Source organism: Dicentrarchus labrax, unplaced genomic scaffold (genome assembly GCF_905237075.1).
Source record: "Dicentrarchus labrax unplaced genomic scaffold, dlabrax2021, whole genome shotgun sequence".
Lineage (NCBI taxonomy): Eukaryota > Metazoa > Chordata > Actinopteri > Moronidae > Dicentrarchus > Dicentrarchus labrax.
This window is the reverse complement of record NW_026136710.1, coordinates 3,279,177-3,550,448: the sequence shown is the minus strand read 5'-3', so window position 1 is coordinate 3,550,448 and position 271,272 is coordinate 3,279,177. Positions and strand designations below refer to the sequence as shown.

The 271,272-nt window shown below is 40.8% G+C and overlaps 11 protein-coding genes and 2 long non-coding RNA genes across 26 annotated transcripts; 7 read left to right on the top strand and 6 right to left on the bottom strand.

Annotated features, from left to right (window-relative positions):
- Positions 1-722: 722 nt before the first annotated feature.
- On the bottom strand, positions 723-15,028 carry lhx5 (LIM homeobox 5). The gene is made up of 5 exons (XM_051412684.1): positions 14,181-15,028; positions 11,979-12,202; positions 10,958-11,235; positions 7,982-8,147; positions 723-2,531 (listed from the first exon to the last, which is right to left on the bottom strand). Exons 1-5 carry the CDS (start codon positions 14,351-14,353, stop codon positions 2,185-2,187), a joined length of 1,188 nt encoding a protein of 395 aa, XP_051268644.1. The 5' UTR covers positions 14,354-15,028; the 3' UTR covers positions 723-2,184.
- A 65,370-nt stretch (positions 15,029-80,398) lies between these two features.
- On the bottom strand, positions 80,399-87,202 carry mzt2b (mitotic spindle organizing protein 2B). 4 transcript variants are annotated; one of them, XM_051412006.1, is made up of 5 exons: positions 87,064-87,202; positions 84,783-84,971; positions 83,826-83,989; positions 82,882-83,019; positions 80,399-81,531 (listed from the first exon to the last, which is right to left on the bottom strand). In XM_051412006.1, exons 2-5 carry the CDS (start codon positions 84,956-84,958, stop codon positions 81,386-81,388), a joined length of 624 nt encoding a protein of 207 aa, XP_051267966.1. In that variant the 5' UTR covers positions 84,959-84,971; positions 87,064-87,202; the 3' UTR covers positions 80,399-81,385. The 4 variants fall into 4 exon arrangements, with proteins under 4 accessions (XP_051267966.1, XP_051267965.1, XP_051267967.1 ...); XM_051412005.1 differs by lacking the exon at positions 87,064-87,202 and adding an exon at positions 85,158-85,270; XM_051412007.1 differs by lacking the exon at positions 87,064-87,202 and adding an exon at positions 85,158-85,270 and having other exon boundaries at positions 82,882-83,016.
- trim23 (tripartite motif containing 23) lies at positions 86,886-94,644 on the top strand. 4 transcript variants are annotated; one of them, XM_051412003.1, is made up of 11 exons: positions 86,886-86,939; positions 87,965-88,127; positions 89,334-89,455; positions 89,541-89,819; positions 89,910-90,092; positions 90,601-90,816; positions 90,901-91,035; positions 91,131-91,260; positions 91,367-91,477; positions 92,260-92,384; positions 92,841-94,644. In XM_051412003.1, exons 3-11 carry the CDS (start codon positions 89,423-89,425, stop codon positions 93,033-93,035), a joined length of 1,407 nt encoding a protein of 468 aa, XP_051267963.1. In that variant the 5' UTR covers positions 86,886-86,939; positions 87,965-88,127; positions 89,334-89,422; the 3' UTR covers positions 93,036-94,644. The 4 variants fall into 4 exon arrangements, with proteins under 4 accessions (XP_051267963.1, XP_051267961.1, XP_051267960.1 ...); XM_051412001.1 differs by lacking the exon at positions 86,886-86,939 and adding an exon at positions 87,105-87,208 and having other exon boundaries at positions 92,856-94,644; XM_051412000.1 differs by lacking the exon at positions 86,886-86,939 and adding an exon at positions 87,105-87,208.
- A 102-nt stretch (positions 94,645-94,746) lies between these two features.
- On the bottom strand, positions 94,747-99,600 carry ppwd1 (peptidylprolyl isomerase domain and WD repeat containing 1). The gene is made up of 11 exons (XM_051411999.1): positions 99,427-99,600; positions 99,195-99,297; positions 98,179-98,282; positions 97,964-98,084; positions 97,395-97,842; positions 97,121-97,311; positions 96,211-96,400; positions 95,943-96,124; positions 95,768-95,849; positions 95,488-95,670; positions 94,747-94,969 (listed from the first exon to the last, which is right to left on the bottom strand). The coding sequence occupies exons 1-11, from the start codon at positions 99,572-99,574 to the stop codon at positions 94,826-94,828; spliced, it is 1,896 nt and encodes a 631-aa protein (XP_051267959.1). The 5' UTR covers positions 99,575-99,600; the 3' UTR covers positions 94,747-94,825.
- Positions 99,601-100,197: 597 nt separating this feature from the next.
- On the top strand, positions 100,198-130,549 carry cwc27 (CWC27 spliceosome associated cyclophilin). The gene is made up of 14 exons (XM_051412004.1): positions 100,198-100,423; positions 100,806-100,902; positions 101,974-102,086; positions 102,196-102,339; positions 102,504-102,602; positions 102,694-102,797; positions 103,040-103,109; positions 103,330-103,409; positions 103,548-103,584; positions 103,669-103,844; positions 114,442-114,545; positions 123,817-123,926; positions 124,052-124,155; positions 130,007-130,549. Exons 1-14 carry the CDS (start codon positions 100,382-100,384, stop codon positions 130,167-130,169), a joined length of 1,443 nt encoding a protein of 480 aa, XP_051267964.1. The 5' UTR covers positions 100,198-100,381; the 3' UTR covers positions 130,170-130,549.
- Positions 130,550-143,259: 12,710 nt separating this feature from the next.
- Positions 143,260-208,160, bottom strand: adamts6 (ADAM metallopeptidase with thrombospondin type 1 motif, 6). 3 transcript variants are annotated; one of them, XM_051412164.1, is made up of 25 exons: positions 207,626-208,160; positions 205,859-206,276; positions 205,379-205,767; positions 203,408-203,582; positions 202,549-202,772; positions 202,290-202,373; positions 200,259-200,404; positions 197,203-197,246; positions 194,341-194,446; positions 191,449-191,595; positions 185,682-185,823; positions 180,858-180,965; positions 178,121-178,266; positions 175,976-176,039; positions 172,416-172,518; positions 170,891-171,024; positions 166,460-166,583; positions 165,629-165,709; positions 162,699-162,862; positions 160,003-160,141; positions 157,488-157,617; positions 153,848-154,052; positions 153,590-153,766; positions 148,798-148,954; positions 143,260-146,618 (listed from the first exon to the last, which is right to left on the bottom strand). In XM_051412164.1, exons 2-25 carry the CDS (start codon positions 205,956-205,958, stop codon positions 146,509-146,511), a joined length of 3,399 nt encoding a protein of 1,132 aa, XP_051268124.1. In that variant the 5' UTR covers positions 205,959-206,276; positions 207,626-208,160; the 3' UTR covers positions 143,260-146,508. The 3 variants fall into 3 exon arrangements, with proteins under 3 accessions (XP_051268124.1, XP_051268126.1, XP_051268125.1); XM_051412166.1 differs by having other exon boundaries at positions 180,858-180,961; positions 185,682-185,761; XM_051412165.1 differs by lacking the exon at positions 207,626-208,160 and adding an exon at positions 207,140-207,420.
- Positions 208,161-211,628: 3,468 nt separating this feature from the next.
- On the top strand, positions 211,629-215,635 carry LOC127370257 (placenta-specific gene 8 protein-like). Its single transcript, XM_051412170.1, has 5 exons — positions 211,629-211,858; positions 212,064-212,162; positions 212,267-212,391; positions 214,540-214,652; positions 215,480-215,635. The coding sequence occupies exons 2-4, from the start codon at positions 212,078-212,080 to the stop codon at positions 214,642-214,644; spliced, it is 315 nt and encodes a 104-aa protein (XP_051268130.1). The 5' UTR covers positions 211,629-211,858; positions 212,064-212,077; the 3' UTR covers positions 214,645-214,652; positions 215,480-215,635.
- A 1,288-nt stretch (positions 215,636-216,923) lies between these two features.
- On the bottom strand, positions 216,924-222,168 carry cops4 (COP9 constitutive photomorphogenic homolog subunit 4 (Arabidopsis)). The gene is made up of 10 exons (XM_051412169.1): positions 222,008-222,168; positions 220,840-220,919; positions 220,578-220,729; positions 220,361-220,464; positions 220,117-220,270; positions 219,734-219,884; positions 219,478-219,648; positions 219,124-219,239; positions 218,694-218,778; positions 216,924-217,583 (listed from the first exon to the last, which is right to left on the bottom strand). The coding sequence occupies exons 1-10, from the start codon at positions 222,079-222,081 to the stop codon at positions 217,450-217,452; spliced, it is 1,221 nt and encodes a 406-aa protein (XP_051268129.1). The 5' UTR covers positions 222,082-222,168; the 3' UTR covers positions 216,924-217,449.
- Positions 222,169-223,525: 1,357 nt separating this feature from the next.
- lin54 (lin-54 DREAM MuvB core complex component) lies at positions 223,526-236,923 on the top strand. 2 transcript variants are annotated; one of them, XM_051412168.1, is made up of 14 exons: positions 223,526-223,647; positions 227,082-227,860; positions 229,219-229,330; positions 229,489-229,619; positions 230,153-230,308; positions 231,097-231,298; positions 231,412-231,485; positions 231,569-231,763; positions 231,853-231,944; positions 232,442-232,513; positions 232,660-232,762; positions 232,851-232,988; positions 233,091-233,293; positions 234,600-236,923. In XM_051412168.1, the coding sequence occupies exons 2-14, from the start codon at positions 227,102-227,104 to the stop codon at positions 234,799-234,801; spliced, it is 2,439 nt and encodes an 812-aa protein (XP_051268128.1). In that variant the 5' UTR covers positions 223,526-223,647; positions 227,082-227,101; the 3' UTR covers positions 234,802-236,923. The 2 variants fall into 2 exon arrangements, with proteins under 2 accessions (XP_051268128.1, XP_051268127.1); XM_051412167.1 differs by having other exon boundaries at positions 231,070-231,298.
- A 4,921-nt stretch (positions 236,924-241,844) lies between these two features.
- Positions 241,845-243,030, top strand: LOC127370831 (uncharacterized). The gene is made up of 3 exons (XR_007886295.1): positions 241,845-242,216; positions 242,656-242,709; positions 242,915-243,030. It is a non-coding gene; the product is annotated as an uncharacterized LOC127370831 (long non-coding RNA).
- A 1,230-nt stretch (positions 243,031-244,260) lies between these two features.
- LOC127370422 (uncharacterized) lies at positions 244,261-244,628 on the top strand. Its single transcript, XR_007886232.1, has 2 exons — positions 244,261-244,389; positions 244,580-244,628. It is a non-coding gene; the product is annotated as an uncharacterized LOC127370422 (long non-coding RNA).
- A 396-nt stretch (positions 244,629-245,024) lies between these two features.
- Positions 245,025-263,326, top strand: sec31a (SEC31 homolog A, COPII coat complex component). 4 transcript variants are annotated; one of them, XM_051412446.1, is made up of 28 exons: positions 245,026-245,233; positions 246,812-246,891; positions 247,153-247,276; positions 247,382-247,580; positions 247,673-247,768; positions 248,107-248,247; positions 248,343-248,485; positions 248,633-248,732; positions 248,830-248,991; positions 249,212-249,364; positions 249,456-249,686; positions 249,796-249,870; positions 250,001-250,042; positions 251,636-251,995; positions 253,242-253,398; positions 253,530-253,708; positions 253,793-253,919; positions 254,029-254,174; positions 254,651-254,824; positions 255,116-255,358; positions 255,796-255,891; positions 257,265-257,364; positions 258,594-258,950; positions 260,603-260,658; positions 260,747-260,983; positions 261,114-261,233; positions 261,332-261,403; positions 261,692-263,326. In XM_051412446.1, exons 2-28 carry the CDS (start codon positions 246,813-246,815, stop codon positions 261,869-261,871), a joined length of 4,149 nt encoding a protein of 1,382 aa, XP_051268406.1. In that variant the 5' UTR covers positions 245,026-245,233; position 246,812; the 3' UTR covers positions 261,872-263,326. The 4 variants fall into 4 exon arrangements, with proteins under 4 accessions (XP_051268407.1, XP_051268406.1, XP_051268405.1 ...); XM_051412445.1 differs by having other exon boundaries at positions 258,594-259,001; XM_051412447.1 differs by lacking the exon at positions 255,796-255,891 and having other exon boundaries at positions 245,025-245,233; positions 258,594-259,001.
- Positions 263,327-264,228: 902 nt separating this feature from the next.
- mat2al (methionine adenosyltransferase II, alpha-like) lies at positions 264,229-269,751 on the bottom strand. Of its 2 annotated transcripts, XM_051413314.1 has the most exons (9): positions 269,326-269,746; positions 268,319-268,396; positions 267,116-267,238; positions 266,922-267,034; positions 266,160-266,303; positions 265,728-265,946; positions 265,450-265,632; positions 264,732-264,865; positions 264,229-264,643 (listed from the first exon to the last, which is right to left on the bottom strand). In XM_051413314.1, exons 1-9 carry the CDS (start codon positions 269,396-269,398, stop codon positions 264,541-264,543), a joined length of 1,170 nt encoding a protein of 389 aa, XP_051269274.1. In that variant the 5' UTR covers positions 269,399-269,746; the 3' UTR covers positions 264,229-264,540. The 2 variants fall into 2 exon arrangements, with proteins under 2 accessions (XP_051269274.1, XP_051269275.1); XM_051413315.1 differs by lacking the exon at positions 264,229-264,643 and having other exon boundaries at positions 264,728-264,865; positions 269,326-269,751.
- Between the last annotated feature and the right edge of the window lie 1,521 nt (positions 269,752-271,272).

The window sequence follows — 271,272 nt, the reverse complement described above, 5'->3', positions numbered from 1 at the left end:
CAAGTAGCTGAGCTGGAGCAAATTAAAATAATTTACGGTTGGGTAATTTATTTTATAACAATGCATCAAATTTTACGAGCTTTTTATATGTTTTGTTTTTAACATTTAAATCTGCAAAATACTCTACATAGTAACAATAACATGCTGAATAAATGTAGCATTGTAGAAAGTAGCAAAAAAAATGTAGCAAAGTATAAAATAGCTGTAATTTTAAGTACAGCTTCTTTAAAATTGTACGTTAGCACAGTACTTGTACTAGTAAATGTACTTAGTTACTTCCCACCACTACAAACACACTGAAGAAAAGAGAAGATAGACTACATGATGAGGTTTAAGGAGAAAGCCAGTTCTTCAAGTTGTAAGAGAAGGTTTTATTACCAGTGCTATTTACATAGAAATAATACAGCCTTGCCCCTTTTCCCCCCTTTAATGCACACACACGCACGCACATGAGCAAGCATACGCACACCCCCAAGCATTCACACACACACACACACACACACACACACACACACACACACACACACACAAGCACACATACATACACGCTCACTTTTGTATCCAAGAATATCTCAGTACATCAGAAATAAGACACATTCTCTCTAGATCTTATACAATGTTCAAAGGAAATGCAAATTATCTGAAAACAATATTTCAAGTTAACTCATTGTGGACAAACAGCAGTTTAAGTGGTAAATGTGTTTGGTGTGAGACATGTCGTGTATGATGAAACAGAGCTGAAAGAGTAAAGACGAAATAGGTGTGAAATGAGGAACTGCGGGGAGGTTTTGTATTGAATAATATCAGCTAACTTGGGCTGTATGTCTCCTTTCAGAAGCAGCATTATAAGGAGAGATGAACATGAGGTTTCCTTTAATGTAGTTCCACAAAGGCTGACTTTTTCAAATAGGAGCCCTGATGACACTTGGCCCTGAAACTGCAGAATAATCTATTGGCATTATTTAGAAGTAAAAAAAAGAAAATAATAATAATTTGTCCTCTGCAGTACAAAGATGTTCACGTGCACACAGCCGGACTCTCTGCTGCTTTGAGCTGATTTTTAATTCTGTGTTTTAAGGCCACTAGATGGCAATGAGTGCTTCAGAGCAGACAGTGGTAATGTCACAGATGTTGTCTGCCCCCTCTTTTGTTTTCTCTCTTTAGAGGAAGGAGACCTCAGCTGTTGAAGGAGATTCTCCATTATGGGTTCAATGTTCTTTTGAAAATCATTTCCATTAAAACATGTTTTTTAAAAGGGACAGTAACAAAAGGAAGGTCAGGTGAAGCAGTCTGTAGAGCAGAACTATCAGGGCCGGCTGGGTGGGTGTGAGATTTGTGTGTGTGTGTGTGTGTGTGTGTGTGTGTGTGTGCGTGTGCATGCTTGAGTGAGTACAAGTGTCTGTATAATTGTGTACGTGTTTTGAATAATGGTATAGACATCCTTCTTTAGAGCTATGATCAAGAACACTTTTTGTGCATTAATGGACTTATAGCTGAGATGTTTGGTAGAGAAAGTCAATGCCAGAGGTGTGTGTGTATATGTGTGTCAGTTTCTACCAAGGAGCAGCCTTTGATTTGACAAATTCTCTTACAGAGGTGTACAGAGCGTTTAAAGCAGCGTTTTTTTAACTAAAAATATCGTGTCTTGATTGCCACATACGTGTTTGAATGTGAACATTAAAGCTGGTCCTTTGTCTTCTTTTTAATATTGAGGGTAGAGTGTGTTAGACAGGTGTGGAACAACAGAATGAAAAAACCAAATGTTGCTTTGAAGCAAAATGTGTTCAGAAATTAAGAGAACTAAAGATGTCCCCTTTGGCATTTCTCTCTAATGTGTTCCTAGAGCATTATACCTTCGGTAACATCAAGGGGAAGGCGAGAAGCATTTTTGCTGGGTGGAATCGCAACCTTTTTTTTCAAATAATTCAAGTCCAGTAATCCAGGAAGGGATATGCTTTGGAGTGTCTACTGGGCAGCGAATATTACTCTTTCCAACAAGCTGTCCCATTCTTTCTGTGTTTCCATCAGTTCGTCAGTGGTGAAAATCAGTTGTGATTTTTAAAAAGTCCTCCATAGAAATTTCAGCTGTACTTTTCACTCCACAATGTGGGTTGTTTTTCCAGTTCATCTCCTGAATTAACTAGGCTGACATTCAGCCCAGGAATGGTCCCTGTGGTTTGTCCTTTACCAGGCTGTGGTTTCCCCCATCTCCTGGCCTTGGTGGGACATAGGAGCGCTGTAGCTGGAGTTACTAGCCAAGGAGAAAGGAGGACTGGGTCCGCCCCCGTAAGCCTCCCCCGGGACAGGCTGCAGGGAGCTCGGTAAGCCCGGCTCCGGACTGGGGGTTTCTGCGTGGGAGATCATGTCCGTGAACCTTTGGTCATCTGAAGGGTGGTGGCCTGATCCCTCCATGGCTCCTCCAGAGCTGAGGATATAGGGGGACTCGGCCGGAGACTGAGCCTGCGAGGATGGGGGGCCGTGGGGGAAGAAGTCGTAGTTACTTCCTGGTGTGTAATAGTCACCTTGGTATTCTGTGGGGCGAGAGGAGAACACATGGAGTTAGACTCTCTATCAAGGACTTTGAATATACATAGAAACAGTCACACTCCCTCACAGCAGCGAGCTGATTTTACACACACCTCCACCCCTACCTAAGTGGTGAAATTGATCATGTCCAATTTCCAACCAACCGGTCTCCAACAGCCTCATTTGAGTGTATAAACAACTCCACACCTCTCCACCTCAGTTCTCTCGTCTTTCACACACTGCATTCATCTCCCTCACTCATTCAGCTCGCAGCCATGCGTGCACCGCGATGGATTCCCCTGCTGAAACTTCTGGATTTGGATGAGGAGCTCCAAAATGAGATTCCAGCCTCCCTGCAGCCCTGCCAGGTCCTGTTGGCTGCATCTCTCCGTCACGTCTGATCCAGCTTCCAGCAACATCCCTCTCCTCTACCTGAGCTGCACAGACCACGCTTCATTATTCCCAGCATGCAATCCAGTTAGGGCTGCAACTAACGATTATTTTCATTTTCAATTAATCTGACAATTGATTTCCAGATCAATCGATTAATCTATAAAATAGTGCAAGATCACAAGTTCCTAATGTGAAATCTTTACGTGGCTTTTGTCTGACCGACAACAAGATGTTCAATGTACAGAAAAATAATCGAGCATAAAAGCAGCAACTCCTCTCTCCTCTCTGGTAAAATATTCACCAATCAACTAATCAATTAACAACTCAGAGTCCAGCATTGATGCTACATCCCAAATCATTTTCCCCCTTTAATTACACCTCGCTCCTCAGGTTTGTCCTGCTGCTTCCGGCATTGCAGCGACTGAACCTTATCAGCTCATGGTTTCAGTTTTTTATCCATAGTTACTGTAGAGGCTCATCCATTGCTTGGCAGTTACTCCACTTCATTTTTACTGTGATATCAATTCTGCAGCATCACAAGACAAAATAGGAACCCGTCAATCTCGGAACCCGTCGGCTATCATCCAGCGACAATTCAGCCTCGGGGGGCAACGACCAATGGCTTCCGGTCAACAAAATCTTCCCTTGCCTACAGAGTCTGAATTCATATGCAGATTGTTGTTTTTAGAGGTTAGTTCTCTATCCAAACATCTCTCTCTCTCTGTTAATGATTTAATGATTTCAGAATATCCACACGCACAAGCAGCAGCAATGGCTTCTCTAGTCTGTAAATTATTCCAAACCTATATGGCTCTTGGTAGTGTCACTGAAAACCACAAATGGAGGGGTCAGGGAATCACAAAGATCAGTAGGATTCATCCTCTGTGGATGGTGAATGTCTGTAGAAAATGTAACTAATCAGTCAGGATGAAAGTGGTTGTCTAACAAACCAAAAAATATCTATTATGTATCTCATTTCATGACTGACGTCTTTCTTGTCTAATAATGTTCTTCATGGCAGTGCGGCAGCAAAAAGCGGCATATTAATGACAGAATAAAGCCCAAATTCCTTGCTTTCACTGAAAATCTCCAGCACACTCTGGGATTTACGAATATTCTTTACCCAACCTCTAACACTGACTGACTGCCTCTGAGAGATTCTGGCAAAAAACCTCTGAGAGGTTTTGGTCTCTGACATTTATACCTCAAATATTGTGACATTTGCATTCATAATTTATGAATTTACTGAATCTCAAAATGTTTTTTGAATGCTGTCCTTTCCAACCAGGATTCCAAGGTTTGGTTAACTGTCACTTAGCTATGCTTTTATACTTACGTGCCAAGGTTTTAAGATACTTGTCTCTATGATTTCTGCCTCGGAAGCGGTACAAGCAAAGTGAATGGTATTTTGTTTCTGCCGCTCACAGTACTGTAAGATTAGAATAAAAGAACACATATTTCCACAATGTCCAAGTTTTCTGGATAATTAATAAATTTCACTGTGAACAGTTTTAATAAGGACTGTTTGCCTGGTGGATCCAATTACCCCAGCTTACAGGATGTTCTATGGATCCAGATCGAGTAACAGGGAAGTTGTTTGATAGGGTTTAATAGACCTTTTCCAATGCTGTGAGCACTAAAAATAAAATTCTATTCACCTCATTTACACTGTAGGGGAGACAGAAATATCCGAGGCTATCCAAAACTAGACCTACTAGATAACAAGAAAGCAAGAAAGATTTGTTTTTCTTTTGCTTTTTGGGTGTACCGACCCTTTACTGTCAATCAGTCAACAATCCAATCTTGAGCACCAAGTCACTTTGAGATCCATCCAGTACAAACCGAGCAACTGAGCTATATTATAAGCATATTTGCCAAAAATGTCATATTAAGCATATTTGCCAAAAAAGTCAAAATATTCCTTTAATCCTAAACCAGGGGCCGATACCTCAAAACAAGGCAGTGCTCTACGTTCAACCTGACTGCACAATGATGCTTTCAACACAGCCACAGTCTCAAAGCAAGGACTGCGATGAGAATCAGACTTATGATGTAGTGCTGATACGGCAAAAGTTTGGGAGGACGGATGTTTTTGCATATTCATTTGACGTGGTATCAGCACAAATACTGCCAATGCAGTTTATAAAGGAGTCATCCAGTACACATGTAGCCAATTACTTCACAACGTTTGCATCTATTAACAATTAAAAGCCTCAGCCTGCCTTCTGCTTCGTTCTCACCTCTTCTACATTCACCTCCCAAATTTGCTCCCCTCTGCTCCAAATTACCTCAGTTACATGAAATCCATTCTGTTTCAACACCACCTCGAACTGAGATCGATGGCAGACTTTATTCCGGTGCCCCAGATGTTGCGCTAGCATTTCTCCACTGCCACCATATGCTCTTCTCCTATTTCAGTCTAAACAGGCAGAATCAGGAACTAACAGGTTAGATATCAAGAAATATGCTGCCTAATCGTAACAACTGCCTTTATTTGCTGTTTCACATCGCTTTTGGAACAATAAGAAACAATCAGAGCTGACATGACTTTCACAAACAAGCTAATTATTTGATCTCACAAACAGATCCCTGCTAGTTTGGCCGACCTTGAGAACAAGCAACAAGCTTGTGTTGTAGAACTGTGTGTGTGTGTGTGTGTGTGTGTGTGTGTGTGTGTTGTGTGTGTGAGATGGGGGAAGAGAGAGGGGGGTGGCATTGGCTCTACAAACTATAATTACACTCACACATGCAGACACACCATACCACACACAGGCATTCCTCCCTCTAAGCAGCGGCAGAGGAACATAAGGAAGCAGCGAGCTCAGATAAAGGCGAGCAGGCTGGCCTGTGCTGCTGCGGCACAAAAGAGTGTGAAAAGCAGCGTGCAAAGAAAGCAAGAGAGATGAGAGCGAGGGATGATGGTTTTGTCCTCTGTTTTCCCCTCCCACTCCCTGCATCGTGGCCCGACGGCTCCAGTTTATTGTATCCTCAATGCCCGGGCCCTTCAGGTAGATGTGCAGGAGATGTATAGAAACCACGTCTCTCTGACTGTCCATGAAAAACAAACTGCTGATATACATGACAGGTGCATCTGGTTTATTCCTCCAGTTCAATGTGGTGCTGTTTTTGCGTTAGCGAGGTGTTTATTACGGGCTGCCCACCTGCCGTTGTCTTGAAATGATTTTTTTCTTGATCCAGGCGACCAATAGAGGCTTACAATGCTGATTTTCTTTTTTGCTCAAGTGGTCTTGACAAGAATATTGATTTGAAGGTGTCCACACCAACTGATAAAATTGTGTTCTACCACATGTGATTAGAAAAGAAAACTACTGTGTGAAGAAAAAAGCTTATTTTATCAGCAATTCATTTTCACATGTGGAAAACAACAAACTAGGTGTACATTCACTGGAATGAATGCACAAAAATACAGTAATATCCAAGGTGGTGATACATTTGTATTTGCCAAAGATACGGACAGTATGCAGAAGATTACAGATATTAGATTTTATTTTTATTTTATTCTATAATATGATATGATATAAAGATCTGGATACAGATCCACAAACTTGTATACCATTGGATTTTATCTCCAGCATCCAATGGAAAGAATCTTTCACAATGCGATAGCTGCAAATATTTAACATCAAACATAAAAAGGTATGTGAAATTAACTTCCATCCATTTTTTTTCAAGGATTTTTATGTTCAAGGTCAATGCTGCATATTTTTTTAATTTGTCCGGGTCAGTGAATGCAACACCACATACACCTCTACACCTCTACAAGTCAGCGAAAAGGTATAATTTCATGACTAGCTTTAATGCTAAAGAGGGTACAGCTATTTATAGTTCATATATTGTTCCACAAAGTGTTGACCATAAATGTTATACTGTAGTATGGAAAATTTATTTTTATATGAATCTGTATGTCAGTGTTTTGTTGACTGGAGTTAATATCTTTTCAGAATACTTAAACTTAATATATCTCTGATTCATTACTACTCTAAATAACCAACGCTACTTTTATTGACTCTAATTCAATGTGCTTTTTTATACCTTCATAATTTGTTAAATACATAGCAGCTTTATTTCTAAGGAGGAAATTAATAACTTCTCTGAAAGAGAATGACTCTGAAGAAGTGAGCACAGAGTTTTTATCAAATGCTGTGACCTGTAAAGGGTTATAAGTCACGGCTTCATCTTGATTAAAACTAAGGAGACACCAGAAGCAGAGTGGCACAGACATAAAATCTCACAGGTTGTACTTTATTTTTTCCAGAGTTTACACTTGCTATTTCTCAAGTCCTCCATTTTGAAAGAGTGTAGATAAATCAATCTAAATTGCATCTTTCTGCTTAAATGCATGAGTGAAGTATGCCACCCATGCAGCAACACTTTCACTGCTTGCTTTGTTTATGAAGTGTCTGATTGGAATACATCTGTTCCCCTCTTACATTTATCCTCCAGGCTGTATAACAAGTTGCAGTGTGTCACAGTTAAGCAGGTTTTTTGCTTATTTTGAGCCTTCAGCATCTTTACTTAAATTCCTCTGTGAACACTGAGATGAAGCAAACTATTTTGTATTTTGATCAGTTAACAAAAGTTTCTTAAAGCGTATTTTCAAACTAGAAGTGAAAAGAAGTCAGGGAATGTTCACACTGGCTTAATAGGGCCCAAGGTTGGAGTGAAATGAAAGACAGATCATATGCTGTGTCGCTGAATGGAAGATGAATAAATTAAAGAAAATCATGTGACCTTCAATGTCCAAATAAACGACATTGAGGTTACAGTATCTGTAGTGCGCAGTGGATATGTAATCGTCTTGTAGCCTGATACTGTAACTCTCAGCCCTATTCGTGCTGCTGAAGGTTGCAATTAAGTTACACAATCATATTTTTGAAGCGAGGGTGAAAGCAGGATACAGATTATTTTTACTACTACATTTTCTGAACAAAGCAGAGCCCCATATTTTACAACAACAGATACAGGACATACAGGGCTGTGCACTAAATGTGTATTAGGGGGCCCTTTGTGTACTGTCACAAGCTAAGACTTCATTTCTTACCTCCATAGTAACCGTAGGCCCCAGGTCCTAAAATGTCTGGATCCTCCAGCCTGCCTCCCAGGGGCCTCATCCTCCTCGGGCCCCTGAAGAAGGCGTGCCGTCGGGCTCCCAGAGCACTCAGCTGCTTCATTCGTCGCTCTTTGGATCTTCTGTTCTGGAACCAAACCTGCATCAAACCAGAGAGATTGGGGGGGGGGGTCACACTTACATCAGCTGATCTCTTCATTTCAAAACCTCAGTCTAAAATCTTGAACTGCGGCCATTTTCCTTTAAATTTCAGATTGCACGTCACCATTCCTCAACCACTGTTTTCACTCAAACTTCTGTCATGCTAAGAGTGCAAATCATGTCGTTGTAAGATTCAGACTCTGATCACAATCACGACAGGATTCAGTCTGTTGCATCTTTCAGACAAAACGCATGAAGCACAACTAACAGAACTGAAAATAAATTAGTATCAACTTAATATGAATCTTGATCATTTTAGGTAATTTCACCGATTTATTCAATTTCATGCTCACTGTTACAGAGTTCGCCTTGGAACCATGATTCAAATGGAACTTTTCTGATAGATTTGAGCCTGGAAAATTCATTTAAAGGGCTCTTATTCAAAACATACAAACTATTTCTTACAAAAGACAAAAGGTATTTTGCTCTTGGCTTATAATAACTACAATTTTCTGTCACCATTTTGAAATGTATTTTACGGTATAACATTTAGTTGTGGCCTCTTTTCACTCGTGCTAATTGAGGTTTAAATTCTTGGATCTCAGCATCAAAATGGCTAAAAACCATCTACGTTTAACTGTTCAACTCTGGTAAACCATTAAAAATACAACTTAGATATGATCAATTTAGTGATAGCAGAGAAATAAATGTTACAATATATCTGGAAAGCACAAAAAAGTATCAACGACTAAGTCACAAATTAGGAAGAGCATAAAGATGCTCCGTTTGAAATGAAGTGTCTTATCTATGACAGAATATAATAAAACACTCTTTCTGCTGCACTTTTCAGTCATGAATGCATTTTCCTGTTGTAAAAATAAATGAATGGCAAAATAATTTATATGCACAACCTAATGCACCTCCACTAAAGTTTAAATATAAACAGTCAGAGCAATAAATCAGTGTATAAAAAGGGCTTATCACTAACGTTAAATAAACTGTCTTTGAAGAGGAACAAAGGAGGATTTCAGAATTGGAAAACTACACACCATATGGAAGAATGTCTGCATTATAAGCACATAACACATCTTGTTTCGCCTTTGCATCACTGCTGCATAATGATGTATGTTCACCCCAGCTAGGCTACACCAGAGGCAGAATCCCACTGTGCTGCAGATTAACCAAAACACACACACAAAAACACCTAAAACCACTTAGGCTCTGTTCTGTGTGCTCCAGCGGCAAAGGCGACACCTGCTTATTGAGAACAATCGTCTAACTGTAGGGTACATTTTTATGGAAATGCTCTCGCTCCCCTCGAGAGAGCGTTGCTTAGGGATTACATACACATGCTGCTGGAGAAGCAGCGTGGCTCACAGGGCTCCCCGTGTTGAGAGCAATGGTATTTAACACACACTGAACGAGGAGGAAGATGACGAAACAGAGCCTCCATTTTGGCTCCGAGCAACACAGAGGGGTGGGGATCACGGATGGAGGGATGGACTGCCCGCCTGCCTGATTGATTGATTGATTTATTGACTGTTTGTTTGAGCTCTGTTGATTCAGCTCTCTCTCTCTCTGTCACACACACACAGCAGCCTGCAGTATATGATATAGATGAGGCAGTGGAGGGGCCCCGGTCTGCTCTAATAAGCAATGGGAACAGGCTGTAAGTGAGTAAGAGCAGAGAGGTGGGAAAGGGGAGGGTGGTATGTAAATCTGTGAAATCAGCGATAATTACAGTGAGTGCACAAAAAGCCACATCACAGTTGGCAGAGATGGTGCTAATCATCCTGACACAGTCTGCACCCAGACACCGGGTGTGTGTGTGTGTGCATGTGCACGTAAGTGTTTGAGACAGATAGAGAGAGGTCCAAAACAGTGCACGCTTGTGTTATACTGCAAAAACATGTTTGTGTGTGGGGTTCCTCTCGCCTTTGGCAAAAACAAAACTAACCTTTCACTAATTTCATGGCTGTGCAACACCAATGATTACTGGAATAAACTGCCGTCTGCACAAAATAAACAATATTCTTAAAAACAACATGCTGTTTATTATATCCATGCATCAATAAATTGGATTACTAGATCTTAATTTCAGAGAATAAATGAGCGCCTGCAGATATGGATACAGCAATGTGGAAACTGAAGGCAAATGCAATTATTTGAGGAATTTTTAAAAAAAAAGCTAGTGGAGTTTAGCATCATTACATTTGAAAACAATAGTGCATTAGATAAAAGTATCAAACTGTGTGCAAATTGATTTACAAAAGTTAAAAATAGAATAATGTAAAAGAGAAATTTAATTTATTTTAGATAATATTATTTAAAAAAAACAAAAAACAGAATTACTGCAATTTGATGTTCTGGGAGAATATAAATCTCTCATTTGGGACAACACTCTGCTTCCACATGTTTGTGTTTTACTATTAAACTGTTGTGTTTTTTTCAAATAAAAGGTCAAATGCAAATTAAAATACAAACTGGTCTGTGTTTTCCACGTGTAAAAGCAACTATTATAATTTTAGAAGTCTCTTTCTATCATTAATATTTAAAAACAAAAAAACAGACAATTATAATGTGGATCTATATCCCTGTTAATGGAGCACATCATGCTCTGACATTCCTCCAACAGATAACGAAGCCTTCAATTAAAACCTCTGCGCATTTTGAGCAAAATTAAGAAGTAATTCCACTGATTTATAATCCGTCATTTCTCTCTAATTTGTCTTTGTCTCTGCAGATCCTCCCTCACACCAACGCACAAAGACTCCACAAAGACCGAGCCCGCCACACAGCTGATCTTACCTGGATGACCCGCATGTTCAGTCCCGTTTCCTGGGCCAGCTGTTCTCGGATGTGCCGGGTCGGCTTCGGCGTGGCGACAAACGCGGCCTTTAACGTTTCCAGCTGCTTGGCCTTGATGGTGGTCCGGGGCCCCCGCCTTTTGGTCCCCGAGTTCTGCTCCTCATTCTCAATATTGTTCGTTTCCTTATCTGAGGACGTTGAATTGTCCGTCTCTTTTATGTCGTCCTGTATTGGGTCCTGCAGATCCGGCGATAAACTCCTATCCGTACACGACGACACTGGGGGGGGGGGAGGGAAAACAAACAAGAGGAAGGTCACGATCCGAAATGTCAGGGAGGAGGAGGAGGGGGGGCTTTAATTAGGCCTTGAGGTTCAGAAGCAATACAGACTACACTGGAAAATATTATATTTGAAATCGGTCAGAAAAGGCACTTAGTATTTGTTATTTACAGAGCTGAAATTTCTTTTTTTTTAAAGCACAAATTGAACCTGGAAAGCCGAATATTCCTCCCTAAAATGCACAAACATAAACTGCACACTGATATAACACCTAAATGAATATATGTATGTAGGAGATCACAACATAATGCGGCTGTATGGAACAAGAGAGCGTGGCAGCATCAGTACACAGGGCGTGGAGTGGGGTTTCTGTAAGGATGAACAGTGGAGAGAGGAGCAGCAATAACATCCCCAGTGGATCCTGGCGTACAATAACAGAAAGCCATTGTCCTGCGGAGGTAAATATTGAAACCATTCATCTGAGAAACGCTCTCCACGGACTGCTGGAAGTGAATCTTACAGCACATGTAAAAGCCTCCACCCCTGTTTGTCTTTTGTCCCCCTGAAAGGCCGGTTTCTATTTTATTTATTGGATATTTATATAATATTCATCCACGTATATCTTCCATAAAAATAAAAAAGGGATGTGTTTGCTTTTGGAGATCGAATCGGAGACAAAAAAATAAACAACAACAAGAACAAAAAAACCACCACGCACACATCTCGGCTTATTATTCATTACCTGAGTTCAAGTTGACTTCTTTAATGGCCCCGGAGCTCACATAATCTTCTTTGCACACAAACTTGTTTTCGTCTATCACATAGAGTTCCTCTCCCGTGGACAGCTGCTTGTTACACACCATGCAGGTGAAGCAGTTCAGATGAAACACCTTGCTGCGGGCTTTGCGCACCAAGTCGTTTGGCGAGATTCCCTGCAGACAGCCCGCGCATTTTGTGCCAAACCGCCTGGAAAAAAGACCCAAACATTCGTGTGAAAATTATGTTTTCTTTTTAAAAAAACAAACAAAATCAATCTGTTTAGGCCCACACATAACGATATAAGCAGCTTAGAAATTATTCAAGCCTTTGTTTGGACAACAAAACATTATATAATTATCATTATTCCTTTTTTTTATGGTTCTTTTATGTCGATATATGTGCGTAAAACGTCAAATATAATATCATAATAGTTGGGTAGGTAAGCGACATATATTGGCTTTTTTAACAAAAGTCAAATTATAGAAATACCAGCATTAAATAATAATAATAATAATAATAATAATAATAATAATAATAATAATAATGTGCTTCTTAATTCCCATTTTAGTAAAAGCCCGTATTAGCATACAAGTAGGCTATTATGTAATAAGTAAACAAAAAAATAACAATAAACAAAAGCCTGTCTGACTGAGAGTGTTAATGGAAGCGGCGGAGAGCTTTAAAAAAAAAAAAACAACAAAGTCAGAGTTTCCTTTTTTTAAAAACTGGAGCCAGAAAACCCGCCAGCTCATTATTATTTTGATGGAGGTGCTCTGACAATAACCCCACGCAAAACGTATTAGTGACAATCAACACATTGTAGCCAAGGATATATTATAGGATTAAGCAGAGTAGGAGCATCTTAGCGTGAAAATCTTCTCTTAATCCATATTCACCCGCTTAAATACCGGGAGGGAAGAGACTCATCAATTTGATACACAAATAGCCCCCACGAAAATAAACTCAGCAGAATTTACTCCTGCTGATCTGACAGGATGGAGTTTATTTAGTTATTTTCTAATTGAAATGAGGAGAAGAGGTGAAAGAGAACACAACTGATTTATATGTACAGATATTCCCTCACCTGCGCTGCTGCTTTTATTAACATGAGGAGTTTGAGCAGATGTTCGAGGCTCACACTGGGCCCAACTGTACCTGGGTTTTCAGGCGGCCTATCTGGGGTTAGGGGTGGGGGGGTGGGGGGTGGCGGTGGGGTGCTTAAGCCTCTGGGTGAAAGCAAGCACTCCTTTTGTGCAGCATTGTTTTAACACTAATGTAGGCTTGTCTCTCCATTTGCAATGGTATCGCTTCACTGTCCCCCCCTTTTCACATGCACGGCCAAAGCCTCCCCCCCCTCCTCCCCTCCCACCCAGCGAAAGGGCACAACTCTACTTACACAACAAATGGACATATTAGGGTGATTACTGTTTCGCCTGGCTAATGGCTGGCCATTTAAATCCACCGCTTGATGGGACCTGCGGTAATATGATGGCCAAGGCCGATCCGGGGCCAATAATAGCCCGTCCCGACAAAAGCCTAATGTGTCTTACATGTCATTAGACAATTTGGGAGAAAATAACTGACAAATACAAATGAAAATGATGCTAAGAGAGTGCGACGGGACAAACAAGGGCTTCACTTATCACTCAATTACCTGAAACACTTTTTAGGAATTGTGAACCGGTTAATAGCCTAATGGGTGTTTGGGGGGGATAAAAAGTGTTGTCTGGATGTGGAAAATAGATTCAAAAAGAGAGAATACACGTGGCTACACAATGAAATTTAATTTTTTTCGATGCCCGTTCTTTTTATTATTATTGTAGAGGCCCCAATAAAAGGCCACACGCTCCATTGTGTGAGCAGCATTTTATTTTAGAGACGAATTAAATCCTACATTTTGAACTAAAGGAGTCCTCAGTTATATTTTTTTACATTTATTCTACGTGGAAACGTGTTTTATTTTCACCCACATTCATGTTAATAAAGTGTTTCAACCTATGGCTCCATAGTTTGACCCCTGTGCTCACAGGATTTAAGTTCAGGCTTGACTTTCTGGGCCACAGTATTACTGCTGATATTGTTTCTTTTATTTACTGTTATATTTTTTATCATTGTTGCATCCATAGAAATATTGATCTAATCTTAAACTCTGGCGCATGTTGCTGGAATCAACTCTCTCTGTTACCTGAAAAAGTCCATTTTGCAATAGAGCTTCCCGTCCCTGGAGAAGCACTTCTCGGTGAGGTTGCAGTTGCACTCACAGCACTGGACGCACTTGGCGTGCCAGGCTCTGTCCAGCACGTTGAGGAGGAACCGGTCCAGGATGGGCCGTTCGCACCCGGCACAGTGGACCATCATGTCTCCGGCCTGCAGGACGCCGAGTGCCGACCTTCCCACACGGACTGCGCTGCTCGGATAACCCGGGTCTACGCGGAACAACGTCTTGGCTCCGGGAGGTGCGCTGTCAGGCTGAAAACTGGAAGAAGCTCCCGTTCAAAGGCAGCGGACTGACAATCCCCGGGAATTGTTGTAGTCCTGGTCCTGTTTTGGTGGCTGTCCTGGCACTTGTCACAATCCACAATCCAGAGGAGAGGAGGAGAGATTTCAGCCGCGCCAGCTGATGGACTGCGTAATGGACAAACCGGGCATGTTTTCTCACGAGCACACAGTTAAAACATCATCATCATTCACACGTGTTTATTTCGGATATTTCATCCCTTCGCTCGTGCTTTGTTTTGGGTCCAGTCATTTCCTTCGGGCTCACCTCACGTCGCCACTTTCAGCATCACTGTGCCTGGGTTATCACGAGGTTTTGCCAGCGCGACGCGCGTCCTGCGCTCAGATTGGACGACGCCCCTGTTAATTCCCGTTGCCTGGAGAGCCAATCAGAACACAGTTGTTATGGTTACACGTCCATAGCTGTATCCTCGGAGCCGCACAGAAATACCAGGGCCGCGGATGCTGCCTGGGTGTTTCTAGTGGCGCTTGTAGGGGGCCAGCTTGCATGTGGAAGGTTTCATGGCGGGTCACGGAGACACACCACTGCCTTTACGGGGGGGCATCAGCTGCTGCTTATATAGCGCGACCCAAGAACCTCCCCTGCAACATTTTGATCGGATCTTAAACTTGAAAGTCCACAAAAAAGCGATGAAGGTGTTAGGAAATACCTGCACAACAGGCAGGGGGGGCGTCTTTAAACGGCGGTGGCGCAGGGATGAATGTGAATAGACGCAATGGGAGTGGGAGTAGCCGAACAAGGGCTAATGCTACACAACCTCATAATGGCCCTGTGACAAAACGCTCCTGCATCACACTGTGGCTGTGCAGGGCGGAGAGGGGGGGGGGCGCGGGCCTTTTCTCATGCAGAAAGCTATTTACAGGGAAATGCGATGGATTAGCTGGAGCTCATCAATAGGGAGAGCCTGGTCACCCGGTGCTTTAACAGAGTGGCCACCAATCGAAGGGAATTTCAATATTTACCAACAGCCTCGTTTTGTTAGTTGCAGTTAAGCAAACATGCGAGGGGGGGCTAATTCACGCGAGCCGAGGGCTGAGACCTGTTTACGCATTTCGCTTTCCACGTTAATGACGCAGCGTTTCAATGACATTAGGTGTGAAGTTTGACTCATTTTGCGCGATTATGGGTCGTTCAAGACAACATTTAGAGAGGAGCAGATAAACAACAGGGCCACTGTTAAGAGTCTGATACTTATTATTAGTCATATTAATTAATTTAGCAGTTATTTTGCATATATATATATATATATATATATATATATATATTTACCAGCAGCAATTTGTTTTCTCAACGCCAAAGCACCAAAGTGTCTTGCTCAGGGGCTCATGGACATAAGAAGAATCAAACCACCAACCTTACAATAATGGCCAACCAGGATGAACACCTGAGCATCATGCAGCAGGGGCGGATCTAGAGAAATATCCAAGGGGTGGCATGGAGACTTTAAGCGTTGGCAGCAATATATGCTGATTTAATCGCAAAGAAATCACATATATCAGGATGTTCTTGGAAACCCCCCAAAAACATTACTGTGACACATCAGTGAAGCACTGAATAAAGATATCTAAAGGTGGCATTACATTTTTTTTATTGAAATTAAACTTATCAGTTAGTTTAAAATGTGTCCAGAATAGATTATTAAATTAAAAGTGCTAATTTCCTTTTTAACGTTTAAAAAAAACATATATATTAATGTGTTAAATTTGACACTGCCACGCCATGCAGGTCCCTTTCTTTCTTTCTTTCTTTCTTTCTTTCTTTCTTTCTTTCTTTCTTTCTTTCTTTCTTTCTTACTTTTTAATGTCCTCCCTGTAATGTCTCCTGTTTTTTGACATAGAACCAGATACAGAAGATGAAGTCTCCACTCCTCAGTATAGTGGCTCTGGGTACAATTAGTCCTTTCCTGTCCAAATTACACCCAAGATATAGTGAGGATCTATCCTCCAGGTAGCAGTGGATATTCACATGTGTATTTCAGGCCTTTGTAGAGACAAGGCTGAATGAGTTCCCCCCAATTATCCGTGCTCCTATAACGCAGTGTCCTTTAGCCTGTAAAACGAGAGAAGAAAGAAAGTGTGGGGGGGAGGAGGGTGGACAAAAAGCCTACGGTGGGAAAAAGAGCATATGAGGCAAATGCTGCGTCCAAACAGCGCTTGTTTGAATGTAGCCACATCACATTGTTCCAAACTCAAAAGGATAAAAAAAAAAAAAAAAAAAGCGCTGTTTGCTTTTGCTTTGCTCTGTTCTGCTGTGTGACACTCACCTGTGGGGGGGGAGCTGTCCGCGGTACCGGCGCGGAGGGAGCACCAAGGACAGCAACAGGCGTTTGTCCTTTCAGTGGGAATCCTACACCATCACACACTTTACGTCTTATAGCCTACTCTATTCTACGGGCATCATTAACATATGAAATGGATTCTGACATGTTGCTCTGATAGATAGAAAACTGTCTAAACTCTGACCTGAAGCGAGTTATCATAATAACATGAAATTGTATTTCAATCCTTCTATAGGGAGAAAAATAAAATCGATTTTTCACTTCTGCAAAACACTTTTGATGTATTTTCCTTCAAGGACTTTATATCTTTACTTCCCTTTGATGCTTCTTATGTTGTTTATCGGGACCCAAAGATGAATGTCAGTCTGCAGAGGTTTGTAAAGCACTGCTGAAGATGAGTCAGGGTGTAGTTTGGTTCTTTAAGGGGAGACTTTATTTCTCAGGTGGAGCGTAATATAACATATGGTATGAGCTGATCACATGAAACACAATGATTGGGTAATATCAAAGTGTATTTTAGAATACGATCATATACAAAAAATATTCATGCGCTGGCTACAGGGTGGCCTGGGGACTTTAAGAGGCGGCAGAAATGTATGCTGATTTAATGGCAAACAGTCACATATATCAATATTCGCTTGTGGCAAATCTAAAGGTGGCAATGGAAATCAAGAAACTGCTTTATTTCTAAATCTTCAGACATTTTTCATTGAACTTAGGCCTATTACTTATAGTCTGAAATGTAGCCATAACATGTCATTCAATTAATTTCACATGTTATTTTTAACATTAATATAAATGAAGGTGTTAAATCTGACACCAGACTGGGATGGCCAGGCATTTTTTATGGTAGCAGTATGCATGTCACCCTCTAGATCTGCCCCAGGAAGGAAAAAATCAAAAGAATGCATCCCAGGGGCGGATCTAGAGGTGGAAAAATGCCTGAAATGGAAATTAACACACATGATTTCATAATCTGTTGTGGACACATTTAAGTGATAAGTGGCTTAAGCTCATTAGAAAATATGTCTGAAGACTTGGAATTAAAACAATTTATTGATTTCTAATTATTTAAAATATATTCCTTCAGCGGCTTTTCCAAGCAAATATTAATATATGTGATTGTTTGCAATTAAAGGTCCAGTGTGTATTTAGGAGGATCAATTGGCAGAAATGGAACATAATGTTCATAGGTATGTTTTCATCAGTGTATAATCACCTGAATATAAGAATTGTTGTGTTTTTATTATCTTATCTACAGATGCAGGACATAGTTTCTCCTGCACGCTTCCTGTTCTCATTCCCAGGTCGTCAAATACAGACGTGAGCAGTGTTCAGTTAGTTGCAATCTGCAACTTCACCACTAGATGCCACTAAATCCTACACACTGGTCCTTTTAAATGACCACCCCTTAAAGTCTCCATGCCACCATTTGACCACCTGTGACTAGTCCCAAAGTAAAGCTCAAATAACAACTACATCCTGGAATTTTTTTTAAGTTGCGAAACCTCAGTGGTAAAAATCTGGTCTCATTTGCCAATTCACAAAACATTTTAGAGAAGCCTTCACAGGCTGGAGCACTGAAGGATGGATTGTTGTTATTCAGCGCATGAAATAAAGATCAGAAAGCCTTCGAGCCGAGAAAAAGTTATGGGGGAGGATTCATAAAGGAGTCCAAATCATACAAGAATCACTTTGATGAACTATTTTATAAAAAAAGCTTAAAATAATTTTGTTTTGGTGGATAGAAGTTTTGTTTGCAGGCTACACCACAACTGTTTACGCGTGTATACAGACTATTTCAACCCATATTTTTCAAGGACCAACATCTGAAGTGAGCATCAGCCCCCTTTCTTTGCTATAAGGCCTTCATGAAATATTTCTGGAGCAGAGCATCTCCGTCTCTTTGTCTCTTGCTTTCAATCTTTGTTGGTTTGTAATGCACCGAGAGTAAAAGGAGAAATTTAAACACTGCGTGCAATTTCCACAAAAACCCTGAACCCCGGTGTCCCTTCAGTACCAGCTCCTACTGAATCTGCGGAATCTAAGGATGACAGAAATAAAGGTTAGCATTTGAAATAATTGAATATCTGGATATATATATATATATATATATATATATATATATAAACAAGCAAAAAAATAAAATAAAAACATCTTCTTGGTGAAGTAGCTTGGTCATTTGTGGTGGTAGTTGCACACCTGGAGCTGAAATGAAGCCATAAAGGGGAAAAAAAGAAGGGATGGAAATATATATCTGTGTAGAAAAAATGTGCACAGATAAATGTGAGACATGGAGGAAAAAATTCCCCCCCCCCACCTTCAGTGCTTCACTCCGCTCCACTCTGCACCATGACAGCTCGGACACCTGAGCAGACCGGTTCCTCCCCTCTTCTCCTCCCTCCCCTGCAGCCGCCATTCCATGCATGCGGTGTCACCCCAACCCCAAAGATACACGCAAACACACACACACACAGGCATCCACGCTCACTCACACGCACGCTCAAGACCACCTCCAGGGCCCCTCTTTGGCAGGGCCAGTCCCAAGGGAGAGGTTAGTATGATGGATGTCTGATTGGTAGCCCTCCCTTAGGGCCTCCCTCTCCGTCACCTCTCTGCGCTCTGAATTAAAAGGCCGTTTGTCTCCTCTGAGTCCTCAGCTGTAGAGCGCCGGCCTGCAATTTCACAGCACTCAGAGAGAGAGGGAGACCATTACAGAGGAGGTTGTCAGGGGAGCCATCAGAGCCCGGACACGCCTGAGGGACTCTCTCTTTCCCCTCCATCTTTCCCTGCTCCCGTCTCCTCCTGCTCAGCCCACCAACACCTCTGTCCCACAGGAGGCATCCAACCCTCCGCTCACAAATATATAAATATTCAAGGCCTCTGTTACATTCGAGCATCTATGCATCTATATGCATATGCACACCAATCATGCACACACAACACACGTCATTTGGGACTTTGGGTCATTTTTAAATCCATCCATATACAAAGGTATGAGCTTTCAGAGGAAGAAATAACATTCTTACTCTTGGATATGAAACCTTGAATTCATACACAATAAACATACTCTGCTGCCTTATTTGGTCTTAGCTAGCTAACTGTGAGAAAACTTTGCGATATAACTGACATTAGTAAGTCAGTTTGATGCTTAAGGACCAGTGTGTCAGATTTTGGAGGATCTATTGGCAGAAACTAAATATAATTATATTTTAATTAGTCTGTAATCACCTGAAAGTAAGAATCAGTGTGTTTCTGTTAGCTCAGAATGCGCCTTTTATATCCATATAGGGAGCGGGTTCATGGCGGACCCTGCCATGAACAATAACTGCAGGTTCTCCTACACGCTTGGAAAGGGAGGGGTGAGTGAAGGGGTATTCAGATGGTTGCAATCTGCAACCTCACCACTAGAGGCCACGAAATGCTACACACTCGTGCTTTAACATTTACCCGCTTTAAAGAATAAGAATAATACTATATATTTTTCTCACTGTCAGCATTAAACCATAGAAAGACCAAAACCAATATTGCATCAGGGTTTGCTTGAAACAATTAGTTTGTACAACGTGTTATCCTGCCACATCTAAGTGTTTATAAAGGTTCTCAGTGGCCACGGGAAGGTGCCAACATAGCCTCCTCCTGGCTCTATCCCACTGCCTCCTCGCCTTTTGCTGGTCTTTTTAGTCTCGAGGCAATGAATCGAACAAACAGAGATAACAGCACATTCTTTCATCCTCTCCTGGAAGGCATTCATGGTGAAAAGCTATAGGTGTACAGTATAAGTTTGCAGTGGTGTGCCGATACCAAGGTAGGTATACTGTGCTATGAAGATTGATGCTTGTCATACATATCATACCGTATATTTTCTTGTATTGAGTTCTGTTGTATAAGTTATAATTAAAAAAATATAGGTAACTGATGATAATAATGATAATTGTGATACCATTTTACTGTGAAAATCTCCTACCGTTGTAACCTTAATACAGTATATATGTATAGTGTATGTGTGAAAAATTAAAAAAGAGAGTTTGACAGAGAGACTCAGATTCTAACTCTCACCTTTGCACACACGGCCATTTTTTTTTATTACAGTGGCCGTGCTTGTCAGAAAAGTAACAACAATTTTTGCATGCAGCCTCTTCCAAGGTGTGAGGAGGTTTCAGAGGCTGTGCGATAATCTGACAAGCACTTTGTTTGAATCATCCTGAACTTGAAATCTGCAGCACTCAGCCCCACACCTGTTCATACCCACTCGAGATCTTCAAAAACAGGTCATATAAATTTGAATCTTTTTAAAAAGTTCAGTACCTTTTCCTTTTTTTTGGCTGCGGATTAACACACATTTGGTGCTGTAGTGAGTTTTTCTGGCAGCAGAACGGTGTGTGTGTTTGTGGTAATGAAGGAACATGTCACCCAGTGCAACAGTGTGGCTCACTGATGTGTTTTTAATAGTTTTTGGACAATAATGGCACAGAATAAGATACATCAGGCTTTGAACACACACACTATACTCGTTATAGCATTATATTCCTTGTTGGTTTCTGTATTTCCACAGAATATTTTGACAATGAGAAAAACATTGAATATTGCCATCAGTATCTACCCATGTTGTCATAAAAAAACAAAACACAAAACACTATCATAAAACCAATCTATACAAACAGGATTCACACACTTGTATGAAGCCACTTCCTCCTGTATATATGACTTCGGATTTCTTTTGTATTTTCCAATTTTTCATATTTGCCGTCTTGTAGCCACACAACATTGTTTTCTTTTTTCTTTCACACGCTCAGCTTTTCCCTTTTAAATCTGAATTAAAAACCACAAGGAACTTACTTTGAAAGATGCTCCTGGAATTACTTTTGTGTAAAGCGCTCGTATGAATAAATGTGTTCTGATTACAAGGACACGCAGAATGGGAAGCTATCATCAAGGAAAACAAACATGGCATGAATCTCAACCCCCAAATATAACCTTCTCAATTACCCAGAATAAAGGACTAATTCAAACAAACGGATTCACCTTTCACCCTCTGAGCACTAAATCGCACATGAGTCTGAGCACAAACACATGCAGACAAATACACACACATACTCGGTGCTGTACCCTACGTAGCACTTGTGAATAGATAATTGGAGCATTATTCAGCTCCAGGTGAGCAGGAGTCACAAGTCGCAGTGTGTAACTGTTCATCAGGTTGAATTTCCTTGCTGCAGTCAACCGCTGGGTAAAGTGGTGTGACTTTATGTGGAGCAGTGTAAAAAGAACAGGTGGATGGGATCTAGGTAGTTTTAAAGCGTAAAAGCCTGACTGGATGCCTCACACTGTGTTGAGTTCAGCCCTTGTCATTGAGATATAATGAGGAAGATCACCTTTCACTGTGGGCCATCCTAATGAGGTAATGAATGGGGGTGTGCATTGCACCTTTGCCCTCACCTACTCTATTAATCAGAGTAGGGTCACACACAGCCGCCAGGACCCAACCTCCCCCATCTGGCAGCACTAATGGACCAAGCAATGGATTGAAGGTGCTTCTGGTTAAAGAGCTCTGGTTAGTAACCATGAGAGGAGAGGAGCGAAGGATGGCGTCCTTTCCCTGGGAAGAATAAACCTGAGGAAATACAGGGGCGGAAGCAGCTGACTGGGAGAATGTTTTACACCTCGGAGGGAGTAGGAGTGAGAAGTGTGTACGACGTCGACCTTTGACCTCATCTCAGCCACCTTAAGGAAGGATCAGGAGGGTCAGTCGGCTATCTGGACTGCCCATGGCGGGATCAGCAACTGACAGACATTTACTGAATAAACCACAATGAAGGACAGGGTTGTTGCGTTGGGTACATTTGTCAGTAAGACCAGAATCTGACTTTATGGTGTATGTTTTTACTTTTGTATGAACTAAATAACTAACTAGCTAAACTAAGAGAGCCACATTATAAAAACCTTAGCAAAAGCTTAATTTACTTATGTTTTCCTCCAGATTTTTAGTTTGCTGTGTTAGTGTGCTAACATTTGCTAATTAGCACTCAATACAAAGTACAGCTACAACTGAAGGGAATGTCATTATATTTTCATTAATTAGAGAAAATAAGTGAAATAAAAATAAAATACCATGGAAAGCAGAGTAGATGCTGCAATGAAAAAATAATGTATCAGTGGATTAAAGACTATAAGAGGAGCTCTAGAAAAGAATGGAGAAAGGGCCACATGTCCAAAGATATATTAGGCCTAATTAAGGCAAGACCATTAGGTTAAATGAGCAAGTTTGAACTCATTTTATAATCTTTTGTCTTTTAATACACTGAATTTTTATCACTTTTTGTTAAGTTCCTCCAACTATTGATGATGACTGATTCGTAAAGGACCAGTCTGTAGGATCTGCACCCAACTGAATACCACTCGCCTTTAAAGCGTGTAGGAGAAGTTACATGGCGGACTCCGAAGAGGAAAACGTTTCATTTTAAGGTAACGAAAACACAACGATTCTTATGTGATTGGTGATTTTACACTAATGAAAACATGCTTATGAATATGATATTCCATTTCTGCCAATAGACCCTCCTAAAATGTTACACACTGGACCCTTAAATGAATGACATTTGATTTAACAGAGACATCAGGTGTCCCACTCAACCACTTACAATTGGGCAAACGAGGGTGTCAGGTGGACATCCGTATAACTTATTGTTTTAACATACATTCTACAGTTTAATTTAACTGTTGGCATGTTGATGGAGACCTTTTTTAAATAAAGAAAACATCACTTTAGTTGGACTGGACAAATAATGCCATTTTTCCCAAAACGGTCCCAAATCACACTAATTGCTATAAATTATGAACAAACAAAAATAAAGTATATTTTCTCAAAACAAACTAGTTCAAGTAGACAAGAAAGCTGAACACATTTATCACATCTGCCAACAAAAACTCTAGAAAAACAAATCTCTGACAAAAAAAAAGCTCTTTAATCAGCTATTCAGAGGCTGTTCCCTTCAACTGAATGCCAGAAATGTTCAATGCTGTGGCTTTTCAATGAAAATACTATAATTGACAAGACAATTCAGTAACATCTTTTTTTTTTCCATCACTGGAGATATTTGTCAGAATTATTTAGAACTGGGTTTAATACATGCTCCTATAAGGCTCATAGGATAAACCCCAGCTGGATTACCATTGGTTACACAGACAAAACGATGATGACATAATTCCTTCTACAAGATGTAAACAAACATGGTAGAAATTATTTTATGATCCTAATCAAATCATTTGTATTTTCCCAGCCACTCCGAGTGTATATATACAACCTCCTCCAGTGGTCAGCTGTGTGCAGAAGAAGAGGATCTGCGGGGGGAATTGGACCGGACTCAGCACGACAAAGTGGGAAGGCTGGGCAGAGAAAAAAAAGGGGGGGATAGAGAAGAGGGGGAGGAAATAATCTCGACTATGTATGTGTTCTCAGCATCCCGTCCTCCCCTGGCTAACCGCACTGGCGGCCACTTGAATTAGCAGCAGAGGATTATGGGCAGAGAGCCTCATTAATCTGGGCAACAAACAGTGGCCAGTGTGAATATTTGCACCCAGAAATTGAAAAGATTAAGTCCTATTTGACAATGACTGGCAGGCTCTGTGCTGCAAGAGGCTACTGTTAAATATTCATATCCTGGACTCCTTCTCTTTCTCTGTCTGTCTCGTGTCTTGTGCAAAGACAATAAGGGAAGTTGTGGCATTTTTAAGAGCAATCAAGCCTATAAAATGAATTTTTTTTTTGTCACAAACTGGCAAAACAAGGACACAGAATTGAATATATTGAATTAATCATGAGAAATGAACTGTTATTTAGCGAGGGGAAAGTCAAGTTTATTTATATAGTATCTTTAAACCAAACCAAAGTGCTGTGCAAATGAAAGTACATGGTACAACAGCAGCGAGTTAAATGACATCAAAATAGTAGTAAAAAAGGCATATTTTAACAATAAATGAAAATGAGATAAGGAAATATCAAACAGAATAAAACTTGTAAGATCAATATATAAAATAAAAGATTATAAAATACTGTGTCGATGGATTTAAACCAACAATTTCACGTTTTTAACAAGAAGAATGCCAAAAAAAGAAATGCACTGATCATTTATGGATATAGTTGCAGGGACATACAGACAAAGCCCCTCCTCTTAAAAACACACTTACATGCACACACATTAATGATCAGCAAAGGGGTGGGGGTCTGCTGTGACATCCCATCGTTCTGCCTGCCTTGTCAGCCTGGCAGGAGATTCCCTCCTGCAAACGCTCAGCAAATACACCTGCTATTCATTTCCTACAAGGCAGAGAAGGCTCGCCAGACCTGACAAAGCTATTTACCCACCTCCAGCCCAGCCTGTGCAGACGCTATCGCTAATGTTTTCCCTTCTGCAGGAGATCAATATGTTTGGAAGCAGACAAACAACCCTGCTCTGCCAGGCAGGCTCTTCCCGTTTAGCAGGCCACCACTGGGGGCCCTGACAGCAGATGTACACAACCGAATCAACAAGCAAGCGCTTCTCCAGAGTCAACACTGGACACAATCAACAGCGCAGGATCTACAGCGCTAAGAATGAACACCGCGGCCCATATGTGCCATACCAAGGATCAACACTCATCCTCACTCATGTGCCAAGTTATGTCTGCTTCCAGAAAACAAACCACCGAAGGAATATTGATTTAGGCACGAGCAGGGAGAATTATCACTCAAATTTAAAGCTGCTGGAATAAACATAAAGCTTTATTCTGATAGTAAGCTGGAGGGCTGCACAGTATGACATCCTGGAAATGCTTAAGACAGGCGAAGCGAAACGATTCAGAGCGGCAGACAACTTTCCACCAGATAAAACAGTGATATAAGCTTGAGTAAACAACCAAAAACAAACCAGACAATACAAACAGCCAGAGCCAGACTAAACCAACATCCAGGTCCCCTGATCTCCTCCTCTGGATGAGTCCTCATGTTCTTGTGTTTCCTCTCCTCTTGTCACCTATGATCTTGGTTCCTCTCCTCTACCCTCATTTATTCTCCTCTCCTCTTGTTTCCTCCTCTCCCTTTCCACTCCTCTTTTTTCCTTTTCTCTCCTGTGCCCTCTCCCCTCCTCTTGTATTCTCTTGTTTCCTCCCCTCTCATCACCTTCCCTCTCCTCTCCTCATTTCCTTTACTTTCCCCTCTTATTTCCTCTACTCTACTTTTGTCATTTCCTCTCCTTTCCTCTTGTTTCATCATTTCTTCTCCTCTCTTCTCTTCTTATTTTACCTTCTTTCTACTCCTCTCCTTTTGTATCACCCCCTCTTATTTCCTCTCTTTGTTTCCTCTCCTCTCCCTCTTGTTTCCTCTTTTTTCCTTTTGTATCCTTTCTCCCTTCCCTCATTTCCTCTCCCTTCTTTTTCTCTCCTCTCATTTCTTCTCCTCACCTCTCTTCTTGCATTTCTTCTACCCCTCATTTCTTTTTAGTTTCTCTCCCTCCTCTTCTTTCAGGGTTTCCACTCCTCTCCCCTCTTGTTTTCGTGCACTCGTCCCCTCTCCTGTCTTCTCCTCGCCTCCAGTTTTATTTGTTTCCTCTCCTCTTGTTTCCCTTCCTCTCTTCTCATCATTTGCTTTCTTCTTATTTCTTCTTTTCTAGTTTCCTCCTTCTTTTCTAGTTTCCTTTACTCCTCCTCTCTTCTCCTCTCGTCTGCTCTGTTCTCCTGCCTTCATTCACTCACATAAAATCCACAGAGACATCTAACTATAAAACAATTTCTGCTTTTTAGTGTATTTATTTTCAGCATAATGAAGGACATGAAGGCCATGTCACTGGAATTTACAGGAAAATCATGCTGCTGTTTGATTGTCATTTGTGGTATTTTATATTGGTGAACCTGAGGTAAGACAGGGTCAGAGGAAGCAACTAATTTGTGTGTGTACACGTGTGTGTGTGTGTGTGTGTGTGTGTGTGTGTGTGTGTGTGTGTGTGTGTGTCCACGTGTGTCCACGTGTGTATGTGTGTGTGTGCTGTAGCTCTGCAGCGATCTAGAGTGAACGGGAGAGTCAGCGTATGTGCATTTGAATATTCCTTTTGACGTGAAGCAGCTGTGTGCAAATGCGCGTGTGCATATGCTGAAGGTGGTCATGGGGTTGATTTCTGGTTTTACATGTGTGCGTGGGTGTGTGTGTGTGTGTGTGTGTGTGGGAGCGGCAGGGTGAGTGTGTTAAATTGTTCTGTGTTGCGGAGATAACACAGGATCCCTATCAGCTGCATCAGGGGGCTTAAGACCCCGATGGGCGTGAGGGGAGAATGAATTTTCCTCACTACTCTGCATATTACAGGATTACACTGCACCTTTAGATATGCTTGGGCTGAGCCTATCTCTGCCTTATGGCTATACGGATGTAGATTATTGAAATAGACTGTCACACAGTGAATGAATTGAAGCAACACCACAGCGACTGCACAGGGTCCTGAAATGAAAAGAGATAACCGTGATAGGATTTAGCTTTTCTGACATTGTTCGGACAGAATAGTTCCGTATAATCTGGGCATGTAACTTATTTTTCTTGCACAAAAAATAACCCCATATGTGTCCACGCTGCTTTTTCTTTATTTATAAAAATGATGTTGTGAACTTAAACTGAGAACTGCATTCAGGGCCGGTGCAAAAAATTCAGGGGCTCCCTTAAAAATATCTTGCTTGGGCCCCTGAAACTATAAATATCTATAATATCTGGCATGTTCCAGGGCCCCTGTCCAGCTCTGGGCCCCCTCAGTCACCAGTGCATCGAGCTCACATCAGGTGCGACAGAGTCTTTCATCCGTTACAAACTCGCCCACACAAACTTCCCATGCTGCATGGTGTAGGTAGAACAGACTGGCCTCTGGGTTTGATGGGGAGAACACAGAGAGCAAGGAGGGGCCATCTTCTTCTCTTTTCCCTTCAACGTCTCCCTCGCTCAGCCTCGTCTCCCCCCTCCTCGAAGCCTCTGGCTAATTACTCCTTTTTTCAAATGCAAAGCAGCGGCAGAAAGTGAGATGATTTCTCGGCGGCCGCTTTAGGGAAGAAGCGAAGAGAGGGGAGAGAAAGAAAGCCACGGCAAGAAAAGAGGAGCGAGAAGAGACGAGAGAGGCTGAATGGAAGAAAGAGGTGACTTTCTTTCCTCGGCTGGCAGGGACCTTTGAAGTTGGGCAAGATGGAGAGGGGAGGGGGTCTTTCTGTGAGGGGATGGAGGTAAGAAAAAAGCGAGGGGAAGATCGTGTTAACGAGATGGCCTCTAAAGACGAATTAAATGGTGGGAGAAAAGAAACACGATCAGGCCTGGCCCTACTTATAGACTCCTCACAGACTCACTCTTTTCAGCGCCGCAGAGGTGTTCCAAAGCCTGAATTCCTTAGCTCAGCTCTTTAAAAGGCTTGGAGTGTGGGGTGTGTGAGTGAGGGGCTGCGTTGGGGGCAATAGGGTGTGTGTATGAGTGCAAATGTGTGTGCGGGAGGGTCACCCGTCCTTTAGTCACACATCCCAGCCCCTCAAAGGGGAGGTCAGGGACTTACACACCGATGGAGGGTCAGAAGTGGCAGGGATTACACGTCTGCTCTAAGCCCCCTAGATCCTTGTGTTTTCACTCCCTCTCACTGTTTGTTGTTTTGTGGCGGAGCAGACGAAGGAAAGAAAAGGAGACGGTCGGGGGAATTAGTGTAAAGCTCGGGAGATGAATGGGCATCTTATTCGCACCTCTTGTTAGCTGTTTTTCAGCCCCCCCAAAACAGCCCTCCCATTCCTTGTCGCAGTGAAAGCGCGTTAGGGTTGCCTTTGTGCGGACAAAAGGAGACTCCCCTCCTGGCTTTCATGCTCCTGGTGGAGCAACAAGAGGATTTGGCCCGCCGTGCAGCGCCCAGAACTGCTCCAGCTTTGATTGGACATCGGCAGGAGAGAGCTCTGCTTCTCTTTCTTGATTAATCAAGTGATTCCAGTGCTCTCAATAACACCTTCTTTTTTTTACACACTCTTTCTGTGTCTCAATAATCCTATCCTCCACCCCCCCAACACCCCACCCCGACAACCCACGTCTGTCTTTTTCCCTCCTCAGTGAAGAGCTTTTTTTTTTCTGATTTTCTGATCTGAGTTTTCCATGTGCTTCATGTGACTTTGTGCTAATCTGATGGATGTGTGGGTGTTTTTATTTCTATGTGCTTATCACCGCTGACATATGAAAACATTAACGGCGCTAATTTAGAGGATTTTTACAAGAGTTGACCAAGAGTTTACTCAAAGTGTCATTCAAAAGACAAGTGCTTTCAACTGTCTGATTTTAGATCATATTATAAACAGGCCGGTTTTTCTCTGTAAACAGGGATCCAGATTATGAGATTGTTATTTTAGTGTTTTAAATACAAGTCTCTTTAGCTCATGCATTATTCTCCTCTTGTATCTGATTTATTTGCATTGAAATGTAGTCACACTCCAAAGATTATTCTTTCATTATTTTCTGATGCCGCATCGGACTATCGAGCGCATCGAGTTCACTTAAATTAAATTCATTTTAGTTCAGTTCAATTCAATTCAAAGGCTAACACACGCTGTCAGCTGTCATTGGCTGGCATGGATGGTGTAAAGAATAAAACAGGGAGGGCTCAGCACTTGAAGTTGCAAATTATTTGTATCATTATTAAGTGGGTGACTGGTCATTGTGCTTGATCCACTTGAGCTACAGCTTCAAGGTTGGCAGTGCACAGAAAATATGAGAATATATAAAAAGGATACATTAAATGTGCTGCATTGTGAATAATGCAGTCTGATATGATTATGTGACATTATTATGGAGCAGGGAAGCTGCATTTGAGAGCATTTACAGAAGATGAACTACAGAAGGTTTCAGTTTCAAACATAAACATTTTAAAAGTGTATTTCCTGTTACATCATTTGCTAATAACAGCAAATGAAGGAAATAAACTTGGACCCAAGCTGTCTCCTAGCAACAGAATTTAAATGAAACTGTTACCATTCTGTAGACGACTCAACTGCTGTGGTCAAGCTGCCGGAGTGCCTTGCTTATGGGAAATAAGATGGTATTAAAGGGTCTGCTCCTCAACTTCAAACTACTTTCTAGGAAAAACCGTCCCAGTAAATACTGCTACCATGTTGTAGCTACCAAAACCCACGAGCCACCAACTGGGTGGAGTTTTATATGATAGGTGGGGCTAGTTAGTTAGTTAGTATATAGGCCTACTGTATACGCCTCAAAATTAGTCATCAATAATAATGTAATGTTTTACAGGAAAAGAGGGATTTTGATATAAAAATACCCAAAAATGATTGACTACAAGAGATAACTGAACAGCTGACCCTTCCTGAGATCCACAACTGTTTGCTCTGAGCTCCAGTAACTGTTGAGCGTGCCTCGATCAGAACCTCGGTCAACTTTCTCCTTTCCTGTACTCGGCTCTTCTGACTGGTCACCTGACTAGCTAGTTAACGGTTGATTGTAGATAAGCTAGAACCTAGTGTCATGATGCAGCCATTTCCCTATTGGTTGGTTTAAGTGGGTGGGCTTAACCTAGTCCCAAAAGCCAGTGCTAGTTGGAAAGGGACATACCGGATTGATGAGTTTCCCGACCATGTGGAGGATCGCCAAGTTTTCCCTTTTCTATACGAACTTATTGTCCGTGTGTTAAATGTCTACAATGAACTGGCAATGTAGCAGCGACACTAACCACACCTTTTGTGAGTTTCAAAGTAGTTTCTCCTAATGTTTGGAAACTGAGCGGTATTCAGTTAACTGCAATTTGCAACTTCACCACTAGATGCCACTAAATCCTGCACACTGGTCCTTTAAGGTGGGTTCTGCTTTATTACCTGATCTTGAAAGACCGGACCAGTGTCGAGTTGTCAGATGTCACTATTGTGTTGCGTATTTTAATTCAGTTTAATTAAATAACCACACAGCTCACCTTCGACCATGTAGCATTGTACAAAAGAATATCTGTACACGATGCACAGAAAGTAGGAGTTTCAAAGTGGGTTTCATAAAGCAAGCTATCATTTATAAAAATATTTTTAATTCACTCGATACAAATATAATCAGACTCTGTTGTGTTCTTTTATTTTCAGTCTGTTGTTGCCTATTTTCTTTAGGGGAACTCTGTAAACAACATCGGGTAAATGGGATTATATAAGTAGACGTTACACATATAATAATACATTGTTCCTGTGTGAAAGACAAACTTGTGATAGTAAAATTCAGAATGCCCATTCAGCCGCCTTGTTAACACAGGGAACAGTTACTCCACACGTCATCTAACCTGTGATTCTGTATCCCTCACACTAGTGTATAAACTGAACACCTGTTCTGCTAGATATCACTTTCTTCCAACTCAACATTGTTGTTTCCAAATGTATTTGTCTTATCAGCTCAGCAGCTTTGTATCTATTTGGGGGATTTTCAGTGAGTAGGTGGGTGGCTGCTATAGATGCTACAAAGACGAGAGAAAAACACAGCGAGAGAGAGAGAGAGAGAGAGAGAGAGAGAGAGAGAGAGAGAGAGGGGGGTGAGAGGTGGTGATAAACAGAGTTGGGTGGGGGGTGCCTTGCAACGATAAATCAAGTTCCAGACTAATCTATTTAGCATGCTCTCACCATTATCCTGTCAGTGAAACAGCTAATTAATTAACTGATTCTACAATGAAGAGGTTTTGAATGAGCCCATTTAGATAATTACTACAAGGAGCCGATCGGGCCAGGCATTTACAACTGTCACACAGGTTCCAGCATTGGCAGCTGCCCTTCACTCTGGTCCTGGCCTTCACTGTCAAAAAATACTCTGCATACGGCATCGACGATGGTTTATAGGTCTGAGCAGAGCCATGTTTGATTATGGGAGGAGTCTAAACAAAATAAAACCGCAGTGTAATTTCTTTATTCTCATGTTTAAGATCAATGGCGTTCTTCTCCATTAAACAGCGTATTTGTTTCTGGATACCTCAGGGCTTTAACAACTTGGCACTTATAACACAGATTAAGCCTTATATTCAAGTCTTATTGCACATATACATTTTATAGTGTATTTTCAATAACAGCAAATAACACAAAACATATATTTTGGCCATTTATGAAATCTTTACAATCATTTACATTTTTCTTTTCTAAATTCATTTACACATTTCAGTTATATTTCATGTTTATTCTATACTATCTTACACATAGGCCTTTCATAGACTCCAGCATCAACCAAACCCAAAATAGTCAGCTCAGTAATCCCCAGTCTTGGTTGCGGTCTTTGCAGCAGGGTAATATGCACTGTTTAGAGGTTGAGCGTTAATGGACCGATGTGTTTGTGGTTTCTGTAAGTTCCTCTGCTGTTTTTGAACCAAGCAGCAACCACCTGGGTTGAAAAATGAAACCAGTGCGGAAGGGCAAACTGCAGTTACTAGAGTGGCCACTTGAGCCTGGTTCCAAAAGCGAGTCAATTCCCATAAACCCCCATATTAAAATGCCAAACTGCCAATGAATTCTTATGTAACTCATCCTTTTAAATTATATTGAGGTTCAGATGGCTCTTCAGAAATCTACGGCTGACATCACTGAAACTACGTCTATTTTGAATAATACAGTCTGTGTTCTGGACAAATCAAAGATTTTACATCAGTTTTAGGAAGTCATGGCACTTCCCTTTCTCCAGCCACGGCCAGGTGAACACCTGAAGGTCGAGCCTTTCCAGGACACTTGTGAGAGCTTCTGGATTCCCAAGTTAGAAATTGCAGGATAACTACTTTCACATTTAAAGCAGCAAGGTGGAGGCATTCAAGGTACCTATATATCCTTCATCAGCCCTAACTTCTCTTGGGACTGCTACTTGAATGGTGTCTCGACTGTTGTCCCTTTTAGAGCTCATATCGTCTGAGTTAGCTCCAGTTCTGTTTTTAAATAATCTGATTAATAAATGGCACAAAAACAAATTCCTCATCCTCAGTGGCCCCATCTTAACTTTGAACATCTTAATTTCCAGAGCCGATATCATCAAAATCCTCTGATATTAAAGAAAATGCTGCCATGTTACTGTGAAAGTAAACTAATATAAACTTTGTCCTTGTGTCGTTACTTATTCATAGTCACAGTGAGACAAAAAAAGTATCACAAGGCCAATCAGGAAGACACCACATTACCTGCTATCGCTTGCATCCAACATACTGCGATTAAAAGAGTCAGGAAAGATGAGAGAGAGCCTACTTCATGCTGTTTTTAGGGAATATTGAACTTATCGGAAACGCTGCCGTTTAATAAACTCACAATTGTACATTCTGTCTGCAGACAACAGGGGAATGTACTGAGCACACACCAACACTTCTGGGTGATGGGCAAAGATAATGAGCAAAAATACAAAGAGCGCATAATGAGATTTCATTCAGACTGTGACAATTATCAGCATCATTGGCTGCAAAGTTAATAATAAAATCTGTTTAAATCTTGTTTTAGGTAAATTTCATTTCATAACATAGCGGCTGGAACCTCATGTGGATTGCCTGATATGAAAATGGAATAAACAGAAATACTTCCTTGTTCAACTAAAGTTACAATGATAATATCTGATTGGTATTTTCAAAGTAAAAGCTGCTAACAGCCACTTGGGATGGCACAGAAGTGAAAACTTTGCAGCCTGTCCTGTGTGTCTGTCTTAGCTACAGAAACGCTGATGATAAACAGTTGTAGCTTTGTTACATAACTTACATGGAGGGGAAAAAAGCCACATTGGGTGTAAAGTAAGGTGATCAAATACCTGCAAGTGCGCATTCCTTTAACATAAAAGTAATATTCCGCCTGCTGCTGCTGGATCTGGGCTAACAGATGTCAAGAAGTTGTAGTTCAGGCTTGGCTGTGCATTAAAACAGCGAGGGGCAGCATTACCGGAGGTGTGTCGCTAAACGTAGCAGTGAATTCAGGGAGTCCAATTTGAGTAATACATCCATGAGTTTGGAGATACTATTTATTACAATGAGACTTGCAGTTTTTGTAACAAAAACATTTTGTGCAGATTTGTTACATTATGTGAGTAACAGTTGCTCGAACAATAAAGACTAGGGTTTTTTTGCCTAAAGAGGAACAAAAATATTAAAGTCTGGCACAAATGACAGTTTTGGAATGGTTTTCCCTTAGATTAGTAGTAGTCTGTGCATGTTTTTCGATTACACCCATGAGTTTGAAGACTTCGCACTCACATTATGTGACCCTGGTTCAACTCCTTTGCCAGACCACAGCCCTCTGCCTTAGGACTCGAATGTGGAAACACGCTAAAGATTGATGACTCTCTCAAAAGCAGTGAACATGCCTGAAACAGAATTGTTTCATGTTGTAGTCGACAAACAAATATCACAGGAGACAGAGCTGCACCATGATACCTCAAGACCTTTGCGGGTAAGTTTTTCTTTGTTTTCTTTTCACCGATATTTGGAACTTAAATGCTAATGTTTTTATGCCGTGGTTGACCGAAGTTTTTCCAGACATTGACATAGTGCGGTCTACAACTTTGTAGTGTAAAAATAAAAAAAAAACACAGAGCATGAGAACATGAGTACTTGATGTAAGAGGCTCCGTGCTAAAAAACAACCGTGACTCCTCTAATCCGAGAGGGTCAAATCTGAAGTACTTACAAGGAATTAAAGAAAAAAATAAACAGCCATCCTAAGAGGAGGTTAATTAGCTCTGCAACAAAGGATACCAATACTTGAGCTACTATCTTTTCAAATAAACAATTACTTGATCAATTTTGTTTGATTAAAAGAACACGATTTTCACAGTGTCTTACCGCGGGCAGCTCATTACTACTGCGGATTATATTTAGAGGCTTTCCAGCTCATCTTCACGCAGGCTTGGTGTAGTTGTAGGTGGCTCTCTATTTGACCTCTTTGCAGCCTGCTTCTCATGAAGGACGTGCCTCTTTCATTACGACTGAGAAACACATAAGTGCTAAGAATTACTTCATACCTGAGACAAATTGGCCACAGAAAACAAAGAGAGGAAGTAAAAGTTAAGGTTCATAACTCTTTAAATAATCAAAAGAAGAATTAAAAGTGTTATTTCTATTACTCGTCTCAGTCTTGCATCATTGTATTTATTATATACTGCTGTCAAGAACTTTTGATTCACTCCGCATTTTAAAACCTTTTCATGCAGTCACTACAGCAGACAGCTTTTCAGAATATGTAATATATAAGTAAACTTGAACATATGCTATCCACCAGTGTGGTCGTGTGAAAAACACCTTGAAAAGGCATGTTTAGAAGAAATTAAGTTTTTTTCATGCCTAAAGAGGAACAAAGTCTGGCCCAAATTACAGTGTTGGGGCGGTTTTCCCTTAGATTCACACCTCCTGACAATCAGAACAGTGAGGGGTTTACAGATCCAGTCTTAAACCTCAAGACTCGATTGCAGAATCCACAGCATGTTTGATATTTAGAAATTAAAATCTGAATGATTACATCGGTATATAAGTTAATGAGAGGTGTTGCCAAGCAGATGTAAAGTTGTTCAACTCTTGCCAACATTAGCGAGCATGTTGACAGATATTAAAACCAACAATTAAAATCTCACCTCCAGTTCTTGCTGAAGAACAGACAACCTGTATTGACTGTCTCCATAAGAATTTTCTCAGTCAGCCTCCATTTTGTTTACTTCTGCAAACCCATGGAGCATTACAATGATAGTCTTAATAACATCCTGTAGTGTGATGCAGCATTATTTGAAAATCTTGTAGTGTGTGCATGTTTGAGATGAAGTTTTCTCTTTCTGAAATTGGGTGATGCAACCCGATTTTAAAACTCCTGTAGTCTGAGCCTGACCCAAAACATCCTGACTGAGATTGTCATAATTCATGCATCAAAGGGTTTTATTTCAATGAATTATCAAACATGTCAGCCATGTTATTGCTTCATTGAACCTGCTTTGTGTGACTGAATGAACAATCAGCCTGCTGTGATCATGTGAGCTGATGAGGTCCACCACAGCTCTACGCCCGCGGGTCACTGCGGTCACATCACCCCTCGTACACACTCACACTGTCCGGTCCTGTTCATAGTGTGGGAAAGCTTAATTAAATCCAGACCACCACTCTGAGCACAATGCCCCGAAAGGTGGTTATCTCATTGCCTGAGTCACTGATCAGGGTTTTGTCTTGTCACCTTTTTTCACTCAAACAGCAGCAGACGGCTCAATCCTCTCCATCAGATCAGAGCTCTTCTCTCCATATCTCCCCTTTTCCCTCCTTTTCTTTTCCTTTTCTCTCAATAATGGTCAATCCCACATCAATACGCAAGGCTCCTTTCACTCTGTCTATTCCCAGAGGTGGCCTCATTACCCCAGGGTGTTTTGTTTGTTTGTTCCTCCGTTAAAGAAGCTGAATTGAGCAGCCGGCAGGGGTGGACTGGAGGGAGAGGAGGACCAAAAAAGGGGGAGGGTGGGGAGGTGAAGATGTGGTTTTAGAAGGGGACAAGGGAGCAGAGGACGCAGGGGGTCCTTGTGGCTGAAGGGGACTGATCAGAGATCATAGGGTGGGAGGTCATGGGAGGTTGGGGTTGATGACTGCATCAGTGGTGGTAACAGGAATGATTTAAATGGTGACGACACTGAAGAAGATGACAATGATGATGATGTTATATGTTGTGTGTTACGAAGTTATTCATTAACAATCGTGGTCATAGTTTTGACACAAATGACTCAGCTGAGCAGGTTTATTAGTGAGTCAAATCAAGCACACCCTTTTCACAGGTAAACTGACCGATCACAGGTGTTCGCGTCAGTCATGCTGCGATTACTCGTCTCTGCAGCACAGGAGAGGACATTTTCTCTCCACAGGCAACCTGGTAATATCATGTAACTGCAGGTTGTATGTTGGGATATATCATTTCTGTTTGGTTGCATGCTGTGACGACATAACTGTTATCATTATTATTATAATTATCGTTTTACAGTTTTAAAGGAATAGTCCTACATTTTGGAAATACACATACAAGTTAGCTTAGTTTAGTATACAGACTAGAAGCAGATGTAAAACAGCTGGACTTGCTCTGTCTAAAGGATAACATAATCTGTCTAGCAGCACCTCTAAAGCTCATGAATGAACATGTTAAAGTTATTTTATTAATCTGTACAGAAAGTGTAAAAACAACGCGTTGTAGTTTTACAGTGACAAGTGGTGGCAGGTGGATTTATGAACTTTGGACAAAGCTGTTTTCTCTATTTGTAGTATTTATGCTAATCTAAGCTTACCGCCTGCTGGCAGTAGCTTTATATTTATCAGACAAATATAAAAGAGGTATTGATTTCATCCTACTCCCTTCAAAAAGTGAATATGCAGAATTCCCAAAATATCAAACTATTTAAGATGATATCAATTTCACATGAAGACTTATTTTTAATGTAAGATTTGAATTTGTACAGGTAAAATATGTACACTGTGCAAAGTGAACGTCCATTAATTTAAAAGATTAACATACAATAAAACTCTTTGTTCACAAAAACAGATAAATAACCATGGTCATAATCTCAAAATTCAGCAAAATAAGCATATTCATAATAATTTTACCCAATATAATAATAATAATAATGCATTTTATTTGTTGGCGCCTTTCACAACACCCAAGGTCACCTTACAGGTAAAAACAACTGCAGAAATACACAGCATAGTAGATACATATAAAATACATATAAAATTACAGTAATGCAACCCTACACAGGGGAGACGCATATGCAGTATGGAAATGAGTGAGAGTTAACGCTAAAAACCATGACTCAAAGACCAGGCAGGTCGAGTTCAGTTTTAGTCATGCTCAGAAATAGACAGAGGTCAATACAAGACATGCTAGAAAGAGGGGGAAAACTTATCCAGTTAGGGATAAGGCAAAGGGCCTAAAGGCAGGCAGGGATGAAGGCTGGAAAGCTAAGTAGGAAGCACATCAGATAATCTTGCAAGGAATAAATGTGAATGGGCTGGTATATATGCAACATGCAAGGCTTATGGGGGAGTGGGAGCAGGTGGGCGGCAGAGGTCAGTTAGTGTATAGCAAAGGGAGAGAGCAGATAGGAAATGTGGCTCTAGAATCATGTTGACGTTGCGACACATTCACCTCTTTCCTTGCACAGTGCACAGTGAGGTTTCCACTGAACACCTGCCCAGCCGCCAGCATGGAGCGAATCCAAGGCTTCCCTCCCAGTTTGAGCCGTGGCAGCCCATTTTTCTGCAGGTTACTTACCTGCCAGCTGCAACATAAGAGCTTAAAGTCTCTGGCTTTGACGCAGAAGATGTGGGGTAGAAGAGGAACAGCAAACACTAGTAAGACTAGTGGAACAACTGATGTCAACTTTAAAAAAATCATAGAAATTACAGTTTGTAAAACAAAATAACAAGATTTAGATTGAAATGTCCATATTCATGCCTCTTGGAAATAAATGTTTGAGATTAAAAAAAGAAATCTAAATGGCTTCTAAGCCAACTCTGGCTCATTTTAGGGCTGCAACTAAGGATTGTTCTAAATTAATTGATTAGTTCCCAGAACCCAAAGTAATGCATTTAAGCTGTGGCAGGAGGTAGAGTCTACTAATCCGAAGGTTTGTGGTTCGATCCCCGGCTCCTCCTGCTGCATGTCGAAGTGTCGAAGCCCAAATTGCTCCCAATGCTGTGCCATCAGTGAGTGTGTATGTGAAAGAATTAGTTCAGTTGGCACTTTGAATGGCATCAGTGTATGAAAGTGTGTGAATAGGTGAATGTGACAGGGAGTGTAAAGCCCTTTGAGTGGACGGAAGAAGAAGAAAGGCTAACGCTATTAATAATAAATCATTTTAAACTGCTTGTTTTGTTCGACAAGCAGTGCAAAACTGATATTTAATTTACCGTACTATCATACTTGATAAAGATGAGCAGCAAATTCTCATTAATAAGAAGCTGGAGCCAGCAAATATTTGGCATTTTGCTTAAAAATGACTGAAACTGATGAATTGATTATTGAAATATAGTTTCCAATTCATTGTCAACCAATTAATTAATTAATCAACCAATCGTTTCAGCTTAAACTCATTTACAGTTCTTGTTTTTCTGAGCGGTAAGTATATCAGAGAAATTAATTTTACATTGTATTGTTGATGTATTGTGATGAAAAAAAATTTAAAGCAGGATTTTTACTAGTAATTGAGTATTCTTAAGTACTCTTACTTTGGTAAAAGATGTGAATACTTCCTCCATCACTTGGAAAGATACATTTACGCCTTTACGGCCTGGCATATCTTAAAACTCCCGCACGCACCGTGTGTTATAAGAATATCTCTCTGACCACACAAAGAATGTGCACCTCATATTTTAGGGGGCTGATTTCTTCTTATCCTTGTGATTCTGAATAGAATATGACACATCCACACACACACCTACACACGTACACTTTGCACCTTGTGAAGGACACGCAGGCCGATTAATTACCAGAAGCACGTCGTTTTAAATCTGGTGGAAGGACAGCCTGTTGTTCCTGCAGAATGGGTTGTAATTAAAGGAAGCTGAGCTGCGGCGGTGGAAAAGGCCACACATCAGCCCCTCGTGGGCCTGGACGCCACTGATGTAAATTTATGGTTCCCCCTCGCAAGCGTACGTGCTCGCTGTGCAGCTTTGAAGCCAGACATGTTAACTTCAGACTCACCTGCAGCTCGCACCGTGGAGTTAACCGTATAGATGCAAAGAACTTCAAGGGTTCAGTGAGCACACTTTATAACAAACTGGATGTGCTCTTATGTCAGCTGCACGTGTGATGCCAATATTATATTTATTCACAAAGAAGAGGTTACTGAGAGTTATTAAGCAGCCACAGTCAATGGGATGTTGTCAACAGAGGATAGGAAGGTGCAAATCAAAGCTCACATACAACAAGAAGTACAATTTAGCATCAAATTTGCTCTCTTCCCAAACAAAAAGTGAATTGATTTTATATGACTCCTCTTCAGCAGATGGATTTATTTGAACAAGCCGAAAGTGTCTACTTCACTAGGCAATGAAAACTGGATACCCCCCTTCCCTTATTATACTCCCCTTCTCCTCTCGCTCTCTTTCAAATGATTTCTTTCCTTTTTCTCATTTTCCTCTTTTCTTTCATGTTCTCCGTCATCACATCGTCTCTTTTCATTCCCCTCCTCCCTTTCCTCCCATATCTCATGGCCTGTGTATACGTCTGCCTGTTTTTACCCCTCTGTGCATTTTTACACCTCTATCCCTCTCTTTTTGCCGTTCGGTTCTTTCCCTATCGCTCCATAAAACACTCCTTCTACCCGCTGCTTTCTGACGTCTCTCCTTCCACCTCCATCCATCTCCTCCTCCTCACTCTCTCCCTCCCTTTCCCTCTCTATCCCCTCCCGACAAGCCCCCCCTCCTCCCTCCCCAACCACCACCACCACCACCTCACTCGCTCTCACAGCCGTTCACTCCATTTTTCTGCACATGAGATTTGCCTAACAATAAGTGGCTCTGCCCAAGGTCAGATAAGAGAAGCACAGCCCAGGAAGCCACAGCCACTGTTTCTTTCATCCCTTTTTTTTCTCCTCTCTCTCCTCACAGCTTTCGAATTATCTCTGCAGCACATAATAATAATTACTGAGGACGGCAACATAGAGATAAGAATGCAGGAGCTGAAATGGCGAGAGAGAGAGAGAGAGAAAGACAGAGAGGGAGAGGGAGAGAGAAGGGGGACAGGTTAGAGAAACTATAGAAGCAAGAAGGAGCGCAGTAAAGGTATATTAGAGAGAAACTGTGAGGTATGAGAGAATACGAATGGAAGGTAGTTAGACGACAATGTGGAGAAGAAAAAAGAGAAGAAGTAAAAGAGAAAACAAAGAAAGAGAAGTGGAGAAAATGGAAATTATTAAAAGACGAAGATGTTGTGGTGGTATATTGTTCTTATTGTCAACAAATTCATTGAAAAGACCAAAACCATCAATGTGTCAGTCCATCTTCACAATATTGCCACCCTGTTTGTGGCCCCAAATCCATCAGTTCCTACTGAAGATGCAAATTTAAAAAATGGCTTTAAAAAAACATGACGTTTGTTGGAGACTCAAATGCTCTTAAGTATTTAACAGTCCAGTATCCTGAGTATTAACGTTCATATTTTGTACGTCCTTATTTATATCCAGTACCAATGTTCTGTGCCAACCCAGATAGAAGTGTCTTCTCTATGTAGCGAGGTGAAAAAGGGTTTACAGGGGTCAGGGTGGTGGATGGGTGACTCTCATCACAGACATGGAATTAACATTCATCATTTTGTGGTTTAGTTGCCTAACCCTAACCAGTAACTCTTTAGATTATGGCGCACAACATACAGTGAAATCATTTTACAGTGTACCAGTTGTATCAATACATATATGAAGGGAACAAAATGTTACGAAATAAGGAGATAACAACAGGTGCCTATTCTGTTAGCCTACAGTTCTACGTACTGAGAAACGATGCTAGAAGTTTGAGGGAAGATGGGGTAATGAGTAAATAGCATTTTCTGATTTGATTTATTTTTTAAATTCCACTGTAAAATGGCCCGCCCTGATATAAAGCTGTAATATAACCATCCATAACCACAATCTTTCCCTAACTTTAACCATGCAGTGGTTGTCGTGCAAAGGTGGACAGTGGAGCTCTATGGCACAGAGGAATATGATATATCGCTTTGGCACACATAGACTACACTTGTTAGTTGATTAATTGTTGGTTTTGGTCTTTTCACAGGGTTTGCAGACAGTAACATATAATAGCTAACCTTATCCTTTAAAAGGAGACTGTCCTCCCTCAATAAAAACTACAATCAACCTACAAAATCCTGAATAAAGTTTGTTTTTTATGCCTAAACTGAACTAAATCTTAACCACAGCGGTGTCAGTTCAGCAAAAAATTAAATTTCTGTGACTTGTAATGGTTTTAGAAGGCACTGATAAATGATTTTGTCTTGCCAATAGGGGCGTCTGATCAGAAAACGCTTCTAAGTGATGTTCTGGAGGGCGGTATGTTTTGTCGTTTAATTTGGAGAACTTGTGTAAAAGTGAAACGGCGGAAAATTCTGACAACAAATTAGATATTAGAGGATCTCGTACCCTGAAGAAGAATAACAAGACAAATCTTCATTAACTTTTCAAACTTCAGCCCAGTATTGTCAAACCCCTGCGAGAGAAAAAAGCTAGTGGACACCAAACAAAGGAAATTGCTTTCTTTCTTTTTAATGTTGGCATGTGGCTCGGTAGCATTTCTGCACCTGTGACAATACACCACTCACTGTCACATCAGACCTGCTCTCTGCAGGGGTCAAATTGCCATTTTGCTACAAGATGAAGTGTCCCCTGAATTGATTATATTTCCACAATCACTCTGGGAAAAAGAAGAAAAGAGGACAATTTCTCTTTATGAGTTGTTACACCTGCGCACACACTCGTCTGCTGAGTTAACCGCTGTGCACTTGCTAAAGCTGCAACCACGTACGTCCCGCAGAGTGTCAATCAGAACATACATATTAAGGTTTTAAGAAGTTGTGAGTATACAGGACACATTTTAAGAGTCAGAAATACACACATACACAAACACACCAGTCGTGTTCCTCTGCAGCACGCTGGCCATCCTACCCCACCTAACCCCTGACCTCCATATCTGAGGGAGCAGGGTAAGCCTCCTAGTCCCTGAGCTGCTGCTCCCAAACACACACACACACACACACTCACAGCCACTGCCGCCACCTCCACCCACCCATGTCTCACCCCTCAGCACTCCACCCCCAACCCCCAGAGGACCCGCTATCAGCTGGGCTGAGCCCTTCTGCACCAGCCTGATATCCACACAGGATTGGAGGGAGGGGCAGCGGCTGGGTGGAAGTACAGAGAGCTGTGATTTACAGTGAGAGACAGAGAGAGAATAAGAATCAGGGTCTTTCTGAATTTCTGTTTGTTGTTCCTGTCTGTTTGTCTCAGTCTTTGTGTGCAGCACCCATATGTGTATGTGTGTGTCCTTCTTCTCTCTCTGCATGTAGTGATGATTATCACTAATGTATTATTACTTCAAACGATGGCAGATTAGCCCCCACCTTCCCGTTCAATCCCCCTCCATGTTTCATCCCATCTCTGCATCCAGCCGTCGCCCCGGCGTCACCCCTCAGAGTGTCGGGGTGTCGTAATGCCATTCTGGCCTCTTCTTATCTCCCAACTCAGGCCCTGTCACCCGGGTGACCCATGAACTAACCATCAAGAGGGGCAGAGGAGGAGGAGGAGGAGGAGGAGGAGGAGGGGTTCAGGGAGGTTGAATGGGTGACTGGAGAGTGGATGAGGGAGGAAGGAGGGGGGGCTAAAAAGAAGAGGGGGAGAAGGGTTCGAAGAGTGAAAGGCAGAGTGGGTGGCGTAGAGGGAGGAGGGCCTCTCTGGGAAAGCTGCCTGGTCTGGGACCAGTTAAAATCCACCTGACTGACATGAACGTAGTCCAAGAACTAGTTAAAGTCAAACAGGTACTTGAATTCTCACTTTTCATGCAAGGAAATATAAAGTATATTGTTAATCCAGCTACTGTGCATATTTTATACATTATAGTGACACAGCATTTACGAAAGCCTCTGGGTGGGTGTTTCCTACGGCAGCTGCTGAGCACAGCTGTCAGTGTCAACTGCACGACTGACTGAAGCACACCATAGCCGATGAGTGTTGATACAAGACGTTTTACTTTACAGCAAGTCCTCATAATGTTGATTATGTACTGCATTCAATTATTTTCCCAGGCCTACAGTTACGTTTGTATTCTACTCAGATACTGGAAGCTAGTTAGCCAAGCTTGCTGGCTTCCACTCGGAAAGTGAAAGCTGCTAACGATGGCGCTGATTCCAGCTGGACAGCACTTTTCAGTCGTGTTACTGACATTACGTGTTTTAGCAACCAGGAAGTGTTGAACCACTGAAACAAAGAGCATAAGTGAAACCGTGACTTCTGGGTTCTGTTCCAGATGAAAGAAAATTTCAGTCCGTCCTGCTGCAGCCACGGGTTCGAATCCAACTTGTGGCCCTTTGCTGCGTGTCATCCCCTCTCTATGTCTCTCCTCCTTTCCTGTCCACCTCTCAAGCTGTCCTGTCTGTAATTTGTAACCAAGCTTACAGACACCATTTCACAACTGGGCCGGCTCCACAAGGGGTCAAAAGGGGGCTTAGATGTACATGTTACCATCGGGCCGCACTGTCCATAGTACTGAAGCGGAACGGAGGAGATCAGTAGACAGAGGGACCGAACACATCACTGGTTTCTTCACCTGCTTGCTTTTCGTGGTTATAAACACAACTTTTTCTAATTCCTCCATTGTAGAAATCCACAGACAGAAGGGAAACGACAGGGACACGAAGTGACAGTCAGCTGTTACGTGCCTTCTGCTGATTTTGACAATCGTTCATAAATTCAAAAAACTCTTTTGCACTCTGCCAGTGATACATTCTTATGTGAGCGCTCTGATTGATTATGTAGTCTTTCATTTTGAAACAGCAGCCTCATGCTGTTCTTATTTAGCTTTTCTGAAACTATTACATGGTTAAATCAGTACATTTTATTTTATGAAATAAACTGCCCCCTTGTGATTTTTAATAGCTCTCAGTCACTTCAGCCTATTTTGCAATAAGCCCAGTTTATTAGCAGGCTAAATATCGAGGCTCAACAGAAGAGTCCAAGTCCAGGAGCTGTGGTTAGTGTGTGCAGCAGGACAAAGAGGAGCACTGTAAAAGTTTGAATAAGGAAAAGAATCCTCAGGAACACGCTTTTTTTTTTCATTTGTTTCAGAGAGGCCGATGAAAGAAATGCTGAATAAGAGATTGCACTGAGTTACAGAAGCTATGTGGAACAGAGGCTAGACAGGAGGTGACATAATGACTTCGCCTCTGTATTTGCGACATTGTCAGTTGGAACTAAAATGGGGAAAAACAAATAAAACTTAAATTTACTCTTCTTCAAAATGAAATTTTTGACAAACAAAATATTCTTGTTGTATTTTTGCAACAATCAAATTTAATTACAGTTTTAACTTTATCAGTGTAATCTTTTCATGATGTTGTGATTATATCTGTATTTGATATGGCAGCTCTGGAGCTATAAATGATCCAGTCAAATAGCTGTGGATTATCACGAGGTGCTTAAAAGGCCTCATTCTACCAAATTCCCATTTAAAAATAACATATTTTAAATATGTTTTTATAGTCATGCAAGTATCTTTTGCAGTTTGATAAATTTACTTGAAAAATAATAAACAATAATAATAAAGCTGTTGCTGAACAGATGTGTCAAAGATCTGTGACTTTATTCTTGGACCGGGGAATGAATATGTTGTCTTAAACAGAGATTAAACGGAGAATACATTCAGATCTGTCAACAATATCGCAACAGCTACTTCATGAGAGATTTAAGGCAAAGCAGCTAATAGAAAAAATGCCAGTGGATATGTTCAGAAACTGCTGAGACAGAGACAATGCTTCTGCTGAGAATCTGACAGCGATGTATGTACATCTGATTTGCATATTTGTCTGCAAAATCCAACACTCTCCTGTCTGATTTGGAGGCAGACCTTATCTCTGTGTTTTTAGCTCCAAACCTGCCAATGAATGACTGTTAACCCTTCAGAAATTCATCATTTGGCCGCATTGATTAAAAGATGAGTGAACTTATTATGCATTAAAGCGTCATGTCAAAGCCCTGGCACGGCGAGATAGCGGCCTTATCTCTCCTCTACCTGATAAGAGACAACATGGGGAGAGAGACGGGGCAGCGGTGGCGGAGGGGTGGAGGTGGAGGTGGAGGGAGGAGGAGGAGGAGGAGGAGGGGGGTGATGGAGAGGTAGAGGAAGAAACAGAGCGGGAGGAGAGATGCAAGATGGGAGGAAGGGCTAAAGGGTGGTGGGAGGTGGAGAGGTGGCGGCTGTGCAGTTGTAATAAGACGGGAGGGAGAGAAAAGGGAGCATACAGTACATTTAGAGCAGAGGGGAGGGGAAGAAGAAATTGAGAGGGATGGTAGAAGAGATGGGAGACAGTTCTGGGGCATCTAATGTTCCCTCTGTCATGGCATCAGCCTCTCTCCATTCACTCCTCTTCCTTACATTGCCTTTTTTTTGCCTCCATTTGCATTTTTTGCTATTTTCTTCTCCACTGTCCAATGGTCTGTCTCACTTTTTCCTTTTTTTATATCCTCACCCCTCCCTCCCTCCCTCTCTCTCTCTCCTGCTCTCTCTCTCTCTCTCTCTCTTCGGTAGGTCTTTGAAGGGAGGTCATGAGGGAGACAATGCAAACACAGGCCCTCTGAATAGAGAATGGGAAGAGGACAGCTGTTGGAGATGACAGCGATGGCTGTTAAAACGCAATCTGTCTCTCTTCCCACCGGCCTGTTGCAGAACACACACAGACACACACACACACACACACACACACACATGTGCTTATATACACACACTCACACACACACACACACACACTGCGGCTCACGTCTTTTCACCGAGGCCACAATGTCATGGCGACACTCCCAACTGTCAAACACGAGTGCAAGAGCACACACTTACGGGCATGTGTCTTCACACACTCATATGTAAATGCATACACTCTGCATAATACACATTGGCTGGGATTCAAAGCATGAGTGTGTGTAACATAATAACTATACCATGTTATAAGCAAATGCAGAAATAGCCGTGGTGGAGAATGTACTCAGATCTTTGATTAAGTAAAAATAACACACCGTGGAAACACTCATATCATACTTAATACATTACAGGTCTTGCTCTAAAGTAGAAGTATGTAAAGAAAAATAGACTTTAAGTGCCAAAAGTATATAATTTGTTGTAATGCAAGTGTTATACTATTATATATCATATCGGATTACTGATGCATTCATGTGTAAGTAGCATTTTACTGCTGTAGCTGGTCAAGGTGGACATAATTTGCACTATTGTATACACTGTTGAGTAGTTGTGTAAAAATACATCATATTTTATGTGCACATTATATGTTTTGTGTGTAAAATCGTTGCTGTTGTCGTCGTCGTCATCTTCATGTTCATCGCCATCAGTCGGTACTATTAGTGTAGTTGTTGCTACTGTTGTTGCTGTGCACGTCTGTCTGTCTGTCTGTCTCTCCCTCTCTCTCTCTCTCTCTCTTTCTGCCTCTTAAAAGGCAGTTTTTCCTTGCCGCCGTCGCCAAGGTCATGCTCATGGTGGGAACTGTTGGGTCTCTGTAAATAATGTTATAAGGAGTTCGGTCGAGACCTGCTCTATTTGAAAATTGTGCTAAACCTGCATTCACTGATTTATTTTGGCCACCTGGGGCAGCACAGAGAGCTGTAAATGCAACAATGACATATTATTATCCTATAAAGCTGAATCGAAGTCTAGAGCCAGTGTTTGGTTTGTCTGTTGGTGGAAACATGGCTGTTCAACATGGCGGACTCCATAAAAGAGGACCCGCTCCCTCTGTAGATAAAAAACTCATTCAGGTAACGAAAACACAACGATTCTTATTTTCAGGTGATTATACACTAAAGAAAACATACAAATATTATATTCCATTTCTACCCGACCCTACTGAATGTGACACACTGTACCTTTATACATCCAGTACAGACAGTGTTCACTCTCCTTTTTAGCTCTGTTTTTGGTCTCCACCGTCCGGCTCTTTAGCTGCTAAATGCTCCACTGTATTCACCAGCTAGTTTCTAAATTTGCTGCCGTCAGGTGCAGAGCGGATAGCGTGCAGTCAGCTTTTTTAGCTTTTTTTTTTTTTTTCTACTAAAAACAACACTGATGAGAACAGTGAGAATGAGTCAAAACAGTTTGGGGCCATAAAAACTGAAACAGTGACTTAAAAAACACAACAAAGCTTTGTAGAACTGAGGGAAACTACAGAGCCTTTGAATCATCCCTTCACAAGCAACCACTTTAACATTACACATAGTCATTTGATTCATAAGAAACATTGATTAGAGCAGCTTTAAGTACAGTATTCATCATCTGGCTACTGCATTCTTCAAGTATTAATTTAAATTGAACTTGACAAGTGTATCACAACTCAAAGAACTGTCTCCACGGTGATTGATAATCCCGCCATTCATTTGTCTCTTTAACTTCTTCCAAAATTAAAGACAATGGACCATATAACAGCAGGAAACAGCAGCAGTTTATGAGGCAATACATCCAAACCACATTATATTAGGGATGTTGTAACTATTGCATGATTAACTGCATGAATCAAGTGTATTTTGGGTTGCTATGGCAGCGACCATATTTTACACACTTGTACTTTTGAAAAAGTAGCTATTGTTTTAATTATGGTTCATGCACTAGTGAGGAACGTTTCACATGTTATTTGACTGACAGCATAGCTGCACAGAAATCATATTTATTATTATTATTATTATTATTATTATTATTATTATTAATAATAAATGTTATTGCATTTCTGGCACTTCTTTCACTGGAGTTGCAAAATAAAAACAGAGTTTCGCACTAAATCTGTAGAAGATTAATAGGATCGGCTTCTTTATCATTCGTCTCGGCAGAAAGAGAAGCTTTCTGATCTGAATCCATTATTCACAAAAGATGTCAGTCAATCTGCCGACTAGAGTTCACACATTTTCCTGCTGGGACCTTTAAATTTAATCTATTACATTAGAACAGCAAGAAAAAATGTGGTTTGAGGCCATCGAATGTGATGAATTTCAAAGGTGTCATGAGTTTTTCTCCAACACAATAAAAAAATGTTTCTGTCCACTGACTGTGAATGGGAAACATCTCATTATCCATCATTATAGACACACACAGACCTTTGTTTGATACAGCAGAATCATAAAAACAAAATCACAACAAAAACACCTGTGCCAGCAGCTATTATCATGTTTTGATCCAATTTCAGATTACAAGCTTATCAATGTTCATAAAAAGCATGCAAAGTTGTATTGTTTTTAAACACGAGTGTACAATGCATTTTAAAACACGAAATGCAAAGCCTGCACAGGAGAAGGTGGTAATTTTGTTCGTTTGCGCGTAGAATTAATTGAATTTGATTAGAAATGTTCTTAACGAGAGAAAGGAGGAAAAAAGGGGAGAAAGAGGGAGAGTTTAAAGTCTATTAGTCAACCAGTAATCAGCACAAACAGCTGACTGATGGGATTTGGGGGGGTCGGACAAAAGCAAAAAAAAAGCGAAGGGGAGGCTTGCTCTATCTCTGGCCTCCACATCCCCCCTGATGGAGGAGGAGAGGGCGGCGAGGGAGGAGGGATGGAGGGAAGAGGAAAAGCAAGAAATCTCAGGTAACAACAGTCCTCTGTCGTCCTTGTTGATGTGTGTGTGTGTGTGTGTGTGTGTGTGTGTGTGTGTTTGAATGTGTGAGCGGTATCTCAGGCCCCATACTCCACTGACAGCAGGAGATAAACATAGGCCTGTGCTACTGACCACATGATTTATCAACATGAATTTCACCCCCATCCGCTATCTCTTTCTCTCCCCCCTCTGTCTCCCTCCTTCACTCTCTCTCTCTCGTTCTGTCTCAGACACGAAAACACACACACACACACACACACACACACACACACACACACACACACACACACAGTCCACTCATTAACTGTCAAAACGCACTAATGAGAAATAAAGAGATTGTCTGAGTATATTGGATAGAGGTGAAAGAGCGGCATACCAGCAGACACAAAAGAAGGGAATGAAACAAAGACAAAGAAAGAAAAGGGGGAGGCAGACAAAGAGGAAAATGTAAGAAGAAACTTATTTTTGTAAGATGATACTGGGAAAAAAAAAAAAACCAGAGCACTACAGTGTAAGTGTAGCAGCAATTGGTATAAAAATCACTGTTTGATTCATAATAACTAGCTAGCTGCAATATATCAAAATGTATCTAATACCATAAAGAAACGCTTGCATTAGATCTGCTTTGCCTTGGAGTGAAAGAAATATTCACAGCCAGAGAGAAAGCCTTAACACACACACACACATATTATGCACATGCATCTATGCACACACGAGCGCACACACACCCTACAATTAGACGGCTCCCTCTGCCTGGTTTTTGTGCGAGGAGGCTCTGGTGTTGAAAAGGGTGTTAACACGTTGTCTTCCTGCCTGCTCGCTCCTTCCTCCCTTCCTTTCTTTCTCTTGTGTTCCCTCCTCGGCTTAGCCCCCACTTGGAGCCAGATTTGGGCAAAAGGTGCCAGACACTCAGAGCCAGACCAGGGATTCTCTCTGCTGGAGATGGAAGATGGAGAGGAAGGAAGAAATAATGATGTAAGGAGGGCTGGAGGTGTGTGTGTGTGTGTGTGTGTGTGTGTGTGTGTGTGTGTGTGTGTGTGTGTGCAGGAGTGGTCTTCCATGTGTCTTGCTCGTATAAGTGTTAGCTTGTTTACTTACTGTTTGGACTGTGTTGATTGTCCCCCTCCAACCTTGCTTTGCCTGATGAGTTTGACTTTGCAGAAGTGCTAACTAGGACCCAGATGCTTCGGTATATAGATAGCATTTCCCCCGCCACTCTCTACTTTATGTGCCTCGCTTGTGATAAGTCAATCAGACGGACCCTGAACAATGCTGTCAAAACATTGGATGACAATTTTTAAAAAAGACTGATTTGCACCGTCAAAAAAAGCAGGTGCAAATCAGTCTTCTTATTTCTAATCTTAATGTTCATTTCTAGAGTCCTGATTTGATCCCATTGCCTGCAGTTCATCCAGAGCTGATTCCTCTCTGTACAACCTCACTCACTCATCTTCCCAACCCCACTATGCCAACTCAAACCATTCACCTCCTTTCTTCTTCTTTTTCTTTCTTTTAACGTCTTTTGGCTACAGTCCCAAATCAGATTTTTTTGTGCTCATATGTGACTTAGATCTTAGATCTTTTCAATGCTGATTTGAGACCCTTTCATTTGTGGTCCCTGTCAGATACAGGTCTGACTTTTGTGACCTTGGTGTGAACAGTCGTATCAGAATTAATGTGACTTTTACTCATGATCCACATTCATCATACGGGTTACTTCAGGACCTGTTCACACAGGGAATCTGATGTGGGCTTGTAGTGTGAATGCAGCTTTTGTTTATGCATGTTATCTATGTCTGAATGTGCTTCTGTTGTTGTTTTGAACATGCTTTTACTTTGAAAATATTCACCTGTGTTAAAGAATAAAATCCTATAAAATAAAATAAGTCACATTTTTCCATGTATGACTTTTCCTTGCAGCAGCAATCAGCTTCACATGCATCCACATTAGAGTAAGAAAACAATATTTCCATGTTGTTAGACCAAGCTTGAAGAGAGCTCCCCCATAATAAACCCATCAGTGAGCATGACAGGACAGGTGTTTGACCTGCGCTCACAGGTGTGTGATATAGTTGCACTTAAGTATGTGCTTCATCATGTTTGTCTTTAATGTCATAATGCAGTGCAGAAACAGGCCTGATTAGATGGCAGGTGTTTTAAGTCTTTACTGTCTGTAATTATTTCTACCCAGTAGTCACTAAAAATGGATAACTCATCACTGTTAAAAAAAAAAAAAAGTCCACTCAGTCTATTTTTGGACCTTATCCCTTTCTGCACACACTGTTTATTGATCAGGATTGTTTTTAACAGACTGCTGTGAGGTCCATTAACCTGTGGTGATGACAAAGCATTAAGAGACTAATGTGTCCCCAGGGGACTGCAGGGCCAAAGAAGGATGAGTAGGACAGTTCAGCAGACAACACTGCTCTGCTTCTTTTATTCAAGCACAATGAGTTTAAAGTGCCGATGGCTCAAAGCCTCTGAAGATGATGTGTTTGTGATAAGTTTGAGATTTCTGTCCCTAACATTAGCACACATTTCATGTCCATATTTATCTGAATTCAATCTGTATTCTATGGTAAAGCACATGCTCTGACCAATATACAATAACATAGGGTAAAATCTACTTTTATTTGTACATCTACCATACAAACACACTGATATTGCACTGGATGTAAGCACATTTAGTATCCAGTCAGGGCACAATATGTTCAACTACCTTGCACCAAATGACTGCATGAAGTTGAATTCAGCTACATATCTGGTTGAATTTGTAAACGATTTGATAATAATTAATTAGGCTGAATGAGTTGGCATCAACTTAAGGATGAAGCTGCTTTTAGTCTATGTTTTCCTGGCTAAAACCAGCAACATCAGACTTTTTATACACACGGATCAATTTACTGTTGCTTTTGGTTTTTAATGCGATTTGTTGACCATAAGAACAATATATAAACATTATGTAATGGTAAAAAGGACCACAGACAATAACAAAGAAAGAGACAAACATAGAGCCTAAATGGTACACAGATACTGTTGGTCATATAACTCTATATAAGTGTGATATGAGAAGAATAAGAAGAACAAAAAGTACTTACTTACTGTTCAGCCATAAAATATACAGCTTATTGTACATTATCTCTTTTGTAACTCTCAACTATATTTGAAGGATCCTTGACAAATATGAACTGCATATTGTCATCTTTTTTACAGTGTTGGCTCTATTGTAACCAAGTTATAAAGGTTATTCTGATGTATTTACACACTCACTTAAGTAAATGCTGACAACTGAGAAAACGTTGCTACAGCGAACTACACACAGTCAGACGATCAGACAGGTTGTAGGCAAACCTTATACTTTATTTTTTAATGTCAAACTGAAAGTGAGGGCACACAAAATGCTGATAATAATCCCTCATTGTAGAGGAAAATTGTGCTACAGTAAGTACGTTAGATAAACGTGAAACTGGGAAGTGGATCTGTAAACTGTGATGGACAGTAATAATAATTGCACAGGTTGTCTTGTGTTTTTCATTGGGGGTTTGCTCACCACCCGTCGGATCATGTGACTTCTTGTGTTTCCTTCATTTGATTTCCTTTCAGCGATGTAATGTCAATAATTATCTCGGTGAGAACAGTGTTATTATTAACGATAGAAAAATTATGACTATAAGACACAAGCCCTAATAAACTGGAACAATGCAGGGACAGCAGATGGAAATTAACTTGTAGCTAAAAACCGGCACAATGCATCTCTTCTCCTTGTGAGATTGATGCTTTTTGTACATGATCCCTGACAAATAAATGTAATAAACTCATCCTTCACGAACTGCAGTTGTTAATGGCTGGTGGAAAAGAAGCGAAAGGTAGAGGTTTATAATGAGAGTTACACTGGTTATCTACAAGTATTCAAGCTGACTGTGGGGGAAGAAAAAGAGGTCATTTATTGTTAATTTGTTTGTTGTCCTGTCTGGCGAGCATCAGAGAAATACAGCGATGTATCTGTCCTCCTGTCATCCACCCACTTTTCTTATTTCATGCTCAGCTGGGAAGCCATGTTGTTTCTGTGACTGTAATATGAGGCAGTCAATCATAACATCTGTGGGATGAAAGTGCTCTTCAAATTATTCTTTTCCATGTTTTGTTTTTGATTATTTTCTACATTTAAGGCACGAGAAAAGTGATTCCTCTGAGAGGCATAATTCTTTCAATCCTTTCACACTTTTATTCTTTTCATTTTGGTCTTTTTTTCCCCTATCAGTGGACTCCTTTTTCAGCCTCCCCTATTTCCTCATCAGATTCCCTCCCTCCATAATTACCACTTATTAATCTTAAATGAGAGCCCTAACACGTTGCATGGTTTTAATACAGCCTGTTAATATGAGAGGTAATTTATGGGGTGTGGGTGGGATGGAGGGATGATGGAATGAGTGTCGTCCATCACAGAAATCATTAGAGACTGGAAGCTCTCTTTCACTCTCACTCTATCAAAGAAAGAGACACTCACTGACTTCTTCTCAACACGAGCTGATGGTACACAGGTGAGTGTCAGCTAACCCTCAGAAAATCCCTGACCATAAGAAGGAAAAGATACACATTTTAAACTTTTGTAAGTATATACAGTAGGAGCATGTTCAAGTGTAAATAGGAAAGCGAAGCAAATGTATTCCTCCGTCTCCACTTGCACTCTTTCTCTCCTTCTCCTCCCCAATTTCCTTTCTTCTCCTCTCCACTCCTGTCTTTGTGTTGTGTGCCCCATTTCAGAGGCTTTTCATGGGCTGAAGTGGCGCTTGGCTATGCTGAAGTGTCTGCACTGCTGTGCCTGAGCCTGCAATTCACCGACTGTACGTGTGTGTGTGGGTGTATGTGTGTGGGTGTGTGGGTGTGTGGGTGTGTGGGTGTGTGGGTGTGTGTGCCCGAGCCTGCAATTCACCAATTTCACCGCTAATTAGCCCACAAAGGCTACCGGCAGGGAGGAGCAGAGGAGGAGGAGGGAGAAGAGGGTGGAGAGGGGTGGCATACGCGGGAGGTCCAGGCCTAAGGGGGGCGGGGGGGTGGCAATGCTGGCACAGCTGAGACACATATCACGGGACCAGACAGACGGCTTTGTGTGTGTGTGTGTGTGTAGGGGTGTGATGGAGGAGAGCGTATGTCTCTCTGTGTATCTGTAGCAGTGTGTTGGAGCATGTATCCCATGGCCACTCTCTCTTGCTCTGGCGATGGCTGGGTTGGTTGCAGCTGTAGTTCAGCGAGTCTTAACTCCTGAGGCTGGTCCCAGCATGCCCAGTGGTCCCACTACGCCTACTGGCATAGACTGCTGGTCCTCTGCCATCACTGCCTCTCCATATGTGTGTGAGGGAGAGAGACAGAGAGAGGAAGAGAGAGGAAGAGAGAGAGAGAGGGATTCACATCCCTCTTGCCAATTGTTTTACTACGTATCAGACTGGGGCCTTCCAGGGAGGCAGGCTGCCTGGCAGTCAGCCATCAGAGCTGTGGAGTTTGTCCAATGTTTTGTGGGGTTTTTTTTGTTTTTGTTATTTATTTGTTTGTTTCTTTCAGTGTGGTCTATTTGTTCTGTTTATTCACACACACATACATGCATATATGCATGTCAAGATGTATGTAGTATGAGTGTATGTATATATGCTACATACTATATACACCTTCACATGCATTTACATTTACACACATACAGTCTATGTAGATATGTATTTACACACAAACACACTGCATATATGTATTCACACTGCATATATAATGTACACTTCCATATATTTTACATGTATAGCATACACATAAATGAACACAATAATAAAAGTGATATACATATACACAATATGCACACACATACAGTATATACAGATACAATTGTTTACAGCTATAATATTAGAGTAGGATAAACAATAGGATCTATATGATGAAGGAGATTTAAAGCTTACAGCTCATGGCAGCTGACTCGAAACTGTAAAACCGAATAGGAAAAAAAATCTTAAACATATAGACTTGTGGACTGATTTACTTAAGTGTTTTATTCAACATGTTACTAATGATTCATCATGTTTAGATATCCATATTGTCCTCATCAGCAGCTGTCCTTACTTTCTGTGTGCAGGGCGTTTGTTTTTAATCTCCTCACCTCCACAAGTCGATAGTGGGTAAGTTGCTGCTCTGTGCGCACAAGAGGACACCGAAGCTTCTATTTTCGTGAACCCAGCGGCGCGACCGGATCAAGTGCGCCCTGCCAAGTGCGTCCGGAGCGTGCCAAACGCACTTTTGGTAATTTCGTGGCCAGGCTCCCTTGGCGCACCTGTGGCGCACTTGGACTCGGGGTGGGATCCGGGAGAATACATTATCATACATAATAAGTGGGTGCGTTAGAGGCTGTGACAACCATGGCCAATCACATTCGCTGCTTTAAACACAGGGCTCTCCCCGTCATGACACTCTGACAGTTTGGGAATCCTGCGGAGAGTTTTCCTCAGAGGAAACGTATTGTTGTCTGGGACCTGCAGCGGTGGTGTACTCTGTATGAATACAGAAGCTCAAACACCCAGCAGATGATGACTCTTTTTAGTTGAATTCACTTTTGTGGACATGTTTAAGATCCCATGGTCACCATGTTTTCCGTGCGTAATAGTTCATTGGTCCTTACATTGATCCATACAATAACCGTCTGCGGTAAAAAAGCACCACAGTGGCTTAAATGAAGCATGAATTAAATGAAAGTAGAATTGAATATGTTGTTTTTTTGGATGTTGTTTCTTTTCTGAAGTGATTTTAATGTTTAATTCAGTTACATTTGACTGTTTGACCTGAAAAAATAATTGCTCACATTCTGAGGAAGGAAAGTGTTGCCGTTTTAATCTTCATATTGCCACATAAACGTGATCCTGATAATGATCCACACATTCTATAAATAACAGTCTTTTGTGTCTAGGAACACTGATATTAAATTAAACCTAAAAGATTTTTTATCACATAATGTTGCTCATCACAGCCACATAAAAAAAAAACACCCGGGTAATATTACCCCGGTTACCCCCCGGAGTAACCCGGCTGAAGACTGGTGTGTAATAGCGGAGAAAGGAGTCTGAAGGGGAACTGTGAGGACTGTTTCCAGTGTGTCCAACACGTTGGTAGAATAATTGAGAAACACGGAGGTTTCTGTGGTCTCATGTTGCCCTGAGTCTCAACACAACATGAACACAGTGGATTTACAGGATGAATCAGATAACACCTGTCTCACCCTGCGTCCCTTGTTTCCATAAAGAGACATTTTCCAGTTGGGTTTGGAATATCTTAAGTAAAGAAATATATATAAATATATTAATTTGTGTTGTTTTCTGCGCCATGGTCAGTTCAACTCCTCTAAACTTTGAGCTGAGGGTCAGTCATGTCAGGATATTTAAGTAGTACCATAATTTACCTACCAGAAGCAGAATAATGCATCCACGAGCCCTTAAACAGAAACTGTAAAATGATTGTAATGAGAGATTATTTAAAATCACGTTTCACTCTGGCCAGCAGGGGGGGTTGCAGCCCCCACAACCCCCCCAACTTGCACTGGATAACACACCACACACACACACACACACACACACACACATATATATATATTCATTGGAATAGACGTTGCCTACTGTACATATAGACAATGTCATAAGCATGCCATTGAAGCATGCAGTAAACATATTACATATTATACGTATACAGCATACACACACAAACACACATATGCAGACCATATATTTGTATATATTATATATAGTATAGTCAATTTCATAAGCATACTAAATATTTAATATATAATATATATCTTGTACACATATTCACAAATTGGTGTGTATATATATATATGGACTATCTAGCCTATAATATATATGTATTTACATATATATACATAGTATACACATGCATATGCATATATATATATATATATATATATATATATATAGACAATGGCATTACCTATAGCCTACTATATGCTATAGGCTACATATACTTTCATATACTATACATATTGAGAATTTCATAAGCTTACAGTACAATGTTTAGCATCTTATCCATCAATCTTATATGCTGTGATATAAACATAGTAATGACAATACATGATAATATAATTCATTTAGGCAGGCCTAACACTTACAATAACAATATGGTGCATATAGACAACCCCATAAGCATATACGAAACATAACTAAATGTTTAGTACCCATCCATCTACACAACTAAAATACAGTTTAACTCCTGAAATGAATAGAACAGAAAAGAATGAACTGCAGGAAAACTGTCAGACATAAATCACAGTTAGTAGTGACATTTGAATAGGTGTCACATAAGAATGTGTCTACAAAGAAAGACACACTATATAGAGATATACATACGTACATACATACACACACACACACATAACAGCAAAACCTATATAAAGATTTTGAAGTGAGTATAATTAATCATGTTGTAGATTACAGTTGTTGTTGCATGTCATAACAATTTAACTAAAAATCACACATATACTAATTCATGTTTGAGTTCGTGCAGGTTCAACTGCATTTCATCAAATAAAAAATTGTCAAATAGAAAGCTTTAAATATATACAGACACATTTGACTGCGGGGGGGAGGGAGGGAATGAACTTTTGCTGATTGACAATATTCTCCAGATGCCCATTTAGCAGGCTGAAGTAGAAAGGGGTCCGGGTCTGTGTGTGAGTGATGGCTTCCTTGCCCTGTCTCTTCTCCCGGCTCACCGCTGATGGATTAAAGCTCTGGACAGGTTTCAGCCCTATTGATCTCACCTGCCATGGCTGCTCACATCAGTTGGCGTGATGGGGGGATAAGGTGGGATAGAGAGAATAAGAGGGAGGTGGTGGGGTGGGTGGGCAGGTTTTAAGGATGTTTTCACCCTTGGCCGGTTTCAACTTTTTTTTAAGTGAACTCGGGGTGATTAATCAGCATGTTTTGTCAGCATTAGCTGTCCAACAGCACCGTGAGCTCTGAAAACAATGAAATCTGAAAAAGAGATTGGGAAAAAGGAGAACTTGATGCTAATTATGAAGAGGTTTGTAGAGGGAGTGGGTGTTCAGCTATTTACTAATTAAATGAGCCAACCTATTTCTACACTAAATGGAAAAAAAAAAACCCATCTTGTTTGTTAGTGTTTTAAACAAACCAAGCGGGGCTAAATTTAAAGTTAATGAGACTGTTTATCAGTTTATTGTGTTTTAATTCTGATTAAATGTCAACCTCTTATCCAAATCAATACGCAGAAAGAAACAAGACTGAGAGTTTGTACTTTAGCCTCATTTAGCTCAAACTTATACTGTCAATGAGCTCAAAGCCTATTTGCATGCTAACATGCTCAAACTGACAATGCTAACATGCAGATGTTTATGTGCATGTTTACCATTCCCCATTTTAATTTAGCGTGTTAGCATAATATCTGCCGACAAACACAGAAGCTGAGGCTGATGGGAATGTAGTTTTGCTCCTGAATTATGAGATTACATTCATATTATACAACATTATCTGTGCTCAAGTCTATGTTAATCCATCCAGTAGTTATTTAAGAAGTTGTATGCTCGACCAACCGACCGACGCTGCCACGCCTAAAGCCACGCCGCTAAAAATATTAAATAAAAACAGGGATGTCATTAGAACTGAAAAAAATATGTTCAGCCCTCCTCGAAGACAACTCATTTTTTTCTTGCTTCACTTTTTTTTTTTTTTTTTTTCTGGCCACCCTCAAAGATAACTGAGTTTGGTGAGCACACGTGAAACACCCTCGGGGGGGCCCTGCGTTTGTCACTGTAGATTCACTATCGAGACTCGTTTTCACGCGGTAGACTATCACCATCCTCCACGCTGGCTTATCTAACTAACTGATAAATAACACAGTCTGTCACAATGATAACAAGGTCAATTCAATAGGCTGACCAACAGCAATGTTTTCCCCAAAGCGTTGAACAGTCACATCTGATGCCTCCGCTGACCTCCATGCTAATGAACAAAACACAGAGAGAGAGAGAAAATGAATATGAATGAAAGGCAAATCTATCACAAACACGCCTCCTTTAAATAACCCCCTCCTTCATTCCCCTCCTCCACTCCTTTCCTCATGCTGCCAACCCCAACCCCTCTCCACCCTGTTATATTTTATTCTCCAACGCGTGGTGAATTTAATAAATATATGCAAATGTGTGCTGTGGAACATGACGAGTGTAAATCAGGCGAGGATGTTCTTTGAGCGCTGCCGAGATTGAGGCTGAGAGCTGACCCCGGGTTAATCATTTTTCACTTCCCTATCGCATTCAATTCTGCTGCCTCTGTGCGTGTGTGTGTGTGTGTGTCCATGTGTTTGTGTACATATGTGTACTACAATGTGGCACGTGTGTGTGTGTGTGTGTGTGTGTGTGTGTGTGTGTGTGTATGTGTGTGCATCTGTGCTGGTGGAGGCAATACACAATTCTTTACAAACTTTTTGTACACATGATTAGGATAATATTTACTTTCAAATTTATGCAAAATGTGATGTCAGTGCTTTAAAGGAAAAAAATGGATCTGAAATTTGGTTGTTTTTTTTCACAAGTTTGCCTCAGATTTCTTTCTTTAGCGGTTTATTTGCACATTTTAATTGAAGTGACAGCGGGTCTCCTTTAACGGCGCTTTGATTGTGATTTTTTTTTTTTTTTTTAAAGGGTTTTAATGCAGCGATCAAAGGTTAGAAGATCTAACAATGTTATGTGCGCCCTCTTCCAAAGGCAAAAAAAAAAAAAAAGAAGAGCACTTTGTCATTGCCTGTGCGGCCGTGTCCTTGCTACAGGAAATGATCTCAACCAGGTAGAGTCAGAATCAGGAAAAATGTTGCACAGATTGGAATTGTCTGAATTGTCACACAGGCTCATAATATTTATTTAAACCTTTTTTTGTTTTGTCCCTCTTTTTAGGTCCCCCTGTTGTTGGATTGTTGATTGTGAAGTAAACAATGCTAACACGCTATCAGCGCTCTAAATGGACCAGGTGCGTAATGATGGCGGCCTCCTGGACTGGTGCATAATTACTTGTCTTACGGTGCGTGCCTGCAAAATGTTCACACACCGCTTGCCAGTCTGACAGTGCAGCGTGCCTACTACATGTTGAGATGTATTTCACACTCCTGTTGGTTCCCAATGTACATGAAGATTAGTATTTTAAAAGTGTCAATAGCAGTGCGTTGAGTAGCTGGCTAATCATTTGTCTATAAATGCAACGAAGCCGAGCAGCTGGAATTAGACGACTGTGAACTTTGAGGAGACGTATTTAACTGGTACAGTAGGTGTGTAGCATGCTTTTGGCTGCAGCGTGTCACACTGTATCATGCTGATCTGACGGCCAAAACCTTGAAGTGTAAAACGAAGGAGCTTTAACCTCGTCTGCCCTTCAACCTGCATTCTTTTGGCCACTTGTTGTAAACACAATTTGGACATATAATCACTCATTGACACACTCTCAACCTTTGTATTTGGAATCACTACATTCAAATGAAAATCTTTTTTTAAAATCAACTAAAACCAAAAAAGAAATTGTGTAAATGCGAAACCTTGAGGTTGTGACTGAATTAAAAAGGCAAAGATGGTCTGCATGAGTGTGTGATAATAAACTCATTGGTGGTTGGAGGTTAGAAGACTGTGGCTATGTTTAGGTGTCACTAGTTATAGTTTCTTTTGAGGACAGAGGTCACTGCCATCCAGGATTTTGATGCTACTAAATTCTTATTCTGACTTTTCAGCTCAGATGAATACATCATCCAACGTCTAACAGATAGAAGCCTCGCGGTTTTCTGATATCTGCTTCTTTGCCGTGCTTTTTTTTAGAGACTGAAGTCCATTCTGAGAGGTTTCACAGGTGTTTTGGTTGCAACAGTAAAGGCCATGTTTACGCACGGTACGTCAGTTCACAGCTGGTATTACAGTGACTACTTCTGTACATGTACCAGTTTTTCCACCCTTGATAATCTTTCAACTGCAGTTCATGGGCAGTTAATGAAAGCAATACAGTGCATACAGCAGAGCATAATTCACAAAAACACATAAACTGCTTAAAAACAAGGACAACAACAATAACACATACAACAACACGTTTAAGGTTGCTTATCTTTAGCCATGTTTTTAAATTGATTTCAAATAGTGATATGTGTTCAATCTCTGATAATTTTTTCTTTTTTTTTTTGTGTGTGTGTGTGTGTGTGTGTGTGTGTGTGTGTGTGTGTTTGCAAAAACCAAATGTGTTGTTGTTTTTAAAAAATATTTTGGGTGGGGGGGTTTAATTGATACGAGTGACAGGAAAGGGGGGGATGAGACGCAGCAAAGGGCCACAGGTCGGAGTCGAACCTGTGGCCACTGCAGCCGTGGTACATGAGGGTGCTGGCACTACAAGCTCTACAAACATAAATCAGACAAGAATCCATTTTGTCTGTTGTTGTAGGTTCTGTCATATACGAGTCTAATGTACTCCCCAGAAGCATGTTAATGCCAGTAAACACGGCCAAAGTCGGCACTTTTATTTAGCAACAAGCTACCTTTGGTTAGGTAATCTTCACACTTCTTGCAGGTGCTTCATGTATCACAAATCCAGAGCTACATGTCTTCTAAACTGTATAATAACCTTGATTTTTAACTGTTGTTTCATAATATGCGTAGCATCTTCGGCTATATGGCTTCATTTTATATCTTCAGTAAACTTTATACACAGTCCAGACAAATGTTCAGCTGTGAATCTTTATTTTCCACTGAAGGCAGCTAACATTACAGGACAGTAAAGAACACTGAGCTGTTTCTATTCATCCCTCATGAAAGATTAGTGAACTAAATCGACTGGGTGCTCATTTTAGTTGACTTGTGTTGCATAAAGCTGAAAAACGATGACAACAGCGTCATTGTGGGGCTTCAAAAGTAGCACATTACTGTCCAAATTAAAAATGTCCTTCGCTCGTACCACACATCATGTGTGCAGCATTGTGTGGTTGTTTATAATGAACATATTTAAGATTGTGTAATACCATTACTGGTTGCTGAAGTGCAGAAATGAATCTGCGGCCTCACAACAACTGCAGCTCATTGGGGAACATTTCACTGTGGTCCTTCCGTTTATGGTTTGCAACTGGAGTAGAATTTTCCTCAGCATTTCATTACACACCTCAACTGGAGTTGCTGAAAAGGAAATGCTGGAAATTGTATATATATATATATATATATATTTATTTTATTTTATTTTTTTTTTTTTCAATTTTATTTGTATAGCGCCAATTCATAACAGAAGTTATCTCAGGACACTTTTCAAATAGAGCAGGTCTAGACCGAACTCTTTAAAACATTATATATATATATATATATATATATATATCTCACTGTCTTGAATGTAGTAACAATCAATTTAATACTGATGCCTCTATATAACCCAAACAAGACCATGAGCGACAAGATTGGCTATTTCTGTATAGTTATTCTTAATGCCTGCCACGAGGTCGGATTCCCCTTGAAATCAATAAAACAAGGTGGTAGAAACAATACCGCTTCTGTCCACAGGGGCCACCAGAAGCAGCACAAGATGAGAATTATTTTTAGGGGCTTTAAGTACAAAACCAACAATGAACTGCTCCATTGTTGTCCAACAGCTATTAAAAACACATCAATGAGCCACGCTGTTGCACTGGGCGACATGTTCCTTCATTATGATGAACGTGGGCTCTGTTTACTTTGAATCAATCCCACATACATCGTCCTGCCGCCGTAAATACTCACCGTCACACCTGATCTGCCACAAATAGTCCCCAACAAAAGCACTAATTACTCCTGTTTGATTAATGTTTGTTTTAGGAAAGAACTGAGACTGTACCTGCTCTTAAAGTTGTCAATAGGAACCAACGGGCTTGGAGCTGAAAACCACAGGCATAGTAGAGAAGTTCATTCAGAGATAGATACATTCATTGTTAGTTTGGGGTTTTACTTGACAAAATTAACAAAAATACAAAATATCACTAGCCTAATCCTTTAAATAAACACTTTTCCTTAACCCCTTATTACCATTTGTAACTAGTCTATAAACAGATAATGACAATATAGTGAAACACAATAAGAATAGTTTTGTTCGAGAATATATAGAACAAACTTAAAGCTGCTTACAACTATATAATTACAGTGTGACACAAACCATTTATTAAAGTCCTGTTTTGTTCCTACTGTTGGACGTTTGAGCTTCACTGTGCAGAACGATGTATGTGCAGACACTAGAAGGATGCTTTCACAGTTTGGAGGTCAATCCTGGTCCAGTATGCAATTTCTACAAGTGTGATGTATAGAAAGTTGAAGCCACCAGTACACAGACACTGACAATGGACTTTACAGTGAAGAAAGAGACATCTCGTGTCCAGCAGGAAAACTTCAGAAATGAACATAATTAGCATATTCATATATTCTGGAATTTAAAATGAGGCAGAAGGAGTAGATGACCTTTTAAGGGTTTTAATGTGGAAATTATACTTTTCTTGTAGAAAGAAACATCAGGCACACATTATTGTTACAAGCAGACTATATATGTCTTAACACATGTGTAAGGAGGAGGTTTTAATGTTTTTGTAAACTCCTTCTAAATGCTAATAAAAGGTGCACAAATGCCCCTATCCAGAGCCAGTGCTTGGTTTGTCCCTTGTGGGCTGCTGTAAACATGGTGGACTCTATGGAACATGACCCTGGCATGTATAGATAAAAAAACACTTCATTCTTAAGAAAACATTTCATACATAGCTACATTTTCCACCCTACCATGTGCCTGTACATACGAGCATCCTTTGATGAAGGAGGTAAATACGGAGCCTTTACAGCTCACACTGTGCAACACAGAGCACAATCAAAGCAGACTATTTGTTTTCTTGTGACCTCAAACAAGCTCTAGTGCCTCTTAAGGTAAACATTAACAGTGAAAACCCTTGAGAGGCACATCTGTCCATGTGGAGAAGCTTCCAGTGGAGCATTTCTGCCGTCTCCACATACAGTGCGGCACATTCCTGTCCTTTCACTGATTGCCGGATGCGTCACCACAGGCTTTTTCTCTGCTCTTTTCAAATGACTGCGCTTCTAATCAAACATAATTTACTCACTATCTCAGCCCTCTCTGCAGCCCTTCTCACCCCTCGCTCGCTCACCCTCACCCATCCTCACCCCTTCCCGGTAGCCCTATAGCCCAGGGCCTGTTGCCAAGGCAACCGGCATCTCATTTCTAAAGTGTCAGTTTGCATTATTGTCTTCACGCTTTCCAGCAATAACCTCTCTCTCTCTCACTCACTCTCTCTCTTTCTATCTTTCTTTCTCCCTCTGTCTGTCTCTGGTCTGTTCGTCTGTCCCTCCCTCACAAATACTTATACATACCCCCCCTTCTCTATTTTCTCTCTCTCTCTCTCTATCTCTTATTGTGTATACTGTGTCTCCCTTTCCTCTCTACCCTCCCTGCACTTTATCCTTTATATATTTATTCCGTGCCATCCACTTGAATTTTTTCCCCTCTCCCTCACATGCAATGGAAACACAAACAATATCATGCATACAGCATGTAACAGTGTCTAAATACAGAACAGTTGAATGTTTTCAAAATAATTCATATTTAACCAGTTAACAAAAAAATGGAGGCAGTTTGTTGTTGTTTTTAAAAAGAGGTGGGATACATGTTTACATTTCAATTAAACTGGATAGATTTTTTTATGTTTTTGAGAGTAATATTTTCAGATAGTTAGAATGTATTGCCAATATTAGTAGATTATTAAATACATACATAAGAAATAACAGAAAAATACAATAAATCAATAAAGAGGAATAAAAAGCCCATTCTATTCAATCAAGATTGTATCTTGGGATCCCCTTAAAAACAAGACAGTACATCACAAGAGATTTATCCTGATGTTTGACAACTACAAATGTACATGGTATATTCTAAACTGTAACATAGCTTCAAGTGGTTCTTCAAGTGGAGCTTCTTTTGATTTGATTGTTAGGAGGGGCAAGAACAGGGCCTCCAAATTAGTTTTTAAACCAAATCAGAAATGTGTTGGAAGCCAAATGAACAAAATCCTAGTAATAATAGGCTATCTTGTCTTAATGTCATGTTTTAGATAAGATCAAGATGATCTAAAGATGACTGACTTCTGAATGCAATGCAGAAAAACATGTGATGTTCCTCTTTAAGTTGATATGGTAAACATATGTGTTATCATTCTCTCTCTCTCTCTCTCTCTCTCTCTCTCTCTCTCTCTCTCTCTCTCTCTCTCTCTCTCTCTCTCTCTCTCTCTCTCTCTCTCACCCCAACTGGTCGAGGCAGATGACCACCCACCTAGAGCCCAGGGATCTGTCCTAGGTTTCTGGATCTTAAAAGGCAGTTTTTCCTTGACTCGGTCGCCAAGTGCTTGCTCATGGTGGGAACTGTTGGGTCTCTGTAAATAAAGTTATAGGGAGTACAGTCTAGATCTGCTCTATCTGAAAAGTGCCCTGAGATAACTTCTGTTATGAATTGCCGCTATACAAATAAAATTGAATTGAATTGAATTGAATATTGAATATTCACTCTCTTTTAGCTCTGTTTTTGGTCCCTTCTCCTGAGGGGAAATATCTGGCTGTTCAGCTGCTAAATGTTCCACTATGTTCACCAGCTAGTATTTTAATGTGTCTGTCTGCTGTTGGGTGCTGACCAGGTAGTGTACACAACAGCTGCCTGCTGCGCCTGGAAACTGATGAGAGCGGCGAGAGTGAAGCATCATGCTGTAAAAACCAAAACAATGAGCTGAAAGTCGCTGCAAAGAGCTGAAGGAAGTCAGGAGTCAGGTTAAAATTATCTGCGTGTCCATCACTATGAGATTCTTTGTGGTGAGGCTTTTATATGAATGCTAGAAGAAGAAAAAAGACTTTCAATGCTCCATCCTCTTCCTCTCTGGTGATAAAATGCTGACAATTTCAAACATGCAGTTATCAGGTCTGTAGCAGCAAAATGTAAAAATTTAGGAATGAACCCAAGTAATGCAGGCATTGTGTGTAAGTATCACCAAACGTAATGAACAAGCACTCCTGGGGTGGGTGCTTGAACATAGTGCGGTGCTTCCACAAAGTGAGCACCGGTTCATAAAACAGTTATGTAAAGTGGAGTGTTTTTGAAGGTCTTAAGTGAACATTACCTGTGATCTCATTCTCATTAGAAACTGAGAACACTGTCAAGTGTTGATAGTCTCCGCAGTCTGAAGATGTGTGTGAGCATGTGAGAACACGTCTGATGTCGGAGAGAAGAAACCCGTTCCTCCGCTTGATGTCAACGTCAGCTGAAGGGAGGCAGACAGGAGATGAAGAATGCAGGAACGGAGGAACACTGATTTATATAGGATGTGTGAATTGTGTAGCCACAAGTGAGAACACAGAGGAGGCATGTGTTTGATACTGCGAGGTGACATGTCACATGTTTATACAGTCTTTGGAAATTAGGTATATTTACACCTTCACACCTTGCTGAATGATGTGTATATTGTCTGAGAACTTTTTATTAAGCTTTCAAAGTGTCTATATATAATGGTTGAAGACGTTCATTATATTGTAATTGGTGAAGTGGAAAAAAAACATAACAACAAAGAGTGGCATTACTTAATGACACAGCACAGAGAGAAATTAACTGTGCTTGATATCATCACTTATTCTCTTTGTCTCTTTGGAGGAGAGTAACTGAGTACATTTACTCATGTACTGTACCTACAGGTAGCAACAACTTCTCACTCCCAACTCGTCAAATACTGCAGCTCGGTCACTTCAAAATATGATGGTACCAGAGGGGGTCTCCATGGACAAGGTAGTAACGAAAAATATGCAACGTCTGGACTTTCAAGATAAAACTTGCGTGGTTAACTTTGTGAAACGGTTTCAGTTTGGTTTAAGTTTAGGCACAAAAACTACTTTAGCATTAGCCACAAAAACTAGCCCACTTGGATGACGTAACTTAAGTAGCCTACATGAATGCCTGACAAAACTCATGCACGTTAATTCAAAGACATTCACATGGGACACGGAGAGCAGCCTCCTGGGTCAAAGTCCTGTGTTTGTTTGAGCCATACATCCACCCCACCACCTTCCATATGCAGACTTTCTTGCTCTTTATACTACGTCACCTGACTGCGGGTGCATCTGCAAGTGACCATAGAGGGCCACCGACCAAGCTGCAGTATTTGACGTCCTCGGAGTGAAACCGGGTTGGTACTTAAGTACTATCACTCTACTACATTACAGATAGGAACAGTATCCATTTACTCCACTATATTTATCTGATAGATGTAGTTACTAGTGCTGAATTTCTATAAAGGATTCATAATTTAAAGGTGCATTCCACCAATTTTACTCAACGGTTTGAGAGTATTACTTCCCCTGTAAAAACAGTTGTAAATATTTTCAGTGGCTCTGAAAGGGGGCTTTACAGAGTCTGAGAAGATAACCCCTCATATTGTTTTAGTGATATAATCAGGGTTATCTCAGTTTGGGCTCGGAGACCTAGTATTTATAACAAAAAGACTCTATCATTAACTGGAGCTTTCGGCAGGAAGTCCCTAACGAAAATATGCCATGAATTGCATTATGGAGTGTAGAATCCAACGTTGTCTGGAGCTTGTGTAATACTAAGGAGTAAAAGTCAGGATATCTCAGCCTGTGCTGCTTCCATTTTGAGCTTTATGGAAGTGCAACACTAAATTGCTGGCTCCTTTAAATCATTTATCAACAATGTAAACAATCTCATGTTAAAGGATTTATTAGTTTTCTCTATTTGAATATCTTTGGGTTCACAGCTGTTGGTAAGACAATACAAACAATGTCAAGATGTCACTAGATGAACATTTTTTGCTATTTTCTGCCACTAGAATACAAAACATTAATTAGTGGATTGGAAAAATAATAAACATTAACTGATAACTGTTGCAGCCCTAGTTACTATACTTTACTTTATTAAGACTTTACCAATATAAAAATAATAATATAAAATATGTGCTTCTTGGATAAAATATGATGCAATGTCCCACCAATCAGCTATAACAATACAATTCTGTTTAATCCAATAATATAATATAGAATAATATAACACTGAAAATGTGTGCTTTTAATTTTTAATACATCAATAATAATATGCTGATAATACATATGTATTTAGGTAACATTGTGAATGCAGGACTTTTACTTGTAATGGATCTTTTTAAAATTGTGGAACTGCTAAATGTACTTACTGTAAGTGAGGATCGCTCTAATGCGCTCCTGTATATGCACACTGTGTCTTTTTGGTGTCGAATAATTCATGCACATGTTAGAGTAAAGAGGTTGGGTGAGTAAATCCGAGATCAGTGCTACGGCAATGTCAAAGTGAACCTTTCCACTTCCTCTACGAGCTAAGCTCTGTTGCCCCATCCAGGCCATCCAGCCTACAGTGCAGGGCTGACTCGTCCGAGGCCTCCCAGGACCTGAAAGGTTAATATTTGAAGGAAGGATGGCCCATAAATATGAGCAAAGGGACTTTTAATTAAATAAGCACTTCTTAAATATTCTCTTGGGCCTGCTGCTTTTGTTTAAAGATGATTGATTGACTACTATCTCTCCAGGCAGGACCATTAGTTTCGCCACTCCCCGCCATACTCCATCCCTCCCCATCTTCTCTCTATTTCTCCAGCTCTGCCAACATCTCTCCTCCTTTTCTCTCTCAATTACCCTCCTTCTCTCACCTCTCTTTTTCCTCCCTCCTTTTTTCTCATTCGTCCCACCTCCTCCCTCCCAGTTTTTTTTTTTTTTTTGCGTTCTCCATGCGTCTGCTGTCAGCTCCCCTTCCTTTTCTCTTTTCATCAGTCCACGTCCCTGAGCCTCTCTCAAGAGGCCCATATTTCTCCAAACTCATGACAAGGTAATGAGGCCATGCTAAATCCTACCACGCCCTGGAGCAACATCAGAAGGTGGAGGGGCAGGTCGGCCCCTGCCTGGCCTGGCTGCCTCCACGTCTGTTTCAGCGGCGCAGTGAGGCATCTGTCGTCGCCTGTACTCTAAATAAAACTTTCTCATCTGCAGAACTATGCAACCAAAGAGAGAGAAAAAACCAAATGAATTCTACAACTTCAGCCTTCCTGCTCTTCTCTTTCTATTTGTCTTTTCTTTTTTCAGCTCGTTTCTGTCTCTCCCTTCCCTCCTTCCTCTGAAGCTGTGCTGTAGCAGCACTCTGCCATGCTCTGCTGATTTCTAGCTGGAAGATGGGGATCGGCAGGGGAGCTCAGTCTGGCTGTGGGCAGCTGAGCCGTGGACAGCACACACACACACTAACGCGCACACGCACCACACACACACACACACACACACACACACACAACCAAAGAGACAGGTAGAAACTCTATGTGAGGCCCAGGTATGAAAGGAATTGTGGGTGTTATGTGTCTGTGGACATTTGCACCTTGTCATGCTGCAATAATTACAACTTCCAGTAGAGGTTCCACCTGTGTTTGACATGTATACATACAGAACAATCTTTATCTATCTTATAGCATGCAAGGGAGGAAATACAGTACATCTCAACTTTGAATGTGTAATAATTTGCAATGATCCGTCAAATTATTTGCTCCACACAACTTAATACATTTGTTCTCAATAGAGATTCCATGCAGGCCTTAAATGTGTCACCTTGAGGTTTAAGAACGGCTCGCTTTCTGTTTATAAATTTCACATTTATCATTTATATTTATGAAAAGAAAATAGTTGTGAGCATTGTGAGCAGACATGAATTCTGCCCAAACAGAAACTGCACATTGTACTGAAATTAATTAGGATGAAATACATTAGTTTTCTTACTATAGTTGACAAAGATAGCTTACAGAACAGTAGACAAGCGTTGTTTGAGATGTTTTGCATTGTATACAAATAATGAAGAATCCACTAAATAATACACAAGCAATTCAATGCCATGAAAAGCAATAGAGTTAAAAAGGCAGGAAGGTAAAATCTTCAAATGTGCCATCCTGTCACACCACTGTCCATTCATTAGCGCGTATTGATCAAGTGAACTGAACAACATGTTTACCAAACACTTTAATGATACTACTGAAAACTGAAATGCAAACAGAGAGATTGACATGGATTGGTCCGTGTGTGGGATGGAGTGACACTCCACAGAGAGGAGGAGAGCGGAGAGAGGAGGCAGGAGAGGTGATGGTGTGATAATGGAGGCGGTGGAGAGAAAACACTCGGAGGGTGCACAGGAGGATATAGAGACGATGGTTGCACTCCAAGTATTGGACAGAGAAGCAGGTAAAGTAGGCTGCAGGTGAATGGGAGAGGGGGATTGTGTGTGTGTGTGTGTGTGTGTGTGTGTCTGTGTGAGAGAGAGAGAGAGAGGGAGAGAGAGAGGAGGGGGTAGGCAGGCATATTAAAAATGCAGCAGTGGGGAGCAGGCCGGGGATTCACAGTAATTAGATGACAAAACGGCGGCGGGCTGGAGATGAGAGAGAGGGGTCACACACAATGCCACTGCCGCCGGGTAATTTGTAAGTGTCAATCACTAGCCTGCCAGGGGAAAAGCGAGAGGGAGAGAGGGAGTGGGAGGGTGAGGAGAGGAGGGGGGGGTTAGTGTATAGAGGGGGGAGGGGGGAGGAGGAAGGGGGGTAGAGATAGAAAGAGTGAGATGGAATATGAGGGTGCTAGCGGGCTGCAAGAGACAGGAGGGAAGGAGGGTTTTTTTTTTTTAAAAGAGGAAAGTCAGAAGAGACAGGAAGAGAAAGCGACAATTGTAAGATAGAGAGAACAGCGTGAGAGCCGAGGAGACAAAGAGAAGACATCCGGTTTTTTATTCTGGTATTACATATTATTCTATGGATGGATACGCCAATATACACATTAACACAATCACACCAAGTATATACACTTTAAAGGGTCAGTTCAACGCAAATTACTAAAATAACACATTTCTTCGCTTATCCTGAGAGATATTTGTCCATGCAGATAGTTTAAAGTTTATTTATTCCATTTTCAAGATTTCTACCTCCACTCCTCTACAATGGAGGAAGATGGAATATTACTTGTAGTGCTCACAGCATTGAAAAACTAACATTTTAATGTGGGAATGTAAAATTCAGAAACGGAAAAAAAGTGTTGCACTTAGTCGGGATAATACACTATGAACAATTTTCATATAGGGACTAGTTTTTTTGTTGAAAGCAGTTCCAAAGAAAGCCGTTTACAGCGACTTCTGTGGATTATCCAGACCTGGACATTGTTTCTGAAAGACATCTATTTGATGTTTTAAAGGTCCAGTGTGAAACATTTAGGAGGATAAGACGGAATATAATATCCACAGGTATGTTTTCTTTAGGGCATAATCACCAGAAAATAAGAAATGTGTTTTCGTTGCCTAAGAATGAGCTGGTTTTATCTACAGAGGGTCACCTTCCGTGGAGGCCGCCATGTTGAACCGCCATGTTTTCTACAATCCCAGAAGAGACAAACCACAGCCTACTGGGGACGCCCCCTACCTTCATTAATAAACTGTCAAGTCTCAAATTAATTGCAAACTTCTAAATTCAGGTGCAACGGCTTGTTGCAGATCACTGAGGCACAAAAGAAGCTGAATGAAAATGGCATTAACCTTAACAGGATCAGCAGTGTATGTAAATATTCATCATGTTATAGGGTAATTGTATGGCTTTTGCCATGCGGTTTGACAGACAGGTGAATGTGCGTGTGCGCGTCTGAGAGAGAGAGCTCTTTCATTCTTTTCAGAGTGGGTACAATGGGGGTAGTTGTTGGCATTATTCCAGCGAACCAGTGTGTGAGGAGGCAATACAATGGGCAAGGAGCACAGCAGTCTGTTGGGGTGCAGGACACTATACAGTATATCCCTCTATGTGGGCGCTCGCACACACACACACACAGACAAATCAGGGTTAACACATGTGGCAAAAAAATGTACATAATCTGCCTTTACACATGCAAAATACTCATGCTGGTATTGTGTCAGCGAGTCAGGGCAGTGACATGACATGACACAACACCACTGACATATAATGGATTCCTCAGGGGGATCCTGTCCCGCACCACCACTGGTTTCTTTATCTGCAGCCGTGTACACACCTGGAGAAGCATATTCATGGTTGCGCACGCACACGCACACACACACAAAGTAAAAATACACCCAAAATACAAATACCAAAACTTTCAGAGATAGTTCCCAAACAATTAAAATGAACACAAAAGTGAACTTACATGTAAAAACAGGAAACATATACATAGCTTTTAATTGTTGTTTGTTCTTCCGAAACTATTGATTTACATCCCACAAGCAAACAAATATACTTAAAAAAAGAAAGCAAGCAAACTATTCAAACTCAACAGGTTTAAAAGTTCCCAAACTGTAAACTGAAGGTGTATTAATTAAATACTCATAATTAAAGTCAATTAAAATATTCACAGTTGAAATACACAGAATAGAAAATTCATGAAATACAACTGAGACAAAGATAGACTAGTAACCTCTGTCTCTGCCTTAATTAAAAGGAATTTGGAGCACTCTAACACACACATGCTCACAAAACACCTTTGGAAGTGTCTTAATTGGAAAATGATTAAACTCCTCTTTTCTTTCCTGTTTATTCTTTAGTCAACAATTAGCAGCTCATAATACACAACACAGTGATTGTTACTTCTCCTTTAACAGCTCTCACACTTTATTCTTCCCCCGAGAAACAAAACACTTCAAACGGACTTCATCAAGTATGTAGCAAACTCCTAAACAGCGTGTCAGGGCCGGGGGGTTTAGAAATATGAGGTCATTAACACAATAAAGTTTGATAAGAAATCAGAAAAAGGCTCTAATTTAAAAGAAAAATCTTTCTATATATTGAAAAATAATTTTAAAAAGGAGCTGTTCTCAATGGTAGCCACGCCTATATAAGAAATGTGAGAAGTAGTTAATTAATTAGTTAATTAGACTAAAACGTGTCTGAAAATAGTGAACAACAAGTCCTGAGAGCTGTCTGGTGGTGGAGGAAGTATTCACTACTTAAAGGCCCAGTTTGTAACATTTAGGACGATCTATTGGCAGAAACTGAACACAATTACTTTTTCATTAATGTATAATCACCTGAAAATAAGAATGGTTGTGTTTTCATACCCTTTGAATGAGATGTTTTCGTCTCAAAGGGGGAGCAGGTTTTCTTTTATGTAGTCCGCCATGTTGAACTGCCATACGGTAGCCCAGGATGGACAAACCAAACACTGGGTCTAGATTGGGCCTTTGTAGTTTTTCCTGCACCGAGCAGTATTCAGTTGGTTGCAATCGGCAACTTCACTGCTAGATGCACCTAAATCCTACACACTGGGCCTTTAACGGCAGAATGTGTAGAGTTTTCCTTAAATTACAAACACACACATACAAAACTAATCTCAATCTATCATCACTTACGACCCACAGTATGTGTGCGGGTCTCTGTATTTGCAGAAACCTTATATCTACCTGTATTTTCTCATTTTGCTGTGTTTGGATGTTTCTGGGCGTGAACCTTTGGGCAGTGGGTGTGTGGCTCCCAGCTAACGGCACACAGGGTGTGAGGTCGGGACTCTATAAAAACGTGGTGACTAGTTTCCAGATCGGAAGCACGCATTGAAGAGGAATCTACGAAAATGGCGGACAAAGTGTTTGTTGTTTGCGACCGACAAATCCTGCTCATTCTCCCTTTAAGTAAAAGCAGCAATACCACAATGTCCAAATCCTGCATTAAATATGTTACACAAGCAAAAAATTAATGTATTTTTTACAAACTATACTAAAAGTATAAAAAGTAAAAGTCCTCAATTCAGTAAAATGTCCTTTAAGCATTGTACTAATATATTATTAGATAGCATTTTACTGTTGTAGTTGCAGCTGTCTGGAAAATCCAAACAACAGTCAAATGTATATAAACTGTAATCAGCTCATTTTAATTGTATGTACATTTCCATTTTCATTAATTAATTAACTGATTATTTAGGTATTGCAATAACACCTACATTTCTATAATACGTTTACGGTTTATGGTAACAAAATAGAATATTTTTGAGGTTACAGGACCATTTTGTTTTAGAATGACACGTGAATGAACGTCACACCAACTCAAGGTATTGGGAAAACAATCTGATGGATGTAGAGTCACAGACATAAACAGACATGTCATACCTGTAGAAAGTAGTTCCAGTGAAAACACTTTAACCAGCACAAATAAAATTACATCACTTTCAGTGTATTGGGTTAGAAGGCAAAAACCTGAGGGCCAAATTTCTTTTGTAATTTAACTGAACGACCAACCCTTTTAATGTTTAAATGATTTCCTTAAGAAGCAGAGAGATCATACAATTTCCTTAAAAATTGTCCTTTTCTGTTCTGGAATGGCAATAAAACGCCTCCACAGTGCACCCAATCAAAGTATGGTAAACATAAATAAATGAAACAAAACCCGACAGCTGATGTAGAGTCACCCGGCTAACAACAGCCGTGTCACACCTCACACAGTCGGAATAGCAGGAGCAGGCTGGTGACACAGCTTAGAGGCACCTTTCTACAGTAATACTGAGCTACAGTGAGCGCAACGATTTCAGAAAACAATTAATGTAAGACACAACTCACAGGCAGCTGTGCAGAGTGTCTCGCCTTTTGTGTACGAGTATTTATGTGTGCGCGGCTGTGTGTGTGTGTGTGTAACCTGACAGCCTGCTACACAATAGGGGTCCAAGTGAGTGTGAACTCTATTCGTTCCCACAGCTGCCATTAACAGACGGAATGAACAGCCTCTTGCTAATAAAGTGAATAAATAAATAACGCTTAAGAGGCCATGTTTACCTCCTCAGTCTCTGTCGATAAGTGCTACTTAACAAAAAGCAGGAAGAGCTTTTGGTTTCTGATTCTCCATATACATGTAGATTAACTCTCTCACTTACCTTGCGGTCACTCTGACAATCGAGATGCGTCAATCAACTGCTTCACTACTAAACAGAATTAGAGTATTCTTAGTGTTTTTAAATGTGCTAACCTCAGGTGAACTCGGCTCAGTGTGAGAGGGCAAAGCTGGCGATATTCTGTTTTCTTGTCTTGTCAACAAATCCCATGAAAAGACCAGAGGGTCTCTCAAAACTGTCTGGCTTTCTGTCTGTAGCTCTCGGCCTCGAATCCATTCACTCCCACTGAAGATGTAATTCATTAAAAAAAAAGTCATAAAATATAATTACATCTCTTTAAAAGGCTCAATAAAACATCAAACTTCACTCAGACAGGAGTTAATAGTGCATTTGTCGGGGACTATTTTCAGTGGCGGATTAATCCACATGTGGTTCTCTAGTCAGTATCTGGTGAAGCAGGACGTTGTATGTTAACCTTGCGAGATCATGCGAGAATCCATCTTTTCAGGCCTCAATCGACTCTTCTGTGGCCGGTACAGTGGCGCCAGACCAATCGGCGTCCTTTATCCACAATGGCGGCTGCCAGAGGTTAACGTAGACGCTGCTAGCATCAGTTATATCAGAACTGTAGAGTGTGTCTTCACTTAGACCAAGATCTGATTCTGACTGTGGATCTGACTGGTTGTAGTTCACCTGTGATAGACGGTGACAGAGAGATGGTTCATGCAATCGCCTGCAGAGTATTTTTTTGAAAGTGCCTGCCCTTTAACAAACTGGTGTATGTACAAACTACAGTGTGTACAGTTCATTGTAATGAAGGTACCCAGTGTCACCCAGTGCAACAGTGACTCACTTTGGGGAACAGAGGAATGAGGTTCATCAGGCTTTGGATACACACAAAATACTGGTAGAAGATACAGTCAGTGAGGGTTTTAGTCTAATCATGGGATTTGTTTTTCAAGCTGTAGTTCGAAGCGTCGTTAAGCAAATATTTATTTAGTGTCTGTTAGTCAATGCAGGTGCTTCTAAGACTGGAGACTATTTTGTTTTAATACGGCATGGGTTTTTCAGGCTTTTTTAAGAACGTACATCTCGTGCGGCCTCCTTTGTAACTGTGATTTCATTCCTTTAAAAAGAAATGTTTTATGTAGCTTCTTTTTGTGTAGCTACATTTTTGTCTAAAAGGGGCGGCACAGTTCAGCCAAATTACACACACAAAAAACATTATTATAACACAAAAATTATCTCCAGTCGTATCTAGCCATACAGATGATTTTCTATTTGAGATATAGCTCACTGAGATTCTTCCTCCCACTCCAAAACAACAGAAGTGAATATGTTTGTGGCGCTCACAATTAGGAACATACCGAGGAATATGAGGGTTTTAGATGTAATTTTGAAACAGCATTTAGCCTCATATGTTAAAAAAAAAAAAAACAGTAACGCTTCATGTGTGACAAAATAATCTCAATTTAAAATCCACTTACTACCTCTTCAGAGTCTATTTTATCTTTTCTCAACATCTTATTCTTAATTTACAGGTATGTAAATTCCTGATCATTTATTTCCTGGAGAGATATGTGTAATCTACTAATTACACTAATAATGGGGGGGGAACAAAGATATTCGTTCCTTTAGTCAGGTTAGTTGTGCCGAGTTCATACGACGTTCACGATTTCCTTGAAATACCTGCATCATTTAAATTAAACCTGAAGAAAAATATAATCGATCTCCTCACTGAATAAAAGTTATTAAAACACTTTTTGTGGTGATTCTGACTCGTGATCTTAGTCGGTTATTTTTTTAAATGCTGGTTAAGGCTTTCCTCACAGCATTAAAAAGCGTACCTTTTGAGAATTAACCAGCACATATAGTCAGCAGCTTTAATAGGAACTATCTCGTCAGTAGTAAGTTGTTCTGCTTGAAGCCGTTTACAGCGAGGACTGTGGATTATTCACAGTAACAGAGGGACTGTTTCTCAAAACAATTGTCACGGGTTAATTTTTAAAATGTCATCTGCTGCGACGAACAAAAAATGGGATTCAGTTCACCTCCATTGTGAAGATATCAGGAGATAACAACCGAGAATTCCTGCATGGATTGATACCACTAGCGGTGAGCGGGAAGCCATTTGTCTTCTTGTAATTTGGGTGAACTGACCCTTTAAGGATGTTAGCTCCATTGCTGCTTTTGAAAGAAATAACAAATAAAGTGACATTTATGGTGTTCGAGATGCTGATCCAGCTACAAGAGGAAGAATGATGGAGGAGGAGGATCAGCGTGAAAGTGTTTAGCTGGTGGTTGGAAGACTATAGTGCGTTGCAGAGAGCATAGGGAGTGAATGGAGATAGAGACAGAGGATGGAGGGAGGTGGTAGGGTGGGGTGGGGGGGTGGAGGGAGGGGGGGCAACAAGATGGAGAGAGACTGCCTGCACATACTGTCAAGGCAGTTAATATAAGGTGTGGAGATAAGGCCCCACAGACAAACATTGACCAAATCAGGCATTTCAGCAGCGCAGCCCGAACTGTCAGTCAGCCTGAGAGACAGACCAACAATCAGCACTCTACCTCTGATAAGGGCTCTACTGGGCGCGTGCAGGAAATAGCCAATCTGCAGCCAGCCTGGCAAGGAGGGGTGATGGCGGGGAGTGGAGAGGGGAGGAGAGGAGAGGACGGGGGGGAGGCGTGATGATGGAGAGTGAAGGGGTTAGAGGAGGGAGTGAATGTAGAGAGACAACAAGTGAGGGGAAAGTGGCCTATAAATTTAGAGAGAAATGTGGACCAAGAGTTCACAGGAGAGGATAATACCCGAGAGAAAGGGGAAAGGCGGAGAGAAGGAAGGGAAAGAAAACAGGATGATATTCCTCCACACCCCAACCAAGCGCTCTCACAGAGAAAGAGATTCAGGAGGGAATAAAAGTGATGGGGGTAAAAAGAAAAGAAAAAAATAGAAAGAGAGGTGTGATATCGGCTCCTAAAATAGTGTCTCTCCACAGTTTTTTGTCACCTGGGAACAGCTTGCACAGAGAGAGTGTGAGAACCAGGTTTAGACCAACACCTTACATTAATGATTTGCCAACAGCTTTGACTAGCTCATTATTCAATGTGCCGTTCGCCTTGCCTCGCACACAATAGCATCATTTCATCGTCTCTATTGATTAATGGTGCATATAGTGTGTACATGCGCGCGCACAAGTTCTCATGCCTGAGTGAAGGATAACACTCTCTATTTAATGGAGGAGTCTGCACTGGCTATGAAATTCCCTCATAACAAAATAAACACATCCAAAATGCTGGAGTGGATGCCTATGGAAATCTAAAGGGGTTGGCAGCTTGGATCCACACTGGCCCCTGTGGGTCACATCTGGAACTGCAGCCTGGCAGCAGGTTTGAGGAAATAAATTCCCAGCCGTTTACCTTTGTCAAACACATTTAGGTTCCTCCAAGCAAAACAGTGGAGAGCACCAACAGCTGGCGAGTATTTATTTTTCGGAAGTGGAGTCAGAGGGGTGTCTGAGCTTCCTTGATCATGAACCAAACTGCCATTACCATGACCACTGATAACAGTAGGAATCGTAAACAAGCTAATCACCGAGGGCCTGTTTGTATTCTCATTTGTGTTTGCATGCACTGATGTGCTAGGGGGAGGGCGCAGGGAGCAGAAAAACATGCAAGGGTGGCGTCGGAGAATGGGGAGGGACACACACACACACAAACACGGGTGGAGGGTGGGTTTGTGTGCGAAAGGGTTAAGTTCCCTCCCTGGTTGCATGCTGCTTTCCCTTGCTCTGTCAAGCCCCATTAAACCTGCTACACCACAGCAATAAGGTGCCATCAATTACAGGCACGCTGCCATCAATGCAGAGCACAGAGGAGAGGAGAGAAGAGGAGAGGAGAGGAGAGGAGAGGCAGGAACACATAAACAGGACAAACGGCCACATAAAAGACCTGCAGCTACATAAAGCCCTGCAGCCCGCCTCGTAGACAGCTACACGCACTCACTTTCTCCCTCTTCTTGGCTCTGTTTGCATCACCTCTGAGGTATACCATCAGTCTGTTTGTGAATGAGAGGATGCTTTGTTTCAAACACACACAAAATGCATTCATTTCAAATTCACTTTCATTCATGATAGGGAGCAGCACTTAGGAGAAGGCTGAAATAAGATGTGGGGAAGCTGGGTGACGACATTTAATTGTGTGCTTCTACTGCCCCCATGTGATAGCTGTGGCGTAGCTCAGAACAACAGAGGCACGAGAAGCAAATTCATAAAACTTTTTAAAATATATCCACCCCCCTTTATGTGCTAAAATCTAAAATCAATTAGACCATAACGGCAAGAGTAAGATCAATAGCAGTGAGCAGTCTTCACAGTGACGCTTACAAAAGTCAGTGTTTCATCTCCATCACAGAGTAACCTGTATTCCTCAAGGTTCTGGCTGTATTATCAACCATTCAATGCTGGAAAGACAGGACAGCTGTTGTCCTTCAGCGCCAGACAAAAGGAGGAAGACAGACCACCGCTGTATTGAGATCTGAGCAGGAAATTGTTGCCAACCAGCAAAGAGAGAAAGAAGGCTATCTTTCTTTGCCTTTTGTTGTTACCTTTAAAAGATAATATTGAGCGTTGCAGCTTGACTAAGATTCTTTGTGTAAGTCATAAAATCTAACTTTTGGTTATTTAAAAGAAAAGAAAAGCACAATACAAATATTAAGGATGCACCGAATTGATCCCACTCACCGGATCAGTTTCAGCTCCGATAAGGACCTTATAAAGTGGAATGTCCAGACTCTCAAAGCCTTCAACATCACATCTAAACTGTTAGGTTGAATGCAATTGTGTAAAATACAGTTAACAGGGTTCCTTTATACCCACAGCAATCAATGCACATTGTCACTTTGTTAGACTGTATGTTTTGATCGGGACAATTCAGTGCTTGATGATTTGCAGAGCAATGAATCAACAGAGCACAAATATGACGACAGGTTTCATTTCAACTGTTAAAAAGACTCATTGTGCAGATCAGACACCAGATTAGGTTGAAAATCAATCATTTTCAAGGAGTATATTCAAATTCAAGCATATTCCAAACCTTGAAAATGATTAAAATTAGACATTTTTTAAATTTTCCATAAGACTTTGTACAAACTCTGGTCACAGACTCAGGAAAAAGCAAATCAGGGGATCTTTCTAACAAGGTAATTGACCTTTTCTGTGGGAAACCATATCAGACAGTCAAGTTATTATTCAAAGAAGAGTATTTTTATACTTTACATGTAAATTTGGCAAAAAGAGAGAACAGGGATCGGATCAGGAACCTGATAATCAAACATTTTGCAATAAAAAAGGTAAAAAAAATGTAATGGGTATATTGTTATTGGATTTATTCATTAATCATATAAAAAGTTTCACATTGAATACAGACATTTTCATTTTTCAGTAAAAAAAAAAAAAAAACTAAATATTTTTGTTGTTTCTTTGTTTTGTTTTTTTGCATTCTCATAAACGTTACATGGCAACCAGAGAAAAGGCTTCACTCACTTACAGTAACATCTGCCAGCACGAAAATGACGAGACACTCAGGACTTTCTTACGCTTTGTTAGAACTTTAAGAGGGATTGGTTTACCCAAATTACAGAAACAACTAAAACACATATTTTCTCACTTAACATCAGTAGTATGTTTCTAGGTCATGCAGGTGGCTTTTTATTTGATTTTCCAGTTTTGAGATATCCGTCTTTCATCACAGACCTCACAGTGAACAGTTTGCATTGGAACTACAGTATGTTGAACCAAACTCCCTACGAAGAGTGTTCACAGTGAGGTCTGTGGATTATCCAGAGCACAGGTTTTCAGAGAGATTAGAGAGATAGATTATTTTAATGCAGTCCTTGTAACTCCAGAATTTGCCTGAAAACCATCAAGTTTTTTGGTTTTTCTTCAGTTCTTCAAACAGGAAGTGCTAAAAGCTCATTCGGCATACTTTTAACAGTGTCAAATTTGCAAAACAAGGCTCAAATTCTGACAGCATATACATTTTAATCCTGGTTCAACCATTTAAAGCACTTTATTTGCTGAATAAAGTTTATAATTCTTATTCTTTGAGTAGACTGGGGTGTTGGGAAGAGGCACGTTTATATTAATTTACTCTGTGTTATCCTTGAAAACCCCTGACGGAGACTGGACATCTTTGTGTCAGTTTAGAGGTAGAAGCCACAGTTATTGCCAAAACCAAAATTACCAATAGTGAGAAATTATGGTTTGACTTAGGTGAACCGACCCTTTAAAACATACAGATAAATTAAATGTTAAGAGAACAGCATATTTACAAACGGTCTCGTATTGACCTGAGTCCTATGTGGAGTTTATCTGAGAGGAGGAACTACTGCTGCCGGAGCTCTTGGTCTTCTGCCCCCTGGTGGCACTGGGCTGCCGCTGCACTCGCTGGCTGGAGGCCTCTCTGCTCTTCTCGCTGTGGCTCGCTCCAGCTTTACTGCGCACTGCTGACACAAAGCGAGGAAACACACAGAGTTAAAGGAGCAGACGAATCACTTATCCTGACTGACGGCTTCACGTGCTCCAAACAGCATGGCAAAATGGAAAATGGAAAAGGGGGGGGGCAAGGTAAGAGGTACAAATGACGGACTGCATTTCACATACAGAGGAAGACATGGTTTTCTTACCTTCTATCACTTCACACACAAGAATAAAGTGACTAGAAAGCTACTGTGATCATTCACTGTGTTTCAAGAGACTATTAAAGACTGTGTTACATCTGAAAGGAGAAATGCATTCTTCCTCTTTCAAAGGGAACATTTAATTCCTAAGTTAAAAAACACTAAATTCAGTTCCTTCAGGGACTTTTCAAAGGCTTTTACTGTCTCACTTGGTCATGTAGGACCAGGAGCTTATGATGGCTAATGTTAACTAATATTGGCAGACTACAGATTATCCGCGCCAATAAGTTATTGACCTATAATGGGAAATGTATATGTTTCTACATTATTCTGATAATGAAATCATAATTAATTATAATGTATTTTGAATTCTTATGCAAATTAATGGAAATTAATGTATATTAGTTGGACCCATTTTATATATTATACCTAAAATAAAAAAATTTAATTAAATAAAAACACTTTTTCCCTTTTTATTTGTCTGTTTTGCTCAGACAATGACTTCAACCAGTTAGTTCAACTGCCAGTTATATTTTATATTCAGACTGAAAACATGACTAATAATCATTATTATGTTAGTGTGCAGTAAGATCTTGAAAGTAGTACCCCAACTGTGTTTAATGTAGAAATCATGTGAAGTTCCTGTTTTCCAGGAGATTTTAAGTACAACTATTAAGTCCAATATATCCAATAAAGTCCTGCTTTCACTGAAGGGTTTCAGGCTTTTTGAATTCAATTTTCCTCCGTCATACCTAACAGCCGTTCTGCTGGCTCAGCATATTTGTGGAGGAGGAACCGCAGAAAAATTACTTTTGGAATTTGTGAATCAATTCAGAAGCATACAAAATAAAAATGTCATTTCTTACGCGCCATATTTTTTCTTTATCCCCATTAATGAAGCATCTTGCTCTTTATAAATCAGGTAAGTTCAAACATCACCCACAACTTCAGGACTACTTAATAACTTTCTAGACACTTTGAACACACACCCGCCCAAGGTCTATAAGGTCTATAGCTCTTTCTAGTCTACACACACACACACATGCATGTACAGACATGCATACACACATAGTTTCCACTCTGCATAATTGTGAAATGAGGAAAACACAGCATGAAGTTGAAGACAAGCAAGCAGACAGATGGGGGTGTAGGACAAAGTGCACCAGAGGGGACCTTGAGAGTGAGGAGAGCTAGCGTCTTGGGGGCCGTAGACCACAATCTTAGTGTTCACCCTTGTGGCTCTGGGGCCAGACGCTGAGGGGGGAGCTGCAGGAGGCTTAGGGCTCTTTCCAGAGACCAAAGAGTCCTCTTCTTCGCAGAAAAAATAGAATTCAAGGGGGATAGAAAAGAAATTAGAAAATACCGAGACATGCACACAGTGAAGATCAGCTTCTAGTTTGTTTTTTTTTTCCTATATATCCTTGGTCTTCAGCCCACCTCCATTTAAGAGTAAAAAACCTCACTATGGAGTGGGTGGAGTGAAGAGGGATTTTAGTTGGTGGGGGGGGATTAAGGTGGTGCAGGGTGCAGGAAAAGAACCTCTGCTAAAGTCTGCACACTACTTAAGTGGAGGAATGTGAACATTTCACATGCTTGAAAAGGAAAGAGAGAACCAAAGAGCAGAGGAAGAATACAGAGAGCAAACGGAAAGTTACAGTCTGTCACAAAAAAAAAAAAGACATTTCAAACATTCAGAAAGTTGCTGCCTTTTCTAACTTTGTTACGGAAAGCGGGGAGCCTCTGCTCTGTAGACCTTGAGCTCTTTAAACGCTGTAGAAAGGGATCCTCTCTCTCTCTGTCTCTCTCTCTCTCTCATGCACGCACACACGCACACACCAGGACAAATCTAGCATTGTTTCAGCCAGACACACACACCCTCACGAAGCAGAGCGCTCCATCTTTTGTCATATTTTGTGTTGTTTCTGACTGCATTCCCAATATGACAGGAACACGACGAGCAATCTTTTCCACTGCAGTCACTTTCATAATGTTAATGACAGCTGCAATCCATTTCGTAAGTCCCACCCCCTTTTGGGACCAGGGTTAATATTCTCCTAACGCTAGGCTGCTCTATGTTGAAAAGACAACAGATACTCGTTCACGCTGCAGACACTGACCTCTGACCTCTGTAGGTGCTGTGGTGATGCTGGTCGTGTGGGAGGCGGCTGAAGACTCCATGCCGCTGCAGCTCTCAGCGACCCTCTGGCCTGCACACATCGCCTTCAGGGTCTGGAAGACCGCTTGAGGGGCCACGTTCATCTTTAACAGGTCCACTATGATCCTGGGAGGGCGAGAGGAGGAAGTGGCAGAATGTAAAATCAGAGATTCCTCCTGTTTATTACTTTATATGAGTGGAAGAAGAAGATCTTTCAGTCAAATAAAAGCACCAATACAACACTGTATAGAGTATATGTAACAAGTACTCCACTGCAATTAAAAGGCCTGAATAAAAATCCTATTTAAGTGAAAGTAAAGAAGCTAAATGAAAAGTATATTAAATGATTTGACTTTTTTTGAGGTAAACCGTCTGAGACGTTCAGAGGAGAAACGTCTCATTGGTGGAACTGCCGACACCTCATGGTCAGAAACCAAAGAGGTTTCATGTTTTTAAGTAACTAAAATCACAACGTTTTCCTCTGAGAAAAACTCAAGCAAAGCCTATCGCTACCTAGAGCTGCGACTAACGATTACTGTCATCATCTGTTCATCTGTGGGTAACTTTCTCAATTAATAACACGGCCTCAGGATCCTGTAAACACGTCACAGTGCGATTGTTTGGACATATACTGCAAATGATTCACGATTATGTGGGAAAGACGGTTTTTTGCATCACAAATTGAACTATTAACTATTAAAGTAATGAGCACTACAGCCCTTTATGATAAAGCTGTCCTGTCACACAGTTTGCATGTGGCCTCATTCTGGTTAACTGTGCAGCCCTGATACAAATACCAGTTGTTTGGTCCAGAAAATGTCATTAAACTGTTTCCCCAAAGCCCAGGATAACATCCTCAACCCAAATACAATCCGTCTCCTGCCTCCGAGGACTACAGAAGACACAGAGAGACCCTCACTTGAAGACCTCCTGGTCCACAGTGATCCCTGCAGCCTGGGTCAGTTCAAACAGCTCCGTTTCTTCCGCACTCAGCACTTTCTTCTTCTTGATGGCATATTTCTGCACGTTGCTGGTGACCACCAGCGCGGGAGAGTCCGGGGCGGCGGGAACCGGCTGCTGCGCTTGTTGAGACATCCGTGAGGGACACCTGAGTGGACGGAGGAGGACACGGTAACGTTAATACGGACTGTAATGCTGCAGCGGTTAGCGACATGGAGCGACTTGTTTCCACTTCCTCTCCGGACTATCAGCGAACACGTGACCAACGGAGCCGGAACGAGACATATAAAACGGATATTTAATTAAAATAAAACTTTTTATATATAATAATTACCGTTACGTTTGCTCTGATGAGCGTTTAGAGGTTCGTTGACCACAACACAACAGCTGGAGCCAGGCGAGGCGCGCCAAAAACACGTCATCCACAAAAAAAAAAAACCGCAATGTCCTATGGGAATTGTAGTCAGCAGAGTTTATTTTCGACGTAACAGAACTACTGTATGAAATTATGACCTTATATGAAAGATTACTATACATATTGTGGATTAATAAAATACTAAACTATAAAAATACTTCAGTAAAACAAGTAAAAGTGGAAATAAGAATTTAGGCCTAAGGATGTAAGTATAATCAGGAAAATGTACTTAAAGTATTAAAAGTATTACTGTTGTAGCTGGTTGAGGTTTTTTTTTAATTACACAAGGTCTAAATAAATAAATATCTACACACCTCAAGTCACACAAAAACAAGACCAAATTGAAAATAATAATGATAATAAAGGGAAAGCTTCCTGTTAGGTTATAGGTTATTAACACATACAAACATATCTGTACATACATTTACACCCATACTCATACACATATATACACGTACTCACACAGAAACACACACGTCTGCTGATTATTTCCTCCCTTAACCAACTGATTGTTTGGTTTGTCAAAACTTCACAGGGCTTGTTTTGTCCAACCAACAGTCCAAACCTTAAATTTACAAGAAAAAGCAGCAAATCCTGACATTTAGGAAGCTGGAACCATCAAATATGAAATGATCCGTTAACAGAACATCATATTTTATTAGCTCTTTGTGTGTTTTGTATGCAAACATCTTGTTAATTGTTAAAAATAACTAGTAAAAGACAAGAATTGTAAAAACAAAAGTAGAATATTTCCCTCTCTAATGTTGATGAGTGAGCACATTCAACCACTGTCTAAATCTAAACAGACAGAATATACTGTATACCTGTATAAATATATTTACTTTAAATAACCACTTTGCCCTCTTATACTATACTTATTGCACTTTTTGTATCTTTGTTCTTTTTCAGCTTTGTTGTTTTTGTTTTGGTTGTCAATGACTTCTTTTTCCAAGAGCTAATAAAGAAAGCATATTTCAGCCTATATTGTAAAGCTGATGCATCATAACACTTTTTATATGTGTGGATTTCTTTCAGTTATTTGTAATCTGTATGCAGGCTTATAATACAAAATACTGTACAAACGTTATTTTCATAAATGGATATCACAGAATTAAAGATGAAACTACGGCCTATATAAAATCCTCAAGATATGGGCCTTATTATTAAAACTATGTGATTCCTTAGAGATGTTTTGATTATTCTCAATCCCTCAGCTTTATGACATGTTATTACAAAGTTATCTAATTATATTTATTATTGATTTGTCTTTTCGTGTCCATTTTCTGTCTGAATCTGTCAGGTCAGAAAAGGTAACGTGTGTTGTGATGCCTGTTTGATTTTGTAAACTGTTTCTGAATAGAGGTTGCAGGTTTCTCTCTTTCTCTACAGCACAAATGATCTGCACTTTAAGTTTTAAGTTATATTTTAGTTATATTTTATATTGAAAATGTTTATTTTTATATTGAAAATTTGTATTTTTTTTTTTAAATGATTATGCTCTTACTGTTCTAGTTGTGTGTTACCTCAGGGAGTCGGGCAGAGTAAGATTTTCATTGTGCGTACTAGCCTTGTGTTTATACTGTGTGATAATAAACCTCTTTGGATCTACTCGGTGGCACTGCGCATGCACTTCAAAGGCGGAAGTAGAAGACGTCACAATGTGGCGAAATGTATGTTAAACCATCGGTATAACAACTGCAGGTTGGTACACGACAATTAAGTTCATGGTGTCCTAAATGGGGGAAAAAAAACACAAGAACAAAAGACGAAAAGGCGCCATTGTATGCTAACGGAGCTTAACGAGCAAAACCGGAAGTACACGTACGATTGTCCTCTCGCGTCTGCTCAGTCCTCTGCGCTGTCGTCCGAGAATGGCCGCCGCTGCCGCAGGAATAAACAAGCAGGGCGCCGTAGCGACGATGGAGCCCTGTATCCGACACGGGAGGGGAGCTACCGGAGGCACGGTTAAGGTTGTACAATGTTGTCCCTACAAATGCACAGCTGACAGCGGCGTGGCGTCCGCGGGCGGTCGAGTTTTGTTTGGTTAGTTTTAGCACGCAGACGGATCGGCGGCAGGAGCTAGCCGTCGTGGCTGCTCGGTTTTTGTTTTTTTGGGGGGGGGGAGGCTGCTGCGTTGGCGTTGCTGGCGCTGGATGCCAAGATCACGTCGAGTCTAGATGAGCTGCGTGCGAAAGTTGTATCGGAAGAAGGTTTCTGCGCACTTATAATGATGTAACGGGCTTGGCTTGAGATTTATTTATGCAGCAAGGCTGATGTTTGTGTGTGCTGCATGCTAACAGTGCTGGGTGGTTTTGTTTTTGGTTGTTTTGTGTTTTTTTTTGGCATCGCTTGCTGGCGTCTTGCACGGTAGCTGTGGTTGACTGCAGCTCCTCTGTGTGGTGGCACAGCTCAGTGGTCCTATTTAAAACCTGCTCCTCTTAATATTGTGGTAGCAGCTTTAATTTAAAGATCACAGTTAGAAAACAAGAGAGTTAACCACCTGAAATGCTGTGAGTCAAGGTGACTGCACCTCCCACTGAGATATTCACTGACTCTTGATCTAATGGACTCCTACAGTCTCTCTCTCTCTCTCTCTCTCTCTGTCTCTGCATAAATCACTTAAACTATGAAATCAGTGCCAGATATTAAATCTCTCCCTCCCTGCAGCAGTGGCTGCCACAGACAAGATGTTTCATCAAGGTTTGTGTGTGTGTGTTCATTTTCAGGTGCTGGAGTGTGGTGTGTGCGAGGACGTCTTCTCTCTGCAAGGGGACAAGGTCCCTCGTCTCTTGCTCTGCGGTCACACAGTGTGCCACGACTGTCTAACCCGGTTGCCCCTACACGGTCGAGCAGTCCGCTGCCCCTTCGACAGACAGGTCACTGAGCTGGGTGAGTGAGAGGATTACTGGAATAAAACATCCGTCTCCTGTTTGAATTTTATACATTTTAAGGCGTCTTTTTCTTTTCAATCGGCTTATCTTGGCCAGTTGTTTCAATACTTTGGATATTATGACATAAGACAGACCAGCTCTGCTCAGTATAACTCAGACAAGCCATGTGCGTAACGGTGATACAGCAGGCACAGAGGTATTCAGGCGTATCCTGGCATGGTAAAAAAAAAAGGATGTGAACTAGTTTCTAATGCTTTGGGACTCCGGAGAACCCGAGGCAGACACATCTGTCAGGTGACATGTCTCTCTGCCCGGAGAAAATCTGGAAGGTTTGTTGAGCATCTTCCCTTTCACTTGTCATCATATCAGGTCAAACCAGCAGAGAACCTTACGACACCGCCTGGGGAGCAGAAACTGCAGTTATTTATGAAAACAGGGACATCCAACCAAAGTTGTTTTAAAAAGCTTGTAACTTTCCTGGGAAGTCGTGTATAGATGTGAGGATAGATGTGTAAAAAAAAAAAAAAAAAAAAAAGCTAAATGTTTCTCTAATTATGCTCGTTTAAAGTTCACAGTTACAGTTCCATTTGTTGTGTGGTTCGTTAGTATACTGCTGCTATGACATGACAATTCCCCCCCCGGGATAAATAAAGGATCTGCTGTCACTGTAGCACACATTGTATGAGTTCTGCTCTAAATGAGAGTTGCACTAAAATTATTTTTGATTAGATTCAACTTATGTGTATTTGCTTGCGTTATATTCCAAAGTGCTAATTCCTACACACAATTCATCCATAGTAAACATGCATACTGCTACAGAAGTTTGTGTGTCCTGTTGAAAAGTCCAGTGTGTAACATTTAGGAGGATCTATTGTCAGAAATTTGGGTTTAAAATTCATAGCTATGTTATTATTAGTGTATATTCACTTGAATATAGGAATGTTCATGTTTTTAATACCTTTTTAGAAAGAGCGTTTTATCTCTGCAAACACTGCAGGTTTGAAGATTGTGTACTGTAGTCATGTTTTCTACAGTAGCCCAAGAAGGACAAACCAACCACTGGCTATAGATCGATATTTTTTGGCATTTTGTAGCCACCATATTTCACAGTTCTTTGTCGTTTACTCTGTACCGAGGGGAGAGCTCTTCACCTGCTGCTGTCTTCTTGTCTCAGACTGTTTTCCTTTTTTCCACACATGTTTAGGAGACTCTGGAGTTTGGGGTCTGAAGAAGAACTTTGCTCTGCTTGAACTCTTGGAGCGACTCCAGAATGGAGCTACCAACCAGTCGGGAATGGCGGAGGACGCCCTGAAAGGGATGGGAGAAGTAAGGCACCTGTGATTCCACTGTTCTTCTGCAGTCACCCTCTCTCCCTCTGCACGTCTCATTCACAGTTCTTCTCCTCATCTAGTGTATCATCCGCTGTGACGAGGACGAGAGCCACACAGCCTCTATGTACTGCACCGTGTGTGCCACCCACCTGTGTGCCGAGTGCTCCCAGCTCACCCACTCCACCCGCACACTGGCCAAACACCGCCGGGTGCCGCTGGCGGACAAGCCCCATGAGAAGACCCTGTGCCCGCAGCATCAGGTCCACGCCATCGAGTTCGTCTGCCTGGAGGAGGCCTGTCAGTCCGGACCGCTCATGTGCTGCGTGTGCAAGGAGTACGGCAAGCACCAGGGACACAAGGTAGTTCAAAAGAAGTTACGGCAACCGGTCTCACATTAGATGTACTCATCCAAAGCGAGGTGCTCATGTGTTCCCCAACTGTCCCTCCAGCATGCTGTTCTCGAGACCGAAGCTAATCAGATCCGTGCGTCCATTCTGGACATGGCCCACTGCATCCGCACCTTCACGGACGAAGTGTCCGAGTACTCGAGGAAGCTGGTGGGCATCGTGCAGCAGATAGAAGGCGGAGAGCAGATAGTAGAGGACGGAGTTGGCATGGCACACACTGAACACGTAAGATTGACTTCTTTTCACCTTAATCACTGTACCGCTGTATTCTGGTGGTTTCATGGTATATATTTATATATTTTTAATGACTGGGCCTTTTTATAGGTTCATAGTGGTTTATTCTACTGTCAGGAGTACAGAATATAAAAACATTTTAATGCCATTGGGTGTGCAGAATGTAAACTACTTTTTTTGTGCCAACTGCAACGTAGTAAAAACAGAACTTGAAAATAAAAATGACATGCCAACATCTTTAACACTTCTTTCTTTAAATAGTTGTGTAAACTGACATCAATATACGTATTCAAAGATATATTTCTCTAATGTTCTGTTGCATAAGAGAGAAACAAATGAGCTACAGCAGTTGTGGCAGATATGTGCCGGTAAGGCAGTAAATGAAAATATTAGATTACACAGGAAATTAAAACCAGTTTACAGGTTCATCCTTTACTTTGCCAAGCACTAGTACTTCTGTTGTGGCATAAACATGAGTTGTCCATCTTCTCTTTGTCAGGTCCCCGGCACAGCAGAGAGCGCACGTTCCTGCGTCCGAGCTTACTTCGCAGACCTCCACGAGACTCTGTGTCGGCAGGAGGAGATGGCGCTGAGCGTGGTGGACGCTCACGTCAGGGAGAGGCTGATCTGGCTGAGGCAGCAGCAGGAGGACATGACCATCCTGCTGTCTCAGGTCTCCACCGCCTGTCTGCACTGTGAGAAAACACTTCAGCAGGTAGGAGACACGAGCAGACACAGACACAGATACAGCGTCTTATCGAATCAGGCTGACGTGGCGAGCTTTCCCTTCCCGTTGTAGGATGACTGCAGAGTTGTTCTGGCAAAGCAGGAGATCAACTGTTTGCTGGAGACGCTTCAGAAGCAGCAGCACCAGTTCACAGAGCTGGCAGATCACATTCAGCTGGATGCTGGCATCCCCGTCACCTTCACTAAGGTACACACTCTCCTTGTCACAGCTGTTCCTGGACGTCGATCAGCCGGGAGTCCCGTCACTAAACAGAGCCCCTGTTTGGTCCAAATGTGTTACAGGACAACCGGGTTCACATCGGTCCAAAGATGGAGATCCGTGTGGTAACTCTGGGGCTCGACGGAGCAGGAAAAACCACAATCCTCTTCAAGCTGAAACAAGATGAGTTCATGCAACCCATCCCCACCATCGGTAAAAAGCATTTACAGTATAATCTGCTTACTTCTCCAGTGATGACACAAACACTTCTCTGAGTGTTGTTCTGAATAAAGTTTGTTTTCAATCTTTTCTTTTAAAGGTTTCAATGTGGAGACAGTTGAATATAAGAACTTGAAATTCACCATCTGGGACGTGGGTGGCAAACACAAGCTCAGACCCCTCTGGAAACACTATTATCTGAACACTCAAGGTACGATCTGCACTCTGCATACTTTGAATATGTTGGTTTCTGTGTCTAAATTACATTCAGCGTACTGTCTCTGACCTATAGCATGAGAAAAATCTTCCTGTTGACTTTTAGCACATTGTGGTAGACTGAAATTCTTCTCAGCAAAGTTTACTTATTGAAACCTTTTCCTTTTGTTGTTCTATTATATTTTTAAATCAAGTATATCTTTAGTTTGCGATAGGCATAAATTCTCTCAAAGGCAGCAAAGCAGTGAATTTGACCTTGATGGTGCTGGAGCAGCTCGTCTAGCCTGAGTGTGTCTGCACTAAGTACGGTGGAGCTCACTTGCATAACACAGAACTAGAGCAGCAACTCTGGTCAGAAAAAAAAGTACTATTAATGATTGCAACATGTGAATTATGCAACGATATGATGTAACAAAAGCCGACTTACTTGGAAACAGACATATTAGCCCGTTTCTGAGGAATGTTGACAGTTTTGCTGTCTGTTGGAGATGTTTGACCAAAGCAGGGAATCACTGTGTCTGTATTACAGTGTGTGAGTTGGTTAAACTCGATTATCACTATCACTGTGAAATACAGTCGAGGTCTATTCTATCCAGTGTATTGCATTCATAATGGTCATCCAAATGCATCCTTGAAGGAAATTCACCTCAGCAAAACCCTATTTTGGTAGATTTTTCCCTTCTTTTTTTAATGTTTGCATCATATTTGAGTGCTAAATGCAGTCTAACACTGAATACTGGAACATAAAGCTGCACCTCTCTTCCTCTCGTCCTGCAGCGGTGGTGTTTGTGATTGACAGCTGCCACAGGGACAGACTGATGGAGGCTCACAGTGAGCTGGCCAAACTACTGACGGAGAAGGAGCTGAGAGACGCCCTGCTGCTCATCTTTGCCAACAAACAGGTACTGGAACAATAATAATGATAATAAAATACAGATACATGCAATATCAGACACTGATGGACAAAGACGCACCATCTCACAGTGAGTGAGTGATGGGAATACCAGCTACAGTTCATTTAGTACCACTTCTGGCTTTTATAATTCAGCCAAATTTAATGATTGGTATTCATGCACATGTATCACTGATTTTATTCAATTTAATTATACTAAACCATTATCATATCCAGAATACATCATTGTACATTAAAAACTGAAATAATATAAAAACATCAAACACTATTACACGTGTATTTAATATTTTATTAATAGTAAAGTATGTGTTGTATGTTGGTGATAGGCACAGCATACATGGGTCTCGTTATTGTAATGTTACTACCAAAGGGAGGGAGAGATGGCTCTCAGACGGGAGCCGACCCGCTCAGGAACGACACATTACCATCGTGAGTTGTTTATCAGTGTGTGTGTGTGCAGGATGTTCCCGGCGCCGTGTCCGTGGAGGAGATGACGGAGCTGCTGAGCCTTCACAAGCTGTGCTGTGGGAGGAGCTGGCACATTCAGGGCTGCGACGCCCGCAGCGGGATGGGCCTCCACGAGGGGCTGGATTGGCTCTCCAGACAGCTGGTGGCCGCTGGTGTCCTGGACGTTGCCTAAATGTCACCTCCCTCTACATCGCTATTCTGGTCTGACTCTCTCCCTTAGTGACTGAACCCAACCCCCCCCCCACACACACACACACACACACACACACACACACACACACACACACACACACACACACCACTTCTAAACACTAACTTTTAAGACGAGACTGCAGCTTTAAGCCTGCCCTCTTCATCTTTCCTTCTTTGCGCACCATTGTTGGCAAAGAAAACAAAGATGTAAATACTTTCTCTAGCTTCATTGAAACATGGAAACTACAAAAATTTAAGGTCTGTGCAACCGGTTACACCCACCCTCTGAGAAATAAACCCACCAGCCACAAAAAAACTTCCCATCCTGCTTCAGTTCTAAGGCAGCTTTCAAGTTCTAACACATGGCTTACTTTAGTTTTTCTGTTCTAACCTTTTTCTTTATCTGGCATCCATAGCTAGTCGACTTCGGTCCAGTAAAATGTTAAAAATGCTCCTTGTGCCCTGCCAGAGTGGACTCTATCTGTATTTTCTATCTCACATCGTAACCACCACCGTATGTGACAGTAACCTCAACTAAACGCAGAGTAGTCTGTATTGTAATGATAGTATAATTTACGTACCTTCTTTTTTGTTGGCGACGCATCCGATAACCCTGAGAAATAACTACACTTCAGTGAATCCGCAGGCGAGATGGGGACAGAAACGTCCACTCTGGTGTGAACCAGCCCAGAGGACTTCCAGTGGCTTCAGACTGATGGTCAAATGTTCAAATTTTGACTGTTTTGTTTTCTCACTTTGCCTTGACATCTAACGTAAGCAATAGCAGTCGATGTTTCATGGGATCTTTAAATTATGTGTACAAGTTTTTTTTTTTTTTTTTAAGTGTACCGTATGAACCTATTTAATGCCACAGCTGGTCTTGAAATGGCGAACCAGTAGACTTTAGGTTGGAGTGTAGTGGTTTTCTGTTACACAACTGTTTACTGAACTTATTTATGAGCGGGAACATGGACGTTACTTTTGAGGCTTTTTTCGTGAGAGATTCAGAGTCTTTACGCACCGATTCTGCCTCCGTTTTGTGGAGTGTCCCGCACGCAGAATTTGTGGAATGCACTTGTTTGCCGCCTCACTACCACTTTTCACTTGGAAGCAAATTAACTATCTGCTGTTTATAAGTAGACTCTGAATATTAATCTCACCGCAAAAACAAAATGTCTTGTGAAAATATTCCTATTTAAACATCTCACAAGTCCAAGTTTATCTGTCCGGAGTGCAGGTACACCTTTAATCTACAGCCTTCAGTAATAATGTAATGTGAAACTTAGTGAAGCATTAAACCTAACACTGACACTTGTCTTGTTATTAAGGAAACCATCGTTTGACTTTGATTTAATCTTTATTCATTGCTATGTAATGTTTACTACTTGTATCTATGTATAAAAATGCAAATAAAAAATAAAAAAATGCACGTGTGAAAAGCCTTTCCACATAGTTTGTGAAAACATTTCCATTTGTTTTTGAACTGTAGAAGCACAATGCGCGTTGAAACCTTTGTTACCAGTGGACTTGATAATGGCTTTTGTAAATTATTCATAATGTGATGCTGTAAAATAAACTAACTGACCTTATTTGTCTGGCTGGTGGCTTTTTCTTTGAGGTCATTAACTTCATTAACAGTGATCATTGAACTGAAAACTCTCCACTGCAACTAACAGACATTGTCACTACAATCATACACAAAGCTTTCTTTAATAACTCATTCTGGTAAAAAACAAACATCACTGTACAGGACGCGATGAAGACGTTGGATCACTTTACGGTGATGTTGATGATGCTGATGTCTTCGTACGGTTTGTCGGTCTTGGGGTTCACTTTGACGTTGGAGATCCTCTGGACGGCCTCCATGCCTTTCGTACACCTTCCAAACACAGTGTGCTTGTTGTCGAGCCAAGGCTGGGGGGGAGAGAGAGAGAGAGGCATCAGCACATTAAAACCACTAATGACCAGGAGGTCAACTGTTGGATTTTTAGATTTAGTTGAAGCCTAAATTACTATTTTGAGTATAAAAGACCCTGGAAGTGTGTGGGACTTTAATTCTTAAATTACATCCTGATCCCCAACAGGGGTTGCAAAGCATCACAGAAGGGCGATGAGGAACTTTCAATTTTAAGAAACTTTTTTTTCCCCATACATTTCTGTTAAAAGTGATTTTAAGACTTCCTTTTTTTGTCAATTTTTGCAACATTTTCTAGACTAATCGACATGAACATATTTCCTTCCTTTTTTTTTATCATTTCAAATGGTCTCATTCAGCTTTTAATAGTATATTCAACATATTGATTTAATATTCATAAGAGAATATAATTACAGAAATAGTTGGTAGAATGGTAGACTAATTATTTTTTTTAGCATCTTTAATGTTGGGCTGTAGTTTTAGTTTGAGTTTGTGAACTACTACTGAGGGAACTTACCGTGGGTACGACAGTGATGAAGAACTGTGAGCCGTTGGTGCCGGGGCCTCCGTTCGCCATACTGAGCGTGTACGGGCGGTCGTGCCTCAGTGTGGCGTGGAACTCGTCCTCAAACTCTCCTCCCCAGATGCTCTCCCCTCCCATCCCTGTGCCCGTGGGGTCTCCGGTCTGAATCATAAAGCCCTGCACACAGGAAAGGCACAGGATTTAGACACAGCGTAATGCGGAGTCAGGTGATTATAGCTGGAATACGTCTCACTAACCAGATAATAAAACTTACTTTGATTACTCTGTGGAATATGTGGCTGTTGTAGTAGCCGTTCCTGCTGTGGACACAGAAGTTCTCCACCGTTTTGGGACATCTAAAATAAAGAAAGAAAGAACAGTGCTGTTTATATCTTGAATTATATAAAGTGAGACTTCTTAACAAAGCCGTAATGTTCTCAAAAACTTACTCCACTGGGAAAAGCTTGATGTGGATGTCTCCCATGGTGGTGTGGATGATGGCACTGTCAGACACCCTCTTGGGGCCCTCGGCCTGCGTGGCGGCCATCACCTCTTCCTTCGAGGGCTTCTCATTAAAGATGTCTCTGTCTGAGTCTGCGCTCTTTGTATCCTCGGGTTCTCTCTTTGAGAACTTCAGTTAGGGAACAATAACAAGGTGTTAGGGCAGGGAGCGGTGGAGGGAAAAGCTGTATGGTTGTAACGTGAACGTGATCTCACCATGTAGAAGCGGTTCTTCTTAAACGCGGTGCAGAATATGGTGGGGTCGGGCAGCACGTTATCTAAGGCGGGGTTGTCGGACGCCTTCATCTCCACGGTGGGCGCCACGTGCATGGCCTTCGCAACCCCCTGGAACAGACTCAGCTGGACCACACGAATGTTCTCCAACTTGCCGAGGATCCGCACACATCTGGGGGACGAGATCCAGTCGCATTCATGTTATTAGACACAAAGCGAAGAGGGAAGTCACAGAGGTCAGGGTTCTTGCGAGAGAGAGACACAGGGGCCCCGAGATCCTTGATGAAGTATGGAACTCAAAACCAACCAAAAGTTTAATCTTGGACCCTGCGACTCCCATAACACGTGGATTCAAAATCAATGAGGCTGAACCACAGATAATGTCTTTTTTAAGCATTCTTCTAGTAAAAAAAAAAAAAAGTGCCTACATTACCCACAATGCAACCTGACTAAGGACAGTTAGAGATACAGTTGTGTCATACTAATAGCAGCTGACATAGCTTTGAGATGAGGAGCAGAGGACTGGTAAGATCCCTTCTTTCTAACTCCACACCAATTTTATTTATTTCAAAACTTCAGCCCCAGCCAACGCCGACTCAAGTGACATCACTTGAGGCATATGAAGAAGTACCCTTCAAGACCTTTACAAACAGATTAATGTGTAAAATTCGCCTTTAACTGTCAAAAAATGAACAAGGTGCTGTCCTGACGCATCAAGTGGCACCTCCACTTAACATTAGATATTAAAGAAATACACTTCTACGAAATAAAACGTTCATCTTCAGGGAAAAAAGCTCGTCCACACAGCAAACGTCACATATTTGATGAGACAGTTGACTGAACAACTTCCTGGGGAAAACCCTGAAGCACACTGACTTTCATACAGCCGTACCTGTTGGTTTCCACGTTGATGACCTTGATGCCCAGCATGGTCCCATAGAGCACAAAGTGGCCGGTCTCATCAAAGATGATGTTTGTCAGTCTGATGCCGTCCACCTTCTCCAGCTCTCTCTCCACAGCCATTCGCCTCCCGAACTCCATGTCCGGCAGCTGCTGCCTCATCTGCTGCAACTCTGTGAACATCTGACGTATAAAGCGGCTGCGATAAGCGTGTGAGTCAGCCACGTCAGTAAAGACGGAGGCTGAGCGGGTGTGCGAGGACTTACCGTTAATGATTCGTCGAACACTCTCATCAGTTTTCCTGTCAGGAAGCGGAAGATCCTGACTTTCCTGTCAGAGGCAATGGTGGCCATTTTCTTCCCGTCGGGAGAGAACGCGAGACTGGTGGGATAGGTTTTGTGTTTCGCAAATTCATACAAGTCTGTGTCTGTTTTGTATTCCCATTGCACGTATCTGGGGAACTTGAATTCGTTCCGGAGGCCGGTCCAGTATTCCAGCATTCCCGCCTTGTCGGCAGAGACGATGACTCGAAATCTGGGATTCAGGCGGATTTGGGACAGCGGCGAGGAGTGCATCTTGTCGAAGACGTGGAGGGGCTGGTTGCTCCCCCGTCCGTCGTAGACGAAGATCTTCCCTGTGGATTTTTCCGAGCAGGCCACCGTGGATATGGCATCCCCGGGATTGTAGACCCATTCACTCTGGCCTGGGTGAAAGCTGCGCAGAAGAGAGGGAATATTTCACATTGGGAGAGAGGTGTCACTGCATCGTCGTAAAAGCCTTTCTGTCTTTCATGTGTACCACATTACACGTGGATTCATTTGGGATTTAAACTCACCCCAACTTCAGCATATTGATCATGTCAAAGTTGACAACATCAAATACTTTCATGGCCTGATCATCACCAACAGAACAGAGAAGGGCCCCTTCAGCACTGACTGCAATGCTTTCGATCACACCTGCAGGAAGGGAAGGAGCACCGTACAGTACATATAAAACAACAGGAACTGTGTTATAAAGAAACTGAAAGATTGGGATGGATTCAACGCGTACCGAGATGACTTCGAAAGTGTTTGACAAACTCTATTCCCTCTTCCTCCTTCTTCTTCCAGAACTTCACGTGGCCATCTTGGCTGGCCGTGATAATGAAGTCAGTCCTGAAATAAATAAATAAAAAGACTTTAATAAGAAACAAAGCCAGGGGCAAAAAAGAGAAATAAAGTAGGGCTGAACAATGTTCTAAAAAAAAAGATCAGGTGGAAAAACGGTTGAATTTAGCCACTGTATTTATCGAAGCACACGGGTATTCATTTTAATTTTTAATGTTTGCACAGTGTTGTTGATGAGTTCTTCTGGCTGTGGATTGTTTTCGTGAGATGTAACACATGTAGGTCGTGACTGACAACACGTTTTACTACTTATATAGCGGCTTTCTAGTCTTCTGACCACTCACAGTGCTGTACGCCGCATGTCACATCCACCCATCTGCACACATTCATACACTGACGGCAGCGGCTGCCATGCAAGGTGCCAACTGCTCATCCGAAACAGAAACTAAGGACATCCATACACAGATTCACAGGATTGGGAGAAATGTGGGGCTCAGTATCTTGCTGAAGGAAACTTTGACATGCAGCAGGAGGAGCCGGGGATCGAACCGCCAACCTTCTGATACGATATCATGCTCCATTATCAAGGCATTAATGATAGACTGTTTATGAACCAGGGTGTTTTTCTTATGGTCTTTTATGCCAGTTTGCATTTCCATATTCTATTGAACAATGTCCTCACTGTCTATTGCCTGATACTATCTTATAACACTGTAGTTAAAAAGATGAATCAATGAACAGTCTCTTGAAAAGTCCCCTGTTAATGATGTTTTAACAAACCTCTGAATGCTGGATTGGTAAATAGTGATGGTGATTGGTGCTCCGGACTGAGCCAGACCTTCTTTACATTACATTACTGTCTCACTGTCTCACTGTCTCACCCTGCAGCCCTCCTCTGTTAGTTATATGTGAGTGGTGGGGGGGGGGGTTGAACACACTCTTCATTACACAATCACTTACTTGGAGCAAACTATGTGTGTGATAACGTCTCTGTGCATGTAGCTCCGCTCGTACATCGCAGCCGAGGGGAGGTTGTCCAGATAAACGCGCTCAAACTCGAGCACTGAGGAGGGGGGGGGGGGGGGGGAGAAAACAACAACAACAACATCAACATCCAGGAGTTAGCGGGAGTTTGGTTAGCGTCGTTAGCATTGTTCAGCAGATGAATGAAAATGTGGCCACAGACACGGACCTTTCCTTTTCTTGGACTTTGAAGCTTCGCTAGGCATGGGCCCGACCCACTCCTCCTCCTCCTCTTCCTCCTCTTCCTCCTCTTCTCCTCCGTCCTGAGTATCATCTGCTTTTCGCTTAAGCTCCACATTGTTTTCTGCCTCCGCCATTGCTGCAATCTTCCGTGTGTGTGTGTGTGTGTGTGTGGTCCTTTCCGGTCTCCGCTACTTCCGTTGAATTCTCTCTCTCACTGGGTTTAACTTCTTTATAAACTGCCATGTTTTTGTAAAACTAATCGGTTATTTGCTCTGTTAATTCTTCTGAAGATTGTATTTTTTTTTCTTCTCCTCGTTGTTCCTAAGCTGTTCACTCGCTATACACACAGATTCAGGAGCAACAGCGTCCACAGTTTAAATTCTATATTTTCCCGAGATAAATCAGCGTCGCTACACGGGGACGACAGGCTTTTTTAAGAATGTATTTATCGAAGTTTAACCTTTTAAATTCAGGGATTTAAATCAGGTTTGCTGTAGTGGAACAAAAGTACTGCGTTGTTTCTGAGGGTGTGTTGTGATGGAACACTTGGGTCAAACCAAAAGCCGCCTTTAGGGGTGTCTGTAATATTTCTTGGGGTTATGTGTCGCTCTCATGTGCAGAATTATAATCTTGTGAGTTAACTATTCGATAAATGTGATGTAAAATTAATTTTACTCAAATCTAAATGTTATAAATTAAACAAATTTTAAAAAGTAACAATGTTTTTTATTGAGAACCCCCCCCGCGTACTCGGAAGTAAACAAAGCGCTCACATGTATGGCCAAGATGGCAGTAGACAGAAAAGTCTGATATCTGTCACCTGTAAAGAAAGCTTAATTTAAACAAACATTATAAACTTACTGTTTTATATTTTTAATTATCAGACGTTGTAGAAAACACACGTTTCTTGCTCCAACGTCAAACACAAGCACAGCAGCAGAATGAGCAACATTTACATCCAAGAGCCGCCAACCAATGGAAAGGTAAGCGCGACTTTTTTTAAATTATAACTTCTACTTTATCCTTTTATCTGCATTTCTCTCTGTCGTTTTCCATATGTTCTTTACTTTTACAGCTTATATCGCTGAGGACGGTTAGCTATGTTGCATATTTCGCTGAATACTATTTAAATGCAATGTAACACCTGATATTTGTACTCGATTACAGCTCCAAAAGTTTGCATTATAATAAATAAATTTTAAAAAAAAACCACAGATATTCTGAGTGTTCATTGAATGTCCTGAAGCTAACGTTATTTGTGTCAGGTGAGATGTTTGAGTGGGACGTTTAAATCACTTTTCTGGCAACAGGTAAATGTGGAAATGTGGTAATAATGTATTATTTAAATGTCCCACTTTGTGACAGGTCCTGTTGAAGACCTCTGCAGGTGACATTGACATTGAGCTGTGGTCCAAGGAGGCTCCTAAAGCATGCAGGAACTTTGTGCAACTGTGCATGGAAGGTAAAAAGTCAAATCCAGTTCAAAGACATGTTGTATTCTCTAAGACGCTGCAGTCATTACAGCAATATCACACATCCAAGCTTTGAGAGGTCCGCGTTTGTACTTTAAAACATTTCCGCACCATGTTGAGATTTAAATGAAAATCTACCAATATTAGCCACTTTGATGTTTAAAATGAGTCATGCTTATATAAAGTCAATCATAAGGTTTTGGGGTTATCCTTTAAGTATTCTGGTTTGAAGATGCAAGCACCTTAAATAAATATATTCCTAATTGTCCTCTATATTGTCTTCTTAAATTACATTGAATATACATTTATCACTCTGGCATGATGGTGCAGCAGAAGCGTCGTTACATTCTTAAAGAGGAGCCTTCATAATATAAAACACGGATTAACATTGAGTGTTAATATGTTATATTGTGGTTACACACTTTACGTAGCAGTCTATTTTATTTCATCATAGTTTCAGAATTTTAAATACACTTTTAATGACTCTTCATATTTATATTATTATCTCTCTTTATTAGACACCCTGACACTCACCTTCATATGTTATTAGTTACAACAGACTCTTCCAAGACCATTCTTGGATTCTTTTTTTTTTCTCGCACACCCAAAATTGGTCATTTCAGTTATGAATTTAATTGTTGTAATTCTTTATTTTATGGGTCCTTAGGTTTCCTGGAATTAACTATGTAATTCTGTTCTAATTGCGGGAGAAAATAATTCCTGTTATTGAAAGAAAAGCTCAATTTAAAAGTCAATTTTAATGCATCAATGATTTATTATTAGACATTTTATTATCCGCATATGTTGACTTTTATGCTTGCCTGCAGACAAATGACCGACTGTGTACTCGCTGACGGAAAGACTCTCTAGTTGACGCCAGCAGTTCATTGCAGTTAATTAATTGGAAGGGCACCAACGGAATACTGTCTCTATTTTCCTTGTAATTACTCCCAATTTACATAGTTATTTCCAGGAAACTCCTTGGAAATTATTGGGAAATTTTTCTGAAATTACAGGCCTGTAAAATAAACTTTATTCTCTTATATTTCTCTTTCCTCTAGGTTACTATGATGGCACAATATTTCACCGAGTGGTGCCTGAGTTTATTGTTCAGGGTGGAGATCCCACTGGAACAGGAACAGGTGGAGAGTCCATCTTCGGTCGGCCATTTAAGGTCAGCCTGCTTCTATACTTCCTTTCTGATCATTCTGTATGATTAATGGTAAAACTAAGTGTAAAACTTATTGCACACTAACTTATTAACCTGTGTGCTGAACTTTTAGGATGAGTTTCACTCCAGATTGCGCTTCAATCGGAGGGGTTTGGTTGCCATGGCAAATGCTGGGCCACATGATAACGGCAGTCAGTTTTTCTTCACCTTGGGACGCGCAGATGAACTCAACAATAAACACACCATATTCGCCAAGGTAAATATTTCCTATGTTTGTTAGCGTCAGTCCTGGGCCAGATATTACTCTCTGTGTCAAATGCCTCCCATATGCAAGGACTCAAATCAGCATCATCCTCCTGAATTCCTGAATTAAGTGCATGTCACCATTTGTTTTGTTTTTTTAAATAATCCCCAATGCAGGTCACAGGAGACACGGTTTACAATATGCTCAGATTAGCAGAAGTTGAATGTGACAACGAGGAAAGACCTTTGAATGCCCACAAGATAAAAACTGCTGAGGTATTTTCTTCTTCTTCTACTTTTATCCTTCGCTTGACAACCTTTTTAATTTTTTAGTGTCTCTGATGTAAAAACCCTTCGTCTCTTCCAGGTGCTTCATTCTCCCTTTGATGACATTATTCCTCGGGAACTAAAGAAAGCCAAAAAGGAAAAAGATAAAGAGGATGGAAAGAAATCACAGTCAAAAGCCACAAAGTGAGTGCTCAGACTTCATCTGTCTACCTGACAATATAAATACCTGTACTATTGGAAGGTTTTTGTTAAATAACCATAAACCACCATCTTTGTTGTGTCTTTAATAATAGTAGTACAGTGTTTGGTGCCCTAAACAGATGTGATCTTATATGTTCTTGTTCTTCTTCGGCCTCATTGGGTCATCATCCTTAAAACTACACAGTCTTGTTGTTATTGATGCTTCATTGTGTTGATTTTTGTAGGAACTTCAGTCTGTTGTCATTTGGAGAGGAAGCCGAAGAGGAAGAGGAGATGGTGAATCAAGTCAGCCAGGTAGTGAAGTGTAAAACTCAAATGGTTCCTGCTGAGCAGTTATACTGTATATATGTACCACCTCGCCTTTGTTTCTTGGTAAATTTAAGGTATTTCTAATATTTCTTTCTCTTAAACTTAAATTGATGTTTTAGAAATTGAGGTCGCATTGACATTTTTAAACGAAATCCAAATGTGTAAGAACAAAATGAGTTGCTCATCATTGTTTATGTTCCTTCAGACACTAAAGGGAAAAAGCAAAAGCAGCCACGACCTCCTGAAAGATGATCCCAGACTGAGCTCCGTTCCAGCAGTTAATAAGTATGTACAATTATACAATAAACACCTTTCTCTTAAATGAACACACTGTATTTGTACAGTATGTTTGGACTGTATATGTATATATATTTTTATATGTGGTGCTATACAAATCAAATCAATCAATTTCTACTTTAAAAGGAAAAAGAAGAAGGGGGCATCAGGAGATCCAGCTGAGGTGAGTCGGACACTTTGTAAAGATCAACAACAACGTTCCCGGAGTCGCTTTTATCTGATCGTGAGTTTCAATGCGTTCTTCCAGACAGACGACGAGGTCGATGGAGACGCTGAAGGCGATACGGACGAGGGGGAAGACTATGACTCGGATGAAAGAGAGAAGATGAGAGAGCTCATCGGCAAAAAGCTACAGAAAGAAAAAGGCGGAGAGAAAGCGGCGGAGCTCAGCGAGGAGGAGCGAGGGAAGAAGCCCAACCGCAGGTACGACTGTCAGTCTCAATCTGAAATATAAACTGTTAGTCTGCTTGATGACAGTATCGGTAAGTCGTTCCACTTGTAATGCAGTGTAACAACCTGGTGGGGGAGCTGTTGAACTGTGTAAAAAAGGGAATAGGTGATAAACTCTCTCCTGTTTAATCAATACACAGAGATGAGAATAGACCATCCAAACTTTTATGTCTCTGACAAGCAGAACATCCACAGGGAGAGGACCTGGGCTTTAAATATTTTTATTTAGAACACTGAGTGCCGATCCACGAAATGTCAAGAAGCATTGGAAAAGTTTTGAAAACAGTTTTACAGAGCGTAAGGCGACCTCTTTAAATGTCTTTTGTCTTCCCAACACCCCCAAATATTCCTCTTAATGTGATATATGACAAGGAAAAGAAGCAATTCCTTACATTTGAGAATCCGGAACCAGGGAATGTTTGGGTCTTTTGGGATCAATCAATTATCAAAATAGTTGCAGTTCATTTTCTGTCAACGACTAATCCTTTCAGCTCTTCATCTTGAAATATCATGACCACAAAAACAGACCCACAAGAGATGAGAATGATTCATATAATATTTAGACACTCCTAAGGCGCAGTCACACTGAAAACAATCATTAACTTGTATTAATTACAGCCTCTCTGCAACAGCAAATCCCCTCAAAACAGTTTTGTCTGCCGGCTACTCTGATTAGGTCGTTGTTGGATTTCAGAAGCAGTTTGACAGACAAATTGGTGCACACATTGATGTGCAGTTTACCGTGTTGTTTAAAACATGTGCATCACTCCGATATAGCACACTGTGCTGTTCACAAGCAGTCAAACTGTAAAATGCAAATGGTCATATGCAAAAACCTCCACCGTCATATTAAACAAAAAGACCGTTATACTGTCTGACCAGCTGTCCAAAACTTCAAAATGTTCCATTTGTTATCATATGTGACAATGAAACGCAGGAAATGTTCATATTTTAGAAGCTAGGAGCAGATATTTTGCTAAAAACTGTATCAGCAGCATATGTGTGAGCTGTCAGGCATTAACATTGCACTTTAAAGACTGACGTTCAGTCCTCAGTATGCGTTACTTCTCACAGTGCAACTCAATCGCACCTTTAATTAGATGCCTAAATGCCCGTTTATTTCAAACCTCACACCTACAGTTTGTAATGCAGGCTAAATCCTAAGTTGAGATAACCCTGATGACATCACTTTGACATTATCAGAGTTACTTTGTCAGACCTCATAAAGCCACAGAAGACCTTTAACAACTAATGGAGTTAATGCTCAGGTTGACCAGGAAAATGAAATTCATGTGTAAAATCTGTGAAGTGCTCCTTTTAAAAAGGATTTTATAAAAATGTCAGTGTTGGGTGTTTTTATATCCAATGTATTTTAATAGCACAGCACTTTTTAAACAGCATTCAAATAATAGAGATACTGGTACTACTAGAGTTTTTACTACTTTTCATGAAAATGCTCTTGAACGTAGCTCCAGCGAAGCCTGGCGTGATCGTCATCCGCATATCTTCCTGCTCTGTTTCTACACACATCCACTCGCTTTCACACACACACACACACACACACACACACACACACACACACACCCAAACACGCACATATCTCAGTTGTAGCTCACTGGACCAACATCAGTGGACCTGCTATTTGAAACAGGAATGTTGGCACTCAAACCAAATTACTTACTGTGCTGAAGTAGAAGCAAACAGTACGTCTGTCTGAGCCAACAGTGTGAGTGAACTCAAGGTGAGAGTGGAAGGCGATGGTGTGTGAGACAACATTAGTATGAAAATGACCTGAGGAGAATGGAGAGGGTGATTTATCTTTCATCTCTCTTTGATGCTGCTGGTCGGCCGGTTATCTCTCCTCCATATCCTCTTAACAGGTAGCCCTCAACACACATAATCAACATACCCTTCTCTCATTAGTGCTAATGGGATAAGGACTGGGCCCCCAGTCTCTGTGTGTCTGTGTGTGTGTGTGTGTGTGTGTGTGTGTGTGTGTGTGTGTGTGTGTGTGTGTGTCTGTGTGTGTGTGTGTGTGCCCTGACTGACAGCCAGCCCAATGCAGGCAGACTGTAGTATATTAAACACAAGCGCAGATTGTTTTGCTACAAGAACTGTAACCCAACACAGTGGTTTGTCTTGGCAGGGAATCAAAGAGCAGGCTGGTAGGTACAGTGTTAGTCCGGGACAAAGGGGGCATTGTTGCAGGGTGAGCTCTGCTCTCCCACCGTTGCTTTGCTTTGAGCTTTCAGCTGCTGTGTGCGCAAGGAGGAACACCAACTGGTATCTGGTCACCTGGGAAAAAAAGGAGGGGGGACGTTAAAAAGCAGCAACCTTTTCTCAGTTGTGTCTGATCGACTTCACTGATGCAGGAGTTCAGTTGTTTGCTCTCTCAGACGTGCAGTATGTGATGTGTGTGAAGGACAGTTCTCTGGTGTCTGCAGTGTTCTCAGGCCTCAGTTAGGGGGAAATTTTATAAAGCTGATTGTATCTTTTTTTCCTCAAAGTCAAGGCTGCTGAGACAACCTTGAAATCAGGAGTCTCCCTGAAAACCAAAATAGTATTTGCATCAGGTCAAAACTATCTTACGTTGCTCTCCAGCAGCCAGATGATATTCCACTGCGATATTCCATGATTGCAAAATGCTTGGACTTGTTCGCGTTCACAAGATAGTTGCCAAATAATGCTGCACTGTACCTGAACCAAGAAAAAGTTTAAAACTGTGAAGATGAGTCACAATCGATCCTGAGTTTGTCTCTACTTGCTGTGATGTTTGATGTTGTTGGTAAAACTGCTTTTAGCTTCTGCACTCACAGTTTGACACGTCTCTTATGTTCCTATTGATCAAGTCTGGTTTTGTTGTGTTTGAACTAGGCCTCTTTAGGGGGTTTTGCTTTATAAAAGACACTACTGAATGAAGTCCCAAAAGCAGTGTATGTGGTAGTCGCCACTTTTGTTAAACCCGACGGGGCATGACTGGGGAAGCAAAACGCTTCCATATGGCTGTGGGACACAGTGTGAGCTGCTTCTGCCAGCAGGGCCTGGCTCCCTCTGCTGTCTCTGGTAATCGCTTTTCAGTTACTCGAGGCTGAAGATAATGACAGAAGTGCACTTCCTGTTATTTATATCACTTGTTATCACATACTTATATATTGTGGATACAGTGCGTGGCAGCAGACTTTAATAAAAAAATCAAGATTATCACATCATCCACATCATGTCCCTTTACAGTAAGTCGTCAAAATAATGACTAAAGTGTGTGTGTGTGTGTGTGTGTGTGTGTGTGTGTGTGTGTGTGTGTGTGTGTGTGTGTGTGTGTGTGTGTGTGTGTTTATGGTGAAAAGCATTATGGCATCATGATATAAGGTTATTATTTATTGTCAATAAAAGTCACTATGTGGCACATGTATGCAGTCAAACAGATGTTTAAATCAATGATCTGTTGTCCATATATTTCGTTTGATAAGTGCCAATTTCTCAAACAATCATTTGTTGTGTAAAATCAGAGAAAATGGTTAAAAATGGCAATCACAATTTCCTAGCGCCCCATTTGACATTGAAATTGATGGAAACAAACTGTCCAAAACCCAAAGATCTTCAGTTTAATATCGTACAAGTAAGTAAATAAATGAATTAATAAAACCAGAAAAAAGCACGCTGGAGAAGGTGGAACCAGTGATTTTGTGGCATTTTGGCTCAAAAGAATGACTTAAAGGATTAATCCAGTTATCAAAATAGTGAAACTGATTCATTTTCTGTCCACCGACTAATCATTCTATTGTGTTTGTTTTTAACTACAGCTTGCTTTGGGTCATTTGTGCACAGAAATGTGTGGAATGATAAAATGAAAGGATTATATCATCCTCATATGATTCCACTTAAAGTCGATCAGCAGTTATATGGAGTTATCACCCAGCTTTATATGTGAATAATGGCCAGGAATGTAACATCTAGTCAAATAAGACACTTTTTTTCCCCCGCCTGTGGCGCTCTAAAACATCAGTTAGTGTTCCTTCTGGCACTCTGCCATACAAGTGTGTGTCTTAATTAGAGCTGCCACTAATGATTATTTTCATTATTGATTAATCTGCTGATTTTTTTCCCTCTTCATCTAAGCATTTAGACTATAACATGTTAGAAACTACTGAAACATGTCCAGCATAGTATTCCAGAGCCTGAGATGACATCTTGAAATGTTTTGTTTTGTCCAACAGTCCAAAAACCAAAGAGATTCAGTTTACAATTATATAAAACAGAGAAAAGCAGCAAATCCTCACACTGGAGAAGCTGCAACCAGAGAATGTTTTTGCTTAAAAAAGTGACTAAACTATTAATTGATTATTTTAAAAGTTGCAAATTACTTTTTTCAGTCAGTGAATAGATTAATTGACAAATGGTTGCAGTTCTAGTCTTCATCTTGCTGTTTCTGGATTGTATTAGTCTTTAAGAAAGCATTCTTCTAGCCTTGTGGACAGTGTAACTTAAAGGGGACATCAGACAGTAATTATCCTGCCCAAGTGGCCGTACCCCGGACGCTGCGTCACTCTGTATTAATTGGCTGCACCTGTCTCTTGTCATCGGTCATAACCCAACGCGTTCTCAGGGAAAGGTTGCAGAGATCAAGAAAGCATTCGGAGCTGCTTTTGTGCAGAAAACTGCTTGAGATAATCCAGTTCTTGGCAGCGGGATTGTGTATGTTTTGGAACTGCCAGGTTTACACATCTCTGGCCCACTGTAGCATGTCTGCCCCAAATGGGGCACTTGCTCCCTGGAAACAGTTCCAGACAGCGATGCATGTCTAGGACGAGGGAGTCAAGACTTTTTGAAAATGAATTTAAAAAAAAAACAGCAGAACGCTACTTGGACTGTGATCAATGTCAACATTTGGCATTGTACACTCTGTCTTCTACTCTAAAATAAGCAAAATCTTGAAGAGGAATAGAAAATTCACGACTAGATGTAAAGATAAGAAAGGTGATATTCTACAAGATTCATTACTTTCTTCACTCATGACTTAACAACAGGAGGCCAAATGAGCCCCGTCGATAATTGCGAGGCAGATAAGCCGCTCTAAAAGAGGAACCTTGGTCCACTGCGTGGGTAATGTGTTGGTCTAGATCACTCTGCAAAGTCATGCAAATTCCTGTGTTGAGGTTGGATTCCTCCACTCCAGCTCACAGTTCTCCTTGGCTTTTGACCAAGCCATGGAGTGCCCCCTGAGGGGAGTTCACCCAGCCATCTTGTTATTCTAGCACATTCATCCACATCACTTGCTCAGTCGTTAGACTCCACCATAGCAGGGAGAAGCTGCTGCTTCCATCCTTGTGGTGTGCGACCTATAAAGAAGTCTTAGGTGTTACCTTTTACTTATTTGACTTGTTGCAATCATGGTGTGGCTGTATTTGAACTTAAAACAGTTCTACTTTATCGGTTATTACATTTCTTAAAGTCACTTTGAAGCTAGAAAATGAGAATACAGAGAAATCCAAAAAAGGCAAGTACGCCTGCTTGTACATTTTGGAAAACGATTGAGTTTTTGATGAACCATACAGTCATCACCGTACTATTTTTAAGGTTGTCGAATTCCTGTGTCAGCCTCAGACTCCTGCCAGACACTGGAGTATTAAATGCAAGGTTCTGAATCATGAGAGAGTTCTTGGTCTCCTGCCAATCACTTCATATGCTTTCTTTATGAAAAGTTAATCATCCACAGCTCTCTGGATTTCACTGTTTTTGAGTTTTCTGAAAGAATGACAGTAGCTGGCAGCCCCCAAGTAGACCCGGTCCACTGGGACTGGTATGGATTCACTGAGAGGATTCATATTATATCTAGCTTTGTCCATTTAGGTCTGTTTAGTGGCTTTTCTATCTCTGCTTGGCCTTGAATTTTTTTAAATGACCTTCAGAGTCCCATCTTTTGCTGGCAGATGGAGAGCCCTGTTGATTGGATGGATGGATGGATGGATGGATGGATGGATGGATGTGGCTTTTGGAGAAAAGGGGCAGATGGCCAGGGAATGCTTCACAAACTCCTCTTCTTCCATCCTTCCTGTCATCCTTTAGGTGTTGCTATTCACCCACTTTGATTAAATTTGATTCTACTGGACTGCACCAGGGTTTGGTAATGTGTTAAAATGATCCAACCAGCCACCGTCAGTCCAACAGTTGGCGACTGCAGACATTTTTACGCATGTGTGTGCTGCGCCAATTTTCTGTCGATTGACTAATCATTTACGCTCTAACATTAAGCCGAGACAGATGTATTTGAATTAGTGCCTGGTCTTAATTTATCACAGTATCGTGTCTATGTATACATCATTAACAAAAAATTGCAGTACAGAAATGCCAAAGATGTGTTTGAGGTCTTTAAGAAACAGTGTTATTATTACATAGTCTGTCCACCAGAGAGCACTGACATGTTTATTTTTCATCTGTAAAATCTCACGCTCAGATTTGGTTATTTACGAATTGTGACCAAGAAATGTACAAAGAGGTCCGTATAAAAGATTTTTATGTTACATGTTCATGTTAAAAACAAATATTGGCGACTATGTCATTAGTAGTTTTGAAAAAAAATCTCAGACACTGATATCAGCCTTAATAAAGACCTGGGAAATACTCTAGATACAGTTCAACAAATTGTGATTTATCCAGTCTTGTCAAAAATGTGGGTCTTACATTATTCTTCAGGGTGTAGAAACAAAATAATTTGTAGTGTTGCGGTGTGAGGGTCTTGAGAGGAATTTGCTGAGCCTCAAGGTGTGTCTTAACAGGTGTTGTTGGGGCTTTTCCTGTCCTTTCTGGCCTCTTTCTCTTTATTGGCACTGGCCTGTGGAGCCGATTGTTTGGTTGTTGCCTTGGATACGTCTCTTGTTTTCCGAATGGCAGCATGTCAAGGCAGGCAGAAAATGATCACTCAGTCCAAAGTGTTCCTCAGAATATATATGCATAAAACCTCACCTCTCAGTCCTGCAGAAGAGTGGACTGTTCAAGCAAGAGCCTTGCATCATACTTGACTCACTGTTAATTTTACTGAAACACACACAAGTCATGTCAAGAAGGCCTCTCTGGACACGTAGAGGAGAAAATGATGCTTCAGACAATGATACTGTGTATATAGACACAAATACTGTGTATATATTCCAATCTAATTCAACAATTTTGTTGTGTTTGCTACTGGTAAAACCATAATTCAGGCAGCAGGAATCCCTGTTGCACTCACTTGAAGGGGGAATTCTACTGATTTTCACACATAAAGATCAGTTTACTAGTCATGAGGTGTACTATACAGCCTGTGAAAACAGCTGTATGTTATCGCCTGTGGTTCTGGAGGAGCTTTGTCAAGTCCGAAAAAACAACCCTGGAGACTAAGAGCTTGGAGACCACAAATCTTTACCAGAAAGTTGCATTATGGGAAGTGTAGGATACAGCATTTTTGGAGCTTGACCTGTACCAAGGACTCAAAGTGATCTGTACCTCTGTTGATTTGGCATGTGTCTCTTGTGAGTCTCCTCGGTCAATGGAAGTGTAAATTGCTGGTGTAGACCTTCAAAAAATGTCAGTTTGCTCTGTTAAATCTGACAAATGTAGCTGCCTTTGTAATTGTCATTTCTAGAGGTAGACAACATAACATGTAAAGTAGAAGGGCACTCGGAGAATGCAGACCTCCTCAAAGGCCAATAGTCCAGTCTTCTATATGCAGAAAGGCATTGCAATTGAGCTTTCTCCAGTGAAAAATGATGCATGTGTCCTCCCCGTTGTTTGGATCCACTCCATAATTCAATAGGTTCTTCCATGGCCCATGCTACACCCTTCCACCAAGTTTCATGAATTTTGGACCAGTATGTTTCCTATAATCCTAGGCGGAGTTAAATATTCTTTTTCAAGGACAACACAGACACAAAGGTGGTGGCACACAAGAGTTACTTAGTCCTGAAAAAAGTTTCAAATATCATGGGAACAGAAAAAAAGTGCCTTAGAAAAAAGCAGGTCTTCAATTGTAGACCATGACTGAGTTCCCACTTGAGATAAACTGGTTGTGTTTACTTTTGGTGGATGCTGTCTGCGAATCAGACCAAAAATTTTAACCTCTTGTGTGAAATGTAAAATTGTCAATGACAGCAATAGTCTTTGAATTATTACATTATTGTGTCCACCTCTGGTTTGTCACATCTGAGTATCATTACCATACTGTATATAAATAGTGTGTCTCAGAAAAGAGGTTTGTTGTCATTGCTTCTAGACAGAGCTGAGCAGGCGACTTCCCCACACAGGCCAAGTCTGTCTCTGCCAACCAGTTCTGCTCTTGGCAACGCAGTTTGGATTCAGCTGCAACATTTTTTTCTCCAGGAAAAGAGAGGACTAACAACTGTATGTCTGACTGATTCCTCATGTGTATCCTCGGGAGCAGCAGGGAAGTTAACGAGGAAGAGACATGACATCAAGTCAGCCACAGCTTGTAATATTTGCCAAGGCACTTACAGTTAAAATATCACTCAGTTTGATGACTCGATGCTTTGCCACAGACAATGTCAGAGAATTAAACAAAAGTAACATGAGTGTTGGAAAGCAAGAAACAGAAGAATGAAAGTTCCAGATAAAAGGAAAGAAAAGGATATAAATGAATGTCAGTCCGGAGAAGCAGATGTAAGAAACAAAGGCAGCCATTGTTTGGTCTGGAGATGCCTCACATGTTTCTAGGCCAGGGGCCCAGACTGTGCAGCTTACCTGTGCTTTGTGGCTCCGCAAGAGAATGGGACAGAAACAGAGCTGTCAGGCAGTACAAAAATATTATCATTTCCTAACATAACATATCTGCTCTGAAACTGGCAGTAGTCTCAATCATGTGAAAGGGAACAATAATCAGCATTGCTGGCCATGGTTCAGACTTCTAGCATTTAGCCTTGCATGAGCTGGGCTTCAGGCCACCTGCCAAAAAGGACACTACCTTGAGTCAAGGATGTGCCTTGGCCTGGCTCCTTCATCCAGTTAAAGATTTTATAAGGGTTGCTGGACATGAGCAGTGCTTGTAATACTTAACGTTTTGCCACTCGAGGAAAGGAAGTATAAAGTTTTTCATTACCTCTGCCACAAACAGCACTTGACAGATGTGTATTTCTTGTATTACTGGACGTTTATGTAGTTTATTGCACACAACGTGCAATAATATCACATGGATTTCATCCAAAGTGTTGTGCTCTGCTTAACATAGATATTCACTGTGTGCTTATAATGCTTATGCAGAGGTGTGGGCTCAAGTTACCCAACTTGGACTCGAATCAGACTCAAGTAATGAATCTCATGAGTTTAGACTTGAGCTGATTCTTAAAAAAAAAGAAAAAAAAAAAAAAAAAAAGAATTGTCAAGGGCACATCATGACTTGTTTAGGACTCAAAACACAACGTTAAGGACTTGGACTTGAAATGGGACTTGATTGCTTTGACTTTGTACTTGACTTGGCACTTGTTGGTCTTGACTTGAGACTTTACTGTATTGACTAGGGATTTGATTTGGAACTTGTTGGACACAACTTATAAGTTGATTTGGGACTTGTTGGTTATGACTTTGGGCTTGATATTGAACTTTATGGGTATTGACTTGGGACTTGTTGGTCTTGACTTGAGACTTTCCTGTATTGACTTGGGATTTGATTTGGGTCTTGACTTTTGGCTTGATTTCGAACTGTTTGGATGTTGACTTGGGACTTGCCTCTCTTGGAATGTGACTTTGGTCTTGACTTGAGACTTGTTTTCCCTTGACTTGGGATTTGATTTGGGACTTGTTGGCCTTTACTTGGGACTTGATTCTCTTGACTTGGGACTTGTTGGTCTTGACCAGGGAACTGTATGTGTATATATATTTAAAAGTCTCTAACAGTAGCATATAACATTTAAAATATTACAGTTAGTTTAATACACACAGGTTTTAGTTGCATTTCACCTCACCAGCATGTATTTTCTAAATATTTTACTTTACGAGATGGAGTACATACCACATATGTAGTCATTAACCACTGTTGACTGACAGCTTTTTAATAGCTTGAAAATTACAGCTCTAATGAGACCTGCTACAATGACAATTACTCATCTGAAAACAAGAAACACATTCTATCTGCTCGACCTCAACACTCCTTGTTGTGCTTTCCAGGAGCTTGAAGGGGAGAACAATTACTTTATTAAGGCTCCGTCAAATTTATTGGAGTAACGCAAGCTTTTAATGTACATTCTTCATTCTGACACTTGCAAGTGTTTTTTTCTTTGTTTTATATACCCACATAATTAGCCGTACGCCATTAAATTTTGAGAAGCATTACGTTTCAGAACAATTGATGTTTGTTTGTAACATGGAGGGTATTGATGTAATGTTTTTAAAATGATATATATGCTACTTTTACACCAGGAGTCAGTGGAGCCAAAAGTCTGTTTAAACTATTTACTGTACATTTGTCACGGCTGACTTTTGTCTGTGAACCTGTTGCTCTGTCATCGTTCTTGTCTGTTACAGGTGTTATCCCTTATAAACGTTATATATGTTGAGTTTAAATTCTTCAACCTCATTTCTCCCCTCGCAGTGATGAATTACGGAAAGAGGCACGGCAGTTGAAGAAGGAACTACTGGCCATAAAGCAAAGGAAAGAAGAAAGCTTAAAACCTGCTGTAGATGAAGTCAAGGAGGGTATGTGAGCAGATTTTATTCCCCTGCTTTTACTGATGTATGTATATCACTGTTACCCATTATGCTGTAAATTTATTGCTGCTTGATAATATACTGCACATATATGTCACCACAACTAGGTGCTTTTTAAGGATGTTTGAAACTATTTCACCACAGAGCTCAAAGTGTGAACAAAGTCTCTAAGAGGGTGGTCCGTGCTACATTCTCTGCTAATGGACACTAAGACAGGCAACCCTCTGATTTTGTCAATTAGTTGCAGACGTCTATTTTTTTCCCCCCCAAGGGTCTGCATTTTTGTGTTAAAGCTCACAGAAAATTGCGTGGGGGTAAATTGTTGAGTGGCCGCCATAGTTGCACATCAAACCCTTTTTGTGTGTTTGTTAGTTTGCAGCTCTGGCCAGTGTGAGTCTGTAAAATATCTGCCCCCAAGATCTCCTCGGGTGCTCACCGCACTGCAGTCTGTCATAATGCCGTCAATCTTTGGATTTTTGCTGATGCTGAAACACATTTTTGAAAATTACCAAAAACCACTTAGGCACAGAAGTTAGCTTGAGGTTGTGTGTGTGTGTATTCTTGTGCAACAAAACAAAATAGTTCACGGGGGGGTTCTGCAGGGACCAGCTTAACCATGGGATTATCACCAGCCAAAATGTACTGAAGACCATGATTGGATTTAGTTGCTCAAACATTGTTTTTGTCTCCACAAACACTGATGGTTTTATGTTTTTTAAACACAGACACTGAACCCACATTTGACTTGCTGCTGATTGGTTCAAGCTTTTAGGTGAAAGAGTACAAAATACAATCACCACATTGTACTTTAATACTAAGATTAACTAAGATTCTGTTCGTGTATCTGACTTAATGTGTTGCTCCTAGTGATATCTGCGTAGAGTTAAGCTGTTTCTGTAAACACACTAAGCAGAAAGAGGCCTTCTCTTAACAGATTCAGTTATAAACTCAAGTGTTGAGTCAGTAACAGCCACGCATTGTTATACCGAGTGGCAACTAGCCTAAGCTCCTCCATTATCTTACAAGGTATTTAAACTCTGCCAGGGACCCTTTTGTTTTGTGCGTCTCTGGCAGCTTAGCCAGAGGCAGGAGTTTCTTTTAAGAGTTCCTCATTACATTTCTGTGTTGGAAGCAAAACTTAATTCCATTAGATGGAATTCTTAGATGTCATGGGCCAATGGCCACTGCAGGGGAGACGGATGTCTGCTCAAATGCTGTAAATCTTGAAACTCAGCTCAGCCACAGAGGAACACTGTGGCGAGGGCTCGTTTTATCTCATCCTGCCGGAGAAGCTGTACACACACACACACACACACACACACACACACACACAATTAAGGCTCACATTGACACTGCCGTCCCTTAAAGCTTAAATCATCCTTCTGCTTCTGCTCTGACCTCTTTGTGAAGGTCAACCTCTGGTCTCATTTCACTCACTCTCCAACTGGTCACTGTAGGTTCAGTAGGGGTGCAGGCGTGATGTAGGTTTGAGTTTGAGGAATTAAGGGCTGCAGCTAACATTCATTTATTAATCTCTTGACATTATATAAAGACATGTCAGCGCTGTAGGTCAAAATTGTCTACAGTGTCAGTTTACTATCACATAAGAAGATAAAATAGAAAGAAAATTAAGCAAATCTTAAGAATTAAGAGGCTGGAAGGAACCTGAGAATATGTCACCTTCTGGCTCTAAGAAGTACTATTACAGTCTTGGTAACTATTTTAGTCATTTGATTGATTTTTTTCCTACTAATTGTAATAAACAGATTGTTTCAGCTTTAAAGGATTTAATAGAAGAGCCAAAAACTTTGAATAAACACTATTTTTTTACTATTTTTACACATTAAATACCAACTAATGGACAACACCTGTAGTATTGAGCACCACCGCATGTGATTTAGTCCACCACCTGTACCATGACCCAACTTGTACTCACCAAACTAAACCGAATATGGCGGCAGTCTGCTGTCACATATGGTGCAGAAAGCAACCAGTATACTCCCAGTGACTCCAGCACTGGTTTGGTTAATGGTGACTAGCATAGATGAAGCAGTTCACAAGTTCCTTGCTTGTGAAAGGCGTGCATGCAACATGACGTCCTCAAATGTCTTGTTTTGTCCACGACCCAAAAAAATTCAGTTTACTGTCATAAAGGACTTAAGAAACCAGAAAATCTTCACATTTGAGAAGCTGAAATCAGAGAATTTGGATTTTTTTTTCCTAAAAAAAATTGGTGAATCAATTATCAAAATAGTTGGCAGTTAATTTAATTTTGTCCCATGCACCCTGGACAAGCTGGAAACTTGGAGACTAGTTTTCCCATCATGGAAACACCTGGAAATTGATTAAAATGACCCTCAGTCACAGTGCCTATGTAAATTTAGGTGTGTGTTTTGTGTGAAACTCGACTGATAAACCGTATGACACTTCAAACCGGTTTACCAGATGCAAAGTGGAACTGATCTTTCTGGCATCGAGTCTATTTTTTTCCAGAGCTGCATCTACATGTATGCAAGCCTATTAATGACTTGTTGCTGTGGTTGTCCAGTGCACACTTCAACTTTCTAGAAGATAAATTTTTTATCATATAAAATAAATTCTACTTGATTTGAACTGTTACTTATGGGCTGTGGCCAGATTAATGTAGTCAGTTTGCCTGACACCACAGTTTATATGACCGTTTATGAGGAAGTGCTGTCTTGAAAATGTCCTGGAATATGATTTCTTAAAGAGTGGGAACCCTGTTAGTGGTAGGGATTCATACGATGTATCAGTCCCAACCAGGGACTTTTTCTGTGTCATACCCCTCTGTTCCTGTGTTTCCTGTTTATGTCTACACTGCCCAAAAAAAGGCAAATTTGCAAAAAACAAGTCTCAAAAATAATGAAAAAGTGACAAGTACCAATTTGTTTATTTATGGCCCTTGAATAATATCTCTCCACAGCAAAACCAGACAAATCGACAGATTTTGTCATAATAGTTGCCATAATGTTTTTGTTTTTGTTCTTTTTCATTCTTTGGCTATTTGGACTTCAAGATGGTGTTAGTGTATGTATAATACATTCCCACAGTTTTGCTTTTATTTATAAAGGCACAGCTGCCGCTTTCTTGCTTTCAGTGTAATACATTCATGCTAAAACAAATATTGAGGCAGTTACCTTCTTGTTATTTCCATCATAATTCAGTCACGGATGCATAAAATATATAAAACGCTTAGAAGACACCAAATAAAGTAAAGTTTTCTCGTTGCGATGGTCTAATTTTTCTACCTGTACTATGGCTATAAATGGTCATGTGACTTTTGACTATCCCCCTCACAGTTCTGCATTAAGTCATTAAGCCATTCCTCATCCTCATGTGCATGACATACACTTGATTGGAGTGGTGTTTTTTTTTTGTTTTTTTTTTACCTTTTTGAATTATTTTTTCAACAGTCATCACTTCAGTTTTCATCACATAAATTATAGCATGTTCCTGTAGTCTGGTTTTCTCTCTCTTGGCACGACCGCTGGGCACCAGAGCCAAAAATAAGAGAGCCATTCTGAAACCACTGTCCATTCAATACCCACCCTAAATGATTTGGCAGCGGTCTTTATCCCACGTAGATATTATACAGGTTATGCCTGTGTGCTCTTGGTGTTTTATTACGCCGGTGCCCCGTTGCATATTGTTGACTTTGAAGAAATGTTGCAGCAGAGTGATATTTGAAACGCCAATTACCTGTGATCAAGATTAGCATGTTATTTTGTCTGCTCAATATACCGTTTGACAGTTTCTGACCAAGTTAGATATTTTAACAGGACACTTGAGAAATATTAAGCAGCCTTTGTTGTTGCATAATCGAAGATGGATAGTTGGTGTTGACCCCAAAGCGCCAACTGACAAAATCATTTTTGATGTGTTTTTGATTGATGATCAGCAGTAATGTTGCCTCACAGCTTGGCGCCGTGCTGCTTTTGACTTTTCTTTGAAAACTGGTGATTGTTTAACAGAGAAGGAGATCCTTTTATCCTATAGAGGAGCCGTTTGTCGTCCACAACAGCCTTTGGTTGCTACAACATCGGCAGCTTGATTTGTAGCTCTCTTGAGCCCAGGTGACAGGAGAGGGGAGGAATGTAGTTAGAAAGGCCATCAAACTCAAAGATAGTAGTTAGTGACAACAGCTGGAGAAGGTGATGTGTGTTCCTCATGTAGGACCTCAGGGCATCATCAGTCAGCATCCAGCATGTCACAGGCTGCAGCAGGGAGGCAGAGCAAGAGAGGTGACTGGGGGAAGGGGAGGGGAGTGGAGGGAGATCACTTGTTGGTCTCATAAATCAAGAGAAAAAGGTTGCCCCTCGAGCAGCAGAGCAGACTTCCATGTTGACACCGCGGGAAGTGGGGAATGTGTGGCACTTCGATTTCCAGGGCTGTGTTTGCTCTGTATCTGCAGTAGTCGCAGCTAAAAGCCCAGAGAAACAAGAATAATTACATGGTTTTCTTAAATGATAGTCAATCCAAACAGCCCGTGGGACCCAAGCCTTTCGTTGTTACGTCCCTCCTGAGGTTTTATATGTATTTGTTTTATAAATACACTTTCTCCCCAACAAGAAATGTGGCTTCTGCCTGTTACATAAGTGAAATATTTTCCAATATATGGGGAGGGCTAGAAATGACATTAAAATACTTTGAGATTTTATACGTTTGTATTTCATATTTAACTGAATATGTATTGATAAAACAATAAATATAACAATAATTTAATATTTAATTAATTTAACTTTACAACAGAGTTCTGACCCTATATCAGTTTTTAAAAGTCACCCTCTGGTGTTATAATATAGTAACATTACAACATTAACGCTGTGTAAAGACTATTCCTTGGCCAAGCACACTAACCTCGAGGAGTCTTTTCTGCCTGGTCCCAGCCAAACTGTAGTCACACACACAACCTCCTGTATAACTGCAACTTGTTGTTTTTACAGTGCAGTTTTTATCCACATTAACATAAAACATATAAGGTGTTAGTTAGTGGGCCTTCAGAGGCGTTGGTAGGTGTATATTATTACCTTCAGCCCGAGCCAGGCTAGCTGTTTCCCTCTGTTTCCAGTGTGTATGCTAAGCTAAGCTATCCCTGTCATGGCTGCAGCTTCATATTAAGTGGACGAATGTGAGAGTGCTATCCATCTTCTCATCTAACTCTCAGTAAGAAACCAAATAAGCTGTTTGCCCAAAATGTCAACTATTCCTTTAATATCTAAACATTTGTACCTTTTAGGATATTTTTTTGGGTGCAAGCTTCTTAGTGTAAAGAGACTTTATTTTAGAGACACTGAGGTTGAACCATGATATCTTCACCGCTGCATAAAATTGTTTTATTATTAAAAGACACACAAGTGGACTTTGTATTTATAATAAACTCTGTGTTTGTCAGTGCTTATAATTTGTACGTTTATGTACAGTACGCAGAATAACAGATGGCCTGTATTAAATATGGCCTGTCCAAAGTTTCTTCCTTGTTTTATTCACTCATTATTTAACTTTTAACATTTAGCCTATAATGTTTTTTTGTTGTAGATTCTCTTGTTGTTGGCGCAGACTGGGTAACCTCGGGTTAGTTTAGGTATGTTTCTGACAGGCTCTTCTGTGTCTTAAACTTTATTTTTCTCCCCTGTGTTTTACGTTGTTGCATGTCTTCTGTAATTTATTGTTTATTAGTAGATCTTAGCAAGCACTTTATCTTTTCATAGTCAAGTCCTCTGAGACTTCACTCGCTCATGATAAACGGCTGTATAAATAAATACACATTTAACAGAAACTCATAACATGGCAGCCCTTGCTGAATGACGAGCTGTAGTGTTTTCTCTGTTACATCATTTATTTGGTTCAGCTGAATGTGTCACAGCATCCAGTCAGAAGTGGCACAGCTTGTCCAGCGACGTGACGCTTTCCCGGGCCTCACCATGTGTGTGACATCACATTTTGTTGTGGAAAGAAAGCGCTCCACCAGCCAGCAGACTGTGCTCACTGTCTGCCACTGTGTGACTTCACAGCCTGTATGTCTGAGCTGGGAGATTTACAGAAGCACATTAACTGCATGAGACACCGATGTCAGCACGCCGATTGTCTCTCCTTTCATTCATGATGAGAGACTACTTCACACATACTGCAGAGGTGGAAAATTATTCCCAGCATTCCCGTCAGCGCTGTGAGTTCTCTCTCTGAATGCTTTTGATAACGGACAGATCATACCTCTTCATTTGTTGCTCCAGTCGGCTATAGTGTCTAGTTTTAACGATTATTTTTAGCCACGATTGATCGTTTAGTCCATAAAATGTTGCAGGGTTCCCACACGGCCTGAAAAATCTGGAAATTTAGAGTTTTCTAGTCATGGAAACACCTGGAAATTGATTAAAATGACCAGAAATCCTGGAAATAATCAGTATTCTCCAGAAAACTGTTAATGGTATTTTATCCCCTCTCTCAAACCTCCTACATTAACCTTTAGGTGCATATTTTGTTTGAAACTCAACAGTTGGTAGCTGCACAGCACAAAGCTTCAAATTGGATTAAACAGACGTGAAGCGGAACGGAAAAACATTTTAAACGCCCCCTTTTCCTTTTCGGCCATGTCAGTCAGTCTAGCTGTTCACACCAGACACAGGGTGGAACGGACTTGCAGCGATCTTTTGGGCGTCGTAATGGACCTGAGACACTTCATCATTGAAAAAGAAGGCGAGTTAAAGTAAACTCCTGGAAAATGTCCTGGAAAATGATTTCTTAGAAAGAGTGGGAACCCTGATGTAGTGAAAATATCCATCACAATTTCCCAGAGCCACATGGTGACGTCTTAAAATGTCTTGTTTCGTCCAACCAACATCATAAAACCGCAAAGACATTTAGTTTACTATCAGAGAAGATTAAGAAAACCAGAAAAAATTCAGATTTGAGAAGCTGGAACAAGTGGATTTTTGCCATTTCAAGTGTAATTTTGTCCAACCAACTGTCCAAAAACCAAAGATATTCAGATTAGGATGATATGAAGCAGAGAAAGGCAGAAAGCCTCATATTAAAGAGGCTGGAACCAGCGAATGTTTGGATTTCTAGCTTAAAAAATGACAATTGATTTGTCAAAATAGCCGCAGATTAGTTCTCCTTCATTCACTTATTTCTGAATCGAATACTAATAGATTAGCAGCTCTTGCTCCTATAGCAGACATTATTCTCCAGGCCTTATTTATATAGCACATTTAAAACAACCAGAGTTGACCAAAGTGCTGTACGAATTAAAGTGCACGAAACATCAATAACAAATAAAGGGCATCGAAATAGGAGTAAAAAGGCACATTATAATACCAATAAATGACAACTAGAACTAGAAACTATAAAGGCAATATCACATATGTGCACAAATGTAAACTGAGATAGAACAAGACTCAAGTATAAAATACTAAGAACAACCAAAAGCCATTGAAAACATCTTGAGTTTTGTTTTAAGAGTGTCAAAGGAGGGGCAGTGTTGGGAGTGGAAATGGATGGCTATTCCAAAGCTTTGGAGCTGCCATTGGAAAGGCACGATCTACCGCGATTGTGTAACAGTTAAAAACAGCTGCTCTCAGGAACTGAGAGGCCTCGAGTTGGAGCAGAGAGAGTTCTGAGATGTACAGGGTTGCCCGCGCATGTGAGGCTTTAAAAACAAATAAAAGAACCTCAAAAGAAAAAATTATTAAAAAGAATATCAATCCTGTATTTATCCGTATTAATCTGTATTAAGAAGGATTACCCGATTGCCCCGGGCGAGTAAAAGGCTACTTTTGACCCACTCGTCATATCAAATATAACATTTAACCCTGTTCTCTTTTTATAGAATCTGAAAACATTTTTATAAAAAGATGACCCCTCGCATATTTCAGTTTAAAGGCTTATTTCTGCTCGAATGGAGTCCACATATGCCCATGTGTCCTGTCTCTGCTGAAGATTAAATGGGTCTTTCCTTGCCTGGGAGCGATCAATTACATAAGGTTTGGTATAAGGTTCAGTTGCCGGAATGTAGGTCATCCCTGAGAAAGATAAAGTGAGTCTGGGTTGGGGCTTCAATCCACTACATCTTTGTGAAAGTTGGCAGGAGTGTGGATACACGCAGAGTATGTCAATCTGAGGTGAGACAACTGCCCCGTGTTGCCTCTTCTGTTCACCTCTCGTATTATTATGTTCTCATATCATGTACGGCAGCAACTGTCACAGCTTGAGAGGCTTTACTTCCTTTTATCTTTTCTCTCTGATCATGTTCTGCCCATTTTTTCGCTCCTCATCTGTCAAGTGCTGAAGATCATGTAAAGCGATGGTATTTCTTCTCCCCAAATGTTGTCAACTTGTAGCACGGGGGGGGGACTTCGGATTGTCCTAATTCAGTATTTCTTTAAATGTGTAGAATAGAATTCAAATAGTTGGAAGATGCTTTAATTTTAGTTTGGTGGGTAACAAGAAATCTCAAAGTAAAGGGAAAAAATTGCACATCTTAAACCTTCATGGCCACTAACATGTGTCCAAGCTACCTGAAACCAGAAATATGAATGAAGAAATCTTTTAATATCTGTTTGCAGCGGCTTAATCTTTGCATAGAAAATGTGTGTTCATCCCCAGATTGTGTGGGGAGCTACACAGAAAGATGAATAGAAGATAGATAATCTACTTTAATATTATCCCAGTGACAAAATTACTTTATTATAAGCATCTGTTTCTTTTTCTTTACCTTTTTATTGTAAAACTTTTTAGAAAATATCATTATATCTGCTTATGTTTCATGACTTCAAGGATAATGTGGTCACTTGGTGGTTTTAGTTTCAGTTACTCTTTTTGAACGGTGGATTTTCTTTTAACGTTATTATCCTGTTATTTTAAATCCTGTATTTTTTTATGTCTCATGCAGGGCAGGGAGTGGGTGGGTGTGGGTGGGGAGTGGGGACTGGGTGCTCCAGGGCGTTGTGAGGTTCTTGTATTGTTGAGTGACCACAACATGTCACAACAACCATTCAAAATCAACAAACATTAAATGGCAAAAAAAGTGAATATTATTGCGTTTTTTCAGAAGGTGGCTCCATTTACGAGCTTCTTGGACTCAAAGGCACTATGAATGAAGAATGAATCGAGCAATCTTTAGCTAAGCAAACAGTATGTGTAGAACATAAATGACGAGTAGTACATTTTTTTGATTTTTCATCTAAGATGTAGAAAACGTAAATAATATGAATCAATTGTGACGTCTCTCTTGTCTCTCCAGAGGAAAAAAAGCCATCCAATGAGGCCGTGGCCGAGTATCTGGAGGGACGAAAGAAGTACGAAGAGCTCAGGAAAAAAAAACTGAAGAAAGGCAAAACCAGAGAAGAACAGGTGACTCAATATTTGGTTATTAATTACTCAACTTGAAATCTTTTGAGACAGATTTGGGACTCTGTAGTAGTTATGTTTGTCCTTTGTGTTGTGTATATATATATTAATTGTGATCTTTTTGGTAGACACTGGCCCTCCTCAATCGTTTCAAATCCAAACTGTCTTCGGCCATCACTGAAGGTCCAGAGGAGGACGTGGAGGAGCTGGCAGAGGATGACGACAAAGGATGGTAAGTGAGCCGAATACCATATAAGATCTACAGTATTAATGGATTTCATGAAAAAGTTATAAATTGTGAATGACTTTGAAAAAAATACGTGCTGGGTATCTTTATCACCATCATTATCACTGTTTCTATGAGCACACTCGCAACATTACTGCTTTGGGTACTGTCACTCTAGCAAATTTTTGTTAAACCAAGGCTTGTTAGGCTAACAAGACGCTCCACTTGCTTGGCTGTCATTGGTCCAATTTTCAAAACAAATTCTAGAAATAAAAAAACTGTCATGCTACGTTTTACATCTTTAACAAATGTTGAGTTTGGTGAAGCACGGGTCACATCATGACCTTGATACTCCAACAGATATTGAGTGAGGCCCAGTTGATTCTCTGTTGATGTTGTCCACACTTAAAGTTGCTCTGCGGTGCATTTTAGCGTCTTTCAGCTCATTGTTTTGGTTTTACAATCCGCAACTTTACTGTTTGGTTCAACTCATCACTCTCATCAACTTCAGTTTCAGTGAAAAAGCTCCAATAAAACTCACTGTACTCAACCAGTTCAGCATCAACAGCAGATATTTCCCTCAGGAGTCGGTGGAGACCAAAAACTGAGCTAAAAGAGAGAAAATTATTGGACTTACATTCATCAGGTGGCCAGAAATACAACTCCAAATGAATGATAATGTTGTTTTGTGTCTGGATTTATACATAGGCAGTTTAATGTTTGCATTAATCAATTCATAGGTTGATCATATGTCATGCTTGTTCCACTCACTGCTCCAAAATCGCAAAAAAAAAAATCTAATACAGCTTTAAAAACTGATACAGTGGCAAGAAAAATTAGCTTTATGTAATGTGTAATAAATAATGTTAAGTGCTCTAGCCCACTCCCACCATAACCTGCCGGAGTAACAGGAAGTGGTCCAATGATTTATTGTAGTAAAAACTATTGAGAACAACAGGTTCTTTTTGGTACTTATGAACAGTTCAGGGCTTTACAGTAAGACTCGTGAATTAAATAACTCCAAGTTGAACCGTACACAGATAAACAACTGGATTATTGTTTTGGATTATTGGAATATATTACTGCTGGATTATTTCTGCTACTTTAACTTGTTTAGGTATATCTCAAGATAGTTACTGAATGTAAAGGGGGTTAAACTCTTATTTAAATTTTCTTTATCAGGTTAGATTTATGGGCGCAGTCTGTTAATGCTTTTTTTATTTAGCATTTGTTACTTTATCTGCAGTTATTGTAATTTCATACCAACCTAAGTTAGTAGGACGTTTTTGTCAGTATTTAATGATAAACGTCCAGTGTATGAATGCCTCTGGAAAAGGAATACGGCGTGAGACAGAATGAAATAGCTGCCATGTAAGTAGTCTTGCTAAGCTTTAAATCACTGACGCTATTCACTGTAGCAAATATTAGTAGCAGCACCGAGCAGCATGCGTGCACACCAGAGTCCGAGTGTTTCTGGAGAGTTCAAGAAGCAGTTTGGCAAACGCAGTGTTTTGTAGACGGTGAAGTTCAAGCATGACAAGTTGGCACGAAAAGGCCTTTTTCATTAGCCTCTGCTGGGCCTACATTGTGTTATTCCTATTGATACCCTCACGGAGAACACTGGATTTTAAGAGATTGAAAAACATAATAGTAAGGTCAGCCTGAATGAGACACTACAATGCAGAAAATCACTTCTTTGTGGCAGCAACGATGAAACTGACCTTTGTCAGATCCAAAGCTTGCTTCAGGTTCTTATAAATGTGTGTGAAAGTTCAAGGTGTGTGTGTGTGTGTGTGTGTGTGTGTGTGTGTGTGTGTGTGTGTGTGTGTGTGTGTCAAGTTGGGATTTCAACCCGCAGCCACCAGATTGGCCATCAGGAAATCAGCCCTGACGCTGTGTTTTCCTCTCATATTCTGTTTTTCACCAAAGATCTCAAAGTCTAACTACACAGAGTAGGGGTTTGAAATGAATACCATGTGTTTGAATTTGAGCAAAGTGTCTGTGTGTGAGAGATTTAGAATAACAAAATCTGTAGTTGCTATTAGTCTCGAGAAGCCCCCTTGAAGTGTAGTCTGTCTGTGTGTGTGTGTGTGTGTGTGTGTGTGTGTGTGTGTGTGTGTGTGTGTGTGTGTGTGTGTGTGTGTGTGTGTGTGTGTGTGTGTGAGAGAGAAGGGGGGGGCCCTAATGAATTTGAGAGAAGCCTTGGCTGGCTTTTGGAGCCTCTCCCGGCTGTAGACACCTCACTGTGCCGCCCCCGCCAGGTATGGCGAGGAGGGAGGGACAGCGGCAGTAGCATAGCAGTCCTAGAAAAACACCAGTGGGAAGTCTGTGCCACTCTAGGAGCACTGCGAACAGAATGTGGGTTACAACAGGTCAGACATTGGAAGTCAAGTCTGGGCCAGAGGAGGTAAACTATTCCATCTGTGTCTGTGTCTACAAATTCTGACTCTCCCTCTTCAGCCCCCTGCACCTCCTCCTCCTCCTCCTCCCCTCAGTCTCCGTTGACACACACAACCTCACAGAGTCCACACTCTCAATGCAAAGAGTCCGCCGCCGCTCCCACCATCCCTCCTGTACTCCTTAATTCCCACCCCCCCTACTCGAGCAAGAAAAATAAATTGAGGAAAGGCTTCTGTAGCCTCGCATCATGGCAGCACAGAGTGGTTTTGATAAGCTGGGTTTCCACATCACGTCTCGGAGCTGTAGGACTCCGAGGCCGTACGGCCGGCGGGCTGTCATCACTGAGACTGCTAGACAAATTATCAGAGGCGGCCCGCTCACACTGCAGGAGTCCTCAGGGTCTGCCAGAGTCTAGCCATGACATTCTAGATGAGCTGTCACAACTCCTGCCGATTTCAAATGAACACTGGGAGAGAGTGCAGAGTGCACACACACACACACACACACACACACACACACACACACAAAAACACAGGCCGACACACTAACACACCCAATCACAGCCAGAGACACATACCACATGCTACACACCGTAGACAAGGCATCAAAATATTTTAAAATATACAATAGAGAATATACAGTTTCTTTATTTAGTAGTTTGAAACACACACACACGCATACAACACACACACAAGCACAATATGCACACCCAGACATGTACAGCACAGGGTCATGTAAATATTTTATTCTCTAGCAGATAAGAAAGACCTGCTGATCATCATCTTTAAAGGGAAAGTTGTGACACAAGGCGATATGAGTGAAGCCTTTGTTACTGATGTGCATGTTAGCTTAGTCTATGGACATCGACAGATAAAGATGTCTGAGGCAGAGGCCTGTCAGATGAACATGAACAGAAGTAGAGCCAGTTAACAACTTGTGATCCATGTTGTCAACCAGAGAAAGGTTTTCACTGTCTATGGGACGTCCTGGTCTCAGAGGGCAATGTCCCAGGATGGAGTCCAGCAAGGCCTCGTTTCCTTTTTCTCTCGTTGTTTACTGTAGCACATCTTCTGTCTACTCTCTAATAAACTCTAAAAGTGCATCTCTTTTAAACACTTGAAACACTCTTACTCTTAAACACTCCTTAATATGTTTGAACCAGACTTAGCTTTGTGTTATGTTTGTACGACATGTTGGAAATCAAATGTGTCTTTCCTCAGTGAAAAAGTCGTCCACTGCCACACATCGTAAATAGCAAATATTGGGACAACAGCGCGTTGACAGACAGTCTCTGGAAGCCATTCATAGTGATTCACTCTGTTGTTCGTGTGAAGACAGTGACAGAAATACTGGTCAGGTATGTTTATCATGTTCACCGTTTTAGTTTCACATTTGCTGATTAGCACTAAACCCAAAGTAAAACTGAGACTAATGGGAATGTCATTAGTTTTGCAGGTATTTAGTAATAAACCAAAGTACTGGATAAATTGATATTTTGACCTAATGATGAAAAGTCAGAGGATCACCAAAAACATTACAGTTCATACTGAGGGGAACATGAGTGTCTGTACCAGATTTTATGCGAATCCATCCAATAGTTGATGAGATATTTCACTCAAAACCACAATCTCATGATGGTGCTCGAAGAAAAGTCAAGGGGAACTAATCAATTCATCCAATAGTTGTTGAGATATTTCAGTGGTGACCAAAGTGGCGGACCGACTGACCAACATTGGCATCCATAGTGCCGCGCTGCTAGCGTGACTAAAACGTTTTCCCGGTCCACAACAGAGTCCAACATTTTTCGGTTATTTCTGATACTTGATTCTCCACTCACACATGAATGTAGGAGGATGTAGCTGGTTGAGAGGGTTTGTTTTTGTGTGTGCCTCTAGCGTGGATAAAAATGGATGCTTGCAATTGATCAGTCACTCCTGCTTTCTTGTTTAGAGATTTACCGGTCGCATTCATACAGCAGCTACAGAAATCCTGTCAGTGGGAGAGAAAGTGTGTTTTATCTGTGAAGTGCCTGACACTGATATCTCCTGTGAGGAATGTCCTGATTCTTTAATCTGTCTTTGGGGGAAGAGAAACTGACGGGGGAAATGAAAGACACATGAGCGTCTGTTCTCTGGGGAACCGGGCTTTCTTTCAGGATTTTTGAACTGCTAAGATGTCTCAAAAATATGAGCCTAATACTGTACCTATACTACTACTAATCTCTGTTTTTACTGAAGGAAACCCTTAAATTTGGCAAAGGAACAAAGGTCTTTATAGTGATTCATTATGTAAACTTTGCAAGGTTTTGAATACCAGCATTAATATGGTAGATTATTACCCATCTAGACTCAAAATCATGTTTTAACCATTTAGTCTGGCTTCCCCTGTGTGTTTATATTCCAATAAGGCTTAAAATCTGTGTTCATAACCCTTTGTGTGACAGAGGCTTATATATATGGCTGTATATTGGCTACCCACAGACAGAAGTACAGAATATATTAGAAATATTTTGGGTTTAGTTTAAATGTTAAAATGTAATAAGTTCAGCCAATTACTTATAAAGTAAAGGTGTTTATAAGTAATAAATGTAAGGTGCTCCTCAGTTTGACACTCACATCTACACATGGCCAGACCGGCTCTGTAAACAAACCACAGAGAGGCTGCGATAACAACAAAGACGTTCCTCTCTGCTCAGGACACCATTACTCCACTATATCTTTACATAGCAAAAATGTAGTTTAAAGTTTACCATCAACGATCTTCACTGGAGTATTTGCAGTGGTTATATTGAAACCATCTGGAGTTTTTAATAATACATTTTAAGGCATCAGCTGGATTTATCTTAGCTTTTAGCGCTAGCCTGCTTACCGTTCTGCTCGGCAAACATTACAGACTCATATTCCATTCAAAGTCTCCATACATGACCTTATAGGATTTGACCAATAGGCTACAATATTTGCATTGTTTCATGTTTTAAAAAATGTGTAGTGTGTAACATTTAGGAGGCTGTATTGGCAGAAATGGAATATAATAATCATAGGTATGTTTTCATTAGTGTATAATCACCTGAATATAGGAATCATTGTGTTTTTGTTACCTTAGAAGGAGGCGTAATTCCTCCCTTGTGCTTGGAAAGGGAGGGTGAAGCGAGTGACTGCAACTACACTGCTAGATGGCACTAAATCCTCAACTCTGGAGCTTTTTTTATTGTTTTTTGAAAGTAGAAATATTTATTATTATGATAAACATATGATCATGATTAGCAGCTGGAAATGAAAATACCAGCAATCAGAATAAAAGAAATGGTTTCTGAAGTTCTTCCCATTTTTTGATAATATCGTAATCAAACAGCTCCAAGCACAAAGAGACGAGCCTCTTGGTAAAAGCTCTACAGTGATTTAGTGGATCCTCTGCTGCTGTTCTTTGAACTCTCTCCACCTCTCTCCATCTGATTTAGGATGGGCCATGTTCTGCAGTTTGATGAGCAAACCAGGAAAGTCAAGGATGCCAACATGCACGACGAGGACACCTTCGAGATCTACGACCCACGCAACCCCGTCAATAAACGGAGGAGAGAGGAGAGCAAGAAGATCATGAAGGAGAAGAAGGCCAAGAGGTGAGGTCACAAGGTTGAAGGTCAGGTCCTGCCCAAGCCATGTGACTGAAAAACTGGTCATACAGCATCCTGCCTGTCCACTTTTCCAACCAACTTCAAACCAACCTAAGCGGTCTCCTGGCTCGAACATCTGGATTGGGGATGCTGACCTGAGCGCATACGGTTCCTGTAATCTGTGATGGAAAGGCTTTTTCACTTGGAACAGCTGCACCTGGACTACGCTCAGTTACTCATTAGGATTAAGACTGTGGTCGTAGTAAGGGTTGAGGTCATGATTTGATTACGTGTAACTTTTCTATACCTATTCTTTTTTTCCGTTTCTGTTGTCCTGAGCTTAAATGTGAGACTTTGCCAGAAAAATAAAAGTACATTTGTAAAGAGTAATGATTCTATATGATTTTGATTAAATGTACCAGTCTGTCGCCACTTTATTATGTACACCCCACTAATCCAGGGTTGTTCATGCTAAATGTCCAGGTTATACATGCTTTGGATACTACATTTGTTTGATTGTGGGGATTGCACTACATAGAGTATAATTTGTGCATTTAGAATTTAAAGACTCTGTGTCCAGCAACCTAGATAGGCTTTTGCAGGTTTCAATAGGACAAATTTAAGACCTTTATGAATGAAATTTAAGGCCTAAAAGGCAAAAAAGTATGAGGAAATTTCGTGTTGGTTCCATGTAGGTGGTTACAGAATGATCAATACAAACTTTTCCATAAACACATTTAAAAGTGAGACTAAAGTTAATGCAAGTTTAACCTTATCAGTTTGTAAGACCTGTCAAAATCTAATTTAAGACATTTTAGCCTTTAAAAATCTGATTATTGGATTTTAGACTTTAAGACCCCACACTGCAATGTCCCCATCTTGATTTTAGCCTTTATTACGTGTCTCTCTCACAATCTTTCTCTCTCAATTTCAATTGAATGAGGTTTATTGGCCTGAAAAGACAGTGTTCATATTACCAAAGCATACAAATATTAACAGTAATGATGGAAATAACCATGTTAGTTATAACTAATTCATAATAAGTCATCTCTCTCGTCTGTATCTCTACGATCACTATCAAAGAAAGACTAAAAGCCCCCAAAAAAAACCTTTAAAAGAGAAGAATTTGGACACTCAAATAAAATGGCTGAGTAAATAAAGTGCACTGGTAGTAACTGGGGAGTGATTTCAGACACAGCTTTGTTTCAAAGCCAAGATATCTGCTGTATTGAGCTTCCCTCTTATGTCACTACCTTTACATATAGTTATACCTCTTAGTACTCCTAATACTGGGAACATTCATCAGACCATTATTGAGATAAAAGATAAAAGAGGTATAAAACTAATTATAGACAACAGGAGGCTAATGAATAGCCTGGTTCATCCTCTCATCTCTGATTCAACATTCGGAAGATATGATGAAGCCTCGCTTCACAGCAGCAGTTTTTTAGCGGATTAAAGGAGTAATTGTGGGAAATAAGCTTATTCTATCTTACTGAGAGTTATATGAGAAGATCAATACCACTCTCATGTCTGTCCGTTGAATATGAACAGCAGTCTCTTAGTTTAGCACAGGCGTAGGCAACCTGCAGCTCCCGAGCCACTTGCGGTTCTTTGGCCCCTCTCCAGTGGCTCTTTGTGGCTTTGGGAATATATATATATATATATATATATAGAAATTACTTTTTAACATTTTAAACGAAAACGAAATTCTTACATTCTCCAGTTGAAATCAAGTCAAATTAGTTTCCTCTGTTTACAGTCTTCATGCTAAGCTAAGCTAAATGCCTCCTGGTTTTAGCTTCCTGTCCCACGGATATGAGAGTGGTATCAATCTTCTCATTTAACTCTTGGCAAAACAAGCGAATAAGCGTATTTTCCAGAATGTCGAGCTGTTCCTTTAATGCTGACTCGGAAACCAGTGATGGCCTAACCACCCTGCTGCTTTTTTTTTCTCGACAATATCTGGCACGCTGTCCCGCTCAGGTCACCACTGGAGCACTCAGAGCTTGTAAAAAGGAACTGTTTAAACCAAAGACTTTACCTCACTGTGGTGGTTTTGGGGGTAAATGATCTGCCACTGCCATGTGTGTGACCAGGAGCTGCATTTGGCCAGCACACTATTTTTTACTGCACTTCTGGGATTATGCTTAAATTTTCATATGGAACAGGAAGGAGAGTTAATGTTACATTATGAGCCCGGCTCGGCCCGAGCTGCCGCAAATCTAAAACAGGTGATACAGTGATCTTACTGACTATGTGCTTCTGGGTCCAGGTCAGGTTGAAATGTGCCACTGATGTATTACTGAGAGAAATGCTGAAAAAAGACACATCAGATATTTCTTTTCATGAAGATGCACAGAAAAGCTCTGACTGCACAGATAAATTAGCTTTTTATAAGGACATTGCCTGCCATATAAATCAGTAATTTATGTCTAAAGAGGAGACCAGAGGAGGCCAAGAGTGTAATTCCTCTCCAGCACCACCAGGAGAGTACTTAATGTTCCCCCGGTGTCACTGTACCCAGCTCGGAGCAGGAAATACCACTCTTTGCTGCTGATCATGTGACTGCCAGGGATGAGATGGAATGGTAATAGCATTATCATGCTATTCAGCAACCACTATCTCCCTCTGCCCTTGTGGGTAAGGGCTAAATATAGCCAGATAATCCTTCTCATCTCTTAGAAATTCAACTAACACTTCTTTTGTGACAGCGATTATTTTCTCCACTCATCTTTCTTTCCATTTTTACTCTTGCTTCTACACTCTAGAAAAAAAGCTTATATATATTTTGCATTTAACTTTTAACTGCACTGTTTAAGTGGTCCTGCAGCTCATATGTTGGGTGGGTGTGTGTGCAGAGATGGACCACGTGCCTGACCCCTGAACCCTGGCCATGAGTCCTCCCTCCCCAGGGTGTGATGGACAGAATGTGCAGAAGGAGAGAGCTCTGTAAGTTAGTGTGCGTTCATTGGAGGGATATTGATGAGTTCGCGAGATCAAAGAGAAGATGGTTTGGACAGGCACGGCAGGTTTTCATGGTTAATGGTTGGTCACTCGCAGACGTCCAAGGACAGAGCAGAGAGTTCATTTGTCTCTGGTGCAGGTGTCCTCCGTGTTTTCTGTCTCTACTTTAGGATTAAAGGACAGGTTCAGAATGTTTCATGTTAAAGCAACACTCACAAGCCCATATGTACATTGACAGAGTTAGTGGTTGCCTAAATTGTCCCTACAGTCTTGACGTTTTCTGTAAATTCAGTTCAAGTTTGCACTACATTTGGATGGCTAGTGTTTCCATTATTGACAGTAAATATAGTGGACAGAGCTTGGCCCGCAGGGGCCAGCTCCATGGGCTCCAATAACACACTGTTACCATACAGTCTTATGGAGAAATGACCAGACTTCTCACTTGATTTATTAGCTCAGTAAATGGTTTCCTAATGAGTTTATTGTCTCAATTTTTAAAGTATATTTTTTGGGCTTTTATTGCCTTTATTATAGTGACAGCTGAAGACAGACAGGCAAAGGGGGGAGAGAGAGGGGATGACACGCAGCAAAGGACCGCAGGTCGGATTCTAACCCTGGGCCGCTGCAGCGAGGGCTCAGCCTTGGTACATGGGTCGCCAGCTCTGCCCACTGAGCTAACCGGGCGCCCCATGGTCTCAATTTTTAGTTTCAAGTGTTCTTCCATACAGCATGATGTTAATTTAGTAATTAAGTACTGTAGTCATGTGATAGTAACACCAAGTTGTTGTTCTATGTTCTATGTTCTACAAAATAGCCTGTAACTTTGGAAGACACTAATTTCCCATTTCCTCATGGAGCCTCCCATAAACTTCTGATTCCCCTTTAATGCAATTCAGACAGAATAAGAACTGTAGATTTGTCTCCCATCACTTAATGGACAGTCAGACACATATCAGCTCTGCCTTCAAACAACTCAAGGGGTCGCATGGGGTTGGATTCTCTAGAAGTCCAGTTTGAGTAATAAACCTGTGAGTTTGAAAGCTCATCAGAAGCCAAAACACTGCACAGATGTTTATAATAGCGTAAGACACGATTTAACAACTGCAGAAGTTATCACGGCTGGAATAATGTTATCTTTTGTTGCAATGATTAAGAAGTGAACATGAGGAATACAGACTTCACAAATCTGGTTCAACTTTTTTGCAGACGACTCTGTGTTTTTATGCCAAAGACCACTGCATTGGCATCCCACTGCGCCACCACACTGCCCGCATTTCTGTTCACTAAAGTTGGTCTAAACACGGCCTGACCTTGAAATCATGTTAGGGAGGGGTATTTCCACAGCCAGTATGGACAGGAGGAAGAAAGAAACTCTCTTTCCATATGGATATGTAGGTATAGTTTTAAGACTCATGAACCTTTAATATAAGCTGAGACAGGGCCCCCTTCTCCTTTACTATGCTTTACTTGGATTAATGTCCTTATGTCACTGATCATATTTCACAGCTACTTTATAAGAATATTTTTCATACTGGCTGAGTCTCTCTTCCCCATTACACCACTTCTTCTCTTTTCTCCCCTCTGTGAACTCCAGAAATGCTTATCATATTACACTATAATATAAAAAATTTAAAATTTGCATGCACACTTGTTAGAGCCTCCTTAGGTGATGAAATAATACAAAGTAGTGTTTGTTAGAAACGCTGCTACGCTCCCTTGTTGCTCTGATGTTTGTTTATCATAGTTAAGGCGACTCGGACACACCTTAAAAAAAGACATGATGAGTGCAGAGGTGCATGTGAGGAGACAGCCAGGAGAAGAAAACGGGGGAGTGCTGCTGTGTGATGCAGAGAACTGGCCGGGTGTTGGGACATTAACAATAGCGTATTCATTCCTCTACATCTTGCCAAACATGAGGTCCAAGCAAGGCCTGCCCGTGAAATTTCCAATACCACAGCAATTGGACAGGACTGATCTGGAATGAATGCTATTTCTCAGAAACTGAACACACTGAAGGAAACTAGTGTAAACAATAAATTAAGCCCAGGACTACAACAAAGACCAAGGTTAAACTCAAAAAAGCAAACCTCAGAAATACTTTACCTCAAACTGAAAGAATATTTAGCATTGAGTTACATGGAAGGCAGTTGTTATCTAACCTCCTAGTTGGACTTAATAAAATATTTCCAGTTAAGGTCTGGGTGAATGTATTCCATATTGTGAGAGATTATTAGAGAAAGAGGTAAGTATGGTATTGAATTTTGGTGAGAGGCTAGTAGAGGCCATAATGTGGTTTGGCTTAAATGTGATACGCTCATGCCAACCAGTCATAGTACATGTGCAGATATATTAATAAAATAATGTCTTAATTATTATTTCAGCTTTTAGTTTCAGGTAAACTAGATTGTTAAAGGTAGGAATTTGATTTTGGTTTGATAAATACATTTTCTAGTCCTTCTGTCCAGACTGAAACTTCTCAACTATAAGATGAAATACTATGAAATTAGTGTAATCTCTACATTTTCAAGATGGACTGGCATAATATTTTGAGCATTTATTGTTCCCAGATGATGAATCCTAATGACTTTTTCTAGTATTAGTGGTTTTAGAGAGATGTCTTGATAACTAATGGATGGATTGCAATGAGATTCAGTACAGACATGTCCCCTTCAGGATGAATTGCAGCTTTGTTTGTGCCCTGACTTTTCATCTAGCTCATCGGGTTTTAATTCGTTCAAAATGATTCATGATCAAATTGTTGGAAAAGCTGAAAGTTACGCAAATTGTCAGAGGAAATTTGATAAACTCAGTCTGTTTCCAGACGTCCTAAACCCAGTTACTAAAGATAATCCACTGACCTTTGTTGTGAGCAGTTGTTATGTATCACTGCGCAGAAGGAAGCGTGCATCTACTCATGGACGAGAGGTTCATGCTCGTGTCAGCGCAGGATGTAAACATTAATGGCGTCCTCATCGGCTGAACTGTAATGTTAGCTAGCTCACCTAGCACCACTGAGATAATTAATGTTTAAAAACTGCTCACAACAAGGTCTGTGGATCATCTTGAGAAACCGGGTCATGATTCTTGGAAAGAGACTTTGCTGTTGAAATGTCCCATCTGCTTCCATTACATTGAGAAGAAGGAAGACACCCCTCCGATGGATATCTCAGCAAGTCACACCAAAACAATCTGGGTGGATAAATAGCGCTACAGGTAAAAAAGAAAAAATATGTATTTTTGATTTTTAGGACAAACTGTCCTTTTAACCCTTCAGGTTCTGTTTGTGTTGTGGTTCAGCAGGTAGCCGGGTCACCTTTAAGGGATGCGGTTTTGTTCCTTTACTGTCCTCTGTCAGCAGGAACGACAGCAGGTAAATGGATTAAGTGTATAAAGAATCAATAGCCAATCACTTAGGCCAATGGAGTAAAGCCAAGAGCTTTTGCTTGGTTGTGGATGAGACTGAATAACATTGTGTGTGTATGTGCATGTCATCATTTGGGTAGATGATGCTCTGGAACGGCGTACTCTACGTTCAGCATACTTAAGGACATCCTCCCTCTCGAGAACATTATGAAATCCATCAAGAATGAATTATGTCGTGATTTAGCCTCTTCTGCTCCAACTGCCCACAACTAATAAATGACAGCAAGCTAATGAGGACAAATGATAATGGGGCTGTAGTCACAGTACAGAAAGCTACGAGGCTCATGGTTATTACTCTGTTCTGTTACACTGTAATGCTGCTTCTGTCTCTGTTTCATAGCCCACATGTCCTTCACTCCCGACAAGGAAAAGGTGAATCTGTGTATAAAACACGGACATGTCGAGGACATCCAGTGGAGGCACACCGAAGGTTTGGCAGCCATCTTCATGGTCCGCTGTAATGTGAACCCTCTTTAAGATCTATTCTTTTAGTAGCTTGTAACTGTGATTATGTTCTGAAGTAACAATGTGTTTTATGGAGGAATAAGTCATTCTGTTTTATAGTGTGTTAGTTGTCCTTAATGCCATCTCTCCGCGCTCTCATTACAATGAAAAAGTGGCTACAAAGACAAAATGATCTGCTTGCAAGCAATTTTATTAATTGACTAGAGATTCATCAATCAATTGTACTCTGAAGAGAACAAAGTCGTATTTCAAGTGTAGGTCAGTTGATAATAAAAGAGCACAGTCACAGCCACATAAGACTTTGTAAGGGCAACAAATAAGCGACACCACTCTGCTTTAAAGTTAAATTGAAATAATAATTTTAACTAACTCTCAATATCACCTGCCTTTGAGATTTCATTGTTACGGTTTGTTTTTATGTCAAAATACCAACTGGTCAAGCAATTTACCATCAATATAAAGTTTTTTTAAAGCTGTATTATTTAATTTTTGGCCACTTGAGGGCACAAAAACACAACCACCCCACGTCACCAGTGTGTAAAGTTACGACTAATGTGTCAAATAGTATCAAAAATATTGGCAGGTCTTTAATTGCTGGAGTATTTGGGGGATTTCTACTGGTGTTTGCAAAAGTCTTAAATGTCAGAAAATTATTTAAAGGTGGTAACTAAATGGAGAACTGCATCAACGCAAAACATCATAAGATACAAACAAAGGTGGCCAAGTTTGTTTGTATTTGGGTACCCAATGAGGGAGAGCTAGCCACTTGTTTCCTGGCTATGAATCCCTTTCATCTTCTTTACCTGGGGCTTTGAGATTGCATACCTCAGGTACTGCTGTGGACTGTACAGCAGTAGAAATAACGACTACACATACATGCCCTTTGCACTAACAAAAATCTACAGTTCAAAGAAAACACATCTGAATTTTGGAGGAACTTGTTGATACACAAACACTGTGGAAGGTCAGAGAGTGCATTCTGCCATGTGGGATTTGTCTATTGGTGTGGTTGCAGGGAAACATGGTAAGTATAGCACTTTTTCAAACAATTATCACGTAAAAGTGAAAACTTGTTCAACTAATACATATCATCAGGTTACCAGAAAGAATGACGATGAAAACCACTGTAAGCAACGTAGCACAATGTTTCTGCAGAAGGGAGTTAGTACGATTTGGTAATCTAGGTTTTTAAGTGAAAGGACAAAACCTACATCCATCAAAGAGTACTCCCAGCAGAAGATTGTCATACGCCCTTGGGTGTTGTCTTTGTAAGTCATTGTCACGACTGGGATCCTGTCTGAACCGGTTAAAATGTTTCTGACTTTGCCTGAGGATCAGGTCAGTGCTTCGGCCAAGACCAAAGCATTTTCCATTTCTAGAAAGCAGAATCTGTAGACACTTCTTTAGAAATAACAACTTACTGAAGTCAAATTGAAGAGTAATGTCCTCACCAGAGACTTTGTTAATTTGTTTTTCGTCCATTGCAGCGTTGAGCAAGTATGCTGCCTGCCGTGGGTAAAAGAGCCCGCCCGACAACACGGCTAGTTCAACTGGCAATTCTGACGTAGCTGCCGTTGCTGCTGAAGCCAGTTCATATGAACATTTAATTATGAACAAATCAGTACAGATTCCAACAGAAAAGAAAATATAACATTTCAACATTTTAATGCAAATTGTGCTTGCAGGGTCTAAAAAACAAGCCAGAACTCCACATTGGCAACAAATTTGAAACAACACACTGAGTTAAAGCATCCGACCAGTCTTGGGAAATGTCTTGAATGATGTGACAAGAAATCATTAGCAAAGGGTAAGACCATGAACCAACAGCTGCAAAGGTCCTCCACCAAAGTCAAAAGGATCTGGTTACCTCCATTTCCCAGAGGCAAGTAGACAGACTTGTACTAGAATACACTGAAGGAGATCTGCTGCCTTTGAGCAAGGTTGAAAAGCCATCGTTCAGCCTATTAGTTAATGGTTTGCATCCTTCCAGGCTTGTGCCTTCAAGAAGGCAGGTTCAGACACTGTTGAAGGCATTCAAGGAATACACGGAAGAAATTATGGATAACTTTTTTTTGGGACTGTAAAGTAAAATCTGTTTGAACTGAGCTTTGAGCTTTGAGCTTTGTGAAGTATGAACGCTGTTCACAGGCTTCCTGTTTTGCAAGAACACAAATAATAAGTTCAATGTGTAGCAACTGGACTTGCAAGATTTTCTCTTCCCAGGCTTCAAGCTGTGTGCTTGTGTCTGAACCACAGTGGTTTAGAGGAGCTACTGGCAGCTACAGCACAAGCTATGGTTTAACGCTAGGTGTGTGGATGACATGAAGTGACGACTGTTCTGATCTGCATCAGATATTGGAACTTTTGGCAATGGAAAATATGTTTTCCCTTGTGTTCTTTGACTGGCTTCGATAACAGTTTAACTACGTTCATTGATCTAATTAGTACAATGGTTTAATAACCTGCTGAGTATTTTTTTTAAAAGTGCCTGCCCTTTTCCAAACAGATTCCAAGGACGACCTCCCAGATGGTTCTGTGTAACAAACCATTTGATGCAAGTCAAGTTAGCACTTAGAAAGAACTCTAAGAAACCCTTTATTGCTGAAATATTTTAAACAATATAGTATGTATGTTCGGCTATGGCATCAGTATGCACAGTAGTGTGTTTGGTTCACAGCTGATAATTAAAGTGCAGAGCTCCGGACATTGAAAGAAAACAGCTTTGAAAGAGGCCATGGTGCACAGCTGAAGCATTTCTCTTCACATCTTTGAAGGTGTGAAGGAAAAAACACATCCTCCTGGTATATGTGATGGGGTGGCTGTTGCCCTCTCCTCGGCAGCCAGTGCCCTTCGGGGCTTTGATCTTGTCCGCGGCAGTTCAATCTGGGCCTCAGCTGTGGGAAAGAGCAGCAGGGCTTAACAGTACAGAGCCCAGTAGATAGCAGGTGCTGGAGCCGTGACCTTCCCATCCCAGGCCAGCATTCCTGCCTGTCAGACCCCCCAGGTCCGTGCATGCACTGTCTCTAGCCACACCATCTGGAGCTGTTTGTCCTGCTGCACTGTGTTCAAATGGAAGAGTGTCCAAAACGCTTCAAGCACTCATCGACGACACTGCACTACCAGGGCAACTTTGATTAAGAACGGTAAACCCTCAGAGAGTTATGTTGTTTGTCGCTATGCTAATCCTCACACCTCCCAGTAGGAGAATAAAATGCACAAACAGCCACGGTCTTTAAGCAAAGAGTTATGCCACAAGTCTTTGCGGATATCAGCCCATTAAGTATTTAACACATATTTGAGCATGATTGCATTTTGTGCATGTTTTTGTGCATCCTCATGAGGATCTCTGGTGTATCTTGCACACATTTATTTTGTCACGGAGCTTGTGAGGGATATTTAAATGCTGATAAGCAACAGCAATGGCTTCTCTCACTGTCAGTAGTTTCCATTTGAAGTGCAGAATCCCGGAGAAGAGGAGAAATCTGTTCCCCATCCTCTCTACACCTCTTATTATAAGCAGTCCGTGAGCTCCACGTCTCAGCAACCCGATGTATCACCTCGTCACTTACTCAAATACATATGGTACATGTCAGGGAGATTAATATTATCCCCTTGGCTAATAAAGTCAACATACTGGAATAAGAGTTAAACAGTACTCTACTGTAGTCTTCACTTTTTAGTAATCAGACATGCTGACAGTGCAGTATAAAGGCCTGGTCACCGGCACTAAAACGACCAAGTAAATCTGCAGCAATGTTTTTATGTCATGGTCAACGTTGACCAACGGCAATCTGTCTTGACAGTGCTGACTTTTGAGGGAACGGAGAGCTGGCTTATCACTTTATTTAACCCTCCTCTGTCAGAGTAAAATGTTCTATAAGAGAGTAACGGTTTGCAGACAATTAAAGGATGGTGCAAATACGTCTTTTGAATAAACGTGCTTTCATGACTCTGTGTGAAGGCTGAGCTGTCTCTTCTGTCTCTACCTTTCTGGCAACACCTGAAGCTGCTCAACGTCCACCTCGATCCACACTCTTCACTTTTGTTTAACAGTCTACATGTGTCTGTATTTTTGTCATCAAAATTGTGATTTCTTTTTTCTAATCCATTCTGTACAGACGACAGCTGTGGTTTTTTGGGTTATTTTTCTATACCCGAATTGGGCAGGAAGGGTCTGAGTATAGGGATTGTAAAAAACCCTTGAGTAAAATTGTGATTTGTGATACTGGGATGATTCTGAAACTGTGTGAACCTACTGTCCTGTCCCAACCAAGCCATGCTATCAAGTTTGCTAACTTTCCATTAGCAAGTTAGGTTAGGTTGTAAATCTTTTTCCCGTTTCAATAACTTTTTATTGAATAAAATAGTGTACCATGGTGAACAAAATGCCAGACGGACAACAGAACCCAAAAGCACAATTCTAGAAGAGTCTGTACTTGAAGATATTACAGTGATCTGGGCAGGCAAAAAGGGGAAAAACAAAAATGCTGATGTTGGACCGATAAGGCTTACAGCACAGGACTGGTCGATGTGAACCAGTATATATGCTTGGAGCTAATGAGGTAATGACAAACAGGTAACAGTGGTGAGCAGGTGAGGCGAGTCTAATCAGAAGACTGCCAGGAGGGAGCGGCTTGGTCTGAAATGACGACAGCGTTAGAACATGACCTAATGACAAACCAAAATGAATGAATGAATGAATGAACAAAAATACCCCAAACTATGATACATGGTGGTTAGAAGGTTGCATGAAGACTTTATTCTGATTTAATCACAAAAACGAAATGAAAAAGCCCCCAAACTAAGATATTTTAACTCAAAAACAGTGAATCACTGTGGCACATTAGTAAAGCATTGAGTAGAAATATGTAAAGGTGTCATTAGGAATCAATAAACTTTATTTTCAAATCTTCAGACATTTTTCCAAATACATACATGTCTTTTTTCAGTGAACTTAAGCCTTTTACTTAGTGTAAGTAACATTTTTTTTACGAGTGTCATGGGTTTGCCACCCCTGTAGATCCACCAAACTACATCACCAAGCTTCTAGAATTAAATATTTAGCAAATACATGCAGATTAATTTCACTGTACCATTTTCTTAATGCGACCAGGCTTTGAGGCCGACAGCGTTGAAACCAAGAAAATACTTGGAAATTCAAATGCCAATAAAGTTGCGTGACAACATGTGTTGTCTTTCATTGCCTCATCATCTGGAGGCCTCCTGGCCACGTGTGCACGCACAGTATCCTGTGAGCATCTTATGTTTCTCAGGCAAAACCTTCTGTTTGTATGTTTAATCTATAATGAGCTATCGTCGACGTATGTGCGCACATAATCGTGTGCAAATGTTGCGTGTGAAGAAGCCACCTCAGAGCTGTCGGGTCATCCGCAGATACGAAATATCTCGGCCTGAACTCCATCACCTTCCCTTTTTTCCCTCTCCTTGTCACCCTCAGCTCTGCAGGTTAGGACTAATGTAATCACAGACCCCTGCAGACGGGCCAGCGCGGCAGACAGAAGCTGGGCCAGACGTACAGGTATTCTAAACTGGTTACATTAGACCAAACAGGCCATCTGTCTCCCTCTGTAATTGGACACTGTGGATTAGAAGGAGACGGCAACGTTTCCCAGCCAAGTGGGCTAGTTACTGTTTATTTGGAATTAATTACCAAGGAGAGTGGAAACCTCACAGCTCCCAAAGAGTGAATCCAGACACTTGAGGCCAGGATGAGAGGAAGGAGACTGCCATACCAAAAGCTATGGCAACAAAGCTGGGACAGTTCAGGATGGTGTTTGACGCCCCTCACTTAGACTAGCTGACGTTTATTATGTTTGAGTCTCAGATGATGATGCGGCTGGTGTGTCAGAGTTAGGTAGATAAGGACAAAAGCTTTCACAAACGTTGCCCTCCTTCTCCGATTCGGTCACCCTAAACTGAGGCAGCGAATGAATGGATTTCTTCAGCGGTGGTAACGGGTATCCTGGTGTGATGCCATTAGCTTTTCTCATGCTGTGGGTGCTTTCCAAGAGTTGAGTGAAAGGACAAGAGTATATATCTCTTAAAGCCTGTGAGAACGGAGCATCCACTTTGGCACCAACACTTCTCATTTGATCCCCGGTGTACGTTGAGCTTTTTCCTCTCACAGGGATTACTGTGTACACGACTAAAAATGTTGCGCAGACATGTTTTGATGTGTTTTGACAAGCAGGGGGAGAAAAAAAAATGAATCCACTAACACAGAGTCTCTTTAAAAGCTGCTCTTTTATTGTATCTACTTTTAAAAAAAAGGGGGCTGGTGAAGGGCTGTATCACTGCATTTTTTTCACTGTGCTGAATTTCAGTTTGCATGCAGTGAAATAAATGTACAAGTGAGACAACGCAATAAATTAGCATATAATTTACATTTGAAAAAAAAAAAATTAGTAACAGTGTACCAACATTAATACTGAATATAAAATATACGCAAATAATCACATGATGCTTTTCATTTCTCTTGCACTTTAGGTACAGGTATAAGCAATGTGACATTCAAACATCCAAGTTCACAGCAATGAGTACCAGTTTGATTGATTTCACTTCTCTTTTTCTGGAGGCTCCGCATCCCACAGCCAGTGGATGAGTTAGTCCATTGCAGTTTGAAATATTCAACTGATTTCAAATGCTTCTCAGCATCCACTGTCCTTTCCCAACTGCCTCAAGGTTTGGTAACCAATAAAAATCTGCTCGACATTGTCATACTGACGGTGGCTACAAAAAAATGTAGCAGCAGCAAAATTAGAAATTAGTTGTTAACAGCTTCGATGAGATTCTTGCACACTCCTACATTGTTTCTCCCGCTGTACCTCCATAAAGTGTGATGGAGATCATAGGTGTTCCCTTTCACGACCCCCTACACCCGCAGACATGTAATAGGGTCAGTTACAACTGGGCGAGTGTCCATTTTGTTGGTAGCACAAACAACAATACAAGGTTAACAATGAAAATTCCCAGTGTGAGGTATAAACAGATACAAACAGAACAATAACATGACCAGCATTTACCAACAGAGATATTGACAAGGATATTATTTCATATTGTTTGGATCCAGCCTCACTTTTAAGCACACTGGAGAGGGTTGAATGGAAGCACCCACTTGATAGCACCAGAAGCCTGGGAAGGCTGTAACCCTCGGAGCAGAGCAGGAGGAAAAGAAGAGGTAAACACAGTACTCCATGGAAATAAAAAAAAACAATAAAATAAAAGAGGGGGAAAGCACCCTTGAGTTGGCTGTATTTGTGTTTTCCGCTGAGGGACAAAGATGATGAGAGGAAAGAGGACGAGGGGGTAACTTTATCTGAGGGTGGGGCAGGGGGGGCGGATACGTGGTCTGGCAACATGTCCACGATGAATGTGATGTGTGTGTTTATTTAGCACTTACTTAAAGGAATAGACAGACATTTTGGGAAAATATGCTTGGTCACTTTTCTGCTGAGAATTGGTCGAGAAGATTAATGCGACTCATGTCCGTTCACTAAATATGAAACTACAGCCAAGAAATGGTTAGCTTAGCACAAAGACTGGAAACAAGGGGAAACTCCTAGCCTGGCAGCAACTCTAAAGCTCACCAACAGACCTTTTTCACAGCAGACAAAAAAAGTAGGGCACACATATGTTCCATTACTGTTTGACCTGAATGGACCAGAACCTTAATCAGTATCATTAGTAACGCCTGTGTTTGCCCTACTATTTCATTTCAAAGTGGCTGCTGTGAAAAAAGTCTGTTAACTTGTTTTATCTTGTTAGTTTAATCCGCTCAAAATCAAAGTGTGGAACCTTTTACGGGGGGTTAATGTGCTGGACCAAACCTCCAGGAACGGAACGGAACTGGACAGTGAATTGATTTTGGCCTAGTGGCCACATGGGGTATTGCAACTTCTGCACAGTTTCCCCACACACAATCATTGGAAACGTAACGTCTGTAAAACATTTTTCTGAGCATCATAAACCCCCGAAATGATTACATCATTGTATATCATTCATGTAGACAGGGTGCCAGATCTCCTTAATATACCCATCAGGCTACACCGATTCGAATCCAAAAAGTTATATGTAATGCATAGTTTTAAACTCTGAGATTAAATAAATATGATATAACTAGTTAATTAGTAAGCTTTAGGTGCAGGCAGGTGGATGTTACGTTTGGACAGAGACAGGCTAGCGGTTTCCCCTTGCTTCCAGTCTTTATGCTAAGCTAAGCTAACTGCCTCCTTGCTAAAGCTTCATATTTATAGTACAGACAGAAGAGTGGTATCAATCTTCTCATCTAACTCTCGGCAAGAAGGCAAACATTTCCCCAAACTACTCCTTTATCAGCTCTTAAACCATGTCAGTCCTCGCCTGCTGCTGAAATACAGAAATATGACTGATAATCCAGAAAATAGTAAGAAATAGTGACTGCACTGTGATTCCAATGAACAAGCTGCTTCATAGAATCTGCTCCTTCAAAATGAATCCTTCAATAGTGAACTGAAAGCTCCTCAATGGGACGTGTAGAAAAGGCCAGTTTGGTAACAGTGTTTCATGCGGCCCAGGCACAGTCTGACAATATCTTCATACTACTTTTGCACTAATGACTGACACTGGGTGAAGTTTTATTTTGAGTGTTAGGAACTAAGGCACCCGTCTGGGGAAAGAAAAAGTGATAAAATCCTCCTATAACCACGTGGTATTTTCTAGTCCTGGATAAACATCATATATAATATACAAATCCTTACAGTATATAAGGGTTTAACGTATGTTACAGTATGTAATATTTCCATTCCAGCACAGAGACATTGAATATGAATTCAATCACATTACATTCCCTTCCATGACAGTAGGCTACTATCTGACACAAACATGATCAGACGACAATATCTCAGCTCTGTTTGGAATTGTACAATAAATATACAGTACACTGATGGGGTTTCTCTGTCGTATTTGAGCGGTAAATTGGCAAAGTATTTACATGAAAAAGTGCACCGAAGCCAAACGTCTGCCTGCCAATAGCACCATCACCCAAAGACAGGAGTCCGACACTTTCAACTCCCATCCCCCCCACCCCTCTTCTGGTGGGGAGTCCTCCCCTCCATCTGTCCATCTCCGGGGTACATCCTCTGCGAGTGATGTGTCCAGCACTTTGGATTCATAAAACAACAAACACGAAGGAAGACTAAGAATGATATTAATAATTATTATTATAATAAAAATAACATCACCAACAAATAATCTTCCGAGTTCCACTTCACAGAAGTGAAAATTAAAAAAAATAATAAGTTTGTGTCAGCGTTGTGGGCTGAGCAGTGGTTTGGATTCCACCACGATGGAGGGCAGGAGGATCGGGTGTGATAAACAGGGAGATCCTTACTAATTCATCTCTCCCATTCAGTGCCGTATCAGCCTCCCTCCATCTCTCTCTCGCTCTCTCTCTCTCTCTCTCTCTCTCTCTGTGTCTCGCTCTCGTGCTCCCAGGGTCAGTGTCCCTGGCAGGTCTTGCAGCACATCTGTCTGAAGTACGCGCGGCTGCAGAACTTGAACTTCAGTACCAGCGGGCAGTAGGCCACTTTGTTTACATCTTTGCATTCTGGAGGGAGGAAGAAGAGAGAAGAATGTTAACACATGTTAAATTAGGCCTCCTGGAGAACTTTCTAAAAGTCTTTTTAATGAGTATGGATCTTCTTTTAAGAGGTGACCTGCTTCCAGCCCCAGTTTGTGCCCCTCATGTGTAACCGCTATGTTCGAGTCACAGCGCAAAGTTCAGAAGGTCGTTTAACCTTCTAGGGTTTAGGAGGGTTACTTTAAAAATGAAACACTTTACAGTTACCATTAGCTGTTAAAAAATTTTGTCAGTAACCTAAACCAAATATTACAATAATAAAGTAATGTAACTTGATTACTTTCCGTTACTTTTGGATTGCCTCAGCACTAAATATGCAAATAAAGACAAAAATAATGTCAATAAGAAGTATTGATACAAGTGTATTCAATAAGACAACAGAACAATGTGAGCATCCATGTGTCCACTGCTCAGTGTATATTTCTGGATTACAATCTCAATTACCTGTAATCCATTACTTTCTAAGCCTGTGTTTAACTTACCCCTGTGCTGAAGGTATTTCCAGAACCCTCAAACACTCTTCTAACCATCTGTTTAACCACTGTTTTTTTTAACCCGATGTCCAAGTTGTGATTCATCCAAACAGAGACGGTAACTAGAAATGACGTGTCTAAGCTCAGTTTGTACAACGTGAACCAACATTTAAAATGTTATCGTGAGTTATATTAGGACAGAGTTTGTGGACGGTTCACCAAGCTAAATTTAGTGGCATAAAATGGACGGGTGGGTTAACTAATAAAAAAATTATTATTATTACTTGCCCATTATGAGCTGATGAGCCTCCTACAGCTACTGTAGCCCTTAACGCTCTCAAAAAGGATGAAACTGTCTCCTGCAGCAAAGTCGACAGCTGAAACAATCCTACTTTTAGTTTGGAGGTGTATAACGTCTCCTGACAGCCTGCAACGACTTTAGTTAAATAAATTAAAACTTTTTAATACCTTTAATAGCCTATCGTCTTTTTTTTTTGAGGAAACTGAAGACTTTGATGGTTCTTTCCAATATTTTATTTTTAAAACAAAATACCACGTTAATATTTTGCTGTCATTTCTGCTGCCTTGATTCAGAAGTACAGTTGGAAAAAAGGTTGAAGATTTTTTTTATTGTGCAACAGATGGAATATTTTTTCATCCAGATGGTTCGAAGAGTCTGAAAATACCTTCACAACTGCAGTAAAGTGTTTTTAAATGGCCCTCCGGGTTTTTCAAATATCACTGGGTGTTTATTTTTCAGGATGCTTAGCGCTTTGACTGCAATGTAATGGTAATACATGGGAGGCACAAACTGGGGCTAACCTGCAACATGAGGGCTGGTGCATCTCCCCAAGGCCTTAACAGAATAAAAGTCTGCAACTATACTTGGACGCAGAGGCTGAGACTGAGACAGATCCTGGCCTCGTTCACTAACTGGGCTATCTGCCATTCCTACCATGTGCACACACACACACACACACACACACACACACACACAAAACTGCTTGCTGGATGCCGGACAGGCAGTGCTCTAAATGCCTTATCACGATCAGAGTGTCTTCCCTTATTAGGCTTTGGCCCCTGCGTCCACAGAGCCAAATGAAACGAGACATTGCCTCACTGCTGTCCGTAAAGGAACAATTAGCCTACAGCTAATCCCATTAGCCAGCCTGTAAACGCTGCTCACGTTTTCCATTCAGGCTAATCGAAAGGCCCTTCTCGATGCATCTGAATAGCCATCCATCATGTGTAAGTGTATATGGAGGGTTGAGCTGTTTCGCTTTGACAAGAAGCCAAACTCACTGGAAAGATTAATGTAGCTGGCAAAGTGTAGAGGAGTGTGTCATCCAAGCGTGTTTAGGTCATAGTAGAACAGTGAAGATGAAGATAGAGACAGTTTATAACCTTTTCAATTGAGGCTTTGTGTGAAAGCAATGCATGTATGGCACAATAGCTGTTCACATAAACCATCTGCCTTTGCATTTGAAGGGGAGTGCAGTTTTTAAATAGAAACCTGCGTCTGTCTGGTGACCACACAATTTCTTTGCAAGCTTGATGAAAAGTGCAAGCAGACAACTCATCCAGCCAGCGCTATTAAAATGTGATGGCAGACTCAGATGTGTGTGTGTGTGTGTGTGTGTGTGTGTGTGGCGTCGTACGTTTGGTCATCTTACCGTCGCCATTGGAGATGGGGGTGGCGTCGCACTTGCTCTCACACTGCTGCATCGTGGTGGGTCGGAGGGACTCTGCGCACTCGTTAGACGGCTGCCCGGTGTAGGACAGGCACTGCACCGTCCTCATCTGCTGGCCGAGGCCGCACTGGGCCGAACACTGGAACGGGAAGGAATCAGTGAGTCCAACTTTTTGTCTATGCAGGAGCATGTTTAGCCAGTTTAGCGAGGTAAATGAGGACCATGCTTCTCTCTGTGACCCTGAGTGCTGTAAGTCTGCGCTCCTTCCTGCACGCAGACACACACTCAGCCATTCTGAGTAATCCCTGTACGCACGCCGCATGACTTGATCCAATCAACCAATCACCAGGGCACAGGGGCAGCCAGAGTCACCTTCCCCTTTTTGTCTGATTCAACTGGCCGCCTGTCAGTGACTATGTTTCCTAACTGGGAGTAACCAGGTCAACTGTTGCTCACGAGGTTTCTCTCTGCACATTTTTGGTGTATGTGTGAGGAGAGAAAGAGAAACAGACAGACAGACAGAAAATTGCCTCTTGTTTCTCCTGAGGAATTCCACTCTAATTCTTTTCAGACTAAGAGCTGAGGTACAAGCAGTGTGCACGGCTAAAGAGTCATCCTGAATCCCTCTCAATCATTTCAGATGAAAATTATAAGGCTGCATCTATTGAGTGCTGCTGGCAGGAAGGCCAGAACCAGAAATACCTTGAACTGACCATTGAATTGGCATTATTTATGATATCTTTAGGATGTAAAGAATAACTTTCTCCATAAGACTGCAACAGTTTTGAAAAATAAATAGAAGTTGGGTCTTGCAGATTACACCTGTACTTCAATCATTACCTTAAACCTGCAATGATTGATTGTTTTGGTAGCTTGGGGACAGTAGAACTAATTAAACACAACATTGATCACCTTTTCAGTTGATATGATGAAAATGTCTGCCAACAGCTGCTTATTTACACATCCAGCAGTTGTAGGGAAATGTTATTATTTATTCTGAGTCGTGTTTCTGGCCTCCTGATGAATGTAAGTCCAATATTCACTGTCCTTTAGCTCTGTTTTTGGTCTCTACCAACTCCTGAGGGAAACATCTGGCTCTTTAGCTGCTAAATGCTCCACTATGTTCACCAGCTAGATGTACTATCACTGGATTACTTTGATACTGAAGAAAACTTAAAAACATAATGATTCTCAGGCAGTTTCTGGTCTTGTCAGATTTGTCTTTTGTGTAGATTTTTTGGCATGCATTGTTAAATAGGTGTCCAATATGACTGTGGATATAATCTTAAAGAGTTAAAAAGGCATTATTTTTAATTTCATCTGGACTTTAAAATACCTGAATTAATTGCCTTCATCAGCTGTGTGTCGCAGCAGCAGTGGCTGTGACGCACAACTTCTAACCGTTTTGATAAGCACACTAAATCAGCAGCCAAACTTACACCTGTCCCCTTCACATCACACATCATCTTTCCCTCACGTCCCCCCTCCCCGACTCCCAGGAGTGCCTCACAGCTTTAAAACCTCCGTTATAGCCAAATAAAAAGAGAACTCAAAAACAGGAGACGTTACAAGGCCAGGTTCTGCTTCTGCCAGATTGTGTCTTCTGGATGGATGCTTTTCCAGCCCGGCTCATATTGTTATATACAAACGTAAATAAACTAATACAGCTGCAACTCCAGAAGCAAATCCAACAAAGCATCAGGCAGAATATACTGAACACAGGTGCAACGGGTGCTGACTAAGAACTTTTGATCAGGACCAGAGGAAGAGTCCGCTGCGTGTTTCACAGCTCAAAGGTCTGCAATAACTGACACAACTACGTGAATGTTAAATCTATTCTCTCACTAACAGTAAATAGATCACTCATTCTTGCATTATGACTTGTAAGCTTTACTTGACTTAAGCTCTTTGCTCCTCCAGGGAGCGCAGGTCACTGACAAATGTCCTCCACCGCACTCGGTTTTTGGCAGTTCTTTCGAGATCCCCCACGCTGATCTACCTCCCAGACATTTCTGCCTGGACACCTCTTCTCCAGTCTTTCCTGAGGTGACCCCCTTCCAGTTCAGGGTGTTGTGGTTTTATTTTTCTTGACTCAGTGCACCTCAGTTGACGTCTATCTGACTTTTAGCTATCTGACTATAGTGAGAGACCACAAACTCCCACTGAGGGTTCCCAGAAGAGTGACACTGAAGGGCTTGGCGGGTGATGCCCGGCCTTCCAGTTGCTTGATTGCAGCCCTGTATTTCTGATTATGTTGGTCTTTTTAGTGGTGTCTTCTCTTTGGCGATATGTGACCGTTCTGCCGGTGGAGGCCAGCAGATCATCATAAGCCACTGTAATAAGTCTTGCACTCTATTTATCACACTACAACGCAAAGTTGTTAAATTGGGCTTTTGGAACCAACAGGCCAACAGATTGGACAGACCTCGTGTCTCTTGACAAGCCAAGTCATCCTTCTTCTCACACGTAACTGCCTGCTGTTCTACACTGAATTTGGCTTGTTTTTACATGTTAATTCCCTCTTCGGTAATTTCTTCTTCCTGTAAAGCATTTCGTAAACTCTGCTTAAAAGTATGCAGGGATTTTTTAGAAAATTGCATGCAGGTATATTGAGCATATTGAGTCATTTTGACAATTCTCGCAAAAAGCAGCGTTGTGGTTTGGCTCTCTTCCTGTTTCTGCATCTTATATTAAAATATTACATGTTTTTCTTTCTTTTTAAGCTTTTTAAGTGATCGTAGCAGTTCGCGAAAAAGGATCTTTCAGATACAGCTGCAGAAATTAGACAAAAACAAGAAGCAAAAATCATTATTTCTATTGAGTAGGTGCCATTTTTTCCCCAAATGTTTTTGTCTATAGTTTCAGTTTCAGTCTACTTCCTGTAATCTGCTTGTTCATTCTCCTGTGGAAGGTGCATACTCGCTGAGACAATGTCCAGTTATATGTTTCCTTGCCATAAGCAAGAGAATATTTATTAATAAGTATGAATTTCTACAACCTTCAGGTATTATTCCCAGTACTGCAGTCTTATTTAGGATTTATTTACAAGGATATCTCCAAAACACTGGAGTATTAAATGTTGATGGGTCTTAATAAAAGCAACCCAAAGAGGCTTTTTAGCATACTGGCTTGATTTTGTAAGAGAAGGAGCAAAAACTTAATGAGAAATGACTCTATTCGATGGACTCGCCTTGACCACAGAACAAAGGGAGAAAACGGCTGTTGACACATGAAAAAAGTTGTTGTACTGAACCCAAAATGTGCACCTGCATTTCTTCTTCTATCAGTGTGCCAGTTGTAATAAAAACCTGAGGTTGGTTCTATGGGTGGCCATTAAACTCCTTTGGAGGATAAAAAAAAAAAGACTACAAAAACAATTGCCAACACACCTTTGGCAAAACACAAGCATCACATGAAGTAGAGATCTTCATAATTACTCTAACACACCTGTCGGCCATCACTGTTAGTGCGTGCCCACATACGAGTGTGTGATATGAGCCTTCAACAAACCAGCTGACGAGAGAACTACCAGGCTTTCTGTCACCTTCAATGATCCTCTCTGGCCGCCTCAGATCACTGAGCCCACATGTCATCCCTTCCCAATTAGAGAGTCTTTATTAGGACCCGCTGCCGGCCATGACAGATGGCGTACGTCAATGGTGCGACTTAAGTGGGATTTGAACCGGTGACCTTTTGGCCCTTGGAGACCAGGCACTCGGTAGCTGGCAACAATCTCCCCTTTCTGACGCTTGGAGGGCCGGCGGGCGAGGGATCGGAGCAGCGAGGGCGAAGCTTATAATTACAGCCAAAAAAAAAAAAAGTGCTGTGTAAGAGCAGACTCCAGCTGTTGCTCTACAAGGTATTAACCTCGGCTCGGCGTGGCGAGGAACCCGCTCTTTGATGAACCGGGCTGAGGTTATCAGTCAGGTCTGTTTACGGCTGTTATTGGGACTGATTGAATTGTAAAGGAGTGTTAACTGATGTTTGTGTGTCTGTGTGTGTGTGAACGCACATGTGGCCGTTATGAAGAGAAGCTAAGGGAGAGCTAGACTGCCTGACTCTTGACCTTTCACCTCTGACCTCAACAACACAGAGCTAAAACCATGACATCACCTCCACCAGAGCGACGAGCTGACCCCGAAAAAAAAACATCTTCTAAACATCACGGCGCACTGTTTAAAATTCCACTTTTACACTAAATTATTAACAAATCCAACAAAATAACAAGCCATACTTTTGTAGATACAACTCTCTCTGACGCACGTTTTTCTGGCGTCCTCTCACCAACATGAGTCAGCTGTGTTGTAAAGTGTTCAACAGCCTTGCTGAGCGCACTAAGTCATGTCAGGGTGAGCCCAAGAATGCTACTCCTCGGTCTTCCTCTAAATCGTGTTCCTGGAAGTGATAGAGAGGGCCTGCTCTGAGGCAGAGATAAACTTCAAACAGCCAGGAGGATATGACTGCCACTGATCACACACTCCAGGCCTGCCGGAGCACTTGGCCCCACACACACAAACACAAACCTCTACGCGCGCACACACACACGTCACAGGCCTGCTTAGTATGTCATCCAGGTGTAAATTATATTAACCATTCACCAACACATGGAATCTATCTGTGCATCTTTTGTCTGTTAAACATTCGAGCTATCCTTTTAAAGGATTAACCAGCTGTACCGTTGTTTGGGAAGCTCGCTCAAATCATGCTGAAGTTTTAAAAAAAGAGGCTTTTTGTTCTGAGATCAGGATGTGATGTGAAGGAGGTGTCGTCCTACCTGTCCCCATTCGCCAGGGATCCAGCGAGGAGGAGGACAGCGTCCTAAACTGCAGCGGATTCGGACCGGAGGTTTGTTGTGGCTCGGGCAATGGGCGGGCGGGAAGGTCTTGGTCAGGTCGCTGCTCTTACACAAGGCGATGCGGTGCTTGAAGCCAGGGCCACATTTTGGCGTGCACTGAAGAGGGAGGAGGAGGTGTGAGAAGAGCATCTCGACAGCACAGTGAGCTGAAGGGTTAGTTTCAGGATGTTGTCTCACCTCTGACCAATCCAGAGTGACCCACTTCGGCGGGCAGGACTGGTTGTTGCATGACTCTCGTTCGATGGGGCGGTGAGTCAGACAGTGGGTGTCCTCCAGTGTCTCCTCCTCAGCAGGGCCAATCTTCCTGATACACAGCACCGTCCTCGTCCTCATACCGCCGTCACACGTCTTCCCGCACTCTGACCAGTCGCCAATAAACCACCTGGAGGAGAGAAACATGAGTGAAAACAGAAAGATAACAGTGAGCGCTGTCTCAGTGGCATTAATCTATATAGCGGTGTGTTATACTCCCTGTGGCTACTTCATTACAAACAAGCTTTTGGTAATTACAGTGTAAAATCACATTATGGTACTGCACTGCAAAAAAGAAACCTCAAGAAAGTGAAAAAGTCTTGTTTCTTGGAAATGAGTCTTAGGTTTTTTTGTCTGAAAAGAAAAATAATCTTGTCGAGCATGTTCTGCATCAGAAATAGTGATCTCCTTTTAAGAAAGTACATCTTACTTTGTCTTAATACGATATTAGAGCAAGATTTAAGCAGTAACAAGTTAAAACAATGGTTGCATAATATCCCTGCAGAGATTATTTTCCTTATTTTAAGAGTAAGACCACTCGCACAACTTCTCAGTTTAAGAGAACGTCTTCTCGTCTTAGTGTTGGAAATGAAGCAGCTGTTTAGTTTTTCATTGTTTTAATAAAAAACACTAGGTAATTTGTAACATGTTTTAATGCAAGTATTTATCTTTCTTATTTTATTCCACCTCATGCGGTATAAATAAATAATGTATATACATTTAAATAATGATTATTATTTATTATTAAATCAAACCTTTTGACAAATTTATTTCGGAAAAGTCCTTCTTATTATATTTCTCAAAGTCAGGTAGTGAAAAAAAGCACTATTTGTGGTTTTGGTACTCTACGTATTGTATGGGCACTAAATTTCAAACCCAGGTCCACAGATCATCCTCAGGGGCCCCCGCAGGCCCCAGGTTTATTGTGTGTCAACAGGTTTGTGGTAATTTGATTAACTGCAAATTTGTTTGGGAATACGCTCCACCAAAGTACAATATAAACTGAAAGCGGTATTGAAAAGGTGAAAAGGTGCACACTAAAGGTTCCCTATGGAGCGCCATGGAGCTTGTTTTTTATGAGTGGGTCCCCTTCTTGTTTGTCTTGTGCACGTGCACGAGGGCGCTCATGTACCTGTGGGTGACGCGATACACATTCCTTTCAGTGCTTCCACTATAGTGCACTATTTCACTGAGCTACACGTGGCAGCAAAGCACCAAGAAACACAGCGATGCACCAACAAAACACTGCAAGAAGAAACCATCTTTGCAAATGTTTCATGAGAATAGTAATGCATTATACACTCAAGGATATACGATGTGTTTTTTATGTAATACTCAATTATATCACTTTGTTCTGTTTGTTTACAAGTAAAGGCTCTGTTTTATAGAGGGGTACAAGCTAATTTTAAAAACTTACTATTAGTTTTCACCTCCATCAAAAGGTGTATTTGATCTTTGAGAGAGGTAGATGAGAGGATCAATAACGTTTTTATGTCTGTGCGTTAAATATGGAGCAGGAGGTGCTTTCTCGGAAAGAAAGAGAATGTCAAACTATTACTTTAATAGCATTAAAACTTTGTGTACTAAGAAACAACCTCATTTTTGTAGTATTGTAGCAACATCTTAAGTTAGCCACATGATTTTGGACACCAACACCTGGATGAAATATCTTAATTTGAACATTTCTACATTTATTGAACACCAACGGTAAACACCATATTGTTGAGCGTGCCACACCGCTGAGCTTTTGACCTCCAGAAAATTAGACCCAGTCTTATTCAACCCTTTGTCTACAGACTTCAGAATTAATATGATAAAACTGCTCAGACAACAGCCCTCCAAACACATCCAGCCTGTGAGATATTACATCATCTGAAGGAATGTATACAGAATTAACGACGTGTTCAAACATCTGTGTTAGCTTTCATTACTCGGGCCCATAAAACCCCGGCTATTCTAAAACAATCGTGTTTACATGGTCTCTTTTAGTCGGCCTTTCCTGAGGCTGCAGAAGGGGTGTTTGCCTTCCTAACAGACACAAATGTCAAGTGTGCACAGTAACTTAATACACACACGTGCACTGCAACGGCCTTCAAATACTAATCAAAATAAATGAGATACCACAAGTCTGCGTCCACTGAATACAGATGTGAAAATAAATAACCCAAGACTGTAGTCTGAATGTATGAAAACAAATTACCACTTATACAGTAGATTTATGATACTATCAGTTTTTTTGGCCGAAATCCAGCTGACAGACACCAACACTCACTCTCATACACAAATAATTATCAGATAGTCTGAAACTAATTAACCCGATGCATTTAATCCCTCTTTTTCCAGACGTGATTGAAGTGAGTCTGGCTACGCTTGCAGCTACAGTGTTGGGCTTACAGACATTTGGCCACCAAACACAAGTTCATATTCCACCTGTGTACGTGTATATTACCCCTCGAGGATCGGTAAAGAAGCCAAAACAATCAAACACAGGTGGTCATTTTCAGGGCTCTAATTTTTGGCACGAGGCAAACACTGAAAATAGTTAACATATGAAGTTATAAATCACTGCCATTTTATTTTATTATTTTCTTCCAAACACATTTCACAAACTAGGGCTCATTGATATCATGAGTCATTTTTACGGAGCGTTTTTTCTTTTGAAACTTAAAGCTGCTGTACTCAATATTTTTAAATTAACAACGGATCAGATGTCTATGCGTAATGTGAAAGGTGTAACTCGTAGTGACAAACCTACAGAGAATTATCACCTGACACAGTTCGCCTCAGCTCTGTGGAGCGTTTTAGTATCTTTACGCTAATTATTTCAGCGGTTTTATGGCCCACAACTTTACTCTTTAGATTCAGATTTTCTTCCAGATGCATCAGGCAGCAGTTTTCAGCCCCAAAAAAGCTCTAAAAGAAACAATACTTGCACAACACAATAAGAGGAGATGAAGTTTGCAACTAGCTGGTGAACACAGAATTAAACCACTAAACAGCCAAATATTTCCCCCAGGAGTTGATGGAGACCAAAACAGAGGTAAAAGAGAGTAAATATTGGACTTAAATTCCTCATCATGGCTTCAAATGAAAGCTAATGTTGCTCAGTATCTGCTGCACATGTAACAAGGCAATTGTTTGCAAACATGTTTCTCATATTACCTTAATAAGGTGATGATATGTGTGATAAAGTGTTTCCAGTTTGTTTCAGCTGCCCTTTTTGATACTTTATATTAGAACCTCTCTTATTTCATATGCAAAAGAACTGAACTTAGCTGGAGAGCAGAAAAATTAAAGAAAAGTCTATTAATTAATCAACATAACAAAAAAAACGGCAATTCTGATAATCAATTAATCATTTCAGTCATTTATTCTCTCTTTCCAGCTTCTTAAATGTGATAATTTGCTGCTTTTTGCTGTCTTTTATCACTGGAAATGTAATATATATTAGGGCTTTGGACTGTCACCTTGTGCTCTGGGAACTTGTGACTGGCATTTTTCATTAATTTCTCATAATCAATCTATCAATTGATAATGAAAATAATCAAGACTCAGCCATACGTACTCTGGAGGACACGGCTCAGTGTTGCAGTCTCTCTGGTTCTCTGGAGGTTTGCTGTCTGGGTCACAGTAGCTGTTCTGGACCACCGAGTTATCATCCAGCCTCTTACACACCACTTCCTGCTTCTGGGAACCTGCAGGGGACGACACCGATCAATAAGGGCAGGCACAGAACTCAGCTGATATCGCACATTAAAACCCCCATTCAGAAACATGGAAGGCCGGCCGCCGTGTATGAGCGCTGTGTTTGAGCGGAGATGGTATCTCTTTCAGCCTGTAGCAAATCCAGACATGTAAATTCCTGATTCTTTGCAGGATATCTTGGCAAATCACTTTTACAGAGCAGAGAGCTCTTTACTTTGGCTTCTAATGGAGAGAGTGAGGGCTACCGTATCGGTGTCACACCTCCCACTGTGTGTGTGTGTGAGCATGCATGTGTTTTCTATGTGTGTGAGTGTGTGTGTGTGTGTGTGTGTGTGTGTGTGTGTGTGTGTGTGTGTGATGCCATACCAACTCAGAAAGGGTCTGTTTGGGCCCTCGTGGGACATATCCCACAGCAGACTTGTCTGGCAGTTGTAATGAGATATGGATGTGTGTGAGTGAGTGTGTGTGCATGAAGTATAGAAAATCTACCCATCTGTGCTTGAAGTGAAATACAGTTTGGGGGAATAAATGCGAAGCATGGGGTATAAGAGCTTCAGTTGTAAGGCTGTCAAAAGGTGTTTTTCATAGGTTTTATTACTATAGTGATATATTAAACAACACTTTGTGATTAGCTGAGCTAGCTGTATCGAATGGGTGCGTGATTAAATAACATTTTTACTGATTTAAAGCTCAGCGCGGTCGGAGCTGCACAGTAGACACAAATTAGATAATTTGGATCAACAATGCAAAGGCATGTTTACAACACTGGAAGGCCATGTGTGCTTCCCCATCTAAGGAATAGATTCAAACTTCTGCTCTGGACTTGGAAATCCTTCCTCAGAGAAACCCACATGCTTATTCAGTCATGCTTTTACAAAATATTACAAACCCGTCCAGGCCACACTTGACAACTGGGAAGAAACACTATTTATTGTTACATGAAACCCATTGCTTTTGGGCTAAAAGGTTTGGTTTAGTCATTCTTGAGGCTATGGTCAACATTTCACTGTGGTTTCAGATTTTGGATGTTTGACTTTGTAGGACAAGCGCTCCAGAAGAGTGGCCGTATCTGTGTGCAGCGCTGGTAAACCAGAAGCTATGCAGAGCAGCTCATTCACAGAAATTACACCATATTCATTACTCTGGCTAAAATATGGAAAATATACATATTGAATTTATTAGAGGGCTGAATCTCAAGCTATAAAGTAATGATTTTGGAAACCCATCGCAAATTATGATACTGGGTTTCCACACACGGCTCTTCAGCATTTGTGTAATTATTGGTTGGGGAAGATTTACAGAATGACACACGCACACACAAGATATGGAGTATTAAATATTTGAGAAGGTTAGAAATATTCAAAAAGAATTTAAACACCCACAGCGTGTTATGGTATTCAACACCAAAATGCTTGGAGTGCTCTTTTTCAAAAGGCAACCGGCCACTGGAGCTCAGCAGAAGGTCGACAAAGAGAGAAGACGGTATTCTTCTCTCATAGAAAAATACATTTTAATAATGAAAACTTGTACAGCAGTTTTATAAAATCAGTCTTTGTGTAGCACTATTTACTCTAAATATTAATTGTATTATTACATTTATTAATATATATATACAAAAACCATGTAACATAGGCAAATTGGAGAGTTTGGGCACCTGACAGACACCTGACAGGAGTAAAGAAAGTAGCTGTGATTTAATCAACAGTAACTAAATGCATGAAAGATATTTTTTATATGAGCTGCTGATTGTAGAGATTTCATTTTCAACACAAAGTGCGTTTCTGTGCACCTGTTTTTATGCACATTTTAGATTTGGGAATAAGAAAGTTGAGAGGAAACACTGGAAAATTCAAAAAGAGGTAAAAATATTAGAAAGACGTTTTTATTCTTGGAATAGTTTGTGTATCAATAAGAGCCAAAGGCAAACAGGAAACAGGCTTAGCATATAATAATGACGTACATGAAGCATGTGCCCTAAACGTCCACTGAAGAGATGAAACATCAGATCAGTGTGGAGCGATAAGGAAACTGTAACGTGTCTCAAATAAACTAATGCAAACAAACATAAATGCCTTATTTCCATCACATTTTAAATATAATTTTTCGTTTGTCGAGGTTTGTACTGGTGGTTGTTTAATTACATTACAGTGGTTCATTGGCACCTAACTGGAAAATTACCACCAACTCCTAATGTTTGTCTTAGTATTGGATGGAAACGCATTAATTCGCATTTTAATTTGCAGATTTTCTGGGAATTCTGTTAAAATTTGCACTAAATTTGGATGAAAACTTGCATACAACAGGCTGCAGCTATGTTGCTGTGACCATTAAAGGAGGAAACATAGCTGCAGTCAAGCCTCGCAGTGCTGACTTACCTCCAGCGCAGGTAGCCGAGCATTCAGACCAGGGCAGGTGGTGCCAGGAGAAGCCCACCTCGTTGTCGCCACTTCCTGTGCGCTGGATGGGCACGTTGAACTTGTAGCGTATTCCCATGTTCTGTTCCTGAAGGAGGACCTGCAGAGGGGGAAGCAAACAAAAGGTGAGGACAGAAAAAGGGAAACAACAGGGAAAAAATAAGAAGGTAGGTACATTTAGTAAAATGTCTGTGCTCATTAATCTTCATCTGATTTTTTATCCATTCACAAAGAGTTGATTCTTGTTCTTGAGCTTAAATACAATGAGTTTTTGGCCACTTAATTAGATACCGAGCAACATTAGCACTTATTTGGAGTCGTGTTTATGTCTGCATGACAAATTTAAGTCCAGTACTCACAGTTTTATCTCTGTTTTGGTCTCCACCAACTCCTGAGAAAAATGTCTGACTCTTTATTTGTTATATGCTTCACTGTGTTCACCAGCAAGTCTCTAACATTGTCTGTCATTTGGTGCAGGTAGTTTGTTTTTTTGAGCTTTAGTGATAGAAACAGCTGATAAGAGCACAAAAGCAATGACCTGAAAGATGCTGAAAAGCTCTACAGAGTTAAGAGGAACCACATAATCAGGCTTTGTGTGGGACCTCATTTACATTACAGACAGTGATTTGGACCATTGTTAAGAAACAAATATTGATTAGATGAGCTTTAAATGCAGTTTGAGCATTCTGGATCAGGCTCTGGTGGTTTATATTAGTCTGCTGGATGCAGAGGGAGACTGAGGGAGTCGGGCTTTGCAAGCCGCAAAGAAATGGCTAGTGGTCGAGTGGCCAGTTGCTCGTCTATTCCAGCGGTGCTGTGTGGTCTGGTATTTTCAGCATTCATGTCAAGGCAGAAACCACCGAGTATTACGACAAGAAAATGCTCAGTTGCCTCACATTAACACACAGAGCGGCACACAAACGTGCAGAGAAAGAAGTGCACTCACTATTTAACATGCACAAGCGAGCTCCAGTTCAACAACACAGACAGTCACCAAATCAAGTGACATTGTGTTTGCATTCAGCCAAGACAGTTTTTTTTTTTCTCAATATCCACAAATAAATATCTTTTAACCCCAAACCACTGGCTGAGGGTCATCCAAGGTTAGCAGCCAGATCTTGAGTTTAAGACAGACCAAAATACAGCATAAAATGCACAAGACGACCAAAGAAGTACAACCATAAAGTTGCAAAGTGAGATGAGTCGTTTAAAGTGTCCAAGTTTCTGGAAGTTAAAGTCCCATTCATTTTCTGCCTAGACAATCTTGAATGGTTGAATGGCAGCTGGAGGATTTCCATGGCTTGGATGGAAATCAAACTCACAAGATGAACAACTGTGTTAGACTGTATCTGCTTCTTTGAGGTACGAGCCTGTGTACATAAAAACATAAAGGTACCCCGTGAAGTTTTTGGCCACTAGTATCTTTGTTTGTATCTCACGCAGTGATGCAAGGCACATTCCTGCCTGTGGGTTCACTTCTAACAAGCAAACATGGGTGTAAACAATGCAGCTTTCAAAATATATTTTAAAAATGAGCTTATTGCATTCGACACATTTGTTGGATGTGGATACAAACAGTGCCTGCATTGGACCAAAAAAGGTGCCAGTAGCCTAATTCATAACATAACCCTAATTGTTTTGGTGTTTTTAATCCTCTTTAGACAATTTCAGTACTGTTAAGCTAGCTGTGTTTACAAGGAGATGCAGTTACACAATACCTCACCAGCCCTGTATGCAGGGTTTTAGAAATACAGAGGTCTGAAAACTAAACTTGCTAGCAGGGTTTTGGGGCATCAAAGCATCAAAGTAGTTCTTTTTATTTAACATTTTTTATTGTATACCCCTTAATTTTCAATAAAAACTCAATAAAAAAGGGGACAAAAATGTGTACTGGCCCATTTCAGCCACTGATTACATGTGATGTGTTTGCTCAATATAAAAATAACTTTGTCTATTTACAAGAAAACTCCACCGGGTACCTTTAAAGAGAGAAGTCAGTTACAACTTTTGAGGCAGTGAGAAACATCCGATCACTGAGCTGAAGATGGTGATGCATGCCCCACTGCCGGTGAGCAGAAACCCAACATTATGTTTCCTGGAAACCTGATAAAACATTCAGCACCTTAAATCAGGTCACTGAGAGATTCTGGGTCAATCTGGCAACCATGGCAGTGATTTGGTCCTGACAAAACATGTTCATGCCTCTGAGTAGCCTCTTTTTTTATAGCAGTGGCTGAGGCTAATGGGTATTGTAGTATTTAGAGCCAGGAAAAACACGTTTTCTAAGAAATAAAGGACACATTGGAAGGCAGAGCTGTATTCAAATGGTTGCAGCTTCACTACTAGATACCACTAAATTCTACACAATGCTCCTTTAAAATGGCTAGAATCAATAGTTTTTTCAGGAGCTGGTGGAGACCAAAAACAGAGCTCAAAGAGAGTGAATACTGGACTTATATTCATCAGGTGGACACAAACACGACTCCAATGAATGATAATGCTGCTTTGTAACTGCTTGACGGTCTGATATATCAACTTATTGCAGGTTTAAATTGTCCTGTGTTTCTATGTTGAGGATATCGTTAAAAGAAAACTCTCAAATCTGAATATAGTAAGTAAACACTTTCTATCATTTACAATCAATTATTATTTATTACCATGACAATCAGGTTTTCAGTGGTGGCTCCCAGCGCCTCTAAAGACTCCGGTTCATCAGAGGGTCTCTTGTAGTGGAAGGCCGTCCCCGCGATGTCAAACTTCCTGGGCCAGTCGATGGTCCACGCTCCGTTGATGTAATAATCATCCCCTTCGGATTTCAAAGCTAGGAAACCACAGAAAACGAGAAAATACTTTTAGAAAGGCGAAATCAAAAGCAGACTAGGAACGGTAGCTGAGACAACAGGTGGAGGCAATCATCCGCCGTGATGTCACTGCCGTTGTTCATCTTCATCATCATCATTTTCAGCCTCTCCCATGTCACTGACAACTTTCTATCCCTCGACAGACTGAGCAGAAACACACACACACACACACACGTACGTTCACGTGCACCGACATGTACATACGTCTAATTTAGGAAGAGAAAGAAAACACACTTCAGGTGAAAGCCTGGACGAATCTCATGAATACCACTCTGTCTGGTTGTCAAAACAAAAGTTGGTCTCCAAGCACAACAGATCTGAAAATATCCACTTTCTCTGCGTTGAAATGGGGCCAAATTGAGGAGAAACGATCCAACCCGCTTGCTATTCTGTCTCTCTGGCTCGTGCTCTGCAGATTCCCCCTCTGCAGCTTTTTAACGCAGATTGGATGAAACAATAATTTGCTCCTCTTTAACATATCGCAGTCCCCTTCTCAGTACATTCATTTCCAGCACTAATTGTGAGCATTGTGATTTGGTTATTTTAAACAGTGCAGCTCTATTTTTCTCTCTATTTTTATATTGTCTCGCTTACTTTTTGCTTTAATAAAACATTAACAAAGGCAAACTTTGCTGACCTAAATAGTAAGCAGTCAGACAATGCTGCAAAAGAAAAATATTATCTTTATCACTGGGGGTCACAGATGAAATTCATAACACAATTACAAATTGCTTGGAAGGGAAAATCTCGTCCAACACAATAGCCAAAATTGCACTCTTTAAACTTTGATATATAGACATCATATCCCCCATAATCCTGGTGGACCAGGCAGCTGTCACCACGGCCCTATAAATCTGATGCAGCTCTCCGGTTCAAAGTGTAACTTAAGCCCTCCATCAACACCATCCGCTATAAATTCAACACGCTGTCACATGTCTTTCTCTTGTTAATGAAAGGACACAGAACTGGCTTAATTGAATCCGGTTGTTTGATTGTTTTGGTCTGACGCTGCCAGTGTTGCAAATAGTTTTTGTTTAGTCTGGAACAGAGCGGATGAGTCTGGTGCCAAGCTGGCCATCACATGTGTTAAGATTCAGGTTTTTTTTTTTTTTTTTACAGACCCTGTTTTATGGCTTCACATTAGGCAACGGGAGATTAAATGATGGCATCTTCTAATTTGCCCTTGCCAAAACACAAGGAAATCCCAGGAAATGTGGTTGACACAGAACTGAACAGATAATAAGAAACAGCTTGATGTCGCAAATTCACACTGCAGTGAGCTACAGGCTCTGCTGACATTGATGGATTGATGGTGAAACAAGACTAAGAGTCTACAGCCACACGAGACTGTACTTAAGACACAGCTAAATGCCAAAGTCATCATGCTAACATTCTCACAGTGACAATGACAGCGTTCATACGTCTAGAGTCACTTAGGAAAGGGAGGTCAAATCCTTCTTCTTTTTCTGGAAGTGGAGGCCATATTGAATTCGAAGGCATTAGGTTATGTTTTATCTAGTACACTGGTTCTCAAACTATGGTACTGCCTCTAGTGGTAAGCAAAGGAATCTCCGAAATACAAAAAAAAAAGAAAATTGAAAACGCATAATACTGCCAAAATACTGCATAATAAGTATTGCATTTCCTGTCATGTTTTGTCCTAATATCGGCCTGCGACATGGTCACATTCATGAACATGGCGTAAATATACATCCATGATTAGTTACGAGGTAAAATGTGCTGGGAAGATAGTGAGTGGAGGTAAAATAAATGTTACAAAAATACTTAAATTGTGGCTCTAAATGGGACCCACTGGGCAGAGACGTGTGGACTGGGAGGACCCCTTTTCCACCCGATTAGCTCTGGTTTTGAACCGGTTCCATTCAGGATAATAAATAAATAATCTTTTTATTAAGAATAAACCTGCCTCCTGTGTGAACCGTGAGTAGCTGAATCGGGTCGGCACTGGCGGTACTTATAGAGCCTAATATTTTCTGAGGTGATAAGCGGTGTAGAAAGTATGAGAAACGCTGATCTAGTATTTCCAACAGTTTGCTTATGACAGGTCCCTGCCACAAGTAACCTACTCGCAGACCCGCCTGTTAAGTTGTAGACGATGGAGGCACTCGCAGGTCCTATCTGACCACTTCTTGATTGATATGTGATTAGCTAGCTTTCAACTGACCTCCCGCTGACCAATCAGAAACACGAAGCAGGATAATTAAGCCTTTTTGTGCAGTTAGCATGCTAAGAATGGCTAATTAGCACTTAACACACAAGTGCAGCTGTCATTAGTTTTGCAGGTATTTGGTCGTAAACACAAAGTAGGTAATTATCCTGAGGGGGAACATAAACCAAATTTCATTATTGTCAACCTTGTGGTTGTACGAGAGGGTAAATCAGGGGATCACAAAAGTCAGTGGAACAAATACATCTAATAGATGTTAATGCTAAATATTTCTGCCCAGCTGATGGCGCTAGAGGAAACGTCAGGGATCACAAAAGTCATTAGGATTCATCCTCTGGGCGCCATGAATATCTGTGCCAAATGTGATGCCGATCTGTCACAAAGTTGTTGAGAAATTGAACTAAAAGACAAAAATGTCGACCTCATGGTGGATTCATCCTCTGGGGGCCGTGAATGTTTGCACAAAATCCAAAGCTCACAAAAGTGGAAATCCAGCAAATTCTAAACGGGACTCGACCATTTCGAGGCCGTCACTTACCGATATAATTCTTCGACATGGCAAGTTCTTTGATCTCGATGTGAACCGATCCTTTTGGGATCTGAACCACCTCCATGTAGCCTGGAAGACAAGGACAGGGCTCGTTAAGGTTGGTATTTTTCCCACTCAACCCCCACCACCTCGCGAGAAGACAGAAAGTTACATATCATGTTAGGTAGGAGTACATATAGGATAAATTCAAAACCACCCAAAAAGGACAAAGCAGGAGGACAAAACAATCCCCTCCTTTTTTTACAGTCACACACATACACACAGTGCACACACAGTATTTTTAGATGGTTTACTAGCCATACCATAGAAGGAGAAATATGTTTTCTCTCTCTCTCCTGCTCTCTATAGACGACTTCGGGCTAAAGCCAGCACCATGTCCCTATCTCCTTCTGCTGATTCCTTCACTCCATGATGTAATTAATGGGAAAAATATTATGTTTTGATCTATACTCTGACAACTTAATTCTAAATAGGCCAAAACATATGCTCTGTCGGTGGGTGACAAAGGCAAAAAAAAAAAAAAAAAGAAAGGCACATTTCCATGAAAGATTATCTTCCTGGCTTCGGGGATGTGTTGGCTTTTGGACAAAAGTTGCTCCAAATGGACGATGAGTTACTTTGTTTTCTTCACAGTCATCTCCGGTGGCTTTAAGTTTGTCACATGTGGTCATCAAATCAAAACACACTATCTCTGCTCATCCTTTTCACACTGAGTGAATCAAAGAAGCCTGAAAGCTGCTGTATAATAGATCAGTGGAGATATAACAGAAACCTGAGGTGACAGGATGTCTGAGTCCCTCTGGAGGAGATATGTTTTACCTCCTCTGGGGAGAGACTCGTTGAAGAGGCCCTCGGTCGCCTCGCAGGTGCTGCCGTCGCCTCCACACACGCGGCACCGGTCTTCTTTAGCATCAGAGCTCAGGATGTTGTCGCAGCCTACATGCTTTAAAGCCAACACACAAAGTCAGAGAATGAGCATTGATTTAATTTAAGACTGAACAATGGATTCGGGACTTCAAGCATTTTTACTGTTAGAAACAATGGGAATAGTTTCACATTTTGGAATATACATTAATTCGCTTTCTTGGGTTAGATGAATTAAATACGAAGCTAAAGCCAGCAGCCATTTAGCTTAGCAAAAAGACTGTAAACAACATCCACCGACCAGCACCTTAGGGCCCTGATGGCATGGCACCACGCTACCTGGGTGAGCTTATCACCTGTTAGTGATTCCTCGGTCAAGACCAATGGTGACAGGGTGTTTGTGCTGTTAGAGCTCCAACCCTTTCCTCTACCTGAGGAACTTCATTGCCTCTTTTAAATCATCTCTCAAGACTTTTACATATTGGCTTTTTCTTAATTATTGTATTAATTTATCTGTTCTTTTATGTCTATAGCTGTTTTATATAATAGAGTTTAAGTGTCAGACTATTAAGACGCCAGTTTCTAGATGGATACCACATAATAGTGAGCATCAAATTGTGTATTAATCCACTTCAGAAAATAGTACTCAGTTTGAGTAACATTTTTAATGAAACTATACAACTGTGAGCTGTTTTTCAAGTTTTACTTATTTATTAGAGCGTATGGGCTTGAGGCTGCAGACAGGGTTGGAAAGTCATAAACTACTGAGTCACAGACTAACACATCATTGGTTTTGGTCTTTTTAGAGGATTTGTTGACAATAAGAAAAATACAGAACAACGTCGGACTGATCCACAACACAGCTACGTCGATACAAGCAGCTGTAATTGCTGGCAACTTGGCATCTTTGGTTTTTACATATAAAACATATGAGATGTCATAAAACATTATGGTCTCTGAGTGTTTAAACTAGACGGACGAACAGATAATAATGTGTTGGCTTCAAATAAATTTTAATATGGAGGCCGTATGGAGCCCATTAAATGTTTATCTGTGCTCAGTTTGTAGTGATTGCTTCATCGGTGCTTGATTGGTAATGCCTCGGAGCGTCAAAGGTGGAACAGCGGTATGCAGAAGATTTTGATTGAAGGTAAGATTTTCATTATTTTTGAATTATTTTTCCCCCTTTAAAAGGCTGCAAAAACACCAGCAGTATATGGGCTCATTAGTGGATCTGCAATATTCAAATATTTGTTACATGTTGGGCCAACGGTCTATGGTTGAGTCTACTGCGGTATATATAAGGAACAATTTGAATATTTTTAACACATTTTACATCGGAGGAAACATACATTTGTGACTCTTATTGCAGTGCTGTTATAGTGTTGAGTGTACTATATGTTGACACCAATGTACACTTTAATTATCTTCTTAAAAAGATTTTGCACATAACTTTTATAGTTATTTATTATATAGTTCTTAGCATCTCAAAATGACAAGACTGTGTGGTGTTGAACAACAACAGAACATAACTGAACCAAAGTATTAACATGCTTGCTGCTTTGCTGTGTCTAAAATCACTCCCTCATTCACTACTTAATATAATAGATGTCACTCTACAGCAAGCAGTAAATATCAGGAAGGGGGCTAAATAACACTCCAACTTTAGGCAAAATGTTGGTGATGGAAAAACTGGCATGGCCATTTTCAAAAGGATCCCTTAACTCTCCTGTTTGCAGACACTTTATGCTAATCCCATGCAGTTTCTTGCATGTGGTAAATGGGTTATTTTCGCTTAGTGTATTTGAATATTTCTGCATGCTGGGGTCCCTAAACAGTATTGGAATAAATTAAGTAAATAAAGTCAGTGCCCCTCTTGTGTCACCCCAGTCAAAAAAAGTCTGGAAACGCCCCTGATCCATAATTAAAATAACTGTTAGCAGCAGCCCGACACTTTACAGAGCATACATTTCAGTAAGATAGCAAACATAAATTGTGCTGTACTATTATAATAAACAGGGAGTGACTGTTCCAGCCAGTAAACTGTGTGATAACAGCTTATCAACTGTGTGTTAATGCTGTGTGACAATACAACTGGGAGGATTCCTGTTATCACCAACACTTCCACTACCTCCTTTGGATCTCCCAGTTCTTTCTACTCTCACTATCTCCCCCCTCTCTCCCTCTCTCTCTCTCTCTCTCTCTGTCTGTCTGTCTCTCCAGCACCTGCAAACAGCAGAGCAGTTTTGAGTGTTTCTGAAAGCTTTCCAAGCAGACAGTGTTCTAGAGATTTATCACAGTGTGGCAGTGAACCCGGAGAGCCAGCCTCTGAAATAAAACGACACGGTGGATTCAGACTGGAAATAAACCTGCAATGCTGCTTTGGTAGGGAATATTCCACCTCTCAGAGTTCTCTTCCCATTAAAACACACACCATGTTGTGTTTTTATATTAGAATCAGAGTAATGTTGTTGGCACCAACGCTGCGTGGTCATGCCAAACAGGAATCAAATTGTACGGTCAGGTGGAAGTCAAAGCAAATACTTAAAGCGAGCAACCAAAAAGTTATTTCAGCTGCATCTCAGAAAATACTCTGAAAACCCCCTCATCTCTACATACACACACAAACTGTACAAAAATGATTTATGCTCGTGAAAACAAAGACAGCACCAACTGCCAACTCCTTTCAGTAAAATGTTATTTTGCCTTGTTATTAAATCAGCCTTTTCAAATATATATAAAATCATTATTCAATCAAAACAATGATTTTTTGTGTTTTATTTATCACAAAACAATCCCGGTCGAGGCTGCAAAGCCCTGATAAGAGTAAAAAAAAGAGAAATGCCAGTCATGTGATCACAATCAGCCACAATCAGCAACTCAAAGGCTTAATTGTTCTTCACTGGAGAATGGTGCAGTCCTGTGCTTCGGCAGTCGTGTTTACGCAGTCAGTATCTCGCTAACTGTGTTGCTGGAGATAAAGACTAACACAGAGGATGAGGAAAGCAGAGCTAGCATGTCAGTCTAGCTGTAATTTGAAATACTATCAGGGCTGTGTGTCATTGTGTTATTTCAAGGCGGGAGATGCATTCTTTTTTTTATTGCATCTGACATGTATTTCTCATGCAAATCAATCTTCATACTGGATTCAGTTTGGCACAGGGCCAGTTAATGCATCAACATGTCATTTCATATTCTGCATATTTGCCTGATTTGCTGTAATCAAACAGGATTGATCACATATTGAAATGATTAATTCCTACATTAGGGCCTATAGTATATTAAGTATCTGAATTTAATAAGAAAATGTAATTTTAGGGAGCTTTTTTAACATCTGGCGAGTGGCGATGAAAGAACACGTGAGCATTTTGCATTTTCTAAAAAGATCATCTCAACTCAAGGTCCACTTGCTTGCATTTTCCAGAGCTTTCAACCACATCTTACAGTCTTCCTCAGCCGGTGAGCCTCGGTTTGGAACTTGGTCACATGACTAGAGGCGCAGTCAGCTGAGGAAGATCATAAGTCTAAAGTGGTAAGTGGACCTTGAGTTGAGATTTTCTCATTAAGTCATACTTTATAAACCTAATCATAATCATTGAGCTCCAACTTTGGCAGACTGAAAACTTCAGTTTATTAAAGTACAACTTGGCTTTTATTTATTGGCTATGAAAACATTTGTACTCATCAAAATAATGTGGCCACATTGCCAGTGTTAGATCCAGCAGACGATCAGACTGCCACTTTATTTGGAGCTAAAACTGAAAATGATCTAAAAGTTTCCATATGTTAGTTACAACAGGTCAAAGTTTAAACAAGAAGTTGGTCAGAAGTGAAAATTATGTCACACATTTCTGTTTTTAATCGGTTTTTTTTAGATTAAACGGTTCAAATGCACTACAGTAAGTGACTGACTGTCATCAGCTCAGCAGTACGTTCAGTCTGTCGCTGGTGCAACCTGTTACATTCAGTTTAGTGCAAATTTAGGCTTATGAGGACATTTTATTACAGTTCATAGCTCAGCAACTGCAACTGCAACTGTTATCACGTCGTGATTTTAGAGAGCTTTTAACAACGGTTGTTTTCATTCACAGGTGCATCGATGCTAAAAGCTAAATGCTAATCTTCAGCACAGTCAGTTTGAAGTGTCAAAGACTGGTTTGTTTGGGAAATCATCTTCATCATTTAACTTGGGGTTTGTACAAGTGTCCTCAGCTTCTGACTGCTCGTGTTTGTTGCCCTTCTGTTATATACCGTCCTGTTCTTTTAAGACCTCAGTAAAAGAGAATAAAACCGAAATTGGCAGAGCATCCTAAATCATGTCATCGTGTGGATTTGGGCTTATAAATGACTCTAAGAACCATATATGCCAAAGCACTGCTCCCTTACCTTACACTCTCCATTGATGCAGATGTCTAGAGAGTCAGCCTGACATCGGGTGCCGTCTATGACTGCAGGAGAGCGCTCTGTGTAGAAATTATAGCCCTCTGCCAAGCAGTTCAGCGCACAGGGCTTCACGCCACCTGGGTTACACAGAATACACACAAACAGAGCACATCGTTATCTAGAGTTTAAGCCTGCACACAGAAAACAGACAACATGACCTAAACGCTTATAGAACAACTCAAGAGATAAATGATAAACAACACATAGAGACCGGCAAACACTGGTGTTGTCCCAGGACTTGCAGCCAGCTCTGGGATCTCCTCTCCCACTTGTTGACAATAATAATCATGTGGAGTAAAGTCAGCGGTGCTCAGATCTAAAACCCAGAGCCTGACGTCACTGTAACACTGACACCAACAGAGACGGCACTCGGCTGCCAACAACAATTACACTGACGCAGGTTATCTGCTGTTTTTATATTACGGCCCCCGGCCCGAGGAACGCTGTATGTCAGGAGGTGATGGATTTGACAAAACAGAGCCCTGTGATAAAAGAGATCTAACTTAAGCTCTTCCATCTCTCAAAGAAAATAAAAGCCGTGTTTACATGCTTCGAACTTTTATCACTTTTTCTTGTGTTTTTAGTTAAGTGGATATTTTCCATGATCTGCAAACATCAAGGAGAGAACGTAGGGGGAGAATGACACATAGCCTGAGCTCCTAAACTCCTGCCAATAACTGTGATACAGTACAATAGCACTTCCACCCATTCTGGCTCGGTCAGATAACTTCTGATCCAAAAAGAGGCCAAAGAATGAGCCCCGGGTCCTTCTTCTGGGAAGATTCTTGACATGAAATGTGTAGAGGCGTCTTTCCAAAATGTAAAATCTCCCAGGGTGGACGAGGAGCAGATCTAGAAAACAAGCGAGGGGGGGTCGCGAGCACACTGCGCAGTGTACAGGAATCTGAAGAATTCACTATCCCCCCCCGTTGGTGTTAACTTGGTACACGAGACAGGCCGGCCTGCTGACTGTCATTTGTGACGCAAATAAAAGATGACAGCTCAGCACTTTAAAAATACTAGAGATTGGACGTATTCAATATTCTGGTTTGTGAAGAAAACATTAAGTGTGTGAGTCCCCAGCTTGGTTGTACCCTCAGTGTCAGTTATTAAGTGTTTAGTTATTTCTAAAAAAAAGCCACTTGTAATTGTTCCCCATTGAAAGCTATCCTTTTTGCTACGACTGGAAAATTTCAAATTCTAATTGGTAGGTGCATTTAAAGTAGAAGCTATCTCAGGAGAACCATACACTATTGCTTTAAATGTGAATTAAAATGTCAATATAGTTCTCAAAACTACAATATAAATGTGCAAATTTTCATAAATATCATAGAATTGTGGGAAATGCACTTTAAAAAATCTCTAATTAGGACCCCCACAGTGTCTATGCCCTGGTTACACCCTTGCTAATGAATCTCTAATGTTCAGTTTGGATTTATGAGTTGGTGCAACCTGGTCATGAACTCACCACCAGTGTAAGGCTTCCAGTTGTAGTACTTTCCACGGAAAGGCATGCTGTCAAAATCAGCGCACTGCTTCTCTCGGAAATCACGAGATCCTACAGGGCAGGCCTGCGATAAAAGAGTAAATACTTTAGAATTTGTGATGCTTAAAGTTTTTCTTTGAGCATTTGAATCATTTTCAAATGGTCACACAAAATATGAACATCTATTGAAAGACTCCTGAAGCTTGATGTACAGTATAGCTCCTCTGCCTCTCTTACCTTACCTCCTTTTCTTTCTGTTGCATGCTTTACCAAACACGGATAATCATACACAAATTATGTACGGTTGTAAGACTTTCTATCCACGTTTGCCTGGAAACGGTTGTTGTTTTCTCATGTTGTTATTGACATAAAAGTAGCTTTCTAATAAAAGTTAAGTATATAAAAAAGGGGCTTTCATTGAGTTGTGTAAGCTATCACAGTGAATCGTGAGTCAATACAGACTTTTCTCATCAATTTGCTATTAAACTGCATTACCGAGCAATGATTATGTAACTTCGACAAATAAAAAGTGCAGACTTGATGGGTTATACAACTCAAACAAGTTTTTAAGAGTCTGCAAATTGATTTTCATGCCATACGGAAATGAACGGAAAGCAATGCATAGCTGTTAACGTCAGGAAAAAAACATCCATAAATCTGAAAATCGGTGGCATCCATTCAAAAAAATGATCCGAAAAATAAATTGAAAACATGATTTAAACACTGGAATGGTCCTTTAAGATCTTCAGACGCAGGCTAGTGAATTATGTGCAACGATTATTCTGGGAAGCTTTAATTTGCATAGACAACATCATTATTAACAACTGGACAAAGTCAGCACAAAGATGTCACATTTTATTTTCAGACACTAAAACAGACTTGTTTCTTGGAATTCCTAATTGAGAGCCGTGTGTTTTGCATTTGGAGGGATTGCTTTGTTTTCATGTGTGGATGTTGCTCCAGTAAGAGGAGGTAAAAAGTGGAAAGAAACACTTTATTGGTGTGAAAAGGTCCTTAGAAACCCCAAAACACTCTCCCCCAGGACAAATAAAAGATCTTAGGTCAAAGCTGTATTTCACATGCTGAAAGCGTTCCACATTGGAGCGGGCCATAGGGAAGGCTGAGCCACTTTCATTACCACTCAAGTGTTTTGCCAATATGGCAGCTTTAAACCTGCACATCAAACATGCAGATTGAGTCAGAAGAGACAGAATAATATTATTACAAGTGTGTGTTGAAATGACAACACAGGGCCAAATGAGATTTACATGTGCCAACACGTGTTTGAAGAGAAGTAAAAAAAAAAACCTCAAATGTCACATTAAAATGATTATTTTCATTATCGATTAACCTGTTGTTTAAGTTTTGACTAATCGATGAATCATTTTGTCTAAAAAAAATAGCCAGAAAATAGTTCATAATCATAAAAAATCACCTAAGAGCCCAGAGAGACGTCTTACAACACCAGTCCAAAACCCGAAGAGAAAAGCCTTTAAATTTAACCAACTGGAACCAGACGATTTTTGTTGTTTCTTCTTGATAAATGACTGAAATGATTAATAGATTATCAATATTTTTCCGTTGATTTACTAATCAATTATTGGACTTAACAGCATTATTGATGTAATACCACGAGCCTGCCATGGCGCGACCTCAGACTCCACTCTCTAGAGTTAAAGGGGAACTGCACTGATTTTACATGTTAAAGTCAGTTTAGTAGTCATGTGGAGTGCTGCAGTACACAATCTGTGACAACAGCTGTACAACGTCTTCCGTGGCTCTTCAGGAGCTTAGTCAAGTCTGAGAAAATGCTCATCCCTTCAGTAATCTTGGTTTAGGTTTAGGTCATTACGCTGCATGCTAGCAGCTCTAGAGGATGTCAGTTGGTCAACCACGCTGGTGCAGCCTGAAATATCTCAACAATTATTGGATGCATTGAATTTAAATTTGGTCCAGATGTCCTTGGTGCAAAGACGATGAATCCTAGTGACTTTGGTGACCGCCTGACTTCTTCACCTCTTCTAGCGCCACTGTAAAGTTGACATTTGGCACACATCCATGTCCCTGGATAATTTGTAATAATTTTTGTAATCCCTTAATTTGCCAATTAGTGCCATAAACAGGATAATACGGTTATAATCAATAACCTAGCTAATACTAATACTTTTGTTTATGGCTAAATCCCTGTTAAAACTAATCACATTCCAAAAAAGAGACTTGAGATTCAGATTTGGCTTGGACTTGCATAAAAAGACATACACTCAGCAATATTAAAACACAAAGCAACCTGCAATTTGAGTAGTTGTCGACCAAATACTCTTATACTTTTAATTGAGTAGGTTTGCCAAATAGTAATATTTACTTTTACTTAAGTAATTCGTACGGTTAATATTATATATATACATTTCTACTTCAGTTGCGATTTTCAGTACTCTGCTACCACTAAGTCTTGTTAATCTGTTTCTCTTAAGTCCCTCTACTTTATGGAAGTATAGCACTGAATTGTGCTGGAGCTTTAATGTATATATAAAAACTATAACCTACATATTTGAGTGTGTCAAAGCCCTCTTTCAATAGCTCCTGCATGAAGCATTATGCTAATAGGAACAGCCTTTATAATATAAAGTAACCTCCCACAGGACAGACGTAGTAGCAACAGGAAGGGAGGGAGGCAGCATTAACAAATAATATCTGACCACTGATCAATGTAAAAATAGTCGGGATATAAACATCAATTTATGTGTGTAAGTGTGTGAGTATTTGTCATTGTATCGACATCTGGTGCTCTCACACACACGCACACACACACACACACACACACACATCTCCCTGGACAAGGTGTGGTCAGTGTGATGAAATAGCGGTTAGGGATGTTGTTTGTTTTCCAAAGAAAACACTCAGTGCTTGCTCTCAGCTGTTATTTTTAAGACTTGCGGTTAAATGTCCACCAGGGCCCTAACTATTTCAATTTTCACCTTGTGAAAAAAAAGCCCACCTAGAAATAGCTGAACAGAGATCTCAACTCGCAGCCATGTTAAATATTTGTTTAAAGCTTTGCTCCAGACCCAACCTCTGTGAATCGCTTTTCGTGGAATACACTCTGAAACTGTCATCATCGTTGACTCAAGTGAAATGTCACAAACAATATATGGACTACGAAGTGACAAAGAGACGAATAAACCCAGAGTTACCGGGGGGAATATCGAATCACCGCCTGTGCATTTTTATCATCGTCTGTCCCGCGTTCCAGGAGGAAAACATGTCAGAAAGCTTAACGTCGGTGTGATGCTGCTAGGTAATGTGCTCCTTATAAAGCCTTTCCTAAGATAGCACGTTCTGCAGGAGCAAAAACGTGGAGCAGCAAAGAGGAGGTTCAGAGCTCGAATCCATCTCAGGTCAGAATGCCTCAACAGACCGACTGTCAACCAGAGCGGAGCATCCATCAGGGGGACAGTTTAGGTTCCAAGTCACTTGTGTGCTTTGTTTTAAATACCGAGCAGACAGAGTAAAACAGGGAAGGCAAAGAAATGAAGAAAACTCACGTCGGTGTTACAGGATCTGTAACGTTTCCTCTCTCCGAGACAGTACTTGCCTCCTCCAGACGGGCTGAGAGACACAGGAGAATTGAATGAGCGGGGGGGACGTCTTCAACACATCACATCAATAAATTACAATCACACAGTTCTTCAAAGAAATCATCTTTGGTGGCGTAGCGAGTACACGAGGAAGGGTTTGGTGAATGCAGGTCATGAAACAGGCCTCAAAAAGTCTCTGCCAGAAGACAAAGTGTGTTTGTGTGTCTGCTTTTGCCGCTTTGCTGAGCATGTGTGCCAATGATTCATTCATGAAATCCAAGCTGCTCTAAGAGCTCTTAAGTGTGACATGCCATTTAGATTTGGGAGAGAGACTACAGTCCTGTAACCTCAGAACTCTCTTTCTCCTTTTCTACTCTTCACTGCACATCTACTACATCTATAAAGGGTTTGTTTTTCTTCTCTTATCATCTCTTTCCCTCTTCTCACCTTCATTAGCCTCCCTTTTTCCTCCACGACTATTTCCACTTCACTGCAAAAAGCTGTGAGACAGGCTCTGTAATGAATGTGTGAGAGGCTGGTCTGGCTGTGTTTTCTCTGCCTCCCTCCTCTTTGCACCGATGCCTGAGCGGCAGCGATCACCTTACACAGGTGTTCCACATTATGCCGGTGCCTTCTCCTCTTCCCTCCTCCTTCCTCCCCCCCTTTTTTTCCCCCTTCCCTCTGCTTCAACCCTGGCTCTTTCTCGTGTCTTCCCATGACGTGTTTGACGTAATATCTAGCCTCCAAAACAAAAGGAATGCAACTCTGGAAGAAAGATAAAGATCCCAAACGTCTACTTGCCAGACGAAGATGCACTGGACAATGATTTGTCTGGCGAGGACACATGAGAGGCCTTAAGACAAAACCACACAGCACTATAATCTGCAGTAGAGAGTGAGCTGTGTGTTAACTGATTGCACACGCTGTGTCAGTGCAAACAGCATGAGGACATACTACAACCTTAAAGAACCTCCTCCTGGTGATTATCTCTCAGACACTTTAACTTTTGATAGAAGAAATAACACTTTCTCTTACAAATAAAATGTTGAAATCATTGGCAATCAAACAAACGCTTACTCAATTTAATACACTCAGGGGGTTTCCTGCAACAGCATTATTTAGTCTGTGTGTGACCACTAGCTTAAGGTTTCTAACGTTAGCTGCAGGTTCATCACTACAAGGAACACCTTTCACAGGGTTACTGAATAAACATATTGCTTATAGCTGCTTTCAAGATGAGAGTAGAACGAGATCACAAGCAGGAAACATGATTCCAGGGATAAGATATGGTGTGTTTACTTTTTTAATTTAAATTTGAATCTCTTAGATGTTAAATAATAATGTTATAGTAGAGATAAGAGTCAGAAAGTCAGAAAACCACAAAATAAAATATATACCAGACCATAAATATACCAAATAAATACCAGACCATGTCAGGCTGTAGCAGGAATACCCTTGAGAACTGAATAAGTGTTTGGCTTATTGGTTATGAGTTTAACTTTTAGTTTATTTGAAGAATAATTTGGTATTTCTTCTTTTGGGCACAACTTCCTGGAAAATAATGCATCTGCAGTGGCGAGGTTTGTAACTGACCAGCCAATACATCATCAATCGAACTCTCTCTGCTTTTCTGTCCACAGCCCATACGTTTACACTTATGACTGACTACTTACTGACCAGTTTCAACAGGAAATAGATCACACTGATTGATCGCTATCTTTTTGATGGGATCTTTAAAGCTCTATGTGATAAACTGTGTGTGCTACCGGCTGATATATACTGTTTCTGTGCATTATAAACAATAAATACATCACTTTCTGTTTGGCTTTGCTTGTTTACATCCTGTGGGAGTCAACAACAAAAAAATAAAATCAAAAGTTAGTATTTAAAGTCATCACATAGAGCTTTAAAGGCTGCTTTTCCCCAAAGGAAGTAGGCATCGACCCATTAAAGTATTTTACGACTAATTTGCTATCTAATGAGCTCTACTCCCACTGGGATACAACATACATCCACACAGCATACACATGTGCACACACACACAAACACACACCTGTAGGCAGGACCTGGATGTGTGTGTTCAGCTTGCTGTGGCTTACTTTGCCTACTTACGCTGGGCTGTCACAGTGCCTCATGGAGGAGGATACACCGCCCCCACAGGTCCTGCTGCACTCCCCCCACATGGACCAGGGCCCCCAGCCTCCGTCCACACTCTGAGGCCAGGTACCGAACGCCACACACTCCCCTTGGTAGCACCACTGGAGCAGCAGAAAGAGAGAGAGAGATGGGGAGACGTTGGTTATTATGCAGCAGAGCTGAATTATTTTTTCTTTTACAACAAAAAGACACATTAACGATTATTTTAGGGTCTTCAGTTGAGGCGAGACTCGCGATAACACGCAACTTATTACAACACAGAATACTTAAGTGTCAGTTTTACAGTTTTCCAACAGTTATTAGCTTACTATAAATTTATGTGCATCTGTGTATAGTGAAATGTAGACTATACAGAACCTGACTGATGAAGTTTTCCTTCAATAACACAGTCTCTTGCTTTAAACACACACACACACACACACACACACACACACACACACACACACACACACTAACTAGTGATTACACTTTTACTCACCCTATAATTTCATTTCCGCATTAGTCCTGTTATTTCTCCTCTCTTACCTGACATTTTCCATTTAGTTATTGCTGTCCTGGTTTCCTCCTCCTTGAGCTTTATTGATTTATTGATTTATAGTTCATGATACTGAAGTCAGGTTGTGACATTTTTAGCATTAAAGGAATAGTTCACCATTTGAAGATATGTGCTTATTTGACTGCTTTCCGAGAGTGAAAAAAGAATATTTATATAAATTGTATGTCTGCCTCATTACAGCGAGACTAAGAATCTTCCTCTTACAAATGAAATGTTGAATTCATAAGCAATTAAACAAATTTCCTTCCTTGTGTGGCCACTAACTTATGGTTGCTAACATTGGCAAACCTTTATGACCTAGTTCTCCAGTTGTGCTACTGCCACAGTGAGTATTTGCATTTAGCATCGATCCATATTTGCACTTGTTGTTGTTTTCCAGTTTTTAAGTAGGTAGGTCGTGGTGTTATTAGCCTAGCTTAGCTTAAAGACTGGAAGCGGGAGGTATCAGCCAACCTGGCTCGTATAAATAATAATTAATATAAATTATGATGTAAGTTAACATATAAGATGGGGAGGGAACTGGTTGTTCCAGAAGTTACCTGAGGGGGAATGTTGTACTATTCTCCTGAACATATTCTTAACTTTAACCATTATTTTTAGCTTAATTAACACAACATCTTATACTGATTTAGCATGTGTTTGTATTTTTCATTCATGTTTCCAGAGTACTGTGAGGTGTTTTCAGAGGCAGTTGAGGGATGGAAAGCACCATGCCGTGTTTCAGGAGTGTTTTAAGCCTCGTGCTAAGCTGTTCAGAGTTCCAGAGGGAAGAGGGGATCAGAGACGGCCCTTTGTCTCTCCAACTGTGTCAGTAGGTTAAGAACCCAGAGAGACTGGGACAGTCAAGGTGAGGGCTACGTTGGGCCACTGTCCTCTTTCGCTGACTTACTCATTCACGTCCTGAGACGCTGTCTAAACAAGATTAGCAGTGGGAGCGAGGAGAGCGGGGATGGAGAGATGACGGAGGGATCAGGACACAGCAGGGAAACCGACTGGCAGAGGGGAGGGAGATGAAGTCTGCTTTCAAACTTGGAGTTTCTGCGAGTCCAGAAAAAAAACACAAAAAACCTCCTCTCTGTTGGTCAGTTTCTGTCTCTCTCCCACCTCCCTCTGCCCTCTCCCCCAGTCCCTCTCTCCCTCTCTCCCTGCTCCTGTTGGAAGGGCCTCTCTCCATTACACGCTGGGTGAGAAATGGCTGACATTCATATTCCTTTGAAGCTGTCCCCCGGCAGGGGCAGACGGGGTATGCCACTGGATCTCCTAAAGCTGCTCCAAAAGCTGTTCCAAAGCCCCCCAGGCTCAACCTGGGGCCCCCTGTGTTGTCCAGGACCCTGTCCGTGGGCCCCGGTCCTCAAAGGCTCCACTGAGCTAATGGTAATCACGGGTGACAGCTCGTGACACTCTCCTATTCTTCCCTTTTAGACCTCGGACCATCCGGTGACAATGGCTGCCGTAATCCGTGTTAAAACTGTCTCCCCTAACCTGGCTGGCATCAACAGCGGGCTGATGACCTAAAGCCTGGCCTGCTTGCATGTGTGTGTGTGTGTGTGTGTGTGAGTGTGTGTCGTAACACCCGTTGCATGAGTGCACATTCAGGGAATGGTACCCCTTCCCAGAGTGGAATAGATGCAAGTCCAGGCAGTGAGGTACCACTAGCAGAGGCTAATATCTGCCCACAGAGGACTGTACTGAAGCGCATCATTAGCTACTGCACTAATTATGTGTGCAACCATTAAAGGGATGGTGTTCTCACCTCTAGACTAGTCATGATGTAGGTATTTCGGCATCTTTTTGATCCATTTACTGACATTAAATTAAATTATTTTCAGCTCATACCACCGTTTTTAGCCAGATTAAAGGCAGAATATTCACTTTGCATTTGGTGGGGTCACACCATAAAGCTCTGAGGCAAACTGTGATTTGTGATTTGAACAGCTAGCAGAGATATCGTGGGTCAACCATGCTTTTATTTCTAAAGAATGTGGTTGAGGTCTTGATCTAACGCAGGTGAGGGAGGTGTGAGTGGAGGCAGGAAACCCAGAGAACCTCACTCATCCCAAGATATCACTTGGAGAATTGATTTTTTGGTAATTTGTGTGAATCTTCAACATTCAACATCAACATTTGATGACTTACCCCTTTGTCAATGCTGCCGGTCTGGCACAGGGTCCCCTCTGCAGCAGGGATACTGTTAGTTACACAGCGGTTGCTTTTGCTAAGGCACCAGAGCTCTCTACACACTTCCTAGGAAAGAAGGCAAAAGCAAGTTGGTCAGAATAAATCAATTCAGCAGACTGGGGGGTGGATTGCTGAATAAGGGTGAGAATGATTTATCAGTAGCTTTTGGTGGTTTTCCTCTTGTTGTTTTTCTTCTGCGCTCTGACAGCTGTGAGAGAAAAAAATGAACACAAACATCACGGAAATTCGTCTATAAATCTGCGCGATTCCAGATCAAATCAGAGGATGAGAGGAGTTGATGAGACCGCATCCAGACCGCAGAGACGCATCCAGCTTCGAGAACCCATATGCTTTGCATCACAGTGCATCTTGAGCAATACGCCAAGGGTCATCGGGTGCTGTTAATGTTCTATTATGAGAAATGAAGAGTCAGCTGGATCAACACCATGACTAACGTTCGCTCACGTTCACCTCAGGACCACATGGGACCGTGACATCAGTTCAAGAAATCCAATTTCTGCTTCTTAGGGGAAATCAAGAGTGAGCAATAGGCCCCCCAAGTCTTAGATAAAGACGACTTGTAGGCCTAACAAATATCTTTAGTATTACTGAGTGGTCTGAATAAACATCTCCGTCTTCTCCCTCCTCACTCCTCAGTCTGGAACATAAGGAGAATCCATTTAGATTACTAAAGGAAAGGAGTGTGTGTGTGTGTGTGTGTGTGTGTGTGTGTGTGTGTGTGTGTGTGTGTGTGTGTGTGTGTGTGTGAGAGAGAAGGAGACAGTGAGTAGATAGCACTAAGTTGCCCCCAAATAAATAAAACCATAAAGTGAACACATGTTACGAGAAGAGCTCTGCACAACCTTGCATTAGATTTCACATTAAACCCGACTGGGTTGATTCGCGTCACGACTTCAAAGACTTTTACAGGACAATTGTGTACGGCAGAAGAGCAGGCTCATGAAGAAGAGTTACGATCCCGCGCATAGATTCTGACCTCCGGGGTCAGTAAATATGCCACAGCCCTGCAGCTCCCTGAGCCTATCCAGATTAAATAAAGCAGCAAACTGCCGCTCTCTGGTTGCAGCGACTCCCCTCTGCCAGCTGGTTTCAATAAGCCGCCCCGCTGCTCTATTCACGATCTGGGCCCTGCTGAAAGGTCAGCGGCCCAGGCCTTAACGAACATGGATGCGGGCCTGATGGATTTACGCTAAGAGAGAACAAGCCGGCAATAAAAAGGGCAGGGGCACTCAGTAAGGGCCTCGCTAATACAGCCATCAAAGGTTGTTTGCTTTTCATACCTTCAGCTTCCAGTGTCGCTCAGCTCATACGGCCAGCCTGTCTGCGTCAGTAGCTCCGAGCACAGACTAACTGAGGAGTGGGAAGTATTTACTGAAACCAAATTATTGCTATAAATTATCCTAACTTCCTCTCTCGACGTCTGTGTTACTTTTCCCACCTCTGACACAGTCTCATGCTGTGATTTAAAGCCTGTGATAACCCTGCAGTTCTGAAGGTGCCGTCGGGCCATATTCTGTGAAATATTGTTGTTGTATTGTTCTACATCAGTGGTTCTCAAACTCTTTTGGTAATGACCCGTAAATACAAAGCAGCACAAGATTTGGTTTGATTTGTGAGCAGTTCAATTAAAGAGTGATTTATTGTTCTTAGATTGTTTGAACTGATTTGATTCAGCGTTGAAGTAGATTTACCTGGGAACAAGTAGTCCAATCAGAGCCTCAAGCTGACCCAATCTACATAAACTTAGACCAGTTATCTTATCATGGTGGCAGTAGAGCGACGGTCAGGGGATCATGGAAGTCAGTAGGCTTCATCTTCTGAGCACCATGAACGTCTGTAAAAAAACATGCTACTCCACTGAGTAGATGTTGAGATATTTCACAGGATAAGTGGCCTGTTGGTGGCGCTGGAAGAAAAGTCAGGGGATCACCAGTCGTAATTAATCCTCCATGAATGTCTGTATAAACTTTAACAACCATCCATCTAAAACTGTAATATTACAGCAACAGACAGACCTTAGAGCCGAACTGAATTGTCATCTGGTTTTGATGGTCATTACTTAATAATCATTCCGTCATTGTTTGGGAAAACGACCAAATGGTAGAAAAAGTAGCTCGAACTATATAAGTTCATTTGCAGCACGATTGAGTTTGTGTTTCATCTTGCGTGCCTTTGTAGGGTCCGGACCCTCCGGTTGAGAACCGCTGCTCTAAGTTGCTGTTCACAGTTTAACTCAGTTGAACAGGACACAACAGGTCATGTGGTGGTGGTAAATTTCCGTCCTGTCCTGAAGATAAATGAATACAGAACAGATTTGTGGAGTTTTCTGAGGTTGAAGAACTAACAAATCACTGTGCTATCTCACAGTCTGTTTTACCAGTGAACTATTAAAACTACAATATGAGTGTGTGACATTATTTATTGTAATATTAGAGATAAACTTTGATATGCTCTGGCTAAGCTTCCCCTCCTTCCCCATCACTGCACTCTTCTGCGGCACAAAATGATAACACAACAAAATATTCAACCCAAAATGTGGAAAAGCTCAATAAGTTATGGCTGAGCCTTTCGCTCCAGAAACCAGACTCTTCCATTCATTAGACCTTTTATCCATTTCTGTGGTCGCGTCTGTCCTGTGAGCAGTCGCAGAGGGCATCTCTTTCACAGATGGCTGAATGAAATAGATCTGATTGTCAGATGAAAAACTCCAATCTAGCTCTGTTGAATCAGTGCTGGAATCCAATCCGCTCATAAATGTGTGTCTTTCATGCTGATCTAAAACCACAATTATGAGCTTAGGAGCCAAAATAACAGGGCTTGATTTGGGGCCTGCTGTCAGATATTTCTTTCAATGAAATGAAATAACTCTATGATCTCAGCTAATCTCTGTCCCCTCTTTTTTCCATCGCGTGCCCAAATATTTATGTAACGCAAAGCAATATCACGTTATTGTTCGTTAAATCTTTGAGGACTCTTTCAGCTGCTCATTTTTACCGCGTGTTTGTTCCTTGTCTTTCACTGCCCGTGTCACTTCATGTACTGAGGTTTTCTCATTACTCGGGAAAGGGGGTCGAATCATTATCATTACAGGGAAATCAGATGAGGGGGAGCGTTGACTTCAATCCTTCATCTCTTTGTCCGGGAAGTTTAGAGATTAAAAAGAAGAATAAGGCAAAGTGTGGACAGACACCTCCCAACCAGCTGTCAGACAATAATAAACCAATTATGTTCCTCGCATGTTTACCCTCCTTTAATCTGAAGAGGAAATATAAACTTTAGGAAAACTGTTATTATCCCGGTGAGGACTGAACATGCTATAACTGTACATCAACACCCGTTATTAAATGTAAAAAATAGAGCTTTAACAGAAATTAAAACGGCGCTTATTCTTTCAGATTGCTTCGTTTTTTTTTGTTGTTTATTTTTGAGTGTTTATACAGCACTTTTATACACGAATCCATGCAGCGCTTTTTCCATTACTTATAGCATCCTGATTAACCGCATTCGAAGGTGGAGCGAAAAGCCGTCTGTCATCCTGTGTGGGATTAGTGCAACCAACTGAATACTGCTCATCTTCCAAGCGTGTAGGAGAAACTATGGTGGCCGTGAAAGGCCCCACGTAACATGGCGGATAGAAGAGGACAAGCTCCCTCTGTAGATCAACGTGTTTTTGTTACCGTAGAATGAGCCGTTATTAACAATTCTTATTCTCAGGTTAAATTAAAATATACCTATGAATATTATATTCCCTTTCTGCCAGTAGATCCTCCTACATGTTACCTACCGGACGTTTAAATACGGCGACAGCGGCATAAATGTTCAGACTGTATACTGGCCCCTTAATGGGAGGAGGTCCAGTGGAAAATAAAGTTAGTTTGAAAGCTGTTAACAGAAATCTGACAAGCTCTTTTAGTCATTTTACAGGCACTTTTGAGACAGTCCCTAACTTCAGTTCATCAGTTTTGCATCCAGTGTGAAGCTACGCAGGTGTCAGGCTTCAGTATCGGACCATAAGGTGACGAATAACACCTGCGCATTCAGGCTTCATCAGTGAATTGATGAATAGATAACTGATGTATAATAGAAAGAGCTACAATAAAACCTTTGTCCTGGTGCTGTAAAGGTAATAAATAGCGTAGGATCCTGTAGACAAGGATACAGGGTGGTGCTCTTATCTATGCTGCAGTCACCTGGATTACTTTTGAGACAAGATCAGAAGTTGTAAGGAGTGACTTTTTTTCTTTGTTTTGAAGGGCTACAACTATAATTTTTCTCCTTATTGGATTGTTTTTTTTTCTTAATTGTCCAATCATTTGGTTGTTTGTCAGAAAATTGTGAACAACCGCAATCATAACATTCCTAAAAGCCAAGGTGACGTCTTCAAAGTCCAACCAACTATCCAAAACCCAAAGATAATCAGTTTTTCCTATCACATAAGACAAAGAAATTAGGTAAACCCACAGGAAATGTTTTAATTAACTTATCAAAATAGATGAATTTTCACTCAATCAACAAATCATTTAAGCTCTAATAAACAGATTTATGGATGTTTATTCTCAGCAGACATTGGGGATCTGAACACCAGCTGACTGCGGCAGTGTGTGCGCGATGTTTCGGGATAATATCCGAATAATATAAACTCTCCTGTCCATGTCCTGAGTGGGTGTTTAAAATAAAAATAAAACATATAACAGGGATCCCTCAGTGTGGACAGGAGAAGTGAGCAGCAGTGAGCGAGCGTGAAAGATGCTGGTTTCTTACCCCATACTTGCACTGGCGTGAGGAGGCTCCGTACTGGAAGCGACACTGCTCGTCTGCATCGTACACCTGCCCCGGGGCCACTGTTGGGTACAGGAAGTCTCGTTTCAGAGGTTCATTGTCCAGACACGTCCCCCGACCTGAGCTGTCAAAAAAACAAACCTACAATAGGATTGTTTCTTACACAAAGAAACCTTTCTACACTTGGCTGATGGCAGAGTTAGAAATGCCAAGATCGGATGATTAAAGTCCCCCCCCTCCACCCGCACCTCGTCCTCCACCTCCTCTTCTCTTTTAAGATTTTGGCTTGTTTTTTTGACTCAGTTAATTTTACCACCAAACTACTATTGTAGGAAGCTTGTCAAAGATCTCAAATGACATGTAGTTAATGTTGATATTACACATCAACGCCTCCTCATCAAAGGCAGTGTTGAAGCACAAGGAGACATTTTACCAGAGGCGAAGAGGGCCGGTCTGCCTTGTCTTAAAAGACCACATGCCCTCTCTGATTATATGGCTCTGTGCTGCAGCATTCTGTATGTCACTGCTTATAGAGAATCCACAGAGGGGCCAATAAAATAACAGAGCAGGGAAAGGAAGAGAAGAATCTGGAGTGAGCTATGGGTCATATGTCCAGGCCTAGGATTATGTTTAGTCTGTTTTGTCAGATAGAAATATGTGTGCTCACAATGAACTTGCAGGAAAAACACAGACACACACACAGACACACACACACACACAAACACACACACACACACAAGCTGTTTTTTATTCTAGTAGCTAAAAAATAAGAAAACACTTCAGCCAAGGAGCTCACAGAGTTTCTTTTGTTGGTGTGTCTGTTTATTCTGGGTCGAGATCCTGAGGACACTCGGCTCACGGAATAAGATTCTTCCTTTTGACGTTTCGCCAAAGCGTAAGTCACTAAAATCATACTAAAGACTGTGTGCCAATAAACAAACAGAGATGTATTTCATTTTGATCTCTACCTCCCCTGTTTCTCCCTGAGTCAGAGCTTTCTCTCAAGGCAAAATATTACTACAACTATTTACTATAACAAAGAGATATTTCCAGCTACGGCGGCTGCGACGTGCCGTGGAATGCTTCCCATCCCTCGAAAGGAAAAGTGGGCCCGGTGACAACACTAATGCAGAGCTCGGCTTTAGGATTGAACAGATTAAGGGAGAGAAGACGGCCTGTTCGCATTACAAAAACATATATTTGGTCTCCAGATTTTGAGATATTTGTATCTGAGATTATCTTCCTGCATGAAGGTGAATGGAAATTAATTTGTGTTGCTCACAGCACTGAAATGTGTCTAAAAAGTTCCTAGATACTTTCTCAATAAGCCATGTCCTAGAAACTCTTGGACCCCTGCTACTTCTACTCCAGGGGGTAATTCTGCGGTTTCCAGGGTATGTGGAAAGATTGCGGTCAGCTAACAAATCGAGGGGTGAGAACCAAAGGGATGAGAGTGACATTTGACCAACTTTACAGGAGAACCAAAGCAAAAAAATGACCATATTTTGTCCTGACTTTGTTAAGTATGTGGATGACTATTTTTTAAAGCTATAATATGTAACATTTCTGAAATAAAGTGTCTATAAACTCCAGCTCTATGTTCTATATGTAGTGAAGTTCTCACATTATCTTTCCAACAATGTTTAAACTCAGGTATTTTATTCAGGTAACGCTGCGTTTCACCGGTCGCCTGTCGATGGCGTCATATCCCCTTTGTGCCTGTGTCAGCGTTGTGGTTGTCTGCCAGAAGCTGTCATACATTGACTGTTTATCCAGTCTGAAGCCACATTGTTACCATCCACTGTTTAGATCTTGGTGCTTTTTAACTCTAGATTTGAACCGGAGGAAGGATTTTAGTCATCGGATGTCTGGATCTTAAGTTATCAGAGAAACAAGCTGAGCTAACGTTAGCAGCAGCTCGGCTCGCAGCCCCTACCAGGGTGTCGAAGAAGCAGTGATTTTTAAGGTGGAACTGCTTTATTCTGTGTTTTTAGCGGTTTTTAATCACCAGGTACAATTCGTCTCCCGGTAGAAACCTCCTGAACGAAGAACACTCAAAGAATCCTAACCGGGAGAAGCTGACTGCAATGGCGGCAATGGCGGTGAAGACAACAACTGCCATGATTGCACGCTACTTCAGGACGTCATTAAGTGCTTTTATTTGATATAAGTTACTAGTTTCTTTCCCAAAATGTCACCTGCGCTCCTCTGGTTCTCACCACTCGAAATAATCCCTACAAAAATTGTTGACAATCTGTTCTGTGTGTTATCCAGAGTAACTGGGACGATGCTTCAATGACAACATTCATTGTTTTCATCCCAGGGTGGCAAATAAAAAATGTATTTCAAGTGCAACTTAAATATTCCAGACCAAAAGGAGAAAAACTCTTCCTTCCTTCCGTCCTTTTTCCCCCTCTCTTCCCTCTTTCTTGCTCTGTCTATCCCCTGTTCTCAGTTACTGAATGGAATAATCCTGTTTCTTGGCTCTTGTTCCTCGGAGGACCCTCTCATCATGGAGCGAGAGAGACAAACCGGTCTCTGAGGCCCCAGACTCCCCGTGCACCAAGGGCAAGCCTCACTATTTATTGGTTTGGAGAGAGACAAAATAGTCAAAGTTTAAACATAGAGGCTATTATTTGACATCGTCGCAAAGGCTTCCTGTCTGGTGGATTCAGCCAAATTCATTATGCTGAGCGGAAATATCCTCTAATAAGCGAGAACATCAGCGATCCCTGAACTCTGACACCAGTCATTCATGTAGATATTAACCATCCTGATTGGATCCAACCAGTGTTGAGACAGCAGCGTGATTAAATCAGACTAACCTAACAATTATCATAAGGCACAAGTCACACAAGTCTAATATCAAATTTAATAGAGCATGTGGTCTCTGAGAGTTTAATGAACTTAAACTGCCTGCCATATAACGTTTATAACAAACTGGCATGCAGACTCGGGAGAATAAACTATGACTGAACTGTGAGTGCATTCATAAACCATTCCTCAAAAACCCAAACAAAGCACCGCATATTGCTTTAGCAAGACGGTGAATCTAGGCCAACACCACAGCCAAAGTTGTTTACTTGGCTTGGAGAAGCATGTGCGATATCCAAAATTCTGATTGAGGGAGAGAAAGGGAGGATAATTGGGAGTTTACAGACAGAACCCTTTTGTAAGAAACATAAAAGCTAAAGGCAATAAAACCCAAAATGAAAAGAAAAACTCACATACAAATAGGGGTATAATGTAGGCCGGCAAATAGTTTTGAAAACAAGCAAAACAACTTTGTGTCTTTTTTGTTAGAGCACAGCTTTGGTCACTCTCAGGCACTCGAGCCAGAAACGGACAGGAACCCGGCGGAGCAGCAGAGAAGCGGCTCTTTGTGTCCCAGTTGGAAGCTGGCATATAATACTGTCATCTCTGTCACAAGTGCTGTTCACTAACCCTCCTCTAACAGCTTTCAGCCGGAAACATCATCTGACAACCACAGCCGCTATTATCGGCTTTCTTGGAGGGCCTCGCCAGCTAAACACGAATACACAAACAGACGCGCACAAAGACACACACCGCAGACTTGCATCCAACCTCCGATACTCCACCACAGGGTTGTGTATTAGGATTTGCAAGCAGCACTCAGGTCTTAGTGATGGCCAATTAAGTGAACTGCAGAGAGAAAGGAGATGGATCTCTGACTGCACTCAGAAGCAGTTACAAATAGAGATATTTGAACTCCGCTCAGCTTATTTGCAAGGGGAAGCTTAAACGAATGGGCTCTATTATCCAGCGGGCAATAAAAAAATAACACTTTGAATGAGAATAATGTGTTTTTTTATGATTCCACCAAATGAGATCAAACCTAATAAACACAGGCAGATACATGCACAGATACATGCACATTATTCTGCAGGAATATTATGACGGCAGGGCAAGCCTGTTACATTAAAGTGTACCTTAGTAAGAGTCAGCTAAGAATCAGATAAAAGGTGAAGTTGACGCTGACGTCTCTCACCCTCTGTCCCTAAGTCTGTTCCACTTCTATTCAGAGCTGTTACAGCAGATAAAACCTATTCAAGTAGAACTAACTCCTAAAGAACTGCAGCATCCTCCAGGTCCTCAGGTCTGATTATGACCCTTCACCTCGTTGTTGAACCGCTTCTTTTCCCTTCTGTGCCTCTGCAACATCCAGGTCTTCTGTTTAAAGTAATCTGATCTTTCTTTAAGAGACGTTGTACCTGTGTGACAGATTTTTTTGCGACTTGGAGTCAGTGCAACAAACTGTAAACACCAATACATAGCAATATGAGCATTCATTTGGGGTCGTGATTTTCTGCGTGATTTGTCACTATGAGCAACCCCTTTCACATAAAACGTACTTATTTCATCAATTGCTATTAAAAAAATATTGATTAAAGAAGCCTTAATGACACCAGGACTCACTCTGTATCAGAGTTATTTCTGTTTATATTCTAACATTTGTTTCTTGTGCCACATGTTCTTCAGTGTCAACGTGGCACTTTGCTATAGTTAACAGCTACCCTGCCACCGCTGCGAGCAAGCAGTTGCTCAGAGTTGTTGAGTGTTACAAGGATGAGGACTCATTGACCTCATCCTGTGATGCTTAAAGAAGAATGGCAGCATGTTTCTCATCTGCGGGAACAATCCTGACCACTTTCTGATTGTTATTCCTACACAATGAAGCAGTTTCCCAGCAGTGGCCAGTGGCCCGCCCAGAGCCCAGTCTGTGGAGAAATGTCCTCAGTGTCTTCAGTCCACAGCTGCTACCAACAGTCCCCAAGTGAGACGAGGATGACTCTTACTCCACCAATCCCAAAGTCTGTTTAGAGGTTCTGGGGAGACCTGGCAACAGGAGCACAACACACCCAAATGTCCGGCCAAACTGACTGCAGTTCAGCTGCATTGTGGGTACTTTAGGTGCCAGGATTTGACAAGGAAGATGAATTTGTGGATTAAAAAAGAAGACGTATTGTTCTGCTGCATCAGTTTTCATAAAATTGTCCATCGTGAGCCCGACAATGTCGCAAGAGAGCGAAGCTAATTCAGCCTGTACTCGTAGGCTTGTACTTGTAATAATCAGATTCATCCCAAGTAAAGCTGCTAATTTAAACACATTTAAAAGTAGCTTCAACTCAATGTACCCATGACGTGCAGGGATCAGGGTAGTAGCTTTTCATACAGTCCTGTCATGATCTTTGACAAATCAGAGTACACTGCCAGACCAGCTCCAGATGTTTTGTCTGGCTTTCTCTAACTCCCAGAAACCTGTGTACGTTTTTTTAACCATGCCAGGCTGGCAGGACTCATCCCTCATTCTGCCAAACGTCATCGCTTCACTCCTCAGTTTATTTGTGCACTTCAAGTTTTTGTCTTCTATGACCTATCCAGAAAACAGTGGGGCAGCGGTTGGAGGCAGCTGGTCTACACATCACCACTGAGCACCACATGAGCTCTAACATCACCCGCCTTGCGGTGCGAGGATGCAAGGGTGGAAGGCACCCAGTTATCATACACAGCCACAAGGAGGTCTGGCAGCGGTGTTGGTGATGAAATGGATGTGAATAAGTGGGGAAGGACTTGCGTACAGGATGGCCTAGCGGGTCACCACAAAGGCCAGCCAGTGGCAGCGTGTTGCAAAGCGTGGCGGCTGCACCTTTTTCTCTACTGCACACACACACACACACACACACACACACAAACACAGTCCCACAGGGAACAACCATCATCCACTTACTCGAGAAAGCTGGTGATGTAGTCTTTGCTGCAGGCGGACCAGGAGAAAGGGTTGGTGTTGGCTGTTATATGGGCGGCCATCAGTTTGGCCGTCTCGTGGCCTTTGGTACCGCAGGAATTCCCAATCCCATCGTGGTTCATCCCAAAACTGGAACACACAAAATTAAAATTGGAATTAAGGCAGCTGGGTATGACGGTCATCAGTAACCGCAGGTCTAAAAGTGATTCTCGCTTTGGCAGTTAACTGTTTAGATGAGAGTGGACAGCCCAGGTTGCCGTCTCCCTCAGTGGCCCTGGCTGTAAAGAGCGAGCTCTGTGGCTCTGAAACAGCTGTGTGGAGGGGGTCAGGGGTCAAACCCTGTCTGGAGCTCGAAAGGCACAAGTAAGTTCTAATCACCACTCTGATGCCTGCCTGTCAATCACCGCCTGCAGGTCTGAGCAGGCCGCGAAGAGCCGACTGGAGCGAGGACGAGGGGATCCTTTAGATCAGTCTCTGAGAACAGAGAGAGACCCAAAACCCAAACAGCTCCCAACTCTGTGCTCTGTTGTGAAAGCTGCTTAACAATTTAAGGCTGAAAATAACTCACTTTTAACAATTCATTTAAAAAATTAAAAAAAATCTTATCTGTCTGGATATCATTTGAGAGAAAATCTCATGTTACAGCAGGATGTCAAAGCTTACTTTTCCTTACAGTCCAGGAGCACAAATCAGGTCTAATGTATATAACAAACCCGACCACATCGCGCAGCCCGAACCTGTTTTTCTAAGGCTGGCGTTTATGACATTTTACCCTACTCTGGAAATAAATCAGCCCCAGTTGAAACCCCGCTGCAGCATGTTTTTTTTTATACATCCTCTAGAAGCAGAGACTATTTTTACAACTGCCCCACAACAGAAGCAGACACGAGACATAATAAAGGAAATCGCCATCTTGCTGAACTCTCTCGAGAGGGATACGTAGACTAATACATCATCATTATTTTGCTTTATATTCAGGAAGAAAGAGCCAGAGGTATGTGAAAACTGACATTTGCATGAGCAAATATGTGGAGATACAGTTCAAGACGTCTGCTGGGGGAAAAAGGGCTACATGCAGGTCTGGCGGACTCGAGCAGTAAGAAATGTTTGTTTAAGAGCGATTATTAGAGCACACAGGTTTTTAGATGATCTGAAGCAAGAGAAGGAATTTGTCATTTGGAAGAGGCTTGGACTCGAGTCGAATGCGTCAGACTGAATCTGGTCATGAATGTGATCAATATGACCTCTCACAATATTCTACAGATTGTATTGCCAGATTCATGATATGCCCAAGTCCACAGCAGGCCAGAGCTTCACACTGCAGAGCTGTCAGAAATCAGCAGACAAAAACAGAGTAAGAAGTCATATTAAGGGACCTGAAACAATTAGAAGAAATTAACAAAGTCTGAGCAGCGCTGTACTGTGACAGACATAAAGAGCCAATAGTTTGACATTAGTTAGATGCCAAAGAACATCTGTCTAAAGCAAAGAGCTCTGTGACACAAGGAGAGGAGAGAATATTATACTGTAGGAGATGTTAAGGGGCCAGTATATTTGAAGATCTTTTATTTGTCACTTTTCATCTCAACAACCAGGTGCAACACTATGACTGTCTTCAGAGACTTAATCAATATCACGCTTCACACGCCGCCTTGCCTCTGAACTTTAAACACATTTGATTTCAGATGTGGTTGGAAATACAAACTACTACTACACCGTCACATATCATAACAGAGGATGCTCCTCTGGACAGACCTGACCATAAAGACCCTCAGGCGGCTGTCGGAGTGAGATATTTTTCCAAAGCAACTACTGAACTGTGTAAGTTGCCAGTGCCAAAATATGACAGTGAAATCATAAAATCTAAATGAAAGAAAACACTTCTCTGTAAATTGGCCACGGTGATGAAAACATGGTGGACAGAATATTAATTTAGCATTAAAAGTTCAGTGTGTAACATTTAGGAGGATCTATTGGCAGAAATTTTTTTTTCATTAGTGTACAATCCCCTGAATGTAGGAATAGTTGTGCTTTTGACACTTTAAAATGAGCTGTTTTTATCTACAGACATTAAGTCTTCTCCTGTGAATTTCATTCGTACCAAAGGAAAAAATCTACATGCACTTTGAAATTGTTGAATGCAGCTTAAATCCCTCCTATGTGCATCTTCCAGAACCCCTCCTCTCAAAAATGTGGGTTTTTTTTCCCTGTGCAGAATGATATGTATAAGCAGACTTTGAAACTAGAAGGTTGTTGTCACATTCATCTGCTGAAGAGAGAAAGCCATTCATCCAATATGCAAAAAAGTGTGATGTGTGTGCACAAACATTGAGGATGGACATCTTGTGTCCAGCGGTTAAAGTTTTGAAACAAAAAATATGTGCATACTCGTAAATTATGGATTTTTCAAAGAGGAGGTTAATTGGTTTTTTTGTAGAAAACTTATATCAGAGACAAATATTATTCAAAGCAGAGTATTTTATATGACTTTAAACATGTCTGGACTGGTGATGGTAATTGATATAATTTTATTGATACCAATGCCATTATTGATCCTGCTTATGGGTCCAATTCTTTGTCGATTCCCTTACAGATTCCTGATTAATATTCTGTGTGGAAAAAAGAGTAGGTCTATGTATTTAGTGTCATCGCAACTGTTTTATTGTGTCTGAGTCTGAACGCAGCGTAGGAAAAGAAAAACGTGCCAGCATCAAATCAAGGAATTGATAAGGACGGTGGCATACGATTTCGATGGATCGGACTATTGAATCGGTTCTTGATTCCTGGAGTCCCCTCTTTAAGAACGGATCTGTGGTTCTTGCGTGAGACACATTTTGCATTTTCTATTCGGATCTTAAAAACCTTAAGACTCACTTGTGGCCGATCTCGTGCGCAATGGTGAAAGCAGAACCGAGGCCGATGTCTTCATTGATGCTGCAGCTCCTCTCTGGCTCGCACATTCCAGCCACTGAGGCCAAGCCTAGACACACACACACACACACACACACACACACACACACACACATGCCAGACAAACATACAAACACAGGGTCAAGACGTAGCATTCTTAAGACTAACAGTCATAAAATTGGGATTCCACACACATGATCTTCTGTTCACCAGGGGGAGTTTAGCAACGGCTAGACGTCTTTTTCTTTTTTTTTTTTTGTCTTGCAAGCTGCAGTGACTGCTGGGAAATGTCTAGACAAGGGTTAGATTTATACATTTCAATTCATGTAACAAGGGATCACCTAAAACGCGAGCCAAGGAAGGGAATATAAGAACCCCCTCACCAACAGCGTACCCCACCAGAAACCTGTCAGGAAATATAGATGTTTTCCTCATTTCAGAACTCGAGTCGGAGAACGAGGGAGAGAGAAAGGGAGAGGAGAGGGTGTTCAAACCTCTCCACAATCCAGGTGTCGCAGGTCCTTTTTTTTTCTTTCCTAAAACCTGACAGGTCAGATCGGGAGACAGGAGGCAATTCTTCACAGATTACATCTACAGGTGACTGCAGAGTGGATCATATGACAGCGCAAAGCAGGTGTGTGTTGGGGGATGTGTGTTAATGTGTGTGAGGGATCTGAATGGGTTTAAATGTTTTCTCACTTTTTCTTGTCGTATGGAACCATGCAGGCAGTTTTGGTTTCATTTGCCCAGGTATTGAGATAAATGCCTCCTCTCCAGTACAGTGGAGTATATAATAATCCATGTTAATCCCCAGACATTACGTTTCCATCCATTACGGTTGGTTGCACTAATTCTCCATTCAGGTGCCATTAAGGTGCCATTAAACTACTGCAGGTGAAGAGGGCACATTGACAGGATATAAATAAAAGAGGTCCAGTCAAAGCAAATGAAAACGATGTAGAAAACATGCTGGAAATATGACATTCGTGTTTGTTTTTTTAATGTATTGATCTGAGGAAGGTTTCAGTGTCTGTAGCCGTACACATAGATTTGATGTCTTGTTTAACTCTCATGCTCATAAAAACAGGCCAACAGTTCAATCGGAAGTTCCTCCTATCAAAGAGGAGGCAGATATCTAAGAATACGGCAAGGGGTAAGTAAGAAGTGAAATGTTTCTTTGTAATTTGAGTGAACCGACCCTTTAAATTCATCTCAATGAATTTAAACTGTCCAGTTTTTGAGATCTTTGCAAAGCGTGATATAGACAGACGTGTCTCGCCTGCATTGGCACTCAGTGAGTAACCTGCGTGTACACACGTTTTGGTGGTCAGCGCTGCCTCAGGTTCTCCTGTATAGTTTGCGTGAACTCCCTGACTGCCTGCTAAAAGTGGCATGGCTTTTGTGTCCTCTTTACTAAGAGGCTAAACAAGAATAGACTCGCAAATCAGGAGGCCACTGAAACCATTACTGCGGGGAAAGAGGGAGCCTGAAGGTGAAGAAAGAAGGAGGAGAGGGAGGGAAAGGAGGGAGGGTGGCTACTCTACGATTAGTTTAAGAATGTGTGAGTTTGTGTGAGAGTGAGTAAAGTGAGTGTGCGTTGTGTCGTGGGTGAGCGCAAACACAGGCACAGGCACACACACACACACACACGCACACGCACACGCACACGCACACGCACGCACACACGCACACACACACACCACACACACACACACACACACACACACACACACACAAACACACACACACTGCATTGCAAGTTGTTTTCTTTGCACCGGGGTGGACTGTGTATTATCTCCGGCCCCGTGATTACTCGGCGACCCTAAAGGCCAGCGATCTGACCCGGGAGCATGATCCCCTGAAGAGGAGAGGGAGGAGAGAAGAGAGGAGAGGGAGGAGGAGAGGTAGAGGGGTGGGTGGGGGTTGAGACAAACGAGGAAGCCAAGCAGATGCCAGGGCAATTAAAGCGACCGGGGAATGTGACGAATGCGGTCAATCTGTCAAACCACCCCTGAAGTCACAATATTACCTCCAAGATATACTGTGGTGCCTGCGGGGCCTTGACAAAGATAAGATGGGGAGAGAAGGGCTGGGTGGTGGTGGGATGAGGGGTTGAAGAGGAGAGAGAGAGAGAGAGCAGCAGGAGGAGGAGGAGGTGGTGGGGGTCTCTGCCACTGCTTGCTGTCCTTTTCCCACCCCCCAATCCAGCCACAACCAGCGTATCACCCTCTCTATCTCCCTCCTGCATACTCTAACACTCCCTGTAATTGTCCTTTTCCCCTTCCATTTTCCTTTCAACTCCTCCTCTTCTTCTCCATCTCCTCCTCTTTATCCCTCACCCCCCCCTCCTCCCCGGCTTCTCAACGCATACCTTTTCCTTTCTCTCTCAACCCCAGTGGAAGTGTAAACACCTTAGACAAACTGAGGTTAGAGGCGGAGGAGGAGGAGAGACGGGGCACTTTTTATAAACTGGAGGCCGTGTGAGGAGGTGACCACGGCTGTCCAGGTTCAGGGCCTCAACCAACAGAGGGGAGTCACTGAGGAGCTATAATAACACAAGTGAAAACATCCTTCTCATTATGTCTCACAGGAGGAGCCGTCTGGGGTTCTTCTGAAGGAGACTGCGAAGGTTGCTAAATAAGGTTTGTCTGAGGACACGTCGAAGGCCAAACGTGAAAATGAAAACCTCTCTCCAGAGGGAGGGAAAAAGAGACGGATGAACTCCTTAACCAGAGAATCGTATAGTCAACATCAGCTAAAATTACCAATTTAGCATGAAAACACATGTTAGCGTGGATAAATCTTCCTCTGATTCAGCACACTCACCTAAGGTACCACAGGGTTTGTTCTTGTAGGTGCAGATGTCATACCTAAAGAAGAAAAAGGGGGAAAGAACACAAACAAATTAACTCTAAACCTTTTTTGTACAGTATTTTCTTCCACTGGCTCTTTTCCATTCCATTCTTTCCGTGTTTAATCACACGAGTCCGACGAGATCTAATCTCAACCTTTAGCATAACAATAGCATCTGATGAAGTTGTTGCAGGTTTGGTTCATTCCTCCATCTGTACGCACGAGGCTCGCGCAGCTAACACACAGCGCTCAGACAGCAGAGTGAAAGGCTTCGCTCATGCTGTGTGCCTACTGTTAACCCCCGTAACTCACATACAGGTAATCCAATAGACCGCAGGGGGAAAAAAAGGCCAGAACACTCTGAGCCACATCGTACATTTCAAATGAATGATCCAATCATTCCTAAAGCTTTTAATCTATTAAAACCAAGGGCACAGCAAATTTAATTTCATTCTCCTTCCCCTCTCTCCCTCCCTCGCTCTCTCCCCATAAACTCCTCTCTCTCCTCCTCCTCCTCCTCCTCCTCCTCCTCCTCCCTCCCCAGTGGAGCGGCTCCAAACCAGTGAGGTACAATCGTGACCTCGTTTAGGACGTCCGTTTGTTTTGATTTATTCCCCTAATTTCCCTCGGTGTCTTTTTTTGAACGTGACAGGCCACATTCAAACAAGGCGGCGCAGCCTCAAAATGGGACTGACAAAGAAGCAACAGTGCTTTGCGGCGCTCACAATGAAGATGAAGATGAGAACGGTGAATCATTGCAATGAAAAGGTTTTGTGTGTGTGTCCTGCTGGTGCATCACTGCAGGATATTTGCACTGATTGGTCAGTGGTGACGAGGAAGTAGTAGTAGTAGACAATACCCTGCTTCCTGTGACTCCCTATGATGATATTATTATATTTCTCAAATAATAACTGTGTTAATTTGACTGTTAAAGTTGGAATTAGATATGTGTAGTGATGGCCTCAGACACATAATTTGAAGACATTAAAGAAATCATGAAGATGTAAATGTCCAGGCAAGAGTTTCACTTTGGTAAATATTTAATTAACACCTACCTACCTTGGATCTAGTGCTGCAACCAACTGTTATTTTCATTATTGATAATTATTCCTTGATTAATCATTTGGTCAATAAAATGTCAGAAAATAGAGATAATAACATTTTCCTAAAGCCCAAGATCTCAAATGTCTTGTTTTGTCCGACCAACGCAGAGAAAGGCAGCAAATCCTCACGTTGGAGGAGCTGAAATGTTTGTGTTACTGCTTTAAAAATGATAAATCATTGAAATAGTTATTGCAGCTCTACTTTCAATCACTGATCTGAAGACAAAATGCTCCAGATGTATGAAATAAATAAGTGCCCTCTGAGCTGCAAGCATCAACCATGTTAAAAATCCTACTGAACCTTTTTAGGTGCGTTCCACCATTGCGAGGAATGCACTGACTGCTCTTCCAGACATGGTGGTTAATGAGGGCTTACTGGTGTCTACCATCAACTATTTATACTATCTCCAATGTTAGCATCTCTGAGCTCAGCTGGTGCCTCCTCCCCACAGCTTATTATCTCATTATCTCTCGCCTACTTTTGCCTCGTTTTTACTCAGTATTCACCAATACTATATTTACTCCACATTCACCAATACTTCATCACATGGGGTTAAGCACTGCACTGTGGTAAGTTGTGGGCATGCCCAAGAGCAGTGTTGACGTGCGCCATCTACAGGCAATTTTTTTGGGGTGTGTTTTTGAGGTTTTACGCCTCTTAAATAACTACCATTGGTTTACTAAAATTCTATTCTAAAATGCTTTTTTAAACAAATACCTTCATTAAATACTGTTTAAGATTTAAGATATCCCGGAAAAATAAATTGGATGACATATACGTTGATACCAATAAGATACCGATATATCTACGACAGGCCAGTATCGTAGACATATCAGTCGGGCTCAAGTCACTTAATTTGTCGCTAGTCTTTATTTAGAAATAAATTTGTTAAAAGGGTCTGAAAAGTAACTAAAACAACCAATAAAGCTGCTAAGTTGGCATTACTGTGCAGTGTGGCATGTTTGGACACGGTCTGACATTTGACATGCACCTCCCCCAGTGGACTATGTGCTATCTGCAGGTTGCTGAACATGAATGAGTACGTTTATGAGTTCCAAGTCCCATAAGGTGTTTGGTATCTAAATTAAAATTTTCAGTTATAGTCAAAAAGATCACAGCCAAATGGATAAACCACATGACCCCTGCATCTAGACTGTACTAAACAGCCTTTGGTGCTGGTGCTTAGTGAAGCTAAAACCAACAATAAAAACAGGAGCCAAAGGAACTGGAGAACATCAGCTGACAGACAACAAGCAAGAGCACACTAATGATAGAAAGGCTGTTTTGTACAGAGCCCAGAGAGTCAAAAAGCTTGGCTTTAGCCCATGTCAATCACAGAACACCATCCTCTCTCTAGACAAAACCAGTGTGGGGAATATACACTTTAGTTGCTAGGTTATGTGGCCAAACAGTTCTGGCAACAATGAAGCCTATTCCAGGTAATGACAGAGGTTTGCTGTTTTATGGTAACACCCATGACATAAATTGCAGTGTGACAGGTACAGTGCGTCTGAAACAGCACATTTTATTTCCAGAACTGAGGTCTTTATTCCCATCAGTTTTAACAGTTACAGGTAAAGTCTGTGCACAAGAAGTGGACATTTGGAGGCGTGAGTACTGAAGCTGATGGCCATCTCTACTAGCACTCACACACACACACACACACACACACACACACACACACACACACACACACATCTACAGTCTGAAACTGAACTGTGACTCCACAGCTTTTATGCGCCAAGAGCACAGAAAATAACCTGCAACCTATTTGCTCAAAATGAGAAAATTAGCACTACTTACAATGAAAGTAACCACTGCAAAAAACAAATTTACCCTTTAAAGCCCATGAATCCATGCTGGATCACTATGCTAGTGTGTGAGCAAAATGTGGTCCATACGCGTAAATGTGAGCTAACGCTTACCGGGTGATTAGGACAGCGTTGTCATGATGAGCCATCCCATTTTCAGGAATGCTGTTGCCATCGCTGTGATGAGACAGGATGGACTTCTGCCACTTACAGAAACTATCCAGAGACTTGTCAGCATGATGGTTGATCTCCAGGTTTGGCTGCGGAAGACAACATGCAATGCAATACGGTGAAATATGATACGGTATAACAAAATAAAACCATATGACACAGCACAAAACAAGTTGTTTTCAGTACATTGTATCGTAACATACTGTATCGTATAGTATCCTATCTTATCGTATCTGATCGCGTTGTGTCGTGTTGTGTCATGTTGTAACATGTCAAGTCATATTGTGTTGTTTCATAACCGGCTTCAGTACATTAAAGTATCGTATCGCATCATATCGTGCAGTATCGTATCGTGCAGTATCGTGCCGAATTGTGTCGCGTTGTATCATGAAGAAGAAGATGAAGATATACTTTATTAATCCCCAATTGCGTTGTTTCATAACATGTCGCATTGTATTGTGTTGCCTAGTGTTGCGTCGCGTCATATTTAATTTGTGTCCAATCAAATCAAATCATGCTGTCGTACTGGGTAGTAACATATTGGGTCGTATCATGTAACGTATGGTGTCATATTGTGTCATGTCGTATTGTATTGCGGTGTGACGTGTCCTGTCATGCTCTGTTGTATCGTAACTAATGGTGTCCTGTCATCTCCTGTTATGTCCGTTCATATCAGATAAAGTTGTGTCTTATTGTATCATGTCATGTTGAATGATGTCGTATCGGACTGTGTCGTATTATATCATATTGTATACCATATCACACAACCTGAAAAGATACTTGTAATGGAGAGTATGTGTGGACTAATTAAAAGCAGCTGTAATATTGCTTAAGCATCACCTTTCTAAGCAACAAGTTGTCAAAGCATGTATCATGAGGGCGCCGCACAATGCCCCTGGTTTGATTGTTGCATGTTTTACCCCTCTCATCTCTTGTTGGCTTCAACTGTCTACTCTCCATTCGAGGGAAAAATGCGAAAAAACAAATGTGACACTGAACTTAATGTCATGTGCTGACAGTGCTAACTGATGAGCCGCCATGCCGCCAAAGTAGAACGATTATCTGGATGAATTATTTGGAGGAGTGCTGTGCTGGGATCAGAGGGAGGTTAGAGGACAAGTTGTTGGAAGAGCAAAAAAGTTTTTGTGTTTGATTTAAGAGAAGATTCAGGCGTAGTAAAGGTAAACCCATTTATAGCAGGAAGAGTTAGAACAAGGACTTGTATTATTCAAAAAAAGTAAGAGATGTGGAAAGAAGACTAGCGGGAGAAGAAGGAGTTGAGGAAGTTGTCGCAGAGTCTGCAAAATTCATCTACTTCCATGAATGTGATGGGTTCAGCTACAGTAAACCATTGCCTCGCCAGCCAGTGATGCGGTGTTGATTTCAGCGTGCCCTCTGATTAATTACAACACAATGCTGAACAACTCAACAGCCCATCAGTGACTTACTTTCACCATAAAATGTTGTATTGTCTGTATTTTCTATTCAGTTTATCCAAAACAAGGACTGAGAGACAAGTATTTCCTCCCAATTGGATCAAAGTGCGGCCCCGCTTTACACGAAAACTTGTTTTTTGGACTTGATGCTACTAAAGAGCTGCTATGACCCCTTTAGAAAAAAAACAGATGCTAGGAAGACACTCTGTTTCTCCCATCACACATACATACACATGTACAGTGCATGTAAAAACCCTCAATCGAGGCTCCCCGTGGGAAGATGCCTGAGCACATCTTTCATCTGAAGTGGTGGCCATATGGTGAATAGTCTCTCTTCTCTCCCCCTCCTTCAATCACATAAAATACTGCAGCTCACTCACGCCAAGCATATAAGTTATACACTGGCTACAGGTGAGGGTAAAGACACTATAAAAAGGGCTCACGTGATAGTACTGTATTGACAGTTCAAAGTTAGGGAAATGAATGAAAGAGACAGTAAAAGGGACAAAGATCGGGGTAGAAATAGAGTTCTTCTTACCTGATCTTCAGTCAGAACAATCAACCGGGTCACAATAATGTTCACAACATTTCCTAGACTGGCATCACGGTAAAGTTTGGCAACCTGACCTCCAGAAAAGAAGAAAAGACACAAAGTCAGACAAATTGTGTCCAAATGTCACAACCTCTAATCTTCAACCATTATCGTAGACATCCAATAACTGAACGGGGCAACAATGGAGAAATTGTTATGTTCAACAGTGTGTTGGAACGTGACCAAAAAGCAGGATCAAACTTACAATATTCATTACAGACAAGATGTAGTGCTCAATGTCTTTGCGTCCATGGTAACCGACCATCATTTTATCAGCGACCACAAGCGTCTCCACGAAGCGCTCGCTGCTAACGGAGCGCCTCTGTCTGTGGGTGCTGTTCGACTGCTCGCTGTCGTTCTGAGGTGCGGGGGGCGAGTGGACAGGGGATGGCGTGCTGAACTGGCAAGGTGCACTGCTTTTGATGAGGTCTGTGAACGACAGGGAGACAAAGACAGATTATAGTGAATTATTAAATCATACTTCACAATGATGATGCATCGTCGGTTTGAGAGAGAGCTGGTTTGTGTGTAGTAAGTGCAGGGAATCTGCCCCTTTGAACCTTGCAGCTAAAGCCTTTGCTTTATGACCCAGATGCTCTGGGAAAAAGCTATAAGATGGTACATGTTAAGGCATGCTAGCTTCCTGGCGATGACAGCCTTTGCTGTTTCTTATAAGACCTTGGCCCAAATACCTAAATATCCACCTGGTTCTTTTTCCAATTCGTCATATCTCTGCAGACACAGCATTTGGTGGAGTTGTTTGAATTTCTAAAATCTGAACATGATTGTTGGTTCTATAAATAGGATTTGTGCTTCTATAAAAGTCAGAGCCAAGTACTCTTTATGCACTGAAGGGCCTTTTGTGAAAGCTGGAGGGAGACTTTTTCTTGCAGGTTGAAAGGTGTCCAGGCCAGGAGCAACTATAGCACACAAGAGGCCCGGTCATGTCTACCAGAACCTGGGCCTAGAACCAAACCAGCACTTCCTCTAACCTGCTATGTATAGTTATTCCTTTACGTCAGTTCCACCCACACAGAGTCCAACCCAGATGGAGGTTCACCAACCTGAAATGCCACAGCTGAACTCCTGGCTATGCTCTTGTGGTGAGGGAATGGCAGACATTTTATAAATAACATGTTGCTGTGCTTCTTCCAGGTTCCATTCACCGGAGGTGGTGGAGGATATGTTCTTTAATGGCTCTATCAAATACTGTTCGTCCTCTGTTGTTATAACACCGTGCTTGTTGGGGGGAGAAAATCAATGAGAAACAGGTTACAAACACAAGCCAACATTAAATACATCTTAACACCACACTTTTGTTCTATTAAAGGTGCACTCCTCCCGTTTTACACAGTTTACTTGTTACCGTGTGCTCAAACAGAATACAAAGACAACTTAAAGAACCAGTGTGGAAGATTTAGGTTGCAGCTTGCAACTCCCTCACTTCACCCTCCACTTACAAGTGTGAAGGAGAAACTACAGTGGCCGCGGAATGTGTGAAAACTGCAAATGAAGAGAGACACTGGAGCAGCTAAAAGCTAACGTCTGTGCATTTGGTGAATTGGCTGTTTGAGTTGAATAAACTCAAATTAGCACAAATGACATTAGGCAATGACATCATCAGGGTTATCTCATCGTGGGCCGGGAGACATTTTTACAGAAAGCTGGCCTCACAAACTGGGGATGTGGAGCGTGAAATACATGAACATTTACCAGGTAAAGACACTCTGATGAAAGATGCTTTTGAGTTGCATTATGGGAAATGTAGGATCCAGCATTTTTGGATAGTAAGGGCCAAAAGTTAGGAAATCTCAGTATTTGCTGCTTCGATTTTTTTCAAAAAATGTAAAAAAAAAAAGTCTCTCAACTTGTAGAAGTACAATACTTAATAGCTGGAGCACCCCTTTAAATAACAAATATATTTCCTCATGTAATCTCTCCCTGATGGGGTGATGTTTTAGCACATACAAAACATTAGTTACTAGCATCCAGTCTGATTTAAGAACCACTAACAATCAATTACATCAAGACCAACTCTAAAGGCAATGTTCTAAATCCTTCAGCACCCTCTACGAAGCATAAACAGAGAGAAGTCCTTCAAAATGAGTTTGTAGAAAAACACTTTTCTTGCTCTGTTCAATGAAAGCAATTAAGCAGACATCACACCAACACACAGAAACACATTCAGGGGTTTTAATTGTGTGTGATGTCAAGATCTCAAACTGTCCAAGACAGCTGATTACATTAAAGTACAGACACAGTTTTGTCCATTTTTGGTGCTGTTAGAAAAAAGAGCAAACACTAATTCAATTTATGATACTCCGTGTAGGTCTTGCCAACACATTTGGCTACATGTTTTCTCCACATGATTACATTTGCCAATAAGAAGCAGAGTCTTTTTTTCCCTTCTTTAGAGTTATTCTGAAGCGAGGAGGGATAACAGCTATTAAAACGTCTTCCAATTTCTTGATTAGCAAAGAGAAGCTGGACAGTCACACAGTCTGTGGATAAAAGCCCGAGGACTAAAAGCTTAGACAGGATAATTAGATGCCTTGTTAGTGCTGTTCAGTTTTGTTTCTGAACAGAGCACTTATAGTAATATCTACGACTTAGACACATTATGTTACAGATCACAAAAGGGATCAACTACAAGAAATGTGATCTCAACTACTGAGGCTTTTTAAAACCTGAGGATGAAGCGTGATGTTTAACGCACAAATGGAAAGAAAAGATGCTTATCACTAACAGATCACTCAGATGATGTGATTTCTCTCCACGAGCATCGCCGCGCTCCGAGCTGCCTGCAGACTGTGCCAAGTGGACGGAAGCCAAGATTCTGTTAAGCAAACTACAATTGGTCTAATCCTCTGAAAGATTGGCTGACATGAGAGCAGCACAAGCTAGGTATATATTAGTTATCTGACATTAGTTTGAGGGTTTGTTTGAGGTTAGCGGTGTGGCTGAAAGGGCAGTTAGAGAGCGTGAACCGGTCACTTGGAATGATAACACAAAAAAAAGTCACCCTTTGTACTCACCAGGCCTTTGCAGTTGCTGAGCGCCACTCTGGTCGTGCTGTGCTGATTTTGCAAGAATCCAACATAGTGACAGTTATCTACCAGGTTGTGACGCCACTCCAGCCCTTCTTTGCCCCAATACTCCACTGTAAAATGTTTTGACACCAGGTGGGGGTTGAGCGTCAGGTTTAAGTGAAAGTGCTTTCCGTAGGCTGACAGTCTGTAGAAGAGCCGGGACTCTGGGGGGTCCGGGTCTAACGCAGGAGGCTGTCCCATCATGGGGTCCACCGCCCCGCGTCTCCGTCGGCCCGGCCGGTGGTGCTTCACAGTGTAGCTCAGGAACTCTCCGTTCTCATCCACCAGCGCCGGGACAGTCAGCTGGTAGTGCTGCAGGTAGGACAGGAACTCCTCTTTTACAGGAGAAAAAGAAAAGAAGAGATAATGTGACAATGAACGTACTGCTGGTTACAATAAAAGATCCTCCTGCGCAATCTATCATACCTTGAGAGTTGTGTGAAGGTCTGTTGATGCTTTGAAATTCAGAAGCAGCCATCACCACGAGGCTCAGTGTCCAAGTCAGCGTCTTCCACAAAATTTCCATAATTCAGGGAAAGCTGTGACATGGGGTGAGGGGTAGAGGGTGCTACAAACGGGTTAAAAGCACACGGTCGGTCCGATGCCACACCATAACAAGTCCATGGTTTGTCTCCTTCACTTAAATGTTCTCTTCGTGCTCGAGGGCTCATCCAGGTCTCAGATTTCTCCTGAAGGCGAGCACTTCCACATCTCACTGGCCTCTGAATTCATGTCAGCAGCTCATAGAAAACAGCGTAATCCATCAGACTCAGTCACTCTCAGGTGTAACTCCAAACAGGAAGCTCTATATTGGTAACTTGTCTTGACCGATCCATCTGCATTCCTGCAGAGGAAACCAAGCAGGGGTTACACATGTAAATCCTCATAGAAAAGGACATGGAGAACATTATTATGAACTTTCATTAGGGGGTGCAGCAGCCCCCTCAGCACCTCTTCTTCCAGCAACCATGATTAACGTCTTTGAATTGCTTTTTTTAATCTGACCAACAGTCCAAAACAACAAAGATGATCATTTAGAAATGACATGAACCAACAACAAGCAACACATTCTCACATTTAAGAAGCTGGAATCAGAAGAAGTTTGCTGTTTTTTTGCTTGAAAAACGTACTTAAACGATTAATCAATGATCTGAAATGGTTGCTGATTGATTTTATGATCGATTAATTGACTAATGGTTGCAGCTTTGATTCAAATAATCACTAACTGAAGACCTGCTTTGTGCTTAAAGTTCAACATCTTATAATTTAGAGTCTGATTGTTCAACTTTAACACTTAACAACGTTGCTTTTAGCCACATGTGTGCCATCAATTCAATATTCATCAACTGGAGTGACCAAAACGAGGCTGTGCAGTGCAGCTGAAGCCACATTATTACGGATGCATAAATCTTAACAGCGCCAATGGTGCTGACTAGTCGACATGATATAATTTCTGCAGGTTGTGGTTTTACTCACTGACGCGGCAGCATGTGCAAACTACACCGCTATAAACAAACGTCAGCGGATCCAGGTGATAGACGGATGGTGTCCAATGAAAGTGACCGGCACTCCAAACACGGATGACAAGCCTTTTGGAAATGAGAGTTTGTATGTGTGAATGTGAGTGTGTGAGTGTGTGTGTGTGTGTGTGTGTGAGTGTTTCTTCAAGCTCTGGCTCCAGCACTCCAGACAGACAGCGCTACTTACTTGGCCACTCTGACCCAGACAGTTGGCAGCCGGCCCGTGTGCATTACACCGGTACCTCAAATACAAGCCTCAAGGAGCGTCTGCGAAAATCCAAATAAACCACCTGACATCGCTTTGACGCGTTTTTGCTCTTGTTGCAAGCAAAAATAAAAACTAAAATTAAAAAAAAAAAAAGAGCTCTCTTAGGAAGTTTAGTAAGTTAGTCTGAGCCCTGCAGATGTGGACCTGCTGTAACGCTTTTTTTTCTTACACCCTGCAACTGTAGATCCGGTGCGTAAATGTTTCCAAACGCGCAAATTTTCCGCGCAAAAAACTCTGTGAACTCGCTGTGCCTGAATGAGCAGCAGCCTACAACTGGCTAAATGCTGGGGTTTGTAAACACTCTGCTTTCCTGAGAGGATTTAAATGCTCACACGACAACCCCCCCCCCCCCCCCATCCCGAAAGACATCCGTAATTCTCAGGAACAGCGTTAACACATAGTTACCATGCTCATCTTCATTGTCAGCTCCGGTCCAAGTGTGCAGGCAGAGCTCAGGACAAAAGACGTGTGCAGCTCTGAAGTTCCGCACACAAACCTCTACTGCTCTCCTCTTTTCATCTCCCTTTGGACTCCTCTGCCATCCTCTAAAAACTGCAGTGTGAGTCTCCCCTTCAGAGCAGCAGTATCTCAGACACTGTGTCACACACACACACACACACACACACACGCACACGCACACACACACACACACAACCCCCCAAAAAAAAAAGCAGTTATTCAGCTTTTCAAAGTCTTGGATTTCCTCCAGCAGAAGGGTCTATTTTCAGCTCTATCTGTCGTCTTTATAATCTAGACTTTGTGTTCTTGGTTGGTGGCTCAGAGTGGCTTAAAAAGTGAGCTGAGGTTGCAGAGGGTGTTCTGCCACCTCAGGAACCGCCACAGCGGCAGACTGCTCCTCAGAAAAGTGCATGCACAACACCAGCAGGAGGAAGAAAAAAAAAAGTTGGCTTGGAGCTGCTCCTCCTCACTACATTGCAGAGACCGGGTATGTCCCAGTACAGGACAGCTTCAAATTGGCAGCTTTTTCAGTGTGTGTGTGGGGGGGGAGGCCGGGGTGGTGTGTTGGGCTGGGGGGTGGGGGAGTGCGCTGGGGGTGACGTCAGTGCAGATGTGCCTCTCAGCTGTGCGCATGTCTATCAGTGCTGCCCTGAAATAACACTAACTCACACTTTACCCAGATTTAACCTTCAGATCATTTACTGGAATAAAAGTAGAAGTGTATGAAAGTGCCTCATTACAGGTTCAAGTCAACATTTAAAAAACAACATATTTAGATCAAAGTCATTCAACTTTTTAAATAATATAAAAGTAAGTTTCCCAAGTACAGTTTTGAGGTACTTGTACTTTACTTGATGGAGATATTGTCCTTTTTTTATTCCACTACATTTATTTGACAGCTGGAGTTACTTTGAAGATTAAAGTATTATATTAAAACATGATTTTTGAGTGAGTTTTATTCATTTTTTATCAGTTTTTTGGTTGTCATCTATCTATCTATCTATCTATCTATCTATCTATCTATCTATCTATCTATCTATCTATCTATCTATCTATCTATTATTACTATTATAAACTATTAAGATATTTACTTTAATAAAAGGACAACCACACTGTAAAAATCCCTGTTTTGGAAGTATAAGTTCTGTATTGAAAATTATATTTAAAGCAGCAACAAGAGGCGTTATTTAAGTGTTGATTCTGGCACCTCCTGTGGACAAAGGCAGCAGTGTTTCAACCGACTTGTTACATTGATTTCAAGGGGAATCCGACCCGATGGCAGATATTAAGAATAACTATACAGAAACAGCCAATCTTCTCCCTGATTTGTTTGTTAATGTAGGACATAAAGAGGCATCTGTATTCAATTCAGACTGTTCTCAACCAGGTAAAATACTCCTTGAAGTAAAAGTCTTTAAGTATAATTGAGTGTTTGATACTTGCATGATGCATTAATGTGTATGTAGCATTTTACTGTTAGTAGGTCAAGATGAAGCTAATTTTAACTACGTTATATACTGTTATATATATGCTGATCATATGTTTGTTCATGTAAAATCTTGCTAGTAACTAAGAATATCAAATGACTTTTGTGGAGTAAAAAGAACAATATTTCCTAGTATAAAGTAGTATAAAATGGAAAGTAAAGTACAAGTATGTCAGATTTGTACTTACTCTTCACTACTGTTGATTTGTTATCCTATATATAAAACACAGTGTGCCGCTCTGACAAAGAGACATTTCACCACTTTTGAGGCACATAAAGGGAAAATCATCAATATGTCACATATTTCACAAAAAGCAAAGATCAGAGAAAAACACAAAATATGACAACAGACTGGGGTATCAGAACTTTTTCTTCTTTCCACTCCCACCAATCATCTCATGACCCCTCAGATTTATCTGCCGACCCTTTGGAGGGGCCCGACCCCGAGTTAAACGGTATATGAAGTACTTAAAACTGGCTCCACTTTGAGCAGTAAAACAATAAAATGTTGTTCTAACGTTGATGCATCAGTATTAACAATCTAATAATGTCACACAGAACCATATGTCAGTCAAAGTCCTTTTACTTTTGATACTTTAGCTACATTTTATTGATAATACTTCTTGAATGCAGTATTTTTACACTTCTGTATTGATGCTAAGTTAGTAAAGGATCTGAGGAACTTCTTCCATCAGTGAATTAAATATAAAAAGTATTTACATTTAAATATTGAATCAATATTAGATTGATGCATTAACACGTAGGCAGAACTTTTATGTTGAAGAAGAACTCATTTTAACCACTTTTGGCTAGTTTATCGATAATAATGCATCATATTTTTATATATTTTGTATGTAATATCCAAATCTGAAAAAAATAAGCTGTGAGATACATGTAATGGAGTAAAAATGACAATATTTCCCTATGAACTGTAGTGGAGTAGAAGCAGAAAGTAGCATACAGTGGAAGTATTCAAGTACCTCAAAACTGTACTCGAGCAAATGTGCCTCATATAGTAATATTCTGCTGGTTGAATCCACTTTCTAGGTGTAAATTCTGTACAGAAGATGATGACATGACCTACAGTAGATCATCGCCCAGCAACCACAAACATCAACAAGGAACAATATTAGAAAAACACAGAACATATTCTGACATTTGTTTGGCACCAACTTTGAAATTAGCTAATGAAAACTGCTGTCAGGCTAAAAAGAACACGCACAGGTTTGTCTGATTTTATCTTTAACCCTGTAGTATCCTGAAATAAATCACACACACACAGTTCCAGACTCTATTTGTTACCAATAAGTAGGTTTAAAAGTTTGATGTCTGAATCGTTGGATGTGCTCGGGCCGGTGAAAGTATTTTAGGGGGTCTGCTGAGGAGTGTAGGCTAATGGCAACCTCATGTATTTTGCTGTAATTTAGCCCACGTCTATCTTTAGTCTGTAGGAAATTGAAAATCATGCCTATTCCTGAGCTTCAGTTACAGCTGCTCATTATGTAGGAGCCTATATCATTACAGTCAGCTCGTCATTACATGCCCTCCTACACAGCCCCGAGTAGGTGTCAGCCAGTTTGTGGGAAGCAGCGCCACCGTGTGTCTGAAAGGAGCATAGCAAGGGTCTGAAAAGTCTTTTTAAAATTAGTTTCACAAGAAGAACAGGGTCATATATACCCCTAATCACATTATTGATTGTTCTCTGCTGCTGTGATTGAGGACAGGGTGTGTCAGCATGATGTTTAACTCGAGATAGCCTAATGTGCAATGTGTGTTACACTGCACACATAATAAACCTCCGTCAGCAGTGGAAGAAGTATTCAGATGCTTTACCACTCTGTAAGAATACACACAGAGAAGTCCTGCTTTTCAAAACCCTATTTAAGTAAAAGCAAAATCAGCTAAATGTAGATAAAGTAACAGTAGCCACTGTGCAGGATAGATTGCTCTGTTATGGTTATATTACTACATATTATACTGCTGGATGATTATTATTGCTGTGTTAATATTTAAGTGACCTTTTAATATTGTAGTTGGCCGAGGTGGAGATGATATTAACGTAGTATTCGAATACTAAGATAAACTACAACTACCTGAGTACAGTGCTTGAGTAAATGTAGGCTCAAATTAAATCACTAAAACAAGGAAGGAGAAGAAAAGAGAAAACTTTTTTATTGTCATTGAATTATTAATAGGTTCATATTATCTGACCTTTGATGCGGCGGCTGTTCACAGAGGAGGGCGGTTAATAAATAATAAAAGCTTCAGTAGGTTATTAACATGAATGTGATGCACAATTCAATTCAAAACACTATATTAATATAATTTCAGATGCAATGGATATAAATATTAACACTTTTTGGAAGTTGGAATTCATTTTTCTTGTTATTTTTTAAACCAAAAGTTTTTTTTATTGCTAATTTCAAATCATTACATTTGCTTCTACAGTTTATATTAACATCTAAAAATATAAGATTTAAAAAAAGGGTAACATTCATAAGGAGGGAGTGTAATGTTGTACGATTGAGGTTTATTGCAGTACTGGGTTTGGTGCAGGTGTGTTTAGTGACCTCTGCACAATAGAAGTGATAACGTTTATGACTACAGTAGTCACCTGCTTTAAACCTTTATAAAGACTCTGGCTTCAGTCCAGGAAAAGTCCTTCCACCGTCCTTCAACCCTCCAACCATCTGGTAAGATTTACCTCCTAACGACTGCTTGACTCTGAATCCTGAATGTGTGTCCATATTGTTTGAAGTTCTAAAGAGGTGTAATTTATTGTTATCTCTGCATGGTGGGGGGGGACATCACAAAATAAGCCTCGGCCTCTTCGGTGTTGGGCTCGGGAACTGTGATAAGAGCAAGACATCGGTGACAAACTCTTTTCATCCCACACAGAATTATCCCTCATCATGGCTGTGACCAACCAACCGGGGACATACCAGCCCTCTGAGTTCCAGACGGGCCTGTGTAATTTCTGTGAAGACTGTGGAACTTGTGAGCACTTATTTCTTACTGGGAAAATCTGATTTGCACACAGTTGAGCATGTGAGTTGAAGACTATGTATTAATATTAACATTTCTCTTCCTCTCTGAATCAGGCTGCTACGGTCTGTGCTGCTACATGTGCCTCGGCTGCTCCATCGCCAGTGACATGGGCGAGTGCTGCCTGTGTGGACTGGGCATGCCCATCCGCAGCGTCTACAGGACCAAGTACAACATCAACGTAGGTTTTCATTGGATATATATGGAGCTGGTTGACTGTAGGTCTCCCTTTGGATCATGTAGTAAAACAGCATTATTGTCAGGTAACAGTATTACCTTTAATAGCTGTAAAACAGTGGCTCCCAACCTTATTTTGCTTAAAAATACTAATGCACTGTAAAACCTAACAGCATATCTTCATAAAAAAAGGTGAATTAACATAAATGAATCCTCCCAAAAATTGTTGATATTATTCCAGTCTGTTCCACTGACTTATTTTCTTTAAGTTGACTTTATATTGTTATAAAAATGCAAGCGTCACTGTAATGTAATCATTTACTTTGATTAAATTAAACTTAAGTGGAAATATTTGTATAAAGAAGATGAAGTTAAGTTATTCTTACTTTATTATATATATATATATATATATATATATATATATATATATATATATATAAAGACAGATTAAAATAGACAAATAGAATAGATACATTCTGTTAACACATTTTAAATGAGTTTGGAGAAATGCTGCTTATGACGGTAATTTACTTACTCGTTTTAAATTAAAATGTATTATTTAATTTAAGTTAACTTACTAAATACTTAACTTACTTGTACTCAAATCTAATTATATTCCATGCTTTCATTATTTGAGTTAATACACTTAAACGGTTTAAGGCAATCAGTTTCCTCAAACAGTTTGAGTTGAACTAAAAGTGCTTCATTCAGAGATACGTCCACACATGTAGGCTACGTTCACACTGCAATTATTATAGTGCTGATTGTTTATGTGGCACATATCCTATTCCACTGCGAACAGATCACAGTCCTGAAGTGACCTGAATGTCGTAAAAGTCACATAAAATCTGATACGACTGTTCACACTGAGGTCACATTGCAAAGAAATCAAACCAAACTCAGAAAAAATCTGATCTGAGTCACATATGAGCAAAATAATCGAGTTTGAATGTAGCAGTTGTCTGCTATGAGCAATAATGTGTGTAATGTGTTTTTTTCTCCAAAAAGAAGTATAATTTCTACATTAAAATCCTTAAAAAGTAATCTACTCTCCTTCTACCTCAAATTGAGTTCACTTCTAAAGTTTTCCTGCTGGACACAAGAAACTTTCAACTTTCAGCAGACGAATGTAAAAACATCCTTCTAGTGTCAAACTCTGTACATACATCATTCAAACATCACACTGTAGCAACAGGAAGAAACACATATTTTTGAGTGGAGGGGGAACTTTAAATAAAAGCATTACCAGCATGTACTTAAAGTATCAAAAGCAAATGCAGAATAATGGCTGTGTGAGTGCAGTATTTTACTGTTTTACTGCTCGAGGTGGAAATAGTTTTAACTTTATATACTGTTAATCCGGCGGTTCTTAACCTAGGGGTCGGGCCCCTCCAAAGGGTCACCGGATAAATCTGAGAGGTCATAAGATGATAAATGGGAAGGGAAAGGAGAAAATACAAAGTTCTAAAACACAAATCTGTATTCATTTTTTCGGTAATCCTTGCTTTTATGTGAAATATTGGATGCTTTTACCTGTTTGGGCCCTGAGCAGTTATTAAATGAAACCATCAGTAAGGGTTAGATGGCAAATCACTCTTTTGGTGAAAACATGACAAAGAGCCTTAAGTAGACACTGCTGTTCTGTAAGCCACAAAGGTTGAGAGCCACCGGTTTAATCTTTAACAATGCATATTTCAAAAGTCAAATCCTAATCTCTGAGCTAATCTGTCACTCCAGCTGTCAACCAATGTAATATATAGGTCCAGAGTGTAACATCTATAAGGATCTTTTGGCCTACGGTATGTTTTCATTTGTGTATAATCGACTCGCTGCCTTCTGCGAAGGCTGCAATGTTGTACTGACATGTTTCTACAGTAGCCCAGAATGGGCAAACATGCTTTACGGCATTTTATTGCTTCCATTTTTGTAATAATATAAAGTCTACTTGAAGAAAATGACTCAATGGAACGCACTGGAAATATATCGCCTCTATTTAAAATAAGTTTTTGAGTTAATTAAGTGAATGAGTGACTCCGTTTTATATGTTCATTTATTAAGATGTGTCAGTAACCCCACGGCCCTTTCCAACAAAAGTTCTCAGCTGTATTAACCTCTGATGCACCCGCTAACAGTCGGTGTTTGTTGCTTCCAGGGCTCGCTGTGTAATGACTTCATGGTGTCCTGGTGCTGTCCAGTCTGCGCCACCTGCCAGCTGAAGAGAGATATTGACCGCAGGAAGGAGCAAGGCATTTTCTGAATGCTCCTGTAAGTGTGTTGTGAAAGCACCAAACCAGAAACCTCCTTTAAAATCACCTCATATTTACCACACCATGTTTTGTCACCTTTATGGAGCTTCTGACATCGTGGAAAATCCAGTTTTTTTAGATGCTGTGAGAAGCTGTAAACCTACTGGAGTGTAATATAACCTTTAGCGGTTGTTGTAAACAGATTATTGTTGGGATTTTTTTACTTAAATTCTCTGAATGATGTGGCGTTGGTTAAATATTAGTCGGCCAGGGACACACCTTTACTGCTGCTGTCATAAATTGTAGTTGTAATTTCCAGCAGTTGACAGGATGTGGAGAAGATTGGTGTTGACATAAGGTGTCATACACTGCCATTAGCTTTTTTCCCATCACTGAACACAACCTGATTCTTTAAAAGATATTTTTTGTCCTTTGGTATCACCAGTTTGAATGTCAATGCATGCAATGTAAAAGAAAAATGTTCAAGGCAACAGTCGCCATTACATTTTTGAGTTTTATGTCAAGCTTAAACTCAAACTATTTCAAAGTTTTGAAATAAGCTGACAGTAATTAATGAAAAATTACAAACTTTTTTAGAAAAACTTGAATCTTTAGGTTTTGAAAACCAAAAATCTGCATTTAAAAATTTGTAATTGCAATTATTTAATTTCCAAGCACCCAAATAATGAAACATCGCTGTGAAAAGTGTTTGAAATACAGAATGTTTTGTTTCTAAAGAAGAAACAGTCTGGAAAACTTTTTTCTTTTGTTTATTTCAAAAACTTTAAAGTTTGAGTTTTACTTAATAGAATTGTGCCTTAAAATCATGCGGTTGTTTTTTTACAGTGTGTGTGTCGAACTAAACAGGAATCAAACCTTTAACACCGAGGGCTTGGCTATGGAAAGTATACTAAATGGATCCTGCTGGACTTCTGACCTGGATACTAAATGTTTTAATGTTTTTCACGCTGCTGTAATAAAAATTCTTTTAATTTGAATGAGCAGAGGAACTCCCTTGTTGTTTTTTCCCCTCAGTGGTTCTCAAACCGTTTTCCTTAATGTACCTCCTTTGAATTACATTTTTGGTAGGGAAAAAAAACCTACATAAAGATGTCATCAGTGTCTTATTCATCAAGAAAAACACATAAATGCCACATTACAAGTGTTTACAATCACTACATTTATATCAAACCAATGTTTTTCAGGCACTTTTCTTCGTTATCATGATGTAGTAACACTAAAGCTTTGCAGATGCATTGAACTGCATCTTTTTGATAATTAGTGAGAAACATGAGCTTGTGTTTCATTGAGGATCTTCTCTGTGAATAACTGCAGTAATCTAACTTTCCCATTTATTTTACAGCAATTAACTAGCCTATTGCTTTAAAAATAGGAATATTGAATATAATTTACAATTTACAATTCTCTGCTCTGTTACGTTGTTATTTTTCTTTTTAACAATCAGACACACTTAATAGGCTTCTTCTTTTAATGACGAATTCAGTGTTTTCTTCTCCCTGATGCCTGGTCATTGTTTTATTAAGTCTTTGGTTGATTTAAGTGCAGTTTTCAAACACAGGACGAGGCTGTTTATTACAGAGTGAAGGCTTTTTGAATAAAGCTTGTGTTCAGGTGTTTAAAGTTTATATTAAATACAAATCTAAACTTTAAAAATAACAATTTAGTTTCTTCTTCACAGAAATGAGCTAAATGTTGAGATATAAGCCTACTGAGTATATTTTAAAAGTTCTTTTGCACCCCTGAAAATCCAGAAGGTCTCGTGACTCCTGTGAAGCTTTGAGCACTCCCAGGTTGTGAACCACTGGTCTACAGCACAGACTGTATAACTAGAAGTAGTAGTAATAGTAGTAGAGTGTATCACCTCAGCCTGCCTGCTGCAGACACAGACTGTGCCCTCAGCTATAAACCTGTGTGGATCAGCTACACCAACGAATGAGTGCTGTTGAAGGTTAATAAAAATGCTGAAAATGATGCTGAACCTCAATTAAAACATTTTCTCAAATACAAAACACAGTTTTAAAGAAGCTCTCCAACTACCTTAACTAGCATGAACATTTTCTGTCCGTCATCCAGCACTCTGACCTACTCTTTAGAAAATGCACTATTCTTTTCTCACAGGGAAAACAGAGGGAACATCCTGATGATTAAAGAGGACATTGCTCAGAAAGCTGCAGGAAAACAAACTCAAAAACAACTGATACAATGCTGATTTAAACTATATAAATGAATTATTACAGAGGCACAAAATAAACTTCAGTGACAACCAAGATGCTGAACATTTTCTCTCAGTTTTGAATTTAATTCTCTTTGCTGAAATTTAATAAATGTGGACCGAGAAGGTTTACACAACGCCATAAATCAAGAGCCATTTGACAGACATTGCTGTGTAATTATGTTAAGTTAAAAACACAAGAACGTGTTGGAACACAAAAGCTTAAACTGACCAGTTGTTTGCATTTCTCACTTCTTTTTGACCCCTATTACATGTCAACTATCTGAACAATCACATCCAAATCTTTAACATGCCAAGTAAATAATATGAAGTCACACCTTAATGTTACATCAGATCGGAAATATTGAGAAACATTGAACTGTGTTCCCTCTGGGCAAATGTAATAAAACAGTGTTCTCTGAAAAATTCAAGTGATGGTGATAGCAGAGGCTTCTCCTTGGGCGTTTCCATCACTGGGACTGAAGTGGTGACGCTTCTGACCAGGAAGACAACACTTCAGGACAGGCTGAGGGAGCCGTTTAGGGGATTTTTTTTTTTTTTTTTTTGGGATGGGTGGAGATGTTTACTGGGTCATCTGGGTTTCCATCGCCTGCGCAGCCCACTCTGGAGCAGCCTGACGGATCTTTTCTAAGAGGTTGTTGACTTGGAAACACAGAGACTGGATCTGTTTGTCCCATGTGGGAAGTGGTTCACGGGCTGCCGGGGTTAAAAGGAAGAAGAAAAGATTAGAAGTCAGGGCATCAAATACATTTCCATTTCATGAACAACAAATAAAAAAAGCACTGCCACTTTCCAAAAGCAGGGAAGGTGATCTGGTTGTTTTTGTGTCATTTTTGTTTGACAAGGCTGCCCCCTACTGGCCACATATATTCAGACTCAACTATATCCCAATATAAACGACACCTAATATAACTTTAAATTATAAAATCAAAATTGATTAAAATAATACAAAATTATTCAGGAACATCTTGCAACATAACAATAAGACTCTTTCATATGTGCCAATAAACAGTGAAGTAAGACCATTTAAGTGTGTAATAAAAGGGGGAATGTTGTAAATGTATCATAATTATTATTGTCTGTTTACGGCAGATGGACAATTAATTCAGGCTTTAGATGACAATATGTCTTGCTTTTACTTCTCCCTGTTTTATCTCTTTTGCACTAAATGGAGCTCGATAATAATTAGCTGAAAGGATTATTAACGGTTTGCTTTCTTCTCAACATGGAGTTTCATTAAGGTCAGGGCACTTCCATCAGAAGTGAATATAACACTAAGATAAGAGTACGTATCACAATGCCTTACAGTAACAGAACTGAGGCCATAATTACCTTGCACCCTGTCATTGATAACGTCTCTCTCGATGTTGCCAAAATGACATCCATCGTCCATTAACGTTAAAACATTAATAGTGCAAAAAGGAAACATGAAGCAGGAGACTCTCATCACACACCTGTTATAGATAACTATGGTGGCTCACAGAATACTTGAGACATTAGATTGACGCTTGAGATAGTTAAGGTGGAAGTTAACTTAACACAGGGTTTCTACAGGTTTCAGCTGGTTACATTTGAGACTTTTAAGACCCTTTTAACAACATTATGAATGCTATTGAAGAACTATTTCATGCCCATACTGGCAAAGAAAGTACAATAGATATGAAGGAAAATGTGTATTGGTGCTGTGCTATTTACAGCATGATCGACAGTTTTTTTTCCCCAAAACACATTAAAAAGTGAGACTGAAATGTATTTTGGTTCACAAAAACATGTTCTGTCCTACATCAACTGGCTGTCGTTACTCACTTTCAAAGTGTACAATTCCATCTATCTGGTCGATGAAGCCATTCATGCGTCCTTCGGTGATCATCTGGGAGGCGATTTTTTCAGCCTGAAGACAAACAAAGGAAAGTAACATCTCAACATACATTATGCAAAATGGAGTAAAAAGGATGTTTAATACGAACAGAAATTACATTTTATACATTTTAGGTTCCAAATGTTTTGCAATGTGCTTGAATGTTTAACAAGTGAATACAGTATATATATTTTGATAACGTTAACACTACTGAAACACTTCTACTCTACAAGCAAAAGCCGGAACTGAAAATATTCATACTGTGACTTGTGGCAGCTAACTAAATATATAAATACATAATATTTCATAGAGTTTGGTTGCAGAAAAAAAAGACCAAAAATGAAAACGATATAAATATTTACAGAACCGATGTCTCACCTTTGCTGGGGGGATTTCCAACAGTGCTCCTAGTTCTTCAAAAGTGATGTTGTTGTAGAGTTTGCTAGCAGACAGGAGGTTGTGTTCGATCACAGCTCTGTCGAGGATGCTGGAGCCTTCGAGAGAAAACACACAACTTCAATTACTTTCATTCTTACATTATGAAACATAAAAAACCTGCAGTCACCCTGTGGTTAAATGTTACATTAAATCAATACTACATATATTAGATATAAAAACTACGAGCTATCTCCTGTGGAAGAAGTGATCGTAGGAATAGGAAATGCTTGGCTCGGACGCTAAATCCAACAACCTGGCAGCTGAGGCTGTGTGAAGTGAATTATCTGGACTCACCATCCGCTGTGGTGGCTTTCTGGTGGGGCATCAGCATGGCAGCGAACTCCTGTAGCTGGTTTCCTCTGATAATGCGGTCCAAGTACATCTTCTCCAGAATACCATAGGTAGCTAGCTGCTGACAACGCTCATCCTTAAAAAGAGTGGCCAACATACGGGAACGCTGCTGGCCTGAAACAAATGACAGTTGACAAATCCACAATTTATAAGTTTCCCATTTACATTATCTTTGACAACAATAAAGTCTTGGTGGTACCTGCAGAGGCCAGTATGGTGCAGTTCAGGGCATGTTTCAGTGCCTCCAGACGTTCGGTCTCATGGACAATTGACTTATAAGACAGCTCGTTGTATCTTTGTGCAGCTTCAATAAACTTCCTCCTGAAGTCGAGGACTCTGGCATAGCACACCTAAGAAGGAGAGACGGCATGAAAACGCTGAACCAATCAACTACAGACACTGTTTAATAGTGCTGGCTTACAGCCACTGCTCAGAGTCTGCTCGAGTTATGGTGTGCAGTATGACATTAAATTTAAAGAGTGTTGTCATGAATGCTAAAACCAAGGCGGAGCAGAGTGTTCCTTCGATCTTTATGGCAGACCAAGCATTACACGTGGTGAATAAAGTGAAATGTTTGTGTACCTTATAGTGTATCTGCAGCTGTTCATTAGAGGACTCATTCTGAAGCAGTGAGGCTCTGTTGATGTAGGCCTCTGCCTGCACTGGATCATCATCCTCCAGGTAGAGACGGGCAATTTTCAGGTATGTATCCAGCTTATAGTCCACATTGTATTGCCTATGTGAGGGAATAAAAAAGGCATTTAGATTTCTGGGCATATAACAGGCATTACAGGTCAGGAAATAAATCTGCCAGTAGCTTACTTACTTCTGTCCTGTTTCCAGGGGAATACCAACTAAAACCTGCGCAGCATTTCTCCAGTCTCCCTCCTTTTCATATATGGTTGCTAAGTGCTGTCGGATTGAGGCTACCTGAGGGTGTGTAAGAACATATTTTAACAGTGTATTTCAATAGGACGTTTTACTAACTGAATGGTTAACTACAAATCCTCATCAGGGCTATGAGAGAGTGGGAGGGCATTTACTTGTTCCTCAAAGGAGATGACCCTCGGCTGAATCTTTTCCAAGGTGAAGTGATACACTGCTTTAGCTGTGGCGTCAGGCAGGTTTGGCAGATGTGTGCAGAAGTCAGTGAGCAGCTGTCTCGAGATGACAAGACTGACATTTTCATTGACCACTGTAAAAGAAAGATATAAACTTTATGGTAAGCTATGTTCCAGATGCACTAAGCATACGTATGATGTAGAAAATGCTGATTGTGTAAAAAGAAATTCAGGCTTAGCATACTTGCTTCAACAAAGGCCTTCAAGGATTCCAGCTGATCTGCATCTGTAAACTGAATGGCCTTGTCCAAAATTTGTCGATATCTACAGATACAGATAGATTTTACAGGTTAGAAACAGCATTAGTTTTTATAGTGAAGGCCCTGCGAGAGATGAATGTAATAATGAATGATAGGTACACACATACAAACACACTTTGGTCAAAACTGGTCGAGACAGACGGAGGATCTGTCCGAGGTTTCTGCCTTTTAACAGGCAGTTTTTCCTTGCCCTTGTCGCCAAGTGCTTGCTCATGGTGGTACTGTTGGGTCTCTGTAATTAATGTTTTAAAGAGTTCGGTCTAGACCTGCTCTATTTGAAAAGTGTCCTGAGATAACTTCTGTTATGAATTGGCGCTATACAAATAAAATTGAATTGAAAATGTAAAAACCAGTGGTTCCCTAAACGGCGCGCAACGGAAGTTTTTAACAACAATACAACATCCAATAAACTATACAAACAGTTATAAATTAAATGTAATATATCAGTACTTGAACACACTATGTAGTTCCATCATAGTATTTTTAATTGTGTGTCCTGACTGGTTGAAATGTTGCTGCTTTGTCGCAACTATACAACTTTATTTTACAAAATTATTTTGTTAATACATATTTCATGAGTGATGGCTGTTTGTCCTTTTTTTTATTTTGCATTAGTTCACATAAATAAATGTTTTAAAGCACGATCATACAGGTGTGTGCCCTGAGATCATGCCTTGTCCTTTTGGTTCAAACGTACATTAAAACTCATACTGTTATTAAAATGGACAGACAGTAACAGAAGTTGGTGAATTATAAATGTCTTTTAAACCAGAGGTGTGAGAGACTTCCAGTTTTGGGGTACTGATGGCTATTAGATACTAATATTATCACACATAACAGCAGCCAACGTCAGTATTAGCCTCGCTGCTTTTACTGTTGCATCTTCAGAAGAATAAAAACGCTTTGAGAGACAAACATTTCTCTCAACTAACATTTAATTAACGTCTTCCTCTCTGAATGTGTGGCTAATGGAGCTAGGTGGCTAACGTTAGCTTCGCTGGGCTCAGTTCCACGCAGTCGGTAACTAATACAGCTTTTATATTTTATATTTTATATTTTATATTTTATATTTTTATAATCAGCGTTACGTACTTGGCCGCAAGATCTTTGTGGGAGCCGGTGGAATTCATCAGCTGTGCGAGCTCCTGCCTCACTTCGGTCGCCATTGTCGCTCGTCGGAGTGTCAACAACACCGGCTTCCTTCCTTCCTGTGTGTGTGTGTGTGTGTGTGTGTGTGTGTGTGTGTGTGTGTGTGTGTGTGTGTGTGTGTGTGTGTGTGTGTGTGTGTGTGGGCTTGTTTCAATGTACCGACTCTTCACACTTAAAACGTTCCGCCTTCTTAAATCTTAAATGTGAGTATTTGTTGCTGATAATTATGTTTTTTTATTTTTTTTTAATAGTTTTGAGGTTTTGGACTATTTGGTGCAAAAAGCATTGTGAGAATGGAAAGAAACATTTATAGCTGCAACCATGTAGGCCTGTTTGCTTTGTGTTAACACGTATTATATTTAATAATCAGTTAATGACATAAATGCATCAATAATAGCTTCATTTTATACATGATACATGATGATAAAGAGGCAAAATAAGCATGTTGTGTGTATTTTAATATTATTATTGTCAGAGCTTGTGTCTTATTAAGAGGAGACCCCTGTAGTTAACACCCTGTTCTTGATAGATAAAAACCTGCGTCACTTGGCTTAAAAGTACTCAGTGTGCAGAGAAAATATGAGATTGTTAATACTGATAAATTGATATGTAATCTTTTACTGTTGTGGCTGATTGAGGTTGAGGTATTTCAGTCCAGTGGTTCCCAACCTAGGGGTCAGGGCCCTTTAAAGACTCACAAGATGTCAGTATTGTATTTTAAGATTAGTATTTGTATTAGTTTTGTCAGAGAACCCCCAAAATTTCACAAATCTGGGTTTTTAGGGGCGCTCATGTCTTATTAAGAGGAACCAAGCTCCCTTGTGGTTTGCATCCTAAATATTTGATTTGATTGATTGATTTGATTCAACTTTATTGTCATTGTAAGTACAGGTGCAAACAACGAAACGCAAAGTAGTAAAGTGCAATTTACAAATGTACAGAAATATGTAAAGAAAAAATAACATTATAGATATATGAATGAATATGCTGGCAAGATATTAACATTATTATTTAAGCAGTTTATATATAGTTTTAATACTATGTTTAATATATGTAATCATATTAATAAAAATAAAAATTCTGGGACTGCAGGATGCATGAAGATGAGTCTTGCAGTCTGCCATGTACAAATGTAAAAGAAATCAATCAATTTATTATTTTTGTATAATTTATTGCATCTCTTAAGCCACTGAGCTTTTCATATATTTATTTAAGCACCATTAAATATATACTAATCTTCAGAAGGTAAAATTATCTTTGTATGATATCAGTAAACCTTTATGTACGTTTTTATACTCTTTTTTAAAAAAAGCATTGTTTATTTTTTACCATGCAAACACACACACACACTAGCCAAATTGTGTTGTTGTTGTTGTTGTTGTTGTTTTAATCACAACAAAAGCAGTGTTGTTGCTGAAGTTGCTCTGCGCCTTTAAGAGTTACGTAGCAGTGACGTGAGGCGCGGAGGGCGTGGTCAGGTTGTGAAATGTCAGGGAGGAATGGCGCTCGGCGCGGTATTTTGAACAATCGCCTTTTCCTTTCCTCGTTTTATCTGGAGCCGTTGCCCAGCGTAAATACCTCGGGTAAGCATCGCCGTGTGTCGGCCCGCTCTCGGCTTCGCTTCCACCGCCTCCAGTGGAGAGCCGCACACTTAAGAAAGTGTTGAGTGTTTGAGAGATATAATGTTGTGCTAGCTAGCTCGGGTTAGCAGCCTCGGCAAGTTTGCTAGTACAGTTGTCCTGCCCGCTGGGCTGGCTTTGATGAGGAGGATGAGGAGGAGGAGGATGATAACGATGCTTAATGGTGGACACCCATGAAAGGGGGGCCTGGATTATCCCTGTGACTGATCAATTAGAGTCCAAACTTTGACGTGTACTAACATATTTAACAACATATGGAGCAAATTGTCTCGTAAACCGCCTGCAGAGTTTAAGGCTCCTGCGACCGCGAATTAAAAGTAAATGCTAAACTTGAACCTTGGACGCAGTCTGGAAGTTGTTGTGACTGATCAATAACAGACACTGCAAGCTCTTTGAAAAGGAGTCTTGACTGGTCTCTTTATTAATAATACCATGTTTAATTAGGAAAGTAGTAGCACAAAGGGAAACGTTTCTCAGCATACTGCGTACAATAAGCTGATAACTAGCCAGTGTCAGTAATCAATACATTATTAAACCATTAATCAAACTAATAACTAACAGCACTTAACGTTAGACAACGTTGGCATACTTTAACAGCTACCTAAATGATGCATATTATCAGTTTCAATTCAACTATGAGCTCCCTGCGCCAAACTCCCTTTAAGAAATATAACATTTTAACATGTCCTAACGTGTCCGTAATAATACGTTACTCTAGAAACACAAACTGAAGTGAGACATTTATCGATAGTCTCCTGGTCAATTCGGCATCAATATAATCCTTAAAGATAAACTATATTCTGTACAAACTTTACATTTTATCACCTCAGTGCGCTCAGCCTCCGTTGTAGCTGCGCTCTTTCAGTGGGGGGAAAAAGTGTGGGAATGAGCGGCGGACCGTTTCGAAAGTTGTAATTTCTCACTAAAATAAGTGCTGGTTGGTGGATCTCACACACGCCGAATTGAACACCGACTCATAACACTGTTAATTCACCGTCCGTGATGTGTGTGTCGGTATCTGAGCAGTTTCTTTGGCTGTTAGCGAAGTAACTACCGGTTTGCTGCTTCCTGTCTTGGCGCTGGAGAGAGAGAGAGAGAGAGAGAGATCTGAGTATTTAAGAGTTGTTTTGATGGGATGTTAAAGCGATTTCTGCATGAACTGTTCCTTCTATTGATACTGTACATTAAAATATATAATTGGACAAGTTAGCAGTCACGTTTGCTGTTAGCTTTGCCTTAAACCTTGTATTGAATCTGGCTTAGAAACGGATTTTGTCTGCATCTTAACTGGGTCAAAAAATAGGATTTACTTTTTTTTTTTATTATTATTATTATTTATTTACTAAAATATGTTATTCACAACCTGTAATCCAAGCCCCCCCCTCAAAAAAAAAAAAGCACAGGCTACACATGCCTTTAGGTTGCAGTAGTGCTTGTCTGCATTGTCTGGCTCCAATGATCTCAACCCAGATGGATGTCTCAAGTGACAGCAGCAATTATTGAAAGCTAGCATTGTTTACGTTGTCAGCTCAAAGAGTTTGTTAGTCGCTAGTAGCACACATAGCAAGTGTAACATCCTCGACTCTCGTTGTTGGCTCTTGTGTGTGTGTGTGTGTGTGTGTGTGTGTGTTTGAAGTGCGGCGGGTAAGTGTCTCCGGCTTCATGTGAAATAATAATAATAATAATAAGTTAAATGCATTCCGTCATTCTCCTCACAGCTCAACGTTAGCCGGGGAGCTAACAGAGTTGATGACGAGGGAAAAATGGCGGATCTTTCGAAATCCAACCCCGGCCTGAAATAGTAACGCAGCCAGCACACAGCTGGAGCTTCTTCCTCACTCTTTGCCCCCAAGCTGGGATCACTTCTTTTTTGGGGGGGGGTGTTTTTTGTTTATTTTATTTTCGTCAACAAGTGCAGCTTCATCCGCGGAAACAATTAGAGCAGTTCTCTTAGTGTGTGTGTGTGTGTGTGTGGTGGGCAGGGTTCATATGTTTCAGTGGATTAATGTTGAGTAGAGTGCAGCAGGACAAAGATAAGGCCTAGTTTAACCCATGCATCAGCTGTCACCCTGTGTCAAAATCAGTAGAGCTAAAAAAAAAAAATAAAAACCATGTATGCACACGTTTTCTGCTGATTGCTGATCATTAATTCACAGATGTAAAAGAAATCGAGAGAATCTTTTTTAGTTAATCGGGGAAAATCTATTGAGAGCGACGCTTTCATTCAGAGTGGCTAGAAAGACAATAAAACAAATGCACATATGTTCAGAAAAACAGGAGCATTGTGTTTATAAAACATCATTCAGAGTGGCGCCCTGCAGATACATCAGATCAGTTACACAATAAAACATGTAATATGTAAAAAAAAATACGTAAAACAAATATAGACAGGAATAAAGCAGACATATTAGGAAAAACTGGAGCATTCTTTATATAAAACATCATTCAGGGGGATAATAATCAGTCTAATTTAAGGTTATACTGAAGCTGAAAGCAGTTTATCCTGCAGATACCTGCTTAAACTTATCAAACCGCTTTTGCTGTGAATACAGCTATACTGGCTAACTTTAACTGCCTTGCTTGTTTTTTTATTTTCTTTGCAAAGACCTTTCAAGCCCATTGCTTTATTGTCCAGTTTGCATTTTATATCAATTATGTAGAGCAATAAAACATAAATTAATAATCTTGTTAACTGCAATTGAATCCAACGACTTTGTAAAGTAATGAACATATTCTCTTAATTGTTCCTCAGATATGTTGTGTGCATCAGGCTCTATGATGCATTTAATGCAGTAATTTCTTGCTTCTCCTTAATAAGTGTTAACTAAAATGTGTATGTGTTCAATTTAGGGCTTGCACAATAAGGGTAAAAACATGCGATTATTTTGACAGATACTGCGATATGACTCTCAATTAGTGTGGGAATGATAATTTTTGCATTACAATTTTTATTTTCACTGAAAAAAATGATTAAAATCATGACGATTGGACATTTTTGGGAGTCTGTACCAAACAAATATGTTTTCTTAAATCTAGAGAAAAAGATTTGTAGGTCACAATATATATTTTAACATTGTAAATCTTTTTTTATTGCAATTAAATCCAACAACTTTGTGCAAAGTAATCAACAAATCCCCCTAATTTTCCCTCAGATATGTTGTGTGCATCGAGCTCTATGATACATTAAGTGCAGTAAACACATGTTTCTACTAAATCTTGTTAAAATAATTGCATTTAAATCATTAAAAATGCTGAAAGTTAAGTGTTCTGTGCATTTAACTACAATTTATATGCGTAAAGTGGAAAATTGTGCATATCTCTGACACATTTTGCAGTGACAATGAAAACTAATTGCATTGTTCTTTTGGGATTAACAGAGAGCTGAGACTTTGCAAGCATGGATGTGGTATCACCAGAGCTCAACAGCCTCCTTCCTGATGAGATCATGGATACTGAGGCCATAGAGGACATCCCTCACTCCCAACCTGACGGCGCCGCGGTTCAGCCAGAGCCCGGCGATGACACATCGGTCCCGATGGAAACGGATACACCCATGGCTTCAGAAAATCTGAGCCTCTGTTCGGATGCTTCTTCCTCAACACAACACACTCAGGCTCTGACCACATCCACTGCCACAGACTCAACATTCAGCATCAGCTCCGCAAGTCAGCTTCCCATCTCAATTTCCAGCACATCGTCACCCCTTCTTACCCTCAAACCATCCATGGTTACTTCCACAGCCACCACCAAAACTACAGATAGCGTTACTGGGACTACTGTGTCTACAAGTGGGTTGCAGAAGCTCACGGCTCCGTTTACCATCTCTGCCGCAAACCACCAGATCATTCTCAACAAGGTGGCCTCAGCTCAAGCCACAGAAGCAGCAAAGTCTGCAGGTACTCAGCCCCAGGTCATCAAGCAGGAGGGACAGAAACTTTTGGTTACAGCAATAGGAAAGTCGGGGCAGCCTATAGTGCTGCAGTTACCCCACACAGGCAGCAAGCCTGGCGTTTCACAGACTGCAGGAGACCCCAAATCTCAAGCTCCACAGTTTAAAGTGGTGACTATAGGTGGGAGGTCGGAGCTGAAGCAAGTGGTGGGCAGTGCTGGCAACCAGGTGACCACATTACAGGCCCAGCAGCTGAAGGCCGTACAGGTAAAACTGATTGTTTTGTGTTTATAGTACAATGTTAAAATTAATGGCTATAATTTGACAATTTAATATATCAGACTTTTGGTCATTTACCACATTTTAGTGTTAAATTAAACATAATTGCTTTGGCAAATTTGAGCTGTGCCCAATAAGACTGCAAGCACTGTTTACAAACGATTAGCTATAAAGCATCGTAATAAAAGCGTGACTGGCTTTGTTAGATTGGATTTCAGTGTTTTCCATCCATAGATGTGTGTTCAATGGGCCTGTCCAACAAGTAAACATAATAATTTGGGGCGTTGATGCTCTAAGCTGACATTTAACAACCGCTGATTGTTAAACTACTACTGCTCTCCTGCTGGGTTGGTTGATAAGAAAGTTAAAAAAGTTTGTTTGCATCTGAGGTGAGACATTACAGCACCACAAGCAGGTTCAAGCAGCAGTGTTTTGAATTTTGAAGGTGAAGCTACCTTTTGTTTACCTTCTTGTAAATGTGGTGTTATGACGGGGCCGATAGAGAGAAGAATTTTTCAGAAGAGACTGAGTTTGCTTGAAGAAAAGACAAAAATATCTACAGTTTGATACACACACACACACATCTGTAAAAAGAGATAGACAATCAAGTTAAGAATTAATTTAAATAAAGCAATAATGCAGATTTTATCAGGGTATAACCCTGATAAAATGTAACATTTATTACATCAAAGTTAATGTATTAAATAACATTAATACTCCTTAATACTAAGTGCAAATACAAATCCGACTTGCGGCCGTTTGCTGCGTGTCATCCCCTCTCTCTCTGCCCCCCTTTCCTGTCTATCTTCGGCTGTAACTATCAATAAAAAAGGCAATAAAAGGCCAAAAAAAAAGAGTTCTATTTACATGTATGTTTTCTGTGGGCACAGACACGCTCCTGTGTTTGCTATTAATGTATTAATATTAAAAGACGGGGTAATTGAGGCATATTTGACATCATAAATCTTCATTGACTATCAGGCAGCCATCACCAGTCCCTGAATATTCACATACTCATCAGGCAGAGAAAGAAGTGACACACAGATCTGATACACTGGTGCTGATACAGTCCAGGGTATTATTAAGTGGATCAGGTGTTTGCCAGTTGTGACGATTTTTACATTAGATATTATTCTTTAGTCATGTAGTCATATCGTTTAAATCTGCACAAGCTTAAAAATATTGTCTCCATTTCCACTCAAATCAAAAAGATGAGATGAAAACACAACAAAACAAGCTAGACGATTCTAATGTCAGTAATTAAGGATTTAACTTGATATGACTTGCAACGTGATACATGTGTTGAGTTGTGAATGTAAATAAAATGCACGTCAATATCTCCACAGATTGCTAAGAAAACACCAACATCCTCAGCTGCACCAATCAAGTTCATCATCACAAAAACTGTTAACAGCAAAGGTCTAAGTCCTCAGACATCCGTGTCTCCTGTTATTGCAGGTACTTTCATTTGCTTTATTACATCATGATTTTATTGTACACTGCTGTCTTTTTTTTGTCGGTAAAGATCAAGACTACAACGTCAGCTTTTCTCCTGTGTTCTTTTGTGTTCTGTAATTAAGCAACGATTTCTCAACTCTTGTGCCACGTGTTCACAGGACGGGTCCTGACGCAGAATTCCCCAGGGATGCCCCCGAGGACCATTACCATCTCCGAGCCCCACAACACAAGTATACAAAGTCTCCCCGGCAAAAAGATCGCTATATCGCCTCTTAAGACTCCCAGCAAGGTAAATTCTACACATCATTCCCCATTTAGCTTTTTTTTCCTGTTATGTTTCCCACTTATTTTCACTTTGAGCAGCTTCCAGGTGCCTTGAAATACCATCACTGCAGTTTTTTTTAAGATGGTCACAGTTGTTTTAGCAGGAAAGGCACAGCTGTGATGAATAACCTTAACGATGGTCTATTTAAGAGCGGCTGTCAGTCAGTCAGTATGCACAATGCCAGAGCCCTGGGACTGACTCGCCTACATGGAATACAGCAATCATTAATGATATCATATACACCTGTGTGTGTGACCAATCAAAATATCCACCTGAAGGAAGGTTTGTTGTACTTCAGTCAGAGCTTTAAACTACACTTCATCACCAAGTTTCTGTCATTAATTTGATTGTGATGCATTCACCATCCACATTTAAGCAGGTTGTTGATATGTGGGCCAAACATTAATATTATGTGAGAATATTAATATGTATCGAGCGTGTGATAAGGTCAGTAGTTGGACTGATCATACTGCACTCTCCTTGTTTGTCTCTGCCAGGTGACTGTGGTGTCTGTGGCCTCGCCGACCTCCAATGCCTCTCAGAAGTCAGTGGCGCTGCCCGTCAACGTAGCTCTTGGCCAGCAGATCCTCACAGTCCAGCAGTCCACGTCTGCATCTCCGGTCAAGGTGGCCGCCAGCCAAGCCACGACACAGGTGAGATCCCACTGCGGAGCTGGTCGTTGTTTATTGTCGGCCGGAGCGTGGGCGCGCTTGCCCTGGGCTTGATTTCAAGTCATTTGTTCTATATCAACAATGAAGTATTCTGGGATGCCACGATCACCTCTAATGTAGAAAATACAGCACATTTAAATGTTTTTTTAATGAAGATTGTCTTCATATTGTTTTTTTTTGTCTATAAACAATACAGCTGGCAGTGAAGAAGCATAATGAAACATTGTGTGAGTGAGTCACTTCTCACAGTCTGTCTGTTGATCTGAGTGCATTACTCTTGGCTGTGTTTTATTGTTTTTGATGGCATTACATCCAAACTGAAACTGCTCTTGTACTGTGTGACGTATCTTTTTGTTTATTTACAGAGTAAAAATTACAATATGTACAATCTAACTTCTCTATTCTAACTCTTAAGGCCAGACCCTGTTCTGTATTAAGGTTTTCCTTTCATTACAAAATGACTGTAGCTGCTCTCTGGAACAATTTATGGACTTTACAGCTAACTGGTTTGCACTTTACACTCATGTTGGTAGGAGACAGAACTCGCTAAGCCAGAACCAATTGTAGCAGCTTATGGCCTGCAACAAAAAGCTTCCGGCTTAATATTATGAGATCAGTTAGGCTTGATATGAGGTGTAAATCTGTCCCAGCGTACTTTGAAGTTCCAAGATTTGAATTTTGACTCGTACTATTGTCGATTTTCATGCAAAGTAAATTTTTCCTTTTGTCATTTGGACTTAAAGCTCCGTCTCCTGCTCGAACATTTTCAGAATATTAAACCAGTGCAGTCTGTGGCCGTGGGAGGAGTCGGCGGCTCCCAGTTCAAGACCATCATCCCACTGGCCACGCAGCCGAACGTGCAGCAGATTCAGGTGCCAGGAAGCCGGTTCCACTACGTCCGCCTCGTCACAGCAACCACAGCTAGCAGCACGGGGCAGCCCAGCGGTCCCAGCACCAGCTCTATACAGACAGGTGACTTACAAACAGACGTTGTGATAGGTGTTTATCTGGTGACAAATGTTAACCTGTGAATGGACATGTGGAAGCTCTTCTGTGGCAACTCATGATGGCTTTATGTCTCACAGCTAAACCGATGGTGGTGAGTACAGGAGCCGTCAGGATGTCTGTCCCAATCGTCCAAGCACAGACCATCAAGCAGGTAACTTCTGTAAATGCTGTTTTCATTCAGAGCTTTCTGTGAAATGCCTCTGGAGCTGCATTCATGGATTGTATTCCCTGTAGGTGGCACCTAAGCCCTTGACGTCAGCAGCAGTAGTAACCACCACTCAGACCCAGCAACGGCTGATAATGCCTGCAACCCCTCTACCCCAGATCCAGCCCAACTTCACCAACCTCCCTCCAGGCACCGTTCTGGCACCAGCTCCAGGAGGCGGGAACGTGGGCTATGCAGTCGTGCCAGCACAATATGTCACACAGGTCAGCGGTGTTTGTTTTGTTCTTTTGAATTCACTGCTCTTTGATATTTATGTGTTTCATTAATTTTCTGTTATCTGCCTCTCCTGTAGCTCCAGCAGTCACCGTTTGTGACCCTCGCCAGCAGCTCTAATTTCCCCGCGTCCACTGGTATCCAGACTCAGGCCAGATTGCCACTCAATGGGTAAGGAGGGACATAAAGATGGGTCTTATTTTATGTGTTAATGTCACCAACTAAATCATTTATCTTGTGTTTAAAACTACATTTACCAGACAAAAGAAGTATTGCAGCAAAGTTGTGTTTTTTTGTTTTGTTTTTCAAAATAAAATGAAAACTAGATGACTGTTATCTAAAATGTGGCCTTCTTAATCTGTGACAGTATTTTTATTCTTTGGTTATCTCAGTTCAGATTACTGTTTAAGTTGCAATGAAACAAATTGTCGATGAAAGCAATGAATGATTTGTTTTACGAAATATGCATTCTTTAGAAATACCACACATGGGACTTTATAGAGGCCTAGACACTAAGATACATGTCATTGTGTAAGCTCACACTGAAAAGTGAAACTTATGTAAAGGTTTACAGAACAACTACCACAACGGTTGTCTACTAATTGATATTGAATTGATTGTTGAAATGCTTTCATTTAATTTAAGTAATATTATTCATTGGCTCACAGCTTGTCAACAGCAGAAGCAACGTCAAGACCAAGGAAACCATGCAACTGCACCAAGTCGCAGTGTCTCAAACTGTAAGTAGGACTTGTTAAGTAGGTTGTTGACTTTTCATGTGTTGTATTTATTTGACAGCAGTGTCCTGATCAATATATTTTATGTGTAACTTCTGCTAACTAACGGGGCAGTTTTATTAAATAGAACTCTGTTTTTTCTTCCCTAGATACTGTGACTGCTTTGCAAACGGAGAGTTCTGCAATAATTGTAACTGCAATAACTGCTTCAATAACCTGGAACATGAAACAGAACGTCTCAAAGCTATAAAGGTAAGGTGGAGGTTTGTGAGTTATGTCACTGGACTGAGTTGCTTCCTGCCAGACGGATGAAACAAAGGTGAAAATGTGTTTTTTACAGACGTGTCTCGACCGGAACCCGGAGGCCTTCAAACCTAAAATTGGCAAAGGCAAAGAGGGAGAGTCGGACCGCAGACACAGCAAAGGCTGCAACTGCAAACGGTCGGGCTGCCTGAAGAACTACTGCGAGTGCTACGAGGTGGGTTTCCTCACTGCACTGTTTGCAGGAGCGTTGTCGCTTTCACTTCATGTTGACTAAATGGACTTTACATTCTTATATGTCCTTTGTTTCACCTAACAGGCGAAGATCATGTGCTCGTCCATTTGTAAGTGCGTCGGATGCAAAAACTTTGAGGAGAGCCCAGAGAGGAAGACCCTGATGCACCTGGCGGATGCAGCAGAAGTGAGAGTACAGCAGCAGACTGCAGCGAAGACCAAGCTCTCCTCACAGATCTCAGACCTGCTAATGCGGACGACGCCTGTTATTTCGAGTGGAGGCGGGAGGTACTCTAACACTTACCTCTACTACAACAACAATAATTACAGAAACACTCTTGAGGAATAATCATTTGCATTATTATTATTGTAACAGCGGAAGTTGTTTATGATCATTTTTTTCCTCCTAACCTTTTATTATTTAAAGCATGGAGTCACATGAAAGTCCAGAAAGTGAAAAAGGAGCAGCTAATCTTAATACAACACAACCAAATCAATAATGAAGAAAAACTATCAATAACATCTATAAAATAAAGGCCCAACAAGCACAAACAAATGACAGCTAGTAACACTACAGCCACATTTGAGTACACAACAATCCCTGTTATTCAGTCACAGTCTGCTTTAGATAAATCTGCATTTGTTTAAGTACTTTTTTATTCCCTAATTTGGGAACTTGTTCCATTTATCCCTGTTCATGGCTCTTGTCTTCGGTCCATGGATAACGAATTGTCATTTATCCATATGTATACTGAGTGGAATATGTGTGTGTGTGTGGTGCTATACCTGAACATATAGCTGCCCACATGAAAACAAGCACACTGGAATGTAATCTGTCTTTATGTGAGAGCCATGACAGTCGGTATGAACAAGGAAGAACAAGTCTAGCAGCCTTATCTTGGCCTAACGGAAATTCATCAAGATCCTCTTTATTTGACCATATGACTTCTCACAGGCCACTTTTAATTCAGCGTGGGAATGGTGGAATAAATTGATAATTTGCAATATTATTATAGCAGTTGAAGTTGTTTATGATCCCTCATCCCCCTGTTTATCATTTAAAGTGAGTTTCTTCTGCTGTTACCCACTGTATGAAACACACTTTTGATAGTTTTTTGCTTATTTAGTAATGTTAGTAATATTATATGGGACGTTGAGTATATCTCAAACATTAAATATCCGTGTACAGAAGCAACAAAGTAAAAACACATCTTTTTAGTTTAGAGCTTAAAACATTTTATTCATGTAAAGGCAATTTAAATCCAGTGTGAGAATGGTGGACTCTAACAAAAACATTATTTGCAATATTATTATTGCAACTGAAGTTTTTTATGCTGATGAGCATTTTTGTTCTCCCATGCCCTTTTATTATTTAAAATTAGAAGTTTCTTTGACTAGTAGGTTACAGAAACTCAGTGACAACTTGCAGCTTTATGTATTTTTCTCCCTAATTGTAGTTTTTGAATATTAATGTATGAACAAAAATGATTAAGTCCGTCTGTAACTCCCCACCTCTACTAACATATAATGACAGCTGTTGACATGAAAGACGATGTATTTTCTAACCGAGGTGTTGTTTCCGTCTCCCCCACAGGCTGCCATATACGTTTGTAACAAAGGAGGTGCTTGAAGCGACGTGCGAGTGTCTGCTGGAACAGGCCAAAAAGGCAGAACAGACTCATCAGCCTCAGGCCGAAACGGAGCGATTGATCCTGGAGGAGTTCGGACACTGCCTCATGAGGATAATCAGCTCCGCGGGGAAAGCCAAAGCAGACTGTGCCTCCATCAACTGCTAGGCCAGGAACTGTGGCTCTTTCCCCGCCCTCTTACCCCGCCCCCAGCTGTAGGAGGGGGGCCCCCTCCCCCCGAGAGGCACGGATGACTCTGCGCTCTTTCTCGGACCCCTGTAGGGGGGTTTTCTCTCCTGCAGGGAAACAGGTTGTCTCTAACATCAAGAGGCAGAACAATGGCCTGAAAGTAGATTCCCCTGCCCTGGGCAAGCGAAGGCCAGCTGGAATAATAAACATGGAACGGGCTCTAACTGAAGGACAAACAGACAGACCTTCGAAGCCGTTCTCTCACTTCTTGTTCTCCTGGCTGCGACGGACAGAAACGGCCGAGCGAGGTAGTGCTGAACAGGAACTGAATCGTTTCTTCACTTTATTTTCCCTACGAGGCCCTAGCCGATCTGTTTCTCCAACCTTTTGTTCTTCCATTTTATTCTTCTCTTATTCTTTCCCTTTTTTTGAGGTTTTCGATAAAAAAAAGAAATGCCTGTAATTTTTATGTAATCATTTGTGCTTACAGTAGACAAACAGAACATGTATCTTTTGATATTTATTTTGACAAGTATTTGTAATCAATGTGAGCGCTAATATTGTGTGGCTTTATAGTGCTGCAAACTGTTAATTATTAACCAAGGCTAGGCTAAATTGTTTCTATGAAAATGAGTAGAGGCAATCTTAGGTTTTTATCCTAAAGGTAAGTTGAATGCACACACGTAATGCATTATGCACACATGCACAGATACACAGCACCGCTCAGACTAGTTGGAACGTGACTGGCGGGAGGGTACACAGTTCTTCTGGTGCTGTTTTCTGTTTTATTAGTCACATGCTTACTGTACATTAAAAACACCGTGAATGGAAAAATAATTGAGACTTGTTAAATGACTGGAGGAAAGCAGGAACACATAAAACAAAGATGACAGTTTCCTGATCTGTCTGAGGCTGGATTAATGTCGCAGGGGCACAAATGAAGAGCAATTAAAGGAGCAAACATCCATTTTGACATTTTAATAGAAGGTAAAGCACAGAAGTAATTAATAATATAATTTACGTATGCTTGTTCCAGTGTTCTGTTGTTGCGTTTGCTGGCTAATTAGCACAACTTAAAGCAGCAACATGAACTTTGTGTTTTGTGTTGATTCTGGCGGCCCCTGTGGACAAAAGCAGTAGTGTTTCTACCGTCTCATTTCATTCATTTCGAGGTGAATCTGTTCAATGGCAGGCATTAAGAATAACTATAAAGAAACAGCCCATCTTCTCACTGATGGTCTTGTTTCATGTCGGTCATATAGAGGCATCAGGATTAAATCACGACTGTTTCATAACCATTTTAAACTCCGTACATATCATCAGAGCTGCTTGTGGGACGGTCGAATAGCTTCAGGAATCCTCGAGGTTTGAACTCATTACGCAATAACTTCTGTCCCTTTTTCATGTGAGTGCAACACTATTAATGTCTTCCAGGAGAGACTGAAATCGTGTGCCCTTATTTAAACATCACGGCCAGCTTCCTGCCTTCCAGTGGGGCCGTTTGGAACGACTGTAAACACTTTTGATTTCCGGGTAAAAACGCGTTCTGCGAACTAGTTATCTTTCTAGTCCAACGCATCCTTACCAGGAAACAGAAAGGCCCCAAAAACCTATTTTCTCTGTTGGTTACTTACTGGGAGTAACTACATGAATTCTACATTAGTTTTGGTTATTTCTCATAAGAGATTTCTGTGTTTGTTTGCTGTCAGTGCTCTTGTGCAGGGTGCAGTTGGAAAAGGGTGAAAGGATCACATCTCTCTGTGCATCAATCAGAGTTTAGGAACATTGGAGTGAAAAGGAGATTTTTCATTCACTGTCCTGATGAAGCAGATTAGCTACTTTTGGACAGTTAAACTCTTAATAAACAGTAAAAAAATATATTTTATTCCAAACTGAGTGATTGTTGCACATTTAGTGAATGAATATTTAAGGTGGATAATTAAATCCAGGGGCTTTATTTCTTCAGTATTTCTCTCCAACATAGAGCTAGAGTTATAGCTTCTCAGGTGTGATGATGTGGTGCTTTTGTGTGTTTTTGTTGTCTGTAAATGGAATATTTTGGGTTTTGGATGAATAAAAGAAGCAATTTGATTACATCATATTGGGGATTTGGGAAATATAGCCGACACTTTTCACATTTTATAGACAAAAGTATTCATTTTCACTCAAAACCTAATTTATATATATATATGTGGGCTGTCAATCAAATGTAGTTTGATCTAATATTTGTTTTAGGTATTGAGAGACGGACAAAACACGGAAATCTCTTATGTTAAACAACCACAACTGTTTCAACCTCTGCCAGAAATGGTGTGTTCATGTAGGGGAACTTTGCTCTGATTGAGGAAGTAAGTGTTTTGGGCCTTTTTTTAAGATTTATAACCAAGTTTTGGCGGCTTTAAATGGAACAGTGCCATCATTAATGTTATTAGTGTCATCTGTGCTTTTCCTTCTGTTACACGTCAATATCTGCTGTGAAAAACGATTATTGGGAGTCAGTAAGTTGATAAATATTCTAAAAACATTCTTAAAACTTCTTCAACTTTGAAATTTCCATCTTCCACACGTCTTTGTAGATTGCATGCTGGGACTTTTATCAAGTCCTCCTGCACTGCTTTCATCGATGTTAAAAGGTTCCCTGTGGAGTTTTGGCTATTAGCTGTGTTATAGAGCAATGTTTTTGTACTTCTGTGTCCCAAATCCATTCAATCAGTACAATACTAACTCCATAATCATCATTGTATACTATTTTAGCAATTATTTAAAAAACAGAAACACCATTTTATACAAACCTGTGACGTCAGGTGACACAAATTTTTACAGACGTCAAAATGTAACACTTGTTTTCACCACCAGTTACAATTATTTGTTGTTTTTTTTTCTAACTGTGAGCAGCGCAATCCAGTTTTTGGTGACGTGGCTGCTACACCACAACAAGCTACAGAACACGTCCTCCGAGTGGACTCGGAGCTGCAGCCTTCATGAGCAAACAAGGAAATAACAAAAACTGCAGTTCCTCTAGGGACCACTTGAGGGCGGCTCCAAATGTGAGTCCATCTCCAAAAGGCCCCCTATTCAAACTTTACAGCAGAAATAAACATGTTTACAGCCCGGAACAAAAACCTGTTTTAGTCTCTATGGCTAAATAACCTTAAATTCACCCCCTTAACTGTCAGGGGTTGCATTTATATAGAATCTCACCTGTTAAAATTATATGAAGGCTTAAAGTTATGCATAATTAAGGCTGTGGCCACTTTGAGTGACAGGTGGGTGCTGTCATAGCAACCAGGCTTTATTTAGCTCCACCTCTTCGCCCATAAACGGCTGGAGTCAGTGGATTCAGGACTGCCAAGAGGGCGACGGCCGGAGCCGAACACACTGAGCTTCACAACAATTCTTTAGAAACCTATGTGTGACGTCACAGAGACTGTTTGTTTTTAGTTATACAGTCTATGGCGGACTCCAGAAAGTAAACAGAACCACTGCACGTCCACGGTGTCCGTCTGCGAGTATATTCAGGCATTAAAAACCTTAAAATCCGTGTGCAGTATGGGTTCGGGATTCGTTGCACGTGAGTGACGCGATCCAAAGCCGTCTTCCTCTGATCAACAGTTTGTGCTACTGAACCAAGGAAACAACAATGTAAACAATGTACGTTTCAAATTCTTCCAAAAATCAAAAATGCAATTGTTTTCTAATGTGATTTATAGAAAGAATGAATGCAAACATACCATAACTCTGTTTACAAAAAAAGCTCCACAGGGTCCCTTTAATGTAGGTCACACAGCAGCAGGTGTGTTAAATATTGGACAGTTAAAGGATCCACTGGTTTGTTTGTTTGTTTCTGTACACAATATCAATCTGTTTTTGACTCACTATTGCTGAAATGTACCAAAACCTACTTTTGCTTGCTCACATGCATCTTATCAGGAACCCGAGGACTGAAATTCACTCAGATTAAACACGTCCAGAAGTACGCAACACATAAAGGTGCACTCTGAGCAGAACATGATCTTTCTTTCTATAAAGCTGGTTTACTGTCTGTGCCTGAGACAAACATATTGAATGCTAACCCTCAATATTACAGTTTAAATATGCAAAATGTTTGTTCAGAAACGGCACAATTATCCAATTAAGACCCATTTTTTGTCATTATATAACTTTCACCAATTCAATTCCTTTATTTTACACATTGTTGATAATACTTCAAAATATATAAACCTTCAGAAAGACATTCAACGAGCAGGTGAGTGTCGGCTGTAGCGTTAGCTGTTGGCTGCTTTTAATTCATTCATTGTGGCTGTTACTGAATGAAATGTTTGTGCCCGCCCATCCCGACTTTTAAACAGTAATTAAACTATATAATGTTTTTTTTTTTATTAAGCTCAAAATGTGTCTATGTCTTTTAATGTAATTAAATGTGATTATTATTTCACTATTTAAGTGGTGAAAAAGCTCTAACTGATATTTATATTATTTATTTAACTGACATATGAAATAATGTGCAAACAGTGTGAAAGGTGCTTTAAAGTGAGTTTCAGCTCATTGTTTAGCTGTCTGGTTGTAAGTTCACGGTTTCTCACCGCTTTATGGCCTCATTATTAACCGCAGTAGGTGAACATAGTGGAGCATTTAGCAGCGAGAGACATTTTCCTCAGGAGAAAACAGCTTAAAGAGTGAATATTGGATATTGGACTTACATCCATCAAGTGGACGCAGACACATCTCCAAATGAACAATAATGTTCCTCTGTAACTGCTGGATGTGGAAATAAGCAAATGTTTGCAACACGTTCATCACATCAACTTTAAAGATGCCAATGTTGTTTATAGATAGATAGATAGATAGATAGATAGATAGATAGATAGATAGATAGATTTATTATTTATTTATCCAGAGGGAAATTCAGGTATCCAGTAGCATACAAAATACAAAACATACATTAAACATACATTAAACATATATAAGGCTAAAATTAAAATCCCTAACCTTAAGAATAGAGTTAAAAACTAAAATAGAAGATAAAATATAAAGTATTATATATAGATATCTATATATAATATATAAAATTAACAGTAGCTACAGTAAACAGTGCAAATGGATGTGCAAACTAGAGATAGAAATTGTCCATTGTCTATTATCTGTTGTCCTCCCTGCCTTTACTGGGAGCTGTTGTACAGTCTGATGGTGGAGCTGGACTGGGACAGCAGTCTGCCACTGAACACACTCCTCTGCCGGGTGAAGGTGTCGTGCAGAGGGTGGTGGGTGCTGCAGTATGGACAGCAGTTTGTTCAGGGTCCTTCTCTCTGCCACTGTCACTGTCAGTTTTTTATGTCCGCTGCCCCCAGGTGGCCAAAACTCCCTGATTTAAAACTAGTTTATATTTCAGTGAAAGGTTGTTAAAAATATTCTGTTAAAAACCTGGAGAGTAGTTTTCCAGTCAGGGAAACACCTGGAAATTGATTAAAATGACCAAATATCCTGAAAATAGTCTCTGTTGTCCTGGAAAACGTTAATTGTATTTTCAGTTCTGTGGCCAAATTAATGTTCCCTTCCAACAGGCACAATAGCAGCACCCTGACTCTGAATCAGTGTTCGCAAACACCTGTGATTAAATGTCTAAATGGCTGCTGTGAAAAAGGTCTACTGGGCAAATTAAACTTTTGAGTGCTGATGGCGCTATGAAAAGTCAGGGGATCACCACAGTCAGTAGGATTCATCCTCTAGGGACTATAGACGGAGAGAAACACTCTCATGCTTAGAGTTGAATTAAGATCATGATCTCTACAGCTCTTCCCCGTGTCCTCGCTGTCTCTCTCCACTTTATTCTGTTATTCTCTGATCCAGTAAAGTGCAGGGTCAACTCCATTGTGGTTTCAGCTGCAGTCTATTGGTTCACAGAGGTAACCACACGACTCTAAAGAGAGAGCGTACACTCTTTTATTAACAGGCTTTGATGCACACACGGCACACAGCCCCACATTAGCACAGCAAAGAGCTCAAGACGGAAAAAAGTTGCACATTTACCGACGTGGGCTTGGGTAAAACTGACATTTATCTTTAGTTCTGAAGATGTGTTAATTACCTTTTTGTAGATCAGACAGTTGTTTACCACATACCTGTAAAATATACTGTTACAGCGAAGGAAAGCACCGACTGAAAATGACGACCTTTTGACATTTTTATCACTTTTTCTCCCCGACTGCCTCCTGAATCATTCGTTCAGTTCCACTTCCCCTTAAAAAACCACATCTTCTAGCCGTCAACTTATGTTTTATGATGTCTCGGTTTTGTTTTTGTGATACTGTTTGTGATTTCAAATCATACCATCTGTTATCAGTAGAGTACGTAAGTATGTGGTGACAGTGACAGCCCTAGATCAGTTATAAATCAATAAATGAACATTTCCTGTATTTTAAAACAAAGTATCATACTTAATTATATCTCTAATAACAAAAGTACGTTCATTACAGTCACTTTCCACTTATTATATGACACAATAAAGTGAAGGTGCACACTACTGATTCACAAAGGCAGCCACATAATCCTTTAAAAAAGAGATATGTGGCTGCCTTTTACGTATATTTGTTATCACAGAAGTGAAATTGTGTGTCAAAACTCTTCAGTTTGGTTCATTGTTCAATCTGTGGACTGTGGAACTGCAAAATTGGGAATGCAATGCATCTATACCGAGGTTCCCCTACTTTTTCAGTTTAAAGACTTCCACAATAGATGCACATTAGACCACAGACTCTAATCTGAGAGGATTTTGACTTAAAAAACTTTTAATTTGCCCTGGTGAGTTGGGGCATAACAATTAAACACAGAAAATATAAATAAAGATAAAAAATGGAGACAACACGTGTGATATAATACAGTAAAATATTTAAATAAATGAGTGAAGAGCTGTGCAGGAATCTGCAAGTTAGTAGTGTGACACATTATTACAAATAATAATATAATATATTACATAATGTAATAATAAATTACAACAAATCAAGATGAGCAACTCTATTTCTCCCATTGTTGTTCCAAACTTTCCTAAAAATGGGATTAAAGTTACAATATTCCTCCTTTTAGTAGTACTAGTTGTACTTCAGTAGGTGGCGGTAAGGCACATAAAGGCAACACTGCCGATAATTCAGAGGAAGAACAAGACGAAGACTAGAAGGAGGAGGTGGGTTAGTGGCACGCTGGGTGTCTCCAAGAAAGTCTTATTCTTGGAGACATGAACAGTCTTATTTTTAGTGATATTAAGTATTAAAAAAAATGCAACTTTTATGCATTTTAGATCAATTTAGCGAGCTCTTTCTTCTCTTTTGAGCATGATTTTTAAACGAGGTTTTGTACAGTAACGTTAGCTGAATCGTGCCACCGCCTTGTCCGGTAATTAGGTAAGTAAAATGTAAATTTAATAGGCTAATTTTCTTGTTTTTGGTGATAATGTGTTATAACAGCACAGTTGGTTCACTCCATGCTGTAAACCCACCAACGCCAGAGCACGTGGTCAAGAAAAGCCAGCGTGTTCCGGTGTGACATCTCCGTCACGCCAAACTCCTATTTAAAAAATGCGTGTTTTTGTGTAAACTCTCTTATATAAAAGGATTTATTTGTTATTAGAACACCACTCGAACATTTTCTTAAGTTTAAAAGGCAGCTCTTCAATTCGGATAACATCATGTAATCCTACCGCTTGAGTTTTCATACAATAATCCGGTTTATGTATGTTTTTATGGTGTTTGTACAGTGTAATTTTACATACACAGATCCTCTCACCACCTACACCTTTTAATGGTTAATAACATCCAAATATGTCATGTTTTGTTCTGACAGGTCAGCTGAAGGAAAGGTTCCAGTGAAAGTAGCAGAGTGGACCTGGATGTGCATGTATGTATTGCAGTTCAGACATTTATGTAATAAAGTGAATAGCCATCCCAATGATTATACCAATCACTACCCATCTGACCCATTCATAAGTCTGGGGAAGATTAAACATGAGCTTCTAAATGAGGGTTTTGGCACTGCTTCTAAAGAGCTTGCTGCAGTCAGTGTAACTTTTCAGCTTATTTTGATATCTGTATTTTAATTTCAGGGTCGACCTGCGGAAGTGAAGCCAGTTCAGGTGAACTACATCTACCTTAAGCTCTCGACTGGTTTGTCTTTGTTCTAAGTTATTCATTGCCAAATAAATACAAATTGTCAAGCAAAGTTTGTTTTTGTGTGTTGTTTTTTTAATGGATGGTGGAATATCTTTGGGCGAAATGAGGTTTTATAACATTTTGTACATTTATCACTAGACTTTACCTGCTTATTACAGGTGTACTGACTTCACATATTTATAGTCACAGCAAAAGAAAGCAATTGCATTTACACAAACACTAGGTATACTATATAGAGGTACTACGATACTCTTACTATTGAGAAGGAAATATTGCACTTCTTACTCAATATATCTGACACTTGGTTACTTTCCATATTGAGATTTACTTTTATAAAGATGAAACCAGTGGCACACAACCTTTTTGACTCGTGACGTCTTCTGAAAGGTGGCGTGTAACTGATGATCAGTTATCTCCGGACCAGATTTCTTTGAAGGGGCCTGACCCCCCTAGGTTGGGAAACAACTGGACTGATCTGTGTATAAAAGTGGTTTAAACTAGAGCAACAACAATAAAACTGTTAACATATCAATGAGTACTTTTTAATTAAACTTAATTCCTGGTACATAATATACTGAGGTAACATTTTAAATAGAGGACTTGCCTCTAATGTTAAGTATTTTGACTGTATTGATTTTTTTTTTTTTTTTTTTTTTTTTTTTTTTAATATAATTTTTTTAAAATTAGTTTTTCTTCTCAAAGGGCTTTAATCTACTAAGAACAATATAAATAGTGATTCAAACAACTGAATCACATGACACATGCAATATCTCATGAAGAACATAATTTTATTGCTTATAGACGTTAAATGAAAAGAAGAGGTTGTATTTAGTAATTTTTTAGAATGGGCATCATTCATACTCTAAAGGTGTTTGGTATATTATGAAATGGTATTGTTATTTTATTCTTTAATTTGTATATTTGTAACTATTTAAATCATTCGTCATGTTTTATGTTATGTTTTTATTTTTGGTATTTATTTTTACTGATTTTTTTAAATTATTTTATTTATTTATATGATTTAAATTGTTTGTTTCAAACCTGGTTCCGTCCATATAAGGCACTTTGTAACTTGGTTTTAAAAACTGCTGTTTAAATTATAAGTTATATATTTATTATAATTATATAGAAATATTTACATTATGAAATACGTCACCAATAAAAAATATATTATTAACTACACAAGAATACTTAATATAATCGATGTGTATTATATTATGTATGTTTCTCTTCAATTAAGGTTTTCTGAGTAGATTTATTATTTAAAAAAAATTATAACGTTGGCAAAGTTAGCACAGTTGGCATGCTAGCTGCCAACCGCCATTAGAACGCAAAGCTGAAGAAGTTAGCATGCTAGCACAGTTAGCATGCTAGCTGCCAACCGCCATTAAAACCCAAAGCTGAAGAAGTTAGCATGCTAGCACAGTTAGCATGCTAGTTGCCAACCGCCATTAAAACCCGAAGCTGAAGAAGTTAGCAGGCTAGCGTAGTTAGCATGCTAGCTGCCAACCGCCATTAAAACCCGAAGCTGAATAAGTTAGCATGCTAGCGTAGTTAGCATGCTAGCTGCCAACCGCCAACAAAACGAACCTGAAGAGGTTAGCATGCTAGCACAGTTAGCATGCTAGCTGCCAACCGCCATTAAAACGAAGCTGAAGAGGTTAGCAGGCTAGCGTAGTTAGCATGCTAGCTGCCAACCGCCATTAAAACGAAGCTGAAGAGGTTAGCAGGCTAGCACAGTTAGCATGCTAGCTGCCAACCGCCATTAAAACGAAGCTGAAGTAGTTAGCAGGCTAGCACAGTTAGCATGCTAGCTGCCAACCGCCATTAAAACCCGAAGCTGAAGAAGTTAGCATGCTAGCACAGTTAGCATGCTAGCTGCCAACCGCCATTAAAACCCGAAGCTGAAGAAGTTAGCATGCTAGCACAGTTAGCATGCTAACTGCCAACCGCCATTAAAACCCGAAGCAGAATAAGTTAGCATGCTAGCAGAAGTAGCGCCGTTGACGCCCCCCCACCGGAAGCTGTTCTTCTTCGTGGGAGGAGGGCACTGTTGTTTAGTGCCACGTTGATGGAGACCAGTGGGGACGTGGAAATCCGTCTTGAGTCCGGAGCCGGGACCCGGTAGCCTCTCCGTCTGTCCGTCTGTCCGCACAGCCGTTGACCCTTCAGACAGAAAGAGGAACTTGTGTTCGTCACCAGCTTTAATTGATCGTTCATGTGAGAGGGAGCAAAGAAAGAAAGGAAGGAAGGTAAGCCGCTTTAAGTGTAAGTAATAAGATCTCTGTGTGTGTGTGTGTGTGTGTGTGTGTGTGTGTGTGTGTGTGTGTGTGTGTGTGTGTGTGTGTGTGTGTGTGTGTGTGTGTGTGTATATATATATATTAACTGTCTTCCCACTGTTATAATTTAGCCTGCACATCAGCTAGCAGGCTACCTAATGCCCCCCCCTCTCATTGTGGCTGTAGGACATGCTGTACTATATCCTCGTACAAGAAGTGTGACACTAACCTGCAGCTTTCTGTTCACTTTTGATTTCTGCCTCTGCTTCTGGCTCCTTGTTGGCTTTTTTTTTTGGGGGTTTTTTTTTTTAAATGCTCCCCATCAGCTGTTAGCTCGCCGCTAGCTCGCACTGTACTTTCTCTGGTTTGTTTGTGTGCTAATGTTAACCTAGTGAATGTGAAGGGAAGCACGCCGATGGGTTCCCCCTGGTTTCTCGGGAGGTATTTGTTAATGTCATTGCCCCCCCCAACCCCCCTATAGCAGCATAAAGCAGGGTGCATGTGATAATTAGTGGAAGTCAAAGTAGGCCTTTGTCTGTAACTCTGTAACTTGTGTGTTTATTACTGGGAGTGAAAACCTGAATTTATTGTTTATCTAATATCTGGACTAGTTTGTCTCCTCCTATTGAGGGAAATCTTTATTTTTCTCATCTGAAAACTTGTTTCTGCTTTTTAATTTTTGTGTACTTTTGATTTATTATCCAGGTCACTGGTTCTGAGGGGCTGTAAAGGGCGAGCAAGTTGTCTGTGCAGTGTTTGTTATGTAATACTTTGTGTGTCTGTACTTTAAAAAAAAATAAAAATGACATGCTGCATCTCAAGAGGATATCCTTTCCCATGAATTAAATAGAAATACTACTTTTATTAGGTGCACCGAGCGGAAACTAATGCACTCGAACACAACAGTCCTGTAATAAATCCTCCCTTTGTGAAGGTTATAATAAAACCTGTTGTAGAGAGCTGCTGATTCATTCATCTTGGAGGCTGCACAGATTGTGGTGCTCCTGAACTGTGCTGCATTATACAGAGAGGTGTTTCCGTTATTTAGTCTACCCCTCATTGGTATAAATAATAGAGACACCTGTCAGTATAGCATTATAACCTTCATGGAGGTTGAATTTATTGCAGGACTGTGTTAGGCTGCGTTAGATGTGCTACAGTGTACATGCTCGTATGTACATTTAAAGAGTGTTTGTAGGTGCTGTACTGGTTCCTGCTGTCCATTCTGCGATTAAATGATGATTAACACGAGTGGGTACCTTAAATTACTGCCTTTGTGCGACTGATAACTCTGCGTGCAGGTGTTGTTTCAAGAAAATGTGAACCTCTCCTTTCAAACATAAACATAATATAAAGCCGAGCAACATAAGATGTTTTTTTTGCTCATACTTTCAGAGCCAAAAAAAATGCATCAAACACCGTATGCTCTGCTATCTGTGGTGACTCCTGCAGAAAAGCAAAGCCAAGCAAAAAATAAAATTATAATTTACTGCAACCACTCTGTAATTACTGTAGTAATTACTGCATCTACTTTTCTTTCTTTTTTTCCAGGATGAAACTTAAGGAGATCAACCGCACAGCCATCCAGAGCTGGAGTCCCGCACAGCACCACCCCATCTACCTTGCAACAGGTACGAGCATGCAGCGAGCGACCTGCACAGGCCTGCTGCCTGCTGCCTGCTGCTGAGCTTTTCCCGGTGTTCTGACAGGACATTATATAATTTTTATAATAAGTCTTTCAACCACTCATACAGCTGCTTGAAACTAATCTGATCCATAGAGCATGCACCTCAAATTAAAGTTGATTTGAGTTGACAACCTGTACTAAAAGGTTTCTGTGTGCTCTCTCTCTCTCTCTGTCTCTCTCTCTCTGTCACTCTCTCTCGCTGCAGGAACATCAGCCCAGCAGCTGGATGCCTCCTTCAGCACCAATGCCTCCCTGGAGTTTTTCGAGCTGGACTTGACAGAGCCATCTCTGGACATGAAGTCATGTGGCAGCTTGTCCTCCTCTCACAGGTACTAAGAGCTGCCGGTTACACAAAATGTCATTGGCCTTTTTATTTTCTCCTTCGAATGCAGGAGTTCATCACACACTCTGTGTTCTCCTCGATCTCCCCGCAGATACCACAAACTGGTCTGGGGTCCGTATGGAATGGATGCGGAAGGGCAGCCATCCGGGGTCCTCATCGCAGGAGGCGAGAACGGCAACGTCATCTTGTACGACCCTGCGAAGATCATGGCCGGAGAGAGCGACGTGATCATTGCCGAGAGCGACAGGCACACGGGGCCAGTGAGAGCTCTCGACGTCAACCCGTTCCAAGTACGATCCGTTTAACTCCAGTCTCGTTCGTTTAACATCGCGTTCCTGCAAACAAACGGTGACTAATCTTATGTTTGCTCTCTCTGCTGCAGACAAACCTGGTTGCATCAGGTGGGAATGAGTCTGAAATTTATATCTGGGACATGAATAACTTTGGCTCTCCAATGACACCAGGACCTAAAACTCAGGTATTTCTTTTTACTTTTATTAATTAATTAGATTGTACATTTATTTAATTTTTTTTAAAATCTTGGTGATTAATTTAAACATAATTACTGTGTCCTTTTGTCAAAATGTGAAGTTCTTTTACTGTGCTAGGTTCTTCTTTTGAACAGCTTTGTATATGTCATTGAACTCCATAATGAAGTGATAATGACTATTTTCCAACATTGAGAACTCTGATGCCTCTATTGTGTGTTTTTGACTTAATCTGTATTATCTTGTGCGCGTAAATTATGTTTTTAAGAGTTTTGATGGCTATAATGAATGTATAATGAAAATAAGAGCTCATGTTTTTGTCTTAAAGCCTCAAGAGGACATCAGCTGTGTGTCCTGGAACAGGCAGGTCCAACACATCCTGGCCTCTGCAAGCCCGAGTGGCCGGGCCTCAGTGTGGGACCTCCGCAAGAATGACCTCATTATTAAAGTTAGCGACCACAGCAACAGAGTACGTAGTTTCTGCTGCACTCGGAAGTCTTACACATGCTATTTCCGTCTGCCCATCTTAAACCGTCTACGTTTGTGTGTGCATTTGTTTTTTAGATGCATTGCTCCGGGCTGGCTTGGAACCCAGAAGTTGCCACTCAGCTGGTCATGGCCTCTGAGGACGACCGGATGCCGGTCATCCAGATGTGGGACTTACGTTTTGCTACCTCCCCTTTCAAGATTTTAGAGAATCACACACGGTAAACACACATGTTGAATTTAGCTTTCCTTTGCAGTATTACATGATTTAAAACAAGTATTATCTTTGTCTCTAAATGTCTTATTCTTCTGAGCCATAGAGCTCTATTGTTCTTTTAGCCACATACTGTACTGTTCTTTATATACAGGGGTGTCCTGGCCATCGCCTGGAGTTTGGCTGATCCCGAGCTGCTCCTGAGCTGCGGGAAGGACAGCAGGATCCTGTGCTGGAATCCAAACACAGGAGAGGTAAAACTATATAGGTCTCATTTACATGCAGCTCATTGATGCAACCAATCTACTGTTGTCCCTCTGATGTTGGTAAATCATCTGTTTGAACCTCCAGGTGCTGTACGAGTTGCCCACCAGCAGTCAGTGGTGCTTTGACATCCAGTGGTGCCCCAGGAACCCCGCGGTGCTGTCGGCTGCATGCTTCGACGGACACATCGACATCTATTCCATCATGGGAGGCAGCAACCAGGCGCAAAGCCAGAGACACGCTGACCAGGTGAGAAACAAGAGGGCAGTCGAATAATACTCGACCTTAGTCATTGTCTGCTTTTATAGTTTGCAACTGTTCTGCAATTATTTACTCTTCTAGTGTTGAACCCACTCAACCTCTGTCCGTATTGGCTTTTTATTTAGAGCTGCACATCATAAACTTGGCTGATTTCTGGCATCTTCAGCATCACCTCTGTGTCTAACTTGACTCTGGGTGTTCGTTACAGATAAGCAACTCTTTTGGGAACATGGATCCTTTTGGGACTGGACAAAGTTTACCTCCACTGCAGTTGCCCCAGACTGCAGCCCCTTCTGGGACAATCCTCCCACTGAAGAAGCCACCCAAGTGGATCCGCAGACCAGTTGGAGCCTCATTTGCTGTGAGTTTCTTTACTTTCCATGACATTGAGAATCTTTGTTTTACCATCTGAGAACACAGTTACATTTATTTGGCCTTTGTTCACTCCACAGTTTGGTGGGAAGCTGGTATCTTTGGAGAACTCCAAGCCGAACCCTCAGCAGCCTCAGCAGCCCACTGCACACGTTGTACATATCAGTCAGGTTGTTACAGAAACAGCCTTTTTGAAGCGCTCCGATCAGCTGCAGGCCACTCTGAGTGCAGGCAGCTTCGTGGATTTCTGCCAGGGAAAGATCGATGCAGCCGAAAACGAGTTTGAAAAGACTCTCTGGTCATTCCTCAAGGTAGTAAAAAAAACTAAAATCTCAATAAACTTGGACATATATTAATATATTTGCAATAAACCATGGGGTCATTCTTTAAGCTGTGCGTGTGACTGTTTTGTCTTTTCAGGCTAATTTCGAAAGTGATATCCGCAGCAAGTACCTGGAGCTTCTGGGGTACAACAAGGAGGAGCTAGCCTTAAAGGTGAAATGTTTTTTCTTGGTTCTTGTGTGCCCCATATGACACTTTATATATATTTACTCAAAATATTTCAGTGCTTTTATCAGGTGTGTTTGAGTACATTTTGTGATAACTGTGTCCGTTTTGTTGTCAGATTTCAGCAGCACTAGAGGAAAAACCTGCTGAACCTCTGCAGGTAAGTTCGTTTAGTCAGTGATATAACTATTATAGGTTAAAATAAAATATGATTAAATAAAATACCAACACTTAACCAATAAAAATATTAAGACATTAGAGGTAAAATCTGTAAAATAATTAAGAATAAAATAAAATATAATAGGAATAGCTCAACATTTTGGGAGCTTATTCGCAGTCTTGCAGAGAGTTAGATGAGAAGATCGATACCTCATCATATCTGTCCGTCAGCAGACTCGTAGCTTAGCATAAAGATTGGAAACAGGGGAAACAGCTTGCCTGGAAAGCTCAAGAGACTCTTGGAAGTTGTTGTGCCGGCCAAAAGAGATTACACAAACAAGATATAACCTGTTAATTAGTGAGCATTAGACGTGTTGATAGAGCCTTTAAGCTATTCCTTTAACCTTTTAAAAATGTATCTCCGGGTAGTCATGTGGTTAAAAAGATCACCTTCTAATTGGCCCAAATATTATTTTATGTTGTTTTCTAAATTGCTGCTCATTCTGACGCCCACATATATTTTCATCAGATCCTGTGTGATGATAAGCCACCTCTGTTTATTACAACATACAGTTATTATGCAACCCAGTCCTGGTGTTGTGGTGTTATTTGACCTTTCCAATGGAAATTCAACTTGAAAAACAATAAAAGAAACAAAATCAGCCAACATGAACTTTTTACATTTTTTAATATAAAAACTCCTTTTTTATGTTTAAACAGTGAAAGTGTCCCTGTTGTTGATTTATGGAGATGCTTCCAAATTGCTCATTAGCACACTACATTACTGTCCTGCTTACTGTGTCGTACACAGTCTTTCACTGACAGTACAACAGAACTGACTGACTACTATTGGCACTAATTAGTGCAACAGTTTTTGGCTGAAATGCTTCAAACTGTTTGTGTCTGTCTTAGATTTTGCAATAAGGAAGTGTTGCAAGTATTCATTCATATAAAGTCTCAGTGGAGCAGATACTACTTCACTTTTTGAAACTACTCAGAGGAAGAGGTTTACAGACTAGTTTTACCATCACAGAGAAACAATCGGTTTATTCTACCACTAATTTAAAGGTCCAGTGTATAACATGTATGAGGCATTTTTTGCTAATTTCGCAGACACCGTAGTCTCAGTTGATTCTACAACCGCTTGTTGATCGCAGCTGATCCAACTCTTAGTTTAGTGTTTAGTTTGAGTCTAATTCCAACCTGTTGGTGCAAATCTTTTTCTTTTTAACTTGAGTTTTACTTTAATTTCTGCATCACAAATCGAACACATCTTTCCAAAAATGATGTAACTTTGAGCATGAATAGAAAATAAGAAATATACGGTTGCTAATCCGCAGTTCACATCTTCTCCAGCACTTGTCCGAGCTAATCAGGCTCCATTTTTCTGTTATCTTTGGTGTCTGCATGTATCTTGTTATTATATTTGAACACCCTCCAAGAATTAGTCACCAAATACGCCTCCCATCACACTTTTTCCATTTATTTAATGGTATCTATTTGTTAATTTCAGCCTCCCATTTCTCCGTTATTCTGCTGTTCAGTGTTCAATGATAGTCCCTGATTTGAACCCATATCTTCCCTCAACGTTCAGGTGGAGGTGCCCGCTCCGGTCAGCCTGCCACCTTTACCGGAACTCCGCTTCATGCCTCCCATTGACACTCCCGAGGCAGCGTTCGACATGATTGCCGCAGCAAACCTCCAGCCAGAGGCCACAATGGAACTAGACTCCACTCCTGACCCAGAGACCGAAGAGCTGGCGGCAGCAGATCCAGAGGACGCTCTTTCCAGCGAACCAGAAGAAAATCTGGACCAGGTTCTCCATGAGGAGGAGGCAAAGGATGAAGCAGAGGATGAAGCAGAGGAAGAGGAAGCAAAGGAGGAAGCAGAGGAGGAAGCAGAGGAGAAAGAGGAGGAGAAGCAGGAAGAGGAAGAAGAGATCCCCTTGGAGGAGGTACACTTTCATCACTGCACATGCAATTACATTCAAAATGAACTCGTTTCATCCACAACAGAAGGAGAATTTGATTATTTCTGGTTGATAAGACCTTTTCTCAGGACTGCCTGTGTGGGCTAGTAACGGACTGGATCCGTCCCAGTACTCACACTTGAGGTATTTGTGAGTAGTCGAGTATTTCTGGTAACTGCCACAGTGCCCATTAAGACTGAGGTTCATTAGGACTTGCTGAGACACGTTCTGATTAATGAGAACATCCGGGGTTAATGGGACACCCCCCTTTCCTGTCACTCTATAACTGTCACTATTGTTTAAAGGCAAGAAAAGCCCCAAAAGTATATAAAAATACATGGTTCATTTGAGCTCAGAGGTCTTGGTTTGATTAGATTTCCGCATCATTAAGTAGCATCAACTGTACAACATTAAGAGTTTTAATCAGATTACAATTAAAGCAGGAGCTGAGAGGATCAATACAGTTATTTAAGCAATTAATCATGTAGGTCAACTGTACATAAAAGAGACATAACATGATCTTTTTCTGAATGTCTGCAATGTTTTTTTTTTAGGAAAGGTTTATTACAAAATCACTGATTAGATTATATACAATTAAATCTTTATTTTTACGATATCAGATATGCAGTATTATTGTTATCACTCTGTTGGAGGCTCTGCCACAACTACAGTGTTGGGACACGAATAATAATATTCACTCTGAATCCAACATGTCAGAATTTCAACTTTTGTGAATTGTGGGATACACTGAGCCCTGAATTCTGCTTCAAAGGAATATTAAGATACAAGTGGATCAAGTCTGGGTTCAGAGAACTGCGTGGGACACACTTGTCTTTCTACCTTGTGGCACTTAAACAACGATTCAGTGCTCGTGGCGGTCTCGAGTCTGTAGACTGTGGGTGTTGGTACAGACCCAGTGTGCTTTAGTGACATCTCCCTGACTCTCGTGTTACCTGTGCCATCAGTCTTATTAGTGCACAAAGTGGTGATCTCACATCATTTCCATCTTCAACCTGAGAAGAGGTCTAATCAGCCAGAATAATTGAAGACACCTGTGTGGGTAGTTCAGGGTCTTTAAAGCAGCTGTAATTCTTTTTTTATATTTTTCTGACGATGTGAAAACAATGTGACAACAGGAATTATCACCTGAATCCGCGGCTCCCTTGAGCTTTACAGAGCTTCATAGTGAGTAAACTTGAGACATGACCGGATGTTTTCTCTGGTGTTTCAGGAGACGGCGGCACCGATGGAGCAGGTGGAGGAGGAGGAGCCCAGCCCTGCTGAGATCTCCCCTCCAGTTGAGGACCACACTGAGGTTCCAGCTTCAGCTCCAGCTCCAACTCCAACCCTGGCTCACACAGAGGGAGTCAGCCTCAGCATCAGTCAAGGTAACAAGTCTTTAAACCTTTCATGACATAAAACTACAGATTTCACCGAATACCACCGTCAGCCACCGAGAAAGAACTGACCGTGGTTGCAGTGTTTGATTCCTGTACAAATATTTACACTTTCCTGTCAGATGTGGACGGGTTGATCACACAGGCCCTGCTGACCGGAGACTTTGAGGGAGCCGTGGAGCTCTGTCTCCATGACAACCGGATGGCAGACAGCATCATCCTGGCTATCGCCGGAGGGGCCGAACTCTTAGAGAAAACCCAGAAGAAGTATTTCACCAAAACACACAGCAAGATAACGAAGGTAATGACAAGAAGAACATCTGTACTGATATGTTTATGAATGAAGAGTTTATTATTGATGATAACCTCTGTCTTTCTCCTGCAGCTGATCAGTGCCGTGGTGATGAAAGACTGGCATGACATCCTGAAGACGTGCGATCTGCAGAACTGGAAGGAGGCCCTGGCGGCTGTCATGACCTACGCTCAGCCTGAAGAGTTCTCCTCCCTCTGTGGTAAGTTTAAACATGCATGCATGTTTGAGTTTAGTCAGTGTCTACTCTACCATCCCTCCTTCTATTAAACAGAATTTGCACTCTCTAACTGAACTTATCTGTTTTTTAGACCTTCTCGGGGGCAGACTGGAGGCAGCAGAGGACGCCCAGCTGCAAGCACAGGCCTGTCTGTGTTACATCTGTGCTGGAAACGTGGAGAAACTTGTGTCTTGTTGGAGCAGAGCGCAGGACGGACACTGTCCACTCTCTCTCCAGGTGTGTTGAGATAGTGACTCCAGTTCTGTATCTTTTAAACTTGCAACCAACTGATTTCTCTGGACACTTGGGGGCTGCATCTCTGTCCAGCTAATGAATTGAATCCACCCTCTTTTAGCTCTATTTTTGGTCTCGATCAACTCTTTTGCCGATGTTCTGTAAGCAGATGTAACAAAACAGCATTTGCTCTCCTATTTAACACATACATTGATTCGGCTCTGTTACTAACTCCATATAATGTTAAGTTTGTTGGGTTGTTATAAACATGTCTCAAAATGAATGCTAATGTTGCTCCATTTTTGCCGGATGTGTAAAAAGGCAAACGTTTGCTATAACCACCATACAAATGGAAGGAGAGCAGATCTTGTACGGATGAAAAAGCAGGAAGAGAAGTGATCACATTTTCAATCATTTAAGTCTGTGATTGCAGCTTGGATCTTTTAGTCTTGCTGATGTGCTGTGTTTCTATGACTCAGGACCTGGTGGAGAAGGTGGTGGTGCTGCGGCGTGCAGTAGAGCAGACCCAGCGCTCTGGTCCCGCTGCTATCGGCATCCTGCTGGCTGAGAAGATGAGCCAGTATGCCTACCTGCTGGCCTCCCAGGGCAGTCTGTCCACTGCCATCACCTACCTGCCCGACAACACCAACCAGGTATGTAACACACCAGGACTGCAAACCATTTGAAAATGTAGTTTAATTGTTTTATCTATATATGCATCAAAGAGACATACAGCATGTGTTTCTGAGTTGGAAGTATTCATGGAGTTTGGAACGAGTCAGATTATGGTAACCTAACCTCTCGTCAAAGGAAACAAAACACACATTTCATCATAGTGTTTATTATCAAAGATCTATTTTAATGTGAAAATGTTACATGTTATATCTTTTAAATGATAATAAGACACAAAGACTAACACAATTCTTCTCATCTGGACCTTACAGGTTGCCGTACAGCAGCTTCGTGACCGTCTCAGTCGGGCTCTGGGTCAGCAGCCGGTGGCTCCTGCAGCTCAGGTACAAACCCCGAGACCTCAGGCTCAGCTTCCCACCCGGACTCAGGCTCTGCCCCGGCATCCGTTCACCCCGATCCAGCCCGCCATGGTGCCTCAGCCCCCTGCGCCAGCTCCGGTAGCCATGCCTACGCCCGCCGCCTCTGCCCCGGCACAGCAGCAGTATTACCAACCAGTATGTTCCACTTTTCTACACATCACGTGTGTTCAAGTTTTTCACTTTGACATATTACTCTTATAAACCTGAATCTGTGTGAAACCTGTTCATCTTTTATTGTTAGACATCAGGTTTCACACAGATTTAGATTTGACACATACTAACTAATCACCTGGTGCGGTGCTCATCGCAGTTTCCTGTCTGGTTGTAGTCATTTCATTGATTAGATTTCCAACCCAGCCAGGGTTTAAATCGCCTGCCGATTCCTAAATGTGTAAAATAATGTACACAATTTATTTTTTGGGTGAGCTGTGTGTTTGTGTAATTTGAACCCTGGCTCTGGTCCAGTGCGTTGTGGTGTTGTTGGTATCCCTCTCCCCTCCCCCTCCCTCTCCTCCCTTCCCCCCATGCTGCGGCCATCATTGGTATGTGCCGTGTGTCTCTGTGTGCTTCAGGTGAGGGCTGCCTCCACTGTCACCTCCTGGAGTAACCAAACTCCAACAGCCCTCCCCAATGTCCCTCCTCAAGTAGGCAGCGCCTCAGACCAGCAGGTACACTGACCGCCCACCGGACCTCGACACACACCTTCACAGATGTTTACAGATGTTCTTACACGCAGGCTTACCCTAATGAATGCAAATGTGTTTTCACTGATGGGATTAATAACCTGATTTCCCGGTTTGGCTGCTGTGGTATTACCCCGCTTCCTGTTGATACTCTTTGTCTCCTGTGATGCATGTCCTCACTCAGTCTCTCATTTGTTTCTCCTGCACACAGACATCACTCTTCACATAGTCTAAACACACCACACCTCCACGTGCACGCTGTTCCTTCTTAGCAAACATAATACTGCTGATCTGCAGATATTAAATGACTTTGAGAAGAGCAAAAGAGCAAGTCTGACACAGGCTTTTCTGCCCTCTGTTCGCATCACCGGGCATTGTTTTTACACTCGCATGGGAAAGGTCTACTAGAGATGTTCTGAGTCAATCCTAATCTAAAACATTATTTGACAACACAGGGAAAATTAACAAAACAAGACCGGGAACAAGTAAATGAAGGATAGAATTTAATCCGCAGTGGTGGAAATTATGCTACAGCAGATTCAAACTCAAACATCAGATAATGAAGGTTACATTGTGCTGAAAATAAAGAATAAAACTAACTTTTTTTAAAAGGAGACAATCCTGTAAATAAATGGAGCAAAGGTAAGAGACAGGATCAAGAAATAGATAAATGAAATCACTGTAGGGAAAAGACGTTTTGTTGACAACCATTTATGAACATCAAATCAAAACAAATGAACGTATGAACGTTTAAAGAAGAAAATGACCAAAAGATGCAGGGAACCGCTTCAGATTTCAATCTTTTGTGTATGAAATCACTAACAGGGTATATTGCTGTTAATCAACTAATCGTTGCAGCTCTAGTTGTCACTATTTAACATTAACTCTCTGAGTAAGTTGATGACAAATTAAACTTGTGTCTTTAGGAACCTCCACTCTTTTTATCTTTTATCTACTCTAATAAAACAGCTGATCAGATCGAGCATGAGTTCTCCCAATTAATCATATCAATAATTTAATCCTATAAATAATAATAATTTTGATTCATTGATTTTCAGCATCTGGATCAAGTCGTGTGGCAAATGTATTTTTTTTTTACAGATTATTTCAATGTTTAATCAATATTTAGGTCAATTCTAAGTATTTAATCATATCCATTATTATTATTATTATTATTATTATTATTATTATTATTAATATTGTTTTAGTATTATATTCTAATATAAACTAATATAATGTCATACAGTGTTATAACATTATTAAAGGTCTCGGTTTGGGGCTGGTCTGAGCACAGAGACGTTACCAGTGGATCTTTCTCTCTGTCTTTTGGCTTCAGGTTTGTTTTTGTGTCTCTGCAGGCGGAGCCTTCAAACCCCGTGTACGGGATGCCACCCTCCGGCTCAGCCGCCGCACCTGCACCCTCCTCCACTCCTTACATGGTGTCCCATCAGTACCAGCGTAAGTGTTTCACACATTGTTACGAAGGTTGTTGATTTGAGTGTCAGAGATTATCAGACGAGAGTTTAACTGTCATTAAGCAACCTTGCCTCCTAAATATGAAGTTTATATACTTGAACGCATCTGCAAACTGTTCACACTGAACGATTCTTTTTCATGGTCATGTTTTCTCAACTTAAACACAAGATGAGACAATATCAATATTTAACCAAAAACAATCCCCTCTTGTCCCTACTTAAACTAAACTTTTTAGGTCGCGTTCATGTCTGTCAAAAAGAAAAAAAGCATCGCTGCCTTTTAGTTCTGCTGCAGAGTTATTATAGTTTTGTATTTTTTATTTAGTTTTTCATGTTTGTTTGTTTCAGTTTAGTTCTTATAATTTAGAAATGTCTGGTTTTAGTTTAGTTTTTATTAGTTTCAGTGTTGGTCTTAGTGTTTTCAGAACAATCCACATTATCTATTATCAAATAAATCAAAATAGGTTTTTTTATTGATCAGTTACTGCTGTGTATTATGTATTGTTCCGGTTATGAAGGCTTAAGTGCCCATTACTTTCATTACCGTCACTTGACACTAAGCCACTTTAACTTTTCTACTATAATGTAGAATTATTGTGTGTTGACATATGTCAGTGCCAAAGGTGAATTTCCATTTTATGCTAATTTAATGGACAATAGAGTAAACAAAATCTTAATAACAAACAAATTAATTTAACTCCATAAATTGTGGTTGTGACTGTCATACATAAGAAACCCATTTTGACCATAACTTCGTCATCATGTGTAAACAAAGTGAAAAGGTAATTTTTTTTTTAACTAAAATGTTTGTAGTTCAGTTTTAATGAACTTTAATAACATTGATTCACACTGACTTCTGACAGAGAAGAGCTGTGAACATGACGCCACCTGCACTGACCGGTAGCTCGTCCTGTATAGAAACATTAGTAGTAGGAGACGGGGTTGCCTGACATACAGTGAACATGCAGCCTCAGTTCTCTCTTCTTTAAAACCCTGACAAGCATTTCCTTTTAGAAAATGTTTGACTCTGTAATATCTGATCTCACTAACTGAATATGTCTTATTGTGACTGTTTTATCTCTTTGCCTGTTGAGTCTTTAACATAGAGCGCAGTAGCATGCACTTTTAGCCTGTTTATTATAAGTCTGCCCTGTTGCATGATACTGTCAATATAACACTAACAGCCTCTGTTGTATCCTGTGTGACTCCCAGCCTACCCCCCCCAGGTCAGCCAGTACCCACCTGGAGCTGGTGGGGTGTCTATCTATCAGCCTCTTCAGTACTCCTCTGCTGCTCCTCCTCCTGCAGAGCCTCCTGGCTTTCTCTCTCAGTACACACAGCCCATGCCCTCTCAGCCAGCACCTCCGGTCTATCCCGGACAACCTCCCATCAGCCAGTGCCTGTCCTCCTCTCCTCCCTCCCATCCTTCTCCTTTCTTTCCGACCGCCTCTGCCTCCTCCTCCTCCTCCTCTTTTTCTGCTCTTCCGTCCTCCGGAGCGTCTTTCCAGCATGGCGGTCCGGGATCTCCGGTGTCGTACATGCCTCTTCCTCCACCGTGCGGAGTCTCAGGTACACAGCATGACCCCGACCCCGGGCTGATCCCCGCCTCTCAGAGAACAGGTCTGCATGGCTCTGATCATCCTCACAAACTCTCTCAGCCTGTATGTTCAAAGACAACCACAGTTTGAACTTCCTCTTTTTAACTAGCAGACAGTTCAGGGCGTCTTTTAACTCACTTAGACGAGCATTTTCAGTTTTTTACCTTGTTAAGATATAAACATAATCCAGATTGGTTTCAAAACAAAATCAGTTTTTGTAATAAAACAACCATTAAGGAATAAAGTCAAAGTGCCAGTGACAGTTTATCAGTGCATATGTTTACAAGTTTACTACAAATAGAGCTCTAAATCTGCAATAGGAAAGTAACAAGAAAAATATGAAAAAAAAGGAAATTATGCTGGAAAATGTAATGCCTCAATGTTTTAGAAGAAGAAGCAGCTCACTGGGCAATACAGCCTGATACAGCCTGAGTAAATGCAATTTAAAAAAGATAAATAAATAAAAACAAAATACTTATAACATATATATACTTAATATAGTTTAATAGCATTTTCTGCTTCAGAGACATCTACAGTCCAGAAAATAAACATAAAACTTAAAAACCTGTGTGTGTGTGTGTGTGTGTGTGTGTGTGTGTGTGTGTGTGTGTGTGTGTGTGTGTGTGTGTGTGTGTGTGTGTGTGTGTGTGTGTGTGCGTGTGCGTGTGCGTGTGTGTGATAAACCTAAAATTGCGTTGTCTTTTTCAGCAAATGACTCAGGACATATTTATTTATTGACTAAAGAACAACTTGAATAAAAGCCGTTTGCTTTTATGTGAAATTCAATCCGTTATCTTTGGAAATAGAAGGAAAATGAGAGATGCCGCTTATCGTTGTACTTTATTACCTAAATCTCAGTAACAGGAAGAAATCACGACTATAATTCAAACTAAAGTTTACTGGAATAATTTATCTAAATATATAATATAAGTGCAGCTTCTCTGAATTAAATTTGCACGGCTTATTTCCAGTTTGAAGCGTACGTGGTTTGATTGGCTGAATCACCAAATTTTGAGAGAAATTTGTCTTGAAGCTACAATGAAGATTCTTTTGATCTTTTGAATGATTATAAATCACATTATGTTAATTAAAAATGTTTGTTAATATCTGTTTTAATAAGTAAAGTTGCAGCTCAATCAACGCAACATTGTAGATTTGAAGTGTGACTTTAAAGGTGTAAGCTCGGCATTTTGGGGCTTATTTGCTTTCTTAATGAGAGTTAGATGAAAAGATTGATACCACTCTCGTGTCTACAAACACCTCTAACACTCATGAACTAACATATTATATCTTGTTGGTTTATTGTACACGTCTGTACACTTAGTATGAAGCCACAGCCAGTTAGCTCAGCTTAGCATAAAGAAAGCGTGTTCAGCACATAACCCAATCCAATCCACTTTATTTATATAGCACGATTTAATGATTTTAACCCCCAGTGGTATCGATCTTCTCATCAAACTCTTGGCGTGTATTTCCCAAAATGTCAAACTTTTCTTTGAAATTATACAAATCTGTGATCAAAGCTAATAAATCAAATAAACGTATATTTTAAAAACATAAATCAGGCTGTACCCTGCTAGTGGGAGATCGAGTGAATGATTTGGATTTTGTTTCCTCCTGTAGGGCCTCAGAATGGCTGGAACGACCCTCCAGCTCTGAGCAGAGCATCGAAGAAGAAGGTTAGTCTCTGTCAGTGAAGATGGTGGAACATCATCGACATCTATCGATCGTTAATATATTAAACGAAATGTATTTATCTTTATACAGCCGACTCGCGAGATCTACACCCCTCCTGCCCCCATCATGTGCCCGCTGGGCGTTGACCCTCAGGCCCAGCAGGTACCGTCTGGGGCCCCTCAGGGCATGGTCCAGGGCCCACATGGTGCCCAGGTCCCTTACTCAGGCATGCACCAGCAGCAGTTCTCCCCTCCACCCATGAACCCCGCAATGCCCAAGACCAGTATGGAGGGAGCACCGGGAGCACCGACTGGAGATGTTATACAGGTACACTTCATTACACCTTCAAAATAAGAGCTCCAACCTTCATAATATAACTCAAGCTACAAGTAATAGCAACATAAACATCAACACATTCTTTGAGTCATTTACAAAATCTTCTGTTTAACCCTTTCAGCCTCTGCAGTCCATCCCTGCTGAGAAGATCATGAAGAAGCCCATCCCAGACGAGCACCTGGTCCTGAAGACCACATTTGAGGGGCTGATCCAGAAGTGCTTGGCTGTAGCCACCGACCCTGTGAGTCCATCTGCTGGAGAGATAACTCAGTTCATCTTTACTTTACAGAGTGAATCATTCAAATTTTTAACCAAACTCCATTTTTTATGTTTTCACAGCAAACTAAGAGGAAGCTTGATGATGCCAACAAACGTCTGGAGGCGCTCTACGATAAACTCAGAGAGCAGACGGTGAGTGTCCCACATATTGGCTCACTTATTGCACTATTACAGGGAGGAGGAAGAAGAGGCATGCTCAGCAATGTTTGTAAAAGCAGGGACGGCAGCTTTACTGAATGAAAGTAAGAACACAAAAGAAAAATAGGAAGCTGCAGGAGGCTGGAAGACGCAGATAATATGTGTATTGACATTTTAACAGAAATATCATTAGAATAAGAAGCTTTAGAATAAGAATATAAAAATGTTCTTGCATGAGGCCAAATGAGTTTACAAAGGAGAACTCTTTCTCCTGTTCTCCAGCTCTCTCCCGCCATCGTAGGAGGACTACACAACATCGCCAGGAGTATAGAGTCCAGGTCCTACACGGAGGGCCTCAACATCCACACTCACATAGTCAGCAGCAGCAACTTCAGCGAGACGTCGGCGTTCATGCCCGTGCTCAAGGTGGTGCTGACACAAGCCAACAAACTCGGGGTCTGATGGGGGGGCAGAGAAAAAAACCTCCGAACTCCTCCGAGTCTTTGACCGGTGGACGGTGGGGAGTGACTGGTCGGGGGTGGAGCTCGTTTCGCGGGGCGCCGCATCTGACTCGCGGAAGAATTCTGAGAGATGTACGAAAAAAAAATCCTGTTAAATTCTTCTTTGTGCCATTCATGTTTTCTGACGCAACTCAAACACAAGCCATGCTATCGGTCACACTCAGTGGTGAAAGTAAAATTCTCAGCCCCGTGCCAACAAACGCACACAGTAAACGAAGGGCTGGAGGCTGTTTTAATTCAACTCAACCAAACAAAATTACTCTAAATGTTTTGTTTTTAAACGTGTAGTCATGTGGATTTAATGAATATGCAAGAATCTTATTGAAAAACTGGTGATCAAACTATAATGAAGGCACACAGTGTCAGCGTATTGGATATGGAAGGCCAGTATTAATCAGCAATGAAAACTAAAATAGGAAAAGCAACGGGAAAGTCAGGAAATTTTAAGGGCATTTCCATCCACCTGTATTAAGATGATCAACATAAATGTAGTCAGCTTAAAGAATAAAGCCGTTCTCAATGAATTAGGTATTAATATCTGCATGCTTTTGTCTCACAACTGCGTGATCATGCAAATCACTTAAAAAATATTAGCTTGTTCATCTTTATAGTCTTTCAATATTTGTGCACTACAACAATGCTCAGATGCATTATAACCCATAAATACATAGAATTTTGCGAAGTCATGCTTTATTTTTTACACATAAACGCACCATTGCCTGCATGTTGAGCTGCAAATGAGGCTCCAGATGAGAAAGGGATGACAGAGTATTGAATTGGCAGTTAGATTAATAACCAATAATCACTCTTATAAGCATTTAAAGCCAATTTAATGCTAAGAGGGCCAGTTTTTCTTTTTAAATAAACCTAATATGACTTGTATCAGTTCTCTGAATCCTCTGTCTGGATTTTACCGGCTTACTTTCACCACTGGTGTCACTACATACAACACATTGGACCAAGATACAGTCAGTGTGGGATATGTCAATGCAAAGCAACGCAGTCCCATTCGTTGAGGACGTTTTCATGTCGTTTTAATTTGTTTTTATTTGTTTTATCCTTGTTTTGTTTTTTTCAGTGTAATCATGAAGCTCAGCAGAGTGCAATGGATTTTTAAAGAGACTGTGCTTTTATGGAATTTTAAAGTATGCATGCTTAAACAAACAGAAACGCTAACAGCCTTCTTTCAACGGCATTTGAGGTTAATTGTCTGCTAATTAATCCGACCTCAGAAGGAAAACTGGAAGAAGACTTGTACTTGATTTTCATTCCAACTATGATGAGGGCTGTAGTCTGAGTGGTCAACTTCACTTTATGTTGTTAATAAAGGAAAACAAGTCCTTGTTTTAGATTGACTACATGCAATATTTTCAATAAATAGTATTTATTTACAATACGATGTTGTTGTTTTTATTTCAGTTGCTTTCTTTTAAATTCATTTAAAAATAAACTATAATATGTTTCTCTTCTTGTTCCTACAGTTGATTGATTTATTTCATAAATTGAACATAAATAAAAGCATTATTGTGGCCTGTGCAAGAGTTTGGGCAACCTAAGAGTTCTGCAGTTTGTTACAATAGTGATTAGGAAATATCAGCTGGTGCCAGTTTTAAGCCTTTAGAAATACTTTTTAAAACCTTGCTGAACACACATCAACCCTGAGTTCCTCTAAGCAGCTACAGGAAGACTGCAAGAACATAGCAAAGCAAGGTCAGCTGGCAGTTTCCACCGTGTGAAATAATTAAGAGACAGCAGTTCAGGGGAACTGGAGGTCAAGATGAGATCTGGAAAACCAAGAAAACTAGAGAGAACTGTTCGTACGCTGGTCAGAAAGGCAGATTAGAACCTCCGAGGGAGAGCCAGAAAAACCTGCAGGAACTTTAATCTGGAGTTCACCGTCCAGAGCTGCTTGCACAAATAAAACCTTCATGGAAGAGCCGGGAGTAGAAAACCTTTAAACACAATCAGTGAAGGGATGTTAGAGGAAAAAAGGAGCAGCAACTCATGTAAAGTAACTTTAGCTGTCAAATATATGTAGTGAAGTAAAAAGTAGTCAAATGACCCCAACAATAGACACGTTTGACCACGGACCCCCGATTTGAGAGGATTCCCCTCTGAGGATTCTTTTTTTCATGTTTAGGTTTCAAGATCATAAAGTTTTCATAATCAATCAATGATCAAACTAAGATAACTATTAATCACTATCCATAAAAACAGCCAACCCTATAAGTAGCATCAAATGGAAATACTCGAGTGACATAAAAGTACTGAACATTTAAAATGAAGTGCTTCAGGGAGTCTTTTGCAACTTTTTAATCATCAAATATTATTTTACCAAAATACATGATTTTTATAAAGTTGTGTCTCAGATCAGTTACTTAAAGATTCTCTAAAAAAAATGTCACATTTATTGCATAATTATCTTTAAAAAATAACTACAGTTTCTCTTACAGGAAAGTACCTCAATCATGATTTTAAAAAGAACCCACAACGGCTGTGACTGCACCGTTTAAAGACATTTATGTTTCAGTTGTATTCAGCTGATGTGGATTCGGACTCAAACTGGACCTCTGGATTGTTTTAAAACTGGAACGTGATCGACCCCCAAACTCAAAACACCAGAGGCTTTGGTTTCTCCCAGGGGAACTCGTCTCTGCCAAAGTGTCCGTAGCAGGCAGTGGCCTGGTAGATGGGCCGCTTCAACCCCAGCTCCCTGTACAAGACACACAGCCAACATTAGACTATATTGTTGTTATACTGAGAGAATCAGAGTGTTTCCATGGAGGAAGAACTACACCTACTTCACAATGACTCCAGGACGGAGGTCAAAGTTATTCTGTACAATCTGCAGCAGCTCGTCCTCGTCCCTGTTCGACGTGCCGTAGTGAAACACCGAGATGGCGAGCGGATGGCTCACACCGATCGCGTAGGAGATCTGAGGGGAGTTAACAGACAACGAGGCTTTCACTCATCAGGAAATCTTCTGCTTTTACCTCATATACAGTTTCTGAGTTTATTAAGAATGAATTAAAGATATATCGGTATCGTATCGGCGTATTGTCACCCGATATACGACAATGAGAAAACTTTGTTTAGCTGTTTATTTTTCTTTTTTTATTATTATCATCATTTATAGGAGTGGTTAACAATGTAGCCTACGTGTTAGATTATGTAAGGACCAGTGGAGGATTTAGTGGCCTCTACAGGTGAAGTTGCAGATTGCAGCTAACTGAACACCTCTCGTGTCTGTATTTGACGCCCTGGGAATGAGAACGGGCTGTGAAGTGAAGTGTGCAGGAGAAACTGCGGTGGCTAGCTGTAGATAAACATGGCGTTTAGTTCAGTTTAGTACCAAACTAGGTCCAAACTAGTACAATTCATGCGGTTAATAGTTCAGCAGCCAACTATTTACAACAAAGTTACAACAAACTTTGCTGCTGTTTTTATAAATATGTCCAAAAACATCCACTTCCACTGAGGAATAAAATGGCAGTAGTGTTGTTATTTAAACGTCCTCACCTGAACGAGGGCTCTCCTGCACAGTCCCGCTTTGACCAAGGACTTGGCGACCCAGCGAGCCGCGTACGCTCCGGACCGATCCACTTTGGAGTAGTCTTTTCCAGAGAAAGCCCCTCCTCCGTGCCCGCCCCATCCTCCGTAAGTGTCCACTATGATCTTACGCCCTGTGAGTCCTGCGTCACTCTGGAGATACAAAAACCGTCGGTTAACTCCTGCTTGCCCACGCACACCGACAACCACACGTTTCCCTCTGTGGGGAGAGGTCGGCCTTTACCCACCTGTGGACCACCCAAAAGGAACTTCCCACTCGGCAGGAGATGGTAGATGGTCTTGGCGTCCAAGTACTTGGCAGGAATGATGACCTTCACCACCTTCTCCATCAGATTGCATCTGATCTCCTCCAGGCTGATGTCCGGGCTGTGTTGTACTGAGATGACCACGGTGTGAACGCGGAGCGGCTCCATGGCTCCCATGTTGTCTCTGTACTCCACTGTGACCTGCAGGCAACAGGACATAGAGCTTCAACTGTAGAGTGAAGATGTAGAGGACTTTTTGAAGCATTTTGAGGCCTTTATTAGACAGAAAATGCGGGCAGAGAGAGGGGGAATGCAGCAAAGACCAGAGTCAGACCGGGAGCGTTGCAGTTCACGGTCGATCCTGAAACCAACAGTTTAAAATCCCTCCATTTTTCTCCTTCTGATGTGGCTCACTTGTGATTTGGCGTCTGGTAGGATCCAGGGACACTCTCCGTTGCGTGACAGCTCCTTCATCCTGTAGTTGAGTTTGTGAGCCAGGAGGATGGTTAAGGGCATGCACTCCTCTGTCTCATCCGTGGCGTAGCCGAACATGAAACCCTGGAGAGACAAACAGCTGGTAAAGACGCAGCCTGAGCAGCCACCTCAAACGTTTTCCTTCAAATTTAAATTACAATCTTTATATCAAAGGAAATACAACTGAAAAAAAAGAGCTTTTGAATGGTGACTTTTCCCTTAACGGCTCCATGAGTGAAAAGTCTCAACAACTTATTACAATTAAATTAAATACAGACATTCATGTTCCCTTCAGGATTTATTTTAATACATTTTTGTAAACCCCTGACTTTTACTCTAGTGCCACCATCTGGTTAAAACCTCCCTTTGTCCAATATTCTTATGATTTCTCCTTCACAAAGACTCACAACACAGTTCCTGAGTCCACTGTTTGGTCAGTTTAATATTGTTTAATTTAAAACAAGTTGTTGCCTAAGGAAATGTTTTAGTTTCATTCATATTAAATATATTAAATAAAAAGTGTAGCAGCTCATAAACTATAATGATTTATAATAATCATTATATTGGATTATACTGCAAATGTACTTTGGCTCCTTTTTACAACCATCTTAATAACATAAAACATGAATAATAACAGTAAATCCAGGAGGTGAAACATGGTAGTTTGGATAAAGTTGAGGGTTTAAAGCTCAAATACTGAACCTGGTCTCCGGCACCGATGTCCTCCTGGTCCCTGCCTTCGAACACACAGTCTGATATCTCGGCACACTGCGGCTCCAGAGCCAGCAGCACGTTGCAGGTCTTATAGTCGAAACCTGCAGATCACAGCGGGGACTCAAACACCTCATTCGCTTTAAAGTTATTGAATAAAAACGCTGAATCCCACATTGATGTACCTTTGGAGGACTTATCGTAGCCAATCGCCTTCACGGTGTCTCGGACCACTGACTGCAGGTCCACTTTGGCTTTAGATGTCACTTCTCCAACCAGTAAAATCATTCCCGTCTTCGCCACGCATTCTGTAACAAAACATGTTTTTACAAGAATCTGACTATTTAGTGTTTGTTTCAAATGTAGAGCAAATTGTATTTATTTATTTACTTACCAGGGACAACTCTCATTAATCAACATTACTGTAAATGTGCTAATTTCCATCCAATTTTCCATTAGTCCCTGGGCAGGTTATAACAAATTAGTGCCAGATATTATAATAAGTTCAATAAGTATTACAAGAACAATACAAGACAATATAATACATATTAATACATAAAAACATTACAGAAGTGACAGAGATTATGTAAAGGCAGTGCCAGAGAGGAGGTAACAGTCAGTGGACACAATAAAGCTGTAACTGAACTTTGGTCTGGAGGACAAAAGTCTGAGATAAATGGTTGTTTAATCATTAAATATCAATATAACTTTGAAACTATGATTCATACAAGTATTGACAGCTATATTACTATATATATAAAAATATATATTACTGCCATATTTGTGATGGTTATAGTTTAAAGATTTCTGGGTTCCTGTAAAGCCTCAAAACAAGACATTACATTAATTGGGGTTTTATTTAATTGCTACAGTTATGGTTTTTTTTTTTTTATGTAAACTATTCACAACATAAGAAGTTTTTATCAATAAATACTTAAATATCCCCTAAAGACATATAAAAACACTGAATAATAATTTGTGTCTAATGACTTTGATGATTTTTAAAGAAAAAAGTGAATTTACCTCGTTAAAAGAAATCTATTTCTTCTACCTCACTGAAAAACCCATAATCAATAAATATGTAAATATTGTTTTTAAAATTTCATAATGTCTAAAAAAATCAGCAAAAGAAAATGCTAATTAAAGCTCATATACTGCTGTTATATTAATATTAGGAATCATTTGGATGGAAACCTGGCTAATTAGAGTAATATGATAATATCTATATTATATTATATTATTTATTTTATGTTATTCTGTAAATAAATACATTTAATCATCCATTGTGGTCTTTGTGTGTAGCATGAAGAGACTACAAACTTTAATGTCTGTTGTATAATCTTGTATAATAAGAAATAAATTGATCCTTGATAGGTCAGGATACGTACCACAGGCCACTTTAGAGTCGGGGTCTTGACTCAGGTACGCATCAAGTACAGCGTCACTGATCTGATCACACATTTTATCTGTGAGCACAAAGTCAGAGAGGTAAAACACACACAACTACACGTATAAAGTATATGAATTAACAATGTTGTGAGGGCCTTGGCTACCACCGAGGACACCGAGGACACCGAGGACATGTTCTCATTGTTTTTTCAAAGAATTTGTCCTAAAAAAAAAAGTCACAAAACTGGAAATCACTTTAGTTAGAGACAAAAAACAAAAGCTGTGCCCTGAATCCTCCTACGGTTAAACCTAATGCACCGTATCAGCTGTCCTGCAGGCTACAACAAAACTGACCTCTATGTGCCTCTAGATGGTTAAATAGTAGTGTTTACACGCCTGTAGACATTAAATCTGAGTCACATAATTAAATCATTTCAATCTTAACCGAGGTTTGGAACTTAAAATTCATCCAAATGGGATGTTTGGGTTCATTGTACAGTTTTAAATAAAATATGAAATATCCATTAAATGATAGAAAAGGAGTCCTTTAAGGAAAAAGGTTGGCTTTAATGTACAGTGATGTTTTTTTACTGAAGGGTCTGAACACTGACTGTATCACAGACAGACAACGAGGCCTATTAAGTATTTAGGAATCTTAAAAACTGAGAAAAAACACACAATACAGAATAAATAATCCCCTAAAATATCAGGAAAACTAATCTCTAATGCGATATTAAACAATCTGCTCACAACCTTCCTGCAGTTACTGTGCAGTTTGTTCTCTCCTGTTATTGTAATGCATTAAATATAATGTGAAATATCTATAAAATATAGCATTTAATGACAGAAAAGGAACTGATTTAATGTGCATTTATGTATTTTTACTGAAGGGTCTGCACACTACAGGCTGTAACACAGACAGACACTGAGTCCAGACCGGGTCCAGACCGGGTCCAGACCCTGGTCCCTGCACACATTGCTGAACAGAAAAGGGGGGGCACAGTACCGGAGTGTCCCTCTCCAACAGACTCGGATGTGAAGAGGAAAGTCCTCCCGTTACGGCTCCCGCTGGGGTTCATCTTCAGCTCGTCGGTCGGTGCAGGAGAGTTGAAAGGAGGCTGGAGGCGGACTGAGGCGGACTGAGACTGGGTCTGAAGTGAAAGTGGACTCTGGTGGTGTCTGATGGTTAATAACAGACTGCAATCATTAACTCCTGCAGGCTGAGCTCGGCTGCAGCTGCACAAAGTTCCGCAGTTTGATGGACAAACGACGGATGCAACTTTTCATCCGAAGTTTTTCCTCAAATATGATCATAAAACTACAAAACTTTAAGCACTGCCGTCCTCCCCGGTGGGTCTCTGTGTGCCGGAGGATGTGTGGGGTCCAGCTCGGTTGTTTATCAGAGCAAAGTCCTTCAGGCAGCAGCTCGGGCAGCCTCAAGATGTCGCCGAGTTGTAGTTTCTAATGTTTTACCTTCTAAAGATTTTATTTTGAAGTCCGGAGTACATCCTCTGTTATAATGTACCTTTATTTAATAATGTATGCTCATAAAAATGACAAAAAAAAAACTTAATTTCTTTCTGTTTTTATATTAAAATCTAAAGGTTTTATAATAATTAAAGTTAAATAATAATTAATCCAAATCCTTTTTTTTTTTGATAATACATTGTAAATACAGACTATATTACACTTTATTGTACATACATATACAATTCTATATTTTTATTTATTGTATTGTATTTTTATCCTTTTTTTCTGCTCTTTGCTCTCTTTAAATTATATGGGGATCAATATAGGAACATCTTATCTTAATGTGCTTCTCTTAATACTCCCATACTCTGTCCATGTTTGCCTGTTTGTTAATAAAGTTTTAATTCAAGTTGTTTCTGATGTTAAAAACAACATCTCAGAGGGAAATATTGAACTTCAGATCACCTCCATTAAGGACTTAAACACCTCCAGAGTCAGAAACAGGCAGAACACATCTATAATGGATCTTCCTGTTAAGTATATTATGTATTTGTGTATTATATATTAGTGTTACATACTAATAACACTTGCATACTTTTTCTTAAATAAGACTTTTGCTTGTAGTGGAGTATTTCCACAATCTTCCACCACTGTAACAACTCACATACAGCGCAGTTACGGCGTCTTATTGCCCATTGCAGACTCATTTATCTCAGTCTTAATTTGTCTTCACATTCCTTCAGTGCAGCACACTCCCAACGTTCAGTTTGCATGACTCATGACCAGATCCTCTTTATCTAGGAAGTCCATCTGTAGAACCAACGATGTGCAACTCCACCGCTAGATGCTGTTAAAAGCTTCACACTGGAGCTTTAGTGGCGTCAGACTGCAGAGAATACGGCTCTCCTTCCAACATACCACTGTTGAGGATCTTAATACTTCCCCCACCACTACACAGGCTCACAGTCCCTGTGATCTCCCTCCCCACCCTGCTCTCCACTTCCCTGATGATACACTGTTACCCACATTTTGGTTTCTGTGTTGCAATGCATGAAAGGAAACAGGACAAAGAGCACTGAGTTAGAGCCACATTAAAGTTACTGCGTGTGATTGAAGCACTGTTGCCTCCTTCAGCAGATCCCAACATATTTGGGATCAGCCAATTGCTGAATGCTAACATTGAAGTGTTTACATTTAATACTACTTTAGATTTTTACTCTTCTGCTAAGATTATACATATAACACATAATACAAGTTTATAAAATATGTTCCACTTTAATAGATTAAACTACCAAACAGCATATATATTTGAATATATCTGAACATGAATTAAATTAGCTCCACCTCAACCAACAACAACAGTAATATTCTACTTAACATTAAAGTCACAGTAATCCAAAACATATATATTTAATAGTAATCAGGGACATTTGTCTGCATTGAATAGTTTTACTTTTGATACTTTAAGTACATTTTGCTAATA

Coding starts and splice junctions, on each gene's coding strand:
- cops4 (XM_051412169.1), bottom strand. CDS start 222,081: ATGGCGACCGAAGTGAGGCAGGAGCTCGCACAGCTGATGAATTCCACC. Junction 220,730..220,839: donor GAAGGCCTTTGTTGAAGCAA/GTATGCTAAGCC, acceptor TTTCTTTTACAG/TGGTCAATGAAAATGTCAGT. Junction 219,649..219,733: donor CACCATACTGGCCTCTGCAG/GTACCACCAAGA, acceptor CATTTGTTTCAG/GCCAGCAGCGTTCCCGTATG.
- ppwd1 (XM_051411999.1), bottom strand. CDS start 99,574: ATGGCGGAGGCAGAAAACAATGTGGAGCTTAAGCGAAAAGCAGATGAT. Junction 98,283..99,194: donor ACACACATAGTTTGCTCCAA/GTAAGTGATTGT, acceptor TATTTATTTCAG/GACTGACTTCATTATCACGG. Junction 97,312..97,394: donor TGTTCGACGAATCATTAACG/GTAAGTCCTCGC, acceptor TTTATACGTCAG/ATGTTCACAGAGTTGCAGCA.
- lhx5 (XM_051412684.1), bottom strand. CDS start 14,353: ATGATGGTCCACTGTGCCGGGTGCGAACGGCCCATCCTGGACCGGTTC. Junction 12,203..14,180: donor TGCAAAATGGACTTTTTCAG/GTAACAGAGAGA, acceptor TCTTTTTTCCAG/GCGGTTTGGCACAAAATGCG. Junction 8,148..10,957: donor TGAACATGCGGGTCATCCAG/GTAAGATCAGCT, acceptor GGTTTGATGCAG/GTTTGGTTCCAGAACAGAAG.
- mzt2b (XM_051412006.1), bottom strand. CDS start 84,958: ATGTCTCAACAAGCGCAGCAGCCGGTTCCCGCCGCCCCGGACTCTCCC. Junction 83,990..84,782: donor GTGGACCAGGAGGTCTTCAA/GTGAGGGTCTCT, acceptor TCGCCCTCCCAG/GATCATAGTGGACCTGTTAA. Junction 81,532..82,881: donor TAGCTCTCCTCACTCTCAAG/GTCCCCTCTGGT, acceptor TTGTGTCAGCAG/TGCGCAGTAAAGCTGGAGCG.
- lin54 (XM_051412167.1), top strand. CDS start 227,102: ATGGATGTGGTATCACCAGAGCTCAACAGCCTCCTTCCTGATGAGATC. Junction 231,299..231,411: donor CACCAGCTCTATACAGACAG/GTGACTTACAAA, acceptor TATGTCTCACAG/CTAAACCGATGGTGGTGAGT. Junction 233,294..234,599: donor ATTTCGAGTGGAGGCGGGAG/GTACTCTAACAC, acceptor TCTCCCCCACAG/GCTGCCATATACGTTTGTAA.
- LOC127370257 (XM_051412170.1), top strand. CDS start 212,078: ATGGCTGTGACCAACCAACCGGGGACATACCAGCCCTCTGAGTTCCAG. Junction 212,163..212,266: donor CTGTGAAGACTGTGGAACTT/GTGAGCACTTAT, acceptor TCTCTGAATCAG/GCTGCTACGGTCTGTGCTGC. Junction 212,392..214,539: donor GGACCAAGTACAACATCAAC/GTAGGTTTTCAT, acceptor TGTTGCTTCCAG/GGCTCGCTGTGTAATGACTT.
- sec31a (XM_051412445.1), top strand. CDS start 246,813: ATGAAACTTAAGGAGATCAACCGCACAGCCATCCAGAGCTGGAGTCCC. Junction 249,365..249,455: donor CAGTTGGAGCCTCATTTGCT/GTGAGTTTCTTT, acceptor TTCACTCCACAG/TTTGGTGGGAAGCTGGTATC. Junction 260,659..260,746: donor GCAGAGCATCGAAGAAGAAG/GTTAGTCTCTGT, acceptor ATCTTTATACAG/CCGACTCGCGAGATCTACAC.
- trim23 (XM_051412000.1), top strand. CDS start 87,110: ATGGCCGCCGCTGCCGCAGGAATAAACAAGCAGGGCGCCGTAGCGACG. Junction 90,817..90,900: donor GTGAGAAAACACTTCAGCAG/GTAGGAGACACG, acceptor TTCCCGTTGTAG/GATGACTGCAGAGTTGTTCT. Junction 91,261..91,366: donor GCAACCCATCCCCACCATCG/GTAAAAAGCATT, acceptor TTTCTTTTAAAG/GTTTCAATGTGGAGACAGTT.
- mat2al (XM_051413314.1), bottom strand. CDS start 269,398: ATGAACCCCAGCGGGAGCCGTAACGGGAGGACTTTCCTCTTCACATCC. Junction 268,397..269,325: donor TGTTGGAGAGGGACACTCCG/GTACTGTGCCCC, acceptor TTGTGCTCACAG/ATAAAATGTGTGATCAGATC. Junction 267,239..268,318: donor CGACTCTAAAGTGGCCTGTG/GTACGTATCCTG, acceptor GTTTTGTTACAG/AATGCGTGGCGAAGACGGGA.
- adamts6 (XM_051412164.1), bottom strand. CDS start 205,958: ATGGAAATTTTGTGGAAGACGCTGACTTGGACACTGAGCCTCGTGGTG. Junction 191,596..194,340: donor GCGCACGAGATCGGCCACAA/GTGAGTCTTAAG, acceptor TGTGTGTTCCAG/TTTTGGGATGAACCACGATG. Junction 180,966..185,681: donor CACGCCAGTGCAAGTATGGG/GTAAGAAACCAG, acceptor CTTCTTTCCTAG/GAAGTGTGTAGAGAGCTCTG.
- cwc27 (XM_051412004.1), top strand. CDS start 100,382: ATGAGCAACATTTACATCCAAGAGCCGCCAACCAATGGAAAG. Junction 102,087..102,195: donor TCTTCGGTCGGCCATTTAAG/GTCAGCCTGCTT, acceptor CTGAACTTTTAG/GATGAGTTTCACTCCAGATT. Junction 103,845..114,441: donor GGGAAGAAGCCCAACCGCAG/GTACGACTGTCA, acceptor CTCCCCTCGCAG/TGATGAATTACGGAAAGAGG.